This window comes from Furipterus horrens, unplaced genomic scaffold, assembly GCF_987537825.1.
Source record: "Furipterus horrens unplaced genomic scaffold, mFurHor1.1.pri manual_scaffold_1, whole genome shotgun sequence".
NCBI lineage: Eukaryota > Metazoa > Chordata > Mammalia > Chiroptera > Furipteridae > Furipterus > Furipterus horrens.
The window spans coordinates 61056648-61310979 of NW_028327171.1; the positions used below are offsets into that span (position 1 = coordinate 61056648).

At 40.2% G+C, this 254332-nt stretch overlaps 2 protein-coding genes across 2 annotated transcripts in view; one reads left to right on the forward strand and one right to left on the reverse strand.

The window, feature by feature from the left end:
- Positions 1 to 2316, forward strand: part of TM4SF4 (transmembrane 4 L six family member 4) — a 24353-nt gene extending 22037 nt beyond the window's left edge. The window contains exon 5 of the mRNA XM_090275746.1: positions 2090 to 2316. Within this exon, the coding sequence (XP_090131872.1) occupies positions 2090 to 2107 (18 nt within the window). The 3' untranslated portion in view covers positions 2108 to 2316. The remainder of the gene's footprint in view (positions 1 to 2089) is intronic.
- Positions 2317 to 79334: 77018 nt separating this feature from the next.
- WWTR1 (WW domain containing transcription regulator 1) lies at positions 79335 to 207696 on the reverse strand. The gene is made up of 7 exons (XM_090275749.1): positions 207413 to 207696; positions 206573 to 207006; positions 128642 to 128778; positions 101786 to 101988; positions 89039 to 89172; positions 84474 to 84586; positions 79335 to 80111 (listed from the first exon to the last, which is right to left on the reverse strand). The coding sequence occupies exons 2-7, from the start codon at positions 207001 to 207003 to the stop codon at positions 79927 to 79929; spliced, it is 1203 nt and encodes a 400-aa protein (XP_090131875.1). The 5' UTR covers positions 207004 to 207006; positions 207413 to 207696; the 3' UTR covers positions 79335 to 79926.
- Positions 207697 to 254332: the final 46636 nt, after the last annotated feature.

Consider the following 254332-nt stretch of genomic DNA (forward strand, 5'->3'; position numbering starts at 1 on the left):
GTTAAAGCATCATCCTCATCTATCAAGGTTGCGGTTTTTTAAAACATTTTAATTATTTATTTTTAGAGTGAAGGGAAAGGAGGGAGAAAGAGAGAGAGAGAAACATTGATGTGTGAGAGATACATTGGTTGGTTGCCTTTCGCACACCCACAACTGGAGACCTGGCTCACAACCCAGGCATGTGCCCTGACTGGGAATCAAACTGGTGACCCTTTGGCTTGCAGGCTGGCAATATATCTACTGAGCCACACCAGCCAGGGCAAGGTTAGCAGTTTCGATCTCCACTCAGTACAAAAAGCAACCAATGAATGCATGAATAAGTGGAACAACAAATTGATGTTTCTCCCCCCCCCACTTCTCTCTCTCTAAAAAAAGAAGAAAAAAGTACATAAAAAATTAAATTAAATTAAAAATATAAACAAAGTTCAAAAAAATCCACTGTAAAATGCATGTATTACAAATAAATTTTACTGACTAGTGGCTTTTTTGCTATAAATTGTTAATTCTGTTGTGTTGTATTTAAATTTTTTTGTCAATAAACACAATTGGAAAGAAAAGAAAACTACCAGTTATTCATCAAAGTTATTTTCAGGATAGCAGTAAGAATATTGAGCATTTGAATCTTGTGATTCCTCTGAAATGAATTCTTGGTTTCTAAATCAGCTAATTCATTTCAAACTGGTATTATTTCCTCATTTTGCTTTCACAGAAGACAGTTACACAATCTAGTTAGGTAGCAAATTTTCATTGCAAGGTTTATTGAAAATACAACTGCTCTTTGAATATGACAGTAGTGTACTAAATCTGAGGATTATCTATAATTTTAAAAACCTACCTGTAAATGTCAGTACATTGACTCTTTTCAGTGAGTGTCATCTATTCAGATACCATATTTGAGCAATTTTAATGAGTAAATCACCTGGTAGTCAAAAGACAGTAAGTGGTGAATGAACCCTGCTGGAATTCCCTTCCTTCCTTCCTTTTCCTCCCTCCCTTCTTTTCTTCCTCTCTTCCTTGTTCATTCCTTCCTTCCTTCTTCAACTTTTTATTTGGAAAACTTCAAATCTGTATAAAATTTAAAAGAACAGTACAATGAACATCTGTAAGTTTTCACCTAGATATACAACTTGTTTGTATTTGCCCACTCTCTCATTGTTAACCACTGGAAAGTACTTTGCAGACATTGTGAAACTTCACTACTAAACATTTCAGTGCACATTAAAGCTGCATTTTTTACAACTCCATCTGGTGAGGATTCCTTTTTTGTTGCCAGCCTGCCTCACATCAAGTGGGTCAGCATTCCTCTCCCAGGAGGACACTGTCAAACAATATGGTCTCTCAGCAGTTTTTTAATAGCTGAGTTACCCAAGCAAGCTACCTAACTTCTCAGAGTCATAGTTACCCCAACCACCTTTGCCGAACTTCTATACAGAGTGAGCAGATCAGCATTCATTCATTAATTCAGGCAGAAAATATTTATGGAGAGGTTCCTGAGCCTGGCACAATCCTTGAATGGGATAATAGATAAAAACATGCTTTAAAATTCAAGCTATGACCTGGGATGAATGTCAGCTGAGTGGTCTTGGCCAAGGGAGTTGCCCTCATCCGTTTCTTTGTAAAACGTTATTGTAAAATCAGCTTCCTGAGGTTGCTGGCTGAGTGTCTAACATGGGGTGATTAACATACATTCATTTGAACAGTTAGAAGCCTCAGTACATTGTACTGATTGTGAGTTACTAAGCATGAAAAACAGTGAGGAAGCATAGCTTCCAGAAAAAGAACAAAATCTCTGGGTTAAACTTCCCTGGGTTCAAGTCCTGGCTCCACTGCTTAGCTGTGGCTTTGGAGACATTACTTGAGCTTCCTGTGCCTCTTACAGAAATTATATTTAATAATAATGATGCAAAATAAAATGAAGCTCAAGCTCCTATAAACTAAACACAATGAAGTTACAGATTAAAGCACCAAAAAAAGTCAGAATAATATAGAAAACATTCAAGAAATAACCAGTAAGGGAAGGGAGAAGGGACGGATGAAGTAAAGAAAAAAATAATGATGTCATAATTAATTAACTTTTTCTATCTTCTAGGGAGATGGACCAGTTTAAACCTCTCCAATGACCTTCGCTAACTCGATGGCACATGGGAAGGCACATTAAACTTAATCTTCTCTCCTTGGGGTTGTCAGTTTCTATCTGTGCCCAAACTGTCAAAGCTTAGGGAAAGCACAGTTATTGCTTCTCCTTTCCAACCAGCTCAGCTCAACCTGGAGTTTTATGTTAGTTTCAAATTTAATAAAAACCACTTACCCACTTAAGTTAGATTTATAAATCTTTCTGATTGGCTTCCTTTTAGAATTGAAGAGCAAGTAAAAAGCTTATTTTTCACAAGTTTTTCTTTAAGAATGAAAAATGGATGTCACATGTACTGCCACACTGCTTCTTTGTATATACAGGTATTTATGTCTCTAGAAGTTTTCTATAATTCAGAAGAAGGAAGCACATGAAAAATCAAGAACTAAGACCAATTTTTTGTTGTCAAGATTTCTGGGGAGAAAAGAATGATTGATATGTCATAAATAATTTTTTATTTTTGTCTAACATGTTTGAATTAATTATGACTATTTTGAGTAAGGATTTTCTTATGTATATTAAATTAAAATCATGAGTCAGTGGTAATATAATAAAGGTGGTGTGTGTTTTGTGAAAGAAGGTCTAAAGTTTTCATGAATAGCACCTATTTTTTACCTCTTTACAAATGCTTCCTTTGATCAAACAAAAAACAGTGTTTTTATAGTTGATTTTGGTAATAACTCTTCAGTCTATGGCCCTGGATTAAGATAATAGGTATAATTAATTTTATATGTCATATTATGACATTAACTTTGATTTTATAAGTCAGGCACTAATGTGGAGTTGAACCCATTGTGTTTAAGTTCAAACTCCAACTGTACCACATACCAGCTTGGGAATGCTGGGAAGTTACTGTCTCTGTCTCCTTTTCCCCATCTGTAAAAGGACTGTTGAAAGGCAATCAACCATCCAGGAAAGGTTGACATCCCCCAAGGGTGAAACAAAGAGGCCTGTGGGATTGGCAACATGATTCACGTACAATAAGGAGAACTCCAGAGGGAGTTCCAAGCCAGCGAGTCTCACCTCGGCACCTGCCAAGCTGTTGGGCCACACTATGTAAGTTAGGCCACACTATGTAAGTTAGGCACACTGCCATTAATAAGGCAATTACCAATTACCACCATGTGCTGGCCGCTGAGAGACAGCCACTGAAAACAGGGAGTTACATGTCTTTTGATTTTGTCCTTACTACAATGAGAACTCTGAAATCACAGATCAAATCTGGCACGTAACAGGAAGAAGGAAGAAAGGCAGTCATGTAAGCATTAAGACCACTGGTTCCTAAACATGGCTGATCATCAGAATCACCCAGGAAATGTTCTAAAACTATTATTCCTGAGCCCCAGCATAGACCTACTGCATCTGAAAATTGAGGCATGAGGCATGGAAGTCTATCTTCTGTCTGTTACTGAGTTTTTCAAGCTCACCAAGGAATGGCTAAATACCAGCCACTTTGAGCAACCATTGATAGACCACAGACTGGGAAGCACCAAGAATGTAAAGGAGTCAAACCCCATTGAGAACTCACACTCTACTGATTAATATTAACACAATATAGTGTGTGCAAAATCCTAAAGGGTAATACAGGTAATTATGAGTTGAAGGTTCAGAGATGTCAGACTGTTAGGACTGATTCACCGATATAAGTTCTTTGATGAAGAAATAAGAATGTGGGTAGGAGGCATCAATTCCTTATTTAAAGATTTTCGTTGATTCAGGTTTTATTTTTTAATTTTTTCCTTTTAAATTATATTTTATTGATTATGCTGTTACATTTGTCCCAATTTTTCCCCCATTGCCTCCCCCAGCCAGCACCCCCCACTCCCTCAGGCAATCACCGGACCATTTTTCATGTCCATGGGTCATGAATGTAAGTTCTTTGGCTGCTCTATTTCCTGTACTGTACTTTTCATCCCCATGGCTATTCTGCAACTACCTATTTGTACTTCTGAATCCCCTCACCCCTTCACTCATCCTTCACAACCCCCTCCCATCTAGCAACCAACAAAACACTCTCCATATCCATGATTCTCTCTCTGTTCTACTTATTTGCTTAGCTTTTTATTTTTTTTTTCAGATTTAATGTGTTTTATTGATTAAAATATTACATTTGTGCCAATTTCCCTTCCCTCTGCTCCCCTCCACCCGGTGGCCCCCCTCCCTCCAGTTGTCCCCCCTTTTAGATTATGTCCATTAGTTGTGCATACAGTTCCTCCCAACCTCTCTCCGTCTATTCCATTCCCTCCTACCTTGATCCCCAATTCCTATATCATCTCCCTCCCTTTCCCCATTCCCCCTCCCTGTTGACCTCCCCCCAATATGCTTCCCGTACCCACAGTTCCTTTTCCAATCTCGTTGCCTGTTTAGTTTGCCTTTGTTTCATCTCCTTAGCTTCTGTTTTTTAAACCAGTCCCTTTAACATCTCATATAACAGTGGTTTGGATCTAATGAACTCTTTCAGTTTTATTTTGTCCTGGAAACACTTTCTCTGTCCTTCTATTCTGAATGACAATTTCGTTGGATAGAGTATTCGTGGTTGTAGGTTTTGGATTTTCATTACTTTGAATATTTCTTGCCAGTCCCTTCTTGCCTGTAGGGTTTCCCTTGAGAAGTCTGCTGATAGTCTAATTGGGACCCCTTTGTACATAATTCTTTTCTTCTCTCTTGCTGCTTTTAAGATTCTCTCTTTATCTTTAATTTTTGACATTTTGATTATAATGTGTCTTGGAGTGGTTCTCCCTGGGTCCAGTCTCTTGGGAACTCTCCTTGCTTCCTGGACCTGCAAGTCTATTCTCTTCCCCAATTCTGGGAAGTTCTCTTTTATTATATTTTCACTCAATTTTTCAAGTTCTAGTTCATCTTCCTCATTCTCTGGCAAACCAATGATTCTTATGTTGGGCCTTTTATAGCTGTCCCAGAGGTTTCTGATCCTCTCATTGCTGCTTCCCATTTCCTCTCGCTGCATTGGTTGACTGCTTGTTCCTTCTCCATATTCCAGTTTGTTGAAATGAACTCTGGATTTCTTTTCCTCACCGTCTATCTCGTATGCGGTTTTGTTCCTTTCGTTATGAAAGTTTTTCGCTTCTTTCTTATCTTTTTCCTGCTCTTTTGTGAATTCTGTAAGCCACCTGATAACAATGGCCCAGAACTGAGCCTCTGACAGGTTTCTTATCTGTTCATCTGTCAGGTTCTCTATCTGCTGCCTGGTGAGCTGTGTCACCGGTATTTCTATAGTTGTCTGCCACATTTTGACAGATGCGTTTTGTTTTCTTGGGCTGGCTGTCGGGGGCAGTGCCTGTGTACTCGTAATGACCCAGCGACCGGCGCCGTTTGGCGTCACAATTCAGCGACCGGCGCCTGTCCGCGACCTATTTCGCAGCCCTGTGGTGCTTTCTTTCTTTGGGGGCGGGGGTCCAAAATGGATTCACACAGTTATTCAGCTAGGAGACCGGGATCCGTCCTCCCGCCCCCCTGGGCCTCACTGTTAAAGGCGATGCGGTGGCCGCTCTCCGCAGCGCTGGGGTCGCGCACTGCCAGGGGCTTGACTGCCTCCGGGATTTTTCGCCTCCCCCGCCGCTGTCCCAGGTGCGACCGCAAACAGCGCTGCCCTCTTTAACTCTTACCTGCCCAAATGGCACCGCTGGTTTATAACTTCATATGTTGGGCTTCCGTGTAGTTTTATTTTCTGGAATTTCTAGTTATCCTTTGTTTTGAAGTAGTTGTATTCCTCTCTAGTTGTAGAGGGAGACTTAGCGTGTCCGTCTAAGCCTCCATCTTGGCCGGAAGTCTTGCTTAGCTTTTTAGATTCAATTGTTGATAATTTGTATTCATTGCCACTTTATTGCTCATAGTTTTGATCTTTTTTTTTCTTAAATAAGTCCCTCCAACATTTTTATGTTAACAGAATAATGGTTTGGTGATGATGAACTCCTTTAGGTTTTTGTTTGTTTGGTTTTTTGTTTGTTTATTTGTTTTGTCTGAAAAGTATGTGCCCTTCAACTCTAAATGATAGCTTTGCTGGGTAGAGAAATCTTGGTGGTAGGTCCTTGCTTTCCATGACTCTGAACATTTCTTGCCAATCTCTTCTAATCAACAAAGTTTCTTTTGAGAAATCAGCTGAGAGTCTTATGGAAACTCCCCTGTAGGTAACTACCTACTTTTCTCTTGCTGCTTTTAAGATTTTCTCTTTATCTTTAACCATTGGTGTTTTAATTATCTGTCTTGGTGTAGGCCTGTTTGCATCCATCTTTTTTGGGACTTTCTGTGCTTCCTGGACTTGCATGTCTATTTTATTCACCAAATTAATCAAGTTTTCTTTCATTATTTTTTTCAAATAGATTTTCAATTTCTTGCTCTTTCTCTTCTGGCACTACTATGATGTGCATGTTGGTATGCTTGAAGTTGCTTCAGAGGCTCCTTACACTATCTTTGCTTTTTTTTTATTCTTTTTTTCTTCTTGTTCTGATTGATTGTTTTTGTTTCCTTATGTCCCACATTATTGATTTGATTCCCAGCTTCATCCATTCTATTGTTGATTACCTGTAAATTGTTCTTTATTTCCATTAGTATATTCTTCTATTCTTCCTGGGTCTTTTTTATACTGTTAAGGTACTCTGTTAAGTTTCTTAAGCATCCTTATAACCAGTGTTTTGAACTCTGCATCTGATAGACTGCTTATCTCCATTTTGTTTAGTTCTTCTGAAGTTCTATTCTGGTCCCTCATTTGAGCCGTATTTCTCTGTCTCCTCGTTTTGGCAGCCTCCCTGTGTTTGTCTCTATGTATTAGGTAGAGCTGTTATGACTCCCTGCCTTAGTAGTGTGGCCTAATATAGTAGATGTCCTGTAGGGTCTGGTGGCACAGCATCTCCTATAACCCAAGGTGTGTACTTGAGGTGCACCCTTTGTGTGGGCAGAGTACACCCTCCTCTTGCAGTTAAACCTTGATTGCTATTGGCAGGTAAATGAGAGGGATTTACCTAGGCCAGTCAGCTACAAGGACTGACTCTGACCACTGACCACCAACCCCCACTTTCCATGGAGGAACTGCCAGCCATACAGGGACAAGGTGCTCTGACGTGGCCTGTAGCTGTTCACTGGGTATGCAGGTTCTGGGATTTCCCAGGTGCTGCAAGGCAAGGTCAGCCCCCACCTGTTTCCACCCAAACCCACCTAGCATGAGCTACAAAGCAATCTGCAGATGGCTGCTACTTGTATGGGGTTTGGAGGTTCCCAGGCAAAGCCAAACTGGGATACAAAGCTGGCTGCTGCTAGTTCTGGGCCTGGGTCCACTTAGCAAGAAGTATGGGGTTAGGGGCTTACTGAGGCTGGTTGTTGCTTGTTTGAGAGGATTTAGGAAGTTGTAAAGCCTGAGCAGAGACCAGCCATTCATATGGAAAAGCCACTATTAACAGCCTGGATGGCCCATTGGTTAGCTGAGATGGAGCCTTGGGGATTCCCCAGGGCAGAGCAAACTGTGTGAGCCAGATTGTTGGAGTCTCAGATATGACACCTGCCTGCTGGCTCTGTAGCTCTGTGGGGGTATTCCTCAGAAAAGGGACAATGGCATCTGCCCACCATTCTGTCTGGGAGAAAGCTGTCCCCTAGCTCTCATCCTGATGCCAGACATTTCAGTTTCTCCCTACATACCACTGGTGCCTTTCAGGCTGCTGTCTCAGTGCTAGAGCTCAGAGTGAGTGAATCTGAGTAAGTTTGTGTGTGAGCCCTTTAAGAGCCACTGCTTGGTACTCCAACAGTTCTTTTCATGACTCAAACCCCACTGATTTTTACAGCCAGAAGTTATGGGGACTTATCATCTCTGTACTTGAACCCTGGCCTGGGGGACCTGGTGTGGGGCTGGGACCCCTCACTCCCGAGATATCCCTCCTGAATTTTTATCCACCACAAGTGGGTGTGAAACCAGCCTGTTCCATGTGTCTATGTCTCCACATCTCTTACCAGTCTGGAAGGATGTGGTTTCTTTAGTTCCATAGTTGTCAGACTTCCATTCAACTCAATTTCTGATGGTTCTGAGTAATGGTTGCTCTATAGTTTAGTTGTAATTTTGATGTGGTTGTACAAGGAGGCATGCCTTCATCTTGACCCAGTGATTTAAAGTTTAGAAATAAAGGTTTGTATTCATCATCAAATCTAGTCTCATTATTTTATAGATAAAGAAGTAAAACATGTCTTTGACAATTTTTCACACAAAGAGCCATTTTTTTAAATTTAATTACCATAAATATAGAGGGAAAAATCTTACCATGGATAAGAGAACTTAAAAGGGATAGGAAACAACCAGTAAAGCTGAATGAGCACCTTTCTTTGTAGATCCTCCTATACACACACACACACACACACACACACACACAGTACCCATGGTTGGTAATAAAACTGTCCAAAAACTTTACGTACATGAGTTGCTAACTTTGCATTGCTTTATTGTTAACATGACTTTTTTCTCTATGTTTTGGAGTATAAAATCACAAGGAGAGGACAGTATCTGATATGAAGCTACACCCCCCCCCGTGAACAAGGGAACTAGCACATAGTAGGCAATCCATAGATTTGTTGTAACAGTTGAGGTGCTCAGAGCCCACTTCCATTTCTCTTGCATCCTCAGACTGAGTATGGTAGTGTCACTGGCCCTGAAATAAACTAGGAAGATTTCCTAAGTGAGTAGCCAAAAAAGGTAGGAAGTAGTCATCTGAACTACAAATTAAACAAGGGGCTAAAATGATCTCATGGAAGCATGACAGATCCCTGAGTATAAAAGTTGAACTGTATTTCCTGACTCTGGTCACCATGGCACTGAGCTTTAACCTGAGCAGTTGGTGGGACTTTCCCTCTGCCTCAACTTTCTACTGGGCTCGTGAACTCAAGATCAAGAGCCCACTTGGTAGATGTCTCCCAGGAATTGAGGTAAGCTCTGCTCTGAGCATCGTTAAGGAAGGCAGGAGGACTCTGGAGATCTCCAGAGAAAGACAAACTAGCAAATAAAAAGCATTAAGTTTAATATTCTAATTATGATATCATAATTATTCAATAGACAAAGACCGAGGTGGCAGCAGGTTATGACTGAGGACTTTGTGTTGATCTCCTATACAGGGCACATACAATGCACACAGATGAGTCAGTAAATCACAGATAACTGTCTTGTCATACACCTGTGAATGCAGGAGAGAGAACTCTAGCACATATTGTAATCTACAGAGTGTATTCATCCAAAAGGTGACATAGGACCAAAGAAAGAGAGAAGAGAGATGAGGTGAAGGAGATGGATGAGGAAGAAGAGGGGAAGGAAGAAGAAAATTAGTCCAGGGTTCAGGACACTAATTTGACCCCAGGGAAGAAAAAGAAAATCTGCCTTTCTACAAAATTACTTGGTCCCATGTTAGAAACAATAATAGGTTGACCATGACCTTATCCTAAAATTCGGTCGGAGTTCAGAGATTGAAAATATACATATACATGTATATAGTTATAAAGCATTTGAAGGCAATAGTTAAGCAGTCTCTGAGTGACTGTGGCCTTCATGTCTGATGCAGGAACTCTAAGTCCACAAGACAAGCCTCAGCAAGGGGAGGTGAGAAAAGAATGGGCATGAGCTGAAGGCCATGAGGATGAACTGAAACCCATATCTGTTCTTACTTCCTATGGCTTTGGAGATGTGGATGTCCTGAAGAAGCCGGAGCCCTTGATCATTGAGCTAAATGCACTACCCCTGGCCCAGAGGTCAGAGAAGCTTAGGGAGACCCAGGAAGGCAAGAGCTGTAGGCCCAGCTGCTGGCTGATGTAAGTGCAGGGAGGCAGCACGTGGGCCATATATGTATGAGCTGCAAGGGGCTGCTGCTTCACTCAGCCCCCAAATGTTGCAGAACCAATCTTGTGCTGCATCTTAACAGGAAACAGAAGAAAGGGGGACTTTGGGGAATGCAGTTTGGCTTAGCCACTTTGACAAATTACAACGCCACCACATGCAGATTGTAGAAGGGCATGGTGTTTTAGTTTTGTTTGTCCACGTGCTGTTTCTTAGTGAAGGTCAGGGCTTCTCATCCTCTACACTGGGACCAGATAATTTTCTGTCAAGGGTGGGAGAGCTGTCCTGTGCGCTGTAGGATGTTTAGCTGCATCCTTCACCTCTACCTACCCAATGCTAGTAGCAACCTCTCCTCAGCTGTGACAACCAAAATATCTCCAGACATTGCCAAATGTCCCCAGGGGCCAACTTCCATGGTTTTGACTCTGTGCTGTTTGAGGAGAACATTAGTTTTTTTATTCTGGAAACCAAAAGTGTTTTGCATGTAGAAAGTGCTTAGTAATTGCTGGTCAAATGCACACATATGTGCAGGAACAAATATTTACCTATCACCACGGTGACAGACTTCCATTTAAAGGGTGGTATCTGCACTTGAAATGTCAGTATTCTGACTTCAGATACTGCTTTTTTGGTTAAATACTCACCTGGATGACCTCCCTGCTGTGATTTTTATGACTATGTTCATGACTCCCACGTCTTTATCTGCAGCCCAGACCACTGCGCTGCCTGCTAAATGTCTGTTTTCGCACGTCTCATTGGCCCGTCAAAGCAACATTTCTAAGCTGAACTCTCCCAGTCCCTCCATACATGCTCCTCCTGAAATCCCAGTGTCAGGAAATGTTCTCACCTGCATTAAGAAGACACAGAGCCTCAGGAGTGATCCTAGATGATCAATACACAACTCACCATGCCCTGCCCTTTCCATGGTTCTGTCACCCAGCCCCTACTGGCCTCTGCGCTGGGCCTGAACATAGTAGATGCTCACTGAATGGCATGTTATCGGTGTTGTGGCAGTGTGACTAAATTATTCTACTCCAAAGAAAGGAAAAGCTAGTCTCAAGTACTTTGTAATCAAACATTTATAATAAAAAAACATCCTTTCTTGCTAATAGCAGAAATCTTGGTAAGTTATAGTGTGGATAATTTCACCTACTCCTCAAAACAACTGACCAAGTGTTCCCCTTTGCCCGTTTCTTACCCTCTGCCTTGTCTTGACTTTTGTGAAGCTTCTCCCCTCCCCACAGGTCCCTCTGCTTGGCCCCCAGCCTGGGACAGCACTCAGGTATTTCTTTGTCAGCTTCCCAGAACTGGACTGACCACAGTGAGAGGCCTTTCCTGTCAGACCCCGGGCATCATGCCCCCTTGCTTGCCCAGCTTCCCATTGCTGCTAAGGTCAGTTTACCTCTCCCTATTTTGTGTAAGAGTAAAGTGAGGCTTAGAAAAAAAATTGTAGCTGTCCAGGGCCCAATAAACAGTGTCAATGAAAGAAGAAAGTCCAAACCTATAGAAAAGTTTTGTAAGTGTTTATTTGAGCCAAAAAATGGAGAACTGGCCCAGAAACCCAATCTCCAAGGATTGAGAATATGCTCTGGAAAATAGCAATTTTGCAGTTTTTAAAATACATTTAGAATCAAAGGAAGAAAAACATAAGGAAGATTACATGAAATCCATTGGTAGTATGTTAAGGAGGTGAGTTATAGCAAAGTGGGAAAATCTCTGGGACTGGAAAATAACACAAAAGGAGAAATATGTCCTTGTTTTACATTAGTAGATGCAAGAGAGCTAACATTTAACGTTTACAGTAAATAGGGATAGTATGGGGTGACCAGATAACAATGCGGAGTTTGGGGATCATAGAGCCCCACTGCAGGTGGTTATGCTTCCAAGGGCTCTGGAGAAAATACTTACTGACTTTCCAAGGGTCTTTATCTTAGATGCACAAAAACAATGGACAGGACTCGCTTAAAGCAAAGATTGACCTATTATTAAGGAATCTATAGGGCAAGATGGTGAGTACCCACCATGAAGTGCCCAGTTAGGAATTTATGATCAGGCCATTCTGTGTGGTTACTGAGTCACTGAGCTAGTCAGCTTTGCTACATAGCCCCGCTTTTCCATTCACAAGAGAAAATGGTAAATCCAGGATCCAAACTCAGGTAGTCTGTGTGAGGGTGATTGTCCACACTCTCAGCACTATGCTATATACCTCATTGCATTTTCTAAAAACATCTAGGAAGAGATGCCTTGTTATGCTGATTTAAGGGTTCAATGTAGAAGTGAAAATACTAAATGTGTTATTTTTTTAAATGTCATAATTTATCTGTTAATTTATGCTGAAGGGGAGCAGAGATTGTCAAACCAAAATAAACATTTAAATATTGATTATTTTAGGCTGGTTAATTTTTAAGAAATAGCAGGCCTGGGAAAGGCTCTGGAAACCAAGTACAAGTTACCCTTCGTAAAGGACATTTCCACCTGCAAGGGTGTCTCCCTCGCTGCAGCAGGCCTGCCTTCATTATCACTGTAGAAGGCTTGGGCTTAAGTTGCATGACAGCCTCACTCTTGTTGACTGTGCTCTACCTGGTCACTTCCTATTACTGATCCACCCCTACATCTTTTGTCTTTAACTGAAGATGGTATTTAAGGTGATGGCTTCTGCCATGTTGGTGAGTTGCTCAATTTTCAAGGGTCTTTCCTATGTGTGCAGGAGATACACATATTACTAAACTTTCACTTGTCTTTCTTCCACTAGATTATCCTGAAAAACCTTCAAGGGTAGAGGAAATTTTACCTCCCTGCTTACCTGAATTAGTGAAAACTATCAATTAAAATACTGAAACTGAGGGTACTTAAGACTTTGATTAAATTTAGCTTCAAATCCCAACTCTAGAAATCACCTGATGAAATAACTCATTGCCCTTACTTCACCTCTGACCTATCAGCTGCCAGTACAACCCTGATACCCCTAATCCACCCTGTGTCTTGTGATTTTACCCTATACAATCCATAACCTACACACCACTGGGGAGTTTGGGCTTTTGGACATTAGTTTCCCATTCTCCTGGATCGTGCCACTCACAATAAAATAGGATTTTTTTTTTTTTTTTTTTAAGGACAAACTTTACTGAGCCCTCAGCCCTAGTTCTTTCTCCTACACAGTCTTGGTTCCCTGTAGATGCCCAGTCCAGCTGGCAGCATTTCTCAGTGTCCAGTGTTTGGCTCTGTTATCACCAGGTGGATGGACTCTTTCTATTCAGTAACAATATCATAATCAAAATTAGTATTTTTATATAATCTTTCAAAGCACCTGTAGAAAGACAACCATGTAGAGTTCCTGTTTGCTCACTTCTGTGCTTCTTATTTTCCAATATTTCTATTTAGTTGAAGAAAGAGCGAAGATAGAGAATATGGAAAATGGAATCGCCTTAACCAAGCCACTGCAATAATTAATATTATGGAGGTAAGGGCATGAGAACAGACTCCATTCTTGTTCTAACTAACTTGGAAAATTCAACTTCTTTCAACTTTCCAGTCCGGCAGCAATGCCTGGATATACATTTGAAACTCCAAGTAGTCCCCTAATTTTCCCCTGGAGGACTTACATATACATCCATACAACATCCATTATCCTGACCCCTGGGATGTGACCAGACCTCCTGGAACTCATTTTTTGGCCCACCTGTCATCAAACTGATAACAACCCTAGGGCTAAGAATGCAGGACTGATAATCCTTAAGAATGCAGTTTTTGCTATAAGAACTATGTATTAACTTTTTTTCTTCTTTGGAACATCTCTGGGCTTTGGTCTACCTGTATTTCCAATTTGCAAACTCTAAGACTCCAGAATAAATACCTACCATTTATATCTAGCAAAGCCTCCAAACTCTTTTTGAGTTTGCTCAACATAACAATTGTATCCTCTCTGTGTGGAAGAAGTCCGGATGAAGAGGTAGGTTTCTAGAATGTTCAGCATCAAAAAGATAAAAGGCAGGTTCCTAAGCTCTCTGCCCCCATGCAACAGCACGGATGCTCACCTCTGTGCCTGTCACCTCCTTGAGGGACTGACACTCACAGAGCACGACTCAGATGTGAACACCATTCTTCACACGTGTCAGCCCCACTAAGCACTACAACCCTCAGTGGTAGTTGCACTGTTATTATGGCCTAATACGAGAAGTGAGGAGACTGAGGCACAAAGAGGTTCAACAAGAAACCCAAGGGCACAGAGCAACTCAGTTGCAGGGGTGGCATTAAACACAGGACATCCGGCTCCAGAGCTTCCCCCAACGCCACCAGGCTCTCCTGCCCTGTCCCCCAAAAACTGTGCCTCTGCCGCAGTACAGCGGAGTCCCTCTCAGTACTGAGCAGACCAGCAGCACTTTCAGTCACAGGGTCAACCACAGAATTCTCAGTGTGATACAGGCATACAGACCTCAACATCAACAGACTCTTCAAATATCTACTCCTACGTGCTCTCACAATTATTCAAATATCTACCCATATTAGTTCTCAAGAATCTCAATGAAGTGAGTTCTAACAAAAAAACAGCAGGCACTGCAGACATTGGGCCAAAGAGGAAAATTACTGACATTTCATCAGCATGAGCGATCCACATCTTCTCATCCAAAATGTGGTGTGAGAAGTTCATACCGAAACTTTAATGTATGTGGTTTTCCATCCTTTTAAAATTTCCTTTTTTGAATGTTTTATAATGTACAGAATACATCAGAACAGTCATCCATGCATATAATTTATAAATAAATAGAAAAGCAAACATACATACATCAGGACTCCATGATAAAACAGATGGAAGACTACCCATCAGGGGTGGTGTCTTCAATCTTGAGAGTCAACAGAACCATCACAGATTCTTAGCCCTCAGCCTCAACCTTATTAGGGAATCAGATTTTACAGTGACATTTTAGGACATTCTGAGCAGTGATCCATTGACTCCACTAGGAACCTCACTCAGAAGATGCATTATTTTTTTTCTGTGTACTTTAACTTTATTTTCACGTAAATGCCACAGATCTCCCTGGCTTTAAAGGCAAGCGCAAAGAAGGGAAAACATGAGTACTCTGCACGTCTATGTACTTCCCCTTCCCGTGAGACCCCACCCTTTTCCCCAGGTACCCTGCTCCTCCCCCGAGTGAGGCTCTGCTCATCACACCAAGGCAAAGCCAACTGCTGCCCTCTAGTGGCCACTCCGCCCAGCAGGCCACTCAGGAGATAACTTCTCAGCGGCAGGTTTGGCCACCTTCCTGAAGAATCCCATTTTTCTCTACTGCTTCCCCTTCAAGCAACGTTTTCCAAATGCTCCGTTAATTCAGGACATGGAAGGATGAACAAACAAGTCAATTGGAGGTGGTATCATCCAGAGGAATAGTTGTAGTGTGAAAGACAATAGGCTCACAGATACATTCATTCATTCAACAAATATTTTGAAACAATTTGGGAGAGTGTTCTAGACATTGTTCAAGGTGCTAATACGAAACAAAAATTCCTGCTTTTACAACGCTAACAGACTAATGGGGCGAGACAATGAAGAAGGGGATTACCTCTTACTCTTAGCTAGTGTTAACTGCTGTGGAGGAAAATGTGACCAGGAAAAGGGGAAAAGCTCACCACAAGGAAGACTATGAACATTCATCGACCACCTGTGAGTTGAATTACTAGGTGTTTTACATAAGTCACCTCTCTAAATCTTCACCATTCTCTCATTGTACCCTCCCCCTTGTCATAACTATCAGGCTCTCAAAGATGCTACAAGAGAGAGAGTGCATGTTAGAGCACATGACACAAATCCATCAATCTTCTGAATGTATAAAATCCATCCAAACACTAGGGAAAATCATAAAATGGGACAAAATGAGTGTTTTATAAATAGGGAGAATAAGAAGTAAGACACAAAAGGGTTAGGTAAGTTGTGGAGACTATAAATGCTATCTGTCATTTCTGATAGAACTGGCATTAGTGCCTGACTTTCAACACTGAGGTTTTGAGGGGTTTTACTTGTTTGCTTGTTTGTTTGTTTTTTGTATACCCATCAACTCTCATACTTTCAGGATGTTAAGAGAGCAGATTGAATTAAATTTAAAAACATTATAAAGATGTTAATTCTATCTAAATAAATCTAAAAGTGTAATGCTATTCCAACACACACACAAACACACACGGATGGACTAATGCAGCCTAGTTCCCAGAACACAATAGGTTGTCATTGTACATTGTTGCCCTTCCATTCTCACTCTCAGAACTTTGTTCAATGATTTCCTATCTTAACTCACCACCCAGCCCCTAATGATCTCCCTCTTTCCAGAACTACATTAGCATCCACTTGGTACTAAACACATAATAGGATACAAGGTCTGTCCAGAAAGCATCCAGCCATGCACTATGAAAAATAGAGGTATTTATTGAAGAAGATATAAGCAATGTTGTACATAGGACAATGACACCTCAGTCCCCTTCAAAGTAGGCTCCTTGGCACCTCACACAGTTCTCCCAATTGCCATCAGCTGCCCATGGTATTTTCCTGAATTTCATTGATGCTCTGAAATTTCTTCCCTTTCAAAGGTGATTTTAGTTGTGGGAAAAGGCAGTTGTCACAGGGCACCAATTCTGGGCTGTAGGGGAGCTGAGCCACCTGAATCATTTAATGTTTTGCCAAAAAACTCTGCATGAAATGTGATGCATGAGCAGGCACATTGTTGTGATGAAGCTGCCAGTTACCAGTTGCCCATAGCTGCGGCCTTCTGAATCATCTGAATAGTTTCCTCAGAGGAATGTTTAAGCTTAATGCAAAATTTGATTCAGATTCATTGCTCTATTCACTCAGTCATTTTGAATGCAACAACCACACAGTACATATGCTCACTCAATAGCATCTACCACCCCCACTGACTAGTACAGTAAAGTTGTCATTGTTCACACATGTGCATCCCAGTCCACTCACCTTGGCTGCCAGGTTACAGTGACACTACTCAACTGTTCTCATTATATTAATAATGGCTGGACTTTTTCTGGACAGATCTCCTATTTTCATTTTGGAGACAGAGACCATGGTTTCAATTTCTTCCTGTCTTCATAGCACCAAATAGGTCATTGTACTTGGAGAGGACCACCAAATTTTCTGCCTATTTGCCTGAAGTTGCTCTATTGGAAATCCTTCTGTGGCTTCCACTATGTAGGATAAACTCCAACTCTGGAGCAAAGTGCACGAGCCCCTTCAAGGATTAGTCTCCGTCTACCTTACTAGGCCTAACCTCTGCCTCATAGTCCCCATGGACCTTCTCACCTCTCCTCTGCCAAAATCCTGTACTTTTATACATGCTCTTTTCTTTACCTGAAATGCCTGGGCAACTCCTTGAAGCTAGGGGTTCTTCACTGCCCAACTAGAGGGCCTACCTCAGACAGCATGGCCTGCTTGAGGCTGTTCACTCCTCTTCTTCCTTCCCTGCTCTGAGCTCCCATTACTCTTTGTCCCATAATATATAGCACTGATTAAGCCAGAAGCTCAAAAATGATTGAGTTTTCTTCATCTTTGTATTTCAGTACCTTCAACTGTGGACAACCACTCCTCGTGGTTTAAGGAACTGTAGACCCAGCCTCAGCATGATGGCCTGCCAGCGTCCTGGCTGTGCTTGTCTCTAAGTCTCAACATAAGGCTGTGTGCAGAACATAACTGTCAACCACTCAGAGGGTTGCCATGGTAATTAGACCAAAGAGCGCTTGTTAAGCTCATTGTGCTTTAGAACTTGCTCTGCTTTCCTTATCAGCAATGTAGTGTAAGCTATCTTTAGCAGGGAGTATATGGAACCCTGCACCTTGTCCAAATGTTTTACAGACCTTGACTCTAATCAGTCAGTATGATTCCCAAATTAGAGTATGTTATCTGTTACTGTCAAATGCCTGAATACAACAGACAATTTATGAATTTTAACCTTGTATCTCTCGTATGTATCCTCCTCAATAAAAGACATGAGGGATGAAGGTTTGGCTGCTGGTCTCCACTAGAGGCAGTCACCTTCCTTCCCCCAGACATAATGAAATGTCCTGGGTAAAAGTTTGTTCCTCTGTGGTCACGAAGTCTCTGCTGGACAGAGCAACTTCCAACCGAGCCTGGGCTGTGTGTGGCACCTCTACCATATTCAACATGGCAGAGGCTCAGGAAGTACAAAGTGGTGAATGAATGAATGTGTTTAGTATATATTTGCTTGCTGTTGATATTTGTGACCCTCAGCATGTTAGGAGATATAAAAGAAGGTCCTAAAAGAGTTTTACATTCTTTGGCATCCTTGGGAGAAACCAAGTCTGGCTTAGGACAAGAGGCCTTAGACCCACCAAGCTGTCTTCTACTATTGGAAGCCCAGACAGCTACCTGAAATAGTTGGTGAGAGGTTATTTCAGAAGAAAATATAAATAATTCCCTGGCTTAATTTTTATAGTTTCTTTTTTATAAAAGCCTTTATATTATTCTTTCTCTCTTTTTAAAAATTGTACAGAGAAATACATTAGCAGTTTAAATCCTTTGAACTGCAAGACTGCAACAGGCAGGGCTGGCATCATGGACATGTTTCCCATATGGTCACACAGGGCTCCCACTCAGAGGAACCCACACTTGTTTAAATGTTCTAAGGCCACCACCTTAAAATTCTTAATTTTAGCATGGGGCTCACATTTTTATTTGGCACTGGATTTGCCCCTATTCATTTATTAGGCCGATACTTCTTAGAAAAGTATCATCCCAGAATTTTTTATTCCCAAAAGTGGGAAATAATTCTAGAATTTGACAGTAGCATCAGAATACCAATCAGGCAAATTCAGTGACTCTTTGACTTCTTTTATTTGCTCCATTTCCAGTGTCACTGTAGCTGAACCTGGGAGCTCTGGTTACTTCTCTGTATTGGATTAGCTACTATCCTCTATTTTGCCAAAATCTTCAATTGATATTGGCAGAATTCACAGTGCACCTTGTATCATGATTCAAATAGATCACTCAAAACCCCTTCAGAATAAATCAATATCCCCTAATTATAGAAACCCTTCAAAGTAGAAGACCCATAATAAAAAGATTACAAGATTCAGAGCCTCATTCTCCCTTGCACTAGTCCCAGTAACACTCCTCCGTTACCTGTTAGGAAACCCAAGGGCCAAGTGTGGGGGTTTGTTTAGGATCTCTGAACAATAAACAACATTGTTATCCCTCAACACCTGTTGTTCTAACCTCATGTGCTACTGACATCCAACTCAACTGAAAGTAAATTTTTTGTTGTAACTGATTTATGCAGTGCATTCTTTTGCATTCTGGTTAATGAAACTAGTTAATACCTTTCTGTTTTCACTTAGAAAGTAAAATAATCTGGACAGTTATTTCTCAGGGATTTACTGAGAGCCTTTCTTATTTCTCCCAAATCCTGAAGGCTGATCTGAATGATATGAAGTTCTCTAGGGGTTCTCCTTTGTTGTAATATGTAAACCACTTGCTTCTTTGCCTTCCTCACAAGTCTCCTCACAGAAAGATATCCATTTGCTAAAGCTTTTAGCCTTTGAGAGACATAAGGTCATCCAGGAAAAAATGCAATTTGTCCAAACCCAAGTTCGATACTTAGTGCATCTGATATCAGAACAAAGGCTGCACCTAGGTCCAGATAGGCTTCATGGGGTCCTAAGTTTCCCCAAACCCCAAACTAAGCATCAACTGCAAGGTTTTCTCAGGTTCTTTGGGTATTGCTGAAACTGGATTCCAAATCTCTCCCTTATGGCCAAGCCTCTGTATGGTTTACTAAAGAACAACCCTGACCCAATTTTATGGGACAATCAGGACTGACATAGTCTTCAAAGCTTTAAAGGAGAGTTTAATGAACCCACCAGCCTTTGCGCATCCAATTATTACATCCCCCTTTTCCTTATATGTTTGAAAAGGAAAGAAATGTCCTCAGGGTACTCACCCAAAAACATGGAGACCAACATCAATACATAGGGTATGATGGCACCACCTGGGCCCTGTGGCATGGGGACATCCCCTTCCTTAGAGCCATCATGGTCACTGCCCTTTTGGTTAAGGCCACTGAGAAAGTCATTGTGGGATCCCCTTTAACCATCTTTGTCCCTCATGCCATGGAAGCCCTTCTGAATTCTCATCAAATTCAACATTTTTCAGTCAGCTGCTTTACCTCCCATGAAGTCCTTTGGTTAACCGCTCTTCACATAACTCTTTCATGTTGTGATAACATTAACCCTCCATTACCAAGAAAGCCTCTCATGGCTTCTGGTTACAATGGTGGTGCAGGTGAACATGGTACTCTCATCCTCCCACAACCACATCAAAATACAACTAAACTGTAACAGGGGACCCTGCCCCTGGAAATGGGCAGTGGGTGAGCAGTGTATGTGTATTTTGCCCTGACAAAGAGGGCAATGTGTACTGGGGCACACAAGGGATTCTGGGTCGGACGGAAATTCATTTAAAAAAAAAGAAGGAGCATGTGGAAACACAGCTCCTTTTGTTCTCTCCTCGTTCTCTGCTGGCTGGTGTTGAAAGTCCTGGGCCCTAGACATTAGGGATAGTAGGAGGGGAGTAGAGAATGGGAGAGCCTGTCAGTGGCAGGCCCTGTGTCCCTCCCCAAGTGAAGACATGTCAACAGATGCCAGTGCAGGCAGGCCAGTGAGCAGCTATAGGAAGAGGACAACGTGCTATGTGTAAGAGGCCTGGACACACAGACTCTGAAAGGTCCCTAAAGCTAGACAGTGACTAGAGATCAGCTAAACCACCTCTGTTTAAGATACTTTTGGATGGGAGAAGTTCTTGGAGCAATCTCAAACTAAGCTGGAGGAGGATAACAAGGTGATTTTTCTTTGGGTCTCTTAGGGAAAACAGGCTCTGAGGCAGAAATTGGCCATTATTTCAAATTATATGATTGTTAAAAATATTTAAATAACTATTTTTGTTTTTCCCCCTTTTACCATTGTTATGATTGTTAAATAAAAGATTCCTTTCTTTTCCACCAAATTCTGTCTTTGGGGGTTTTTCTGGTAGGCAGCAAGTGGTAGAAACCCCCTTCCCTTGCTGGCTGGGTTAAATAACAAAACCACAGAACAATCATAATTCAGAACCAACAAAGCCCCTCACAACTGCTTAATACTGATAGATCACCTCCAGATCCCTTGTGATGATATTCAGTAAACTCCTTGAGTAACTCCAGCTTCTCATGATTCACTGAGAGTTCTTATTTAAAAGGTGACATTAGCAACTATATAAGAAATGTAATATCAACACCCTTTGTAACTGGAGCAGTGCCTTTGCCTTTGTTACTGCAGCCTGACAAGTCCAATTACATGGTTCATTCTTGCTCACACTGTTCTACACCCCAGCCAAGGTCAAAACTGTCAACATTTATATTGACAATGGATTTGCTTTTTGAGCATCTCATGATTTTGGAATGTTGTGGAAGCAACATGGCCTCTTTATTTTTCAGTGGAAATCAAATTAAAATTGGCCAATGTCCTGGAATTATTAGAAGCCATACTTTTGTTTGCTACTTTAGCTATCATTAAGTTCCCCAGGTATTCTAAACTCAACACTTTGGAAGTTAAAGGAAATCACCTTGCTGACAATCTGGGGGGTGGGGGAGGAATACTGCTTTTAAAGGAATCAATAAAAATCAAAAAGATATTTCCCCAAATGATAACTTAGAAAAGCTGGCTAGAGGTCCTTTCAGTCAAAACAGAGACATAGGTAGACATGCTTCACCTCCTCACACAACTATAGAAAGGGTTACAACCAAACCTCAAAAATAATAGCAACCAGAACCATCAGAAAATCAAGCTATATGGAAGTCTGACAACCAAGGATTTAATGAAGCCACATTCATCCAGGTGGGTAGGAGGGACAAAGTCTCGGTGATTCAGACAAGCAGCGGCGGCAACGGCAGAATGGGCAGTCCCACATTCACGTGTGTTGGATAAAAATAGGGAGGGATACCCTGGGCATGAACAATCACAGCCCAGGCCAGACCACACAGCTCAGGGTTCCAGCACTGGGAAAATAAACCCCCATTATCTCTGTCTGTAAGCACTAGTGCGGGTTAGAGTGGTGGAAGAAACTGCCAGATTTTTGCCATTTAAAGGGCCTGCATGGCCTTAGAACATAGCAAATGCCAAGGCAGCAACTGGAAGGGCATCAATTGCATACAGGAGATGGGTGAAGTGACTGGAAATGGGACGAGTGCTGGGCAAATCTCCAGAAGCCAGGTAAAAGCATTGTCTCCTCTCCAACTGCCCCCCCCAACTACAAACAGAGCCGCAAAGTAGTGAGGCAGGTGGCCCTGCCCAGGCAACTACCTAAGGCTCTGCACCACACAATTTACAGGTGCCTTTGCTACATAGGCCACACTACTAAGACAGGGAGTAAAAGCAGCTCTACCCAATACACAGAAACAAACACAGAGAGGATGCCAAATTGAGGAGACAATGAAATAGGGCCCAAATGAAAAAAACAAAACAAAACCCCAGAAAAAGAACTACATGAGACAGAGATTGCGAACCTATCAGATTCAGATTTCAAAACACTGGTGATAAGAGTGCTCAGAAAACTCATAGAGTATGGCAAAAAAATAAAGGAAGAAATTAAGGTTACACTAAGTGAAATGAAGAAAAATATACAGGGAACCAACAGTGAAGGGAAGGAAGTCAAGATTCAAATCAATAATTTGGAACAAAGGGAAGAAATAAGCATTTAACCAGAATAGGAATAAGAAACAAGAATGTAAAAAAATGAGGAGAGGCTTAGGAACTTCTGGGACAACTATAAACATACCAATATCCAAATCATATGTGTGCCAGAAGGAGAAGAGGAAGAGCAAGAAATTGAAAACTTATTTGAAAACATAATGAAAAAAAAAAAAACCTTCCCTAATTTGGCAAAGAAAAAACACATACAAGTTCAGGAAGCACAGAGACTCTCAAGCAAGTTGGACCCAAACAGGACCACACCAAAACACATCATAATTAAAATGCCAAAGGTTAAAGATAAATAGAGAATATTAAAAGCAGCAATAGAAAAGCAGAGAGTTACCTAAAAGGGGTTCCAATAAGACTATCAGCTGATTTCTCAAAAGAAACTTTGGAGGCAAGAAGGAACTGGCAAGAAGTACTCAAAGTGATGAAAATCAAAGACCTACAACCTAAATTACTCTGTCCAGCAAAGCTATCATTTAGAATAGAAGGGCAGATAAAGTCCTTCCCAGACAATGTAAAGCTAAAGGAGTTCATCATCACCAAGCCATTATTATATGAAATGTTAAAGAAACTTATTTAAGAAAAAGAAGATCAAAACTATGAACATTAAAATGACAACAAGCTCACAACTATCAACAACTGATTCTACAAAACAAAAATAAACTAAGCACACAATAGAACAGGAGCAGAATTATAGACATGGAGATCATCTGGAGGGTTATCAGCCAGGAGAGGGAAAGGGGAGAAAGGGGAAATGGTGCAGGGATTAAGAAGCATAATTGGTAGGAACAAAATAGACAGGGGATGTTAAGAATAGTATAGAAAAGGGAGAAGTCAAAGAACTTACAAGCATGACCCATGGACATGAACTAAGGGGGGTTTGCTGGAGGGAAGTGGGGTAGCAGGCAGAAGGGGACAAAAGGGTTAAAATTGAGACAACTGTAATAGCATAATCAATAAAATATACTTTAAAAAAATAAGCAGGCTAGAAAAGTCCAACAATTGGCCTCATAAAAGGAAAAACAAAATTGGAAATCCAGCAATTGTTAGCTTGATAAAAAGAGAAAGCTCTGTTTCAAATAACAACCCAGTCTTGCCAGAGACTCCAAAATACCCATTTCTAACTACTGTACATGCATTAAACCGTTGGTCCACTGACAAAATGATAGCATTCATGAATCAGTATTGGTGGGGGCATATTAATAAGGTCACAAAAAGCACCTATATCACTTGTCTCACCTTTTCAAAGTACTGTATAGCCCAGGGAACCTGTTTGCACTGCTCCCATTTTAAATGACCTAGTGTACTGTTCGAGGTTTGGCAAATGGGTTTTATACAGCTTCCCCATCTCATGGATATAAATGTGTTTTAGTCTCAGGGTCTGTATATGTTCTCACTGGACTGAAGCTTTCCCTGTAGATAGGCTACTGCCTCTTCTGTGGCTGAAGTTTCTTTGGAAAAGATTATCCCTTCCTGAGGGACCACTCTTGAATTTCATAGTGATACAAGAATCCTTTTTATGGGTCAGATACTTTGACAAGTCTGTGTTGTTTGGCAAGTTTTATATAACACCTTGACTGCACTTACCACCCTCAATCTTCAGGTTACTTGAACATACTAACAGCATTATTAAGACTCAACTGGCAAAATTTGCAGAAGTCTTCCAAATATCTTGGTCAAAAGCATTGTCAATGGTCCTTCTAAATCTCAGATCCAACCACTTTGGAACTCAGAAACTCTCACACTTTGAAATAGTCACAGGGCACTCAAAGCACCCAGCCTCTGCCTGTCTTGATCCATAGCTTATAAAAAACATTCTTCAATATTATGAAGGCCTAATTGCTTCTATCAAAATTGACCATGTTCTGGTATAGCAATCTTTCCACAGTGTGCTCCAGGCAGGTGAAGACCTTAAGCAACACACTCTGCAACCTGGAGATTTTGTCTATTGCAAAAGACACCTCCAGAAATACTGTCTTCAATTTCATTGAAAAGTCCCCTATTAGGAATTGAATTCATGTGACATATCTAAAGAACGCACCTTACCCTGTCTGGACCTGCACACCATTTAGAGACCTGAAGGTGAAGGTTTCCTGAAACTGAAGTAGAGGGCACCTGATGAGACAGCTGTCACAAGATATTCAGACCAGGCCAGTTAGAAGACTTAAAATTCACAGAAACCTCTCTTTCATCTAGAGTATTAACTGACTCTGGATTCTTATCAAATTTCTAAGTTTCCAAATTTACCCTTCAAGTTGTATTATTGATAAGACATTTTATCCCAAATAATTTATTTTGAGATTATATGGTTAAATTTGTTTCATCTTTTATTCCTACATTGTGTCTTCCCAAAGCATTTGTTTAATTCTTTCTGTTCTGAGTATATCTTTACTGTATTCATTATTCTAAGATATAGACTTTAGATGGAAAATACCTGAGAAATCTCTATCCTACCCCTTCTTATTATCACATGTGACTACAGTGGGTTTCAAACTAAGCATTTCCCTCTGACGTGGAACACAACAGTGAGTTGTGGAGGCAGAAAGAGGTTCACCTGCAGACTTGCTCTGCTCCATCATGTCTCCCAAGAGGCCCAGGAAATGTCAGCTCATGGCTGCACCCAAATTACAATGGCATTGATTACAGCCAGGTTAGAAAGGGCTTGCTTTTGTTCAGAGCAGCCTCTACATCACTGAAGATGAGGAGCAGATTTTCAGATTCCAAAGTGCCGAGGTCCACACTGGTTCCTGGAAGACAGTCCAGAAAATTAGGGAAATAGGTCTGCTGAGGATTGATGTTCATGGGTGTTTGTCCTGTGTTTTCTCCTGTAACAGAATAAAAGGAAACCATTTTAACTCCTTTTTTAGCTCTTTAAAGAGGAACAGTCCATCTATAATTTATAAAGGACTTACAAAACAACACCAAAAAAAAAAAAAAAAAAAACCCAAAGAACCCAGCTAAAAAATAGGCAAAGGACTTGAATATACACTTCTCCAAAGAGGACATACAGGTGGCCAGTAGGCATATGAACAGATGCTCAATGTCACTAAGTGTCAGAGAAATGCAAATTAAAATCACAATGAGATATCATCTTACACCTGTCAGAATGGCTATCATCAGTAAATCAACAAACAAGAGCAGGCGAGGATATGGAGAAAGGGAAACACTTTTGCACTGTTGATGGGAATGCAGACTGGTGCAGCCACTGTGGAATGCAGAATGGAGATACCTCAGCAAATTAAAAATGAATCTGCCTTTTGACCCAGTGATCCCATGTCTGGGAATATATCTGAAGGAACCCAAAACACTAATTCAAAAGAACATAAGCAACCTTATATTCATCGCAGTATTATTTACAATTGCCAAGATTTAAAAGCAGCCAATGTCCATCAGTGGATGAGTGAATAAAAAACAAATATGGGACATTTACATGATGGACTCCTAGTCTGCTATAAAAAAGAAGAAAGTCTTACTCTTTGTGACAGTATGGAAGGATCTGGAGAACATTATGCTAAGTGAAATAAGCCAGTCAGAGAAAGACAAACACCATATGATTTCACTTCTACATGGAATCTAATAAAGAAACTGAATGAACAAGCAAAATAGAGACAGACATATAGATAGAGAGCAGGATAACAGCTAAGGGGTGGAGGAGGGCAGGAGGCAGAGGAATTGAACAAAAAAGAAAAAGGACTCATGGACATGGACAACAGTGTGGTGATTGCGAAGGGGAAGGAGGTACAAGGGGACTAAATGGTAATAAAAAAATAAAGAAATTATTAAATTTAAAATAAAATAAATAAAAAGATCAAACAAAAAAGAAAGAAAGAGGGACAGTCCAAGTGTTAACATAACTCTCATCTCCATTTGTGCTGTTCCTACATTTAAACAGAAGATTATATCGCTGCAGGTCTACAATATTCCATCTGCAGGCAAAATTTCAGCTACCACAACTGACATTGAGTTGGTGATGCTCATTCCTAGGAGACAAAGAGATGCTGGGTGAATCTTTAACTGCTCTGGGTAGACGTGGTCCAGAATGGGGAAGTCCAGGGAGACAGGAAAGGCACATGTGAAGGCCCTTTGGGTCTGACCTATGATCTGTGCCTTCCTGTGACAGCAGCAGGAAGAACTGTTCTGTGAAAGAGTAGACAGGCCCTGCCTGTAATAACTACCTCGTCATAGGGCTATAATATCAGGATTTAACTGCAAGCTTCTCTGCGCCCTTATCCTCCCTCTTTATGTTCAGAGATAATAGTGAGGCATTTCTTTTAACCATGTCATTAAAAGGCTGTCTTCATTGATGGCTCTAGGGATCAATTTTAAAGCATTTTATGAAGTGAGTTCTATCATCCCTCTACACACACATACACCCTACCCCCACCCAACTACCTGTCTTTCTCACAATGCATACGAGTCACAATGCATGGGAACATATGAAGGTTCTGAGAAGTCTTGCAGTGAAGAAATATATTTCATTTTGTTCAAGCTGCTATCGCCTAAGTGCATTTAATCACCTAATCCTATATTGGTAGAACTTCTATCTTGATAGAAGCAGAGTCTGTAGAACTAGCTTGGTCTCCATGGCAAAATGATTGCTCTGAATGAGGCACAAAATCCAAAAGGACTTCAGGTCAGAGAAAATGTATAAATATCCATCGCCATCGAGGTTCTGCTATATTTGAGAAGCTGAAGGAAGTCCACGGACACAGTTCATAGGCTGATCCGCTACTCAGCTCCAAAATATGGATTGAGATGGGAAACATTTACTAGGACCCTCTGGCCAATAACTTTGAAGAGATCTCGTGAAGGAGGCAGCGAGGGACCTTCTACACAGACCTGTCCCAAAATTCCCCAGAATGTCTGCTGGGTGCTGTGCCAAGTGCCTGGGGTGCATGCTGATTCCCCTCGCCATCATTGCCTTCTTATCTAACATCCTGCTGTTTTTCCCTGGAGGAAAAGAGATACACATCAACCACCTTTCCCAAGAGGTCTGGTTTTTCGGAGGAATATTAGGGAGTGGGTAATGGTGAGTAGAAAGCCTTAAAATCCCCCCGAAGGAGATTTTTACCCCATTCTTCTAAAATTGGGCACTTACTGACCATGAAGATATTTTGTTGCTAAGTACAGCCGAGGCATTACACAATGAAGTGTCTTAATTTTTCCCTTCTCCATTAGGACCTGACAAAGACATGTCTCCTAAATATACTAGATAATTTTAATTTGGACTGAAATTCTCATGGGTCAATTAAGTTCCATGAACCAAATTGAAGGTCACTCAAGGGAAGGTGCTGGGGGTGAAGGGAGTGGAGGGTGGAAATACACTTTCTAGGCAACTGATTGACTAAAAACCACACAGAGAAGCAGGTGTCTGTGGATTCTTTCACTCATGCATGAAGGATTTCTTACCCTTTGTTCCCAACCAAGATTGGGAATCTGTGCTTTAGAGAGAGACACTTTTCATAACAATCAAGGATACATTTTTTTTTCTTTCCCTAACCCACCACCTAAGTGGAAATTCAGGGTATCAGATATTGAAATCTTGCTCCATTGAAACTGCAGTTAGGCCAAATGGCATCTAAATACTCAGTAACACATGTCCACCCCACCAGCCATGCTCTGTTAGCTCCTGCCATACTCTTTGGCCACCAGGTCCCATGTCGCAGCTGTGGCTCCTCATACATACAGACCAGTATGGGCCTTCCTTTCACATCCCAGACCCATTCTGAAGTGCTTCTCTTGTTGATAGATGATCTTCCCTGCAAATGCGTTCTTAGATCTGAAAAACAAAGACGGCTGTGGGTGCTTTGGTAGCCAGTGTTTTGGAAAGAGATTTGCGGTGAGTACCCAGGGGGGCAGACACCAGAATTATTCTAGGGTATACTCTCCCCTTGTGTTGGGCATCTCAAGGTGAAGATAAGTAACCACCCTCAAGCAGGACTCTGGTGACAGCTGGTGCAGTGACAGAGATAAAAATCTTTCTGTGGACAGAAAGTAAAAATAATAGTAAAATTTAACATATCAGTGGCCACTTACTTATACAGAATGAGTACCATTTTTTATTTTACAAACAAGCAGAGATGTGAGAGCTGGAGAATGGCATGGTGCCATATAAAGAATGCAGGCTGAGAAGCATAAATGGGGACTGGACTTCTCCCTCAGTCCTGAGAGGTCCTGACACCTTAGACAAGTCATTTCCTTCTCTGGTCCAGCTATAAAGCAAACCCTCCTCTCCCTAGTAGCCCCCTAAATTCCCCATCCACATCACTGCCAGTTCACTGCCTCAGTGCCCAGCTCTTCCCACTTCTCCCCGGATTTTGCCTCAAGACTTCTTCCTTCACGTAGCCACCCATCTTTTTGCAGGTGGGCAAAGATTAGGCATCACTGTTTTATGGTGGGAAGAAAAGAATTCTGGGATGCATGGGTCAGGTCTCATTTCTACAACTGGGCAGGTCACTGTGCTGCTCTCTGCCTTCCTTTGCTCACCTGTAATATGAGGAAGTTGGACTAGTTCAGAATTTACCAAGTTTGGGACACACTCTGCTGGTTGGTACACAGATGTGCTATATTTTTCAATAACATGGAAAAATATCCTATTTCAATTCTCCTTCAACCCTTTTATTCTATCATGAAAAAATATTATTTTAATGAAGAGAAGTTTTGACTGTTTCTAACCTCTCATGATCTCCCTTTCTAACAAGACTTCAACTCCAGGAATGCAAGCAATATTTTTTTTAATATGCTTTATTGATTATGCTCTTACAGTTGTCCCGATTTCTTTTTCTTTTGTTCCCCTCCACCCAGTGACACCCTCCCTCCAGTTGTTCCCCTCCCTTAATCCATGTCCATTGGTTGTGCATATAGTTCTTCTCAACATCTTCCAGTCTACTCCACTCCCTACTATGCTTCTTAATTCTGTACCATCTCCCTCCCTTTCTCCCCTTCCCCCCGCCACTGACCTCCCCCCAAAATGTTCTGCATGCCTATAATTCTTTTCCTACTCTTGTTGCCTACTTAGTTTGCCTTTGTTTAGATTCCCTAGCTTCTGTTGTTGGTTGTTGTGATGCAGTTTTCTTTTTAATGATGATAGTTTTGATCCTCTTTCTCCTAAACAAGTCCCTTTAACAGTTCATATAACAGTGGTTTGGATCTAATGAACTCCTTTAGTTTTACTTTGTCCTGGAGCACTTTCTCTGCCCTTCTATTCTGAATGACAGCTTCGCTGGATAGAGTAACTGTGGTTGTAGGTTTTTGCTTTTCGTTACTTTGAATATTTCTTGCCAGTCCCTTCTTGCCTGCAGAGTTTCTTTTGAGAAATCAGCTGATAGTCTTATTGGGACCCCTTTGTACATAATTCTCTTCTCTCTTGCTGCTTTTAAGATTCTCTCTTTATCCTTAATTTTTGACATTTTGATTATAATATGTCTTGGTGTGGTTCTCCCTGGGTCCAGTTTTTTTTTTAACTTCTCTGTGCTTCCTGGACCTGTAAGTCTATTTCCTTCCCCAAGTTAGGGAAGTTCTGCTTCATTATTTTTTCAAATAATTTTTCAATTTCTAGTTCTCCTTCACTTTCTGGCAACCTTATGATTCAGATGTTGGCCCACTTATAGCTATCCTATAGGTTTCTGAGCCTTTCCTCATCTTCCTCACTTTTCATTTTTCTCTTTCTGCACTGGTTGACTGTTCATTCCTTCCCTATGTTCCGATTTGTTGATTTGATCCCTGGTTTTCTTGCTCTCACCACTATTTCATATGTGTTTTTGTTCATTTCAGCAGGACTAGCCTTCATTCCTTCCCCATCTTGTTTAAGATCTCCTATTAGGTCTGTAAGCATTTTTATAACCAAAGCTCTGAACTGTGCCTCAGACAGATTTTCTATCTGCTGCTTCGTTAGATTAGATATTTGCTGTCTTGTTAGTTGTGTCAACGGGATCTCTATCATGATCTGTGCCATCCTGACAGTTTTGTGTTTACCTTTGCTTCCTAGGCAGGGATGTCGCACCTTCTACGCTATAGGGGGAGGAGTCCCGTACACTTGTCACAACCGGGCGACTCTTCTCACCCATGCTATGGCCTTTTCTGTGGGAGTGGGGGTCCAAGATGGATTCCTGCCGTTCACTTTCTGCTGAGAGACCAGGAGCCTCCTCCTCCATCCCCACCCTCTCCAGGCATCACAGTCCAAGGCAATGGGGGTCTGCCTTCCCTGGTGTTGGAATCAAGCTGATGGGTTTGGTCTGCACCTGGGGGTGCTCCCCAGGCACTTCTCACCTCCCCTTAAATATGGGTGTCTGTGCTTACCACTGTCCCAGCGCCATCACCACTGCTGCTGCTGCCAGCACAGCTTGACCTCCCTGCCTCAGCTTCACCCCTCTACCCATCCGGACGAGTACCATTTCTTTATAACTTCATATGTTGGACTTCCATTTCTTTTCTGGAACTTCTAGTTATTTCTGATTTTGTGGTAGTTGTATTCCTTCTTAATTGTGGAGGGAGATGGAGCATGTCAGTCTAGGCCTCCATCTTGGCTGGAAGTCTCCTGTGTGTGTTTGCCTCTGTGTCTTAGGTAGAGCTGTCACTGCTGTTACGTTGTAAGGAGCGGAGCCTTAAGGATTCGTCAGTACAGGGTGACCTCTTTCACCACGTTGTGGCGCTGCATGTGGGGGAGGGATCTGAGAGGGAATAATGCTGCTTCCCCACCACTCACCTCTTTTCCAGGCACTTCTCCCACTTCCATATGGGACTGGTGCCTCTCTAGCTGTTGCCCTGGATTTCGTTCCCAGAGTGGATGGGTCTGTAGACATTCTGGGACTATGGGGGCCCTTTAAACAAGCAGACTCTGCTGAGAGACCAGCAGTTTCTGCCTCTGCCCCAACCCCCACTGGTTTGCACAGTCAAAAGCTATGAGGCTTGATTTTCCCCGGTGTTGGGACCATGAGCTACAGGATCTGGTGAGGAGCTTGGAACGCTCCCCAGGTGTCCCTCCTGACTTTTTCAAACATGTAACTGTGCTTTCTGCTGGCCTGCCACTGCCACCACCACCACACTGTGTCCTCTCCACCGCGGCTCTCCCTCCTACCTGTCTGGATGAGTACTTCTTTATATCTTTGTTTGTTGGACTTCCATGCAGTTTGATTTTCTAGAACTTCTGGTTGTTTTTAGTTTTGAGGTAGTTGTATTCCTTCTTCGTTGTGGAGGGAGATGCAGCATGTCTGCCTACGCCTTCATCTTGGCCAGACCCAAAAGTCTATTTTTTAATGTTCTGGACAGAATATGCTGTCCAATACCACAGCCACTATCCACGTATGACTATTGAGCGCATCGAGTGAGGTTAATCTAAATTGAAATGTACCATAAGTATAAAATATATACTAGATTTGAAAGAATTAATACAAAAAGGTGAAATATCTCATAAGTAATTTTTATATTGAATGTATGTTGAAATGATGGGAGTTTAGGTATATTGAGGTAAAAACATTTATAATTTTTTAACTTTTTTAATGGTGGTTACTAAAATTTTTTAAATTATATAGTTAAAATTAGCACTATAATTTCATTGGACAGTGCTTACAGTAGGAACTCTTTGTGAAAGGAAAAAATCATCTAATTGATATTTTATGGTAACCTGGTTTTTCATTTACTCAGAGTTAACTAAAATAAAGAGTATTTGCATTTGTACTCACTTTTTGTCTTTAAATATCTGCCTGCTAAAATGTTTCAGGATTGATATCTAAAGCCTTACTCAGCTCACACAGCAGGAATAGCACAAGTCAGATTTCTCCTCTCACTACTAATCAGCAGTTTTTGACATCCTGTGTTGTTTTAGCTGAAGGGACCTTCTAGAACCTTCCAGCACTTTATTCTGTTTAACACAGGAAGCTGAGGCCAGAGAGATGGGATCTGGGGTGATACTGAGAGGACTGCAAACCAGGTCTTCTCAGACTTCAAAACTGTCTTCCTGTAAATACTATCCCTTGTTGAACTAAAAATATAATCAGTCAGACAATATCCCAGCAAAATGGATTTATTTGGAAACAACAACAAAAAATGGCAACTTGAGACATGTAGCCACACCCAAGTCCCAAGAAACAAAGGAAAGGAACCTCTTTTATGGGGAAGAGGAGGTTGGAAGAGCGATTGTAAAGAGTTCTTAGGGTGGGCTTCATGATCTGAGCAGGGCTGAAGAACTCCCCCTATGACCTTCAGACTTCATCTATTTTTTTAAGTATATTTTATTGATTATATTGTTACAATAGTTCCATTTTTTTCCTCTTTGCTCCCCTCTGTCCAGCATCACCCTTCCCCCAGAAATTCCCCCCACCCCAACTCCAGTCCATGCCCATGGGTCGTACATACAAGTTCTCTGGCTTAACCCTTTCCTATATTATTCTTTTTTTAAAAAATAATAATAACAATTAATTAATTAATTTTATAACAATAAAAAATAACAATTCCCCCCTTTCAGACTTAAGACCCTTTATAATCTTATAAAGGACAATGGGTGAAGGTCTCGAGCTCCTCTAGCTGCTTCAAGCTGGACATGGTCATCATCCTACCTACCCTTGGGTCCAGAAATCCCTAATAAGAATGGGGGTGTGGAGGGGAGGGTGGCCTTCCCACATGGTGAAGGATCTTGCAGATTCCAGGTCAGTTGGCTATCCCCGGACAACGGCGTCCTTGGTTTAACAGGCTGGCATCCTTGTTGTATTCTGGGGGCAACAGATTTGGCAACAGGATTAAAAGACATCATTCAATCCATAACCACTAGATGACAAAAGGCAGGTATTAATTTTTCAATGTCCCACATTAGGCAAAAAAAAGGGCTTCTTTGGAGGAAGGTGTGCAAGGCACGTCTCACCTGTCCAAAACCTTTTTGCCCATTATACTTAGTTTGGGCTGAGGGAAATAGTTTAGGTTTCTCCCCTCTCAGACCTCTGGGCCCTTTCTGTCCAAGCCATTAGGATAAAAAAGAGAAAACAGTTTTAAAGTGAAGCCTACAGACCACCCGATTCTTCACCAACTCAGCCACTTAGTTCAGCCAAACCATTGAGTCTCACGAGGCAGTGATGCAGACAGGATTAGGTGAGGCCCATACATACAATCACTCAGGTAATGAGATCATAGGCTTATGCCCTTTGAAAAAACAGAAAACACGTTAATTTATGCAACATAACCCACAAACAAGTCTCTAAATCTGTAAGACTGTCATATTGGGAAGACATCCAGTTGCAAGGCATTTGACATTCTTCTTGCCTGTAAATTAAACATCTTTGATGATACCACAGACATAGTTTAATTTTCAAATGAAAACAAACTTTAAATGAAAAGAAACTTTAAAGACAGTTAGCTGCACTACTTTATAGTCTACCACTGAGCATTGTGATTTTCCTTGAATTATGACTTTTCTCCTCAAGATTACCCTCCTTGTCATTAAAGGGATTGCATTAAATCCATTTTTTAATTTATTCTCTTCATTTGCATAAACACAACAAGAGCAGCAAATGATCACTTATGATCTTTAGTTCTGCTTTGCTGGAACTTACACAAGGAACATTTAGGGTGACCTTCAGTCTGCATCCAGGGCACAGAAGCTGAGCCACATACCTGCCATTCAGCCTTGCTTGTAAACGCCTGTCTTTTCCAAGCCCTTCAGGTTTTCCATCGTGCCTTAAGGTCCCTTCTAGCCATCTTCTGGGAAAACAACCTTCATTCCTTCCCTGAAAAGATTCCCATGGACCTCACAACCAATCAAGGTACTAAGCCTTTTTTCTCGTGGGCTTTTATTACCTTTGAGAGTCAATCCTAGTTCTTCAAGGCTTTTTGGTAACAACCAGAGCTCAAGTATATCTCCTTTAGGCATGACATTCCAGTCAAGCGCCTGGTCTACAAAACCTCTGTTAACAACTGGTCTTATTAGTTTTATGCAAAGAACCTTATGTCATTACTTCTTCAGAATGCCAAATTCTGGAGGGATCAGATAGGGAGAAAAATATACAATGTGAAGGAAATTCCTTGCCTTCTAATATTCACTAAAATTGCATTACCATTCTTTATATTTTCTTTTTTCCCCCTCTAAAATTTTTTTTGTTTGTTTTTCCATTACAGTTGTCCCACTTCTTTTCCCTCTGGCTTCTCTGCACCCTGCCCACACCTTCTCCCACAGTCATTCCCCACCCAGTTGTCCATGTCTGTAGGTCGTTTATACATGTTCTTTGAATGGACACTTCCCCTTCTTACCCCTTCTCTCCCTCCCCACTCCCCCCTTGTAACTGTTAGTCTATTCCTTGTTTACATAGCTCTGGTTCAATTTTGCTCATTTGTTTGTGTTGTTCATTAGTCTCCTGTAATAGGTGACAGCATAAGGTATTTTTCTTTCATTGCCTGGCTTATTTCGCTAAACATAATTCTCTCTAGTTCCATCCATGTTCTCGCAAATGGTAGAAGTTCCTCCTTTCTTTCTGCTACATAGAACTCCATTGTGTAAATGTACCACAGTTTTTTGATCCACTCATCTACAGACGGGCACTTAGATTGTTTCCAGCACTTGGCTATTGTAAATAGTGCTGCTATGAACATGGAGGTGCATAGGTTCTTTTGAATTGGTGTTTCAGGATTTTTTGGATATAATCCTAGCAATGGAATTGCTGGTTCAAAAGGCAGTTCCATTTTTAGTTTTTTGAAAAAATTCCAAACTGTTTTCCATAGTGGCTGCACCAGTCTGCATTCCCACCAGCAGTGCACCAGGGTTCCCTTTTCTCCACATCCTCACCAGCACAAGTGGTTTGTTGATATGTTGATGATGACCATTCTGACTGGTGTGAGGTGGTATTTCATTGTGGTTTTTATTTGCAACTTTCTGATGGCTAGTGATGTTGAGCATTTTTTCATATGTCTATGGACCCTCTGTATGTCCTCTTTGGAGAAGTGTTTGTTTAGGTCCTTTGCCCACTTTTTAATTGGGTTGTCTGTCTTCTTGGTGTTGAGTCATATGAGTTCTTTATATGTTTTGGAGATCAATCCCTTGTCTGAGGTATCATTGGCAAATATAGTTTCCCATACAGTTGGTTCCCTTTTCATTTTGCTGATATTTTCTTTTGCTGAGCACAAACTCTTTAGTTTGATGTAGTCTCATTTGTTTATTCTTTTCTTTATTTCTTTTGCCTTAGGAGATATATCAGTGAAAATGTTGCTACGTGGGATATCTGAAATTTTCCTGCCTATGTTTTCCTCTAGGACTTTTATGGTGCCATGACTTACATTTAAGTCTTTGATGCATCTTAAGTTTATTCTGGTGTACGGTGTAAGTTGGTGGTCTAGTTTCATTTTTTTGCATGTCCCTGTCCAGTTCTCCCAGCACCATTTGTTAAAGAGGCTCTTCTCACACCATCTGATGTTCCTTCCCCCTTTGTCAAATATTAGGTGACCATATAGACCTGGGTTTATTTCTAGGCTCTCTGTTCTGTTCCATTGATCTATATGTCTGTTCTTATGCCAGTACCAGGCTTTTTTGATTACCATGGCCTTGTAGTATAGTTTTATATCAGGTATTGTGATTTCTCCTACTGTGTTCTTCTTCCTCAAAATTGCCGTGGCTATTCGGGCTCTTTTTTGGTTCCATATAAATTTTTGAAGTATTTGTTCTAGGTCTATGAAATATGTCATTGGTATTTTAATAGGGATTGCATTGAATCTATAAATTGCTTTGGGTAGTATGGACATTTTAATGATGTTGATTCTTCCCATCCATGAACATGGTATATGCTTCCATTTATTTGCATCTTCCTTAATTTCTTTCTTCAGTGTTATATAGTTTTCTGAGTACAGGTCTTTTACCTCCTTGGTTAAGTTTATTCCTAGGTACTTTATTTTTCCTGTTGCTATGGTAAATGGTATTTTTCTTTTAGTTTCTATCTCTGAAACTTTATTGCTGTGTACAGAAATGCCTTCGATTTCTGAATATTGACTTTGTACTCTGCTATTTTGCCAAATTCACTTATTAGGTCGAGTCGTTTTTTTGTGGAGTCTATAGGGTTTTCTATGTACACTATCATGTCATCTGCAAATAATGACAGTTTTACTTCCTCTTTTCCAATTTGGATGCCATTTATTTCTCTTTCTTGTCTGATTGCTGTGGCTAAAACTTCCAACACTATGTTGAATAGGAGTGGAGAGAGTGGACATCCTTGTCTTGTTCCTGACCTCAGGGGGAATGCTCTCAGTTTTTGCCCATTGAGTATGATGTTGGCTTCCGGTTTCTTGTATATAGCCTTTATTATGTTGAGGTATGCTCCCTCTATTCCCATTTTGCTGATTGTTTTCATCATAAATGGGTGTTGTATTTTAACAAATTCTTTTTCTGCATCTATTGATATGATCATGTGGTTTTTGTCTTTCATTTCATTTATGTGATGTATTATATTTATTGATTTGTGAATATTAAACCATCATTGCGTCCCTGGGATAAATCCCACTTGATCGTGGTGTATAATCTTTCTAATGTATTGCTGGATCCAGTTTGCCAATATTTTGTTGAGGATTTTAGCATCTATGTTCATCAGCAATATTGGCCTGTAGTTTTCTTTTTTTGTTGTGTCTTGACCTGGTTTTGGAATTGAGGTATTACTGGCTTCATAGAACGGGTTTGGGAGTCTTCCCTCTTCTTGGAATTTTTGGAATAGTCTGAGAAAAATAGGAGTTAGTTCTTTCCTAAATGTTTTGTAAAATTCACCTGTGAAGCCATCCGGTGCAGGGCTTTTGTGTGCCGGAAGCTTTTTGATTACTGCATCAATTTCACCAGTTGTTATTGGTCTGTTCAGGCTTTCTGCTTCTTCTTGGTTCAATTTTGGAAGAATATATGTTTCCAGAAATTTGTCCATTTCATCTAGGTTGTCAAATTTCTTGCCATACAGTTGTTCGTAATAATTTCTTACAATCCTTTTTATTTCTGTGGTATCAGTTGTGATTTCTCATCTTTCATTTCTGATTTTGTTTATTTCGGTCCTCTCTCTTTTTTCTTGGTGAGCCTGGTTAAAGGCTTGTCCATTTTGTTTATCTTTTCAAAGAACCAACTCCTACTTTTGTTGATCTTTTGAATTGTTTGTTTAGTCTCTACATCATTTAATTCTGCTCTTATCTTGATGATTTCCTTCCTTCTACTCGCTCTGGGCTTTGTTTGTTGTTCTTCCTCTAGTTCTTGTAGCTGTAGGGTTAAGTTTTTTATTAGAGATTCTTCTATCTTTTTTAGGTAAGCCTGTATTGCTATGAACTTTACTCTCAGGTCTCTTTTCTCTGTATCGCATGGGTTTTGGTTTGTTGTGTGTTCGTTATCATTTGTTTCCAGAAACTTTTTTATTTCTTCCTTGATTTCATTGTTGACCCATTCATTATTTAATAGCATGTTATTCATTCTCCATGAGTTTGAATATTTTTGAGTTTTTTCCTTGAGGTTGATTTCCAATTTTAAGCCATTGTGATATGAGAAGATGCTTGACATAATTTCAATTTTCTTGAATTTGTTGAGGCTTGTTTTGTGTCCTTCCACGTGGTCTATTTTTGAAACTGTTCCAAGTGCGCTTGAAAAGAATGTATATTTTGCTTCTTTGGGGTGAAAAGTTCTATGTATATTAAGTCCATTTGATCTAGAGTATTGTTTGATGCCTCAATATCTTTGGTGTTACTTTGCTTCGAAGATCTGTTCATTGTTGACAATGGGGTGTTAAAGTCCCCTACTATAAGTGTGTTGCTGTCTATATCCTTCCTGACGTCTTTCAAAATTGTCCTTACATATTTGGGTGCTCCTACATTGTGTGCATATATGTTTACAAGGGTTATATCTTCCTGATAAATTTTTCCCTTAAATATTATGAAATGTCCTTCTTTGTCTCTTTTTATAACCTTTGCTGTGAAATCTGTTTTGTCTGATATTAAGAATTGCTACCCCAGCTTTTTTTTTCATGTCCAATTGCTTGAAATACGTTTTTTCAGCCCTTCACTTTCAGTATGTGTAGATTGTTTGTTCTAAGGTAGGTCTCTTGTAGACAGCATGTATGTGGGTCATGCTTTCTAATCCATTTAGCTACCCTATGTCTTTTGATTGGAGCATTTTATCCATTTACATTTAAGGTTATTACCAATAGGTACTTATTCATTGTCATTTTCCCCCTTTGTACTTGTGTTCCTCTCTGTCTCTCTCTGTCTCTTCATTTTCTTAAAGCAAACCCTTTAGCATCTCTTGCAATGCTGGTTTGGTAGAGATGTGTACTTTTAGCCTTCTTTTGTCTTGGAAACTCCTTACTTCACCTACCATTTTGAATGAGAGCCTTGCTGGGTAAAGTATTCTTGGTTGTAGACCTTTGTTTTAAATTGCTTGGAATATTTTTTGCCATTCCCTTCTGGCTTGTAGTGTTTCTGCTGAGAAATCTGATGATAGCCTTATTGGAGCTCCCTTGTACGTTATTAGTTGTTTCTCTCTTGCTGCTTTTAGGATTCTCTTTTAGTCTTTGAATATTGCCACTTTAATTATGATATGTCTTGAAGTGGGCCTGTTGGGGTTCCTCTTCATTGGGACCCTCTGTGCTTCCTGGACTTGCATGACTCTTTCTCTTATCATGTTAGGGAAGTTTTCTGTCATTAGTTTTTCAAACAGGTTTTCTATCCTTTGATCTTCTTCTTCTCCTTCTGGAATTCCTATGATATGGATATTACATTTCATGTTGTCCTGCAGCTGTCTTAAAATCTCTTCATTCTTTCTCAGTCTTTTTTCATTTTGTTGCACCGTCTGGGAGTTTTTGTCTACATTGTCCTCCAGCTCGCTGATCCGATCTTCTTCTTCCTCTAGCCTACTTTTAATTCCTTCTACTGTGTTCTTCAATTCAGAAATTGTATTCTTCATTTCCTCCTGACTCTTATTGATAGTTTCTATGTCCTTTTTCATGCTGGTGTAATTCTCATTAAGTTCCTTGTACTTACCGTGGAGTTCCTTGTAGTTTCCCTGGAGTTCTTTGTAGTTTTCCTTAAGCTCTCTGAGCTCATCGATCTTCCCCATAATCCATGTTTTGAATTCCATATCTGATAGTTTGCTTCCCTCTATTTCATTTAACACTCTTTTTGGGAATTCTTCCCATCTTAGATTGATCTTCACTTCCTGGATCTGCCTCTGTTGGCATCAGATCATGTACCAGTCTGGGCCTAGGCAGCCTGTTGGAGACTACCAGAGATCTACTGCCTTTGTCCATCTCCTTTAGTTGTTAATCTATTCAATCTGTGATTAGCCATCAGGTTTAAGGACCCAGGGTGTGGCAGCTTAATTCCTGCAGGCGGGGCCTTTGCTTCCCCTCATGCTGATGCCACTCAGAGGGGAATGGTCTGCCTGCAGTATGGGGAATGAGTCAGCACTGGGACCTGGTCAGTTGCCCCCCCAGTTCTCCCCTCAAAGCCACCACACCATATTCTCCCCAAGCGTCTCTAGTCTTGTCTTCCTTCCCTCTGCTTGATCCCAGGGTAAGTGGGGGCCAAAATATTTTCATACGTGATCCACTTAAGAGCTCTTTTTCTCCAACTGTTTCTCTCCAGCTAGCAAGAGACCTTGTGGCTTTTCACTTTTCACAGCGGGATACTATTTTACTTTCTACTCTGTTGCTATAGGCTGGGAAGTCCAGCTGGGGGTTTAGACCCTGCCCTCCTCAGGGGGAACCCCCAGCTGCTGAGCTGTTTCTAAGTCCCTTTAGCTGCCACCTGTGGGAGCCCAGCTAGCCCTTTCACATCTCCGCATTCCCTACCAGTCACATTGTGATGTAGCAGCCTTTTCTGTCTCTTCGTGGTTATAAGACTTCTCTCCAGCTAGTGTTCAGTTTGTTATTCCAGATGATTTCTCCAAAATTAAGTCGTAAATCCAGACTGGTCATGGGAGGAGATTAGTGTAGCTTCCACTTATTCCTCCGCTGTTCTTGGATCCTGACTTCATCTTAAATGAAGTTTCTTTTTATTATTTTATACTTTGTTTATCATTACAGCAATTTTAGATACTCTAACATTCTTAATTAGTAGTTTAACAATTGCTGACTAATAATTAGAACTCAAGTCAAATAAGCAAAAAGATTTTTTCCTTCTTATGCTGTTTCATTTCTGTGAGAGAACCATTGTCATTCACAGGATAACTTGCACAGGGCAATGTCTTGTGTCCGTGGTCATTTGTCCTGGTGTGTGTGTGTATTGGAAGGAGTGGAGGATACAGGACACTGGGCTGGGAAACTAGGGACCCTAGTTCCTAATCTAGCTCAGCCACATTATAGACATGAGACTTGAGAAAGTCACAAGTAGAGAGCATGAGCTTTGGAAGCAGTGGCCATGGATTCATCCCAGTCGTACCACCTTACTATCTGACTTAGAGCAATCATCTTAATATCTAGTAGTCTCAGTCTCCTGTCTGAAAAATGTACATAACACTACCTGCCTCACAGGTTTGCTGAGAGAATCAAATTCATTATGCATCCAAGCCTCTTATGAATGAGGCTTTTTTTTTTTTTTTAGCCAGAAAGTGAAATAATTGCACTAGCTGGTTATGGAAATCTTTTTTACAAAAATATAATTATAAAAATATTTAACCATTTATTTAGTGGAAATTCTGACTTTGGATTGCTTTTAACCATTTTTAAGATGTGAGAAGCCCTTCCTTCACAGACAAACCACTCTATCATGAAAGACCACACATCAACACATGTTTCCAGACCACTCAGAACTCTGCTCACAAAGGCCAAGGAGTAATGCTAGAAGACACTGACCTGAGTGTAACTTTCAATTGCTGTACTGGGGCAATGCGGCCATTCCTAGAGGTAGTCCACCTGGGTCTAACTGACCAACAATTTGGATGGAGCATGGAGGTGGCTCAGAGACAAAGAACTAGTGAGATAAGCTCTCTCAGAATTGGAGCAGCATTTCTGGAAGTGTTTTCTCACAAGAACTCACAAAAGAAAGTTATAGATTCCATGAGATTGGAAAACTCTGCTAATTACCATATAAACCCCAATATAAAGCTGTGGAGAACTGCTCCTTGTAGTTTAGGGAATTGTAGCCCCGGCCTGAGCATGACCTGCTGCCGACATTCCGGCCGTGCTTGTGAGTCTCAACAATGGCTGTGTGGGAGACATACCTGAAAACCATTCAGCGGGTTTCCATGGAGGTTAGATTCAAAGAATATTAATATGCTTTAGAACTTTCTCTGCTTTCCTTTATTTTATAATTAAGTATAAACAATCTCTAACAGGGAGTATTTGAAACCTTGTACCTAGTGCCAATGTGGGGTCGAAATGTTTGATGGACCCTGAAACAGACTGTTCATTGTACCCGCTGTATTGGAACTTGTAATCAATTATTGTTCATTGTAATCTAGGCACCTGAAAGCTATTGATGATTTACGAATGTTAATTTTGTATCTCCCATGCATATCCTTCTCAATAAAAGGCATAAGGGATGAAGATCTAGCTGCTGTTCTGCACTAGAGAGAGCAGTCACCTTCCTTCCCCCAGACATAATGAAATGTCCTGGGTAAAAGTTTGTTCCGCCATGGTAACGAAGCCTCTGCTGGACAGAGCAACTTCCAAACAAGTCTAGAGTGTGTGAGGCACTTCCGCCATATAAAGCATTGATTAATATAAAGCCAACTCTTAGTTTCCCATAAAGAAGTTTCAAAATAAACTTTTAACTAACATTAATATATAAACTTTCAGTGACATATGCCTATTTTAAATCATATGTTGTATAAAAAATAAAATAATTTTAATACATTGATTTTGAAATATGACTCCCCCCTCATTTATTTTTAGTATTTCATGCTTATGTAATATAATGTCTTTGCTTCTATTAAAGACAACTATTGAACCATAAAAAGTTTTCCACAGCACCTCTCTTCCATTTTAGTTTGGACATACACTTTTGTATCCATGTATGATGCTGTCAGTGGAAATTTTACTTTGTCACAAATATCAACTCACATAAATCAAACTCTATATTGAAACATTCTTCTTGCAGGTGTATATTAATGTTCCCCACAATCATTAATCATTAAACACTAAGTGTGCTCATTTAGAATGCCCTTTAAAAGCTTGTTAGCTATAATAGCCAGTACTAGGAATTGTGAGGCCAACTTTCCTAGAATAGTTAATAATTGTGTTAAGAAAAAAATTTAAATCAATTCTGTCATTTAATGTTAATTGGGTTGTTTCTGACTAATATCTTACCCACATAGTACTCAGTTGTTGAAACAAATATCTGAGGAAGTGCCCTATTGCCTGATAATATTGAGACTCAAATCTAAAGCAAATTGAGAGCTAATAATTTTCTTATATTCCTGCATAAATAGTACGCCCCCTTCCAGAAAGTTCATACACATTAGCATATCACAAAGATTCTTAAAAGTACAACAGGAGTGAAACTTAGTTAAATTTAGAGTTTTCAAGATGATGGAGGAGTAGGTGGATCTTTCTTGCACCTCCTCCCAGACCAAACTGGAAATAAAAATAAACTGGGGAACAATCACTGAATTACCAGCTGAAGACTATCTGAAGAGGAGACTGTCAATCAAGGATGGGTAGAAAGTATCTTGACACTGGTAGAAAGCATGGGATTGAGAAAGGGGCTGGCCCCTGCTCCCACAAGCGACAGGCTGAAGTTCTGGAAGGCTATCTTGGCTGTGGGAGATTCCTCTGAGAGGAGTAAAGCCTAGATCTCACACTGGGCTCTCCAGCCCAGAGGCCGGAGCTGGGATCAGCCACCCACATAGCATATACCAGTGAAAGGTATGGGGATTTCTATTGACCAAGGAGAGATGGAGCCTGCTCAGGCAAAGCCACTTTTTTTTTTAAAATGTCCAAAGCACAAGATTTTCTTTAGCAGCCACTCACCCTGGGCTCTAGCAAAGGGAGAACTGTGCAGACTAGAGTCACCTGAGAAGAGGCTGCAGTGGGAGGCATTGGGGAGAGACATGGTGGCACAGCTGCCAGGATCCCACTGCTGGGTCACCCCTGATATGGCAGCAACCATTTTTCTTGAGAAAAAGAAAGCTGCTCCCAGGGGAATCCAGCTGTGGAAAAGCAATTACCCCACCCTCTGCGATAACACCTACCCTACCCTCTAGAATCCCACTCACCCCACCCTGCATCTTAACCCCTGCTGAAGATACAGAAGCATAGGTAGACTCAGGGGTGTCAGTGATTCACTGTGGGGTGGAGCCATTTCCTCCACTTTGCTGGGAACCTGGCCGGTGCTTCCTCTCACAGGAGAATCAATAGAAGCACCCTCTTGGTTTTCAGCAGACCCAACCTCTGGGCTCTGGAGGCCCCACCTGCCTGTCTACTAGGGGCTCTATCCTGCTGAGGTCAGGGCAATAATCCTAGACAGACTCAGATGTGTGGATCTGGGGTGGGGAAACACACAGACAATCTTGCTTGAAATTTGAACAGTACCCCCTCCTCCTCATGGGAGATCCAGTGGACCTATCATCCTGATTCCACCAGAAGCCCTTTAAGAAATAGCCTTTTCAGTGACTAAGACTGACAGCTGGGGGCAGGCAGAGGCAGGCAAAGGCAGATCTCGGAGTGATTTGGGACATATGCTGACCTGCCCCTGGGCCATGTACTGGTAGATGCCAGCCATGGAATGCAGCTTGGCCCCTCCTATGACCAGCACAGGCAGCCACAAACTAGATCACTTTTAGCTTCAAAATGGATGCTGAGGGCCAGACATGGATAGCGTCTGACATTGGGTTGCCCCAGAAAACCTCCTGTAGGCCCAGAACCAGTACACAAAGTGTCCAGCTTCAAACATCATTGGAGGAGAATCCAAAGGGAGATCTCAGCAGTCACTAAACTCTGCTGAGACAAACTCCACTTTGTTATTTTTCGCTATTATCTTAATTTCTTCTTTTTTAATGCTTTTTACTATTTTTCCCTATTTTCTTTCATATAGCTTATTTTTCTCTTTCATTTGTTATTGTTTTCCTCTTAGTTTTCTCTTTCTTTTTCTTTTTTTCTAGTCTTTATTCTTATTTTTCCCTTCTTTCCTTTTATATTCCTTTTTTTCTTGTATTTTTGTTCTTTTATTTTTCGTTTTATTGTTGTCTTTGTTGGACTATTTTGTTTCTGTTTTTGTTTTTGTTTTATTCTTCCAGCACCTGTGCAACAGTTTGTATGATGTGGTCAGGGATGAGCCTCACAGTCAATAAGCCTGAGGAAAGATCCTACTCACAAACAGACCAACAACAATTAAGACCTAATTATAACAAGAGAGCCAATATAACACACATGAAGGACATTCCAAGAGCATCCAGCTCAGATCAGGAAGGCTGTACCACTGGGTCCCACAAGACACCTACTACATGAGGCCACCCCACAAAGACTGGAAGTCATAGCAGTTCTATCTAATGCATAGAAACAAACACAAAGAGATAGCCAAAGTAGGGGGACAAAAAAACAATGCCCAAATGAAAGAAAAGGAGGAGTCTCCAGGAAAAGAACTAAATGAAATGGAGACAAACAATTTATCAGACATAGAATTCAAAGTAATAGTTATAAGGATTCTCAAGTAACTTAGTGAGATCTACAGGGGACTTAATGGGACCTACAAAGAAATTAGTGGGAACTACATCAGCATGAAAAAGGACATAGAAATAATGAATAAGAACCAGTCAAGCCCTGACCAGTGTGTCTCAGTGGGATGAGAATCATCCCACAAGTTAAAAGGTCACTGGTTCAATTCCCAGTCAGGGCACATGCCTGAATTGTGGGCCAGGCCCCCAGTTGAGGGCATGTGAGAGGCAACCGATCAATGTTTCTCTCACATATGGATGTTTCTCATCTATCTCTTTCTTCCTCCCTTCTCCTCTCTCTAAAAAGCAAATAAATAAAATCTTTTTAAAAAATCAAAATTGAAGAATACACTGGAGGGAATTAAAAGTAGGTTGAATGAAGCAGAAGATTGAATCAGCAATTGAAAGACAAGGTATAAAAATACACCCAAAGCAACAAAAAGAAAAAAGAATGAAGATAGTTTAAGGGGACTATGGGAAAATGTGAAATGTAACAATATCCAAATCATAGGGGTACCATAAAAATAAGAAAGTGAGCAAAGGATAAAAAACCTGTTTGAAGAAATAATGACAGGAAACTTCCCTAACCTGATGAAGGAAAATGTCGTAAAAGTTTGGGAAGCACAAAGAGTCCCAATCAAGATGAACAAAGACACACACCAAGTCACATAATGATTAAAATGTTAAAGTTTAAAGACAAACAGAGAACCTTAAAGGCAGCAAAAGAAAAACAGTAAGTTGCCTACAAGAGAGTTTTCATACGCTTATTTATCAACAGAAGCATTTCAGGCCAGAGGGATTGGCATGAAGTATTTAAAGTAATGAAAAGCAAGGACATAAAACCAAGACTACTCTATCCAGAAAGGCTATCAGTTAAAATAGAAAACAAAATAAAGAGTTTCTTAGGCAAAAAAAAAAAAAAAAGACTAAAGGAGTTCATTATCACCAAACCAGCATTTCAAGAAATGTTAAAAGTACTGCTTTAAGAAGAAGAAAGAGACAGAGTAACACATACACAAAAGAAAAAAATGGCAATTAATAAGTACCTATCAATAATAATCTTAAGTGCTCCAATCAAAAGTCATAGACTAAGACTTCTGGCCAAGATGAAGGCCTAGACAGACATGCTGCATCTCCCTCCATAACTAAGAAGGAATACAACTACCTCAAAACTAGCGACAACTAGAAGTTCCAGAAAATTGAACTGCATGGAAGTCCAACAAACAAAGATATAAAGAACAAATAATCATCCAGAAAGGTAGGAGGGGCAGGGCTGAGGCATAGAGGACATGGTGTGGTGGTGGCAGTGGCAGTGGCAGCAATAGGCCAGTGAAAAGCGCAGTCACACATTTTAAAAAGTCAGGAGGGACACCTGGGGAATGGTCCCAGCACCAGACCAGGCCCCACAGCTCATGGTTCCAGTGCCGGGAAAAATAAAGCCTCATTGCTTCTGACTGTGCAAACCAGTGGGGGTTGGAGCAAAGGCAGAAACTGCCAGTCTCTCAGTAGAGTCTGCTTGTTTAAAGGACCCCCACAGTCCTAGAATGTCGGCAGACCAACCCACTCTGGAAACTACAGCCAGGGCAACAGCTACAGAAGTGCCAGTCCCATATGGAAGTGGGAGAAGTATCTGGAAAAGGGGCAAGTGCTGAGCAAGTGGCATTATTCCCTCTCAGACCCCTCCCCAACACAGAGCACCACAACATGGTTGTCCTATACTGATGGATACCTAAGGCTCTGCCCCTTACAATGTAACAGGTGTGACAGATCTACCTAAGACACAGGCAAACAAACACAGGAGCCTGTCAAGATGAGGAGACAGAGAAGTATGACCCAAAAGAGGGAATGGATCAAGGTTCCAGTGGGAGAACTAAGCAACGAGGAGATAGCCAACCTAACAGATGAGGATATAGCGAACCTAACAGATGAAGAGTTCAAAACACTGGTGATAAAGATGTTCATAGGCTTGACAGATATGCTTGAGTATGGCAAATGCATAAAAGAAGAAGCGAAGACTATGCTAAGTGAAACGAAGGAAAATCCACACAAAACCTATAGTGAAGAGAAAGAAACCGGGGTTCAAATCAATGATTTGAAACATAAGGAAGAAAAAAAGTTAACCAGTACAGAATGAGGAAATAAAAATTGAAAAAAATGAGGAGAGGTTCAGAAACCTCTGGGGCAACTTTAAATGTGCCAACATCTGAATCATAGGAGTGCTGGAAGGAGAAGAGGAAGAACAAGAAATCAAAAGCTTATGTGAAAAAAAATGAAGGAAAACTTCCCAAAGTTGGTGAAGGAAAGAGACACACAAGTCCAGGAAGCACAGAGAATCCCAAACATGCTAGACCCAAAAATGACCACACCAAGACACATCATAATTAAAATGCCAAAGGTTAGAGATAAATAGAGAATCTTAAAAGCAGCAAGAGAAAAGCAGAGTTACCTACAAAGGGGTGCCTATAAGACTATCAGCTGATTTTTCTAAAGAAACTTTGCAGGCAAGAAGGGACTGGCAAGCAGTACTCAATGTGATGAAAAGCAAGGACCTACAACCAAGACTACTCTATCCAGCAAAGCTATCATTTAGAATGGAAGGACAGATGAAGTGCTTACCAGACAAGGTAAAGCTAAAAGAGTTCATCATCACCAAGCCATTATTATATGAAATGTTAAAGGGGCTTATTTAAGAAAAAGGAGATCAACACTATGAACATTAAAATGACACCAAACTCACAACTATCAACAACTAAATCTAAATAATAAAAACAAAAACAAACTAAGCAAACAACCAGAACAGGAACATAATCTTAGGTGTGGGGATCATTTGGAGGGTTATCAGCTGCGAGAGGGAAGGGGGGTCAATGAGGAAATGGTGCAGGAACTAAGAAGCACAATTGGTTGGTACAAAATAGACAGAAGGAAGTTAAGAATAATATAGGAGGACTTCCGGCCAAGATGGAGGCTTAGACGGACGCGCTAGGTCTCCCTCTACAACTAGAGAGGAATACAACTACTTCAAAACAAAGGATAACTAGAAATCCCAGAAAATAAAACTACACGGAAGCCCAACATATGAAGTTATAAACCAGCAGCGCCCTTTGGGCAGGTAAAAGCGAAAGGGGGCGGAGCTGTTTGCGGTCGCACCTGGGACAGCGGCGGGGAGAACAACCCCAGCTGCAGTCGAACCCCCGGCAGCTCGCGACCCCAACGCTGGGGAAAGCAGCCACCACATCGCCTTGAACAGTGAGGCCCAGGGGGGCGGGAGGACGGATCCCGGTCTCCTAGCGGAATAACTGTGTGAATTAATCTTGGACCCCTGCCCCCAAAGAAAGCGCCACAGGGCTGCGAAATAGGTCGCGGACAGGCGCCAGTCGCTGGATTGTGACGACTACACAGGCACTGCCCCCTACAGCCGGCCCAAGAAAACAAAACGCATCTGTCAAAATGAGGCAGACAACTATAGAAATCCCGGTGGCACAGCTCACCAGGCAACAGATGGAGAACCTGACAGATGAACAGATAAGAAACCTGTCAGAGGCTCAGTTCTGGGCCATTGTTATCAGGTGGTTTACAGAATTCACAAAAGATCTGGAAAAAGATGAGAAAGAAGCGAAAAACACTCATAACGAAAGGAACAAAACCACATACGAGACAGATGGTGAGGAAATAAAATCCAGAGTTCATTTCAACAAACTGGAATATGGAGAAGGAACAAGAAGTCAACCAATGCAGGGAGAGGAAATGGGAAGCAACGATGAGAGGATCAGAAACCTCTGGGACAGCTATAAAAGGCCCAACATAAGAATCATTGGTTTGCCAGAGAGCGAGGAAGATGAACTAGAACTTGAAAAATTGAGTGAAAATATAATAAAGGAGAACTTCCCAGACTTGGGGAAGGAAATAGACTTACAGATCCAGGAAGCACAGAGAGTTCCAAAAAAAATGGACCCAGGGAGAACCACTCCAAGACACATTATAATCAAAATGTCAAAAATTAAAGATAAAGAGAGAATCTTAAAAGCAGCAAGAGAGAAGAAAAGAATTATGTACAAAGGGGTCCCAATTAGACTATCAGCTGACTTCTCAAGGGAGACCCTGCAGGCAAGAAGGGACTGGCAAGAAATATTCAAAGTAATGAAAATCCAAAACCTACAACCACGAATACTCTATCCAGCGAAATTGTCATTCAGAATAGAAGGACAGAGAAAGTGTTTCCAGGACAAAATAAAACGGAAAGAGTTCATTAGATCCAAACCACTGTTATATGAGATGTTAAAGGGACTGGTTTAGAAAAAGGAGGATCAAGACAATGAAATCTAAAATGAAAACTGCATCACAAGAAACAACAGAAGCTAGGGAATTGAAACAAAGGCAAACTAAACAGGCAACGAGAGTGGAAAAAGAACTATAGGTACGGAGAACATATTGGGGGGAGGTCAACAGGGAGGGGGAATGGGGAGAGGGAGGGAGATGATATAGGAATTAAGGATCATGGTAGGAGGGAATGGAATAGACAGAGAGAGGTTGAGAAGAACTGTATGCACAACTAATGGACATGATCTAAAAGGGGGGGACAACTGGAGGGAGGGGGGTCACCGGGTGGAGGGGAGCAGAGGGAAGGGAAATTGGCACAAATGTAATATTATAATCAATAAAACACATTTAAAAAAAAAGAATAATATAGGAAAGGGTTAATCCAAAGAACTTATATGTACAAACCAGGGACATGAACTAAGCGGGTTGGGGTTGCTGGAGGAAAGAGGGGTACTGGGAAGAGGGGAACAACAGGAAAAGAAATTTGGGCTACTGTAACAAAATAATCAAAAAATATACTTTTTAAGAAAGTTATAGGGTAACTTAATGGGTAAGAAAACATGACCCATATATTGGTATATGCTGTCTACAAGAGACCCCTTCTCAAAACAAAACATTTACACAGGCTGAAAGTGAAAAGATGGAAAAAATATTCTATGCAAATGGAAACAAAACAGAAAAAAAGCTGGGGTAGCAATACTTATATCTGGCAAAATAGACTCAATGCAGAAGTCATAAAAAGAGAGAGGAAAGTCACTACATAATACTAAAGGGATTGAACCAACAAGAGGATATAACCATGGTAAAAATATATGCACCCAACATAGGAGCACCTAAATATATATTTTAAAAACTCTTGGTGGGTTTTAAAGGAGAGATTGAAAGCAGTACAGTCATAGTAGGCAACTCTGAAACCCCACTGTAATCACTGGATAGATCTTCAAGACAAAAAATTAACAAGAAAACCATGACCTTAAACAACACACTAGATCATATGGATTTAATTGATGTTTACAGAACATTTCTTCCCAAAACAGGAGAATATATATTCTTCTCAAGTGCATACGGAACATTTTCAAAGAAAGACCACATGTTAGGACACAAAATAAGCCTTAACAAATTAAAGAAGACTGAAATCATATCAAGCATATTCTCAAATCACAATGGCATGAAACTAGGAATCATAGCAGCATTATTTACAATAGCCAAGATCTGGAAACAGACCATGTGCCCATCAGTAGATGAGAGGATATTAAAGCTGTTGTGCATTTACACAATGGACTACAAGGCAACTATAAAAAAGAAGGACCTCTCACCCTTTGTGACAGCCATGGATGAACCTGGAAATTACTATGTTAAGTAAAATAAGCCAGTCAGAGGAAGAGAAATACCATATGATCTCACTAATATGTGAAATCAAATGAACAAAATGAAACCAGAGGCATGGATTCATGGAACAGGCTGACAAATGTCAGAGGGAGAGGGTGGGTAGGACTAGATAAAACAAGGTAAAGGCATTAACTAAAGAATATATATGTACAGCCCATGGACACAGACAATAGTGTGGTGAAGGCCAGGGGAGGTAGGGGCAGGGGCGGGGTGGAGGCAAAGAGGAGGTGGGGGAGGGACATCAGAATAGTGTCAATAATAAAAAATAAAAATTAAAAAAGACAAATAAATACATACTTTTAGCTAAAGTTCAAACTAATCTGATTAAAAACATATTCACACTAAAAAAAAAAAACTTATTTAACTTTATGTACTTTAACAATTTCTAAAATTATGCAACAAGACATATTTTGGAAAAGAGAACACCTGTCCTAACATGAGAAATTCACCAAAATTTTTATTTACTTACGACCTAGATTATATTCACAAATGTTCTTGATGGTTTGAATGGATTTAGGATACCCTAGACATAAAAATCAAGGAAAAAAATCTAAATAATGAGTGATATGAAACTTCAGTTATTGAAATCCTCCAACATGTAGTTATCCCTTGATAAGCCAGGAAGACCCCCAAAACTAGCTTGAAATAACTCACTGGCCATGGCTTCAAGGAGTTTGTGCTTGGGTTAAGAAAGACAAACATAAAAAGTTACACATTAAAGTGTTGAAGGCACTGTGCTGTGACAGAAGTTTAGGCAGTCAGAATACCTAGGGTGGGAGATAGGAAGAGAATGGTCATTTCTACATGGAAAGACAGGCAAAGCTTCATAAGGCACATGGGGTCAGAGCAGTCTAGAATTCTGCACCCAAAGTACATTTATATGTGATATGAAAACAAATAGCAACTAAAGTGGAACTCCATTATTATGTAGATTTCAAATGCCCAGACATGATCAGATCCTCTCCACCCCCAGACCCTATCTCCGAAAGATACATTGTGGTAAGATTGTTAGTAATACACAGAGGGGAAAGGGAAGAACCTGAGGTTTAAATTAGGTTTCACAACAGACTTTTAGGTAAACTTTATCATTCCCATTTTACAGATTAGAAAACTAAGGCTCTATGGAAACATTCATTAGGCAGTCACCACACAGAGAAAAGTAGCAAAGCTAAGATTTGAGCCTGGGTCTGCTGAGTTTTAAAATCATGTGTTTTGCAGTACACCTTCATGTCACCAAAGTAAAGTTAATAAAGGTGATAATTTTCTACCTCTATTTCCAAAATTATTAATTTTTCCACACTACTCTCTTACTACTGTTTAGAATCAACATTGCATCTTTGGGCCTACTCTGTTTCATCCATAGAAGACAGCCAAATGGATTCCAGGATTGTTTAATTCAATTTTGTAGAATTACAAATTGTATATTCATGTTGTATAATTCTATTTTGATTTAATAATTAAGTAAAAGGAAATAGACTAGTATAATTAATGTTTCATTAAGTAATCTGTCATATAAAAATATTTAAAAGAACTAGGGCCCTGACAGGTGTGGCTTAGTTGGTTGGACATTGTCCCAGAAAGTGAAAGGTCACTAATTTGAGTCCCAGTCAGGGCACATGCCTGGGTTGTGGGTTCAATCCCTGGTTGGGGATCATACAAGAGGCAACCAATGTGTCTCTCTCACATTGATGCATCTCTCTCACATTGATGTTTCTCTCCCTCTCTTTCTCCATTCCTTCCCCTCTCTCTAAAAATAAATAGATGTAATCTTTTAAGAAAGAAGATATGGAATGTTTGGCTTCTTTAACCCAAAGAAGAGAAAACTTTCAGGGAGTGGAAGGGGTGGAGAGATATTAAATATAAAATATGTTTAAGATATAAAATTTCTGCAGATATGTTGAAGGTTAATACCACATGGAAAAGGTGTTAAACTCAATCATTTTGACCTCAAGGATTATAATTACAACCAATGAGAAGAATTCCTAGACTTCTACTCCTTCTCAAAAGTAGAACTTGCATGTTACATGACACCAAAATCATTCTCAGAGACTCCAGAGGCCCCATCTCTTGAAAAGACTGGCTCCTGCCTATAACGACCCTGTAGCAAAAATGCTCAGCAACATGCTGGTTAGGTATGTTGAGACCAATATATGGACCACCTTAAGAACCTGGCTGTTTCTCTCCTTCTCTTTCAGATGTTCAGCTCCATAATATTTGCTGTGATTGGATTATTGGGTGCTGGGTACTCATTTGTCATCTCACTGATCGCAATCAGGAATGGTCCTAAATGTCTCATGGACAATAACGAGTGGGGCTACCCCTTCCACGATGGGTAAAGTATACTCTGCAATGCCCACTTATCACCACAAGGGGAGAAATTGCCACAGGTCCTATCATCTTAATTTACAAATCTCAGGCATGATGCTCTTTGAGGCAGAGCTGGAGTTGTGGACTAGAGTGAAGTTGCACAAAATTTCACCTCTAATCGCCCCCTCTAACTGCTGTTCTGACAGAGACCTGGAGCAATAATGAAAGAGGGCACCTCAGCTGGCCTGAGGGTAGATTTTTGGTGTCTCCACTGACATCTAAAATTTATTAGCAGACACATGAGACAATTAATAATATTGATAAACAGAGTATTGGGTTCCATTGCAAATCTGATAATAGAAAACAAGAATGATTACTCACTAACAGAGCTCAATGCCTTTCACTAATATCCCAAGTGGTCAATAACAAAACCATTTTTAAGGTGCAAACTTAGAGCAAATAACATTGGAAATATCATAGATTCTTAATGAGAGTTTATGTTAATAGAACTCATTAAAATAACTCTTCATATTTTCATGGTGCTTTGTAGTTTATAAAAACCTTTCTTTAAAACAAATTTATTATTTAACATCCATAACAACCCCCAAAGGTAATTTACTTCCTGCCAAGACAGGAGTAATAAATTTGACTTGCTCAAAGTCAGTCTGCTAGTTGGGGGCAGAGGCAGGATGTCCGGGCTTAGCCTTTTCATGTTACACATTCTCTGCCTCTAGACTGCACTGGCCAGTCGTCGTCGGCAGCCGTCCGTCTCGAGAGACGATGGTGTAGCTTCTTAAGAGTCTATCTGCACCGCCGAGAATGGCTGTGCAGTCCAACTCGGGAGTGACACGGTATCTGTCTCCTCCCGTGTTGAATCGACATCTTGCTATGACGCTGGAGTGTCCTCTCCAGTGAAGCTGAAGCTACAGAGCCTGGGCAGGGTGATATGGAGGGTCTGCTGTTGCCCATGCAGCAGACCCCCCCTCTCTTCGCAGCTGAAGGATCCAAGGGAAAGACGGAGTCAATACAGCTTGGCTTCAGGTGCGCCGCAGGAGTTGCCGGTGCTGACTACAACGTCAAACCGCCTTAGGGACTCCGGCTCCGGATTTTCTGTCGGGATTTACTCCCTTAGCCTTTCCCCTGAAGAGGTATGCCGCAAGGCAGCGGAGGTTTTTTGGAATCAGAGCCAGTACAGTAGCCAGAAGCCTTATGTGGCTATTTACTTTTCAATTCGTTTCAATGAAATAAAATCTAAAAATCCTCAATCAGATTATTCATCTTTCAAGTAATCAGTCGCCACACATGGCTGGCAGTGACTGTATTAATACCACTGACGTAGGACAGTACTATCATCACAGATAGTCTATCAGATACTGCTGTGCAGACTCTAACCTCCATGAGGGCTGGGACCATTTCTGCTCTGTTCACCATGGCAGCACCGCTGCCCAGCACAGTCACTGACACATCTAGAGGGTCAGGAAGGATGGTTGTTTGGTCCTCCTGCACATGGAAGATGGGTTCATTACTAGAAAATCTACAGAACATCAATTTATTAAGTGGAACCCTTTAAGTAACTCACAGTGAGAGGTTAAAGAACCTCAGGGTGGGCATCTGACTGGGGAAATGGCGGTATTGTTTCTGTTATGATCTGAGGTCCCAATGCGTTCACAGGTTTCACATAAAATATCACCCCACCCTTCTCTATAGTTAAACAGGAATACAAGGCCTTTATTATAGGTAGTGATTTCCAAATGTATTTTATGGTGAAGAGCTCTCTCATCTTACAGAGGACTGCTGGGGCCCCAGTGCCATGGAGTTGGCTTGCCTAAGCATGGCATTCAGACATCAGAAGGCTGAACCATCTCCTGAGGTTCTTCCCCTGAAGGCTCTCTCCCTCCCACCTGGGGGTGTGGCTGTGAGCTACAGATTACTTCTTCTTTCAAGGACCCGTTTCTTATTATTTCTAACACCATCAATGCAGTATAAACAGGTTTTACTATTTATTCTGTTACGTGAATATCATCCTTGATCAACTTAAAATCAGTTAAGAGTAAAGCTGTGTCCAAAACAAAGGAGAGAGAAAGGAAACACAACAGATGGCAAGCCATTCACAACACAGAGCAGCATTCTCATGTATCTGACACGAGGGCCACCATGTCCCCTGGCACACTCACCCCTGCCTCTGATGCAATGGGACTGATGCCAGCTCTCATTAGCTCACTTTAGAGAATAGAAACCTCCTTTTTTTTTTTTTTTTAAGTTTTGCTACAGGTAACTATGCCATTAATGATTTTGTGACTTAATTCGATCTTTTTAGGCACTCACATGAGGACTCAAACAGAATAAACTCTTTATCATGGTATATGTAAATTTTGATTGGCACACTATTATACATGTATTATATATTTTATCAATAAATCATATTTCAAATATGCTATGGAGACGTAATTAGTTAAATAGAGGGATTGGTGTAATAGTGAGGAGCATTGGCTTTAGAGTCGGACAGACCAAAGATCAAACGCAGGAACTTGCATTTCCAGCCTCAACCTCTTAATCTGCGCATGGGCGTATGCTCATTCACTCAGTGACTATTTCCTGAAGGTAACTTCCCGTCCAAGGAGAGCAGCACATCCTGGTGAGGCTGATGAAGGTGATGGGAAGCAGCTGCCCCAGCGCCCAGAACACGGCAGGTCGTAGTCCCTGAGAGTGGCTGTTATTTACTGAAACAGCCTGTGCTGGAACTGGGGACAGAGACAGAGGACATGGTGCTGCCAACATGGCCAGATGATGTGCTGGGAAGCACAGAGCGGGCATCAAAGGCAGCTGAGGGCAGGAGGAGCATCAGGAGTCTGTCCCAGAGCAGAAGCTGGCACCTGCAGTAGCCAGGCAGAGGGGCCAAGCTGAGCATTCGGGCTCCCAGCTCCTTCCTTCGGCTGCAGGAAGTGAGTTGCATGAAATGCCTGGCACTGTATTCCGATGTTGATGGGCTCCTGCAGCTCAGGTGGAAATGCCCTGCACAAGAATGGGTGCTTTAGAACTCAGGCTCAGGAAACTGACTGTAAACTGCCCCAGCTCCCCTTGCTTCACAGAATGTGGAAACAGGATTATCCCCCAGGTCCATGAAATATGAGAGCCCCTCTCACCCCAATCTTGGAGAGTTGGGCAGAGCAGCCATCGCTAGGATCTCTGAGAGGCTCAGAACCTGAGAGTTAGGGAGAGAGAGAAAGTGCCTGGAACGGCCATCTTTGAAGGGTGAGGCGACAGCAGGAGTGGGACCGAGGATTGATTGCTCCAGGTACCAAACTCAATGCTTGCTTCCAAGTGCCCCACCCACCCACCCGCCACCACAACCCAAGAATTTTACTAATGCCTCTGCCAGGAGGTGCTGTCATCCCACCACTGCACACTCTTCAGAAGAGGGAATGAATTCAGCACTACCAATCGCTTCAACTCAGGGTCTTTTCATTACCAAATGTGCCTAGGAAATATTGTCTCTCTATAACTTCTTATCATCATCAAGTTTAAAACTGTGTAGATAGATAGGACTACAAGGAAGAATACAGAACAGAAAGACAAGTGAAAAGAGGTCTCGCACAATAATTCATAAAGGGTATTATCTTCGTGAATTCTCACAGTTGAGAGGTTGTTTTCAGCCTATTTTTTAAGTATATTTTATTGATTATGTTGATACAGTATCACAATGTTTTTCCCCTTTGCTCCCCTCTGCCCAGTACCCCCCTTCCCTCCAGCAATCCCACCCCTCTTAGTTCATTTCCATGGGTTGTGCATATATATTCTTTGGCTTCACCCTTTCCTATATTTTTCATAACTTCCCCCTGTCTATTTTGTACCAACCAATTATGCTTCTTAATCCCTGCACCACCTCCCCATTTTTCCCCTTCCCCCTCCCAGCTGATAACCTTTCATATGATCCCCATACCTATGATTCTGTTCCTATTCTGGTTTGCTTAGTTGGGTTTTGTTTCTATTTTTTAGATTCAGTTGTTGATAGTTGTGAGTTTGTTGTCATTTTAGTGTTCATAGTTTTAATCTTCTTTTTCTTAAGTAAGTCCCTTCGACATTTCATATAATAATGGCTTGGTGATGATGAACTCCTTTAGCTTCACATTGTCTGGGAAGCACTTAATCTGCCCTTCCATTCCAAATGATAGCTTTGCTGGATAGAGTAGTCTTGGTTGTAGGTCCTTGCTTTTCATCGCCTTGAATACTTCTTGCCAGTCCCTTCTTGCCTGCAAAGTTTCTTTTGAGAAATCAGTTGAAAGTTTTATAGGCACCCCTTTGTTGGTAGATCTCTGCTTTTCTCTTGCTGCTTTTAAGATTCTCTCTTTATTTTTACCTTTAGCATTTTAATTATGATGTGTCTTGGTGTGGTCCTTTTTGGGTCTAGCCTGTTTGGGATTCTCTGTGCTTCCCGGACTCCTATGTCTATTTCCTTCGCCAAATTTGAGGAGTTTTCCTTCATTATTTTCTCACATAAGTTTTCTATTTCTTGCTCTTCCTCTACTCCTTCTGGCACCCCTATGGCTCGGATGTTTGCACATTTAAAGTTGTCCCAGAGGTTTCTAAGCCTCTCCTCATTTTTTTTTCAATTCTTGTTTCTTCGTTCTGCACTGGTTGACTGCTTTTTTCTTCATTATGTTCCAATCATTGATTTGAACCCCAGTTTCCTTCCTTTCACTACTGGTTTTGTGTGAATTTTCCTTTGTTTCATTTAGCATAGCTTTCACTTCTTCTCTTATGTGTTTGCCATACTTAAGGATCTGTCAAGTCTGTTACCATCTTTATCACCAGTGCTTTGAACTCTGCATCTGTTAGGTTGGTTATCTCCTCATCTGTTAGGTTGGCTATCTCCTCATAGCTTAGTTCTCCCACTGGAACCTTGATCCATTCCCCGTTTTGTGCCATACTTTTCTGTCTCCTCAACTTGACAGGCTCCTGTGTTTTTTTGCCTCTGTGTCTTAGGTAGAGCTGTCGCACCTGTTATGTTGTAAGGGGTGGAGCCTTAAGTATTCATCAGTACAGGAGATAGCCAATCTAACAGATGAGGAGATAGAGAACCTAACAGAGGCAGAATTCAAAACACTGGTGATAAAGATGCTCACAGGCTTGATAGATATGCTTGAGTATGGCAAAAGCATAAGAGAAGTGAAGGCTATGCTAAGTGAAACGAAGGAAAATCCACACAAAACCAATGGTGAAGGGGAGAAAACCAGGGTTCAAATCAATGATTTGGAATAAGGAAGAAAAAAACCAGTCAACCACTGCACAATGAGGAAGCAAGAATTTTTTAAAAAATGAGGAAAACTTCTCAAATTTTGCAAAGGAGATGGACATACAGGTCCAGGAAGCACGGAGGGTCCCAGGCGAGCTGGACCCAGAAGGGACCACACCAGAACGCATCATGACTGAGATGCCAAAGGTGAAAGATAAAGACAGAGTCCTGTGGGCAGCAAGAGAGAGGCAGAGAGTTGCCTACAGGGGGCTGCCTATAGGACTATCAGCTGATTTCTCAGAGGACACTTTGCAGGCAGGAAGGGACTGGCAAGAAGTATTCAATGTGATGAAAGGCAACGTGCAACCAGGATTACTCTACCCAGCAAAGCTATCATTTGGAATGGAAGGACAGATGAAGTGCTTCCCAGACAATGTGAAGCTAAAGGAGTTCATCATCACCAAGCCATTATTATTATTATATGAAATGTCAAAGGGACTTACTTAAGAAAAAAGAAGATTAAAACTATGAACATTAAAATGACAACAAACTCACAACTATCAACAACTGAATCTAAAAAATAGAAACAAAACCCAACTAAGCAAACCAGAATAGGAACAGAATCATAGGTATGGGGATCATATGAAAGGTTATCAGCTGGGAGGGGGAAGGGGAAAAATGGGGAGGTGGTGCAGGGATTAAGAAGCATAATTGGTTGGTACAAAATAGACAGGGGGAAGTTATTAAAAATATAGGAAAGGGTGAAGCCAAAGAACTGATATGCATGACCCATGGACATGAACAATGGTGTGGAGACTGCCTGAGGGAGTGGGAGGAGCTGGGTGGAAGAGGCAAAGTGGGAAAAATCAGGATGACTGTAACAGCATAATGAATAAAATAAAATTTAAAAGAATGTGAGAAGAAATAACAATAACCCGAAAGACTGACCCACTTTCCTGTGCCTTTTGTTGAAGACAGCATAGCACATTTCTCCTTCACAGCATGGCGCCTTTTACATGCAGTGGACTCCTAATATACAGGATTCATAAATATATTGCACTGCTCCTATTTCAAAGTTTTTGTGAACTGTATATTAAGGCAGCAGATTATTTAGTGCTTTTAATTTTTTTTTTTTTTTTTTTTGCATCTGGAATTCCCACATTAACAAAAATACAGTTGATTCAAATTCAAGATTTGGCTAGAGGTCTTTTTTAAAAAACAAGCTTTTCCCTTTAAGTACATAATATGATGGTACTCTACATGGCTGCCAATGACCACTAGATGTGATAGAATTTTGTCAAAGTTCAAGTGTTCCCAAATGACAATAGGCAGAATAAAACCCAGGAACATTTATGAGAATCTGCTCCTGGAGTATCTTCATTTTCCTGGCTCCCTAATAGATACTGAGTTTACCCATTCTCTTGGTCAACTCACAAAAATCACTGTGTTGTGTCATAGCTGTGTGACCTATGGGAAAGTCACTTAACCTCTCTGTGCTTCAATGTCTTTACTTGTGAAAAGGAAGAAAACAGCCATGAGTTTTCTATGAGAAGTAAATGACTGCATTTGTGTAAACTGTGTAGAACAGAGACTAACATATAGTATATAGTCAATAAAAATGTTAGGCATTGTTTTTTAAAGTAGTGATATCATGGGATATATTTCTTATTAAACTTAGGTTTTGGATGGGAAGTACTGCAAAAAATAAATTATTATGGTGACTTTGTAGTCTAGGGTATTGTCTACATTTTATAGATGTCTCCTTTGCTCCCGACAGGTATTACCTCATTGACAAATCCTTATGGAGCAAGTGCAGGGAGCCTGAGAACGTGATTTCCTGAAATCTGACCCTCTTCTCCATCCTGCTGGTCATAGCAGTGATCCAGATGCTTCTCTGTGCCATCCAGGTGGTCAATGGCCTCCTGGGGACCCTGTGTTGTGGCTGCTCTGAGGTAAGCTGAGGTCCTTGTCTTTACTTCTCAGGGTGAGGAAGCCAGGGCTGGCCTGCAGTGCTAGTGCGATGACATGGTCCAGAGGGTGGCAGCTACAGGAAACCAGAGCCAGCCTGAACAGTCCAGGCAGCCCCTTCTGTCAACACAGGGAAACTGACTTTGGGTTGCTGGGACCTAGAAATTTTGCTCTCTGTGCATGTTAACAAACCCAGGCTGAAGCTAAGCAAAAATTTTAGTCTCACACCCAGTTGACCATAGTCCTGCAGGCAAAGGACTGCATGTCATATAGACATTTATAATAATGTTATGTGAAAATCCCCAGGGAGTGGGCATTTGTCATATGCACATATTGTCAGCAGTTAATACATCACTGTCTGGCCTGAAATGTTCTTACCATTTCCTAACTAGAGCTGCACAGCAGGTTAAAGTCTCCAGGTAATAGTATGGAACATGCTTCAAGGTATTTTCTTTTCTCTGGAAAAGAACAGAACTCACCAATGCAAAACCTGTATTTTGATGAAATTTATGATCCAGATGAAAGAAAGAGTTAAATGTGGAAAAAAAGTCACTGGGGGTTTAATACAAGTAACCAGTAAGTGGTGGTAGTAATCAGTATAACAGGGGTCATGGGGAGGGAAGAAGGAAAAAGGGAAGCAAGAAAAAAAAGAAGAATATTATAATTAATATTTTTACCTTTTAGGGATATGGACGACTTTAAACCTCTCCGATGACCTTCTCTAATTCAATGGCATATAGGACGATACATTAAACTTAATCTTCTCTCCTTGGGGTTGTCAGTTTCTATCTGTGCCCGAACTGTCAAAGCTTAGGGAGAGCACAGTTATTCCTTCTCCTTTCGAACCAGCTTAGCTCAACGTGGAGTTTTATGTTAGGTTCAAATGAGAAATAGTTTGGCCACTTAAGTTATATTTTTAAATCTTTCAAATTGACTTCCTTTTGGAATTGATGAGCAGATTCAAAGTAAATTTACAACATTTTTTCTTCTAAAGTGAAAATGTATAAAATCACACATTCTGCCACCTGCTTCTTTGTATATACAGGTGTTTAGTTCTTTGGAAGTCTTACATAATTCAGAGAAAGGAAGCACATTAAAAATGAGAAACTAAGACCATTATTTGTTTTCCAGATTTATGGGGGAAAGAGTGACTGATGTATCATAAATAATTTTCATTTGGTTTCTTTTGGCTAACCTGTTTGTATTACTTGTAACTAGTCTTTTGTGCCTACCATCATTAGCAAGGGTTTCCTTATAAATATTAAATTAAAGTTATAATTCACTGGTAATATAATAAAGATGGTGTGTGTTTACAGAGGAAGGACAAAATAGTGAATGAATAGCACCCTCTTTTCACCTCTCTATCAATGCTTCTTTTGACGAAACAAAAACCAACATTTTTAAAAAGTTGACTTGGGCCTATGGCCCAAGGATTAAATTAATTCTATGTGTCAAATTATAACATTAACTTTGATTTTATGAGTCAAGCACTAATACAGAGTTAAATCCATTGTGCTGAAAGAAGTTCATACTCCAACTGCACCACATACCAGTTTGGGAATCCTGGGAAGTTACTTTCTCCATCTCCATTTCTCCATCTGCAAAAGGACTGTTGAGGAATTACCTCAAAAGATTAAAAATGGAACTGCCTTTTGAACCAGCAACTCCACTACTAGGATTATACCTGAAGAATCCTGAAACACCAATTCAAAAGAACTTATGCACCCCTATGTTCATAGCAGCCCTGTTTACAATAGCTAAGTGCTGGAAACAACCTAAGTGCCCATCTGTAGATGAGTGGATCAAAAAACTGTGGTACATTTACACAATGGAATACTATGTAGCAGAAAGAAAGAAGGAACTCCTGCCATTTGCAACAACATGGATGGAACTAGAGAGAATTATGCTTAGTGAAATAAGCCAGGCAAAGAAAGAAAAATACCATATGATATCACCTAATACAGGAAATTAAAGAACAACACAAACAAAGGAACTAAATAGAACAAAGAGCAGAATAGCAGTCAATAGGGGGGAGGGGAAAGGAAGAGAAGGGGGATAAGTAAGGGAAGGGTTTAGTCAAAGAACCCGTATAAATGACTCATGGACATGGACAACGGGGAGGAATATGATTGCGGGAGAGGGGGTGGGTTGGGTAGGGGAGAGAAATTACGGGAAAAGGGGACAACTGTAATTGAAAAACCAAAAAAATAAAAAAATAAAAATAAAAATAAAAAAGGACTGTTGAAAGGCAATCAACACCCTGGCTGCTGTGGCTCAGTGGATTGAGCATCGGCCTGCGAGCCAAGTGTCGCTGGTTCCATTCCCAATCAGGGCACATAACTAGGTTGCATGTCAGATCCCCAATTGGGGGCGCGAGTGAGAGGCAACCACACAGTGATGTTTCTCTCCCTCTCTTTCTCCTGTCCCCTCTCTCCAAAAATAAAATAAATAAATAAACAAATAAATAAATAAAATTATTTAAAAAAAGAAAGAAGAAAGGCAATCAACCATCCAGGAAAGGTTGACATCCCCAAGGGTGAAACAAAGAGGCCTGTGGGATTGGCAACATGACTCATGTACAATAAGGAGAACCCCAGAGGGAGTTCCAAGCCAGCGAGTCTCACCTCTGCACCTGCCAAGCTGATGGGCCACACTATGTAAGTTAGGCACACTGACAGCTAGGTCCCTCATGGCCATTAATAAGGCAATTACCAATCACCACCATGTGCTGGCCGCTGGGGGACAGCCACTGAAGACAGGAAGTTATATGTCTTTTGATTTTGTCCTTACTACAAGAACTCTGAGATCACGGATCAAACCTGGCACATAACAGGAAGAAGGAAGAAAGGCAGTCATGTAAGCATTAAGACCACTGGTTCCTAAACATGGCTGACATCAGAATCACCCAGGAAATGTTCTAAAACTGTGATTCCTGAGCCCCAACATAGACTTACTGCAACTGAAAATTGAAGCATGAGGCATGGAAGTCTGTCTGTTACTTAGTTTTACAAGCTCACCAGGGAATGCTAAAAACCAGTCACTTTGAGCAACCACTGACAATCAAGTATTTGTAATTTAAAAAAACAACAACAGCATTTTATACAGAAATGTTGGTAAGTTATAGTGTGGATACCTTCACTTTCTCCTCAGAACAACTGACCAAGTGTTCCCCTTTGCCCATTTCTTACCCTCTGCCTTATCTTGACTTTTGTGAAGTTTCTCCCCTCCCCACCGGTCCCTCTGCTTGGCCCCCAGCACTCAGGTGTCCCTTTATCAGCTTCCTGGGACTGGACTGACCACAGTGAGAGGCCTTTCCTGTCAGACCCCAGCCATCATGCCCCCTTGCTTGCCCAGCTTCCCGTTGTTGCCAAGGTCTGCTTACCTCTCCCGAGAAAAAAAAGCCTTTTCTGTTCATGTTTGAGGCACCTTCAAATTCCTGAGATTGGAGATTCTCCTGTTGCAATTGTCCTTTTGAATAAATTTTCTCCTTAGCTAAGTCTGGGTTTGCTTGTAGTTGACACAACCCTCTGACAAAGAAACTATGATTAGCCCATTTTGTGTAAGAGTAAGGTGAGACTTAGAAGAAATTCATAGCCTTCCAGGGCCCCATAAACAGCAATGGGAAATCCGGATCCAAACACAAACAGTTGAGTATTTGAGGGTGTGAGTCCACTCTCAGCCACTGTGCTAAGAGGCCTCACTGAGTTTCCTAAAAGCAGCTAGGAAAAGATGCTTTCTTAAGGCTCTTGTGTAGAATGAAAACACTAAAATTTTGTTCTTTTTAAAAATGTTATCATTAAAGCTGTCCATTAATTCATACTAACCTGAATTTGTGCAAACTATCAATTAAAATATTATAATCAAAATTGGTATTTTTATATCATCTTTCAGATTACCTATATAAATACAACCATGCTCAGCCCCCCTGATTGGTCACTGTCATAACATGGCAGTCACTTCTGTGCTTTTTATTTCCCAGGTATTTCTTTTTATTTTTTAACTAAATTTATTGGGGTAACATTGGTTAAAAATTAAATAGATTTCAAGTGTACAATTCTACAGTACATCATCTGTATATTGCGTTGTGTGCCCACCATCCCCACTTACTTCTATTTACTAATTTTATTCTCTCTGTGTGGAAGAAGCCAAGGTGCAGGATAACAATTCTAGAATGATCAGGGTTTAAAAAGAAGAAAAGAAAAGGCAGATGTAGACACCATTCTTCACACGTGTCAGCCCCACTCAGCACCACAACCCTCAGCGGTAATTGCGCTGGTATTATGACCTAATACGAGAAGTGAGGAGACTGAGGCACAAAGAGGTTCAACAAGAAACCCAAGGGCACAGAGCAACTCAGTTGCAGGGGTGGCGTTAAACACAGGACATCCGGCTCCAGAGCTTCCCCCAACGCCACCAGACTCTCCTGCCCTGTCCCCCAAAAACTGTGCCTCTGCCGCAGTACAGCGGAGTCCCTCTCAGTACTGAGCAGACCAGCAGCTCTTTCAGTCACAGGGTCAACCACAGAATTCTCAGTGTGATACAGGCATACAGACCTCAACATCAACAGACTCTTCAAATATCTACTCATTCATTCTCAAGAAACTCAGTGAACTGAGTTCTAAGAAAAGACGAGCAGGCACTGCAGGCACTGGGAGCTGATGTTGTGGTCTGCAGCTGAAAATGCCATGATTTCAGCTACACTTACAAACGCGTGTCTTCTTCAGCAGTGCTTTGGGTTCACTATTTCAGTATGGACTAGACTGGGGAAGGGAGAACTGGATGCTCGCTGAGACAATAGTACCTGTGTTTTGGTCAAAAATCTCGTCTTGTGGCCTTGCTTGCCTTGTCTGTAGACGGAAACCATGAGTCGAGCTGTTGCTATGTCCTCTCTAAGGCTACCATGCTCGGGCTTGGGAACTGCCAGAAATAACCTAGGTTTTTAAAAGTTGGGTCCACATAACTTAGCTCCTTTGGAGAGCTTTTAAAAACCCCAATACCCAGACCCCACCTCCAGAGATAGTGAATTCCTTATGTCCAGTCATCAGTCCTTGTTGTCCTTGTAACTCACCATGTGATTCTAATAAGGAACGAGGAGGCAGGTTTGAGAATCACTGCTCTGGAGTGTTCCCAAATTTGAATATTCATCAAAAACACTTGGAAGACTTTTTCCCACCCCAAAGTTTCTGATTCAATAAGCTTGGGGGTGAGGCATTTCTAGTAAGTTTCCTGGATATGTTGATACTGCTGGCTCAGAGTTCACACTTTGAAAACTGCAGAAGTTTCCACACCCTCTGAAATGGTATAAATGGTCAGATGAGGTTTTTTTTTTTTTCCCTGCCCTGGAGAGAAAGTTTATAGATTGCATTAGATTCTCAAAAAGACCCATGATCCCAGGGATTAAGAGCCAGATTTAGAACCTAATCATGAATTTAAAACTTTTTAAAAGGCAGGGATTCATAGCAGATGATTTTGCAATTGTTCAGTTTTGAAGCAGTCCCAGGGGTGTGTGTGTGTGTACCTGCCAACACACTAACCAGTCCATGCAGGGCACAGGTTAAGGAAGAGGGTAAACATGACAACTTGCCCGAATACCAAATGTGAATTTCCAGGGGGGAAACAGAGATAAAGATGAAGGGTGGGGGGAAAGAAAGAGAGACACAGACACAGAGAGAGAATTCCCAATAACACTATGAAGCAAAAATAAAACCTCTACAGATAATCATACTGCTGCCTGCCCATCAATGTTGAAGCCATAAACTTGAAATGAAAGTTGTAATGTCACAATCACCCTGAGGAGCAGTTAGATAACATCTCATCAGCATGAATGATCCTCAACTTCTCATCTAAAATATGGGTGTGGGAAGTTCAAATAGAAACTTTAATGTACACGGTTTTTCATCCTTTAAAAATTTTCATTTTGTGAATGCTTTATAATATAAACAAAACATTAGAACAGTCATCCATGTCTATAATTTATAAATAAATAAAAAAGCAAACATACTTAAGTCAGGGCTCCGTGATAAAAGTTGGGAGACTGCCCATCAGGTATGGTGGTCTTCAATCTTGAGGATCAACAGAACCACCTGGAAGCTTGCTAAATAAATGCAGATTCCAAACCTTTGACCTCGTTCAGATTCAGAAGTCAGAGAAATTCACATTTTACAGTGACATCTTAGGATATTCTGAGAAGCGATCTATTGACTCCACTAGGAACCTCACTCAGAAGATATATTATTATTCTTAATACTTAAAAATAACTTCATTCTCACATAAAAGCCACAGATCTCCCTGGCTATAAAGGCAAGCGCAAAGAAGGGAAAACATGAGTACTCTGCACGTCTTTCTACTTCCCCTTCCCGTGAGACCCCACCCTTTTCCCAAGGCACCCTGCTCCTCCCCCTAGTGGGGCTCTGCTCATCACACCAAGGCAAAGCCAACTGCTGCCCTCTAGTGACCACCCCTCCCAGCAGGCCACTCAAGAGATAACTTCTCAGGGGCAGGTTTGGCCACCCTCTTGAAAAACCCCATTTTTCCCTACTGCCTCTACTTTAAGCAACGTTTTCCAAATGCTCCGTTAATTCAGGACATGGAAGGATGAACAAACAAGTCAATCAGAGGCGGTGTCATCCAGAGGGATAGTTGTAGTGTAAGACAATAGGCTCACAAACATATTCATTCATTCAACAAATATTTTGAAACGATTTGGGACAGTGTACTAGACATTATTCAAGGTGCTAATACGAAACAAAAATTCCTACTTTTACAACGCTAACAGACTAATGGGGCGAGACAATGAAGAAGGGGATTACCTCTTACTCTTAGCTAGTGTTAACTGCTGTGGAGGAAAATGTGACCAGGAAAAGGGGAAAAAGCTCACCACAAGGAAAACTATGAACATTCATCGACCACCTGTGAGTTGAATTACTAGGTGTTTTACATAAGTCACCTCTCTAAATCTTCACCATTCTCTCATTGTACTCTCCCCCTTGTCATAATTATCAGGCTCTCAAAGATGCTACAACAGAGTGAGTGCATGTTAGAGCACATGACACAAATCCATCAATCTTCTGAATGTATAAAATCCATCCAAACACTAGGGAAAATCATAAAATGGGACAAAGTGAGTGTTTTATAAATAGGGAGAATAAGAAGTAAGACACAGAAGGGTTATGTGAATTTTAGAGACTATAAATACTACCTGTCATTTCTGATAGAACTGGCATTAGTGCCTGACTTTCAACACTGAGGTTTTGAGGGGTTTTGTTTGTTTGGTTGGTTTGTGTATACCCATCTTCAACTCTCATATCTTCAGGATGTTAAGAAACCAGATTAAATAGAATTAAAAACCGATATTATAAAGATGTTAATTCTGTCTAAATAACTCTAAACGTGTAATGCTATTCCAACACACACACACACACACAGATGGACTAATGCAGCCTAGTTCCCAGAATGCAATAGGTTGTCATTATACATTGTTGCCCTTTCATTCTCGCTCCCAGGACTTTGTTCAACGATTCCCTTTGCCTAGGATGCTCTGCCTGCGCCCCCATCTTAACTCACCACCCAGCCCCTAATGATCTCCTTCTCTCTGGAACTACATTAGCATCCACTTGGTACTAAACAAATAATAGTATATTTTCATCTTGGAAGCAGAGGCCAAGATTTCAATTTCTTCCTGTACTCATGACACCAAATAGACCATTGTACTTGGAGAGGGCCACTAATGTCTCTCCAGTTTGATCCATCTCCACTTTTCTGTCTATTTGCCTGAATTCACTCTGCTATTGGAAATCCTTTTGTGGCTTCCACTATGTAGGATAAACTCCAACTCTGCAGCAAAGTGCATGAGTCCCTTCAAGGATTCGTCTCCTTCTACCTTACTAGGTCTAACCTCTGCCTCACTGTCCCCACACACTCTCCCTCCAGGGCCATGGACCTTCTAACCTCTCTTCTGCCAAAATCCTGTGCTTTTATACATGATCTTTTCTTTACCTGAAATGCCTGGGCAAGTCCTTGAAGCTAGGAGTTCTTCACCACCCAACTAAAGGGCCTACCTCAGATACCATGGCCTGCTTAGGGCTCTTCACTCCTCTTCTTCCTTTCCTGCTTTGAGCTTCCATTACTCTTTGTTCCATAATATATGGCCCTGATTAAACTGTAAGCTCAAAAAAGATTGAGTTTTCTTCATCCTTGTATTTTCAATGTCTATTCAGTGCCTTCAACATGTCATGGGCTCAGCAAGTATGTGGGGAACTGCTCCTCATGGTTTAGGGAATGGTAGCCCCAGCCTGAGCATGACTGCTGCCAGCATTCCAGCTGTGCTTGTCTTTAAGTCTCAATATAAGGCTGCATGTGAAACATAACTGAAAGCCACTCAGAGGGTTTCCGCGGGAATTAGATTTAAAGAATGCTTATTATGCTTTAGAACTTGCTCTGCTTTCTTTATCTATAATATAACATAAACAATCTCTAGCAAGGAATGTATGAAACCTTGCACCTTCTGCCAGTGTGGCGTCAAGATGCTTGATAGACCCTGACACAGACTGGTCACTGTACCCTCTGTACTAGTACATGTAATCTGTTACTATCGACTGTAATCCTAACGCCTCCAAGCTATTGATGACTCATGAATCTTGACCTTGTGTCTCTTGTGTGTCTTCTCCTCAATAAAAGGCATGAGGGAAGAAGGTCTAATCGCTGTTTCCACTAAAGAGAGCAGTCACCTTCCTTCCCCCAGACATAATAAAATGTCCTGGGTAAAAGTCTGCTCATTGGACATAATAAAGTGTCCTGGGTGAATATTTGTTCTGCCGTGGTCATGAAAACTCTGCTGCACAGAGCAACTTCCAACCGAGCCTAGGGTGTGTGAGGCACCTCTGCCTCACAAGTACAGAGTGGTGAACGAATGAATGTGATCAATATATATTTGCTTGCTGTTGATGTTAATACCTTTGAGACTGTTGGGAAATATTTAGAAGGTCCTAAAAGAATTTTACATTTTTTGTCATCCTTGGAAAAAACCAAGTCTCTCTTAGGACCAGGGGCTTCAGATTCACCAAACTCTCTCCTATTATTGGAAACACAGCTGGCTACTGTATTATTTGGTGGAAAGCATATTAGGAAAATGTTAATAATTTCTTGGCTTAATTCTTATAATTTTACTAGGAAGCCCTTATGTCAGCCTCTTCTTTCCTTTTCTTGCAATGGCATCCACTCATAAAATCCTTTGATTTGCAGGATTGCAATGGGCAGGACTGCCTTCATGGTCATGTTTCCTTTGTAACTGCACAGGATCCCTACCCAGAAGAGCCCTACACTTGCCTTAATGTTTTAGTGCCGCCATCTTGCAATTCTTAAAAAAATCTAAGCAAGGGGCCCATATTTTCATTTTGTACTGGGTCCCACAAATTATGTAGCCAGTCCTGCCAAGGAGTACATGATGCACACTTCTCAACTCTTCCCAATTTGCTTAGACTTTCCCAATTTTAACACTTCAAGTTCCCCTAATAGGAAACCCTTCTCTCCCAGGCAAACCAGAACAATTGGTCACCCTACTTTTGGTCCTCAAACCGCAAACATATGAAACATGTGTCATATTGATCAATTAATAGTATGATCTAATGACTTATAAGCAGAATAATCCATTTAAGACATATAAAATTCTATGGTAAACTCTGCCTGTGACCTTTACAAATTAATGTTTCTAAACACAACTTATACCTCTCTGCTAACTCCAATTCAATGTTCTATCAAGTCACGTTTTTAAGTTACAAGGGACCTATTTCAAAGGATAGCTGTGGGAACGAGTTGCAGAACCTAAGGTCACTAGAAGGGCTTTAGCGAGTTTATGAGCCATCTGGAATTCATGTAAATGTATGTGTGAGCATTGACTGAACAACATCCAAAGCTTTGATCACTTTCTCAAATCCTTCAGAGACCATGAAAAACTATAATGTATTTGTTAACTGTGATGATGTTAAAATTTGGGAGCATTCCAGAGAAAGTTCTAAGGAGCTCTTTTTTAAGAATCTCAATGTACCAAATCTTCTAGGGCATTCTTGGAATAAATCCATTCTGTTTTAGGGTCAGAATTTATAGACCCCTCTCATTTCAGAAACTCTTCCAAAAAGTCATCCTAACAGGACATAATGTGTCTGATGTTTATTCTATATTCATTTTAATATACTACATATACTTATCTATGCTGGGCAGCAAGGCATATGTTGTAGCTTCTCCAGATTTTAACCTAATACTTATAATATCATCATATGTGCTATAATGTCCACACAATATTTAATAATAATTTTTAAAAATAAACCATGCCTCTAGGAAAAACCTAAAATATAGTGGTTGCAATTTTTAATCATAAATGGCAACATATGAATTTCCAATAATTTTAATCCTAAAAAATATTTTTAAATTAATTTTATTTATTATGCTACTAGTTTCCCTGGTTTTTCTCCCATTCCCCCCTCCACCCAGCACACCCCCACCCCTTCAGGCAATCCCACATCATTGTTCATGTCCATGGGTCATGCATATAAGTTTTTTGGCTACTCCATTTTCTATACTGAACTTTACCTCCAAATGGCTATTCTGTGACTATTTGTATTTTTTAATCCCCTCACCTCTTTGCCAATTCCTCCACATCCCTCCCATGTGGCAACCATCAAAAAAAAAATCTTGAATACACTATAAACATACAAATCCCAGCTCAGAACTAATTCAGTGCAAAGCCTGTGACAGATTTAATTATCGGCTAGATTAATCAACTAGATAAACATGGTTGGCTATAATGCCCACTGATTTGTGACAGACTTGTTTAATCCACTAAATTGTCTAGAAAGTTCCTCCTTTCCTATTTTGAAACCCCCTTTCTGTGTGTGTTCCCTCTGAAACTACTCACTTCCTTGGAGAATACAGTGTGCAAACATATTAATTCACTCAAGTATTTACTGGGCATCCATTATATTCTGGGCATCGCCCTTGGGACTGGGGATACAGTGGTCAACAAAACACAGCAAGTTGCTAGTTTCACAAAGGTTACAGAGTGCCTGTATCAACTTCCACTGCCACCAACAGTGTGTTGTGTATCTGTTTCTCCACATCGTAGCAACACTGTGCTAGTCTTTCTGATAGTAGTTTGATAAAAGTAAGTTGGTATGTCATTATTATCTAGTTTCCATTTTCCTGATTAGTAAGGAAATTGGCAAATTATTTGCCATCCAATTTCCTGTCCTATAAATTTTCAGTTCATATTCTTGGCTTATATTTCTACCAGACTGTTTGTTTTCCTTATTAATTTACCTTAGTTTGTTTTGTATTCTAGGTACTATCTTCGGTCTGATTCTCAGAAGTACATCTTCATGCAAGTATTCACATACAAATGATTTTTAAAGAAGCATTATTTAAGAATTGTTTACAAGGTAGTGGATATATATAGGGGAAACTGGTAAGAGAGTGTGTAAAGCAGGACAGAAGGAAGGAAACAAAGTATGGGAGTGCTCTTAGGCAAAGTCCGGAAGAAGGTGGTCTCTGCTGGATATACCATAGGACTCTGGAATGCTACACGCCCACCTGTCATTGGCCAAAGGTCATGTAGGATGTAAATTCTTAGGAATTTCTAGCTCTTCACACATGTAGGGGGCAAATGACTCTAGCATGCCTTTTAAAAAGAGCCATAGGAGGGCCTGGCCTGTTGTAGCTCAGTGGATTAAGAGCCGCCCTCCAAACCAAAAAGAGCCACAGAAGTTAGCTGTTGCAAGCAAAAATATACCAAGGTAGGAAGTGTGGGGCACAAAAACAGTGAAGAGGAATGGAAGGTGGAAAACTGACATCATGCATTATAGACAATAGTATTATAAAAAGGTCATTCAGTTTTACTATTAATCCAAGAAATACAAACTATAACAGGAAGGTATTTTTACCTATCATATTTACAAAGATTTAAGAGTTCAACCCAAGTTTTCACCATACACACACACACACAAAAAAGAAAATTGCAACTATGTAAATGATGCGTTATTAACTAACTTTATTGTGGTAATCATTTTGCAATATATACATATATAAAGTCACTACATTGTAAACCTTAAATTAATATGATGTTATATGTCAATATCTCAATAAATCTAAAAAAAACCTCATTTGCATTATATATTATTGCTAGAATAGAAAATATATTTCTCATTCAAATTTTGAACTTTATTTACATATTCCACATATTTTCTTGAATATTCTGTGGAAAGTGTAAGCTGGAGAAAAACAAAACAAAAAAATGTTAAGTGTTTACACAAATCAAATGTGACTATTTTTTTGAAACAGCGTGTTTGTAGTAAAACTTTTTAATCTTAACAATAATTAGGGGCCTGCCCTGACCGGTGTGGCTAAGTGGGTTGAGCGTCATCTGGCAAACTGAAAGGTTGCCGGTTGGATTCCAGGTCAGAACACATGCCTGGATTGCGGGCCAGGTCTCTGGTTAGGGGCATGTGACAGGCAACTGATCAATGTTTCCCTTGCACTTTGATATTTCTCTTTTTTGTGCTCTCCCTTCCTTCCCCTCTCTCTAATAAATAAATAAATAAAATCTTTTAAAAAAATTATGTGGCTGGTCAAGATGGTAGTGTAGGTAAACACAGCACTCCCATCCTCCCACAAACCAAATCAAAATTACAACTAAACTACAGAACCACCTGAAATCTAGCTGAACAGAAGTCCTACAACTAAGGATATAAAAAAGAAGCCACATCGAGACTGGTAGAAAGGGTGGAGATGTGAATGGGCTGGTCCCACACCCACATACAGTGGTTAAAAATCAGGAGAGAAATTTCAGCTTCAGAGGACCCCCTGAGGGGGGGGGGGTCCCACACCAGGCCCACCAGCCCAATGTTCCAGTGCCTGAAAGAGTTCAGGTCTGGAAAAGAAAACCCCTAGGGCCACTATGGGAAGGTCCTCATACTGTTATTCTCACTACCCCAATGGCTGTAAAGGTTGCTGGCATTGCTGCTTGGGTTCATCATTCCCAAGTCAAGTCCTATGTCCCACCAGCTTCTGAAGAAAAGCCCAGTTGTTTCCAGAAGTGTTTCTATATGAATGACCTGTCTTGACTATAAGTTATGGCTGTGAAAACCTACAGAAATTGTGGTCAAGTGAGATGAAGGGCTACTGCAGTCCCAAGCAGTTCCTCTTAAAGGGCCTGCACACAAATGTAACCAGACTCATTTTGAGCTCTAGCACTAGGGCAGCAGCTCAAAAGAAACCAGGGATATACTGGAAGAAACTGAGTTGCCTGGCTTCAGGTCAAGAGCCAGAGGGACAGCTTTCTCCCAGACGGAATTGTTGGCAAAGTACAGACGTTGTTCCTTTTCTGAGCCTTCCCCTCGCAGAGCCAACAATTAGGTGCAATATAAGTCTCCACCTGGCTTGCACTGTTAAGTTCACCCTGGTGATTCCCTGAGACCCTGCCCCACCCTACTTGCAGGTGCACCCAAGTTGTTTCCAGTAGCTTTTCTATATGAATGACCTGTCTTGACTCATGCTTCAGACTTTACCTAAAATTCCTCAACAAGTAGCATCTGACCTTGGTGTTCCACCCCCTCATACCCCAGCACTATTGGCAGCTGGCCTCTCCTGGGCACCTTTGAGACCAGCACAAGTAGCAGCCATCTGAATGAGCTATGTAGCTCATTCTGGGTGGCCCCAGGCAGAACACAGGGGCAGCTGACCTGGGTCTATACTTCTAGGGAGGTCCCAGAGCCAGCAGACCCAGTAGACAACTTCAGATCCTGTCAAAGCAACACCACCCAACCACCTCCACAAGTGACACACTCAAGCAATGGACTCATTGGGCACCACCAGAGTCCTGCTGAAGTAAGTCCTGGTCCATGGGGTGATCCCCTGCAGAGCAATGGTCATAGCCAGTCCTTGCAGCTGATTGGCTGAAGGTAAATCCCTCCCATTGAAGTTCCAACAGCAATCAAGGCTCAACTACAACAGGAGGGTGTACACAGCCCACACAAGGCAGAGGGAGGTGGGCATACCTGGAGTGCCCAGGTTGGTTGAATGGAGTGGCTGTGCCACTAGACCCTACAGTACACCTACTACATTAGGCCACTCTACGGAGCCCAGGAGATGTAGTAGCTCTACCTAATGCATAGAAACAAACACAGAGGAGCAGCCAAAATGCAGAAACAAAGAAACATGTCCCAATCAAAAGAACGTAACAAAACTTAAGAACTAAACAAAATGGAGACAAAGCAAACTACCAAAGTTCAAAACACTGGTAATAAGAATGCTCAACGAACTTAGGGGAAGAGTAGGTGAACTTAGAACTTCAACAGCATAAAAAAGGACATGGAAACCATAAAAAAGAACCACCCAGATATGAAGGATACACTAATAAAAATTAAGAATAATTTACAGGGAATCAACAGCAGAGTACTGAAGCTGAGAATCAAATCAGTAATTTGGAATATAAGGAAGCAGAAAACACCTAATCAGAACAGCAAAAGAAAAAGGAATCCCTCCCCAAAATGAGAATAATGTAAGGATCCTCTGGGACAACTTCAAGCATACCAACATGCACATCATGGGGGTGATGGAAGAAGAAGAGAAAGAGCAAGGAATTAAACACTTATTTGAAAAAATAACAGAAAAACTTCCCTAACTTGCTGAAGGAATTAGACATACAAGTCCAGAAAGTGCAGAGAACCCCAAACAAGATGATCCCAAAGAGGTCTACTCCAAGATACATCATAATGAAAATGACAGGCTAGAGACAAAGAGACAATCAGAAATTTTTTCAGGGCATAAGGGATTGGCATCAAATATGCAAAAGGACAAAAGGCAAGGAGAGCCTTCAACCAAGATTACTTACCCAGCAAAGCTATCATTTAGAATCAAAGGACAGATAAAGAGCTTCCCAGACAAGAAAAAGCTAAAGGAGTTCAACACCACCAAACTAGTATTACATGAAATGTTAAAGGGTCTTCTCTAAGAAAAGGAGAAATAAAGACTAAAAAATAAACAATAAAATGGTAATATGTATCTATCAACAACTGAATTTAAATAACGAAATAAATGAACAAGCAGAGCAGAAACAAACTGATAGCTACAGAGAACATTTTGATAGTTGCCAGATGGGAGGGGTGTGGGGGAGATGAGAGAAAGGGTGAAGATATTAAGAAGAACATATTTGTAGTTACAGACTAGTCATGGTGATGTAAAAGTACAGCAAAGGAAATATAGTCAATAGTAGTCTAATAATTATGGTGTCAGATACATGCCAGATTTATAGGATGAAGAGTTAATAAGCTATATCATGTCTAATCACTGTTGTACACCTGAAAGTAATATAATATTGTATGTCAACTATAACTGAAAAATTAAGTGATTTTAAAAAAAGTATAAATAAACAGAAACAGAAAAAAAATGGTAATTTATAGCAAGTGTTTTGCATAGTGCCTGGCACACAGTATTTGCTCAATAAGTATCAGTAACATCATTGTTACAGTTAAAGAGAAAAAATGAAAGCTTCTAAACAGCATATATAATTGCTTTCCATTTGCTAAAAAAATTCCAGCTTAGAAGAAAAAGAGCTAGTGTACATTTTCTTTTTTTAATGTGAGAATTGGGGGTTACATAACTTTCAGTTTTTCCTTTATACATGTTGTGTTTATAACATTTTCAACAATGAGCACATGTTACCTTACAAGTGATGATGAAATATGGTTTTTAAAATTATGCATAAGACTTAGACACTGGAATGTTGATGTTTCCACTAGCATCTTTTCTCTCTGTTGTTTAGCTGAACGCTTCTGATTAAAACATTCTTCTACTAAGAGTGCTCTCACTTAGTGTTTCTGTGCAGTGACAAAGGTATCATGACAATGAGACTCAAGGGACTCAACAGGCCAATAAAATATACTGTAATAAGCATGCATAGAAGAATGAGGCACTGTTTTTAGTTTTAACAACAAGAAGGTAAACCCTACTGTTAATAGAAGAAAAACTAAATTTCTATAGTTCTGATATCTCAGTCAAATCTGTGAGGGTGTTGGAAGGACAGTATGATTTTTAAAGTAAATCCCACTGGGTCACTTCAAATAAAGTAGAAACCAAAATTCTGTGGACATTTAGAATATTAAAGAACAGGCATTTGAGCCAAAACAATGTTTGCCTACAAAATTTTCTTTCTTTAATTCTCTGCCAGGAGGGTTGCATAAGCCCGTCTTCAGTACCACCCAAAGCCCTCAGTAAAAGGAATATATGCAATAAAAAGACAAAGGCTCCAAGTGGAAATTCAATTGTATTTATTTTTCTTGTACAGAATCAGAGAAATAAAAACCAGTACCGAAGTCCAGGTAGAATGGTTTGATCTGATTGATTTGGCTGCATACTTCTGTATGCATAGCATTCTAAATTAAAAATAAACACATATATGTCATATTACAAAATGTAGGAGTAAAATTTTTTTTAAAGTTAAAGTACTAGCACATAAATGATGTAGTGTGTTAGGGAAACGGTCTCTGTCAATCATCCATTTTCCCAATTAAATTAATCTACAATTTCTTTCTGACAGCTTTTTAAAAAATAAAAGTTGTACTTTCAGAAATTACTTCCTAATGTCATGAGAACACAACTCGTCACTCCAGATCACCTTCTTCTGCAGAGAGCTTTTCTACCCCGCTGGGGAACGGCCCCAGCACACTAACGCTTTTGTTCTGTTTGACGTGCTTCCCATATATTGTATGATCAGTGGAAGAGATGGCATTTCACATCCTAAATACTATGGTGAAATACTAAGGATTACTTATAGTTAACAGAATTGTAAATAGGTTTTAACAATGTATTAACTTAAAAAAAAATGTGTTTAATCAGAAAAAAAAAACCCTAGAAAGATCTCCAAAATTATTTTTCAATTTCAATTTTAATATGCCTTTTCTATGGCAAAACTATTGGATGAAATGCTAAAATTTAGTGATTGACATAGGACTGTCTAGATATCCTGGCAGTTGTTCTAATAAGAACAACAGTATAAATAGCACCTTATCAAGATTCTGCAGGGGTTTTAACACTTATAAGAATTGGAAATAGCCTTTAAAAAGCTGTTCTTACATCGATCTCTATTTAGTGTTCTTTTACAAAGGCCATATTTTATGACCTTAAAAACAAACAAAAAATTATATCTGGCTTTATCTATTAGTAAACACATAGTCAGGGTCCATATTTAATTCTGGAAACATTTATGTTCATTAATAAATGTTTCAACTAATTTCTCTAGAAAAACTTCTAGTGTTTTCTAATGGCACAAGCTTACTAGGAAATTACTTCTAAAAATTGATAATACAAATCATTGATGTTTTCAGTGCTTTTAAAAAAAGAGGGGTATCTGTTTCTTTTATGTTTAATAACCTGAAAATGAGTCTATAAAAATATTTTTTTAAAAAATACAGTAACACTGCTCAGTTTTGTTAGGTCCCTTTTTTTTTTCCTTAGAATGTTCAACTCTTTTTGGAATTATTGCTAACGTAAGAGAAAAAGAAATAGTGCTCCCTTCAATTTAGTAGCAACACAGACATCCCCATCTCTCTTGAGCACTTGGAAAGAGAGAAGGAATCAGAGGAACATAAACCATGGGTCCTTCAGGAAAAAGAAATCACTTCATTGTGTTGGAAGCGACAGTAGGCTTATGCTCTTGTCCTCCTAATGCTCAGCATCAACATGGACAGGATACACTACCCCCGCCATGCCTCCGCCACATAAAGTGCACCAAAGCCTTCTTTTCTTCTACAACAATCTTCTGGTATAAAGGTTGTAGTAGAAAATTGCTGTTTTGTTCTTTGGAGCACTTCTTACACCTCCTGCTTGTCTTGTTTTTTGGGGTACTATAACTGGTCTATTTCCACTTCACAACTGGTATGCTTTCCATTATATTCCATAACCTTTACTACTTCATCTCTGACCTTTTCACATGCCTTCTTTCCAACAAGATAAACTGTATTCTGTCTAAGTTCTGATAGATTGAAAAGGATCTTATTTAAGATTCTGAACAAATAAGCCCCCTTGGGAATTGAAAGGTTCCTCCCAGAGACCCAAATTATTGTCTTTCTAAAAAGATATTAAATTCATAGATTATAAATAATGTCAGCTGAAAACATTAAACTGTTGAGGACTTCATTGGCAATGCAGACAGAGTACATGCCAGGTGAACCTGATGCTCTCTCTCAGTCCTTAAAAGCTAGTAAAAAATAATTTTTGGTTACATAAGAGGTATTGAGTACATATTTCATGCCTTCTTATACCAACTGTAGCAAACAGGGTTAGGGTAATATACTTAGGAATCAATTTTACTGAATTCAGAAACATATGTCTCCACCATACACTCGCAGAGGGCATATTTTTCAACATCAGTCAGAGATCTGCTTCATCCTTCAAACAGTTTCATAGATAAGACTATTTTAAAACTTGAAATCTTAAAAGCAAAACTGACAAGGCTTCAGAATTTAAAAAGCAACAGCTTACTGTGTGAGGCCATCAGGTTGAAAGCTATGCTTTCCTGATGTTTTCAGAACAGTTTCAAAAAACAAAAATACAGTTGCCACTGATTTATCAAAAACATTTGGCTGCCCTTTGTCATCAGCTACAAAATTATAGTGCATCATAAAATAAACATCAAATTCTAAGCTGCAATTAAAAAACAATCCAACTTGCAATTTTAAAATGTTTTGTTTAATAAATGTTCATAATTAATACCAAACTGGTCTCTTTCCTAAGATCTGTAGCATAGGGACTAATACTGTCGCTACTCTCCTGCTGGAAGGACTAGTTGTCTAGGTGCTACACCGTAAAATGGAGGATAAACTACTGTGTGTGCCTTTGTAAATACAGAGTAATAAGAATCATCAAAACCAGCATGGATTCAAAACTACATGGTTTTCCATACAGCAGAATTTTACTATCCATACGATGATTTTTTTAAAGCTTGGGTTAAATATTTAAAGCATTTGGTACTACAGTCATCAACACAGTTTTTAAAACTGTAAATCAGGTCTAATTTTGTGTACATTTCCTGGACCAAGCCACCTGTCAGAAGTCACTGCCTGTGGTCAGCTTTTTATGGTTTATAATCAATTGATGTAGAAATTTCAACCAACACCCATAAAGCTTAGTCATGGGGCAGCAGAGAAAAAAACAGAGAAGCAATTCTGCGTAACCCACCACAGGAATGCAGGCTTGCAGAAAATGAAAATAGAGTATTTATTTACGTTTAACTTAAGTTACTGTCAATCAAATCCAGGCAATGATTAAACTGGCCAAATGGAAAGGAGGGAGCATGAGTCATGGAGGCAGAAAGAGGTTCACCTGCAGACTTGCTCTGCTCCATCACGTCTTCCAAGAGGCCCAGGAAATGTCAGGTCATGGCTGCACCCAAGTTACAATGGTATTGATTACAGCCAGGTTAGAAAGGGCTCACTTTTGTTCAGAGCAGACTCTACATCATTGAAGAGGGGGATCAGATCTTCAGATTCCAAAGTGCCGAGGTCCACATTGGTTCCTGGAAGACAGTCCAGAAAATCAGGGAAACGAGTCTGCTGAGGATTGATGTTCATGGGTGTCTGTCCTGCGCTTTCTCCTGTAGCAGAATAAAAGGAAACCATTTTAACTCCTTTTTTAAGCTCTGGAAAGAAGGACAGTCCAAGTGTTAAAATAACTCTCATCTCCATTTGTGCTGTTCCTACATTTAAACAGAAGATTATATCGCTGCAGGTCTACAATATTCCATCTCGGGGCAAAATTTCAGCTACCACAACTGACATTGAGTTGGTGATGCTCATTCCTAGGAGACAAAGAGATGCTGGGTGAATCTTTAACTGCTCTGGGTAGACGTGGTCCAGAATGGGGAAGTCCAGGGAGACAGGAAAGGCACATGTGAAGGCCCTTTGGGTCTGACCTATGATCTGTGACAGCAGCAGGAAGAACTGTTCTGTGAAAGAGTAGACAGGCCCTGCCTGTAATAACTACCTCGTCATAGGGCTATAATATCAGGATTTAATTGCAAGCTTCTCTGCACCCTTATCCTCCCTCTTTATGTTCAGAGATAATAGTGAGGCATTTCTTTTAACCATGTCATTAAAAGGCTGTCTTCATTGATGGCTCTAGGGATCAATTTCAAAGCATTTTATGATGTGAGTTCTATCATCCCTCTACACACACATATACCCCACCCCCACCCAACTACCTGCCTTTCTCACAATGCATATGAGTCACAATGCATGGAGCATATGAAGGTTCTGAGAAGTCTTGCAGTGAAAAAAAGAAATCTGTTTTTGTATGTTTGTTTGTTTGTTTTTTATCTTGTTTGGTTGGAAATCTATTTCTTAAACCTACTGAATCAATTTTGGCAAAATTCATATCCAGCTAGAACTAGAGTCTACAGAACACAGTTGAGAAAATGCTGTTCTAAAAGGTTAAGCATATGGGGTAGAACATGAGGAATACACATTCTTTATAAATAATACTATAGGAGAAAATGCAGTCTACAGAACACAGTTGAGAAAATGCTTTTCTAGAGTAAGGTTAAGCATCTGGGGTATAACATGAGGAATACATGTTCTTTATAAATAATACTATAATAGAAAATGTACTGACCTTTGTGCCAGTAGACTGACCTTTTTAGCTGTGTGACCTTAGCCACACATAACTTACATGTATGAGTCGTCTGGCCCTCAGTTGTCTCATATGAAATTGGGATTATACTACCCTTTCCACAAACTGGAGTAAACCACCATATAATGTGCACCACAATCCCATGGCTCTGGACACCCTTTGCACTAACAACCTCATATACATACAAAAATACAATAAATGCTTGTTGATTGTGCTTAAAAGAAAGAAAAACCGTGAAACTCAATCCTGTTGATTATACAACATCAGAACAGCTAGTTAATTCAAGCAATATTCTGAAGGGATACAACATACCCTGAGACTGGGGAGCACTGATAACTGAGGCCAGCTTCCACACCGCATCATTTTTCAGAAACTTATTAAATTAGCTTTTGTGTCTCAAAAGTGCAGTAAGTAGCCTTTTCAAAAAGCATGCATAGAAATTTACTATTCTGAGCAAAACTGCAGAAAACTCATTTTAACTATATGCATTAAATATTTTCTGGGGAGAAAAACTATTTCTTTCCTGGTGATGAGGGAAACATAATCAAACTTTATTTTGGTGACAGCAAAGCTTAATGACTTTTCTGTAACTCATAAAATACCAGTGCTTCTTGACAATATTTTATAGGATTTTCATTGCAAAAGGCAATGAAAAATTAAATCAAGTTCAACCACATATTGAAAAACATCAAGATAGAAAAGAAAATCCAAAATAACTTTTTCTACCCCCTAGAGTGTAACAGATGGAAGTGAGGTTTAAAATGTCCTATCTAAGCTGCCAGATGTCTTTTTTCCTTTATCTCCAGTTAGAATCATTTATCTCTATTGACTTTCCATTTTAACTTTCTAATAACTCAAGAATACATCTTTTAGCCAAACAAAAGCTCCCTGTTTTAAAGAATTCCTCTTATCCTTTCTCCTCAGGCATTGAAAGAATGAGGAGACCAGTTAAGGTTCTTTCTTGAGGTTAACAATTTTAAAATCTCTCTCTTTGGATCAACTTCGTAATCTTTTTGTTCTTCACAGTAAATATCCACTTAAAAAGTGGAAGAGACAAAAGCCAGGCAAATCTTATACGGGTGTGATTATTTCAGGATATTTGGCAAGGATAAATAACTTCCCAGGCTTTGCTCTTGCTATCTATCTGGTATATTCTCTCTTCACACCAAGTCCAGCTGGTGTTTCCCCAGCGTTTTGCAAAGGCAGTGCTCAGCTGGCTCCCCCCCACTCAACATGTGGTCAGTGGATCTAACCCACCTTTTCTAGCTACACTTGAGCTCTGCCAATCCTCAACTTCTCCTCATTTTGTTACAGTGTAATTACATTTCTCCCCTCCAGAGGATTTATGCCCACTTCCTACAAAGACTTCACAGAAGTGACCCTAAACTCAGAGGGCGGATACTCACTTAACCAGGTTAGCTCCGAGCCCTAACATTAATCAAGTTCCTTCTGTACATTACCTCAGCCTTCTTAGAAAGAGGAGAAGCGAATTCTGGGCCAAAATCTGTGATCTCATGGCTCCACACAACTCTAAGAAATGAGTGCATTACTCTCCCTTTATAGGCGAGACATCTGTGGCCCAGGGAGGCTACAGCACTTACCCAAAGTTACTACCAGGAAGTGGAAAAGCAAGAGTTCAATTTAGGCCCTGGCTGGCATGGGTCAGTGCATTGAGCACTGGCCAGTGAATCAAACGGTCACTGGTTCAATTCCCAATCAGGGTATGTGCCTGGGTTGCAGGCCAGGTCCCCTGCTGGGGGCCTGTGAGAGGCAACCAATCGATGTATCTCTCACACACTGATGTTTCTCTCCCCCTCTTTCTCCTTCCCTTCTTTCTAAAAGTAAATAAATAAAATCTTAAAAAAAAAAAAAAAAAAAGAATTTAGCTTAGGTTGCCTGTCTGCAAAGACTATGTTCTTTTCAGGACACCACTTAATTCCACATTTTGGCTTTAAAGCATTTCCTATTTAACCACTTGAGGTCTTTTTTTTTTTTTTTTCCCCTGGGTCAAACTTAGATTTAGGTCTCCTTAATCCAGGTATTTTTAAATTTAACTGCTTTTTATCTTTACTGGCTTCCCAGTGTTTAAAAGATGAAGCAAACAATTATTAAACGTAGAAGCCACTCCAAAGAGGGCAAAATAAATCTCACACCAAAAAAGAGAGATGAAGAAAGAAAGAGAGGCAGGGACAGAAGGAAAAAACTGAGGTAATAAATTAAAGTAAAACAAAACAAACAGTTCAAACTATTCCTGTGTGGCTCCTCACAAGACAGTCTGTGCAATCCTCTAAACATGGCGATGACGCCCTACCAGGAGATTCCGGGGCAGCCACTCCAGCATCCTACACAGGCTAGCTGAGGGAGTCGCTTGTCTGACCAATAATTTTAATTCAGAGTAGGGAAAGCAGGCATCTGGGAGCAGAGTGTGACAAACACAAGCACTGTGGACAACAGCACTGGAAAAGCAATTATTTTCATCACAGAATAATTAATTTTCTATCATCAGTGAGGATAAAGAAGAAACTAGCAGAAATCAAAAAAATTCCAAATAGTGGACATTTCAGCTGTCTTTTATTTTTGGTTCTAGAATATCCTCTGGAAGTTTAGAACTTTGATAATTAAGTCTAGATTTTGGCTAATAAGACCCAATACAGTTTTTGCAATTGAAGGCCTTACCCCTTGAGAAGAGCAGGAAAGGAGAGGTAACCGGGAAGCCAGCTGAGGCCTGGCCTGAAAGTGGAGCAGGCCAGGTACTCGGTTCAAGTCACCCTGCCTCTCCCTTTTAATTGCTGAAGGAGGACATTATTACTGTCGGGATTTGGAGTTGAAAATTTAGAAACCTCTGAGTTGCTTGATTTTTCAAATGCCCACAGCCAACTGCCTCCCAAATGCAGTGAAAGACATGAAAAAATCTGCATGCCCGTGGAACTACAAACCAGTACCCTTCTCAGGAGAAAAAGTGTCCCATACGTTACAACTAAAAACCAAACAGCATTTAACTATTGACCTGTGAAGAATGGAAAAGCAGACAGCGATGTGCTAATGCAACTGTGAGGAAAGGGCTATATGAAGCAAGACAAGCAAAAACAAACAAACAAAAAAGCAGAATTTAAAATCTTGTGCCCATACATAAACTGTATTTGTATAAACTATGGGGAAGGGGCTAGAGTTTATTAATAGTTTTGGGGGAGTTGGGATGCTTTTTAGTTGTCATTTTATGTTGTTGTTCTGAGATTAAGTGGTTCTCGTTGGATTTTAGAATAGAGATAACTAAAAAGATGATTTCAACATGCAAATACATTGCAAGCACTTGCAGCTTTGCTCCTACCTGTGTCCATCTCATCCACATTGCTGAGGAAGTCCTCCGGAGTTGTGGGGACGCTGTAGCACCCTAATCCCAGGCCACTGTCATTGCTCTGCTCCCTCGAATGATATGGCCCTCTGGAGAGCAAAAGATGGAGACACTTCAGTATGAGCCCACTAAAGAGACTTCAAAATTAAAATAGTCATGAAAATCCTAACCCAGTGTAGTTCTGTCATTCTACCCAAATTTCCAGGTAATGAAGAAGGCAGATTTTGTACCTCCTTTTAATTTGTTTTTGAAACATACATCCTAATGTCAATGAAAGTAATAAACTGCAAGCAAATAAAACTGGCTTTTCATAGTAAACTGACATTGTTTTCCTTCAAAATAATTTGAACACTATTTATGTAAATTAAAAAAAACACAAAACAATGTTGAACATTGCTTTTGGATGCACACATGATCAGGCAATAAGAAGCATAAGAGTTCAAGTGATGAATACATGCCGACTTGTGAATAGTGCTACCACTAGAGAGAGAAGGAAAAGAAGTCACATTTCAGTAGTAGAAGGGTTGAGTTTAAATATTAATTATAATACTTATTTCAAAAATATAAGATCCAGGTTTTGGGTACATGGGTAAATTTTACGTTACTCTTTATACTTTTCTGAACATTTGAAATGTTCAGAAATCTCAACACATGGGAAGTTCAAGCAGACGGCCGCCTAGCCTGGAGGCTCGCGGTCAGGCAAGGTACGTCACGCGCGGAGGCTGCGCGCAACGAGGAGGCGGTCCAGAAAATATCGAGGCGGAAGCAGCGTCAACAGCAGCAACAACGGCCATCTGCCTTCACCTGTACCAAGTGCGGCAGGGATTGTCACTCCCGAATCGGACTGCACAGCCATTCTCGGCGGTGCAGATAGACTCTCAAGAAGCTACGCCATCGTCTCTCGAGACGGACGGCTGCCGACGACGAACTTCATTATTTCAGCTACTATTTGTTTCATCTCTATTTTTAATAACTTTCAAAATTGCATTTGTTTGCTAGAATCCTCTGGAAGGACAGAAAAGGCCCTTTAATTGAGTTTAAAAGAATAATGTTGACTACTTCTACTCATGAAGATATCCCTTTTTTTGTTGTTTGTTTTTTGACTTTTTAAAATTGATTATGCTATTTCAGTTGTCCCCATTTTTCTTCTTTTGCTCCCCTCCAGCCAGCAAACTCCACTCCCTCCAGATATCCCCACATCATTGTTCATGTCCATGGGTCATGCATATAAGTTCTTTGGCAACTCCATTTCCCATACTTGCTCTTAAAATCCCCCTGTCTATTTGTAACTACCAATTGTGCTTCTTAATCCCTTCACCTTTTCCCCATTCCTTCAGAACCCCCTCCCAACTGGCTACCATCCCAATGTTCTCCATATCTGTAATTCTGTTTCTGTTCTGCTCATTGCTTAGTTTGTTTCTTAGATTCAACTGTTGATAGTTAAGTGTTTATTGCCATCTTAATGTTCATAGTTTTTATCTTCTTATTCTTTTTCTTAAATAAGTCCCCTTAACATTTCATATAATAATGTTTTGGTGATAATGAACTCCTTTAGCTTTACCTTATTTGGGAAGCACTTGATCTGTCCTTCCATTCTAAATGATAGCTTTACTGAATAGAGTAATCTATGTTGAAGGTTTCTGCTTTTCATCACTTTAAATACTTCTTGCCAGTCCCTTCTAGCCTGTGACCTTTCTTCGGAGAAATCAGCTGACAGTCTTATTGAATTCCTTTGTAGGTAATTATCTGTTTTTCTCCCTTTATCTTTAACCTTTGGCATTTTAATTATGATGTGCCTTGGTGTGGTTCTCTTTACATCCATCTTGTTTGGGACTCTCTCTGTGCTTCCTGGATTTGTATATCCATTTCCTTCACCAAATTAGGGAAGTCAAAACAATTTTTTTTCAAACAGATTTCCAATTTCTTGCTCTTTCTCTTCTCCTTCTGGCACCTCTATGATGCAAATGTTGGAACATTTGAAGTTGTTCTAGAGCAGCGGTTCTCAACCTGTGGGTCACGACCCTTTTGGGGGTCAAACGACCCTTTCACAGGGATCGCCTAAGACGATCGGAAAACACATATATAATTACATACTGTTTTTGTGATTAATCACTATACTTTAATTATGTTCAATTTGTAACAATGAAAATATATCCTGCATATCAGATATTTAGATTACCATTCATAACAGTAGCAAAATTACAGTTATGAAGTAGCAACAAAAATAATTTTATGGTTGGGGGTCACCACAACATGAGGAACTGTATTAAAGGGTCGCGGCATTAGGAAGGTTGAGATCCACTGTTCTAGAGGCTCTTTACACTATCCTCAATTTTTTGGATTCTTTTTTCTTCTTGCTGTACTGATTGGATGCCTTTTTCTTCCTTATGTTCCAAATTATCGATTTGATTCTTGGGTTCATGCATTCCATTGTTGTTCACTTTAAATTGTTCTTTATTTCAGTTAGTGTATCCTTCATTTCTGCCCAGGTCTTTTTTATGCTGTTGAAGTACACACTGAGTTCCTTGAACATCCTTATAACTAATGTTTTGAACTCTGCATCTAATAGATTGCTTATCTCCATTTTATTTAGTTCTTCTGAAGTTATGTTCTGTTCCCTCATTTGGGTCATATTTCTGTCTCTTCATTTTGGAAGCCTCCCTGTGTTTTTTTTCTACATATTAGGTAGAGCTGCTTTGACTCCGTGTCTTGGTAGCCTGGCCTAATGTAGTAGGTGTCCTGTAGGGTCCAGTGGCACAGCCTCTCCTATCTCCTAAGATATGTACTCAAGGTGATCCCTCTGTGTGGGCTGAGTACTCCCTACTTTTGTAGATGAGTCTTGATGTCAGCAGGTCAATGGGAGGGATTTACCCGTGACGACATCTGGTAGGACTGGCTGTGACCCCTGGCCAGCAACCACCTCGCTCCATGACTTGTGGGTGGTGCTCCAATGTGGTCTGTAACTGTCCACTGGATGCACCGGCTCTGGGGTTTCCCAGGTAGTGCAGGCCAAGGTCAGCATCCATCTGTGTTCTGCCTGGGGCTCCTTGGCTAAAGCTATAAAGTGATCTGCACACAGCTGCTGCCAGCGCCAGGCCTGGGACCACTCAGCGAGAGGTACAAGGACTGAGCTTAGCTGTTGCTTGAGCAGATTTAGGAAGGTCTGAAGTGTGTGCCTAACCCAGCTCTTCATACAGAAAAGTCACTGTTACCAGGGTGGGAGGGTTGCTTGGGTGGGCCCATAGTTTGGATCAGGTAGACCCTTAGGTAATCATCGGGGTGGGGCTTACCATGTGAGGCAGGTTAATGGAGATTCAGATATGGTACCACTGTACTGTGCCTCTGTGTGGGGGAGGGCTCAGAAAAGGTACAATGGCCACTGTCTGCAGTTCTGTCTGGGAGGAAGCTGTGCCCCAGTTCTCGCCCTGATGCCAGAGATTTCAGCTTCTCTCCATATGCCATTGGTGCCCTTCAAGCTGCTGCCCTGGTGCTGGGGCTCAGACGGAGTGAGTCTGAGTAAGTTCATCTGTGATGCAAGGTCCTTTAAGAGGAGAGGCCTGAGAATCCCTCAGTTTCTTCCATTGGCTCAACCCCCACTTGGCTTTACAGCCAGAAGCTATGGGCACTGGAACCCTGGGCTGGGTGGTTTGGTGTGGGAGTGGGACCCCTTGTTCTCAAGATATCCCTCTGTTTTATATCCACAACACATGGTTTTGGGACTAGCCAGTTCCATGTCTCCACATCTTCACCCCTCCATCCCTTCTACCCATCTGGATGATTGTGGTTTCTTTAATTCCTTAGTTGTTGGACTTCCATACAGCTCGATTTTCTGGTGATTCTGAGTGATGGTTGTTCTATATTTCAGTTGTAATTTTGCTGAGGTTGTGCAAGAAGATGAGCTGCATTTACCTATGCCTCCATCTTGACCAGAAGTCGATATCCTGACAAAATTATCTTTTCCATCTGCTCATATGTTTCCTATTCTAAAACATCATCTCTGTTTACAATTTTATTGTGAAATAACTTTAGAATCTCATAGAGGATGCAAAAGAAATAAAGATCCTTTGCATCCCTCCCTCTGCTTCCCCCAAAGACATCTTACATAACCATAGTACAATGATCAAAACCAGAAAATTGACATGATATATACTATTAACTAAACTATAGACCTTATTCACATTTTACCATGAACATCACTTTTAAATTATTATGTTCTCTATTGGCCCCATGGAATGCTTCTCTCCAAACTGGCTATATAAAACCACAAGAATCTTTCAAATAATTACTGTGCAACACCATCCCATAGAAATTAGAAGGTCATCCCCATTTTAGAATTATTGACTAGGAATTTAAGATTTTTTTTTAAGTAGATAACTTCCTCTGCTTTTATTTTTTCTGCCGCCACCCTCTACCTGCTGCCTCTATCCTCGCTCTAACCTTCGGCTCCCCACCTTTTCCCAACATAAACAAAGATTCATCATGCTCTGGACCACAAAATAAAGAAAGGAATCAAAATAAGTGGCCCCAAAATGTTAACTTACCCATTGAGGAAAGGATCTGAACTATTATTAGTAACAGATCTCATGTCAGGGGTCATGGCAGGTTGGTTGACAGCAGCCTGAACCGTGGCCAGAGTCTCTGCTTCCATGGGGAGCTGTCTACAGAGGGCGGCTTCCTGGAGAAATATACCAGTCATAGGGAGAGGCAAGAGTTATTCCCTTGGTCACAGGATCAGAGCAAACCACTAGTCACATGAAAACATTTCACCAAATACAAAGCACTTTACATTTATTCCTAATTTGCCTGCAGGGCACTTAACAATTGTCCCACCCATCCAATTGTTTAAATAACCAAATCTTATAAAAGCCTCTCAAGACATTTTCTCAGAGACAAGGCTATTTTTATCCCAGATGCTCAGACCAAATCTAAATCAATCAAAGCAATTGGACTCCTCTGGTCTAGGATGTACATTCTCGTCTCTGCCATTTACCAGCCATTAAAACTCTGGATTACAGAATTCAGCTCTACATTAAGTTGTATCTGGCAATTTCATGTCAATAGTCAGGAGAGCAAAACAATCAGTTAAAAAGTTTATTTGTCAATCAGTCTTTCTATTAGACTAATTATTTTGTTGACCTGACTAAAGTGGCTGAAGGTTAGGGAAGCATGCAGACACAATCCAAATCCCACTGATGATTAACTGAGAGCATCTGGATTTCATTAGTAAAAATTAGGAGCTAGAATTATTTTTTTTAAGCTAGCATGACTTTGCCAACGAGAGTCAATCCAAAGGTTACAGAATTGACTGCAATTATTTTCTCTAGGCATAACCTCCAGGGAGTCTCTCCCATTTTGACAAACATGACCAGACATCAGATTTCTTTCAAATTTGCTGCTGTTTCCAGAGAAGAATATTTTCTATGTTTATACTTCATCCAAAACCAAGACTAGGCCCTTCCCATATGTACGCCTATCAGTTGCCCACTTTCCAGGTTAATGAGATTGGTCTCAATGTCCCTTAAACCCCCAAACCATGGCTATAATGGCAAAGAGAATATTTAAGTCATCTAAGTTAGTTATCTTTGTTACATCTGTTCTAGCCCCAACATGCTATGACTTTAGAGAGTAACTGCTGTCTAGACAAGTCTAATGAAGTCATCGACTATAAAAATTTTCGGTTACTAGAGTTCATTGCACTGTTACTAGGAGTTCTGGTAGCATGGCTCTTACAAGCTGTGAGAGACCTGACTGATAAGACACCGCACCGTTAACGTATACTGAACTTATTACCCTGGCTAAGAAGGGCTCCTGGTTCACTGCTGCTCTTTCAGAATGCAAATAATCAGAATACTTAACTAACAAATTTTATTCAGTTAATCCATAAAAAGCAAACCCCCAAAAAGGAGTTGTTTTTTTTTTTTAAAGATAATCTTACTTCCTAATCCAAATCTTAGAAGTCTCTTCTTGGTAAATCTAGAAAAATGGAATATTTTCTGATAGCTTTTTCCGTGGCAGGCAGTGTACATTGGAAACCTTATTCTCCAACCAAAGCTTACCTGAAGGTCTCAGGTGGATGAACAGTAGGGACTAAACCTGCTATGAAGAGACTGGAACCCCCAACCCCTCAAACACACTCACACACTAATAAATGTGGGGTTTGTCGCCAAAACTTGTATGTCCTTTGAAACATACAAGTTGATGAGAAGGCTGTATTTCATTGTATTTGACATAATCTGATCACCATAACTTTTAAGAATACTGAATAAATTTGAAATTTTTAGGTCATCTGAATATAAATATAAGAATCATTTCTGGAATTTCATGGGCTAAAAAGTAATATTATATAAATAAAGCATATGAATTATTCATTATCTGTTACGATATATGAAAATGTTTAAATTATAAGGAAAACATCAGAAACTAGGGATAATATATATAGCTCTAAACTTTCCTCTTCACTTATTTTTTAAAAGATTTTATTTATTTATTTTTAGACAGATGAGAAGAGAGGGAGAGAAACATTGATGTGTGAGAGAAACATCAATTGGCTGCCTCTCACACACCCCCAACGAAAAACCTGGCCCAGAACCCAGGCATGTACCCTCATCGGGAATCAAACCAGCGACCTTTCAGTCTGCAGTATGACACCCAACCCACTAAGCCATACCAGTCAGGGGTCCTCTTCATTTAAATTACTGCCGGCATATTTCAAATAAATACAATATAGATTTTTTAATGCTTTTATGTGGTTAAATATAAAAAATTCAAAAGATCTATACATAATAATCAAAGCTGAAAGAACATACACTATATTGGGGGAAACATTTGAGCTATTTCATATCTATTTTCTCTACTTTAAATTAAAGACAACCAAAGTTCCCTTCTTCAGCATGGACATTTGCCACTTTGAAGATTTCATTCCCATGTCAGCATGAGTGCAATGCTATGTTCTGTCTGTAGGAGACTCACAGAATCATTTCCGACCTTCAATGATTAATAAATGAGACAATGCAGAAAGGGTGTTTATTGATTGCACCTGAATAACTTTGAAATTTAAATTAGGCTAGTCTGAGTTAGGAAGTTATTATAGAGGGCAACACTTTCTCAAGGTTATTTCAACATTATTCTTGGTCCACAAGTCAGTTCCACACAGCAGCCAAGTTGAAGATGGTATTGCCCCCCTGCTGTAAACCCTCCTATAAGGTGGCCCACAAAACACTGCAGGACTGCCCTGTTCACATCTCCTTCTTCTTCTCTGACATGTCCCCTCCCTCACTCCCTATCCGTTGCCTCTCCCACTTGCAGCATCTTCACCAGCTGTTCCCTCTGCCAGGAACATGCTCCTCAGCTCTTCCCAAAGTCCAGTTCCTCACTTAATGTTTGTGTCCCACAAAAATGCCAGCTCTTCAAAGACTGCATTAAATTTTCTTCATAGCAACTTATGTATTTGTTGTCTGCCTTTCCTGTCAGAATGTGAGCACCATGAGAGAAAGGATCTGATCGGTCACATTCACTCCTCTGTCCCCACTGCCTATTAACAGCCAGGCATATAGTGGGTACTTGATACATATTTGTTCAGTGAATAAATAAAAAACATTACTGGAATTTAAACAGAAGTATTTTACATTGTAATTAGTAATAAAAGAAAAAATAAACTAAGAACATTCAATTCTCATCTTCGACCACAAATATCAGTGAAATAACAGCCTACAGTGTACACCCCAAGAAGCCAGGCGCAAACTCCATCCTCACAATCGCACTGCACTCCTCCCGCTCCTACACAGAGGATGAGCAGATGGGCAGAGTGGTCAGGAGCGGGGCTCCGGGGCCAGAGGCTTGGATTTGAACCCTGACCCTGTCATCTCCCCACCAGTTATTTAACCCCTGTGTTCCTCATTTGTGAAGTGTGGATAATAACAGCATCTACCCAATATGGCCGCTGTGGTGATAAAGTGAGGTAATACATAAAGGTGCTTAGAACAGTGCCTAGCACATGAGATCACTTAACAAATGTTAACTAAGTATTATTACTATTATCTCCTGTTCCATATTCCAATCCCAGAAAACAAAAGCAAAAACAAAAGTAAAAAATCTTAAAAATCATACTATTGCATGGAACTGATCCACTCTGAGTGGTTTGACACTTCTTCCTGGTCAACTCTCACCTTGCAAGGATTAAACCAAAGTGTGAAATTCATCATGATGAGTCAGCAAAGCTAAGAAAACAATTGCTTCTTTTTAATAAGGGTAGGTTTGCAAACCTTTTTGAATAACACAAAATTAGTTTTTATGGAGAATGAAGAATGGTGAGAAGTTTCATTTTACTTAATTAGATTTTATAATACAATTCTACATTTAGAATTTCTAAAAGTCTAGTCTTTTTCTGAATGACAATATTTTCCTATTTCTGCTCATGAATGAAAGGAGAGAAAAAAAAAAGCGACACTAAAATCCTAGTTTTAAAATATAAAAGAACTAACCTCACTAACATCTCCATCCAAACAAGGGAGGATTTAAAAAACCAACAACTAAATTTAGGTATAAAATTAAACCTCAGACCCAGTAGGATTTTGGCTGCCATGTGACACCCAGTACCCCTGCATGGGCAAAAATGAAAGGCAAACACCTGACTTAAGTCGTTTGAACAAGAAGCCATCAAGACTTTAGTTGAAACTAAACCAGCTGAAGCAAAGATAGAAGATGGGAGCACTGGACTAAGTAAACTGACATGAAAACAGGGGGACAGCTGGCACAAGTTGGTCTAGGACATGACTCAAGCCTCCGACTCAGATAACCGATGGTGCAGGGTCGTGGCTAACCCCGTGCTCCATCCCCAGCTCCCTCTAGTCAAAGCAGAAGAAATGCTAAGCCGGAGGCACCTCCCAGCCCCCTGGTCTCTCTCATCTCCCACGTGGAAGTGATCTATTCACAGACCCCTTCCCACTGTCCCCTCTACCCCAACCCACCCTGTTCTCCCAAACAAGTCTCCAGTCTCCTAGACTCCTCAGTACTTTGGATCTCTCCTCATCTAGCCAGATCTCCATGTTAGAGGTTTGGTTGCACCACCTTTTCCAGGATGCCTTTCCTGACCACAGCAGACTATCACCTTCCTTGTGTCCCAGCTCTGAACTCCTAAACAAGCACCCAGCTGGGGTCTGAAACCACACGTCTCCCAAAGCACTCCTCATCTGCCATCACCACTCATTCCAGCTCCAAATCCAAGTCAACCAATTCCCTCAGTCCCCACAATAATCCCATCCATTTATTCTTTTATTTACTCTTAGAGAGAGGGGAAGGGAGGGAGAAAGAGAGGGAGAAAAACATCAATGTGTGGTTGCCTCTTGCGCGCCCCCAACCGGGGACCTGGCATGCAACACAGGCATGTGCCCTGACTGGGAATTGAACCAGCGACCCTTTGGTTCACAAGCCGGTACTCAATCCACTGAGCCACACCAGCCAGAGCTATTCCTTTATTTAGTTTTAAAATATATATGATAGAGACTCCCAGGTGCCAGACATTATTCTCAGCAGCAGAGATACAGCAGTGAACAACACAGACCATGCCCTACCTCACAGTGTATTCTAGAAGGCAAGGCAGACTGTAACAAATAATAGCGGACAAGGCCTAGCCTCGTGGGTCCCATTTCCCTAACATCTCACATGGTCCAAACCACCCTGCCACCTCAAGCAGCAGGTCAGCACTGCTTCTCTAGATATTTCAAATGACTGCCACTTCCAGTCAAGGCCACATTCAGGTCTCTGTTCTATACTTAGCTGAGTTCTTTACCAAGAGGGACCAGAGAAGAAAATTAGGTTGGAAGGGGTCTGGGTAAAATGTCCTATGAAGAAGTAGGGGACTTGAGAGGCACACTTTGGCTCTCAAACTATTAAGGAGCCATTAAGTGAAACCAAGATCCCTTCTATCCCAGGCTTGAGGCTGATACAATGAAGGGCTTCCTAGTTAGTAGTCCATTCAGGGGTAACACTGGCTCTTCTCAATTCTCTGGGGTATTGGACACTGGAATTCTCAAGCAGTTGTTAAAAATTCAGTGCCTTTAGACAGAGGAAAAACAGTATCTTTGGAATCAGAAAGATTGAAGTTCAAATCCCAGTTTAGCTACTCCCTAGCTATAACATCTTGGACTAAATTCTTAACCTTCCTCCAGGTTTGTTCATCTGACTCGTTTTGCTAGGCTGTTATAAAGATTAAAAAGCCTATTTATAAAGAACCTGGTAATAGAATGAACAACCCATAGTGGTAAATGTTTTTGGAGGCAGCAATATTAGCTAATACCTGCATATTGCTCACACTGTGGGAAGCACAGTCTTAAGCATTTTAACATACTCTTTCACAGTTCATCCTCGTGACGGTCCAATTGTCCCCATGTTACAGATGAGGAAACTGAGGCACTGAACAGTGGAGCAACTTTCCCAAGATGTGACTTCAGAGTCTGTTCTTGTAACCACCATAGACAGTGTGGCAGAGGGAGGAAGTCAAGGGTTGAAGTTGGCAGGCCTCAAATTTTTGGCCCTTTCACTGACTGGCTGTGGGACTTGGACAAGTTATTTCATTTCTCTGGGCCTGTATTCCCAGCTCTGAAATGGAAATACTAACCCTCAGCCTTCAGTTTAGAGGAGGACTTCATGAAATAGGCTATTTACCTCTTGAACACAGTTAACTGTTCTGAATTGGAAAAGAGATGGAACTGCATGAGTTCTGTGATCCCTTTCAATGTATGTGGGTGGAGCTAGTGTCTTGGGAATTCACAACACGTTAACAAAGTTATACGCTCTGATTTTAAAGGCCAGTTTCAGAAAGAACTGAAAAGCTGCCTCTGGTAACCCCACCCCTCCCCTCCTCCACCACGACTTTATTTTTTCTCTAGTTCCAAGATGAGAGTGGAAAGATGTGGCAAAGTGAGGACTTGAGAATCTCCTTTGGAGTTTGTGGTGGAGGTTGTGGTCATCTATCCAGCTCCCTGAAATGAATAATTACATGTAGGTTTAAAAACACCCTTTCCTAGCAGCTGGGAGGGGGGTGGCGGCAGGGGGAGAGGAAGGGTGGTGGGTACAATAGCTGGAGGGGCAAGGGATGTGAAAACACTAATTTGTCAGTTGAAGGTGTCCCTGAAAGCAAACCCCAACCTCCTCCCCTTCCAGCTCTTCACCGCCTGCAGCTTGCCTGCAGAATAAATCAACAAGGAGTGAGAAAGTCAACAGCAGCTGAAAGCATCCTGCAACCTCTCTGTCCCTGGCCTAGGGAGCATCTCCACCAGCCAGCTCCTGCTCACTGGAATGTACTTCAAAGAGAAATAAACGAACGACAATAACCTTTTCTAAGGGTGCTCTGCTTGATATAAGTGTGTGTGGCCAGGGATTCCACAAAAATGGAAGATTGAATTGTTTTAATTAGAAAGGGTGGGGTGATTAGAAACAAATGAAAAAAATAAAGACAATATTTTGAAATCCTAACATTAAGATAGTTATTCTGGTGCAGAGAAGCTGCTCTCTCTGCCAAAACCCTGAGGGACTTCAGAGACAGAATGCTGAATTATTTACCTTCTTTATAGAAAAAAATAATTCCTGACGTAAAGTTCTTTTTAACTCTATGCCAAAGTGTTCTAGAAATTCATTGTCACGTTTCCTGGAGCCTCCCTTTCTGAAATATCTCATCACACATGCTCAGCTGCCAAAGTGTTGCTATGAAGAACAGTCGGAACTCCAGCACTGTAGGGAAGACATTTGTTGAGTCCGTAATTATTATCCATGGTCTGTCTGTGGTTCTTTTAATTCAGGATGTTGTTTCTTAGAATCACATTAAGGAACACATTATAATTTAGATATTATATTATAGTCACAACATAATTCCATGACACTCTCTTCACTTAAAAACAATAGCTGAATGGATTTTGAAGTGGAATAGTTCTTCATACCTTGGTGATCTTGGTGAACCTCCATTTAAAAATTATGTTCAATTTATAACATTTGCAAAAAGGTTCTTTTAAAAAGATTTGAGTTGATATTATTCCACAACAACATGAGAACACCAGGACATTTTAGAAAATGGATTATTTCTGGGCTTGCAGGCAAATAAATACTTGATGGAAGCTAGAACAGAAGCTCTACAAGAAAAGGAACCAAGTCTGTTTGTTCGCTGCTCTGCATTTAGTGTCTAGGGCATCTGTTGAACAATGAATGAATGAACTTCAATAACCACGCTGCTCTGGAGAGATTTATAAATTGGTGAAGTCACAGTCAAACCTGAAACATAGTTCTATAAATTTCTTTTTTAAGAGTTAAATTATAGACCCTGTTCTAAAGAAAAGACTTTATGAAATAGCCACCATTTAGGCTTCACGATCTGCTGTGCTATGACACTTTGTAACCTCTCTAAATAGCTATTCTTCACATGACAAAAAACAGATCTCAAAACCTTCCCCCAACACCAGAGCTGCTCACAGCCGGGTGCGGCCCTCCCCAGGGCCCTTGGTCAGGAATGGCTGTGAGAAGCCGGCCAGCTGGCCAGCCGGACCCGGTAGTGGCTTTCAAGCCCAAGAGAAATCATTAGACCTGCCAACAAATTCTTCAGCCTCCCACCCAAACCCTCTGTCCTCGTAGCTGTTGCCCTGACAACCGGAGTCCAAGCTTAGTCAGCATTTTTGTTTGACAAGCTGCATTCTCCTGTCCACTGAGCCCCAATTAAGGAAAGGATGTAGGTAAAAACAGTGCTGAATTTGCTTTGGGAACAATAACAGTTTTTCAACCACACAACCCCTCAGGAGGGGCAAGAGGAAGCCAAGGCTTCTCTGCTTAAGAGTTTTCCAGGCCCTGTGAGCTGACAGGAAGTCTTCCAGATTAAAATCTTTGAGGCAGAATCCCTCTTCCATACCTCCAGCTTTATATTTAAATGAGTAATACACAGGAAAGGAAATCTGCTCCTCAGACAAAGCCATGAGTCTGTTTTCATGTCAAGGAATTATTCTTTCAGATGGGTCAATAGGGACTGAGAAGCCTGTTTCTCAATTTCTACCAGTTACTAAAATTTTCCACTTCATTGGGCAAAGTTGCAAACATGCCCTATATAATACTGAGCAAATACTATGTTGAATTTTAAGCTGTAACAGCAGGATATTCTATAGTCATTGCAGGCATGTGTGACTCATGTTATCTTAAAATACATGTTTAGCCCTGTTGTAGAAAAGATTCCAGGTAGCTTAGAATAGATAAAACCAAAGTCACAGCACAACTTCATCATACAACATAAATAAATCACTTCCCAATATATTAAGAGATAACGAAACAGTAATATGATATACTATTAATTGTGTTTTAAAAAACAAAGTACACACACAGATACAAAGACTGGAAAGAAATCACCCACCATCTTCACAGTTGTTCTGCCTCAGTAAAAGTATGAGTGATTATTAGTTCTTCCTTGTTTTTCGAGTACTTTAAATATTTTCTATACTGAACGTGTTTTTTCTTTGCTATTATTTTTATTTACATACAGTTCTGAGTTTTTGGCAAATACATATAGTTGTGAAACAGTCACCAAAATTAAGATGTAGAGCTGTGCCATTATCCCCAAAATTCCTTAGCGCTGTCCCTTTGTAGTTGGCCCCTCCTCCCTCACCCCGGCCCCTGGTAACCACTCATCTGTTCTCTGTCCCTACTGCTTGCCTTTTCCAGAATGTCATATAAATGCAATCATATAGCATATAGCTTTTTTGGATCTGGCTTCTTTCACTTAGCAAAATGCTTTCTTTTATTTTAATTAGAAAAAAACTTAAATTATATTTTTAAAAGTTAAAAACTTTATTTTTATACTTTAAAAGAAAACTCTGCAAACTGAATTAGAATTTTTTTTTTTTTAATATGAAAATACCAGGAAGTACAATTTCAACTAAGATTGCTTTCTTTTCTAAGGTTGCCATTTCTCTGAGGGACCCAAAGCTGCCTCACAGGCTTTTGGGAAATTTAGCAAAATTAAACTCTCATCATCAGGAACAATGGAGAAGGTCTTTCACGCAAGTTCACTCTCCACATCTGTGATAAATGTCTGTTAAAAGCAGGGGAAGATCTACTTTCCTAACAAGGTATTATACTGGGATCCCAACCACTGCCCTCACGACACCCCTGCTCTTGGAGCACCTGACACATTCAGAGATAATTCATCAATTATCAGATACAAGTAGTTCAATTCTGTCGATACAGCAGCCAATGGTAAATTGTAGAAGCTATTTTTAATGAACCTCTCCTGCTTCAAAAGATTCCCAGTTGGGGAGACACCAAAATCTCACAGGCCCTTGGATCCTAATTCTGTAGCTGTTCAACAACTTGTTGGCCTGAGGGGCCACCAAAAAAATAAAGAAGCATTGATGCTCACTTTCATAGAACTCTGTGCTTGGATGTGTCCAATAACAAAAGTCAAAGATAGTGGCTTCCTGGACCCCATCAAGTAGGGAATAGTTTGAATTCACCCTCTTGGCTAACAATTAAGATTTAATCATATTGTCTTCTCTGATGAAACATAAGTTGCCTAAGAGCAGCCATGGCCCGTTTATTATTTTCCACTATATAAATGTTGGTTGAATAAAGAAATGGTAAGACAAAGGAATGAAAAATATTTTTCTATCATGAAAGCATGGAGGTTCACTTTAGATCTGCAATCAAACTTTCCTCAAACCCATTTTGTTACTATCCTGACATGATTTCACTGACAATGAGTTAAGACTTGAGCACTCAGCATCGTGAGGTGTACATCAGATTGTACACTGTGGACTGAGGAGTGGTTTTTTCCATGGCACAATATCACCAGACTGTATGCCTAGAGGATTAATGGCATGGAAGAAAGAAGCAAAAAGAGGAAGAAGAAGGGAGAAAAAAGAGGAGGGAAAGGAGGGGAAAGAAGGAGATGGAGAGGGGAGGGGAGAGGAGAAGAAACAGAATATTTATACAGTACATAATTTATAAGGAGCTTTCATATTTATCATATATTTAAGCATGATAAAAATATACAGAATAGTGATGATTTCCCAGGAATTAGGGAATAAATTCATCTACTTATTAAATTTGCCAACCTCTCTTTCTACTACAGAGATGGACCACCAGAAATTCTCCCTTGAAAGAACTGCATGTAGGTAGAAGTCCATGCACAGCAAGGACCCTGTGAAGACAGGCTCTACAACTAGGGCTGTCCTTCAAGCACAAGGAGAGCAGCGAGCCAAAGACCTTCAGGCAATTGTTGACCACCAAGGACATGGGAGTGGGCAGAATGAACATACAGAAGTCTACAGATAATCTTCAGACCTCATCAGAACCAATCATTTCCTCCATTCCTATAACATGTCTACTAGATGCTCCAACATAGCTAACAGGTGAGCCAAATATCACTTTTACTGCCAGTTCATTTCCCTTCCTCTGCCCTGACTTAAGTGCAACTAATGAACCAGGAAAATCACCAAAAGAAACAAGTAGAAAAACCACCAAGATGATAGCCATAATCCACACCTGCACAATAAGGCATCTTGGCAAATGCCCTAGAAAACTATCCTAGAGCACTCCAACACCATTTATTATAATGCCTTAAATAATATCTTTGACATTAAGGACCAGGTTGCTCTAGATGGGGAACAAAATCTTCTGCCATTAAAAAGTTTCTTTAGACCTTTTTCCCTATATCCCATAATAAAAACAACAAGACATGAACTATCCATTCCATCTCCTCCTCCTCCTCCTCCACACACACACACACACACACGGTCAAAGTTGAGCTATGTGAGCCTCTGTGAGCAAATGTGGACAACTTTTCTCCCCACTGTCCTACATAGTGGAATGCACACCATGAGGCAGCAAAATGCACCAAATTCCACAGCCTCCAGGGATCAGCATTTAAGGAACTTGGTTGGCATTTCTGTAATATGAACCATCAATACTACATTCTGGTTCAAAGGCACCTACAGTTAGACTAGAAGAAACAATTTGGGGTACTTTTCCCCACCCCCTTTCAGAAATACTTTCTGCAGTAAAGAAGGAGGTGGGGCAAGAGAAAGAAAACACAGAAAGAGGCGGAAACTGAGAAACAGGCCTTTCTCTACAGAACGATTATGGCTTTGTCTAAGGAAAAAATACTCATTAAAGCTTATTTAAATATAAAACTAAGAGAAAACATACAAATGTTACTATAACAATACTGTTTAACTTACTCTACATTATCAAATACAAAAATTATTCCAAATGGAATTATTATCCAAAGACAGAAAACAATAATATAATTATTTCCTGCTGAGAAACATGATACTGTTTATCTAAAAGCAGTATAAACAACTGTTACCCAGAAATAACCATGAAACTTTTGGACATAAATCCTCACGGTAAAAGGCACAACTGTAGTTACAGTGTAAAGATGACCTCAAATTTAGAGGACAGTTCAAATGAACAACAAAGCACAATTTATGTTCATTTCCCTCATTTTCAAAGGCTCTAAGGAATTATCTTAATTCACCATGTTTTTAAAATCTCATACAGCATAGATATTTCATATCTTAGAATGTATTTGATGAGAAACACATTATTCATTTATGGTAAATCAATGTGTATTTTTTTAAAGTATCAGCTGTAACTAAAAGAAAAAAAAAGTTTAACATATCCCGAACACCCTGCAAGAAAGCTCTCTAAAATAGTTAAAACTATGTATTTCCTTAAAAATTAGTGAAGAGAAAGGAAGCTACCCATATATCTGGTTTCATGGGAGTCATAAAGCAAAGTCTGAAGAATTAGAATAAACTGGAGCTTTCCTCCCCAAAATGCAGCCAGTAAAATTTATAAGGCCTGAAAACGTGCTACATTCATTTTGCAACTCAGATGCAAGACTTCTGCTCTTGCATAGGCCAAGCCTCTGAAGCAGGGAAAAAACTGGGTTCCCTTAGAGATTCTCTTTATTCAATTTTTGAGGTATAGCACTGAGCCCAGCCCACAGAGCAACATTCTGTTGACTGAATGAATCAATGAATGGATAAATGCTGTCTGGCACAAAGGTGCCCAATCAACGCCCAAGCAATTTTGCAGACCACTCACGCTGGTATAGCTAGTTCCTTAGACTAGCTCTGAAGACAGTACAGGCAGAGAGGCTGGAAGAAGACACTGGATTCTACTCACGAGGTTTGAAGCAGGGCTTTGGGCCTTTAATGCTTCTAGAGAGAGATTTACCCTGATGGCTAGCAGCTACCTATCCAATGGCTTTGGCAATAAAGGCCATAAACCCCCCCAGGCACCATGAAAGGCCATACCTGCCTCATGAGCTCCTCTTGGCGCATTCTAATCCTCTCTCTCTCCATCTGGATCCTCTGCAGCCGGAGCTTCTGCTGCTGCTGCTGCTGAGTGGTCAGCGCATTAGGCATACTCATGAGCCCTGCTGGCGGGTTCTGAGTAGGGTGGTTCTGCTGGCTCAGGGAACTGGGTGCCATTTGCTGCTGGTGTTGGTGATTCATCACTATGGGAGGGAAAAACATACAGGAGATCAATGCCAAGGGCCTACAAGAAACCATCAGAATGTTTTGTGCTTTGGAACACAGATTCCTGAGATTCCTCCCAAATACTTTCCTGTTAATCAATACCATTTAAGTAATTAATTCCTTAATTCAATTCATGGACACTCAGAGAGTGTCCCCACTCTTCACTCATTTAGTTTCATCTTTTGTGCCCTGTTAAAAATCTTATTTCACACCCTCCCTGTGTCTAGAGAACATTTTAAGCCTTTCATAGAACATAGCGGTCAAAGTAAATTCTACAAAGGTTACCACAACATATGAGATCATTTCACCAGGACACATGGGTGTGTGAGTATTTCCTCAGGCAACCTGTAGGCTGATGGCGGAGCTAAGGAAGCATGTGATCATCAGTACATGTTGCGTAGACAATAATACCTAGAATGAATGAGTGAACTGATAAGCAACATGTAAAACACAGCACCTGGATCAGGGATGTATACACAACCAGGACCCTGTTAATGTTTTGTTAAAAAAGGGTGCCCCAAAGAAGTAAGAGTTAAGCTCAGGAAAAAATTATTGATTGAGAAAATATCAATTTTTGCAAAGGAAAAAATTAGTGATAAAAAATTACATAAAAATGTTAATCCTGTTTGTGATAGGATAAAGGCACTAAAAGTGTTTTAACTTTTTAAGGATTTTCCATTTACCTCCATTTACCAACATTTTAAATTTTAGCATGTTGTACTTCACTTTAGAAAACAATTGAAAAATCCTCTAATAAATTTTGTAACTGGCATTCTCACAAAAAAATGCATTTTAAAAAGTGCTAGTTTCTCTCAAAACAGTTTGTCTACCAGTCAGATTTGCTTAACTTTTGGGCAATATCCTGTAATAATGAAAACCATGCTCTTTAGTCTATTTGTTCCTAGGTCAGAGCCAAAGACAGCAACTTCATTCACATACACATTGAAGATTTTCTGCACAAAAACTGGTTTCCTTAAGTAACAATTAATTTCATGGTGGAACTTCCTCCAGCTAGGGGGAGAAGGGGTAAACCATTCTTTATTTTTTCTTCTTTAAAGCACAGTCTTAAAAAATATTTTATTTTTACTGATTAATTTTTAGGGGGAGACAGAAAGAGAGAGAGAGAGAGAGAGAGAGAGAGAGAGAGAGAGACATCGATTTGTTGTTCCACCCATTCGTGCATTCATTGGTTGCTTCTTGTATGTTCCCTGACCCAGGATCAAACTCAAAACCTTGGTGTATCAGGATGATGCTCTAACTAACTGAGCTATCAGACTAGGGCTAAAGCATTCATTTTAAAATTTTTATTTATCTGTTTTTAGAGAGAGGAGAAGTGAGGGAGAAAGAGAGGGAGAGATACAGAGATGTGTAAGAAACATTGATCGATTGCCTCTCACATGCACCCCAACTGGGGACCTGGCCCACAATCCAGATACGTGCCCTGACCGTAAATCAAACCAGTGACTTTTCACTTTTTGGATGACATTCAACCAACTGAGCCACACCAGTCAGGGCAGAAACCATTCTTTAAAAAAAAAATGTACTGATACACTCACACAAATCTTTACTGCATTACCACTGTGTTCCAGGCACCGGGCTTGCAGCTGGAATAAACTGCTCTTGCCTACCACAGGAACTAACAGGCTACTGGAAGAAATGTGTGAAGAAATGAGGTGGGGTTTTATGTGTGGCTGTAGAACTTTAGAATGTTAGGCTTTGTAAGGCACCTTGGAGGCTACGCAGTTCATCCCTTCATTTTATGGAAGAGAAGACTGAAAAACAGAGAGTTGAAGAAATGTGTTCTGGTTAGTGGCAGATAAAACTACGGCCAAGGTTGCCTCTTGAGACCCTACCTGTTCTTTCAACTGTCCTTGGCTGCTCTCTGCCTCACCTTAGACTGAAGAACAGGAACAATTACTCAAACTGAGAGCAACCCTTTAAACACAGTTTACCTTTGAGAGCAAGGAAGTACCACTTGGACAGCAAGTCATCAAAACTGGGCCATGGGCCCAAAGGCTGTCCAGGCTACAAACAGGAAGCTTTCAAGGAGGATTTGGATAAATTGACAACTCTCTGCTCAATAACGAGCTACTGCAGAGGCAGGCCAGAAAACATGAAACAGTCTGCCTAAACCATTTACGTTTCCCTTCCTGAATTCAGCCGACCATGAAGAACTCTTACCACCTGGCACCATCTCTGGCACACAGAGGGGGCTCGGTAAATAACATGATGGATGAATAAAAGCACCTGGGCATTTCTTAGGTTCTTAGCTTGAGAGCAGAAAAAAGGAAGTCATGTCTGACACCAAAAGAACTGAAATGAGTATGTCATTCCCATAGCTCATTTAAGCACAATTACAACCTCTATTGGAAGGACTGAGTAGGCGGCCAGGGGTTGTGCATGGGGAAGGAGTGCTCTTAAATACAGAGTCAAGGAAGACAAGTGTAGACATCCAGGAGAGTACAGTTCATGGGACCTCTTTCAAGCCAAGGGGATGGGAATTATTACCAGGGACAGTCATTTCTGAACCTCCTGAAAAACGATGCTCCTAGTTTTCTGATATAACTGACGAAAAAAAAAAAGCCCAATTGTGTCTATAAGGGAAATGTGTAAATTGAATATTTCCAATATCAGAAACCACCAAGTTAGGAAAAAGGCATGTAAGGGTTAATTTTTTGGTTGCTAGTTCAGAGGTTATTAACTCTGCTAGTTTTTATAACTCAGATACTTCAAAAAAAAATTTTAAATGACTCAAGTCTGGTAACTTATTGACATGACAAATAAATGGGAGCAAGACTATCTTCCGTGGCTGGCTTGGGAAGATTGCGGTCAGTGTACAAAAGCCTGCACTGGGTTTGCTAACAGTGGACTCTGTCACTGGTCTCCACACAGTAACCAGACACTGCCCGGCAAACTCGATAGCTGTCTACGTCCTTGACTGGGGAAGTGTAAGACTTGGAGAAGAGCTCTTCCAAAACCACACCCTCACTCGTCTTCAAACACCAGCCCTGACAGAGCCGTCCACAAAGGGGAAAGGTGGAGATGCTGCTTCCTTCCACTTAATTTAGATTTGACTGTTCAGACTAAACATCTCCAGTTACTGACTGTAGAGAGTAAAAAAGAGCAGAACTTAGACAACGTCTTTGTGTTCAAAGTAAGGCACACACAAAAACAAGTAAGTTTGTGTGAAAATATTCACTGTGGTAGAGTATGTACTAGCAAAGACTAAGAATGTTCACTGATGGGAGATGCTGATCCATTCAGTGAGAGGAATTCTGTGTTAACTACTGCAGAGAATAAGGGAGCTGTTCAGGTACGTTTAGGGCACAATCTCTAAAAAACATGTCCAGAGAGGGGAAATTTTGAGGGGCAGCACTATATGTATGAGCACACTCCTATTTGTAGTTGGGGTTGGGGGAGGGGGCTTTATTATACATGTACAGCAAATCTCTGCAGAGGACACACAAGGAGCCAGTAACAGTGGTGCCTCTGGGGAGGAAGCTGGGAGGAGATCTTCCTTTTCCTCTTCTGCACTGTTTGAAGTTTCCCTATGCACATTTATTACTTATGTAAAACTCAAACAAAATGTAAACATGAAAAAACATCAAATGAAATACACTCATGTATGTGTCAAATTCAGTATTTTCCTGGTGGAGTGAAAGGAGGCACTCTCAAAATTATTTGAAAAATAAATAAGGCTTACAATATAATCAAGGTCCTCAAAGCTGAGAGCCCATCCAATGCGACTCTTCCTTGTGGAGATGAGGAAATCAATACTCAGGAAAGAGTACTGAATGAGGACACCTAGAAACCAGGTGTCCTGACTCAATCTAGGTGCTCAGGATTCAACCCGCCGCTCTGCTCCCTATAGTCATTTCATTTCGAACTGTGACTGAATCTTCTGAGATTAGAGCTCATGAACTTCACTCATAGTTGAAGCTCTCTTTAAAGCCATTGCTTCTATTCACAACTCAGAAACAACAGGGACAAAGGAGGCCCAAGACGGAGATAAACAGAGAGGGGACCCACACAAAAAGGCCAAACATCTAAATTTGTGATGAACAAAATACAACTTGGGAAAATATTTCAGAATGTTTTAGGGAGAGAAGAACAGCTCAGTTAAAAAAAAGAAGAAGAAGAAGAAGAAAGAAAAAGGCAGAGAGTATCCCAAATGCAGTATCTGAGGCCAAACCAGTTAAGGGCAGACTGCCACCAAATGCCCCAAAAAGGCTAATGACCTCGTCAATTCTAGACTTTTGCCAGTCCCCACACAAAGGAATAACCCAAACAAGATCACTCTGCCAAAGCAGGAATGCATCGAATCTAAAGCAGAGACAACTTTTTTCCCATCCAAAACAGTCAGAATTTAAATTTTAAATCCACATTTCTTTTTCATTGTTTTCATCTCCTTCTCCCTTTTCTTTTTTCCTTCAATACTTGGACCTTGGAAATCCATAAAACCATGCTCTGCAGATATGCAACCGGAAACATTTCATTGCTATTATTCAATACAATGAAACACCAAAAAGAAACTCCACAACATCTGAGATGAGAATACTCTTTTGATTCAATGCTTGTGTCTTTGGTAAAATAAACAGTCAACACGGGAATGCGGTGTAGTGGAGTGTGGGGTGACTATACTGGCAGGACCTTCCAGTTAATGCTGCCCAGGACGAAGTACACTGATGCACCTTCTGACTTGTTCCAGCAACACACTTGGTCACTTCCTCTAAAAGCCCTAAGAGTTCACCTGACCCATATTGCTCAGTTAATTGAGCATCATCCTGCAAAACGAAAGGTCTTTGGTTTCATTTCTGGTCAGGGCACTTGCCTGGGTTGTGGGTTCGGTCCCCAGCTGGGATGTACAAGAGGCAACCGATCAATGTTTCTCACATCGATGTTTCTCTCGCTTTCTTTCTCCCTCCCTTACCCTCTCTCTAAAATAAATAAATAAATAAATAAAATCTTTAAAAGCCCCATGAGTAGGCTCAAGCCCAGGAAAGTCCCTGGACTTGGTTCTAAGCCTGCATGTCATCTGCCATATAAGAAGCAAGCATGGAAAAGGTAAAGGCTTCTCTCCAGAACTTTTGCCTTTTACCACACCAGGGAACAGAGAGCAACAGCTCACAGAGAAAGCGCTTTGGCAGTTTCCCCAAGCCAGGAGCTGCAGACAACGAGGGAGGCCAATGAATCAGAGTCTGCCCAGCATGTCTCCTGGAATGTTTGACAAATGTCTTTTTGACCTTTTCGGCTTGCTTTTCTGTGTCCTCAGTGTACACGTGTATGAGCACACACACACATACACAGCCAAGAGAAGAAAACAAAAAGTTAGGCTCAAGTACAAAACCTCTCATGGGCCTGCATGGAGCTGGCCTAAATAGATTATGGAAAAGACAGTGTGCCAATGGCTAGAAGCCACAACTCAGCCCTAGAAAGACAAAAATTATTTTCTTCAATTCCTTCTTTCCAATTAACATGTGAGTCTTGGGATGGGGGAAAAAAGGTTTTATCACAAGAAAAAAAACGTCTGTAACTATGTGTGGTAATAGATGTTAACTAGAATTATGGTAGTGATCATTTCATAATATATAAAAATATTGAATTCTGTTATACACCTGAAACTAATTAGTTACATGTCAATTTTACCTCAATTAAAAACAAAATGAAATTGAAATAACAATAATGTATCAATATTGGTTCATTAATCATAACAAATATAGCATACTAACGTAAGATGTTAATAATATGGGAAATTGGATGAGAGGATATCTTGTCAACTTTTCTGTAAATCTAAAACTGTTCTTAAAATACAGTGTGTGTATAGTAACCATGCCTTAAATAAATATCAGGAACTGTACTGGGCACTGCCTCTTCAATACTCACTAATAATTAGTTTTCATAGGGTATATAAAATGGGTAAATATTCAGAAGAAAACATGGTCTATAGTATGTTCTATGTGAATAAACAGATACTAAGTTAAAATTTTTTTTAAAAACAGTGACTTACAGGACTTTTCCATGGTCAAATAAAATTAGGAAATGTTTAAACAACGTTAAGAGTTTATTTTACTGCAGGACTTCTCAGAGGCTTTAATATACTAACAGACATTGAAACTTTCCAACAGGGAGATATTAAAATGCAGCATTTCTCAAACTTGGAAGATTACTGTTATTCTGAGTAGGAATATTGGGAAATACTGGTTCACTTCAACTTATCAGATGTCTTGGAAATACAGAATAATATATTGAATTGAAAATGAATTAATATTTATTAAGTTCCTACTATGTGCTAAACTCTTTAAAGCCAACTAAGCAGCCAAGTAAGAGGTGGAGCCAGGGAAGAAAACACAGCAGCCTGTGGGTGTTGAAGACAGTGATTTCACATGCTTAGAATTATGACTGCTGTTCAAGATACAAACAAAAACAAAGCAAAGCAAAACACAGGGAAAGCAAGTATTTTGTAAAAGACTGACAGAACATCTGCTGAACTTCTTCACAGCAAATGCCAATTTAATGGGAAAATTTCAAAGACAAATTAACCTGTATATCAGTTTTTACAGGTGATGAGCAGAACCTTGCTAAATTAACTTCAGTTCCATATATTCACAATAACCTATCTTTTATATTTAGTTGGGGCTTTTTTTACTTGCTTCTATGATAAAACAACATTACCTCTTCCACATAAGCCTTCTAACATCATCCCTTGAGAGTGAGAAGAAGAAGAGGTTGACATTGCTTTTTTGAAAACCTGGTTGCAATTTCCTCAAAATAGGTGAGAATATGCAATATTCGAGTAATAGTGAGTATTGGGTAATATGCTTGATTTGGGATCTGGAAAACCAGATGAAATAGGTGTTTAATTCAGTTTTATGTTTAGGCTAACAAGTTTATATAAATTGGATCAGAATCTCCATGAAAGGGGAGTTTAAGAGCTCCTGAATACTGGACTGTGGAACTAAAAGCTTAACCAGCACTTCATTCTGTGCCCCCATTCTACAAATGCTGAAATTCAGGTCTGTCACATAGGACTGAGAGGTTGCCTGGGACACAGCACTTTCAGTGCTAAAGCTGGGAATGTCCCAAGTAAGTAGATCAACTGGTCACCCTAGGCCTGTGACCGTCCACTGCCCCATGGCAGTAGAACCCGAGTTTCCTGTTTCCACCCTAATGTGTTCCCTGACATAGAAAACCAGCGCCAGCCAGCATGAAATAACTGTTTGATAATATAGAACCACAGCCACACTGTCCAGATTACTCTCAGTGTGTCCCTCCATGGATTACAACTAGCTAGTTGCCTTTATGCACCCACATTATTTGCTAATCATGGAGTATATATTATTCTTCAACTGACTAACTTTTAAGGAAATCAAGCAGTATTTATTAACACTGCATTGCAATGACTTGTAAACACGAACTGGGTTAAACCTGAAAATCAGGCACTCTTTCCTGCTGGATTCCAGATTGAGCCATCTGCACTGAAGAGAAGCATTTTTAAGAAACAGTGAACTATTCTCTTCCTGTGATTTGAACTAACTCATCTTCCTGAGGGCTGACTTTGTGCTCTTTATAAGTAAGTCCTGGGAAGGAGCCAAGTCCCCCCCTACTGCAAGGAACCAACATTAATGATATGGATCTTCCTTATAAACACAGAACAAAAATAATTTAGTGCCTTCTGTGTGGATCTGGTACCTCTTTTATGAACTGGCAGCTGAGGAGATGGCAGCGCTCACCATGGCCAACAAAAAGCCCAGGGAAAGTCAAGACTGAGAACAACAATCAGATTAATTTGAAGGTGGCGGGTCAGGAGGTTCTCTGGTGCAATTTAAGATTAAGAGGCATACACCACTTGGTAAACTAATGAAAGCCTATTGTGTAAGACAGGATTTGTCAATGAGGCAGATCAGATTCCGATTTGACGGGCAGCCAATCAATGAAACACACACACCTGCACAGTTTGAAATGGAGGATGAAGATCCCCAGCAGCAGACAGCACGGGGTTACTAAAAAGGGAAACTGCCACTTTACACTCCAGAACTCCGCTCCTCCAGACCAAGAAGACATTCTCATTTAAAAAACTGCAATTTGGTTCCACCACATCCTGACTACTACAGTATAGTTTTTTCTGTTCTTTCATTTTTCCCTTCCCTATTCCTTTATTGTGTATGAAGTAACTGATGTATGTGCACAAGCATTGGCTTTTTTTTCAAACTAAATGGCCAATTGTATTGTTTGATCGGCATTAAATAGAGGTTGGATGAGGAAAAATACTGGTTCTGTGAAAATACTCCCTTTCTCCATTTAATGGAATGCTCATTCAGCTCTTTATCTTTATATTCCAGTACGTTATTTTGCTCTCACTGTTTAACAAAAACAAAAACAAACAAAAAAACACATAAAAATTCTTGAATACCTTGTTTGATTGGATAATTTTAATGTTTTTCATTTATCGCTGTAAAACCAAGGATAATTTTATAATTATTTTTGTGCATAGTTGTTACATGTAGGACAGTCTGTCTTTAAGTAGAAATAAATTACTCTAAAAAAAAAAAAAAAGAAGAACCCTAGATAGTTTTCCCTTCAAGTCAAAAATCCTGTTGTTTAAGTAAAGTTCTTGTTTAAGATGAAAATAATAATAATAATAACTAATAATAACTTAGTGGACTGCAAATCTGACTTGCTAATGCACAGAGTAGGCATTAAATACATTCTGCCTGAATTAAGCTTCAGAGTTTATGAGTCAGAAATTGGTAGTAAAATACAAGTTTTATTTATAAGAAGATGATCATCATAGACATTTCAGAACAAACTGGAAACCCTTCCCCACTCCCAAAACACAAACACAAGTCTTTTTCTCCTGAGGGATGCATTTTAACCATTATTCCCATAATTTTATAAGTGGATATTAAATGAACACTAAATTTTTGTTGCTGTTTTCTCTATACTTCCACAGCACATTCCCTGCTCAGTACCCATTTCATTTTGCTATTTTATCATTAGTGGTTAATAAACCCTTTCCTCGCCACATTCATTATAGGAGGGGACATGCATTTACCCTACACTGTGCCATCACCATAGGAGTTAAGGCTGAAAGGGGCCTTAGTCCATTAGACCACGGTTCTCAAACTTTTCTCTAGCAGTAGGATCTTTTTCCAGAGCTTAATATGTGGCATAAAGCAGGGGCAACCCTCAAGTGCAGGGACTAGTTCCAAGCAGGCCTGTGGCCTGTGCTGGTGCTGTGGGCAGGTGAGGGCTGATCAATGGCAGCACCTTGGACTGTCTTCTCTAAATTCTCTTGGTCTTGCTTTCACTCTGCATTCCCTATCGGCATTGTTAACTCTTATATCACAAAATATTAAACAAATTTTTAAGGAATCTGTTGACACCGCTTTTGGAGACTCTGGATACTAAGCTTTGCTTCTGCTCACATACCCCTGAAACCCTGCTGTGGGTCCTTGGGACACAATTTAAAACCAATGATTTAGACCAATTCACTCAGTGTAGAGATGAAAAATCTTGGAATTTTAACTGACTCAGCACAAATCAACAGGCATAGACTGACAAACCTATGAAGCCCAGAGAATGTGCTAGAATGACCAGGCTGGCATCAGCTGCGTTGATCACCGGTCTCTGCCCTGTCCTATCCACCCTCAGTAATCAGAAATACTGAGTTAAATTTGGTGACAATTAGTATTTCCTTTTCCCTATGTCACAAAAAAGCCTAACTCAGATTAATGTAATTAACTTATTTACTACTATAAAATGAAGAAATCAACATAGATCACATGTCATGATGGCAACCTGTTTGTGCGATCTGGTTTTACAGAATATGGTATAAGGTGTTCTCTTCAGTTCTTAAAAAAAAAGGAAAAGACAAAATCAGATAACTGACAAGTTATGTTTCATAATTCAAGAAGGTTTAAACAAGAAGAGGTGCTTGCAGTAAGTAATGCTATGTATGCAACAGAAAGGGGCCAAAACACACAGGTGGCCATCGTTCCTGACACATATGCTGACCCAGTCACCATGCTTCAAAAGTGCTTCAGTCAAGAGTGTCTGGATGCAGCTATGGGTCTTTTCCTCTCTGTTTATAGACCATACATAGCTTAGCTCATGTGGACTAGCCAATGTAGGGTGTCACGCAGTCCTGTCTGATGTGAAACATATGTCTACAGAAGTAGTAAGAAAAAGCCAAGCACAGACCAGCCCTGACTCAGTCACGATACAATGAAGGGAAAAAGAACTGCAGACACGTCTCTCGCCCTCGTTGTGTCTCTCTCAGGTCCTGCCAACAATGAGCTGCTTGTTTCTCCTATTTCCCAGAAACAGTATTAGCCGTCCAACAAGGTCAGCAAAAAAAAAGAGCAGCTTTTCACTTCATGGTGCATTTGATTCCAAAAATCTGTAAAGTATTAAACTAAGAAGTTGCACTATCCCAGCTTCACACTGAGTCCTTTCTTCCAATTCAGGGTGAGAATCGCTGTAAGGAAATTTCTCACCAGCTCAGTTGATAAGGCCCAGAGCACTGGGATATATGTGCGTTCAGCCCCACTTTTGCAGCCTCACGGTTTCAGGCCTTCAGATCACTCCCAGGTGCCCCAAAACTTGACAGGTGGACCTTCAGTTTCTCAGATGCCCCGATCTCTTCTGGTTTTAGACTTGTAACTCAAGCTGCATTTATTTCACAGGAAACCTTGAATTTTTAGGATCAGGAAATGAGTTTCCTACTTGCTATCCTTTCTGCCCATCCGAACAGCAATGTGGTCAACCTACCAGTGGTGCAAGAATCTGGCAACTCTGCTCTCCTAAGTGTAAAGAGGTTAATGCTTATAGCACGAGTTTTTACGTTTTCCTAGCAAATGCGTTACCTAAAATGTCTATTTTATTGGCATTTAGAAGAGTTAGACATCAGTTGTCATCACTGTAATATTTCCATAACTAGCAAGAAAAAAAAAAATCTTATCTTTCTGGCATGTTGATTTCTTCTGGATCCTTTTGCTGTAAAGAAATCATATTTCTTTCACTGAAAGCAACACCAGTATGTGCTACTCAGATTCCATCTGATTTCAGTGATATGTCCAGATTTCTCAGAAGTGGCCTGTGGCAGGAAGCACATTGATGAAGCTAGTGACTTTAGGCAAATAATGACCTAACTTGGGGGGGTAAAAAGAGGAAATTGGGAGTTTCACTGTGCTGCTTCACAAAGTTATCTTTGTGTCTTTGAATTTAATGCCATGGCCTGGCAATAGCAGCAAAACCAGAACTGTTTTATCTCCAGACAATAGGTATACTTTTACTCCAGCAGGAAATGGAAACTCTGATTCATGCACTTATTTTCATTAGTCAGGAGAGAGTTGACTGTAGCTTTTTATTGGTTAGCTTTCCTGAATGGTTTTAAAACTACTCCAGGTGCAAAGTGTGGCGACCCAAGTTAAATATCAGAAAATGAATCTACAGCTGTTTTCCACAGAAGTAGAGAAAAATTTGCCAGTGTGGGCCACTGGTGTTTAATCTGTTTTCTTTTCATAACATGCCATTTCAATAAACATCCTTATTATTTAAAGAGCTAATAGAGCAGACTCTATAAGAGACAGTCAGTGGACTTTAATGACTGATGAAAGAGAACATGCAATTAGTAATCAAACCTGGGAAAATTATCAGCTTCACAAGAAGTCATAGAAATGCAAATAAAAGCCATTTTTCAGCAATCAAATCAGGAAACATAATAATGTGATGTGAGTGTTTTTCATGGGGCTGGGAATAATGAGTGGGGGGTGGGGGACAAAACAAAAATTAAATTGGAGGTAGCAGGATTAAGAATTTTGGTAAAATGACATGTCAAATTTTAGGAATTTGGGCATATGCATTTTGAGGACTGTGCCCTTAGCTCTAATAGGATTTCTAGTGGCCTCCAAAAGTTAATTACCTTTGAAATTCAAAAGTATCAAAGTACTAATAATAGTGGTGTTTGGATGGTAGGACTGCCATTGAATGTTTTCAGTGTTCTTTCTGCAGTTCATTTAACTATTCGTTCCCCAGATATCTGCAGGTGCAAGGCACTGCTTCTAGGTGCTAGAGATATTCACAAACAAGGTGGAAAGGTCCTGGCCCTTTGGGAGTGTGTGGTCTAGTGGGGAGACAAACAACAGCAAATATATCAGCATAATTCTAGGGCTAAGGGCTTGGAAGAAACAAACATGGAACTAAAATATTCCCTCACTTATCGCGGGTATTACGTTCTAGACCCCACCCCACCCCCACCCGCGATAGGTGAAAATCCACGAAGTAGGAACCTTACATTTATTTTAGTATTTATATATATTTTAATGCTATATAAACCCTTCCCACACACTTATAAACCATCCCCAGTCCCTTATTAACCTCTCCCACTCCCTTATTAACCTTTTCCACACTTTTATAAACATTACTTATGTTCTCAAACATATTCTACACTCTTAAACCTACATAACTTTAACAACATACGTATACGGTACTGCAAAATCCCGCGATATAGCAAAAAATCCGCGATAAATAATTAAATATAATATTTTTTAAAATCCTGTGATACAGTGAGGCCACGATAAGTGAACCGCGATATAGAGAGGGACTACTGTACTTCAGTCACGGAAGTTAAGGAAGACCTCTCTGAGGAGGTGATATGTGATCTAAAAAAATCTGAATAAAGTGCGGAAATCAGTGTGGGGGCCAATCTAGGATGAGGAATAATAAAGGCAAAAGTCCTAAGGTGGGCTCGAAGCAACTGTGCGAAACAGGGTGGGCCACGTGGCTGCGGAGCAGAGAGGAAGGGACCAGGGCCCGTGGGCCTCATAGCTGTGTTGAGCACTGTAGCTGGCCTCTATCCCAGCGCGACACAGTCTCCTTTTGACTCCCTGCTCTGACTGCATGGGAAACTGCCAGAGTAATTCATATACTACGGTAAAATGAAAAATTCTGAAAAAATGCAGAGATGCAGAAATTTGGGGGGTACACTCCTTGTGGTCAGTGTCTGTGAGCTGTTGTCTCTTCAGCCTGTGAGGGGGTTCAGGGTCACCTTTCAGGAAGAAAGGAATAAGGTTTAGGTTGGGAGTAAGGGAAGTGGAATCCAAAACAGCTCTGCTTTAAAACACTTAAAAGGAGATTCTGGCCCCAAGCAAAACAAAACAAAAACCTATAACTCTAAATTTTATTTGGAAGAGTGTGCCAAAGGGTTCTATTCTTTAAAAATAAAATTTTTTTAAAAATTCTCACCCAAGGATATGTCTATTGATTTTTCAAGAGAGAAGAAGTGAGAGATAGAAACATCGATGTGAGAGAGAAACATCAATCAGTTGCCTCCCATACACGCCCTGACTGGGTCCAAACTCACAACCCAGGCATGTGCCCTGACCAGGAATCAAACCCACAACCTTTTGGTACACAGGACGACACTCCAACTAACTGAGCAACACGGCCAGGACAGGGGTTTAATTCTTGAACACAAAAACAAAAGACACAACAACAACAAAATCTGCAGCTTGGGATGTCCTAAGTTAATCCTTGACTCACACCAGGCATGTGGTGGACCCTTGTTCTGGTCTCCAGCGATTCCTGGATGGTGCTCTGAGATCATGCCATCACCCAGTGTTTAGGGAGTTTACAGAAAACCTATCTCTAAAACTCTTGGTGTTCACTGTTGAGAGATTTTTTTGAGGACTGTTCCCTAAACCACAGTAAATAAATCATTTATGGGGAATTAAGAGGGAGAATTCCATCTTAAGCACCTAAACGTGGAAAAATTAGATTTCTCCTCATCACCAGGCAGGCCTTTAGCTCATGCTTTGACTTCTGTAATTAGATGTATTGCCCTCTTTGCAAGAGTCTCCCAAATCTCAAAGCCAAATATGCAGACACTTCTAACAACCACATAGGGTCAATGGTATGTGTGGTTTTCCTTGGCTAATATAATAATAAATTTTCTTGGCCACACAGAGAGAGAGAGAGAAAGAGAGATAAGCAAATATGGCAAATCACAATTAACAGCAAATCTGGGCAAAGAGTGCATGGGAATTCCTTGTACTGTACTTGAAACTCTTTTCTAAGTTTAAGATTATTTCAATATAAAAAGTAACATAAAAATTTTTTAAAAAATTAAAAAAAAAAAAAAACTTCCCCATACACACCTTAAACTCTCTGGCAGGTGGAAATTCTCTAGCTGGCAGAGTCCAGAGAAACTGCATTGCATATGGGTCATTGTCCTGTGGCGGTATTTATCTCTGAGAAAACCCTACTCAACAATGGCTTTGAGCACTGACTGGGGGTTGTAATATGTGCTACATGATTCTGATACCTCACATGCACTGTTCCTTCCAGCCTCCCTACTGCCATCCCCAACCCCAATTGCTAATGTAGAAATACTTCTGGATGAAGGTGGTCAAAAGACACAAACTTCCAGTTATAAAAAAACTAAATCCTGGGGATGTAATGTACAGCATGGTGACTACAGTTGATAACACTGTATTGTATATTTGAAAGCTGCTAAGAGAGTAGACCTTAATAGTTCTCATCACAAGGTAAGTTTGTAACTATGTGTGGTGATGCATGTTAACTAGATTGATTGTGGTGATTATTTTTGCAATATACACATATATTAAATTTATATATTTACATTGTATATCTAAAACTAATATTATGTTGTATTTCAATTAAATTTCAATTTTTAAGAAAAAGGGGGGAAAAATCTCATTTTTTCTAAAACAGAGAACCTGGGAATACAGGGTTCTCTACGGGACTGGTTGGGTTGGTCTTTCAGAAGAAACAGCTCTGCACAGCTATGCCTGACAAGACACTGGACTACAAATTACAGGTTTTCTTGGGGGGGCGGGTGGGGGGTGGGGGGGACCTGGGCTCCAAGTGTTAGTTGACCATAAAGCTTGAGGCCCTGTGGTGAAAGGCCCTCACTTCCTAGGGTCACAGCTGAAGAAACCTTTCCATGTTGGCATTCTTTTTTTTTTTTTTAACCCTCACCTGAGGACATGCTTATTGATTTTAGAGAGAGTGGAAGAGAATAAAACATCAATCCACTGCCTTCCACATGTGCCCCAACCGGGGACCGAACCTGCAACCTAGGCATGTGTCCTGGTTGGAAATTGAACCCATGACCTTTCGGTTTACAGGGCAATGCTCCAAATGAGTCACATCAGCCAGGGCCATGTTGGCATTCTTAATAGAAGGAAAAAATGGACAAGCTAAGGAGGGTAGAGTCACAGCTGGAGAAGGACCTAGCAAATACAAACATATGGAAGCATGTTCCAGGAAGGAATGCCTCAAGCCAAAGCCATCCTGTTTTAATACAGTTTGGACCCTAAAATTCCCTCAAATTGCAGGAGCGGGAAATGTGCTTAAAACTGGAGTACAGGCAGAGGAGAAGACATACACAAGCAAACGAGACAAGTGGGGCTCAAAGGGACATCTCGTGTTCTCAGTGTACCAGGCAGTCGCAACAGGAAAGCAACATGAGTGATAAAGGCTTGAGTCCAGAACCTTCTATGTGCAGCTGCCCCAAGCCTTCATTTTATTAGGATGGCATGATCCAATTCCATTTGGGGAGAAATTATAGTTCCATTCTAAATAATTCGGGCATTGTGGCAGTAGATAAGAGTGGAAATAGAGTATTTTTCTTGATAGTTAAAGTGTGAGCTTTGAAGCAACAAAATGAAAGTCTTGGGAGCCAGGACTAAATCAGCCACACTAAAAATTGTTTTACTGTATTTTTTCCATCTCTGAAAATATTTAACTCTTGGCAAAATTAAAAACTCGCAACTCACTCTTCACTGGTGTCTGAGAAATATAATACTGGAAAGGAAAAGGACGAAAATAATATGGAATGAAATGCATGACATGTAGTACTGGGAAGAAAAATAACTTCAAATGAAACTTCCATTTATGGTTTAGTCAAAAACATATGGATGTGCGAGCTGAAAAACAGAGCCAGTGGGAAAGCTAGGTGCTGGTTAAAAACACACTTTTTGAGGCAACTAGAAATCATTTTTTGTAAAAGAAAGTAACACCCCAAACAAATCCCCCCCCAACATATACAAAGTGCATCTGCCTACAATTACTTGTTTAGTTCCATAAAAACAAACCATGTCAAAACTGTATTTCAAAAGGAATTCTTCTACTTTACCAAAAAATATTCCAAAGAAACTGGAAAAAAGTGGGAGAATTAAAGGAAGGCACAAAAATTTATGTCCAAGAATTTTATTGCAACATCATTTATAATGATTAAAAAAAAAAAAACAATCAGCTTATATGTCTCTCGGTAGAAGAACTGGTTAAATAAATTTATGGTCGAGTCACATAATGAAATATTGTACACCCATTAACATGATGTAATGATTTATAAAAAGAAATCTTACTAAGTCCATTCATAACTTCAAAAACCTATAAATTAAACAATGCGAATCTAGTTGGTACCTATCAGAATTATAAAGACTAAAAAGTTTGATCATGGACATTATTGGCCAGAATATGGGGAAAGAAGCTCTTTGAGCCACTGTTGCTTAAGAGTATAAGTTGGTGTAACCATTTTGGAGGGAAGTGGTACATCTATAACAACTTCAAATGCACATAACCTTTGACCCAGGTATTTCACCACTGCAAAATTATCTCTACATAAACAGCATATGGCAAAGGATTATGTATAGGGATACACACTGTAGCATTTTTAAAAATATTTTATTTACTTCTTTTCAGAGAGAGGGGAAGGGAGGGAGAGAGGGAGAGAAACATCGATGTGTGAAATATACATACATTGATTGGTTGCCTCTCACACGCCCCCAGCTGAGGACCTGGCCTACAACCCAGGCATATGCCTTGACTGGGAATCAAACTGGCGACCTTTCAATTAGCAGGCCGGCACTCAATCCACTGAGCCACACTACCCACGGCTGTAGCATTCTTAATTATAGCAAACAATCAGAAAAGAACCTAAACATCCAGCATAGGGGACAAGTTAAATAAATTATGGTACACCAAAACAGAGTAAAATATTATATTGGTTTGGCCAAAAAGTTCGTTTAGTTTTTTCTGTAAAATAAAAGACACATTTTTCATTTCCACCAATAACTTTATTAATTTGGATATTTTGAGTATGTTGACTATCTCCTGCGTGGTATAATTTCGATTGTTCTCAGTTAATGTCTCGATGTGATCACTGTCAACTTCAGCTGGTCTACCTGACCGTGGAACATAGTCCAGCAAGAATTCTCCATCGCAAACCACTTTTGACAAAGTCGATCAGCCACAGCACCTTCTCCATACACTGCACAAAATCTTTTTTTGCATTTCAGCTGTGCTCTTACCTTTCTTGAAATACTAAAGCATAATATGCCAAAAATGTTTCATAGTTTCTTCCAACTTCAATATTAAAATGGCTACACAGAAATTCACCAATTTTGGTAAGTTTTTATAAAATGCACTTTGATATGACAGCTGTCACAATACAATCTAACATAATTGTTTTAAATGAAGTTAAAGACAGCCAAGCATGACTAGAGCCATCTTATGGAAAAAAGCAAATGAACTTTTTGGCCAACCCAATATATTGTTAACAAAGAATGAATACATTTAAAAGTCCTAATTTAGAAAGCTAAGATATATTAAGTTTAAAAAGACATACAGCCAAGCATGCATATATGTATGTAGAATATTTCTAGAAAAACAGCTAATTAAACAAAATATATTGTAGAAAAATGGTTATTGAAATTGATAGATGCTCATGATACATGAGTGGGGGGAAAAGGCTACAAAGAAGAATGTAGAGGATTTTCCAACCTATTTTGTTTCTGTTTGTATTGAAAAAAGACAAATAGATTAGAAAAAGTGTAATTTTTGAATGGTCAAATTACAGTGCTTTATACTATCTCACTTTTGTTTTTTCTGATCAGCATTTTCTACAATCACCAAATAGTAATTACATAATGTTGGGAGCGGGGGGGAGATTCTTGAATCTTGCTGCCTCAAATGCACTTAGGATCGTATTTTTTCCTTTTTTTCCCCCTAAAAGCAGCACTTAATGAGAGGCTTTTGTTTTGTTTTGCTGGCTTCTATTATGGTTATTATTTTGCTGACTCCATCACAGAGAATTATTCAGAGTCAAGCGTGGCGGAGCAGCTGTCCCTGACCACCAGCAACTGCAGAACTCTCAGGGCATAAATTTAGACTTCCAGAAAGGAAGAAGAAATCAATCTTACAGTTGATAGGGGTGGAAGAGGTGATGATCACACACACAGGCCAGACAATATCTCTAGGGGCCCCAAATAGGAGACCAAAGAAAAATGTCCAAATGTCACTCGGCACTTACCAATTTGGAACCAATGACTGAATGACAAACCATCCCAGAATCCCTTTGTCTCAAACTTTAGGCAAAATGCTCCACAGCAAAGAAGTTCCCAAGGGCAAACCATGGGAAGTCAGCCAGCAGATGGTACTAAAACTGTCAGAATTATTTGTAAAACTCTCAACAGAGGCCCGCAGCTCGGTGAAGAGATTAAACTCCGTTAAAAATAAATAAATAAATGAAAGTAGTGCTCACAAAGAAGTGACTAAGGAAAAACTTGACCTGGCTTTCACCTCCTTACTATGAGGCTCTGCTCTTCTTTGGGGTATGGGGCGCCCCTCTGGAATCTTAGGACTGCAGAGCCTGACTTTCTAGCCAACTCTTAAGAAGCAAAGTTCAAGGCAGGCTTATCCACTTACCCTGTGAATTTAGACAATTACAGTTCAATAATCTGAATCCCAAACTGAAACATTTCCCTGAGGTTTTTAAGTTTACTTGGTATGACTGGAGTCAAAACTTCCTGGAAAGTGGCTTCAGCATTTACTCACCCACTTGGGCACTTGTTAAACATTCACTCATCCACTGGGTGACAAATGCGAATGCCACAATTAATGTCTGTTTCTGGACAAAGAAACCAGTCTTTGTCCAAAAAATTGGTGAGCATTCTGGAGTTCTTTTCAGGTAACTCAGCTTAAAGACTTAATACCGGAATGGCTTTTTGCCATTTATTATGATGGCATTCTCCAATCACGGTGCTAAAACACACAAATCTATTGTGGTTCCTGTACCTAGTTGATGACCAGAGTCATATGGGCACAAAAAACAGCACCCATTCCCAGACCCCACCCTACATTGTCTAAAACAGGATATCTCAGGGTTGGGGCCCAGGCAGTATTCCTCCTAGCAGCAGCCCATGACTGTTCTTTAGGTAGCAATCAGACTGCTGGATTCTGAAGATGCATGTTTGACAAATGCCCCACGGGATACAACTAGTGCTAGATGGGCCCCAACTTGGAAAAACACTGACCTTAGAGACTAGGAAATGACTTGTTGGCCACAGCCAGACTAGGTCAACTGCCTAAGCTTCACCATTCAAGGTTCTGTTCATATGGCCTATGAAGGGTAGGGGTGGAGTGGCTAGAGCCTTCTCCCTAATACTGAATCTTCCTCTCCCACCATAAAAACTGCACCAAGCAGTTCTCCTTTTTTTTATTTCTAGCTATTATAAAAGCAATATAACCACATTACAGAAAAAATAAAGGGGATCACCCCCAATCTAAAAGTCTTACTATAATCACTATTAACATTTAAAAATACATAACTGATTTATTCTACAAAATGGTGCCCCTGTGCCGCATTAATGCACTTGGCTTGGGGCTAGAAATACACAGATGGAGAACAAAAACTTGTGGGAAAAGAGAAACTGAGCAGTCTTTTAAAAATAAAATTATAATCACAGCATAAGCAATTCTGCCTATTTTATAATATTAGACTGAAATAAAGTTTTCTATGTGCCACATTGTCTTTACAACTATTATTTTAATGGTTAAAAATATATTTATTTTTGTACTACAGGCATTTAATGGGGGGGAAGGCCTATATTATAAATAACACACCTTTTTGAACAGATTTCCAAAAGGTTCATCTAGTATACTACATAAGAATTTTGTCTTGAAGAATATTTTCTTAAGAAAATTGTGGCATTAAACAGTTTTCATGGCTCTTGAGACATCTTATCAAACAGGAAATTTCCTACCTAAACTCATAAATTTCACATAATAAAAGATTCATGAATGTTAAGATAAATAAAATATGCCATGAAAGCACAAGGTTTGTTTCTTTATATACTATTATGTTCTATTTTACTGAACATGGGAACTGAATCAGTTGAGGCCCTGGCTGGATAGCTCAGTTGGTTAGAGCGTAGTCCTAATACATCAAGGTTGTATTGGGGTTAGATCCCCAGTCAGGGCACATACAAAAATCAACTAATGAATGTATAAATAAATGGATCAACAAATCGATGTTTCTGTCTCTCTTTTGTATTCTCTCTCTCTCTCTCCCCACTTCTAAAATTAATAAATTAAAATAAAGAAAAGAATCAGTTGATAATTTGTTTTCAGCATCCATTTCACATAGTCTTTAAAAGCCTTAAAAAAAAAAAGGAACTGTAATGAATTTCCTTTTGGAAAACCCAAAAAACAGTTTTCAATAATGTTGGCTAAATAAGAATAGATTTTGACAACAGATGGCTTCCTCCAATCTAAGAAAAAAATATAATATTGATTTTCTACAGAGTTTAGAAAACTGTTCCTTCTTTTCCTAATCAAAATGCTTTTACACCTGAAACTAATACAAAATAATATTGAATGTAAAAATAAAATTTAAAGAGAAGGGGGAAAAAACGCTTTTTACCAGAATCCTTTCCTCTTTTCCCGTGACCACCAGTCTTCCTTCCCTTCCATAAACACTCACTTTCCACCACCCCAATCCTACCAAAGCTCCATCACCTCTGCCTTCCCTCATAAAGCCTGAAGGTTTTCAGTGCCTTTGGGTTTGTGCATGTGTGTATGTGTGTGTGCGTGTGCTAGTGCACTTTAGGCTAATTTATCCTGCAGAAACCACAAAGTTCAAAAAGTAGTGAGAATATCAAAGCTGGAAAAAACAGTAGCCAAATGTGTCTGCCATGAACTCACCACATAAAGTCAATCAGAAAAAAACACTGGAAAAAGAGAAAAAAAAAATAGAGAGTCTACATATAAATCTGACATTTAACAAACTTTCAGGCTACCTTTCTACATGCTTTAAGAAATGCTAAGGTATTTTATTTGCTTCTGATAAAATGGTTTAAAGTGTCTCTGTACACTTCCTAGAGGGAAGAATGAGCCAACTTAGCAAATAAGCACAGACAAGATTTTCTTTCCATCTTGTCTTGAAAAGCAAGCCCTGCAAAAAAAAAAAGGCCATGCATATGTTTGTAATTTGAAGTACAGATGAAGACAGACCTGGAGGACATTGACTCTGGCCTGGGGGATGGCACACCTTCAAAGGGAGTAAGAGAGAGAGAGAGAGAAAGAGAGAGAGAGAGAAAGTGTGTGTGTGTGTGTGTGTGTGTGTGTGTGTGTGTGTGTGTGTGTGTGTGTGTGTGATATTTTAAAAATTCCTATAGCATGAAAAATACAGTCTGGCTGCACTTAACCACAAGTCTCTAAACCGGTTGGGGCTGGCAGTCTGAGGAAGTTTTTATACAGCCTTTATTTTTCCTGTCCTGTCTGGGAGGATACTGGCACCCCCAGCTGGGGCCTCCTCATTCCAGCAAAGAGGTCATTAATCTGTGACAGGAGTCCAATACACTATAGTTTATAATTGTTAGGATTATCACCAAAAAGGCAAAATTATATGTCACTTTCTCTTGGCAAAAACATTTGAAAACAGTCCTGGCCAGGTAGCTCAGTTGATTAAGAGCGTCATCCCAATATATAAGGTTATGGGTTCGATTCCCATTCAGGGCGCATAAAAGGATCAACCAATGAATGCATAAATAAACGGAGCAACCAGTCGATGTTTCTCTCTCTCCCCTCCTTTCTCTCTCTAAAAATCAGTAAGTAAAAAGTTTTAAAGGTTTTTTCTTTTTTTTAAAAAAAAGGGGGGTATGTTAAGTGGCCACATGACTTCAGCTCCTCACAAACCCCCTGTCAAAGATGTGACAGTTTGAGGAGCCAGGTCATGAGTGTGCGTGCTCCTCTTCAATCCTCACAACTGCCATCTGGGGTTAAAAATCATTCTTATAGTGTGTAAGCAAATGTGTCCAAATAGTAAAAGTTGCAGGAACCATGGCTGAGTTTTCCTGAGGAGGAAGCACACAGGGGCCAGAAACGTGAGAGAAAACCAGGCTACCAGTTAACTATGAGTTGTTGTGTTTTTTTTTTAATTGAATTTACTAGGGTGACATTGAAAATTATATAGGTTTCAGGTGCACAGTTCTATAATTCATCATCTGTGTATTGCATTGTGTGTCACCACCCATCACCATTTATCTTCCTTTTACCCTTTCCTACCTGCCCCCCATTGCCCTCTGTTAACAATGACTTTTAACAAGACATGTTTCCAGGCCTTTCTCTAGTCCAAGTACCAAGGCGCAGACAAAATACTCAAAATAACTTTTATGAGGCAGGTACTCTCATTGCCACCATTTTACAGATAAGGAAAATGAGACTCAGATAGGTTAAACAACAAAAGCAATTCATAAATGTCTAACCTAACAGAAACTCAGTTCTGACTTCAGGTTCTTCCCATGAAGCACTAAACAAAACGGTCCCCAGCCCTCCACCCTACCCTCATCACCACCCTAACGTCCTGATTTCTTTAGCAGCCTCCATTTTCCCCAAGCCCAGTGTTCTATATATTATAACAGGGCCTGTGTAGAGTCTATATCACTTTTTTAACTCCTTCAAAAAATTTTAGTGGTTATTAATAGTAATTAATTATACTGACAACCCATTCAAAAGATCCTATCTGGTTTGTGTTTCCAAAACAAATCAGCTTTCACAAGTGTAGTAATTTCCCCCTTCACTGTGTTACATAAAGGTGAGGATTATAAACAAGTTGTCAGCCCTCAAGGGATAAGCTTTCACCCAGTGGTAATCTCTTCTCTTTACTATCTAAAGTCCTCCAAGGTCTTCCTTCTACTTCCATTCACTGAGTATCTCTGGGGACTCACATTCAAAGATCACTAATCTGCTCAGACAGAATCAAATGGGATAAAACCTGACAGACAACATAATTTGGCAACTACAAAAACAAACATTTCAATTTAAAACTAGACAAAGCTGAAAATAGTTATTTGAAAAAAACTGCAAAAACATCTTGTTTTTTTACATTTTTTCCGTTGTAAAATATTTCATTTTACATCGGCATTTAAAAAGTCAGTGAGTTTAGACCCGCAACAACTCTGCCTTTGCACTAATACTGATGCAGCCTGACAAAGGATGCTCCATTTGTACAAAGTCACTCATACAGGATGTCCTTAAATGATAGGTTTTTTTCTCTCCCCATTAAAATAAGGTTAACTTACAAGCCACATTCTGGGGAATGAGGTGGGCGAGGGGTGCGGAGGGTGGGAACTAAAATATTTCCACCAGATGGCGCTATCCTCACTGAAAGTAATAAATGGTGTTTCTAATTTAAAGCACTTTGCACTCTAACCAGCTGAAAATAAATCTGTTTTTGCTTGAGAGCTTTTGCAATAAACAATGAAACTATCTTCAAACCTAACATTCTATAATTAAATAAAATATAAAATAGAACTTTTCTTTACACAAAGAATAATTATAATAGTAAGAATAAACACTTAATTTATAGCTTATTATGTTCCAGGTGTGGATCTAAAAACTTTACGTATATAAACTTATTTAATCACTTCATACTATAAAAATAATCTTTATTTTTACATATGGAGAAACTGAGGCACAATTTAGTAACTTAAACGAGTCATTAAGCTAGTGATGAACAAAGCCAGGATTCAAATGCTGACAGTTTGGCCCCCAAGTTCATGTACCTAACCTACAGAAAAACATAGAATCCCAATAAAAGAAGATTTATTGATGAATGTATTTATATACATCACTGATTATATCTGAGCTCTAGAAATAGATGAAATAAGCTTATGAAAGGTATGAATTCTATTATCTGATAGAAATGTTATTAACTGTATTTTGACATCATTTTGACACACACATAAATACCTCCCAGTAAAGGGGACATATCACTTAAGTTCACTTATTTGTCAGCTATATTCCATTGAAAAGATCAAACTTCTAGATTTAAGAAGTAGGAGGAGGAGAAGAACATGTTCTGGTCAAAAGGTAAAAAGAGAAAAAAAAAGCAGTTGATGTAAAACAGACATAGAAATTTTGAATCATATTCAAAATATCGATTTTTCTATATGTGTATGTATGCTTATTTATATGACATAGGTAAATATATTTTATAATATATATAAAACAGTGATAAATATTTATTTCTAAAATAATAAAAATAAAATACTACATTCTAAATCTTTAAAACAAGAGGAAGAGAAGAATCTGCTCTTTATATTTTTAAAGATTGATTATAAAGAGTATAAACTACAGACAGACCTATAGCTTAAAATAAAATATTCTGAGTAAATCATTTGTTATTAGCACCGCATTGTGGCCCTAAATTATCCCCATCTTTGGTGCTTACTTTGCATTCCCCATTATGTTTCCATGTATGGGACACAGCTGTGATTCTCTATAGGCTAGCAGCCTACTTTTAATGGGCAAATACTCAAATATTGTTGGAAAACTTCAGAATGTGTGTCTTGAGAAATTTACTGCCCCAATTTATTAGAAATCTGGAAGGTAAGGTATTTTATGGAACCACAGGTAAACTTATTTCAGACATTCAGACTACAATATCTTTAGACATACTTTACCAGCAATGGAGCTTTTAGTGTGGGGGCAGATTCACATGTGCCTACAATATCAAGTTTCAAGATTTAAAGTCCTTTTTTAGTCTATTTCCTACTTGTTGCACAATTTAAAAAAATAAACTCCAGTATTTTATGTACTATCAACACACTAGTGTCTAATATCCATCTGCTGGGGACTAGTTAAGTAAACTAATTATAGCATATCAACATGTTTGGCTATTAGGTAATTTTTTAAAAGAATGAGGCAGCTCTATCTGTACAGACCTAGAAGAGGAAAAAGCAAGGCACCAACGGTGGGTATAAAATACTAACATTTGTATGTGACTGAAAACACTAGTTGATTCCAGGCCATATATATGGGACCAGGGGAATGGCAACCAGAGGAAGACTTACTTTTTAAACTCTTTAAAAGAGTGTTTGAATTTTTTTCAACCAGGTCTGTAAGAGATTTTTTTTCCAATTATAGTAATTATAAAATTAAGATTAATACTTTACAATCAATTTTTAGAATTATTAATGAAAATTAAATCGTTAAAGAAATCTTAAAACTATTCTAATGCTACCTAATGTGTGGTTTCTTTACTACACTTGCATCTGCTATCTTTCTACTTGAACTCTTATATGTTGGGGACAAATGATTCATGGGAAGTTGTGGTTTACCACTGCTGGTAGAGGCATTGAACCATTTTCCTTAATGTGCCCTTTAGACAAATAACACAACAGAGGTTATTCCAAGTCATTTGCTTTTTGGCTATATTTTACATCTGAAAGCTTTAAAATGGTTGGTCCAAACTTCCTGGAAGAACAGACAATATATTTACTTCAAGTTGACTTGAGTCTACTTAAGTTCACACTCGCTTTGACTGAGCCACAATATGAGGGAAGAGTGTCTTGGAAAAGGGCTTCCATTCCTGCAAATTTGAGGAGATTCTTTCTACTCGCTAAAGGTAACTGTTCTGCGTATAAAGCAGTATCCAGATACTTGATCTTAAATGGAAATGTCTGAAAATGGCACCATCTTTTAGAAAACTTTTACATTAACCATCTTATTTTTAGCCTTTGGGGGAGGGGAGAATGACCACAACAAAAGATGATTAGTTCTGTTGCTACAGTATATTCACATCTGATTATCTCTACTGGGCAATTAGCAGAAAATAATCTCTTCTCAAGTCTAAAAATCACACTTAAACATTCAAAATGCAACGACAAGTGAGTCATACTATCCCAGGGCAGGTATGGGGAGGAGCTACCCACAGATTATGTGACGGTGGAACACATTCCAAAATCAAACCAACTTCGGTTCAAGCTCCAGCTCTGCTATGCTAGACTGTGTGACTTTGAGAAAGCTTCCCCTACTATCTATAAATGGGAATGCTGTTACTTGTAGGATTGTTGTGAGGATTTAATGAGATAAAGCAAGGAATGCCTACAGGGTATAAGTTACATATTCTGCAGCCAAAAAAAAAGAAAAAAAAAAAAAAAGGAGGAAGGAAGAAAAGGGATTTTGAAGCCAGAATTGCACCCTTTGGCAGTGTTCAAGGGACCAAATTTGCAGAAAAGACCTAGGTGCCCTCCTTGCTTTAGTCTGAAGATAAGCCTATGTGATTTTTCAAAGAACCTCAATCAAGTCAATTGGACGGGATGCAGGAAATGTAGTGTAAACCCCAGGTAGCCCATCATAAACTGTAGCAGAGGCCAAGAAAAGAAGGCCAAGGTGGTGGAAAGGTAAGGCAGCCAAGTTGCAGGGAAGAAGGCTCTCTGGATGCATAAACAGGTGCTGAGGCAAGCCGACAGAGCTGCTTCTGAGCCCATAGGCCCTCAGTTAACACCTGCATATTCAACTTCGAGTCAAAGCTTGGCTTACCGAGATTTGGCTGAGACACGGCCATGACCCTCTGGGATGCTGGTGTGGAAGTGGCAGCAGGGTGGAGGCTCATATGATTCAGGGGCTGATTCATCACCTTCCTAGGGTCTTGCCACGTGGTGATTTTTTCTATGTGACTAAAAGAAGGAAAACAATTATCTTTTTAATTGTCAGCATCATTATCATTATCGCCATCACCAATAGCAGCACAACAGTTAAATGACTTTGGCTCTTCTTTCCTTAAGATCTGCTTACAAGCAGCTGACACATTCTACTTGTTTTCATCCAAGGTCAGTCCACTTACCTTCAGTCTAAACTGGGCCACACTGGGATTTTGCAGGTGACTCTCTGAACACCAGCCCATTGCTTAGCCGTCCCAGATGCCCCTACAGGCAAAAACCCTCTCAAGGGTTTTCTGCCTTAGTAGGGACAAACAAGCCCCAGCATACCTCCCAATGTCCCATGGACTTCATCACCATCCTAACACTGGGACACCATGGTGTGAACTCCTCTCCACACACAAGGCCAGCCAACCCTCCCACACTCAAGGCTCATATAATTGACATAATGAGGACACCTCCGCCTATCCTCAGCCAAAGACCGGACCTTTGAAACCAACCTCAAAAACATAACATGACTGAGCTCTTGGTAAGAGTAAGGCACTGTGAGGTACACATAGATGATACATAAAACCCTCACCAGACCTATGCCCTACTGTGCAAGGTAACTGTGCAGCTGAAAATGGAAGTAGCTGGAAGTTAGTACAAGAAGGCAGGAGAGAGCCAGATTATAGAGAAACCTAGACATTGAGGCATGAAGGTTTCTGGAGGAGAAGACATAAGGCTTTGGGTCATATACAACTTCCAATATTTGTTACTATGAGTTAATCTCAAAGAAAGTAGCACAGCATAAACTGCTGCCCAGGGTTTCTAGTTATGCCTCCCTCCCTCCAGACCACATCAGGAATCATTCTGGGTGCCTTATATAAACGCTGTGCCACTCCATGGGCTCTATCTTTTCTTGAGAGGTCATTATGTTTTTCTTTTAAAGATGAGCATACTTATCTGGTGCCACAACTTTGTTTTAGGAACTGTATCAGAGATATTTCTCTATTTATCAAAGACAGCAAACTGATAGCAGAAACTGAATGTCAGTCCTTTGTTCTAGGCGTTACAACTAGGCTTGACTCTCCCAAATCTATTGGCAATGTCAACCCCCAGGCACTACTGACCCTCCTAGATCCACATGAAAGGGGACAAGATAGCTCTCTCCATTTAAACACACTTGCATTATGAATAACAATAGCCTCCTTTGGAAACAACTATTAACCGTGCTTGTACTTCCTTCTCTTCTGCTTCTGTTTCCTCACTTTTAAATGCTGCCCCTGCTAAAATCCCTCATTAAATTTCTTCATTCCAGACTGGAAGTTATCGCCAAGGGAACCCGTCCATTGCCTTGACTGAAAACTTGGACCTTGTCCCAAAAAAGCCTTCAAATGAGTGTGAGCTTTAAAAAAGGGGGTGGGGATCAGCCATGGTAAAATGGCAAAATTCAGTTAACTTCTGAGTTTCACTACTGTAGAAGCCATCAGCTGTCTTTCAAATATATCCTCAAAAATGAACTGGGATAAAATCAAAGAACCAAACTATCTTTAAAAATTTTTTAAATAAAAGAGAAAGAGACTAAACAAAAGAGATCAGAATCAATTACCTAAGCATAAAAATATGAAAAGAAACAATGGTCTTAGTTATGCCTTCAGTTGAACAATTGTAATTCTGTTTAAAGCTTTCATAAAGTCCTGTCAACTTTTGGTCCTATGGAAACTCATAGCCAGCTGGGGGGGGGGGGGGGGGGTTAACAGGCCTTCAGACTGAGAAACCAATGGAGGAGGATGTCAAGGCAAACCTGCTTTAGCCAAGTAATTAGAGCTAAGAAACCCTTTGACTAAACTATTCCTTCAGGACCCATACTATTAAAACTTGCTTTCCACAGTAGGCATATCTTGCATACTTTTCCCCTATGGTACCAGAAGGGGAGGAATCATTTCATTCTCTCTGTCATGAGCCTTTCTTAGACCCTCTGACACCATGGATATTGATGCTGTGCTAGAACCTGAGCATAGCCTGGTTGAGATGGAGTGATACACATGGAACGGAAGAACACATCTGCTGTGGTCAGACATTCAGCTACTACTCAGTAGTAGGAATAATACAGGAGCCGGAGCGATACTTTTCCAAATGTTGGTTCCCCATTCTGCCATTCTGAACAAGTAGGTTGTGAGTCAACAATATTGTGATAATTATGTATGGTGCCAGGTGGGTACTTGAAATATTGGGGGGTGAGGGGCACTTTGTAAAGTATATGATTGTCCAACCACTATGCTATACACCTAAAACTAATACAAAATAATGTTGACTATAAACTCTGATTAAAAAAATAAAATAGCCCTGGCCAGTATGGCTCAGTTGGTTGGAGCTTAGTCCCATAGACCACGGGGTTGCAGGTTCAATATCCGGCCAGAAGGCAATCAATCTCCCTCCCTCCCTTCCTTTCTTCCTTCGTTCCTTCCTTCCTCTCTCTCTCTCTTTCTGAAAGCAATGGAAAAAATGCCCTCAGGTGAGGATATAAAAAATAAATAAAGTAAATAAGTATAAAAAATAAAAAACAACAAGTGGTCTGTGGCTCCGGGATCTGGGGAGAGCAGGAAGCCCCATACTCCAGTGGTAAATGAACCGAGTTTGTCTAAGGATGGCCATCGAGGCGGGCTGTCCTCCTTCCCCTGAGACAGAGTGCAGGGCTTTCTGGACAAACTCTCTGGCCCTCATTCCAACAGGTCTGACCCCAAAGCTGTACAACTCCACCATGACTTCAAGTCCCAGAACTGTCCCAGGACCGTGGGAGCCTCCACAGCCCACCCTTTATACTCCACATACCGCCAAGGCTTTTAAAGCTTTGCTCCCAGAGGATTTGTTAATTAAAAGTGTCACTCACAGTATTTCCCAAAGACAAAAGGGAGCCTTTCTTAAGTGAACAGTTCTCCTTGCTCTGAAACAACTCTGAGAAGAAAGCCACTCAAACTCCCAGCCTCTGCAGACCTGCCAACAGGACACCAGCTCTGCCCTGGGGCTTGGCTTATATGAGGGTGTCCAGGGTGGCTCTCAGTCTAAATGCCAAATGTAAGGGCATTACTCACAAGAACTTAATACATTGCTGATGATTTGATTTGAAAACTCAATTCCCCTATTGTTCAAATCACATAGCACCCCTCACCCCATTCCCAAATGTAGGATAGACCGTTCTGCCTTACACGCTGCTGTCTCATCTCAACTCCCTCTCTGAGTTAAGTGAGTCATTTCCTTTCTTGTATTTCTCAGCGTAACCTTACTGCTTGCCAGGACCCACAGTTTAGCTAGATTAATCCCCACTTCCCTGCTACTCCCACCTTCTTCCTGATTTCACTCCCTTGCTAAATCTACTGCAAGAAAATCTCTCTCTGCCATCTTTAAAAGCCTAATTTTTCTTGGAAACTTATATATATATAAATAAAAGAAAAAGTATTAAAAAGGGAAAAAGGATACCAGAATATTTATGCTGATATTCAATTGCTCATTGGTGATTTATTTTTCCTTATCTAAACTCCTCTGTACTTCCCAGGTTTTTAACACTGACTATGTATTGTTTTCATAACCAGTAAAAACAAAAACACTCATGAAGGTACAAAATGACAAAAAGGAAAATGACGAATATCTGTCTTCATTTGGCCAAAGTAAGAAGGGAAATGGAATCAATTACCAGGCTCCATGTTGTTTATAAAGAAAAAAGAACATCAGTTCCTAAGGGAAAGAAATTATTGCAGGGTTTCCCTTTGAAGCCCAGGGTGTGTGTGGAGTAAACGTTGCCTGTAATGAAGATAATGGGGGTGGTCTTTTCCTATTGCCTTTGAGGGTCCCTCTAACCATTGCTTCCCAGACTGCCTTCTTCTTTCAGCCACAGCAAGAACAAGACAAATCTTCACCTCCAGCCACATGGGCTGCAAGTGCTTAGAGAGCTGCCTAGGCTGGAGAAGAGCTTCAGTTGCCTGGAGACAAAAAAGGTGAGCACTTATCTAATAAAACATTTGCCTGGAAATGGTAGCTTATGGAAAATTGTGATGTGTGAAATAATTTTTCTTTCATGGATTAATATGTTCTTCAATAAGGACACATACTTAAAAAGTCATTTATTTATTAAAGAAATTCTGTGTTTGGAGTTAAAATGTCACTGAAATCAGTGGTGGGAGGGGCAGCGTTACCACTGTCCCAATCACCATTCCCTCTGTGCCTGGCTGCTCCCACCAGCCTCCATGAGATTGTTAATTTAGCTCCTCTTTCCTCCTCTTGGGCCTCCTGCATGACCTTTCACCTAGATGATTGCAAAGGCCTCTAGGCTTCCCTTCCTCCAGCCTTTAGGGTTCTCCTCCCACCCTCCACCCCCTCCCCAACCTATCTGACAACCTGTTCTCTACCTCACCTCCAGACTCTCATCCCAAATACAGGGAGGATATTCAGTCACCCCTGGGCCCTTGGTCCGCATTGCCCAGGAAATAAATAGAAGTCCTACTCACATAGGCATCTTCCGAAAAGACAGTCTCTTGTGAGACACTGTGGGCTCTGGAAGACCATACAGTCGACACTGTAGGCTCTGGAAGATCATACAGTCTTGGAGTCACATTTACTTACCTGAGTTTTAATGCTAACTCTGACCTTGCGTGACCTGAGTGAGCCATTTAAGCCATTCTAGTCTCGGCACCTGTTTCCATTAAACGAAGTAAAAATATTAACAAACACACCAAGGTTCCTCGCTGTGAAGGTAAAACAGGTCTGTTCTGGGAAACTGCAGATTTCCTGATCAGTTCACATGTCTCCCCTTCCCAGGAGTGAATGCATGGAAGGCAGTTCCAGCATTCCAAAGGCTGGCAACACTTGGTTCAAGTTTATTCAACAAGCACAGATAGTATTCCTATTGTGCACAATGTACTAGGTAGGTATAAAAAGGAAAAGAATTCTGTAAAAACAAAACCCTGACTAAGAGCAAAACCATTAAAGGCAAAGATAAAATCTTATCTGTAAAAGTAGAATCCACAGGCTTCTCAGAGCCCAGGAAAAGGCCTAGTGTTTTTGGATGAATTTACCCTCCAGTTCATGACCTATTACACCAACTTTATGGAAGGAAGCCACATAACAAAGACTTTCTGAAATAGAGTAGGCCTATGTAATACATTTTGTATTGCTGGAAGCATACAAAGATATAAAAATAGGAATGATTACAAATGCTTAATTTTGAAAGAATTTAGAGTTCATAGCAACATAAGCTGCTTGCTTATTTCTATGGGCAAAGATTTCATCTTCAAATGTAAGACTTTTTCTTCTCTTTCTCTCCACCCTCACTTCTTTAATATATTATTAGTTTCACATTAGTGTCAAGACAATACTCAGAGCTCCCTACCATCACCAGAGCTGTAGGACAAGATTTCAGAAGAGCCTCTAACCTGCCTGTTCTTCTCTAGCACATCTTAGAGAGGTAGTTAGAGAACCACACCAATGAAATGGAAGTTAAAGGCAGCCTGGCTGACTGGTTCAAAACTCAGTCCACATTCAGTAACTCTTGGCTTCATCCCCTGACAATCCCAGTTTCTTTGCAACCTCTCCATTCTTGCTTGGGGGTTGCTGATATTTCTCTTCCAAAGGAACATAAGCTCTTCTAATGACAGAAATGACTCGATGGGGCAGAGCTAAGTGTTCTGCCCACAGCAGGTGTCTGAAAAACAATACTGCTCCAAGCTCCCTAAAAATCTTTTTGATTTACTAGGTCAATTCACCACCCTCCTAATGTTATAACCAATGTACATACACTGAAGAGTACTGCTTAAAAAAACTGCTAAAGGAAATAGCTTTGCAATGTGCTTGTTGTGAACCAGTTCAAGTAAGCCCGTCAATGTTCAAAATGAAAACTGAAACAGTCTGGCCTGAGGTCGATAATTTCCCAGGTAGGGCTGGCCAAGTAAATCTGATCACTGTCTGCAGACAACAAACACTATGCCAATGCTTAATCCTGGACCAGGTGGCAAAAAACTTGCCCAAGACTCACATTCAAGTTTTGAAATTTCCCTCCAATTAAAATTAAAATACAAATATGCAAAAGCTGGTTTATATTTTTGTTGTATTTCAGGGATAAATGCTGCCTCTGTTTCAGTTAATTTAAACACACTAGCAGTGTGTTTGTGTTTAAATTTAAAGACCTAGGAAAGCACATCATATCTTACTTATATCTTACATTTCTGTGAGTGGCACCTTCAGTTTTGTTTTGTTTCTTTGCCAGTGGTACTTAGCTCTTCTGACTGACACCAGAAGTGGGTCTTAACCACAAGAACAAAGACAGCTGGCAAGCATAGTTACTAATTCTCCCAGACCCAGACGCACATTCTTTCTCCATATAGTTCCTCTGCTGTCACCTAAAACCAGAACATAGTAGCAAGAGCTGATCACAGCACCCCATCGCCTAGTGGTAGCTCACAGCCCACATGTAAACTGGCAACACCACCTAATTAGTAGCCATTCAGTAAATTGTTTCTCTCTGCTTAACCCTATCAGCTCAGCTGGAAAATGGGGAGTCAGCTCTTGAACTTGGAATACATTGACAATCAGAAATAAAGTGCTGACTCTTCAGCTGACTGAAGCGCTAATAATATTCCATTTCATTTTTAAAACCATCAGTCTTCCTCCCAAGTTATCACCCTTCCTATTGTCACCCCAAAGGATGATTCTTTGCAGCAAAGCAGCTTTCATCACTATAATTGGTTACAATTCTTTTTCTGTTCTGCCCAAATCCTAAACAACACCGTCTCTTGCTAGTCCAATGCATTAGAAGAAAAGACACAAAAGGTAAGAGGCAGGCTGCAAATGAACTAGGCTGACACATCCATTAGCAAAACATACATATCATTCACAGATTAAGTCTCAAAGCTATAAAAACTGACTCGCTTATGCCATACAATACAGGTGATTGTTCACATAACAGAAGCGTGTTGGATAAGAAAGCTCACCCTTCTTTGAAACCACAAGGAATTTATAGTTAAAAGGTTCCGGTCATATTTTCACTTAGGCAGCTCATCAAACATAGCTGCAGTGTATGACACAGAAATAATAACGTGTATATACAGAGGGGACTTTTTAGGATCCTCTTAATAAAAGATGATACAAAACCAGAAGCATTATTTTGGCGCATGCTTCCGGTCTCTACAATTTCAGCATTCTCTGGAATTTCTAATGAATGGCAGGGATTGTATTTTTAACTACCAGGCTCTAATCCTCCACTTCCATCCCAGCCGTGCCAAGAAGCCTCCACTTGTTTAAATTAGCAGCAGTAGCAGCCGCAGCAGCGTGGAAGGTCTGCTAGCACTTCCGGCGCAGCCAGCTGTTGTCCATCGATCTACTCGAATCCCTTCCACTGAGCACTGCGACTTTCTGCAGACTCACTGCTGAACCTGCTCCATCAGGGCAGGAGCTGAGTCAAGCAGACCTGCTGTCCGCCCCTGAGCTCAGTGTGAGCCATCTGAGATGGTAACATCCGCACTTCCTGCCCGGGTTTATTTACCAGCATTTTGTCCCCGGGGTGATAAAGTGCCACACTTCTGGAGAAAACCACTTTGGAAAGCCAGTGACTCATCCACACAGACTGAGGTGTGATTCACTGACCTGACTTAGGAGGGTGGAGCATGAGCCATTGTACTAGAGAACCCAATCGTCCCAGATGAGGTCCCCAACATCACCCAACATAGGCAAACCTGACGTCGCCTCTGGAAACTGAGACAAACTCTTGCTTAACCTCATTTTTCCTATTCCCTGAAAAAGCAAGAAGAAAAAGTAAAGGACTGGGTTTTTGTTTGCTTGTTTGCTTCAGGCCAAGAAGCCTATTAAAGAGCTTTGGCTGTATGGAGATTTTTCTATCAACACTTAGCATTTTTTTCCTCGACTCCTGTCAGGATCAAAAATGCTTCATGTCAGGACCGAAAATGCTATTAGAAGATTTGCAAATCACATGAAGTTTCTTGTGTTGAAACTGAACAACAGAACAGTTTTCTCACTGTTTTATTATTTAAAGATATCAAGTATAAATCATGTACTTGGTATGTGTTTTCCCACTTTCTCCTTCTTCACAAACAAAAATGTGGGAGGGAAATGAGGAAAGTGGAGAAGAGATAAGGGTCTTATGAATGGTGGATTCTAGAATTATCAGTAAGAACTGGAAGACATTCATCCATTTCTTCATTCGAAAAGCATTTATGGTGGAGCTGTATCTTCCGTGGGGATTCAGTTTCAAGATCAGTTTTGGCAAACATGGATGTGGTTAAAATTACCACTGAAAATCCCTTTAATGGCCCATAATGTACACTCTACTAGACTTTCTGTATATTATATTGTTTCTCGGTAAATCCATTACAGCCAGTTCCTCCAGGTTAGGGCATGGTACTGTTTATACAGCCAAACTCCAGATGAAGTGATGCTGTCCCCAAGTACTAGTGCTGGGATTGCTAGATGTGTAGTGTTGAATTCATGCCACTAAGTAGGCATTAGCCCCGAGTGCCTGCGATGTCTTCTGCTCCCTGCATGCAATGTGACAGGAGACAACCTAGCATGGATCCCAGAAGCTGGCAATCAAATTGGTGGAGAGGTAGTAACAATGAGGTTAAAAGAGCTCAGCCCCTATTTTTATTGGTTATTGTAAGTGGTCCAGAGCCTGACTTTCTATCTCAATAGCTGCATGTTAGATACACTCCCCATCAGCTGTGTCTGACATCTGAGAAACAGCTTTCATTTTGTGACCGGTTTTTAAAAGGAGTTTGTTTTCAAACCACTGAGCTACTCTAAATGTTAAAATACTTTGGATATTGTTTTTTCAGGCTCTGCATGCTCAACACATGTTTCAATGTGTTGTTTTTTCAGTTGTTCTTAAATGGGACATTGACACACTGCTTGCCTGCCCCTAAGCCTCTCCAAATATAAAACACCTCAAAGCTAAACCTGCAGCTGCCCTTCTTTCTCTTCCTGCTAATGAGGCCAAATGAATTAAACGTCACCTGCTCAAAAATAAATAAATACATAAATAAATAAAAGGCAAAACCTCCTTAAAACCAAAAATTTATTTGTGTTTGTCTAGCTTCTCCTCTGTTCATGTGAAGAGATTCAGTTCCCTTTGGTTGTTTTTTGGGTTGTTTGCTTGTTCGGTTTGTTTCATTTTGTTTTAATTCTGGAAAGAGGATGAGCCACCCTGGGTTCTGAATATCTGGAGGTCAGAGTCAACTTCGGCACATATTTGAAAGACATGACATAACTGGAACTAGTGAAAAAACTGGCAGGAACCCCACCCCCAGTCTGGAGAAAGACTAGATATGCTTTTCAGAGCCAGGGTCCCCTTTCACAGGAAATGTTTTGGAGTTTCAAGACAAAAACTGAGGCGTTAAAAGGAATGGAGTTAGGCTTCTGGAAGGAGGGGTGCTGGGGACTTGAAGATAATTACTGAGCAACACTGCTTATGTTTCATGTTTTAAACCCAGCCCACAACGTGTCTTTACAAGTAATTCTTGGCATCTTTGGTTGCAAGTATCGCCCAAATGAGGCAGAGTGGTATAGTGGATTTGAACTTTACCATTAAGTAACATTTTTGTTTCGAATATTTCATCAAATAATCAAAGTGTCAGACACACATGACAACATAAATATTCATCCCCCTCCTTTCCCTTACAAAAATCTATCACAACTGTTAAAAAGAATGTGAGAAATTCAAATGCAAAAAAATCAGCAAAGCCCCAATGGTACAATGAACCCCCCAAAATAGGAGAATATAATGCTGTATATCAATGCGCTGCAAAAACTACAGATACATTTGATTTCACATAGTCAAAGTGTTAAGTAATAATTGATCTAGAGATAAAAACATCCTCAAAACATAGGAGAGCTAGCTAACCACCAGCCTCAGGCGGCTCCTCCACGTCCTTTTTTTGCATTCCAATCACACCTCAAACCCAGTGTAAGAAAAGGCCAAAGCTAGGATTCCTTTAGTGCCCTGTTAAGTCTTCTGGTGGTGATGAGCATCCTGTTCCAGCACAAGACTTTCAGCCTCACATTTACAATAGAAAGAGATTTCACCTTGAAGTGAAAAAAATGGTAAGAATGAATACTAGAAAAAGAGTATGTAAAAGTTTCCCATATTTTTCTAACAGAAATGCTCAAGAAGTTTTAGGGTAATTTAGCTTTTCAATCATTTACAAGGTGACAAGAGTTAACTCCGACAGTTGCCCCAAAATGTAGGGGTACAGATCAGGTTACAGAGATACAAGACTTGAGGTTTTTGTGACACAACAAATGGAAAAATAAATTTTAGCCAAAAAGTACTAGTTTTATACAAAGCATGTTTATACAAACTCCAGATAGTTAGCTTCGTACCTACAGTTGGATGTTAATAAATATATTTATACTATTGCTTTAATCTTTTTTACTTAACAAAGGATAGAAATATGTATCTGTTTCAATTTTTATGACTAATTTCCCCACCCAACCCCAACTGTTCTTCACAAAAATTGCTAGTATTAATTCTCATATAAAATAAGCATCTACTTATGTGTATGTAATTTTTAACTTTGATATTATTTTAAACTTATAGAAAACTTGCAATATACAAAGTACCTCCATGTACTGATTCAGGAATTGTCATATCTTTTCAAAATTAGTTCTGACTGAAAAGTAGCACTAAAATTATCATCTGTTTTTATATGATTCCTTAGTGATAGTAATACTTTGGCCGGTCATTTTTCTAACTTTGAAGCGAAGTGAATCTCATCCTATAACATGCAAGATAAAAGTGAAAAAAGGCTAAGGTAATCAATCTGAATAACTAAATCAAGAAACAAAGTAACACCAAATTTGTTAATGTCTAAACAGAAACTAAAAATTCGGCCATAACAGTGACCCTTACTTAACATCCCTTCCCTGAAAGAGACCAAGAGAAGGAAACCATGGGTAGATGATCCCAGTATTTCTGGAGCTGCTGGTGGCCACCCCATGGTGTAACAGGAATCAAACATGTGTCTGAATACTGACTTGGGCAGAGTACTTTTTCACTGTTCCCTTTACTTAACTGTCAGGGAGATTTTTCAAACTGGAAGAGAGCCATCTTAGTTTGGTTAGTTTATTAATTCAACCTCCAAATAAATTTTCTCAGAAGTAGAGAAAATATGTATAAATAACATTTAAGTTCTCAGGCAAATGTCCTTCCGATATCTGTAATGAATGCTGTACTTGTACAGACAGAGATTTTGAAGAAAAAAATTGTAAGTATATTAAAAATCCCCTCATCACCTTCTGCGGAATGTGTGCTTTAAACAAAAGAAAAACACAGATTCAAAAGGAAGGGAGGGAGGGAGGGAGGGAGGGAGGGAGGGAGGAACGAAGAAAGACATAGCTCCAGGAAAATAAGTTCAAAGATGTCCATAAAATGCTCACAAAAGAACTCACAGCCTTACTAAAGGTCACTCTTGCATATAACTAGACTTAGCTTGGTACCATCTTTCTGGAGGATAGTTGGCCAACATGTAACAAAATGCTTTGGAAAAGCTTTGATCCAGCAACTCCACTTCCCTGAAGCTCATACCAAGGGAACAATTAAATAGATATGGCAGAGATGGCACGCTGCTTCTGAATATCTATTCCCCCTTCTTGTAGGTCATCAGTTCTCAACCTGTGGGTTGCGACCCCTTTGAGGGTCGAACGACCCTTTCTCAGGGGTCGCCTAAGACCGTCAGAAAAAACATATATAATTACATATCGTTTCTGTGATTAATCACTATGCTTTAATTATGTTCAGTTTGTAACAATGAAAATACATCCTGCATATCAGATATTTACATTACGATTCATAACAGTAGCAAAATTACAGTTATGAAGTAGCACGAAAATAATTTTATGGTTGAGGGTCACCACAACATGAGGAACTGTATTAAAGGGTCGTGGCATTAGGAAGGTTAAGAACCACTATTCTAGGTGCTAGGTGGGGCCAGACTAGATTTTCAGCAATAAGCAGAATAAACAGAAGTACTATGTGGGATTCTGGCGAGACTTCCTTTCCTCCAGCTTAGAATGTGGACAGCAGAGCAGCCCTCTTGAATCATCAGGAATGGAAGCCACTCAGTAAGAACAACAAAATTTTTAAAAGGGTAGGTGCACGAGAAGCCGTCAATCCAGCCCATTTCAGATTTATGTAACATTAGAGATAAACGATCTTATTTTACATCCCTGTTAATCACAAACATAATTCCAAACCAATACAACAAGCATGCCAAATGTATGTACAGGCATGTCCATTGCAGTTTTGTTTATAACTTAAATGTGTTAAATAAATTGCGGTTTAGTCAGACAAGGAAAGACTAAACATTATAAATGACACAGACCTATATTTGTCAAAATAGAAAAATGCTCACAATAGATTCCTGAGGAAACATAATCCCATTTTGGTCAATATGCATATATATAAATGAGGGGAAAGTGGGTTTTATTCATATCTTTAGATTTCTTTGTACTTTATTTTGAACAAAAAGCTTTTTTTTTTTTCTCTCTTTCCAATCAGTAAAAAAGAGAGAATGAGCCCTGACTGGTGTGGCTCAGTTGGTTGGAGTGTCATCCCATGGACCAAAAGGTCACATTCCTTGTCAGGGCATGTACCCAGGGTTCAGGTTTCATTCCTGCTCCAGGTTGGGGCTTGTACAACAAAGCAACCAATCTCTCTGCCTGCCTCTCTCTCTCTCTCTCTCTCTCTCTCTCTCTCTCTCTCTCTCTCTCTCTCTCTCTCTCCCCCACCTCCCTACCTCTCTCTCTCTTCCCTTCCTCTCTCTCTAAAAGCAATGAAAAAAATGTCTTCAGATGAAGATACAAAAAGAGAGGGAATGAGAAAGTTATCCTCCCCCCAAATGAATTCACTTCTTCCTTAAAAAATAATGTTGCATTCCACATTTGAACGTATAACTGCTAATTACAGCCCCTGAGAATAATGCCACAGCTTGAGTGTAGGACTGAAAAATCTTGTCAGTCCCTTAAGTGTGAGCTGGAAATGGCGCCATGGTAATGCTCCCATGAGTGCTTAGCTTAAAGGTGCTGAACCAAGAAAGGGTACAAAAGAGGGAAGAAGGGAGCAGTAGAAGGAAGGGATAAAGAGGATGAAGGGAAATTCTATAATTAAGCAATATTTTATGGCTGCCTTTGGCAGCTGTTTGAGCAAGCGGGAGACTCTGAACAAGGCATCAACAGAGGGGGGAAAGCCCTCCTCGGGCAGATCAAGCGGGGCCTACCATCCCAGCACTGTCTACACTTCACAGGGCATATGAGGCATCTTATATCCAGCACCTGTCAGCTTTGGAGACGCCCAGCTGCAGTGGTTATTGCTGTCATCTGCCTATTCCAGAAGGGACAGGCATTTATGGTATCTAGAAAGATTAGGATGAAACTATCCTTAATGGTTCTTATAAAAGAGATTGCATGCCTCACGTAATTGTTTGTTTTCTTCTTGTTCGCCACCGCCCCCCCAATTTTTTCTCTTTTACCTGCCCTTGCAGCTATATTTTTCATTTTTAACCTCCATGTTAATTATATGTTCACTCCAAATAATGGTTTAAATTTAGTTTGATGACCAGCCACAAGGCTCCTTCTCATCCCACTGGGAGGCATATCCTGCTTTCAGGCCCTTTACACAATTCCCATTGACTTGGAGAGGAACTCTATGCAAGGAATGGAGCAGGATATAGATCATAAGATTTGTCAGAGGAAATAGTATTTTCTTTATACAGGATGCTTTCAGATGTTTTCTTTCCATGAGACTCTTTTAAAGGGTGTGGAAATTGAAGGAGACTTTAAATAAGCTTTCCATTTCTCAGTAGTTCCCATTGAGAATTGAGTAGAAGGCCTGACACACAACAGATATTCCAATACCACTCATGGAATAATTGAACTAAGAAAAGGAATAAATGAGTGAGTGAGTGAGTGAGTGAGTGAATAATATATTTAATGGATGTCCTTTAGCAAATCATTTTGTTCTCAGTGTCTGTGTCAAATGAATCTTATGAATATCTCTATTTTTATCTACAAAGTATTCAGAGAACTTATGCAGCGATATTTGGTCTCTACTTGCCCCTGTAAGGGCATGACAGCTAGGAAATTCTACAACAGCCTCTAAAACAAGTGAAACCATTATAGCTTTATTCAACAAACAGGTTGACTGAACCTCTACCAGATGCCACCCACCATGGGCCCTGAAAGCACAACACCCTGGCATATAGTAAACACTCAATAAATGTTTGTTGAATAAATACATAAATGAACTTGTACTAATATTCATCAATAATGATAGTCATGATAATAATGATTCCTTTAGTCATACATCATAATATACACCATAATGATAGCAATAATGTCTGAAAGTAACAGTGGACATTTATATAGCATTTTATAACTTCAAAAATTATCTTAATTTGATCCTCACATAACTTACTAATCTCCATTTTTAAGATCCAGAAACTAATTTGGGAGAAGTGAAATGACTGAACAAATTCCTTGAAGTTCTATATGACAATCCTGCTCTGATAGTTGTGTCTGGGGCTTTTTCCATTGCATGATACTGCCTTGTGAACCCAAAGAAGTTGACTCAAACAACCTAGAAAACTAGGCAGGAAGGAAAAGAGGGTGCAGGCAGTGGGGGCTGCTGATAGCCAGACTTTGGCCTGGAACAAAATCTCCTCCAGGCTCCGTCCTTCAGAGGAAAGGCCCACGGACAGATTCTTCCCCCTCTTGCTTCAATAACACGCTACCATCCCTCCTTGTCCCTCCTAAAGTTCCTGAGTCACATAGTGTGTAAACTTGCCTGCGAAGCTGACCTTTTAACTGCCTGGTTTTAATCAGGCCCATCCTGTCAATGAAATGGACTCTCACGACAGTAAAACAAATGAGTTCCATATGATCTTGTAGTTGATGTTAGGGAGAAAAGAGAAGGAGAAACAATACTACCCTAAAAACATAAACTAAATACAAGCAGAAGCCAACACTCTGCTCTTACTCAAAAGGAAGAGGTCACAGGAACTGAAGATGGGCTTGGAGATGTGACAGCAACTGAACATGCCTGGCATGAGCAGGGCTGGAAGGCTAAGCCAGAGCTGGGATATAATGCTGAAGGCCCTGTCTCCTGGAAAGGAAGCCATTCCTTCAGAAACCAGTCTCTGACAATAACAGTTTCAGCCTGACTTGTCCTTCATTTTTTTAATGTTGATTACTAGGAAAAATAGCTAAATACGGTTGATGTTCCATAAAACAAGTGTGTTCATTCTATAACATGTTAAGTTACTAGCCTCTATTATTGACTATTATTACTTAACTGAAATTCAATCTTTCCTTCTTAACTTTGTTTCAAAGGGGGAAAAAAGTATCAAAGATAATTCCAATTTTTCTGAAGCTCTTTATAATAACTTCACATTTTTAGTTCTTACAGAAGGCACATTTTTGTGATATGCTCTGAAATAGAAATAGTTACATTAGAAGAAATATTTCATCAGTGGTTAGGATTTACATTTATTTTAAATTACTTTCTGAGAAAAGGTTTATATTTGCATATTCAGAAAAATAAATACAATGTTAATACAAAAAAAAAGTACAAGAAAATGTACGAGTGTTGGTTATCATATGTTGCCAAATGTGAGAAAAAGGTAGAAACCTATTATTACATTGAAATGAAATAGAGGAAAATGATAGAAACTTGACTTTCTATGACTATTTAAATTAACTATCTGTATTTTCTTAATTTGCTCCAAAATATTCCTCAGACATTACATTTCTGCAACATTGTCCTACAAAAAGAGGCAAAGATAATAAGACAGGCAACTGAACTTTAGTCTGGAAAATTCCCGTAACACTGACAACTATTTTGAGAAAAAGCTGAAAGTGTACGATAAGGCAGGGGGCTCAAGGGGTAACCATCACTAAGTCATTGTGAGGCAATTCGGGAGAGACTCTTCTGAATGTGCCAAGCACGTTACTGCATGGGTGGGCCTTTTCTGACATTTCATCCTAAAGTCTACTTCTCTACTTCTACAAGCTTTTGGGCTCAGTCACAGTGTTTGTGAGGAGATTGGGGGCGGGGAGGGGGAGGATCCAGAATATATTTATAAAAAATGATATTTATTTTTACATGTTTATACTTCAGTCACCTTCAAAGTACTCTCCATTTGATGCAATACACCTACCAAGATGTTTTATCCACAGCTCAAAACAGTTTTTGAACTTGTCACTTTTGATGCCTTTTAGTGTTTCTGCCATTTTTTGTTTCACCTCTTCCACTTTGGCAAAATATTTCCCTTTGAGGACTTTTTTTTTCATCAAGGGAAACAAACAAACAAACAAAATTGCTAGGGGTGATATCCAGTGAATAGGGAGGGTGGGGCATGGGGGGGTCATGCTGTTTTAGGTCAAAAACTGCTGAACACTCAGCAAAGTGTGGGCAGGTGTGTCTGTAAATCACCCATCATGAAAAGGGCAAAAACAATAAAAGTTTTCAAAAAAATTCACTGAAGCTAAACACAGCTTCTCACAACAATGCCAGCTGGTACACTGATACACATGGGTTCCTAGAACACTCACTTAGCAGGGGAAGCCTGTACTACAAGGGGCCCACCCTCCAGAAGATAATTTCAGGAATTTTGGGGGTTCCCTCTTGTATGGTTATGAGCAGGATAACCTCGACTATGTTCTAGAGAATATTAGTCTTAGAAGATAATCCCTCCATGCCCATACTCAAAAGCATTTTGTTATCAAACAAGTTGGGGAAACACTGTTATATTTCCCTCATAAAATTTATACTACATATATGTGTTACTATAGAAGGTTCTAGGTTTAAATTAGCTTACCTCAACATTTCTCTAATTTATTTTAGTTGTAATCTTTTTTTCACTTTATTAATATGCTATAGAATACATTTTAGGTATTAGAATATACCATCTGTGGTATTCATTCCAAGCATGACTTAGGATTCAATTCAGCAGCATTGACTCAACACACAATATGCTTCAGACATTATAACAATATGTTTATATCCAACTGATCAGAACTAAGAAACTACAGGCAGTTCCTATTGAGAGTCACTGGATAAAGGTGAATGTGATGCTATGAAGCCCTGATTCCAAAGCATCCCAAAGACAAAGTTTATCCAAAGCAGAGTTAATGTAGATAAGAGAGAGACAGAGAGAGAGGAGAGGGCATATATAGGCATGTGTGTACGTGTGTGTGTGTGTGTTAAACACATTTAATTTCAAGTTTAATATGTGTATATACATATATACAAAATTATATTAAAATTAAACTTGTGTTTTTTAAAAGTGAATTGAGCTGTTTGCATCCAGAAGCTTTTAACCTCCATCCTTACTTTAAAATCAAGAGCCTGTGGGTGTCTATTCTTAGTGTGCTTTCAACACATAGCTTCTCTTGGCTCAGGGTCACAGCTGCTGCACAGCATTCTGGGTGGCTTCTCTCCATTTCCTTGAAACAACTTGTGGGAACCTTGCACTGGGCCATCAACCCAGCTGTTCAATCTCACTGCCTAACTTTAGCAAGTTACTTCAAAACTAATGTCACCAGGGCATGCCACATTATAAACTCCATCAGCAAAAGGCAGATGCCTACCCTCCCTGTTAAAAAACTCTAGGCACACAAAGCAAAGTCACACTCAGGTGCCTACAGCAATACCACCCAGATGCAAAATGCAGGATCCACATGACCTCATTTACTCTGGCATACCAGTGATCTAAGAAGGCTTCACTAGACACCACAAAACAGCAGGCCACCATTGTTCCCCCTAGGTCAGCCCGTTAGAAAGTTACCTAGTAGCAGATACAGAGCCCAATAACTTAGAGCAGCGATTTTCAACATTTTTCATCTCATGGCACATATAAACTAATTACTAAAATTCTGCAGCACACCAAAAAAATCTATTTCTTGCTTATGTGACCAAAATAATAGGTATAATTTAACTGAGTCACAAAAAATAATAGTAGTAATTATCTATTTTTTTGCTCCAAAGTGACTTAAGAAAAAAAATCAGGTGCCTATACTTGTATATAAGGATTTCTTGTACCAAGAATTAATCAATCAGACACAATCTTATTACGCGATGTGACCAATAAGATGCAACTCTATTATATGACCTATATATATTTATGGTTCAAGACAGGGCATTCACACCCGATGGCTACTCTTGTGTTGGCTGTTCTTTTTTTTTTTTTTAATTTGACAGCCTAAGGGAAAAGAGGTCAGTGCCCCTGACTAAATAGGTATTGCTTGTTTTAAAAATTCTGCGGCACACCAGTTGCAAATCACTGACCTAAAGTCTAGAAGACTGAAAACCAATGTTGGGATAAGCACATACGCTGTGCTATCTGTTGGCTTTCTTACTAGAATGCAGGATGCATGCTTTTCCACAGTTAATGTACCATAAAATTGTCATGAAGCCCTCATGATGTAATTTGCATTTAATTGATTGTACATATTCCCATCCTAGTTTTCTTTCTTTTTCTTTAACTCCATACTCATTTTAATTACTTGTCCCAAAGCCAGATTTCAGAATTATTTGACTGTTTATCCTTTGAGAGTTACTAATTAAAATAATTTCCTTTAGTGAAAAGAGTTGCTCTTTTACGAAATCACTCTGACATCGCTCACCACTGAAGAGAACGCTAAGAATGCCTTTCTAAGCTTCCCTATAATTGACTGCCTCCATTGTTAACATATGCGTGAACTTAAAAAACATTAAACGACTTATACAAATGGAAACAAAATGCCCTTTGAGTTCTATTGATAACTTAACCTTTAGCTTTTTGGATGAAATCCCATTTCTCTGGAAACAGGAAAACATTGTTGTGGTAGTTATTTTGTGTGAAAATATATACAGTATGTCACTTAAAATTTCTTCAATTGAAGGTGCATTTTCATAATTTGTAACTAAAATATACATACCTTTTACGGTTTCTCTGATTTGTGTTCCCTCTTGTAGGGAAATAGAAGTCATTTTGAGCGAGCCAATGAACCCATGGATGGATGTAAGGAGAGGGGCACCCTTGGGGATTGTGAGGGTCTAGAAGGGGGGGCAGGAGGGCGCTTCTTGCAGGCGGGAATATCCTGTTTTTTGAAAGCTGCTTATGTGGGTGTGTTCAACTTGTGAAAACTCATCTAGCAGTATACTTAAAATTTGTATATTTTCTACAAAAAAGTAAACTTCATTTTTAAAAGATAAATTGCTTTAATTTTTAAAAGTAATTTCTATTAAAAAAAAAAAGGGATATAGTTGCCATCTCCAGAAGCATAATTAACCTAAACTGTTTACAAAGGATAGGATTAAGACTGTCGTTTATTTTTTCACTGTACTTTGTTTGTTTGTTTTTTTAAATGGTGCATATTTGGTTTGAACAAACCAATGTAAAAACATATCTGGGGCACTTGGGAAAATGTGAGTATATACCGGGTATTATAGACGATATTAAGAAATTTTTGTCTGTATCTTCATGTGATGCAATATGAAATTCACAAAATGATTTATTTTGTATTTGTCAAAATTTTAACCTAATTTAATCGTAAGAAACTTGTGTGAAATATTGGTCTAAAGTCTTAAAAAAATTAAGGTTGTGAAAAATGATGATAAGGGAGAGAAGGGCACGGTTCTGAATCAAAAGAGACATAACAACTAAACACCACATGTAAACCTGATTGGATGCTGGAGTAGGAACACGAACACACACACGTACATGTACTCTAGGCTGCAAAAGACATTTCGGACCTGGGAGTGTTTGAATAAGGGCTGTTTATTAGGCTATATTATTTAACTAAGGCTAATTTTCTTGGTTGTAATCATGGTATTTGTTATTGTGTAAAAGAACATCCTTAATCTAAGTTGCTGCATGTTGAGTATTTAGGGTCAAACTTGTTGCCTGTAACTTGCTTTCAAATGGTTTAATAAAATAAGAAAAGAATATACAGAGAAACATGGCAAACGTTTAAGAACTGCTGAATCTAGGTGAAGGACGAGTATATTCTTTTTCAAAACTTCTTCAGGTTTTACAATGTTCAAAATGAAAAGAAAAATAAATCATTGTTAATTTTGTAAGGTGTGAAAATGGTAATTTTATTATGTAAGAAAATGTGTTGGTTTTTTTAAGACACATATTGAAGTAGTTAGGGTTAAAATATCCTGTTATTTGCTTAAAATATTTCCATTAAAAAATATGAAACAGCCCTGGCTGCTGTGGCTCAGTGGATTGAGTGTCGGCCTGCAAGCCAAGTGTCACCGGTTCGATTCCCAGTCAGGGTACATGACTAGGTTGCACGTCTGGTCCCCAGTTGGGGGCGTGAGTGAGAGGCAACCACACATTGATGTTTCTCTCCCTCTCTTTCTCCTTTCTCCTTTCTCTAAAAATAAAAATAAACAAACAAATAAATAATTTAAAAAAAATATGAAACAACTATGGGAAGTGTTAGCTATTCTTAAATCTGGGTAAGGGTATATAGTGGGTCATTATACTGTGTCTCTACTTGCATATTTGAAATTCTGTATACTACAATGTCAAAAAATAGCAGGTTTTGTGATATTTCTTCTCTCTTGAACCATAAAATCCTTCCCAAGTCTTTCTGGTCTCAAGTTATCAAAATCAATTACCGAATTTCTTCCCAATTAATTTTCAAAAATCACCATAAACTGGTAGAGCTTAGGGAGACTCTATTGCACCTGAAATTCTGATTCTTTATAAATAAAGTAAAATGACACATAATCCTCTCTCCGCTAGTTATAAAACTAATGAGGGGAAGGGATGGTAAGTGTCCTAAGAAAAATCCTCGAAGTTGGGACCTTTTCCAAAAACAAGTCATCGTACTCCTGCCCTGCTCCCTAAAATACTGCCACTGATAACAACAACGGCCTTTGGGATCCTTTTTACCTCCAGATCATTTTCCATCTGGGAATTAGCTCTGGCACTTCTAGCGCCCCTGCTGGACCCCAAGCGAGCCCTGGCGCCACAGCCCTACTAGGAGAATCACTCCGCAATCTGCGGCCAGGGCACGGAATAACTCCGAAAGGGAGAGCCACTTCTAGACCACTCTCCGAAGGAAGGCAACAGCTCTAAGCAGTGGGCTTTTTCTCTTTAGAGAGCATGCCCCTCATATGCATTCTCTCTGCTGTTGTGACAGCAGATGACAGAAAGCCCTAATCCCATAGCCTCAGTCTCCAAGGCCATTCCGCACCAAGGGCTGTGGTGTGCAGTCACAAAAAACCTGGTTTGGAGGCCGGCCACCTCTGTATTTGTAAAATGGGGATATCAGATAGTGGTTAACAGGTTTGGAGAGAGTGGGGAAATGGGTGGGCAAAATGTACAGCACAGTGGCTACAGTTAAGACTGTTAACTCTAAGTTGGTAGGAGAGTAGATCTTAAAAGTTCTCATCACAACAAAAAAACTTTGTAAACTATGTCAGTGACAGATATCAACATAGACATATATCAAATCATTACGTTGTACACCTTAAACTTATATAATGTTAAATGTCAATTATATCTCAATAAAAGTGGGAAAAATTATAATGTTTAAAAAAAGAGAGGTCTGGAGCTACACTGTGTTCCAATCCTTTGATCCTAGCTCCTGTACTTAACTACTTGTATAAACTTGAGCAAGTTACTGAATCTTTCTGTGCCTCAGTTTGCCACCAACACCTATGGCATACAAAGACCTTGGCAGGCTAGCAGGCAGAAAGCTATCAATAAGGGTTAGCTACCATTATTATTATTAGCACAAAAGGATCGGCCCCGTAAAGTTATCTTGGAATTAAAGTTACTAAGGCATATAAAGCTCTTAGCATAGTGCCTGGCACATAATAATTGTCTATAAATGTTCGTTATTATTGGGCTTCACAATAACCCTGTTAGGTGAGCAATGCCAATGTTAGTATTTTACTGATAATCAAAAAGACTCAGTGACATTCCCTCTGCTGCATGCTGACAACAATGACTACTTACTCTATGCTACTTCCTAAAATTCTCCATGCCTCAAGGATCCACTACGAAGGAGAGAACAAAACTAAACTAGTATTTGAAGATATACTCATAACATCAGCCTAAGCATTCTGAAGCTCACTTTAAAATATAAAATAGTGCTTTGGACGGTGGCTCAGTTGGTTGGATTGTTGTCCGTGCACCAAAATGTTGCAGGTTCAATCCCCAGTTAGGGCACATACGGGAGGCAACCGACTGATGTTTCTCTCGTTCCCTTCCTCTGTTTTTTATCTCTAAAAGTGTAGGATTGGACCTAGGTCTGTCTGGCACCAAAGTCAAGCAGTCCTGAAATCTTTTTAATCTTCTTGTTAGTATCGCTTGGAAGGAAAAATAAGATACTTTGAATCTTAAGAATCTGAATCCAAAATTAAAAGAAAATAAATATTATAAAGAATTAAGCTCAGTCAAGTCCATGAATTCCTCTGTAGGCTCTGTGCAGAGCAAAGACATCACTTTCTAAACAAATGCAGGTTGATGGGTTTCCTGCCTCTGCGCTCTGCTTACTATGCAGGTCACCTCCTGCTTGGTTCTCAGCAGCCATCCACAGTGATAACCACAGGCTCTGGCCTTGCACTGGCTGTCGTGGGCCAGCTCACTACTCAGAAATTAACATTCTTAGTTCCAATCACAGCTGGGAGGTTGATGAAGTTTTAGAAGAGAGACAGAGAGGGGAGGGGAGAAAGGAGGGAAGGACTCCCCTCTCACTAAAGAATGTGACTGAGTCCTGAGCTACAACATGGAGAAAAGCAGTTGATAGCCATTATAGCATCTTAAGTTGGGCCGCACTTCAAGAAAAGTAATCAATGATTTTAGCTACCAACTTTGTGTAAACAGAGATGCTTTTCTAAAGTATGCATTTAGATAAACTTGTTTTATGTTTCAATTGGCAGACTTTCTTCCCAGACCTCTCCAAGGAGATCAAACTCAGCTGAAAGGGAAAAACTGCTAGAACAGCAATTTTATTTTTAGCAAAATAAATATAAGTGGTATTTTTAATTATTGTGACCTGCAGTGGTAGGTCCAGCCTCTCAGTGAGGGGCTGAAAGGAGTGAGGCTTGATGACACTTTGCCTATATGGTCCCTGGTAGTTTCACAGATACAAGTAGTTGACTTACATGTTGAAACATTTTTTTTAATTAAAGGATGCAAAAATCAATAAAATGTTGATGCATTTCTTGACATTTTCATGACACGAGTATCAAAGCCAGGAGTCACAGCATTTTTATATTTAACTTTTGAGCTCTTGTGCAGAAAACATATTTAAACAGGTTTTTCCATAAGTATAATATTGTAGACCATAATATTATCATTTTCAAAAAAGAGCCCTGAAAAGATGTTCCCAATATAGATCAGCCTGACCATTCTCATCAAGCTTTGTGTGACTAAGTAAATATACTAATAATTAAAATGCCAAGATTCTTTAATACGCACCCAAAATACATCCCAAATATCTCTGGCAATAGTCTGGTAACTGAATACAGTGACCATAAATCATACCACATCCACGACAATAGGTAAGTTACCTTTTCTATCAGAACTCTTATGTTCCTTAAGCTGCTTGTATTATATAAAGCCCTCAGGTAGGCTATAGAGAAGACCAGATTCGCAGATATCTTCAGCGCCGGTTCAGCCCACTAAATAAATAGTTTTATTAATAGACTCTAGAAATATGTAGAAACAGTCATCACTTGTCAGAAAGGCTGTACTTTTGAAAAGCTGTTATCAAATATAACTTCTTAACTCAAAGCACCTTTTTGCTTTCATTTGCATTATGATCAAAGAGCTTATTCCTAGAAGACAAAAATGTACACATCATTCATTCCATGCACACCTAGGGTGTTAAGAAATGGAAAAAACCTGAGACCATCTAATCAAACTTCCTTGTTAATTTGTCTTCCGCTTCACTTGTGCCACATTCCTGAGTGACAGCAGGAAGCACTAGAACCACACACATCTCACAGATCATCTCAACCCACCAGAGGAAAGAGAATGTGACTTGGGCATGAGTATCATTTTTTCTGGGTGGCAGCCAGTGGACCTCTCCAGTCTTTCATTATTCAAGGGCTTTGCTCCCCTTTCGGAAGGCTGGCACAATCAACACTCAGCCAGTGGCAACAACCAAGTTTATCTTTTGCTTATTCTTACAAAGTAAAAAAATTATTCACATTATTAAGGATGACTCATTATATATGACCTTTTAAAATTATTTGTGCATAAGAGTATATTAATGATATTTGTACTATAAAATTATCTTTAATTAATCAGCCAAGTTTTCTTTTAAGATTTTTAAAAATTGACTTGTTAGAGAGAAGGGAAGGGAGGGAGAAATAGAGCGAGAGAAACATCAGTCTGGGAGCGATAGATATATCGATTGGTTGCCTCTCTCACACCCACAACTGGGGACCTGGCCTACAACCCAGGCGTGTGCCCTGACTGGGATTCGAACCTGTGACCTTTAGGTTTATAGGCCAGCGCTCAGTCACTGAGCCACACCAGCCAGGGTCCAATTTTTAATCATAGGCCACTGATGTTCTGTTCCTACCCTATTTGGATTATCTCAGTCCATAAGGTAAGGATTCCAATGACCAAGGTCTACCACAGGAACCATTTTCAGAAATTAACATCACTCTGCATAGAACTGACTTATAGATTAATAGCTGGATACTGGAAGGAAGATTTGATTCATCAAAGCTAATGGGCTGAGGAAAACAAAGGGTCTAATTAACAAATGGATTATTCTTGGACCATTTGCTAAATTCAAAGAGATAAGCTTATTCGTTCCCATGGTAGAAAATGAAGAACAAATAACCTGGTTAATCACTGAAGTTCAAAAAAAGTTGGCCAGTAATGGTTGTCAGAGCTCTGTGTCCAGGAAATCCCCACCAGACAGGCACTGTTTGCAAATGGCTGGGAAATGTGCTCCATTGCCATTAAAAACAGACGAAAAGCAGGATTTGGTTAAAAGAGGAGTCTCTGCCCAAGCAAAACCTTTGCAAAATAAAGAAACAGTGTATGCTGGCTGCCAACTGACCTCAGCTAAAAAGGGGGGACAGTCCCACACTGGTGCTCATTATACTCAATATTCAAAGTCTATCCAGAAGGTATCCAGTCATGTAATGTGAAAAATAGAGACATTTATTAAGGAAGATACAAGATACAATAAATATTGTACACAGGACAATGACACCTCAATCCCCTTCAAAGGAGGCAACTTGGGACCTCACACAGTTCTACCAATCGCCATCAGCTGCCCCATTGTATTTTTCTGAATCTCATCATCAGTCTGAAATCTCTTCCCCTATAAAGGTGATTTTAGTTTTCATAAAAGCCAGAAGTCACAGGGTGCCAAATATGGGCTGTAGCGGGGCTGGGTCACCTGAGTGATTTGATGTTTCGCCAAAAAACTCTGCATGAAACATGATGCATGAGTGGGCGCTTTGTTCTGATGAAGCTGCCAATCACCAGTTGCCCATAGCTGTGGCCTTCTGAATCATCTGAATAGTTTCACAGAGGAACATTTAAGCTTAACGCAAAATTTGATGCAGATTCGTTGCTCTATTCACTCAGTCATTTTGAATGTAACGACCACACAGTACACATGCTCACTCAATGACGTCTACTGCCCCCTCCAACTAGTACAGTGAAGTTGTTATTATTCACACATGCACATTCCAGTTCACTCTGCTTGGCTGCCAGGTTACATCAATGTCACGCAAACTGTTCTCATTATATTAGCAACGGCTGGACTTGTTCTGGACAGACCTCATACTATTAAAAGGTGTTGAGTGGAATGAGACTTAATCAAGGGAAGATCCTGCCAACTCTGATAGTGTGGTAACATCCCAAACTAAAATACTTCGATTCTCATTAAATCAGATTGTTTTAACTTAAAAGCAAAATAACACTAAGATAATATCTACTCTAGCGTTAAGAGAAACTACGATAATATGAGGAACGATTTAAGTATGTAGTAATCAAACACATCAAAAATGCAAGAATTCATCTTTAGAGTTATCTTTGAATAGCAGTAAGGTATATACTATACAGAGTAATAAAAAAGGCAAGGGACTATTGATAATAATCTCTTCAAAAAGTAACATTGACACACAGGAGACTTCCAGCCAAGATGGCGGCCTAGACTGACACGCTCCATCTCCCTCCACAACTAAGAAGGAATACAACTACCGCAAAACCAGAAATAACCAGAAGTTCCAGAAAATAAATGGAAGTCCAACATATGAAGTTATAAGGAAGTGGTGCTCGTCCAAACAGGTAGGAGGGGCAAGCCGGGTGGAGAGGTCAAGCTGTGCTGGCGGCAGCAGCAGCAGCGGTGACAGCAGCGGCGATGGTGGCAGGACGGTGGTAAGCACAGACACCCGTATTTAAGGGGAGGCAAGAAGCACCTGGGGAACATCCCCGGCTGCAGACCAGACCCGTCAGCTTGCGATTCCAACACCGGGGATGGCAGACCCCCATTGCCTTGGACTGTGAGGCCTAGAAGGGTGAGGACAGAGGAGGAGGCTCCCGGTCTCTCAGAGGAGAGTAAACAGCAAGAGTCCATCTTGGACCCCTGTCCGCACACAAAATGCCACAGCCTGGTGAAAAGGGTCGCCCGATTGTGACGAGTACACGGGGCTCTGCCCCCAATAGCACGGGATGTGTGACAGCCCCACCCAGGAAGCAAAGGTAAACACAAAACTGTCAGGATGGCAGAGATCATGATAGAGATCCTGGTGATGCAGCTGACCAGACAGCAAATATCTAATCTAACGAAGCAGGAAATAGGAAATCTGTCGGAGGCACAGTTCAGAGCTTTGGTTATAAAAATGCTTACAGACCTAACAGCAGATCTTAAACAAGATGCGGAAGGAATGAAGGCTAGTCCTGTTGAAATGAACAAAAATACATACAAAACTAGTGGTGAGGGAAAGAAAACCAAGGATTAAATCAACAACTCAGAACATAGGGAAGGAAAAAACAGTCAACCAGTGCAGAAAGAGGAAACGAAAAGTGAGGAAAATGAGGAGAGGCTCAGAAACCTATGGGACATCTATAAGCGGGCCAACATCCAAATCATAATGTAGCCCGAAGGTGAAGAAGAAGAACTAGAAATTGAAAACTTACGTGAAAAAATAATGAAACAGAACTTCCTTAACTTGGGGAAGGAAATGAACTTACAGGTGTAGGAAGCACAGAGAGTTCCAAAAACTCTGGACCCAAGGAGAACCACACCAAGACACATTAAAGTCCAAATGTCAAAAATTAAGGATAAAGAGAGAATCTTAAAAGCAGCAAGAGAGAAGAAGAGAATTACGTACAAAGGGGTCCCAATAAGACTATCAGCTGATTTCTCAAAAGAAACTCTGCAGGCAAGAAGGGACTGGCAAGAAATATTCAAAGTAATGAAAAGCAAAAACCTACAACCACAATTACTCTATCCAGCAAAGCTGTCATTCAGAATAGAAGGGCAGAGAAAGTGCTTCCAGGACAAGTAAAACTGAAGGAATTCATCAGATCCAAACCACTGTTATATGAAATGTTAAAGGGACTTGTTTAAGAGAAAGAGGATCAAAACTATGAACATTAAAATGAAAACTGTATCACAACAACCAACAACAGAAGCTAGGGAACCGAAACAAAGGCAAACTAAGTAGGCAATGAGAGTGGAAAAAGAATTATAGGTATGGGGAACATTATGGGGGGAGATCAGCAGTGAGGGGAAAAGGGAGGGAGATGGTACAGGAATTAAGAAGCATAGTAGGAGGGAGTGGAGTAGACAGGAAGATGTTGAGAAAAACTATATGCACAACCAATGGGCATGGACTAAGGGACGAGGAGAACTAGAGGGAAGAGGGTCACTGGGTGGAGGGGAACAAAGAGAAAAGAAATTGGGACAACTGTAACAGCATAAGCAATAAAGCATATTAAAAAAATAAATAAAAGTAATGTCATTACTAAGAATCAATAGCAGCAGTACTTTAAGATTCTACCAGCCCTGGGTAGCTCAGTTGATTAGTGTCATCCCATACACCAAGGTTATGGGTTCAATCCCCAGTCAGGGTACATACAAGAAGCAGCCAGTGCATGCATAAATAAGTGGAGCAACAAATCTCTCTCTCTCTCTCTCTCCCTCAAATCAATAAATTAAAAGTTAAAACAATTTTTAAATTATGTTTTATTTATTATGCTATTATAGTTGTCCTAACTTTTTCACCTTTGCCCTCCTCCACCTAGCCCCACACTACAGTCTCTCAGGCAATCTCCGCCCCATCGTCCATAATCATGGGTCATGCATATATGTTCTTTAGCTAATCTATGTCCTATGCTGTTCTTTACATCCCTATGACTATTCTTAACTACAAATTTGTACTTCTTAATCTCTTCACCTTTTTCACCCGCCCCTTCTCCTCCCTCCCATCTGGCAATCATCAAAATGTTCTTTAAAAAAAAAAAAGATTCTACCAGTAACATAGTCTCTTAAGGGAATACAACTGAGATAATATCTGTAAAGTGCCTGGTACATTGCAAGCACTATGTAAGCAATAGCTCAGCTAATAAAGTCACAGAGCCAAAAGAGAAAAGAAGCCTGTCAGCTTCCTCACCCCAATCCTAACACAAGTGTGCTCTCCTCATCCTTCCAAGAAGCTTAAGCTGGGATCCGGTCCTCTGTTCCTGACACTCCATTCACCTGAATGGGAATAGTAAAACAGACCTTATAATAAGCATTAACTATACCTCAGGGACTTGGCAGCTTCCTGTACTCCTGCATAGGAATAAAGCTATCTTTCCCAAGGCAGAAGTCATCAGGGATGGGGGTAGGGGGTACCTATTTGAAGCAATAAATAAAATTTAAATAAAGTATTTCTATAAGCTATATAATTACTTATTTAAAATTCACATTCTCAACTGCTTGACTAATAGAATATGGTGTCAGTTTCTGGGCTCAAGTTTTAACAAACTCACAATTTCTACTTTTTGTCTCTTGGAATGTTAATGCTTGGTATGCAGCCACCATGCCAAAAGGAAGCTCAAGCAGTCAACAGAGAAACCCCCATGGACTTAGCGCTTCATGGACTGATGCACTGAGCTGACTACCAGCTATGGGAGTGAGCTGCCTCTCCAACTGACACTATGTGAAGGAGAGATAAGCTGTCCCTGCCAAATGCTGTCAAAATTGTAGATTCGAAGGGAAAATAAATGCTATCTTTAAAAAGGTCATATTAATATTATCTCAGTAAAACAGAGCCATGCTCAGGTTCTAATTAATCAACATTTCTGAACTCAAAAAATACTGACATATATAAATTTTAGAAGTGGGTACATATTTCAAAAGAAGTAACCAAAAAATGACCAGGCTTGGCTCTTTGTCCTTTACTTGAAACTTTTAAGATCAATCCTCTCCCAACAACTTTCCCACAGTTAGTACCTAGTACTTCTCTAGTTAACAACCAGCCCAAATACCCGCAAACCAATACAACCTTCAATTCTTCATCCTATAATGTCACTGTAAACAAATAAGCATGACTTAGGATATGAAAAAAATTTTACAAGATACTGTTCCTTGTATATTTTTTAAGGCTTCTCTAGTCTATTTGAGAAATAAGATGTGCATGTTTGTAACAAATAAACAATTCCAAAGGCAGTACTATAGGAAGTTAGCAACCACAGAATGATATGGTATGGACTATATGCCTAAATACGAAAGAATTCAATGTAAGTAGGATGTGAGCAATAGGGTATATTTTACTTCCAGTTACATATATCCACAGATATTTCACTCGTGGTTCTGGTAGGTCTTATTTCTATAGGATTTTCAACTCCTTTTGAGCCCAGACCACATGTAATCTTCACATTCACCACTAATAACCACAAACCAGGCCCCACTGAAAGAACTATCAATATGCATTTTGTAGATACTCAAATATTGTTGGTGGGAAGATGAAGGGAAAAATTTGTTTTGTTTTCCACAGGAGCAAAATGGATCTATGTGCAGTTCAGAAGGCATGTTAGGAAAATGCAAGGCAAAATTCAATTAGAATTTTTATTTCCGAAGTCAGTGTAAAAGAATATTTTAAAATCTTTTATATTCTTGAATGAGCGTTTGCATGTACTTTTGCTAACAAGTACTTTGGAATGAGCTGAGGATCTGAATTAGTGTACAAGCAAAGGATGTGAATACAGCAACCTGAGATGGGAAGAGGTTTTCAGCAGCAGCAATCCTCCCTCCTTCATTTCACTCTGAGCCCTGAGCACCTTGGAAATCCCAGCAGACACAGGGTCCTAAATGCTTGGTGCCATCCCAACTCAGTCTCACAGACTTCAAAGGTATAAAGCACAAGATCTCAACAGGGACTTAACACCAGCGGCTGACCATGATCATGGCGCAACTTGTAAATGGTCACTAAGCCCCTTAAAGAGCTCATATTTTCATCATTGTTTAAACTGACTTTGATGATGTTCAAATAATTTATGAGAAAAGCCTAATTTTAAAGTCTTATGAATAATAATAACCAGGCTCCTCCAATTTTATGCTTCAACTGCAGAAATATATTTTCAAACTGCAAAAAATATTAACTTTGGCCAAGAATTTTTAAAATCCAACAAGAAGAAACCCTAAGGCAATAATTTGGTTCTTCTTACTTTGAGGAGCCAATGTACTGGTGACTTGCCCCTCTTTGTCCCCACTTTTCCTGGGCTCACAAAATGCCCTCTTCACTACCACCCTCTGGCTTCCCACCAAGTCCTCAAGAAATGATTTACTAAGTTCAGTCAAGCAACCAGATTCTATGAAATAATAAAAGGAAAATGGAGTTCATGGCTGAAATCAAGCTGTGTGGAGATATAAAGGGTCTTTTGTTAATAACTGTACAAGGGAATGCAAATGAAGACAGGCTTCACATGGAATTCTGACATCTTAATGAAGATTTATGAAGAATTTTTGGCATATAAACCTCAAATGCAAAGGAAAATGCTCACATGAAATAACTGCTTTATGACTTCTTTAGCTTAAAAACAATTCAAAAGACAGTTCCTCCCTAATAATCCTAATAATTGAATTGCGGAGGGGTGTTTTTCTCTGTCCTCTACTCTACTTACACTCCCCATAACCCCTCGCTCTCCTACTTTTCTTCTTCGGTTAACTCTTGAAGTGGCAGCTCACCAGCTTGCCCTAAAGCTGTGAACGGCCCCACTGATGAAATCATCAGGGCGATTAGATTTCTCTGTTCCACACAGACAGTTTTGTGTTACACAGTTTTCTTTGTTCATGTTCTTAGTAATGCAGAAAATCAACTGACATTTTCTCCTAATAATGATTGGATTATGAGATGCCGTCAATGAAAAAAAATGCTGTCACAGTAAAATGCTTTACTGGGGCTTTGTAAATGTCATACAAGAACCAGCATGTGAAGCAGTACAGATCTCAGTAAGGAGCATATTTCCCACATCCCAGGTCAGTGATGGCATTTTGCCACGGTCATGGATTTTATGTTGCATTCATAATACATAGGGAAAAATCAAAAAGACCCTGAATTTATAAAATATACTCAATAGGTAGAAATTTTTAACACTTTATAAGAAGGAATAATAATATTACTAGTAGTCGTCGGCAGCCGTCCGTCTCGAGAGACGATGGTGTAGCTTCTTAAGAGTCTATCTGCACCGCCGAGAATGGCTGTGCAGTCCGACTCGGGAGTGACACGGTATCTGTCTCCTCCCGTGTTGAATCGACATCTGGAGTGTCCTCTCCAGTGAAGCTGAAGCTACAGAGCCTGGGCAGAGTGATATGGAGGGTCTGCTGTTGCCCATGCAGCAGACCCCCCCTCTCTTCGCAGCTGAAGGGTCCAAGGGAAAGACGGAGTCAATACAGCTTGGGTTCAGGTGCGCCGCAGGAGTTGCCGGTGTTGACTACAACGTCAAACCGCCTTAGGGACTCCGGCTCCGGATTTTCTGTCGGGGTTTACTCCCTTAGCCTTTCCCCTGAAGAGGTATGCCGCAAGGCAGCGGAGGTTTTTTGGAGTCAGAGTTTTCCTTCTCTGATGTACCCTGACTGGAAGATCGAACCAGCGACACTTAGCTCGCAGGCCGACGCTCAATCCACTGAGCTAAACCAGCCAGTAGTATCAATAATATAAGTAGCATATGCAAATATTTCTACATTTCAAAATATGTAAAACATATTTGCTTTTGATTCCCCTTATTTATTTCATGTTCTATTCCTGGAAGATAAGTATTACCCCACTTTATGGGTGAAGAAACAGAGGATTGAAATAGGTTGCCTAAAATCATGCCGCTAGTCAATGGCTGAGACCCAGGTCCCTGGAATAGACCCCTTGTCACAGCTCAAAGAGTCCAAGTTCCAGGGCACCCTGGAAAGGGGAGAGCCACAAGGCTTGTCAAGGGCACCAGAGTTGGCTTCCATTTCTACTCATCATTCAGACAAGATCCTTAGCTAAAAAGAAATGAATCTCAGGAAGTCAATGCTAGCAGCCTGGTTTACTCCCAGGGTTCTATATCCTCAACTTCCAGCTATAATTCAGAAAATCCAGGAAGCTAAGGAATAAGGTCAAAGAGCACGCCCTGGGACTTTCAGGAGGACCAGGTGCTCCCTGTGTTATAGTTGCTGCTCTGAAGGCTGCCTTAATCCCCAGTCCGCATCCTGGCCCCATTCTTCCCAGGCCACATGCTGACCAGCTGCTCAGTGCTTCTGTGTACATGTGTGTTTGGGGGGTGGGGGAACATCCTGGCCCTCCTTGTGCTGCTCTTCCTGCTGAAGTGCTACTGATCAGCACCTCACCCCCGATCCTCCCCACGTCTCCTCGATCAGACACACTGGCAGGCCAGAAGGCAGGTGCAAGGACAAGTGCCAGGAGAAACCAGGCAGAGAAAGGCCTACAAGGAAACTGAAGCCGTAAATTCTGCATTCTCACCCACCAAGGAAAGAGGAAAAATGTCAATGAAGGCTTGAGTCACTAAGGTTCACAGTCACCTTACTCCCTGGATTTCAGACCTGTGCACTGGAGGAGGAAAGCACCACTAACTGAAGAGCCAAGTAATTGAGGCAGAGGGAACAGAATTGCTGAAGGTCCAGAGGCTAGAGAGAATACAGTACATGGCAGGACTTGTAAGAAGTTCAACATGGCTGGGGCTGGGTAAGGGTCACGAGGGCCTTGTAAGCTCAGTTAAGGCATTTGAACTTTATGAGGAGCTTTAAAGCAGATGACATGATATTAAGTTCTTTGTCTTTTAAGAAAATCACTGTGGCCAAAACATGGCATTGAATCAGAGGAGAATAAGGTCACCTACAAGGAGGAAGATGGATTAGAACAGAAGACTACTGCAGGACCTGAGCAAGACAGGATGGTGACCTAGACAAGGGAGCATGGAGAAGGGAGGTTACGGGAAAATTCTGGAGGTGGAACTGAGAGGACTTGAAGGAAGGTTGAATGTGATGGGTGAGGAAGAAATGATGGGTGAGGTTCCAGCCTGAGCAACACTTACTAGTTCCAAAACAATGGAGGACAAGAAACTTTGGGAGTGAGAAAATGAATTCATTTTGGAAACCTTGTCTTTGAGGTGACTGCAGGACACACAAGTGGATGTGTCTAATGCAGTCATGAATATAAGGGTCTGGAAATCAAAATAAAGATTTAAACTGAATGTTTGGACAAGGAACTTGTCACATACAGTGGCTGAAACCTTCTCTGGTTACTGAAATGTGGCTGTGCCTTACCAGCCTCCTCAAGCCTCAGCCACTCCATGAAGCTGCTTTCTCACCACGAGTTCCTATTCTGAACTCCTCTTCTCAATATAAATAGGCCATACAATTTATGAGATACTGGGAGGAAACCATCAGACTGGTATACAGATAAACAGACAAACATTGTCATTGGCTGCATAATAGTCATTTCATGCACATGTATTTTCTCATCTCACCCATCTTTAAGTTGTTTAAAGACAATGATGTTTCTATTATGTGCCCTGATTTTTCCAAGGAGTTCTGGATTCCAAATATTCTGGCCTTATGCCTTCTTGTGTGCCATTAATTGTTCTAAAAAGTTCCAACATTTCCTTAAAGAGTAAGTGAACAAATTTAGTCAGTTAACATTATAATTAATATTTAGGCCATAAAAGGTTGAGAGTCACAAAAGACACACAGAACCACGGGATGGGGAAATATCAAGATTCCTCACTAAGTCACATGAGTAGTAGTAGCTCATACTGACAATTCTCTGACTGAAATGCCCAGGAGGGAGGCTCTGGGGTAACATGAACCTGGGCTGGCATCCGAGCTGCATCATAAATAGGGATGTAACCTTGCGTAAGTTACTCAACCTCTCTGTGCCTCTAAAGCCTACAGCCTTGTTTGTGAGCAGAAGGTATACATATGTAACTAATACATCCATTTACACTGAGTGCTGGGTAGACTAACAGGCAATACTGACTCTACATTCATCTGGCTTACTGTCAGATAATGACATAAATAATTAATTACAGTTGCTATGAAGAAATTGAGGCTGCTAGGGGGCATATAACAAGGGAAGCCTTTCATCCCCAGAAAAGTCAGAGAATGTTTCAGTCAAGAGGGGACAGAACTTTTAAGATGAAACATCGAAAATTAACTAGACAGTGGGGTTGGAGTGAGGAGAATATGAATGTGTGAAAGGTCTGAGGCCAGATTTAACTTTATTTTATTAGAAAAACTGAGTGGTGATCACTCTGATCAGAAGTAGAGCACAGGGGGAGTGGTCTGGAGGGGAGTGATGAGGAACAACAGCTTTCACTGTCATGAATATTATTGTAATGGTATTGTTCTAGTTGTAAAGTCCAACAACACCACCATTTCATAAAAATAAACAAAATTTGTGACATCCAGGTAAAGCCATGAGACAGCTTTAACAGGTATTAAGTATTTTCAGTTGCTTTTATTTTGCCCATAATTGTTTTAGGTTCATTGAATAAATGCACATGGATTATTTTATAAGGAATATTGTGCAACACAAACATAAATTCACTATTACTGCTTTAGAAGACTGATAGTATGGATAACTTAAGTTCCTTTGTAGTAATTTTCTAGAACACCTATTTGATTAGCTTTATTTCAAGTTTTAGCTTGCTTGAAGTGTTTTTCAAATCAGCTAATGTAACTAAAAAGAGTTAATTCATTCTCTGTCAGTGAAGAATCAGAATTATGTTCAATGATCAACAACTTTAGAAGACTGGGAACATCAACAAAGACCTGTGTGACTGACTCTGATAATTTAAAAACATTACTCAGAGATTTTCCAAGAGATAACTGAAACAAAAAAAATTATATATCTATGAAAAACAAGTAGTGAGTAAGCAGACCTCTGGCGGAAAGTATAAGTAAAACTACCTACCCATCACCTTCACCAAAAGATTCTCATTAGAATATAAGCTTTATATTTTAATAATAATAATAATAATTTTTTTAATAAGCTCTATAAGGACATTTTAAGCACTCAAGAAATATATGTTGCATAAGTGAATAAATGAGAAACTACACTAACAATGCAAATACTGAGAACTGATTCTTCTTAAAATTATCAATTTCATATAATTATTATTTTTTTAAATGTGTTTTAAATATATCATTACCCATTATATTGTTTTTATAACTACAAGAAAGGCTATTTTTCTCTTTTTCACAATATAGAAAAGTTTTTGTTTGGGATACCAAAATGCACAGTGTTGTGTTCTGACTACTCTACCATCCACCTCTACACACACAGCCACCACCACCACCACCACCAAGCCCTGTACAGTTAGAGCATATTTGTTTCTCAGTAAATATTTAAATAATTTTTAGGAAGGTAAATTGCAAGAATTATCATCAGTAACCATACAGGTGATATAGGGCTTAAAATGTTAAAATCTACATGAAGCCATAAAAGCCATCTCATCCGGTCCCATCATACACCAGATGAGCTACCAAGTGCCACTCAACTGGGTACCCATCGGGCAAGGTCTCCTACAGAGTCATCCACACTCCACAGGAATTTTCCTCACAAGTTTGCATTAACTGATCATCATCAGACTAAAAGGTAAACTAAAAAGCACTAAATTTGCAACGTGTTTACCACTATACCCTCCCCCACTACAAGAAATCACCATGCTGATGATGGAGAGGGGTCAGCAAACAATGGCCTGCAGCCAAAGCCCACCTATCACCTGTTTTTGTACAGTCAGCAAGCTAAAAATGGTTTTCACATTTTTAAATAAGTGAAACAAATTAAGAATATAACATTATTTGTGGCACATGAAAATTCAAATAAAGCTTTACTGGAACCCAGCCACGCTTAGCTGTTTGTTTACTGCCTATGGCTGCTTCCACCCATGCCACAACAGCAGAGCTGAATAGTTGCAACAGAGACTATACGGCCCACGAAGTCTAAAGTATTTATCTGGTCCTTTACAGAAAATGTCTGCTGACCCCTGAACTAGGAGATAGTTAATGTGACTTTGGTAAATTTCACCTTCTAAAAGAGCCAGCCCTGTCCCTGCCAACCAGCTGCAGTCACTCATATGCTATTTCCTCTTCTTTGATTATTGAAACTCCACAGCAAACTATTGTTTTTACCAGTCGCTTAGAAAACAAAGATAAAAGTTTCCACAAAGGAAATAATAACCTTCCTTTTCCAAGGTCCTCATCTGCCTCACTTCCAGTGAAATTAAAAGCAGTGCTTCACTCATGAGTTTGTATCATTTTCCCCAACTGAATTCAGGACTCCAAAAGCTCACTTTTACAATAAAGGGCTCAGGCAGAGGGGGAAAAAAACAAATAGCCTGATTAGCAAAAGTAAATTTACCCTAAGAGGAGAAAATGTTTATTATCTAGAACTGAAAAGTATTTTTCTTTTACTTCAAGATGTTGTTCTTCTAATGTCAAAGTATGAAAACTGTCCTTATGCACTACACATCTCCTAAAAATAGAAAATTATAAGGTCCATACTTAGATTTTCAACTTGCCAGATTTCTAAATGAAAACAAAGTTCTAAATTCATGCCTGCTCAGTGATTCAAAATAATTATTAAGATGTAATAAATTTTTTTGTTTGATTTTGTTTCATTTTATTCCCCCAGTGTACAAAGTACTGCCTTGTAACGCATAAATTAGGAAATAACTTTAAGGGTGTCTATATTCACTTACGTCATTACCCCCCAGCTGTTATGCTTCTAAAGGTACAAATGGCCACTCTTCTTCATTTTAATTGCACATTTAAAGAAACCTAATGTTAGTTCAACACGAGTAAACAGTCTCCAACACTGTATAAATAAAGAATTCTTTGAGTTGTAAATAGAAGTTGCTCAAAGTAGCAGAGGCTAGCTGAGAAATAGAGGCAGAGTTGGTCACAAAGCTCAGAGAGCCTCTCCTCTCCATTTCCAAAAGGGCCAGGAAAGGGGACAGGACACCACATGCCAGGAAGACACTAAGGTTGTCAATTCCTAAAACCAGCCACCATTTGGCCACAGTTCACTCATTTGCCAAACATCAACCGAACAACTCTTAGCTATATGACATCCAGGGGATTACAAAGAGAAGAGGCCTGGATTCTGCCCTTAAGAAAACCACTCACCAGCAGGTAAAATAAAATGTGCACAAAACCAATAAAGCCACACAGTTGACAATGACATGTGCTAGGGGTTGACTAACTACAGCCTGCAGGTCAAATCCAGCAGGCAACGTGTTTCTGTAGATGAAGTTTTATTGGAATATGGTCACACCCACTCATTTATGTATTGTCTATGGCTGCTTTGACGCAGAGTTGAGTAGATGCGACAGAGACTATGTAGCCCACAGAGCAGAAATATTTATTATCCGGTCCTTTTCAGAAAAAGTTTGCCAACCCCTGAGTATGCCAGAGAGATCACATCCAGCTGGGGTAATCAGAGGAGACCACATGAAAGAGCTGGCATGTGGTTTGAGCCTTGAAAAATATGCAGAATTTCAAAAGGCAAAATGGGAAAAGAATATTGTGAGGGGCAGAATGGCCAAGATGAGAAAAGTCTGAGAAATGAACAGACCAGGTTTGAATGGGGCACAGAACATGAGGAGGGGAATCGTGGCAAAGTGACCAACAGTACTAACCTAGACCACACAGTTTAACTGTTAATAACACAGTGCCACAGTGTCTGCTCACTTACTGGCAATGTCATTTCCCTTTTCTCTTTATCTTCCTTGACATTTATGACAAACCTCATTGGGACCTAGCAAAAGCCAAGCTACAATACAAGAGTTAAAAAAAAAAAGAAAAGTTTGTTCACTGATTGATTACTATGTTCAATTTGCATGTGATTTCAGTTTCCAAAATACTTTTTCACATTATTGTCTAGACTTGCATTTAGCCCTCGATCATGGTAGACATTACTTACTTCCATTTGGCAAACAAGAAAGACTCAGAGAATAACCTCATGTCTCATATGCAGTCATGGGCCAATAGACCTTGGATTCTCTGCTCCATCCCATGAATAACTTTAGGAAGACACTCATACTGGAGGGGCTGCCACATGGACTGCATTGGAGACCAGTAGTTCCAAGAAACAAAACACCAAATGATCAAACAGAAATGCTCTGTTTGGACACATTCTTGTCAAACCTGAACTGTGGACTAATAGCTGCATTAGTTAAAGCTTGGTGCTACTCAAAAACCAGATCAAAGACCAAGAGCTTGAGGTAAGTTCCTTCTGGGCATGAGCTCTATTCAATATGCATTGTTTTGTTACAACAGGCACTAGGTAAATGCTCACAGGGATTACTTGAATCCGTTACAGATAAAAACAAAACCCACCTACCAATACATAACTTGGCAGTTGAATCATCCTTATTCTGCAATGGAAAAATTAGGATCCTTAGGCATTGTGTCCCTCTGTACTGGCTAGTCACAATAAACAACATTTGAATGAGTGCCTTAGGAACCCCAGTTGCCTGCTAATTAAGTAATATCTTTTTTTCAGGGAATGCCATAAGAGAGATTCTAATACCTTGGGACACTAAATATTTCCTATGCAAGAGGATATGAGGCTGCAGCACTGAATTTCTCCAGCAGGATATTCAGTGTGATGCGTAAATTAGCATAGAAACCAGAGTAACTCTCACCATTTGTCATTCCAGAGGTCAGTGTTTCCACAGTCATCAAGTCTGTATAAATGGTTTCTTTAACCATGGAAGTTGTCTTCTCTCAACCCCTCCCCCATGCCTCTCCACTCACATCCCACCTCCACTGATCCCTCAAACATTTCCTGAACAATTTTTAATGTTTTGTTCCTTTAATTGCTTGCTTTACACAAGCTTGTCTAGAGGTCTCTATAAATTATTTCCATTATAGTCAACTTTAGAATAGACAATGGTTCCAAAGCAGGTCTGAAAACCATTTGAAATATGTGATCATTCTTTTTCCAAACTAGAGGCTGAAGGCTGGCAGGGGAGCAGAGACACATTTTTATGCTTTCAGGATTGGAGAGGGACTACCCCTGCTCTTTGGGGTCCCTGTTTGAATCATTCTGCTAATGTCTGTCTCCCAATATCCACCACCTCATAGCCTTTCCCAACACCCATCTCTTGAAGCCAGCTTCAGAGGGCAGATTAGGAAACGTAAAGGCAGAAGACAGAACAGCCCTGACTGGTGTGGCTCAGTTGGTTGGGCGCTATCCCACAAACCGAAATGTCACCAGTTTAATTCCCAGTCAGGACACATGCCTGGGTTGCGGGCCAGGTCCCGGGCTGGGGGCGTGTGACAGACAACCTATCAATGTTTTTCTCACACACTGATGTTTCTCTCCCTCTCTTCCCCTCTCTTCTCTAAAAATAAATAAATAAATTTTTTAAAAAATAAGAAGACAGGGGAGGGGACTTGGAAAAAAAAAAAAAGAAGAAGAAGACAGAACAGAATCAAGTATGAAACCTAAATACAGCCTTGGTGGGGACTGGCCTACGAAGTATGGTGAACTCTCCCCCAACCTGGCCTAATAAGATGATAGATATATCATGAAGGTGAACATCACTCCCCATCAGTAACAAGGAAACAGAGGTGAGAGGCAGGGACCAAGTTCAGGGCTGAGGATAAGCAGCAAGGCTAAGGGTAAAAACTTGGTAGTTAAGAAAAAGCATCTGCCTTCCCTTGACATTCACCACAATATAGCCAATCTCTTCTCCCTGCATGCCTTCTTTTATCTTGGTAATTCACATTCTTTTATTACTTTTTAAACAATCAAATAATCTAGACTCAGGTGAAAAAATTATGAAGTACAGATAAACAAAAATAAGAAAGACTGGAGGAAAAAAGAAAAGAGAAGTAAATCCATAATTTCCCCACCCAGAGAACCCATTGCTAACACTTTAGTATTGCCTGTTCATATTTTACTTTTATTCCATCTGGAAAAATGAGTTCTGAGAGTTATCACCAATGTACTTCTCAAAGGCAACAGCATTGATGATTATAAATTTCTTTTCATCTAGGAAAACATAAATGTATAATTCTGTACTTTTCTCTAAAATTAACATGGCCATTTTAACCCTGGAAATCTCTTACAAGCAACATGAACATCTTTCAAAAGGAAACATCAGAGTGATAGCTTTAGTGATGGTACAGGGAAGTTCATTATACTTGTACTAGTATCGGGTATGTTTGCAATCTTCTTTAAAAAAAAAAAAATACATTGCACACGTACCTAAGTGCTGATTTTATTATGCGCGGATGATGATGTGAAGTAGTCACTGAATAAAATAAACAATACTTTGTACTTTCAAAGTGCCACTCTTGAATAAAATATTTGCAAACATCTTCTGATTTAATTCAGAAACACCTAAAACTCAACTATGAAAATTGGTTTCAAAATATTGACTTCTACCATTTTTAAAAGTTTCTTTGGCCCAGTTATTTTTCAGACTAACTATGCACAAAATTATATGCAATAATGAAGTTGCTTTAAAATAATTTAACTAAGCTCTGGCTGCTGTGGCTCAGTGGATTGAGCGTCGGCCTGTGACCAAGTGTCACTGGTTCGATTCCCATCAGGGCACATAACTAGGTTGCACGTCAGGTCCCCAGTTGGGGGCGCGAGTGAGAGGCAACCACGCAGTGATGTTTCTCTCCCTCTCTTTCTCCTTTCCCCTCTCTCTAAAAATAAACAAACAAACAAATAAATAATTTTTAAAAAATAAAATAAAATAATTTAACCAGCAGTTAACTGTTACAAACTTTAAAATATTTTTAAAAGAGAAAGGGGTTTCATGAACAAGATGGCAGGCTGCTGAAAACAGTTTAAGTGGGTGATGATGGGTATATGGGAATTTATTACACTAGTCTCTCTACGTTTATGTACAGTAGTTCAATATTTCCATAATACAAAGTTCTTTTACATCACTGTGAATATATTGCTCCTATCATGAATAAATCTTTCACACAACTATCAAAAAAACAAAAACAAACTAAGCCAACAACTAGAACAGGAACAGAACCATAGATATGGAGATCCTATGGAGGGTTATCAGCAGGGAAGGGGAAGGGAAAGAATGGGAGAAAAGGTGCAGGGATCAACAAGCATAACTACTAGGTACAAAATAGACAGGGAAATGTTAAGAATAGTAAAGGAAACGGAGAAGCCAAAGAACTTATATGCATGACTCATGGACATGAACTAAATGGAAAGGGGATTGCTGGAGGGAAGGGGGGGGGCAAAAGGGAAAAGGGGGGCAAAAGGGAAAAAAACTGGGACAACTGTAATAGCATAATCAATAAAATATTGACTAAAATAAAATCTTTCATACCCAGTGTAAAGATTACTAAGCTTTACTGGAGTGGCTAGTATGGGCCCAGCACCCTTCCTAGACTTTATACACATCTGTTCATCATGGCATGCCTGCTTGGTTGGTGCTATTTGTCCCAATTTGATATCTGAGAAAACTTAGACTCAAAGAAATTAGGCCAAGGGCTCAAGGCAAGTGAGATGGGGGAGAGAGAACAGCCACACCACGGAGGTGTCTGCTACACATATTGTTTGGTCCCTTTATAAATATTATTGTACGTGAGCATGTCTGTTTCATTGTCACTTGCAGTATTTTAGTGCATCCTGTTTTTCTAGAAAAATGAATCAGGCTCTCTCTGTTTATCCAAGATAACAAAACCAAAAAAAGGCCCGAGAACAATATTGGTTTGATGGAGGCCATCCTGACTGTAAAAGGAAACGTCCCTGAGTCAATATCCTCAGAGAGAGACATCCCCTCATAAAACAAACCAGGAAGATTCCAACAGGATTCAAATACGCATAAACATCCCCAGCATGCAGTGGGCACCACTCTGCACTCACCCACCAGACTTTGACCGCCTGTGTCAAACTCTGATAGGCCTCTTCTATCTCAGATTCGTCCCATTTCCTCAAATGGCTCCAGCTTTAAAGTTTCCGTAGGGTCTCTTATTTCTCCCTTTAACTGAGATGTCCTCTCCTCGCCCCTCACCCCTCGCCCCTCGCTCCTGCCTATCATAACTCTACCCCACCTTTAAAACCAGCTCAGGAAGCACCCTCCTCTGTGATCCCATAATCCCCTAGCAGGAACTACATGTTTCTTCCTCTGTATTTTCCTAATGAACTACATGTTTCTTCCTCTGTATTTTCCTAATGATCAGAGAAGGAAAACTCTGACTCCAAAAAACCTCTGCTGCCTTGCGGCATACCTCTTCAGGGGAAAGGTTAAGGGAGTAAACCCCGACAGAAAATCCGGAGCCGGAGTCCCTAAGGCGGTTTGACGTTGTAGTCAACACCGGCAACTCCTGCGGCGCACCTGAACCCAAGCTGTATTGACTCCGTCTTTCCCTTGGATCCTTCAGCTGCGAAGAGAAGGGGGGTCTGCTGCATGGGCAACAGCAGACCCTCCATATTACCCTGCCCAGGCTCTGTAGCTTCAGCGTCATCGCAAGATGTCGATTCAACACGGGAGGAGACAGATACTACCATGTCACTCCCGAGTCGGACTGCACAGCCATTCTCGGCGGTGCAGATAGACTCTTAAGAAGCTACACCATCGTCTCTCGAGACGGACGGCTGCCGACGACGATTTTCCTAATGAAATGGCCGTCGTCTCCTTTAATAAATGTTCTCCATTCACCATTTATTGTGATAAGCCATTTTCAGACATCTTTCTAAAACTCAATGTCAACTATTTAGGACAAAGGCCCTGCGTTGATTCATGCTTACATCCCACAGTCCCAGCACATAGTAGAAGCTCAGTGTGGCAGGAGAGGAAACCAGGAGGAAATGGTGCTTAATATGTATGGGCCAGAGATGAGTCTAATAAGGGGAGGAGGCTCTAAAGTCACCGAGTAAAGACAAACTGATGTAGGAAAATTGCTTTTGGAAATCTAACCTTAAGTTTGTTGTGCTATTTTTAGACATTCTATCATTTAATAAAACCAGCATGCCCAGTCTTCCCCTTAGCTTTAGGTCAGAAAGCTGAAGACGTAACTGGGCTGCACTTAGGTGCTGCACTGTGGTCACACTCTTGAGGGTCTCCTGGGAATCAAGATGAGCAGAAGGAAAAACAGACACATGTCTCATTTTACACTCATTCCAGGGCATAACTTCCCAGAGCCTATGTAAAGCATTATGCAACCCATCTTCCTCTCTCTCTGCCCTTCTCACTCTCCAGGCCCCTGGAGTTGCACAGGGGTGTGCCTGATGCACACATAATGCGGTGTCACTGTGCTTCTTCATATACCCAACTAGTAGTCTTACAGATTTCCACAAATTGGCTGTTCATTAATTCCAGCTAGCTTCATCCTAACAAAGGATATATTTGGAGCCCTTTAGAAGTCTATAAATAATATCAATATTATTCATGAATTCTAAAAACCTCTTCCATGGATGCAAAAATAAAATGTAGAATATTGCACCCCTGGATAAAAGAAAATAGCTGCTATTACAGTACATGCTCATAGAAGAACCTAAAAGGTATACCGCAGTGGACAGTGAATAGTCAAATGGTGGATTATGGGAGGTTTACCTCTTATTTATCAAAAAACTATGATTATCTTTGAAATCATTTTTAAGAGTTTTTTTTGGTTTTTTTTGTTTTTTTTTGTTTTGTTTTAAGGCTACTATCAACTTCTTAGGGGTGGACTAAAAACAAGAGACAACAAAGATCAAGTCTGTGCCCTTGGCAAGCACGTCCTTTCAGACACTGAAGAATGGCATGAGGGCCTCCTCGAGCCAATAGGCTGCCTGCCCATGTTGGCCACAGGCCTGGGCTACAAAGTCATGCAGCCAACAGATATGTCCGGGCATGCTCGTGGGGTCGGCAGACAGCGAGGCGCTGATACCAAGCTGGGGGTGGGTGGCCCCACAACTGAGCATCCATCTGTGCCAGTCTTGGTGCCAGAGGACCCACACATGTTTATCTCTAAACTTCACAACACTCAAGGCAAGCAAGAGGCTAAGTAATTTATCCCAGGTCACAGAGCCAGAAGTGGCAGAGCCAGGTTTTGAAACCAGGTAAGTCTGGCTCCAGAAAGTTCTCTGAACCAATGGGTTATGAAGATGTGGTCCTCACACATGTGGAGCTTACGGACCAATGGAGAAAAAAGTGAAGAATATGTACACGTAATGTCAGGTGTGAGGAGTATCAGTGAAGAGTAGCACAAGGGATTCAGGAATGGAGAGCAGAGAAATCTTACAAAGGGCAGAGGTGAGATTTAAACCCACTTCTGCCTGGACATAAAGTCTTTGTGCTCTGTACTATATTAGACTGCCTCTCCAAGTGGCCAGAGCCTGGAAAGGCAGAAATGCCAACTGAGAGAACAGTGACCTGACAAGTGTAAACCTGTCCCCTCTGCTTCTCCCCTCTCTCCAAGGACCACCTGGGCTGCAGGAAGGGGCAATGCAGGAGCCAACACCAGCCTCCTGCCCACTGACATCTGTGTGATACCCAAAGAGATACAGGCTGCTGGCCAAACAAGGAAATCCAAGATAAACCTGCCATTCTGTCATGACCTCAAACTGCTGGAAGACAGACAGAAACAAAGGCAAGGAGAATAGCCCTGCTATGTTTTCATGGCACCTTTCAGGAAGAGATGAAATTCATCATCAGTCACACCTCTCTGAGGTTGAACCATGTGGTTTAGGTGGGGAGCAGGGACTCTTCTGAAGGCAATCCTTAAGGCTGCCTGGAACTTCTCAAAGAATGAAAAATAGCACTGCTTCTCCTCAAACTTCACACTAATTGACAGACATTCTTATGAGACAGTGTTTGTCAGCAGTTTTATTTTAAAAGAAATCAGGGGTATAGCACTAGTTGGTGATTTCTTCAGTCCCCACACTCTCTTTATTGGAGCTCAACAAAGGTACTTTTGTTGGAGCCTATTACTTTACAAAACTGCCAAAGGTGGCCCCATGGTTTACCTCTATTGACAAGAGGATATGACTGCCCAGCAATACTGCCTGCTTAGGCTGCTGGTTAATCCTAAAAACAAGCTGAACCTGTGGATCATATTACACCAATGGTCTGATTCTCTCAACATCTCAGGGAGTTGATAAGTAAATTCCGTTTCCCAAATTGGTGATACTTTGGAAGCATCTAGGATTCTGCCACTACAACTTCCTTTAGGCACCCGATTAGGGACTTGGCTCCATTTAACATCTACACATTAAGATTTTTAAAAATTTTTTTGGTCCTGGCCTTCATCATATGGCACTCTTGAGCACTTACCTTACTTAGTATTTTACATAGACTGGCTCTCTTAATCCTGGAAAGCCTTGTTGGATAGGTGCTTTTTTAATCATCTCTGCTTAGAGGTGAAGAAACTAAGACACAGAGAAATTATGTGCCCAGGGTCACAATGTTCCTAAGAAGCAGAATCAAGAAGTGAACCCAAACATTCTGACTCCAGCACCTGGATTCTCAATCACTACACTAGACCACCTCCTCTAAAGATGGTTTAGGGTAACTTGGTTTCTTTATATTTTAAATAAAGTACTCACGAATGGTAGCATGGCATGTGGAACAGAAACAGAGGTACAAGGTCATACATGGACATCCCAACTTCAAGTGGTTTGAGACCCGAGGATGTAACTGGATCTTCTTTGAACCTCAATGGTCAACACTTACAATGTAGCAACACAATTCACCTTCCAAGATGGTGATAAATCTGGCAGCAGAGCTCAGCTGGACCAGCAAATCAGGATTAAGGGACGGTATTCAGGGATCAGTTGCCTTCAAATTCGGTTCCAAGTGCCTTAAGGGAGATCCTTTGGGGAGCTGGATCTCATGCAACTGCATATCTTGTTCTCCTGCACCCTTTCTGCACCACATGCACGCACATCCCCCTTTGTAAAAGACCTCTCTTTTAAACAAGGGAGTGTCTACTCCACATGACAGAGAATGTTTCTATAGGAATTGAAACAAATGTTGAGATCACTCTTATCTAGATCCTATCTATCTGCAGGTCAAGATCCAGCCCAAATCCCATCTTTCCAGTTCTAACAGCAGCATTTGCACTGCAAAAAGTTACAACTGTGTCTGCCCCACATTCAGAAATAAACTGTCCAGGCTGCCGAGAGCACAATCATCACCCTTTGCTTAAGGATCTCAAGCTTCCACTGCAGTGCCTTCCGACTAATCTATGCACTCAGAATGACACAAGTAGAGAGGGTGCAACAAACTACAGAAACCGGGAACATCAGAAGAGAATCCCTGTCACTCTCAGGAGAAAAACTCTAGAATTAGTTTTGCTGAATGAACCACAGATCCCTGAAAACAAATTTGCTGCCGTTCTCACTCTGTGATCCTGAAAATGGCACTGAATGACATTCTTTTCTGCCTTGACTTTCGCCTTGCTTGAACTGGCCGAGGTATACTAAATATGGCTATTTAAAGGGCTAAAAACAGGGACCAAAGAGCTTCTACTCCTCTCTTATGAAGAAGGAGTCCTTGTACTTAAACTTTCAAGCTTCTTAAATTTGCTTTTTCACTGCCTACTTTTAAAAATTCCAGACAGTAACTCTAATCACAGAAATCTTTGTGAAACTATATTTCTGTGATTTTTTTTAACTCAAGTAATGTTATTGGAAGGAAGGAGAAAACCACAGTGCCCAAATAGAGGTGACTAATGCTGGTAGCAAGTGCTGTAAGAAATAAGGACCCACAGAGAAAGAGACCACTGCACCTCTGTAGCCTGTTATATGTTACTGTAGCCATGGCTATTTGGTGACTAGCAACCAGGTTTTCCAGCTGCCTTGATGTGTTAACCAAAGTAACCAGGTGCAACTCCTTTTACTGGCACTATTTTGCTAAAGATGATAAAAAAAAAAAAGGGTGGGGGGACCACACGAACAACAACAACTACGGAGGGAAAGAAGAAATTATAGAAACTTTCAATTCAGTAGAAGACAGGAGTTACAATGTGCATGCCCAATTATGTTACAGATATATTTTTGAAGAACTACATTATGTTCTATTGTCTGATGTTGTACATTGCAGGTGTTCTCACAAAATTTTACATGGAAGATAGGCCAGTGACCTAACATTAAATTCTTTGAATCCTCTACTATCATTTCAACATGTTGGCACAGTTTCAAATTTAGTGTGCACCTTTTCTTTGATGTAATAAGGATATTTGCACTGGGTCCCAAAGAGTCAAAATGGCTTAATCAATCATTTAGTTTTCCTTATCTTTATTCTCTCAACTCTTACTCATTCACCTTTATGTAAAAAAACTTCAGTAGAAACCATGAATTCATATGCCTCACCCTCTGCCTGCAAAAGTCATAAGCCTCTTTGTGACTACTTACTGCCCCCCTCCCCACTTTATGACATAACTGGTAATAACTAGTTCTTCATTTTGTTCATCTCAATAGGAAGGGGTTTGTTTTAACCCAGTCTTGTGAGATGTTTCCCTGACAACAATGTTTTAGTTACAACCAGGTTGATTAAAGCAAAATTGGGATGTTGTTATTATTTTCCCAAGTGCTAATACCTTTTCTATCAAGGTTGTTATTATTTGAATAATAAGACTTATTTTCAAAAACCATGAAAATACAACCAATTTTCAACTTATTAGAGACATTAAATATATACCAATATAATAAATGAAAAGTACATAATAACGATAATCTTTTGGTAATTACTAGCAAATTCTATTTTCCACATTAACTCCTTATTTAAAAAAAATAAGTTGCCCTGACTGGTGTGATTCAGTTGGCCGGGCGTTGTTCCACAAAGCAAAAGGTTGCCAGTTTGATTCCTGGTCAGGGCACATGTCTGGGTTGTGGGTCCTGTCCCCAGTCTGGTCATGTACAAGAGGAAACTAATCGATGTTTCTCTCTCACATTGATGTTTCTCTCCCTCTCTCTCTCTCCCTCCCTTCCCTTCTGTCTAAAAATAAATAAAATCTTTAAAAGTACCATCATTTTTTCCTCACTATCTGCAATAAACTATGGCAATAATAGTCTTGAATCCAGTAACTGCATTACTAAGAATTAATCCTAATGAAACAATCATGGATGTATCTTAAAAATTTATATTTATCACATGGTTTATTTAAAGTGTGAAAATGGGAAATAACCTAAATAATCGCTGATGGGGGCTGGATGAATAAATTAGGGTATAACAATAAGATGAACTACTGGACAGCCAGTAAAGCCATGCTCTAATGCCAGTAGTTGTGAAAGGCATCCCAAATCATTTAAGTTTGCAATATATGTTGTCTTCCTTTTTTATGAGTTAAAGCCTATATCTACTAAATAACATCACTTTCATGAACTTTCATTCTGACATCTGACTTGAACAGGGAGAGAAATAATTTCTATGGAGAAATGTAGATCTATGTGAATAGAACTATCATCCCCTTCAGGACTAATCAGCCACTACATGTCCACAGAGAAAAGAGGTACAATCGTGATGAACAAACTGGAGGGCTATTTCTTATGGCAGATGGGGAACTGCATATAATACTAAAACTTCACAGTCCTCTCTGAATGACCTTAGTTCACACTGATGGCACTTAATCCTGCATCTCATTACCTTTATGTAGTCTGGGTAATGCCATGCTCACTCCCACGTATATGTGTTAACTCTCCATTCAGCCTACAGGGTTAAACTGGGGTCTTTGTCTCCCACTGTAAGAAGGTATGTGGTTACTGCCTGTTTGGCGTCTCCTTCCCACTTCTGCCCCCACTGCACCACCACCATGACCACTTCCATTAAGAAACTTCTCTTTCTCCACTCCAGCTACATGATTCTTGGTTTGTGGCCAATCAAGTGCCCTGCTTTGCTGAGCTCAGCAAAGGGCAAGCAAGCAGATACTGGCATACACTGAAGCTGGGGGTGAAGGAAGTCCTCTCATCCCTTTGAGATTACCCACCTAGGATATGGAACACCCAGGTCTGCCTGAGGCCACACTCTTGGTAAAGGAGAAGAAATGTGACCAAGAGGAAGAGAAATGCCAAGAACAGATGGGAGTCCAATGATACCGATGTAGTCCCTGGATCTGGAGTCTACCTTTGCCTTACTTCGTACATGCACCAGCTAGCATGAGTTGGACATCCATCACTTGCAGCTGGAAAAGTCCTGACTGGTTCATTCTCACTCACACAAGCCAGAGAAGACTCTACGTTCTGTATTGTGTTCGTGGCCAAAAGGTCCAATCTCTGCTCTCTAAGCCTTCCAAGTAATTGGCTTACGTCTTGAAAGCAAAGGTCACACAAGGATTCAGTTTTGCCGCATCCTTCTGAAATACTAGTGCTGTGCAAAGGAGAAGAAATTGGTTCATTCCATTTCTTATAAAACTTAGAAAAATAAATCATGATCCCTTAATCTTCATAGAATGTCTCTTCTCAGGAAAAGTTGGTTGTTAGCAAAATAGACAGCTCTTTCCTTTTTATCCCTGCCTTCTGTGTCAGGATTACAGTAATTTGATTTGATTTGATTTGTTTGTTTGTTTTTAATGCAGCAAAAATTAGCACCACATACAAACAAGTGTTTTCTCATAAGGAAGACATGGATTGCTTTAAGCACAGCACTAAATGCCCTGACTCAACTCAAATTCCACCTCCTTAATAATCACTAATACACCTCCATACAGCACCCTGTTTCCCATTTAAGTACCTATCAAGTCCCTCCCTTCCTTGATGTCTGACACCCAGTTGAGCTCATGGATCAAGGTGACACTCATAAACCATTCCTAGCAATGAATGTGCTGCAACGACGTAATAATGACTGCAAAATAATTGCCACTCACAACAGATGAGTTTTCCTGCAAGGCCAAAGAAATAAAGTCACAGATTGTGTCCTGAGTCAAACCAAGATGCAAGGGGAAATTGCGGAAATTGTCAATTGTAAATAAATTAATACCATTCTGTCAATCCTCTACATTCATTACTGGGACCTATTAATTAATAACAGAGCCTCCAAAAGGGGGAAAAAATGCCCCAAACCCAGTAGACAGTGATGCAACACTCACAGGCAACAGTGTCAAGTAAGCATCCTTTTTGTTACATGATCTTATTTTCTATGGTTTTTTCTTCCCTAAAATCCATCCTGTTGAAATCAGTTACTATACCAACAATGTTAATAATTTCTCTTGTTTGAGACAGAATTTATATACATGGGGGAAAACATTGACCAAAACCAACGTATTTAGCATACAAATGAAAATAATTTTTACTTCAAATAACTCTCATTAAAAACCCAAAGCGGATTCACTATTGTTTGTTAGAGATGAAATTCTACTCCTCTTTCCAAGTTTCAAGAGAAGGTATTGGAAGTGTTTGCTCATGATCATGGTGACTACAAAAGGGCATCAGTTGGAAAAATGCCCATATTGAATGTGTGTTCAGATGGGGATGATGAAATACATAAAACATAGGAGTGCATCCAAAAATAGTATCAAAAACAAGGTGTTGCCCAATGTTGGCATAGAGTGAACAGGTAGTTGAACACCTACTCTGTCCTGAGGCCACCAAGCAGCTGCTTGGCCAATACTTTATTTATGCCCTGCCCTGTCCTCTCTTAGTTCACACTAATGTAATATCCTGCCTACTGTGCCACTCCCCAGCACCTCTCCAAAGCAAAGAAATCTTAGGCCAGGTAACCTAGAGACTAACAAAAAATGTCAAATGAGACATGAGAAGTATCTTAGGAACTGAGGATTGCCATATTTGGGGGGGGGGTGGGGGAGCAGGTTAGCCAGTTACATCTGAATTTCAGATACACAACAAATAATTTCCGTATGGTACATCTCATGCAATATTTGGAATATGCTCATACTAATAATTTAGCCATTGTTTATCTGAAAGTCAAATTTAACTAGACATCTGTATTTTAGTAAACATCTGTTGTTGACTACACAACAACTATTCCCATTTCTTTCTTGACCGTAATCCAAACTTCCTGGGAAACACCTGCCCCTGGTTTCAGCCATGTGGGATGTCATGTGGATAGTCAACCTGAATTTATCCTGAGCAATGAAACACAATAAGCAAAGGAATATCAAGTTTTGATGGAAAGAAACTACTCTTTATTTTGCTAGGAGTAAAGAAGCTTGAGAGAATGGAAGATACAACAGCTGCCTTAACCCAAGCTCTTCCATGTGCCCCTCTGAAACACCAGCAAAGCCAGGAAGGAATATAGGTGGTGACTGCTAAAGAGAGCTCCCAAGTCAAACTGGGACATCCATGTGATATGGCCCATGAGATCCCAGGTTTTTTTTTAATCCATTGATAAGATTTAGGCGCTCTCTAGGGTGGATCTTCACCTCTTTCTTTGTTTAGCGTAGCCCAGAAGGGTCTTTTTTTTTTTTTTTTCTTCTTTAAAGAAAGTATTGTTTTAAAAACCATTCTAAAGACATAAATAATTTTCATTATTAAGCCAGCAGGCTTAATTTCTAACAAATAGCATTATTTGTAACATTAACATTATTCTAACAAACAGCTTCCATTGAAGTCAAAGTTGTTTCTTGGTGTTGCCCATTGCTTTGTGAGATGGGCTAATTATTCCCCTATGAGTCTTTTCTTCCATATGCCAGAGTGGGTATATCCATGCCAAGGGGAAATACAAGGTAAGCTTTTGGAGGTTTGGAAAAATGACTATCTAGATCAAGTCCAACTATTTCAGACTTTAGCACAAGGAAAAATTCTAATCCGATGATACACGTCTTACAGATCATTCTTCTAGCAGTCATCTCTGCCAAATAGCTTAAGAGAAGGTTAAAAGAAAAAACATTTTTTCTTAACTGTGCAGCCCATGTTTAAAAGGAAAAGTCTTCCCCACTCCAGCAGCATTTAAAGTCTGAGAATGGGAAGGCCTTGGACTCCCCAATTAAATAAACAGGCTCTTCATAAAAAACAATTTCACTCCTTTCTCAAAGTAAAATGTTTGTCTGTGATCCCACAGCAGAGTCCCTCAGGCTCACAAAACCCATACAAAGAAGGACCTCAGAAATTACCTAAGAACTAGTTCAATTATTCCTGAGGTTAGGAAACTCACTAAACCTATCTAATCCCAACCAGGACTTGAATGTGGCCTATAATGACTCTCTCCATTGATCCCAATGGTTTTCCCAATATCACTCCTTTGCGTTGTCATTTCTGATTCTGAAGAAAAGAGCCTCTTCTGTTTACCAAATACCAGTAATTTGTTGTCCAGCGTCTTGGTGAGAGATCTATGAAGATATCCTTCTTCACCACAATAATCTTTGATAAATATCTTTTGTTTTAGCCATGATTGACCTAAATATTGTATTAAGCCTCTGTAAGTTTTAAACTGGGTAACAGCACCTATTAGAGGAATTAAAGAAAAACACCTTTCAAGTCAGCCAACCTATCTACTCTGGAATATCTGATTATGAAAACACATAACAATATGAAAAGCATATATGCATAGGGAAAAATGCGAAGTTTTAGGGTGATGAGATTTTTTTTCATGGGTCTTTCCTTTTTTTTTAAAAAAAGTCTGTCTATCATTATAAATTATTTTTATAGTAAGTAATATTCCAATATTTAAGTGAACATAATTATGAGTGATAGTCCCAAAATACTTGTACAAAATCAAAGTCTTAAAAGTCTTTAACATTTTGCTTCTGCCTTCAGCTGTGGCAATGAACAGGACGAGACAGAAATAAAAAGTGTTTGTTTTTTTTAATACACAAGAAAAAAGAAAATCAGCAATTTATCTCAGACCAACAGCCAAAATTTTCAGAGGTCATGTACTCCTTTTTGGTCACCGTGAAGACTGGTGATCAGAACTTCTTCTTGCTCCTCCTCAGCTCACACTGTATTTTCCAGATAGCCATGAGACAGAAACACAAGGCCAAGACCTAGAACAGTCATGTGCCCAAGCCCTTCTACCCTTGTTGGGTGGGCAAAAAGAAGTTTGCCCGTAAGTCAGTACACCTCAGCCCCAGGACTAACAGGAAGCTGTGATGAGCTGGTAAGTCAGACATTTAAACTGTCCTTCCCAGGGTCATGGTGTAGAACACAAAGGTCCAGAGGTCACCCCAGGAATGATGTCCATTCTCACCTAATCCATTTCTTTTTGCACAATTTGCATTTGGATGCAGCAAACTAAATTTCTTTCACTCATTCCTTCCTTGTTTCTAAACTCTACTTAATTCTGAAAAGAGCCACAATGTAATGATGGAAAGGTCAGACTTACTGGAGAAAAAGAGGAGTCAGTTCCCCTGGAAACAAATATTCTTTTGTAGAGATCTCCCACACAAAATCTGGTCATTGTGTCAGCCTGGGAATATTGACCTGTTCACACTGCTGTGCACAGTTCAGACTAGAAGGGTAGACGTCAGACAAGACCTCTCTCTGCTCACCTAGGGTCAGAATAGAGAGGGGGAGTGAATATTCCTATCTCCCCACAATCAATTTTCTCTGCCTCCCAAAAAGTTTGCAGGGGCAGAAGCTAAATTTGGATGAAGAAAATGGCTTACTTTCCATTCCATCAAAAGACCTGCAGTTATAAATGTAAGAGTTGTACGTTTCTAAAACCTACTTACTTTAAACAATAAAAAATATTTTGGTGATTGTAGGCATGGAGGCAGGCCTTGCCTAAAATCCAAAATTGTAGAGTTCCTTGGTTCTTAGGAACAACACTAGCCAAATCAGTGATACAATTAAGAAATCACCCTCCATGTAAAGCTTGGATCATATTAACAATTCATCCCTTATTCATCCAGTTACTTAAAGGCATTTTCAGTCTTCACATACAAACCCTAAATGTAAGATCCAATAGATGCTTAGTAATCATAAATGCAGCTACATTCTGAGATAACGACCTTCAGGTAAAAGCCTACAAAGGAAGCACTCCACCTTCCTTGCCCATCCCCACAAAGTGGGGAAAATGCCTCACCTCCCATAGTCATTCTTCTCAAAAGGCCTGATGGAATAGTGACCAGAGCACAAGTCGAGATCCAAGAACAAGAAAGGCCATCATTACATGTAAGAGGAGACCCTGAATGATCCCACCAAGACTAAGCAGATCCACCCTGGCGACTGCAACTGGGGTGATGGCCCTGGGTTCCATGCTTGGTAGGGAGGCTGTGAGGCACTGCACCTTACTAAAATTGACAACTTGAAGCATTGTTTTATAAGTTTAATTTTACTTGTTTACTTTTATAGCCATTATGAGGTCCTCTGCTCTTGCTGAGTCGCCACAGGCTCCACATCCTTTCTATTGTGATCCTGATTCCGAGGAAGCAGGCAAGGCAGTTTCCATTTACAAGGAAACTGAGCTTGCTGAAGTTATGCAAGCTTATCAAGTGGAAGAGCTGTGATTCAAACCAGGAAGTCTGACTCCAAAGCTACAAGCCTTCCCCATGACTGCTCCCTGCGCTGACGACCAAGTCTCCAACCACCTGCCCAGGCACACTGCACAAACACAGCCACCAGGCCCTGCCTTTACAGCAGCTAGGGAAACCACTGCAGGAAAGACTATTTACCCCTCAAAAATAAGTGTAATTAGCCAAATGGTGGAAACAACCCAAATGTCCACCAACAGATGACTGGATAAGCAAAATGTGGTATATCTATATAATGGAATATTATTCAGCCATAAAAAGGAATGAAGTACTGATATGTACTACAACATGGATGAACCTTGAAAGCACTATGCCAACTAAGTAAAAGAAATCAGTCACAAAAACAATATAATATATAATTCTCTGTTTATGAAATGTCTAGAATAAGCCAGCCTTTAGACACATGAAGTAGATTAGTGGTTGTGTATGGCTGGGGAGGATGAAGGTTCGTGTGTGTGGGTGCTGGAGAGGTGAGACTTAATAAACTTTAATGAGTAAGGGATTCTCTTTGTGGTGATAAAGGCGTTCTAAACTGTGATGATGGCTGCACATACCTGTGAATATACGAAAAACCATTAAATTGTATATTTTAAATGGGTAAAATGTATGGTATATAAATTATATCTCAATAAAGCTATTTAAAAATATACATAATGAGTTTAAGAAAATTAAGAGACCTTAGCTATTATCTTCTTCAAGTTCCTTTTTTAAAGGTGATGAAACCTAACAATGACCTCTATATTAGGGTCTACATCAGTGTCCCAAAGTGCTCTGCCTACTAGACCTACTACTCCTCAGTGTCCCCTGGGTACCCAACTCAGTGCCAGACCATGAATAACAGGAGACCCTTATCCCTGCCCCCAAAGAGCTTAAATTTAGTTGGGCATTTTCAAGCCTAAAACAGCAAAGTTATATCCAAGAGCCTGTAGCACTGGGTTCAGAGCAGGTAAAGACCATAGGTGCAGAGGACTTGGGCAGGAGGTGAGTGCACTCCATGGAAGGGAGACAGGCACAGGCAAGTAAGAATTCAATTACTATCAGGTCTTGCAGATGAGGTTTAAGTAACATGACAGTACCATTTCCAGGAGGATAAGTAACAGGCAGGACTTCAGCCCCACCAGGGCAGGATGCCAGGGAGAGCTCTGAAGTGGGAAATGACAGGATGCAAGCTGCCTTAACAGAAGATGAGCCTGGCTACAGTGTGCAAGGGACTGCAGTCAGAGGCCACTGTGCCATAATCTGCAAATGGAGTGTCAAGACACACACAAGGCACAGGCTGCAGGAAGGGGGGATGAGAGCACACAGGAGAAAAACAAAACCCAGACATTCAAGACCTGTGTCAGGAAGCAGAGGGGCAACCAGAGCACCGCCTCTGGGCCAGACAGCATGGGTTTGAATCCTAGCTAGCTGTATAATTTCGGTCAAATTCCTTAAGTGCTCTGTGCCTTAGTTTCCTGAGTAAAGTGGGAATCAAAACAGTGTTTCTGTCAGAGTTGTTGGGAGAATTAAATGCGCCAGTGCTTAGAACAGCGCCTGGCCCAGAGTAAGTGCTATGTCCGTGTTTGTTAAATAAATACATGTAAATGCATATTTAAGATCTCTGTGACCCAGCTTCTATAGACAACAGCAGGAACCAGGAAAAGCTTTATTATCTCCCATCAAGCTCCCCTTTTCACTTTTCCCCATTCGTTCGCCCTGGTTGTAAGTTCTAGGAAGAATAAAATATGCGCCGTGTCCTTAAGGGTGGGCCTTCTGGGAGAAACCAGGCCAGAAAATAGAACCATGACTATTCCCTACCAACACCCACATACAATAAATGGCTGAGCAACACGTTTGGTGCGCAGTCGTAGAAGAAAGTGAAAGACCCTGGACCAGATAGGCTGGAGCTCCTGTTTAAAAAGCAGCCGGTGCTCTGAGGTAATGTCAGCTGGCATTTACCCTTCTCCCCGAGGCTGCCTTTTCCAGGTGGAGCCTCAGACTGGAAGCCTTCCTCCGACCTGGGACCCGCCAGCCTCTTTCCTGCTCTGCTTCCTAGGAGCTCACCCTCTGGGCCTGGCCACAGCCTCTACTCCCATGCCTGTCCCCTCACAACTTAAACACGCTGATGCCAAACCTTGAACTGACCGTGTTGGCCAGAAAGTTCTGGGCAGGGCTTGTAGACTAGAGGAGAGGAGGGATCCTTGCCTTTCCAGCACCAGAGGAAAAAATACAGTCTGTGATTTTGACCATAGACCCCTGGATGACTGACAGTCAGAAATCAGAGCAGGGCTGTCTCTTCACGACCCTCAGCTTCCTGTGATTGTGATAATGTGGTGGTATCTCTGCCCACCCCACTCCCATGGTGCGTACTCACAAGGCTGATGGAGATATAGTGCCCACATTTTTTAAAGTTTTAAATTACCATAAAAATGCAAAGTAATTTTAGTAATGGGACTTGTTGAATCTCATATCTTTGAATAACTACTAAAAATATCCCTTCAAAATGGGAAAAAATTCCAATGAAGTAAGAATTGGATTGCCTTGGCCAGGTAGCTCAGCTGATTAGAGCCCAATACACCAAGGTTGCAGGTTCAATCTTCAGTCAGGGCACATACAAGGATGAACCAGTACTGAGTACATGGATGAGTGGAACGGCAGGTTGATGTGTTTCTCTCTGTCTCCTTCTCTCTCTTTCTCTCTCATCCCCCCTTCTTCTGTCTCTCTAAAAATCAATAAATTTGATGTTTAATCTTTTTTAAAAAAATTTTAAAAAGAACTGGATTTATACTGGGTATTGCGATGAGGCTTAAATAGTACTACAGTTCCATCACTTAAAAAACAGATAAATAAACTGTGGTATAGCCATATACTGGAATAATATATAAGGTAGATTTCTAGCTACTATCATGGAAAAACATACTTTCAAGGAAAGGAAGGAAGGAAGGAGGGGAGAGAGAGAGAGAGAGAGAGAGAGAGAGAGAGAGAGGGAGAGAGAGAGAAAGGAAGAAAAAGAAAGGAAGGAAGGAAAAAAGGAAGGAAGGAAGGAAGGAAGGAAGGAAGGAAGGAAGGAAGGAAGGAAGGAAGGAAGGAAGGAAGGAAAGGAAGGGAGGGAGGAAGGAGAAAAAAAGAATCTGAACATGTATGTATGCCTGAAGGACAGACCCTGAACTGAGATAGAGACTCACCTTCCCAGGGAGATGAGCAAGGCTGGATGCAGAAATTCAAGAGAGACCTTCTCTGGCTGGTTTGTTCCTTCCTTCCTTCCTTCCTTCCTTCCTTCCTTCCTTCCTTCCTTCTTTCTTTCCTTTCTTTCTTTCATTCCCTCCCTCCCTCCTTCCTTCCTTCCTTCCTTCTTTCTTTCTTTCTTTCCTTTCTTTCTTTCATTCCCTCCCTCCCTCCTTCCTTCCTTCCTTCCTTCTTTCTTTCTTTCTTTCCTTTCTTTCATTCCCTCCCTCCCTCCCTCCTTCCTTCCTTCCTTCCTTCTTTCTTTTTTTAGTGATTTTATTCGAGCCAAACTGACAATTGCTGGGAAGCAATCTCTCAAAAGATTGAGAACTGCTCAATCTTAAAACAAAACAACTGAGGCAATTTTTAAAAATTAAAATAAAAAAGGATATTGTTGCATTTAAATATATTACCATCTATGAGTAAAGTAAACCTGATTTATAACTATAAAGTCTTCCCTTTTTTTCTGGTCAGAAGGAGGCTCATTTTCCAGTCTTTGAAGATTGGAAAATACAATGATATTGAATCTTGGTTCTGTGTGACTTTATGGGATATGTAAGGAAAAAAGGGCCAAAACTAAGTTTTGTAATAAAGATAGTAATAATGGATACATGATTTAGAATGTGATATTCCCAGAATAATCATTTCTCCTGGGTTTATATGATTCAATTTCCTTTTAAGTTTGTTTGTGGATGATAGTAATACCACTGAGAATGAACCTAAGGCTGTGTTTAAATACTTACTACTACCTAGCTCCTCCGACATCTCTGTATTCACTACTGACACAGTTAATCTGTTTAATTACAGTGTTGTTGATATCTCAAAGTCCCCTTATTTACTTTGCATCCTGAAAAATCCTTTGAAACCTAAACAGTCTACTACCTCTCTAGCTCTGTTTGGAAAGGTTACAATCTTAGGATCATTTGAAAGTGGGGAGGGACAAGTTGGGGGCTGTTTTTCCAGCATGGAGTGGAATGTAGAAATAATCTGGGAATACACAAATATACTGGATTATTATCAGCAACTTTGCCCCCCTTGGATCATCATTGTTTTGTATGAGGAAGTGATTTCTTAGAATTACAATAATAAGTAAATACAAAGAATAAAATATATTCCAAAGTATAAAATACTTTATGTATACCCACTATGCTAAAACACTGTACCAGTATCTGACACATAGAAGGTGCTCAATAAATACCTATTGGCTTATTTCATAGGAAGGAAGTGCCAGATGATCGAAATAATAGAGAAATAAAAAAATCATTTCTATTTCATCAAACAAATATTAATTGAACTCTTACTCTGTGTGCCAGGCATTGGGCCACGCACTGGAGAGGTACAAAGAATGATATTTGGTTCTTATCCTAAAGGAGTTCACAGTACAAAGGATGAAAATAAAGCACAAGCACTTTCCATTGGAGCAAATACCCAATCAATGGTTGTCTATTATTTCTAACACCCAATTTCAAATCAAACTTATTGTACTATTACAGTTAACCTAAAAGCATCCATTTCTGCTTCTGACCACCCAGTAATTTTTATTTCAACAGCATGTTCAACATCAGCACTGATATCAACAAATATTCGCTGGTACCAATGTGTGATGGGCATGAGGACAATAAAACACCAGGACTATATTCTAAGAGTTAACATGTGGGGGGAATGAAATAAAGCCATCCATTGAACAAGCCTTCTACAACATTTTAACGGACAAGAGAAAGATTCATTGCCAAATTACCTGTACTACATATCAAACTACTACGGGGATCTGGAGGAAGCGATACCTTTCAGCTTGATGGTCCAAATAAGGTGTTAAGAGGGGCGATGGCATTGCCTGAGTCTTAACAGATCAAGCAGGAAGATGGAAGACATTCCAGGCCAGTGAGAGAAATGACACATACACTTAATCAAAAGTCCAAAGACTTTTGTATGAAATATGCAGAGGCCATGAAGATAAAAGAGAAAACTAGAGAGAGCAGCACATTTACGATGACTATGGGTTGCCTTCAGGACTGTTTATTAACATTCCCAGAAAAATCACTCCTCTGTTACATACACATGTGCCTTGAGATGAAGGTGACCTACTAGAAAGGGATACAAGCCCCCAAGTACAGTATAATTCCCTGGTACATGTATTGTTAAAAAGTTCATATGAAGAGCAAAGGCATTAGCATAGTACTGGCTCTGGATTTTGGATTTTTAACCAAATGATAAAAATGACTTGTTTTCTCTGGTCTCTGTGCATGCTTCCCTCACTGTCCTGGCCTATTTCTCTGCTCCCTTCCTTTATTTTTCTCTCTCCACCCTTTTCTAAGTTACAAAAAAAAAAAAAAAAAAAAATCAATGCCACAAGTCTGTACGTTTAAATTCAGCCCACATGACATTTCCTTTGAGTTTAATTGCTTCCATACAATTTATATCCGCTAGTCACGCTAGACCCCAGAGTATTAAGCATGCTCTTTTACAAAGAAGCTCTTGTCCTATAATAACCCCCATAATTAAAATGCAGGAATTATGGGTAAGGTCCAGCCGGATGATGCCGGGAGAAACAAACAGATTTTTAAATTCACTCAAAGCAGTCAGGAAGCAAGTCAAAGCCAGCCAGTCTACCATCAGGCTTCAGAGCAAAAACACTGAAGCACTGGCTCAAATGGAAATCTGGGCATCTCTGCACAGCCAGCAGGTCGGAGTGAAGTCAGATACTTTATCTTTGGGCTGCTGTGAAGAGCCAACACACAATGTCACTTAAAGAGACCGGGTTACATTCTCTCTGCTTCCAAGTCAACCCATTCCAAAAAGTTCTAGTGGCGGCCTCAAAAGGCCATTCTTTCAAATGTCTTTAAGATGAATAAATAATTCATTACTCTGAGCAAACTAAGGTTATCTCTTCCTATAAAACACTTGCACAACATTTTAGGCCTTGTCCTATAGCAGAGGACATGTACAAACATTTCAAGGTCTTTTATAAACTCTATCTTTCTGAACACTTGTTCAACTTATTCTATTATCTTCCCCTCCTCTCAACAAACCAACCTCCCCAAAAGTTCACCTTTGAAACGTTCTGACTGCATAAGGCACAAACAGGACTCCCTAGATCTCATTATTCAGGTAGCCCACCTAGCACAAGAATTGTCTCTACCTTTCTTATAATATCCCTGTAAACATTTTTGGTCCTCCCCACTGTATTCAGATAAATGCCTCTCCACTAGGGTCAGAAACAACAACTTTTAATTCTATGCAATCTCTCCATATGTTCAAAATCCATTCAGAGCAAGAGCAAAACAACCTGAATTATAAGATCCCCATGCTCAATTTAAATGTTTCTATAGCTTACCCCTTTGTCTATATTCCCTCACTGATTTTCACAGACAAATGATAGGTTAGAAGCAATGTAGTTTTTATATCAAATGTTATCCTAGTCTTAGAAACTGACAGATGAAAACATTTAGCTTATTGCCAATGAACTACTTTTGACCTATTATAATAAAAAATAATTTCTACGCTTCCACTAAAACAGAATGTCATTTGAGGTTTATTTATCTTTTACATGCTATACAGATGTATTATTTATTGAAGTAGTCTAGATCTGGACATATTTAAAACCATAATCACTTTATGTACCAAGTCACTGGACAAATCAAAGTAAAATCAGATTTTTAAAACATTCATTTAAAAATTCATATTTACATTTTGGAAAGGAAACATTATATCTTAATGGTATTATATAGATAACACTTATTTCACAGTATCCTTTTCTCTTGTTCTACTATGTAACTTTTTTGTTTTACTCTTGGCAGAATTTACTCTCACTGTACAAAATAGACATTGTTTTAAAAAAGCTATTTGTAATACGTGTCGGTAAATATGATCTTTCACTTTAGCTCAAGCAACTCCATGGTATCAGTTTACACCTCCATGCTCACTTGGAAGTTTAAAATACTCTTTTTTCAGCAGCTCTCAAAACTAAACTCCAAATAGATACGTACCAGTCACCAAGATGTTTACCACGCCTCTGAAGGACCTTCCAAGAACTCTTAAAACTTAACTTGTTACTGACACTTGGTTTTAATGAGAGTATGGACAATGCACTTTAATTAGTCAGAACGTGGGCCTTTTAATTCACACACGAGGCAAACTGAACATTCCAAAATCATGTGAACTGAGAAACCCAAGTCCTTTAATGGTTTTCAACCAATTAACTAGGGCTGGCCAATTATTAGGTTAAATGAAAAACACTGTGGCACAACTTGACTCACTTCACTCTGGCTAATAATTAAAAAGGCTGTGCTGGTCCATCCCTTGCTCTACTCACCTGCCAAAGTTTCAGGCAAAAGCTTCAACAATTCTTGATCTAACCTTTAAAATCGTTTCTTTAATGTTGACATTCCAAGCTGTCCATAATGACCCTACATTCTACTCTGTTCCTACTGTTGTTAAATATCTGTTAATAATCACAGACTACTCAATAGTTATTAACAGGTAAGCAACAGACAAATAGAAAGAACAATGGCTGCACTGTGTACTGCATGGGTTACAGGCCTGGGACCTTCCTCTGAGAATTCTGCTTTCCAAAGCCCAAGACACAGCCTTTGCCATCTCCATACTTACAGAAATGCAAGATCAGTAAATTCAAGTTTAACCCTTTTCAGGCCATATATAAGATAGCTAAATTTTTTTTAAACCCTAAGGAAAAGATATTTTATCTTAAAAATACACTTGGGTACAGCTTAACCTTTAAGTAACTGATCCTTTCTTCATTCTTACCTTTCCTCCCTTCAACTTTTTACATAATGTATATTTATGGTTGGCTTTTACGTTAAGCTGCATGAATAGCCAAATATCTGTCGAATAATTTAATTATGTAAGAAGAATCCACATGTACCAAACATTCTGTATACATAGGCTTATATTTCACACATTACATTAAACAAAGACCCATAAAAGTGAAGATAATTGCACTAGAGTGTGTCTTCAGAAAACACAAGTAATTTTATAAGCCACGCCGAAATTTACTGCTGCTTTTATGATTCTTAATCCTTCCTACAAAATTCACATTCGTATAAATTCCAAACCAGTAACAAAACCACCAGGTGCTCATGTACTAGCAAAATGCAACAGAATGGCCTTTTAACTTCCACCTTTAACTACAAAATATATCCAAACTCATTCAAACCAGTTTGATGTAATCAAACATGTTTTATTTACTTACCTACTGTGAAAGGATGCCTGGGCATTTACCTGCACTAACTTCTGAATCTCCTTGCCAGCTATCAAAATAAGTTACGGCAAATGGAGAAATAAAGATGGGAGAGATAAACAATTATCTGAAACTATAGTTACAGAATATTCCAAAACATAAATTTTTAACTGATACTCTCCAAACAAAATCTGCTATGTTTATGGCTGCAATTAAGTATGACACGTCCCAGCAATAACAGTCCCATGTGCTATAAATGGTGACGAGGGTTCTACCACAGCTAGGTCTGGAGACTAATTCCACAAACAAGTGATTATCATAGAGGAATATTTTTACCAAGTCTTGTAACTAATCTTGGTTAGTTATAAAACTGACTTCAGACCTCATTTTAACAGGATGTTTAAATAAGCAAATGCGTGGTCCTTCTGTATGCCATTGGACCTGCAGTGAGGGAACCCCATTCCTCAGCAGAAACACCATAGAGTACATGGGAATTAGAGGATGTACCTTATCCAATTACGATGCCTATTTTGTTCATTTTTCTCTCTTCAAAAACTAGATCACGTAAATTAGTACCCTAGGCCCTTGCCCTGTGCTGAGTGGAAAAACTATTCACTGAACATTTTTCAGTACTCATCTTGACCTCTGAGAAACAACCCACAGAATTAACCACTCTTCACCCCTGATGCTTCCCTGCATTTTATGCACTACTTTCTGGATTTCCTCCTATCTCTCCGGCTGTTTCTTCTCCATCTCCTTTACAAAGTCTATTGGGACTTCCTTCTCTTTTTTTCTCACTCTATCCGTAACCTCTAAGGGATCGTTCATCCACCTCTGAATTTGAATAACTATATATATAGTTATAGTTGCACAGATATAGTTAGATAAGATTAGTTATCTGGATCTAAATTAGTTAATTATTATATGTGTGCGTGTATCCCTTGGATATCTTTTTTTTTTTTTTTCACTGTGTGGTTGCCTCTCACTTGCGCCCCCAACTGGGGACCTGACATGCAACCTAGTAATGTGCCCTGGCTGGGAATCGAACCAGCGACACTTGGCTCGCAGGCCGACGCTCAATCCACTGAGCCACAGCAGCCAGGGCTTTCCCTTGGATATCTTAACGTTACCTCAAATTCAACATGTGAAAAAGTTTCCCAGTCTCTTCAAAACTGTCCAGTACTGCTTGTTAAAATTAGAGGCACCACCATTCGTGCATTACACAGCCTGCAAATCTTCATTTTCTCCTCTTTTCCTCACTTCCCTGCTTTTATCTATTACCAAATCCTGTCACATTTACCTCCTTTGTATCCCTTAAATGATGTCACATCTTCCCTTTTTCAGTACCACCAAAGCAAGTTTCCAGCTACTAAAACATTCTTTGAGGACTTCATTCCAGTGTGGCAAATATTCAAGTCACTCCTTATAAATTATAAAACTGCAGTTAAATTTTCTACTGCCATTTCATCTCAGTACAGTCTACTGACTGTCCTCAAAAACCTCATCAGTTTTGGAGCACCAAGGACATCAACTTCTTGAACCACAAAGCCAATTCCCAGTCTCTGAACTATAGTTGCCCCGTCAAAACTTTCTACCCTAAGATCTCCCCATCAGGCATCACATCTAATTCTCCATAATTTAATCCATGCCTACACTCCATGCAGTTCCAAGGCTATATAAGGGTCAACCAGAAACAAAAACCACGTAAGCTGTGGCTCCCACAACAGCAAAACAACCAACTGATGCCATTATAAGTGAAGTCACATGTGTGCATAAGAAATCCCTGGGAGACATAGAAGTGACTGTGAATAGTGGTGACACTTGAATAAAAACTAGTGGGGAAAAAACTTTTTTCACTTTATATCCTTCAGTTCTGTTTTAATACTTTTGATAAGAGTATGTTAAAAAGCCAGCTTTTTAAAATAAATCCTAAAATAAAATCAAGTCAGTAAAAGTTATGTCTGTTTATTTTAGTTACATCTGCCATTTGCTTGCATGTTCTACTTTTCAGTGGGTTACCACAGCTGCTTCCCCAATCTTTGAACATCTAGGTTAACAAATGAGTTTCATGGACAAATTGGGAGAAAAACCAATATTCAGCATCCTAATGTTTGTAGAAAAGCCAGCACAAAAGAATATATATATTTTAACAAACAATCCAGCATGTATATTCTTCACCAGTCACCATGGTCTAATTACTCAGTCCATAGCTAGCAATGCTTGCAGGTAGATTATTCACAAAAAAAAGAACAGAATTTAGATTTATCTTCAGTATTCAGAACTGAAGTGTGCCAAAGCATATTTCTAAAACAATGAGTTAGCATAGGGACCACAAACACATAAAATATATTATGTACTAGAAAATAGATCATACATAACATTGTGCCATAAAATTTGTTTTCATACTGAGACTCACTATTCAACATCTTAGATGGATTATTCTTGTTATGTTAATAAGATGATAATTGATTGGTTGGTTGATACATAAAAGAGTTATAAGGATGGAAGGAAAAATACAATGATAGGAAGATGGGTGGATAAATGGATAAAGAGATAGAAAACTATAATTAAGAGAAACAGATAGATCAGTGATTCTCAAACTATCTGTGGTAAAGGAATAGTGTTTTTTATTTTCAACCTGTTAAGACCAGTAGTGGTCCTACTGTGGATGGCTTGGGCCACATGTGAGTCACCACAAAAGTTTGACATACCCAGACTACCCTGTTCCATAAGACAATCCCACTGACCATGTTCTTAGGTGTCACAACAATATCATTTTCCTATAAAAGTTTCTAAACACTCTCAACTTCTATATCTAGCTTGTCCTGAACCAGTTACATTCATACATTGGTGTCAGTCCACCGAGCCAGTCTTTGAGTAGCACTGAAACAACATCATCATCAGCTATTGCTGATTAATTCTGATTGGTTGGGCATCCATCTAACTGGCCAGTGCATTTGTCAGACCATGTATCACCCTTGCATAAGAAAGGTAGTTGTATTAATTAATAGGTGCAATAGTAGATGATAGATTAAATTGGTAACAAACAAACTAGAGAGGTAATAAAATATTGGGTTGGCCAAAAAGTCTGTTTAGTTCTTTCCATAAAATAAAAGAAACATTTTTCATTTTCACCAGTAACTATTGATTTGGATATTTTGAATATGCTGGCTATCTACTCTGTTCTCAATTAGTGATTTGATCGCTATTGACTTCAACTGGTCTACTCAACCATGGAGCATTGTCCAATGAGAAATATCCAGCATAAAACTTCACAAACCACTTTTGACAAAGTCAATCAGTCACAGCACCTTCTCCATACACCATACAAATCTATTTTTGTGTTTCAGTGTTTTTACCTTTCTTGAAATAATAAAGCTAGATAGGCCGAAAATGTTGCTTACTTTCTTTATCTTCAATGTTCAAGTGGCTACATAAAAATTCACCAATTTTGATAAGTTGTTTTTAAATGCGTGCTTATATATGACAGCTGTCACAATACAATCCAACAAAATTGTTTCGAATGAAGTTAAAGACAACTAGACGCTGCTAGAACCATCGTATGAAAAAAAAAAAAAAAAAAAAAAAAAACTCTGGCCAACCCAATGGATAGGAACCACAAAGAACTGCCCTTTGTGCAAAGAATATTTCTGGATAAAGCATAACAATGGTTCTCTCTAAATAGGGGTCTAGGGAAGATAAGAAAATTTTTATTTTCCATTTTCCTCCCTCCAATAGTGTTTGAGCATATATTATTTTTATAATTAAAAAGAGAAAGAAACAAACTAGATCTCTATCAATAGGGGATCGATTTTTTAAAATTAGCCCTGGCTGGTATGGCACAGTGGTTTGAGTGCCAGCCTGCAAACCAAAGGGGCACTGGCTCGATTCCCAGTTAGGGCACATGCCTGGTTTGCGGGCCATGTCCCCAGATGGGGGCATGTGAGAGGCAATGAAACATTGCTGTTTCTCTCCCTCTCTTTCTCTCTCCTTTCCCCTCTTTCTAAAAATAAATAAATAAATAATCTTTTAAAAAGTGCCCTTGGCCTTTTAAAAATAAATAAATAAATAAAATGAAATTATAGTACATCCATATGATGGGATACTACTTAGTCCTTGAAGAAATAATGCAGAATCACTTCACAAGTTATATAAATGTCTAATCACTATGTTGTACACCTGAAACTAATATAATATTGTATGTCAACTGTAGTTAAAAAATAAAATCCTTTTTAAAAATAAAAATTAAATTAAAAAGTAGCAAAATAAAGCAGCAATTAATATACAAAAGGGGAATGAACATCAAGATATATTAAGTGAGAAAAGGCGCAGAAGAGTACATACCATTTATACTGTATTAAAAGCAGTCTAGGCGGCTATATACATTTAATGTATGTATACATATATATGCATGTTATACTCACATAGTTTCTATAGAAAGACAAAAGAAAGTGGTGTTCTGGGAAGAGAACCAGAGGATTAGGGGAGTGTGGAAGAGAAACTTCTTACAGTACATGCTTTGGTACTATTTAAGTTTCTGTCATTTATGTGTGTTACCTATTCAAAACGTTTTCTTTTTTAATTTAAAGAAGTCATCTGAAAATATTACCATGTGATTCAGCATCATGGCTTAGTGCGAAAAGGTTCTCACTGGGCTTCACTAAGAGTTTAGGAAGGATGCCCCTGAGAGAGAGGCTACTGGCTGCTCAGACCAGGCTGTTCAGCAGACAGGGCCTAGGCGGGCCTTGGTGGGTACCCTGGCTTACAGAATCTGAATTTTGTCTGTGCCCCATTGGTCAGCCTCAAAAGAAATGGGCTCTATCAAAAACCACAAAAGGGTGTTTGGGGAACAACCAGAACCACAAACTATTCATTTACCAGCAGAAATGGTAGGTTCAGTGGGGGGTAGGACTGAATCGAAGAGCAAAGACCAACCCACTATTGTGAAACTGCACAGTCTAAATCGAATATGACATATGATGGACAGATGATGGATGGGTGGATTGCTATAAAAGGCTCCAACATTTCAGACTCCTGAGTTAGTGTAAAATGCTTAGTTCCCTAAACAACTAGGAAGATCTCAACATAGGGGTCAATGATGGGGTCTTATGCTGCAATCAGATAAAGCTAAGGTTGGCAATCTCAGAATCAAGAGATGAGGAAGTTGACACTTACTAGCAAAATGTCAGTACGCCCATCCTAGCTGAGGGTCTAAAGCCTCAATGGGATGAACAGTCACTTACCAACCAACACTTGTTTTCACCGAAGTCAGGACAGGTTCCTCTTGGTTTCAAAACCACACCTTTAGGCCCTAGCTAGACAGCTCTGTTGGTTGGAGCATCATCCCCCGTCAGGGCACATACAAGAATCAACCAATGAATGTACAGATAAGTGGAACAACAAATTGATGTTTCTCTCTCTCTCTCTCTCCTCCTTCTTTCTAAAATCAATAAATAAAAAAATTTTTTCCAACACACACCCTCAGCATTTCTGCCTCTGCACTTCTCTTCCTATCCCCTCTTTCCTGGAAGCCTCTTTGCCCACCTACCCACATTCTTCCCATTTTTCAAGGTTCCATTTATGTCCAACCACCTTTACAGAGATGTCTGTGAACACCCACCCAACCTTCAACCACCTTCCTCTCCATTGCATTTAGCAGGTGGAGCTATAATCCTAAACTTCCAGTCCAAGAAGTATAGGCATTATGAAATTACATCCCCAAACATGGCAGATTCCTATGAGAAATGGCTGATGCCGATGGCGAAAAGAAAACAGGACAGATTCCTTCCTTATCAAGCACCCATCTATGTGCCAGGCACTGTGCTCAGGCTATACAATGACAAGCAAGACAAACATCATTCTTGCCTCATGGAGGTTAGAGTAGTAAGAAAACAGAGATAATTAAACAGTATTATAGCAGTAGTACTTCGGCTGGGGAGACACAGAAGGCTCTGGGAGAACATAACAGGTGTATCTAAACCAGTGTGGGGGCCAAGTCAGGGAGCACCTCCTGCAGCAGCAGCATCTACACTGATGCCTGAAGGTAGCGTAGGAGTTAACCAGGCAAAAAGCAAGGAAATATTGTTCCAGACACAGGTAACAGCTTGTGCCAAGTTTCCAAAGCCAGAGGGAGCATAGCCAATGGGAGAAACCAAAAGAAGTTTTCAGTATGGCTGCAAATTTCAGACCGGTAGCCAAAATTGAAAGGACTGCCTTATTATGACACAGCTCACAAGAACTTCTAACACACGGGGAGCAGCGGCTCCAGGCTCTGCCACCACACAGGTCAGAAGTCAGCTATTTAGCCTGGTTTGTCTGTGTTCTCCTTGTCTCCCCAGCTAGACGGTCAGCTGCCTGAGGTCAGGAAACCTGGCATCCTCTCATGGTATACTGCATAGTGTGAGCACACAAGAGTAGTTCAATAATTTTTCATCGTAAATGCTGAAATGGCTAATGTCCTTTAGGTGCCACAAAGGAAAGGTTGTGGGAGATTGCAGCCCCCATCACCACCATCTCAAGCAGGACCGGTAACAGTAATAAACTTTCAACAGTGCTTACCTGCCAGGCACGGCGGATAAGCACTGCATATATATCCCCTAATTTCACTTCACCTAACAGCACCAAACAACTGAACATCGCTTTGTCCTTTCCAATTTATCTGCTGTACCTAGATGGAACAGTAAATGAAAGCTAGAATTCTAGGAAAGAGAGCACACAGATAAAGGATAAGCTGAAGGAAACCCATATGACCTCAGATTTTCCAAAAGCCCACTTCTTATTCTGAGGTGACTTCTGTGGAGAATTCTGAGTTAAGATTTTAGCAATTACTGTGTCGGTTCATTTCTAAAGAAAAACACTTCAGTTACATAAGTTCCAGCTTTCAGTTACTGAGCTTCAGCTAAGATGGCCCCAGGCCCCAAATCTACCTACCGAAATGTATCACTCCACTGATCTTTCTCTTGCAGTGTTTTATAACCCCACCCTTGGAAATTTAAAAAGAAATATATGTCCTGATCAGTCTGGCTCAGTTGGTTGGGCATTGTCCCACAAAGCAAAAGGTCACAGGTTTGATTCCTGGTCAAGGCACATGCCTAAGTTGCAGGTTCAGTCCCACTCTAGACACGTACAAATGAGAGACAACCAATCAATGTTTCTCTCTCACATCAATGTTTCTCTCCTTCTCTTTCTTCCTCCCTTCCCCTCACTCTAAAAATAAATAAATCTCAAAATTATATGTATATATGTTTATTGTAGGACATTTGAAGCAGACAGAAAAGCAGAAAGTAGACAAGAAAAATCATCCATAATCCCAGAAATGACCATTGTACACATTTTGATATGTACCCTTTCTCTCTCTCTCTCACGCGCGTGCGCGCACGCGCACACACACACACACACACACACACTTTCAAAAAGAAACCAGGATTATGATACTATCAAACTGTACTGTAATTGCTATTTTTCTTGTGTTATATTCCACTTGTCTGATACTTAGAGCCATTTCTCACTTCTAAGCATTGGTGATTGACTATTAAATCAAGTAATATAAATGAAAATATGTATACACAAAGCACACTGAAAAGAAAAACTATAACTTGACTCAAACATGAAACTCTTAACTATAAGAACAATGAAGGTCACAAAAAAGTTTCATTGCTGAGTGGATGGTAATAGATGATAGTTATAATACAAATGTTCAAAAATTAAATCAGTTTGTGAAATATTGACTTAAAAATAAACTAGTTTTGTGGCTCAGTGGATTGAGCGTCGGACTGTGAACCAAGTATCGCTGATTCGATTCCCAGTTAGGGCACATGACTAGGTTGCAAGTCAGGTCCCCAGTTGGGGGGCACATGAGAGGCAACCACACAATGATGTTTCTCTTTTCTCTCCCTCTCTTTCTCTTTTCCCCTCTATAAATAAATAAATAAATAAATAAATAAATAAATAAATAAATAAAAATACTTTTTAAAGAAAGAATTTCTTTAAAAAATAAAAATAAAAAACTAGTTTTTGTAATAAGAGACTTTGGGGTCTTTAATTTATTAATATACTGTGAATTCTAAGGAAAGCATAGAGCATGCAACATATCCTAAACCTACTGGTCCAGAAACCCTTTGTTCACAAAGCATCTAAATGAACTGGGGCTCCAAAGAATACACCCTGGAAAACACTGCTCTACCGATATTTCAATGCACTAAAACAGTTAAGTCCTCCCATAGACCAGCAGAAGGGCCATCTCTTCAGAATTTGTCCTTCAACAATAAGCTAATTACTTCAGTCCTCAGCCTTTCAAATCACCCTTTATAAAAAATAAAAAACAAAAACTGTTCCCTGAATTGGTTGGTTCTTTTACGTACGTCACCCTCTCCTGTGGTTAGATATTTAAATGAAAGAGGAAGGAAAGTGAGGGGATGAGATTTCAGGCTGTATATTCCTAAAAGTCTTAACTCAGTTGGTCAACAAACAAAAATTGAGACTCAATGCCTCAAATCTCTTCAGAAATTTATTTCCAATCAATCTCTGCAATTATAAAGGTAATGAGAAAAACCTGGCTCTTTTTCTCCTGGACACTACTTTATAATTATTATCTAAGTGACCCTCTCCACAAGTCCTCAGCAGTGTCCCAATCCAGATGTCAATTAGATCATCGCCCTACCAGTCACATCTGTGTTCCCAGTTAAATTATATGGATTTTTTAATGGTGGAAATCTTGAGAATAAAACAGGAATAGACGCTGTGGGTGTACGATCCACATCTGGTTTGTTTTTTTCATCACTTCTCTCTGTGTCTCTCTCTCTGTCTCTCTTTCTATCTCTCTATCTATCTCTCTCCGGCACCAAGAGCTCCAAATTTGATCACCCAGACTGAGTTCAGAAGCAAACACTAATGCTCCATCCACCACTCCAGAGTTATCTGGTCACCAAGGATACCTAATTATAGGGCCTAATTATGGGCATGTAATTGGCATGAGGCAACACAATGTAAGGGCAGGAGCATAGGTTTTAGAATTACAATTCAACCTCTGCCACTCACCTGTTATGTGACCCTGGGCCATTTACTCAACCTCATTGAGCCTCAGTTTTCCTCAACAGTAAAATGAGTTAATGATAGGTACCTGTTCACAGGGTCACTACGAGGGTTAAAAGAAAGAATATATGTGAAAGCACCTAGGGTTATGAAAAAAGGTTTTTAAACACATGTGTCAGGAGTGTGCTATCTGGTGGTATCTCTCTGGGAAGCATGGATTCAGCTCCCTGCCTTGTCTGGCATAGAGCAGGTCATCAACAAATGTCAATTACCTCCCCTCTTCAAATTTCTCCATCCACACAAAATCATCCCACTAGTAGCTACAAGCCAGATTCCAAAAAATAAAAAGGAGACCCTCCTCAGAAAGGGTTGGGTATTTTCTGTCCAAGATGCTAAAGCAAAAGGGCATCCAGGTGGGCATTCCTATTTAGGATGCATAACAGGAAAAGGGACTCTCAGTCCTTATTTTAAATTTTAAAAACTGGCTTTTGATCCCAATCTAGGTTGTCATTCAGAGCCATAACTACAACCGAGAGTCAAAATCAGCTTATTTACTGCCAAGGTTTCTGCATCTGATTTTGGCCAGGTAGACAGGGCATGTGTGTAGGGAGAGAGGCAAGGGGAGGCAGGAAGAAACTTGTACTGAAAGTCTACTATGTGCCAGACACTTCAAATATGTTATCTCACCTAATCTTTCAAAATACCACGAGATGGTTATTACTATCCTCATTTTACAAAGAAATGAAGGCAGCAGGCAATATTTTTTGAATGACAAAGCGCCCTTCATGAAAATAATTACATTATATATTGTCATCCAAAGATAAATAGAAAGAAAACACTCAAGTCAGTTCTTTACGAAAATCATTTTAAAACAACTTTTAAAATATTTTCAAACTGAAAAGGACTTGAAAAATTTACATCTCAAAAACATTTCTTAAGAAGTTCAAGCACATACTCTAGCAAAATGAAGGCATAAACCAAAAAAGATGAAGAGATGGAAAAAGGAAACAGCACTTTCAGCCAAGGAGAGAAGCTAAAAGAAGTTCCAGGATGACAACTGTTGTAGGGCTAAAATCCAGAATGGCACAGAAAGATGACGGAATCTGGGTATAAAAGCTTAGGGAAAGAAGACTTGAAAGAACTGATGGGATTAAGAGCCTAGAAAAATTTTGAAATCCTAATAAAGACAAATAACATATAAACATATATAAAGGCAAGGTACAAATATGAAGAAACTAAATGGTAACACAAATGTAAACAACTGTAAGAGTGGAAAGAAAGAATCTGTTTGACTTTGGTGCTGGATATATCCTCTTTTGACTGGCCCAGGAGTCTTGACATCAGACCCAATGTGTAAGTCTAAATGAATTATATTTATTGAATTGCAAAAATGTAATTGTTGTCTATGGATTTTCAACTTTAAGAATAATTTATAGCCCTGGCTGGTGTGGCTCAATGGATTGAGCACTAGCCTGCAACTGAAAGGTTGCCAGCTCAATTCCCTGTCAAGGCACATGCCTGGATTGTGGGCCAGGTCCCCAATTGGGGGTGTGTATCTCTCACCCACTGATGTTTCTCTCACACACTGATGTTTTTCTCCCTCTCTTTCTCCTTCCTTTTCCCTCTCTCTAAAAATAAATAAATAAATATTTTAAAAAATAATTTATAAATAAAAAGGTCAATTTGGGGGCAAAGCACAAAACCTTTATTGGTAATGGGTTCAGGGCTTTGGAATGTGAAGAGTGTCACAGATAAAAATTAAATTATATAACTGGTGGCTACCCAAACCTCCTTGACTTACAAAATGGAGTCAAAAAATACTGTCAAAAGTTGACCCAAAATATAACAAAGGTGTCCTAACAGACAAACTAAAAACAATATAAATATTAAATTTGGGAGAGGAAGAAAAAAACATAAGGAGCTACATTCTCGCTTTCATATCAGGAGTTAAAGTTGATAAGACAAAAAATAGTGGTGCACGCATATCAAAGTTAAGAAGGTAACAATCTAAGAATTAATACAGAAACAGTTAAAAAAATTAAAAGGTCCTCTTTGTGAGGTTTAACGAGGTGAAGGAAACCATTGTTTTTCAACAAAAGTCCTTCTGTTCTATTGGATTTGTTTGTTACCAAGTGCATAAATCACTTTGACAAAAATAATTTTCTACCACACATTTCAAAAAAGGCAAAACATGAAGACTATTATTAAAAATTGGAAGTGGCAAGCAAATATTATAATTGGGATTGTATTTAAGAGTGGGGATAAAATATTTTTTCTAATAGAATGTTATTCAAATAAAAATTTTCTGCATAAAGAAACAGTTCTACTGAAGTCAGATCATTTTATTCTTTATACTGTAATTTTCTATTCTCTAGTTTATGCACAATAAACATGTATTCCATTTATAACCAGAAATGTTTTACACCTTTAATGTGATCAATATTCAAAGTCAGTGTGCCAGGTTGCTAAGAGCCCAATACCTACACTCACACCCCCAACCTGATTTCTGATCTTTAAAGAACAGCAGGAACAGTGCAGTAGTTTTTCAGAGATCCTGTGTTTTTAACATTCGATCCTCTCTGTGTTACATGCTACCCTGAAGGAATGCCTGAACAGCCCAGGATGAACACTCAGGAAAGGTGCCTTGCAACAGGTACCAGACAGTGATTGCATCATATACCTAGGAACAATCTTCCCTGAGAAAACAACAAAAAGCTCTTTAAGGCATTTTAGCTGTCCAGGCTTTATTTTCCATTAAGCTCACTGTTCAGCTGATGACATGACGTAGGGATAAAGATGGGAATGGGAAAATGGAAAACTGCTCTGTAAGCAGAGGGCAACAGATCAGAGGTCCAGTCCAGGGTCTACCATTAAATAACTGCATGACTTTCCCAAAGGTAAGTAAGTCATCACCATTCCTTGTCCTCAGTTTTTTAGAAGGAATAAAAATGGTCATTGTCAATTCTAAAATACTTGATTTCTGATTCATGAAGCCTTTGACTCCTGATCTAGGATTCTACTGCTAGCCCCGTTTCTTTTTCTTTCTTTCTTTCTCATCTTTTCTTAAGAGATTTTATTTATATATTTTCAGAGAGAGGAGAAGGGAGGGAGAAAGAGTGGGAGAAAAACATCAATTGGTTGTCTCTCCCACATGCCCAACTGGGCACCTAGCCTACAACCCAGGAATGTGCCCTGACTGGGAATCAAACCAGTGACGTTTTGGTTTGCAGGCTGGCACTCAATCCACTCAGCCACATCAGCCAGAGCTGTTTGCCCCATTTCACAGATGATGGAGCAAAGTAATGAGCAGATTTTATGAAAATTAAATCAAGGTCAGTTGCCATCATTTTTCAAACTTAACCCACCAAATACATTGCCTTTTGAGGCTGTGCAACAAAGTGTGGGATATAACATTTGCCTCATTCCAACTTTAAACAAAGTTCCAGTAGAAACTCAGAGAACTCCTGGCAGAGAGCTAATCTTGAAAGACAGTAGTCATGATGACTTAATTTCTTTAATTCCCTTAGCTACTTGGCCAAAAAATTTCGAAGGATAGCATCAGATCAGGCCAGCCTACTACCTACCTGTTTTTTCAGCTGTTGTTTATACTGACAATCCAGTGAAATGAAGATACACTACTTTGGGCTGGGAAGTGGTTGTAGTTGGGGAGGTGGGCAGCCAAATCAGAGCAACTTTCTCTCTAAACCCAAGGCTAACTTACACTGTTATCCCAGTTTCACAAACATAGTTCTGAGCCACTCCAACCACTCAAAATGTGTATAAAAGGGAATTTTTTGTTTTGCCTTTATTTGAGGGTCTTTTTTTCCTAGCTTTCCTCAGATAATAGGCAAGCCCAGATCTTACTTCTTATATAACTGTCTGTATATATTCATAAACACAGTTCAAAAATCATTTGTTCCTTTTTCTATTTTACTTCTTATTAATTCCATTCCTATAAAAGTCACAATAAAATATTCAAAATTGCATTTCCTTATTAATACAAGATGCTAGCGATTTGGGAGCTTTATGTACTCTAGAAACTAATGTCATCCTTCAAAACATCTTCACATTTAGAAAGACGTCATGTTATTACATCACATACTTGAATTGCACCAGCCATTTAAAAATCAAAGAACTGAGTACATGTCCACACTGCCACTCAACAATAGGAAGAAGACCAGTGGTGGAATAAAATGGCCATCAAGTGTGTTTCAGGACAAGTGCTTCTCAGCATTGCACCAACCCCAGAAACAAAAACCTCTTCTTTGTACCAGATGTCTACAGCTTTGGGATGGGAAAGGAATAATTGGTCACCAATATGAGTCAAAGAGTTGGTTATAACAAACCTCATCCATTACTGTGTATTAGCAATTAGGGCCCTTGGATAGCAATCAAAGTACCAAATATGAATGCCAAAGAAAGGACTGAATATATTTTTTAAATAGCACATAATGTCTTAACATAACGTTCAAACTAAGGCTACTCCATCAAAGAAACATGGGCTTTAAATAAATAAACTCTTAAGGCAAGTTCTTGGAAGAGAAGTTTCCCTCAGTGGCTGCAAACGGCCAGCCAGGGAAGGCAATTCTGAACCAAGTGGTCCAGCTGGCACAACTTCCATCTAGGCCATGGGTAGCCTGACCCTCCATGACCTCACTGGTTACCTTTCAAGTTCCAGCTTGGTTTCTCCTCTGGAACATAAGTATCTTAAGGTACCACAATTGAAACAATCTTCTTTAAATCTGTGAACGTATTTTCCTGTACAGCCTAATATGAATCTAATGTAAAATTCATTATATCAGAAAGCCAGAAGAACGTGAAGGGAAGAAGAATGACAAAGCAGGCTCCTGATTTGATGGTATTTTAAGTTAACAAGTGCGACATAATGACATAATAAAACTCCTGACCCAATTGCCACACAATTCATTTGTCCAGCCCACAACCACTTCACCACGCAGTTGTTAATTACATCACTGTGCTGTGTGGTCATTACATCACCAAGCTGAGATCGGTGAGGCCTACCAGGCAGTGTTCACTTTTCCAGCTTGCTTGTCCCGGTAATAGACTCCAGACCACCTACACTACCAAGAGTCCCTCTTCTCCCCAAGCCTCAGAACTTTTCTTACATTTATCTTGGTGTCAAGTCCCAGTGGACCAGGCTATCAGGTATCTGACTTAGAATGGGTAGGGAAGGGGATAAGCGCTTGCGCCCTGGAGTCTGTATCAACACTCCAGATTCAGGACAAAGTCACCTATGTGTCTCAAGAGAATTCAAAAAAAACTACTTTTTAATGTCCCGAATCTTTTGCGACGCCCTGGAAGAGCGTCACCAGACTCTGCTTCTGGTCCGTACCTTACACTTAAAATTCCAATACCCAGGACCTACTCCTTACTTACAGTTTCCTAGATCTTTGGGAAAGATACCTGAACGGACACACCATCACACACTCACACGCGAGCGAGCGCGCGGGCCCTGAGCATAGTGACTCTGTATGTCTCCCCCACCCCCACTCCCGCTCCCGCTCCCGCTCCAGACTGACTTACTTGAGGAAGTACCTCTGGCCAGTGGCCGTGAAGGTCATCTCCCAGCCTGGGGGCAGCGGCAGCTCGTCGGTCACATCGTAGGACTGCTGGCGGAGGTGCGCATGCTGCTGCGCGGCGCTGCCCGCAGCGCCCGCGCCCGTGCCCAGCTGCAGGGACGCGGGCGACGAGTGCGAGCGAACATGCTGGGCGCCGCCGGCCAACCGGGGCCCCGGGTGGCCGCCCGAGGAGTCGGTGCTCGACTGGCGCGAGTGCGAGCCAGAGTCAGGCTCCTTGAAGAACGATTCTGGCAGGATCTTCTTCCGCCACGAACTGGGCTTGGGGTTCATGACCGAGTTGAAGAGGGCTTCGAGGTCCGTGTCTAGGTCCTGCGTGACGTGGATCACTTGCTGCCCGGGCGGCGGGAGCGGAGGGGGAGCCGAGGCGGGATTCATCTTCTGCGAGGAAAAAGGTCAGATCAGCCTTTTATTTAAAGTCAGAGGAGGGGGTACAGGAGAAAGGGGAAAGAAAAGAGACAGATAGGTGTCCGCCTCGGGATCCCAGACTCTCAGCCTTAAGACCAGCCGGATGGGGGAGGGGGTCCCTCCGGTCCTACAGAATTATGCAACTTTCTTGGAGCAAAGAAGTTACTGAGAGGAGCAGGAAAAGCGGGGGAGGGGGGAGTAACTGCACTCGGGACACTGCTGAACTGTTGATGACAAAGAAGAGGTCGCAACTCTCCAGGGCAAGCAGCCCCCCCAAAGAAGTCTCAACCCAAGCCAACTCCACATTTCGACCCCAGAAGCCCGAGGAGCCGGGCGCCCTGGAGTGAGTGGTGAGCGGGCGCGCTCCAGCGGGCACTACCTGGGCGCGCAGTGAAGCCGAGTCTGGGCGTGCGGCGGCCGCCGTCGGGCCTGGGTCGCTCGCGTGCGTCCTGAGGTTGCAGGACTGGAGCCGGAGCCCGGGTGGTAAATCACGACCAGCCTCGGTTCCTGGCAGTCGAGGGGCTACGGCTCTCACATCCCCAAAACTGGCCTCAGGCGTTCGGGCTCTCGGCGGAGGAGGCGGAGGAGAAGCAGACAGCGCGGCCGCCTCGGCTCCTGGACTGTCCCATAAACAAAGTTTGGAGCAAACTCCCACTCCCAGGAAAGAGGCGGGCCGATCGTTGAGCTGTTGAATTATGCATGACTTCCAAGCCTTGAGCCTGCCAGCCCCCGCTCGTCCCTCCCCTTCCTCCTCCTCCTCCTCCCCAACCTAGACTCCAGAAAACCTTGGGCGTGATGGGTACTTCGCAGGCTAAAAGGGGACGCGTGCCCCCCACCCACTCCTCCTGGTCTCGCGACCTCTCCCGCGGAGCCCTGGACCTGCATTCCTTTGAGTTTGCCACGGACTTGGGGCGGGATCAAAGGGAAAGTGACCCGAGCCTGTTTAATCAAGGACTTGTGGACCGAAACCAAGGCCGGAGGCGGCGAGGGCACGCGGGTGAGGGGCCCAGACCGAGAAGGGCCGGTCCTGCGTGCCGCGCCCTCCCTCCGCGTCGGGTGCCAAGGCCAAGAGCCACCCGGAGCGCCACACGGATCTGCAGTTCTGCCCGAGGGCGGGCCCGGGTGCGCCCCTGCAAGGGGAGACACCAAGGCCAGCCTTTCCAAGGGAGGCTGCTTAAGCGCTTGTGACCATATTTGGTCTGGCGAGGAGGCATCTGGCTGTTTGGCTTTCAATTGTGTGCTCGAGCGCAGACGGTGCCCAGAAAGTGCCTCTGTTGTTAGAGATGCGGCTTCACCAACGGGTGCATTGTAAACAAACAACCTTCAAACCATTCATCAATCCTTAGTTTCCTCTCCAGGGTGAATCAGGTCACTGGGGATTGAGAAGAAATTTAGGCAAAGCTGAGTGCTGGAAAGGGAGAGCAGTCGTGGGCCCCTCCCGCGCCAGAGCAGAGCGGGTAGTGGGAGGATTGGAATGTCCCTGACGCCCTCCAGAGTGCCTGGAACCGGGATGGAACCCAAGCAGGTGGCGGGGAATAAAGAGGGTGCGCCAGTGACCCGGAAAAAGCCACTCACCCTCCCACGGGCTGAATCTGGGAGAAGGGTGGAGACCCCCTGCCCCTAGATCTAGCCTGGCAAGACAGCTGCGGTAAGTAGTAGGCGGCCTTGCCCTCCGGAGTAGCTCAATTCCTTCTCTCCTGTCCCCTCTCCACTGGGGGAAAGGGAAAGTGGCTACTAGGTAAGACACGCTTCAAAAAACTCCTACCTCACCCCATTTGATTTGTATGGAAGTTTATGAAATAAGTCAGGAAACGCAATATATATGTAAAGTGCGTTGAACAGCACCCAGCTGTTCATTTCTGTTTGCTAAATAAAATAGAATGGTATTAAGTGCAAATATTGTGCCTCAACATTTTTATAAGGATGAAATAAAGTCAAAATTAAAAATCTGGAGTAGCCTTAAAGAAAAAAAGTTTACAGGAAAGACAAGGCCACCCTACAGTTTTGCCTTGGAAAAGGTAGGAGTGTTTGGGGCCACTCCTCAATGGCTACTGCCCATCACTACCCAAAATAGAGCAGAGCCCACTGAAGTGAACCCACCTTCTCCCATTATCTATCCTTGTGGGTGTACTCTGAGTCCAGACTTTCCACAGAGTGGTACAGATCAGGGTTGCCTTAGAGAAGAACAGCCACATCAATCCCCTTCAAAGATAAGCAGAGAGCATGGCTCCTTTCAGGAGATTGGAACTCCCTGTTTCCCATGCAGCAAGTCCTCTTCCCATGGGACTGGAGAGGGAAAGGGGAAGCCACCAAAGGTGACTCCATAGGAAGTAACATCTTTGCAAAAGCTGTCTTCAGAAGGCACCACAGTTTCTACAATGGGGAAATTAGTTATGAAACTAGAAGTGACTGGGACCCTATGGTTACTAATTCAGAAGCCACAAGACCAACCTGATGATTAAACAATGGAAACCTGAGGCCAGCCCTACCCCAGGAAGGTCCTCACCCAAAAAGGAAAGCCCTGCTTTGTAAAGAGTACCTGGCTGCTACAAGGAAAAAAAAAAAAAAAAATGCTGAGGGAGCCATGAAGCTAATCCTGTCATGAGAATCAGGGTTGGGATTGGATGGGCCAGGATATTGTCTTCATTCCTTAATAAGCTCCAAGAAATAGATAGTGAAGGACAGAGGACCAGATACCTGAAATGAAAACTGGACAGCAGAATGACTCAGAGTCTTTAAGATGTGATAGTGGATAAAGAGATTTGCTTGAGTACTTCATCCTTCAAACTGTAACTTCAGGTTAAATAACATTTACGTGTACCTTGTATGTATCAGGTACTACCCCTATGAAGCAGCATGGTGTAGCAGATACATGTATACTCTCCACATCAAAATACCTAAGCTCTTTATTCCTGGATTTCCTTCTTTGAAAATTAGGGACAATAACAGTACCCACCTCACTGGATTCTAGATCTAGACATAGACAGGCATAACTCAGAGATATGTATTGCAGATTCGGTTCCAGACCACCACAATAAAGCAAGTGTTATCTTTTTGTTGGTGGACAGTCTTGCCTTCAATTTGCTTTTTAAAAAACGCAACACTTGTTAAGTGCAATAAAGCTAAGCACAATAAAGCAAAGCACAATAAAAAGGAGCTATGCCTGTACAAATTTTATCTGTTGACCCATGATTTAGAATATAAGCTTTGAAGTGCCCAGCTCTACTCTCTACATTGGACAAGTAACCTAGCCTCCTTAAGTCACAGAATATTCATTTACAGATTGGAGATAATATTCTAATCTGTGATATTGCTACCCTTCAATGGATCACCCTGTTAGTTATACCCTCATGGAGTCCCTTCCACTTAAATCTGGACTGGGCCAGTGACTTGCCTTAACCAGGAAAATGAAGTGAAGCTGTGCTAATTCCCTACCCCAACCCGTGAGGTGTGGAAGTTTCTGCTTTTGTACTTTTGGGAGACTTAAGCCACTCTAGGTAAGAAGTTCAATTAAGCCACTGGAAAAGCACATGGGGAGAGAGAGAGAGAGGCCATGAGATCTGTGGAGAGAGGGAAAAGTTCAGCCACCCAGAATCTGAGCTGCCCCTAGCCCTAAGCCAGGCGTCCACCAGCTGACTGCAAACATATCAGTGACTCCATCAAGACCTATAAAAGAACCATAGAGCCTAGGCTAGCCCAGACTGTAGAACCGTGAGCAAATAAAATTGGTAATGTTTTAAGCCACCAAATTTTGGAATTATTTTAATACAAAATGGGCATTCTAAGGATTAAATTTAAAAATGCAAATAAAGTTTTTAACACAAATATTGTCAAATACTTAAGTATTCAACAAATAATGGCTGTGATATGTCTCATGGAGAACCCAAAGAATAGATAATATATATCCCCATTTTTACAGATGAGTTTTAAAATATTTTGTCTGAGTACATACAATGAATTTGGGGGTGGGGGTGGGGTAGCTGGGATTCAACCCAGGATTTGTAATCCTTGATCAGATAGCTTCTTCCACTCTCCCATCCTGTGTGAGCCAGAGGTTGCTCCCTTGTATCGTCATTTTAAATCACTGTGATATCTACTGCCTGCCTATCTCATAGAGAAACACCACAGTTTTTATAAGATAATCAATTGAGAGAACACTCCTGCCCATTTGGAAATCTTTCTCTCCACTTGCAAAGACTTTCCACTGGAAGTTCATGCCTGCTTCCAAATTTTCCCCTCAACACACTTCTTACTGAATGCTTTCCTGAGCCAGCAGTCCCTCCTCATCCAACCTGGGGTGCATACTGTCTTTCTTTCTTCTGGTGGCTCTCAAATCCTTCCTTGCTTTCCCCCTCCCACAACAGGACCTTATCTCAAACGCTGGCAGTGGCCTCCTAACTGGTTTCTCTGCCTCCACTCTGGAGTTTCTAGCTTCCTGATTTCATGATGTCATCTCCTGGCTCACAAGCTTTTAGCAACTGCCCACAAAAATAAAGGTCGAAGCTATCAATCTAAGACCCAAAGCCTCCCAACAAACTGCCATCTCCTAGCTTTCCGACCTTGATTCTTACACAACTGTGTCCCTCGTCCACTCCAGCAGGCTCAGCCCCAAGTATATTTGGACTATTCCTTCACTATACTGCTGTCTTTGAACCCTGCTCGTAACTGCCCTCTATACTCTTTTGTCAGCTTCATTAATCTCTCCTTTTCCCTAAAGTCAGGTTGTTCTTGTCTTTTTCACTTCCTTGACACATAATTATACATAACACTTACTTCAGTATCCCTTGCCTCCTCTCCTGGATCGGAAATAGGTGTGGGACTGGAAACATCTTACATTTCCTTGTGGAATTGCTCTTCTGAAGGCTGGGCCTCCTTGTTAAGGGCAGAATGGTCCTTCTATGACTTTATCCATTCTTTCAGCACCCATTGGTGTGCTCATTACAATTTGTAAGGTGTCCCCCTACCATTCAAAGCAATTTTGGTACTGTGTATGGACTCAACTCCTGAACAGGATTGCAAGCTTTTCGAGAACAATTCTAAGAGGACTTGTTGTTTTCTTTCCTTTATTTTCCATCCTACCAAAATGTTCTCCACATAGAAATGTCCAGTATATGTGGTCACCTAGCTCAGTGACTGTTGTCCCAACTATGCCATGTGCCATTTTTGCCTCAGGAAAGCCACAAGCTGCTTTTCTCAGCCTTACCCACCCCCTTTGAATTGCTGACTTGGTCTGATTGCAGCTAAGATGAATGGTCAGACTCTTGGTGGGGTGGGTCAGTTGTTAGAGGACTATGGCCCAGGAGCCCATGGGCAGAACCTGCTTGGACTTGTTGAACCAGTATGGAAAAAATTCCCAGAGTAAGGTCACCATTAGCAAATGAAGAGAAGCAAAACAGACAAGGCTTGACCAGAGAAGTTTGAATAATACTGAGTCCAGAAAACTGTTGAATAAGATCAATCTTTATTTCGATGGGAAGATAAGAATTGACCAGTTTCTTGATAAATCAAATGACACTTGTGCATTTATAATTTACCACATCCCTAAGTGTCTAGCAATGTGCAGCATATAGTAAATTTACAGATATTTAAATCAAAACAAATTGGTGTTGCCACCCTTTTTTGCATTTACTCTTCCCAGATGCATGCCTCATTGTCACACTTGGCTTTTGTGTTTTGTGGTCCTAATAATGCATGACTTGCATGATTATAAGGCACATAATTTTAATAATATATGGACTAATGTTATCTATTGCTTCAGCAATGCAGTTAGATGGAGGAAAAATAAATTTCTGAGATTTAGTCTTTACTTAGGTACTGTGTGCAAGTTGTTCATCCTTTAATATTTCCACGGTGTTTTTTTAACTGGGAAAGATATTTTTAAATGGAAAAAATTAACTAAGAAATTGTTTCTTAGAAAAACAAAATAGCCTTTGAAAATGTATAACAACATGAAGTGTGGTTCTGAGGTTAACCATCAAGCTGTTATTGTGAAGTTGCCAATTGCAGCATAACTATAGGAGAGGAAAATTAGAAAATAGTAGGGAAGATCTATCATAGAGAAAACATCTAACAAGAGATTGGCTAAGTATATCTGACAGCATAATATATCCAATGAACATTTTGGTAGCTTTCTGAAAGAGTATTTATGAAGAAAATATACCAATGTGAAAAAGATTTTGTTTATAATCTTTGATGAAGAAAAATCCAGAAACAAATATCTATGAACATCATAATTACAACTTTGTTCAAAAGCGTGGGAAAGCCCTGGCCGGTGTGGCGTAATGCATCGCGTGCTGGCCTGCGAACCAAAGGGTGGCTGGTTTGATTCCCAGTCAGGGCACATGTCTGGGTTGCAGGCCAGGTCCGTGGCTGGGGGCATGCGAGAGGCAACCACACATCGTTTCTCTCCCTCTCTTAAAAATAAAATAAAATATTCGATTCCCAGTCAGGGCACATGACTAGGTTGCACATCAGGTCCCCAGTTGGGGGCGCGAGTGAGAGGCAACCACACAATGATGTTTCTCTCCTTCTCTTTCTCCTTTCCCCTCTCTCTAAAAATAAAATAAACAAATTATTAAAAAATAACAAAATAAAATAAAATAAAACAGAAAAGTTTCTTTTTTAAGATATTCTAAAAAGAAAAAAACGTGGAAAAAACAAATGAAAAATAAGATGCTAGAATAATCAAAAAAATTAAATGTTTTACTTGGGTTCAGAATGTTACCAAAAAGCCCTGAGGAACTGGGAATGACTTTCAAAGGTAATAAAAGCCCGTGAGATAAAAGGCCTGGTACCATGGTTGGTTGTGTGGTCCACAGCAATCTTTCCAGGGAAGGAACGAAGGTTGTTTTCCTGAAAGATGGCTAGAAGGGACCTTAAGACACAAGGAAAAACCAGAAAGACTTGGAAAAAACAGGTGTGTACAGGCAAGGATGAATGCCAGATATGTGGCTCAGCTTCTGTGCCCTGAAGAACAGACTGAGGGTCACCCCAAATAATCCTTGGGTACGTTCCAGCAAAGCAGAACTAAAGATCATAAGTGATCATTTGCTGCTCTTGTTATGTTTATGCAAACGAACAGGATAAATTAAAAATGGACTTAATGTAGTCCCTTTAAAGACAGGGAGGGTAACCTTAGGGAGAAAAATTATTATTCAAGGAAAATCACAATGATCAGTAGTAGACTATAAAATAGGGCAACTAACTGTCTTAAAAGTTTCTTCTCATTTAAAATATGGTTTCACTTGAAAATTAAACCATGTCTGTGATATCATCAAAGATATTGAAGTTGCAGGCAAATAGAATTTCAAGTGCCTTGCAACTGGATGTCTTCCCAATAAGACAGTCTTACAGATTTAGAGACTTGTTTGTGGGTTATGTTACATAAATTAACACGTGTTTTCTGTTTTCAAAGGACATAAGCCTATGATCGCATTACCTGAGTGATTGTCTGTACCATAAGCCTCACTTAATCCTCTCTGCAGCGCTGCCTCCTGAGACTCAACGGTTTGGCTGAACTAAATGGCTGGGTTGGGGAAGAATGGGGTGGTCTGTAGGCTTCACTTTAAAACTGGTTTCTCTTTTCTATCCTAATGGCTTGGACAGAAAAGGCCCAGAAGTCTGAGAGGGGGAAAATCTAAACTATTTACCTCAGCCCAAACTAAGTATAATGGGCAAAAGGGTTTTGGACAGGTGAGATGTGCCTAGCACACCTTCTTACAAAGAAGCCCTTTTTTTTTTTTTCCTAATATGGAACATTGAAAAATTAATCCCTGCCTTTTGTCATCTAGTAGTTATGGAGTGAATGATGTCTTTTAACCCTTTTTGCCAAATCTGTTGCCCCCAGAACACAACAAGGACACAAGCCTGTTAAACCAAGCACGCCGTTGACTGGAGACAGCCAACTGACCTGGAGTCTGCATGATCCTTCCCCACGTGGGAAGGCCACCCTCCCCTTCACACTCCCACTCTTATTAGGGTTTTCTGGACCCAAGGGTAGGTAGGACGACGACCATGTCCAGCTTGAAGCAGCTAGAGGAGCTTGAGACCTTCGCCCATTGTCCATTACAAGATTACAAAGGGTCCTAATATTTGAGAGGGGGGGGATAGTTAATTTTTACGAACCAGGGGTATGGACTTGGGGGGGATTGCTGGGGGAGGGGGGTGCTGGGTGGAGGGGAGCAAGGGGGAGAAAATTGGAACTGTTGTAACAATATAATCAATAATAAAAAAATAAAAAAATAAAAAAAATAAAAAAATAAATGTTTATGTAAAAATAAAAAGATAAATGTTCCTTACTATGTAATCTTTGTAAATCTATGGATGTATAACCTGTTAAGAAAAGTTGAATGATCACTCTCAGAAGCCTAAACAATAATAATATCATTAATATTATTTTTGGTGTGTTGAGAGAAATGCTTAGCAGTGTTCTGGGGGGAATTTCAAGGTGTTTACTATTAGCCATACAGTCAAGAAATACAGACAGAGAGAGACAGAGACAGAGACAGGGACAGAGAATAAAGAGAAAGTCCACTGTTTGCAAGACCAGATGTGGTCTTTCAAGCTGAGCTTGGAAGCAACCAGATAGGACATTCATTGGTTGACAATGTCATTCAACTCCTCCCTCCACCCAAATAAGTTCCAGATCTGGTTACACCAGCTGTTCAAGTCACTGCTCTTCCCCCATCTTATTTGTCTTGTTGACAGTAGCTAAGCATATACAAACTCTACTATTATCTCTCTGTCCAGGCATTATTCGGACTCAAGTGAGGCCACTTTTGGGGCCTGGTTAAGAAATGTCAATTCGTGATTTAGAGCCAAGAAGAGGAGAATAGGACCAGCCAAACCAAGGCAGGGTGGAGGGAGCCCAGAACCCAAATCCTGCTCCACAGTAAAGCTGACCCTATAGGCATGAGTTTAATTCACACATACTTTAAAAATAAGAAAATTTTCCTTTAAAAATATGTATTTGCATATAATCATAAACAAAAGGGTGAATTTATTCTCATATATCTGCCACACAATAAATCCTAAATTGATTATATGACTGTAGATATTTCCACCTAATAATAATAATTAAAAGTTGTCACCCTGGCTGGTATGTCTCAGTGGATTGAGCATGGCCTATGAACCAAAAGATCACTGGTTCGATTCCTAGTCAGGGCACGTGCCTGGGTAGCAGGCCAGGACCCCAGGTGGGGGCGTGGGAGAGGCAATCAACTGATGTATCTTGCACATTGATGTTTCTCTCCTTCTCTTTCTCTCTCCCTTCTGCTCTCTCTAAAAGTAAATAAATAAATATTTTTAAGTTGTTAGTAGTTCAATTATCACAGTAATAGTAAATAATACTTATGCAATATTTTACAGACCACAAAACAATTTCATATGTACAATCACACATGAATCTCACAGCAACTCTAAAACTTGGCAGACAAGCCTTTCCAGAACTCCTACTAACTGAATCAAGAGTCTTAATTGTTCTGTGAGCATACAAAGAAAGAAAGAAAAGAAAAGAAAGTAGGAAAAGAAAAGAAAAAAGACAGGACATTTTAAAGTTATTTCTCCTCCACTGACAGTATTATTTCACACATGCTTTATCATCTAATAGCCATTCAATGCACAGAGGCTCCTAAAATTATAATTGAGATTTAGTGTTCTCTTCCCTCTGATTAAATAAATGAAAACTCAAATGTGTTGGAGATACTTAAAATGCAATCAAACCCTGATTGATGGAGTACTTATATGTATTGAAAAACCGTTCTGTGATGTGAATCATCATTAGTGATTAATATGAAACAGGCAGTCCCTATATTTTTTTAAATTTATTTTTAAGGAGAAGAGAAGGAAAAGGAAAAGAGAGGTGGAGAAACATCGATCAGTTGCCTCACTCACGCCCACAGCCAGGGACCTAGCCCACAACCCAGGCATGTGCCCTAACCGGGAATCAAACCAGCGAGCGACCTTTCTGTTTGCGGGACGACACCCATCCCACTGAGACACACCAGTCAGGGCTATTTTTTAAAGTTATAGTCTGAAAGTTATTTTGTAAGTTGGTCATTTGGAACTTAGAACAAGTTTGTTTTTTAAAGACAAAACCTTTTTTTTTTTTGGCTTCAACCTTCAGAACCCTTTTATTTTAATTATTTATTGATATTTAGAGAGAAAGAGAGAGAGAGAAATGTTGATTTGTTGTTCCACGTATTCATTGGTTAATTCTTGTATGAGCCCTGACCAGGGACAGAATCCGAAACCTTGGCATATGGGAACAACACTCCAACCAGCTGAGCTACTTGGCCAGGCCAATCATGTTTTGTTATAGAAAAAAATACATTACAAATGGTGGCTAGGCAACCCAGCCTAGGAATCTAACTAGGGTCTCCAGCACAGTTCCAAATTCTTGGGAGCCCCAAAACCTCAGTGGGTCTGTCCTGACCATCAGGTGGAGTCTGTTAGAGGACTTGTGGAGAAAGAGCGTGCAGCAAGCAGGCAGATTTCTTCCACAGGAGCAGCAAAGTTCCTACAAAACCAAAGTGTTTATTGTGAGTCCAGGACTAAATAGCAAATTTAGATTTTATGTATCAGGCATTCTCAAGGAGTGGGATCAAAAGTAGTTAAGACTCCTCTTGGCTGCAGGTAAAACTTTATGTTTACTCAATCCAAAGGGAATAGTTATGGATAGTGCTTGAAATCCAAGGAAGTCCACACACATCTCTCTCTCTCCTTTACTTCTCTCCGCATCGTTACTTCATTTTTCTTTATGGCCTGTCCAGCTTATTCTTCTTTTCAACCATGTGGCAAATTGATGCCCACATCTCACAATTTTACATATTACATGTAGTTCTTCTTAGAAGAGAAATGAACTTTACCCTCATTTCTAAAATTTCAAGGAAAGGTCTCTCTGATCGGTTTAGTTTGAATCAGGTGTCCATCTTTGCACCAATCACCTTTGATGGTGGAGGAGAAGGTAGAGCACAGTCAAAAACAAGCACAACGAGCATGACCCCAACAAGGGGCAGGAAGCTCCCAGAAAGGAGCCAATCCCATTAACGCACAGTTTGGGGCAGCAGTGTGTAGCTGTTCTGAGAACAAGAGTGCGCTTTCTTTGATTGTCACAAATTCACCTGAACTCAAAAGGGCCTCACTTGAATCAGGAGTTTCTATTTTCTGGAAATGTCATTTCACTTGAATTTACTTAAAGAAGACAAATAGGGTCCCTGCTACTAGAGTCTAACAGGAAGAAAAAAGGTGGGAATCATAAAAGTAATCCAGGAAAACTTTGAAAGTGAACTTGCCCTTCTGCAAAATATATCTCTGTTTCCCTGGTACAAGTTGTAGAAGACAGTTATACATTCTGTAACTCCTCTGAAGAGTTAAATTACAATAAATTGCCCAGCAAAGATACCTGTCCAGTAAATAAGTGTCTGTTTCACCTTCAGTGTTCAACCTATATATCAGGAAAAAAACAACTTGAGAAAAGCATGTGGGTGATTACTTGGAACAGAACTAGCAAGCATGGTTTGTGGGTCAGTTCAGATCCACCAGAAAGCAAATGCCAGAGTGAAATTAGATAAGCAGGAGATGTATTGAAGGAAATAAGATTTTTTTCCTCCAATAAAAGAGATAAGGAAGAAGCATAGGCCAGGAGAGCCTCCAGATTGCAATGTACAGGTGCATGTATGACACCTGAGGAAAGAGGAAAGGTGGAAGGAGGAATCGGTAGGACAAGACGCAGACTGTAGCACCGCTCTGAGAAAGTTTTGGTCAGGCTAATGCGGAGTCCAAGCAATATTTGACCAACAGAAGTGTCGTGGATGGGCAGGAATGGCTCAGTATTAGCACCCTGCTGTGCCCAACCATTACTAGACCAAGGAGATCATGGTCTTCAGTAGGAGCAGCTCAGTCAGTTTCACAAGGGTAGCAACACCTTCCCTCTTGCTACAGTAGATTCTCCGTCAAAGGGAGCCCTAAGCAGTGAGGCAGCAAGGCCTTCACTGGTCTACAGACTGAATCCCATAGACTGACTTCTCCATCCATAGTCAGGGTGCCATTATTCCAGGATTCCCATGGGCCTCTCCTCCTGAAAGGAAACGTGGAAGAGGGAAATTAGTAAGACAAACCACAGCCCCTGTTGCTGCAGTTGGTCTTCAGGCCACAGCAGGTATTTATCTTCTCTCTCCTCCAGTATCCACTCTAAAGTCTCCACATCCTATGCTATCTCCTATGGAGATGTTGATGGCTTGTTTACCTGGTGGTACAACTCAAACCTTCACTTCTGAAGGGCCCAAGCCCTTGGAATCATACTCTTTTCAGGTTGGGGCTGCTGTGTATGTCCAGCCACAGTTATAATTGGGAAGGAGAATCCCCAGAAGCACAGGTGAATCACCAGCTTGTGCATGTTTCTTCCTGCCCACACCCCTTGTGCAGTAACAACCTTAGCTCCTCCTACTGCTCAGGGTCATTGGCCTCGGCCACAATAATGATGACTTATCTTAACTGCTTTCCCTGGACACAGGAGTCTCAAGTGCTTAGGTGGCATTAATAGACTATCGTTTGATGGTAGCCTTGGTATGTTCCCTAGCAAGAATGTACTCCCTTTGGGGACCTCTACCCTCTAATCCTACACAGCCCAAGTTATAAAGATGAAAATTACAAAGTTCCCCAATACGTCACTGGAAGTGATGTTAAATGACCCCACTCTTCCTTCCACCCTTTTATTTGTGGGTGCATGCATTCTCAGACTCATGTACTCTTCCTATGATATGACATAACATTATATAAAGAGCTCCAATTTGGTGTATACACTGCACCCTAAGAGATGACACCTGCAGAGTACGGCCTACAAGCTAATACTTCCACTGTGCCTACTCTCTATCAGTTTAGCTATTGTAGCACATAATACTACAACCAGTGGGTCTTAATATACTATGGTCATTTCTACACCTCCTTTGCCACAAAATGGGTCCCCTGATAGGATGCTGTATTATATGGGATTTTATGCCTATGGATCAGGCATTCTATAAGTTCCCAGACAGTTGTCCTGACAGAGGCTCTGTGGGCAGGAAAGGTAAACCCATACCCACAATAAGTATCTATGGCTGTGCAGACAAGCTTGATGGAAAGGACCCACAATGGTCAACTTGCTAACTGGCTGGTTGGACTCTTCTAGGAATACTGCCATATTAGAGACTCGATATCTTCTGTTGGTACACTGGGTATTTAACAGCCACAGGAACTGGATCAGCTTTGGTCAGTGGGAGCCCATGCTGTTGGGCCCATGCATAGCCTCTGTCTCCAACACCTTTCATTTGATTATTATGTCAAAAGTTGGCTAATATCAATTGGCCAAGTCCATTTTGTCTACTTGATTGTTTACTGCCTCATCAATGGTGAATACTTTAGGGTAAGCATTAATATGTAATATAAAATCATGCCCACTCCCATTTATCAATCTACATGCCTCTGCTTCTGATTTATTTGTCTCCAATATACCAGTTCTTTCTCTTTCAGGGTCAGTGCACAGAACAGTGTATACATTCGCACCTCAAGTAGTCAGTCACCTCTCCTTTCACACAAAGGGAATGACCTTGTGATACTTGAAGCTCTACCCACTGGAAAATTTCTGAGCCATTGTCTATTTTAGTCTTTTACACACGTACTGACACAACTGATCCATAAACCAAACTTGGGCTTTTCCCCCTCCCTTCAGGGACCCTACAGGGAATGAATAAGTCCCTCACATCCATGGTGCATGACATGGGGGTTTGGGTTGCCTGTGCATGAAGTTTGTTCATGCCCCCTAGTCCTTCTCAGGCTCAGTCCTAGGTATATCATTTCCATTTTATGATGGATTGCTCTTGGGCCTGTCCAACTTTATGACTTGTTGCCCCATGGTCAAGTGCTCCAACTCTACCAGGCCCTCGTAACATACCAGGAGCTGATGTTTAAAAGATATAGAACTCTCTGCTGCAGATGGCATGCCTTCCTCTAGAAGTCCTTGAGCCTGTTTTGCGATTCTCCCACTGGGGCTTGCTATAAATCCCACACTGTACCTTTTCCCACCTCCAATACTATAGGCTCTTCCAGGTAGTATGGTTAAATAACAGGAATATTTGCACCATAACATGTACTTGCTGTAGATTACTTTCTTGCTCTAGGCCTCACTCAAAGCTAGCAGCTCTCCATGTCACTTGTGTTTGGGCTACGATGACATTCCTAGGTATGGAATATGTTGTCTTCAGTACATGAAGAGGCCCACCAGGCATCATGGTTCCCTCTTTATAGTAGAAGATGCAAGATACAGCACTTTGTATTTCACTTTGGAGAGGTTGTCCCGGAATAACCCTGACTACTGAACCCTTATAAACTTCACTGAAGTGTCAGATCCCTGAATCTTTACAAGATTTGTCTCCCACCCTCTGGTGTACATGTCTCTTACCAAGGCTACCAGCATAGTAGTCACATTGTGCTCTTTCTGCCTGATCGGCACAGTGTCACTGATTCAATGGATCAGTGTGATGTTCTCTGGGATGTTCAGGTATTCCATATCTGAACTATTTACAACAGAGGCTAGGAGAGGGAACATATCCCTGAGGCAAAGCTACAAATAAACGTTGTCCCTTCCACATGAACGCAAACTCTTTCTGACCCTCTTCTAATTGGAATGGGAAACAACTAATTTGTTAAATCAACCATCTCATGGCACGTACCTAAGGCCTTATTCATTTGCTCTATCAAGAACAGGGCTGGCACAGCGTCGTAATCACGGCCGCTGCTTGCTTGAGCTTGCAGTTGTCTACAGTCATTTTCTGCAGTTCAGATTAATAAATTAAACAGGATATGATAAGATACCCCACTCTCCTATACCCTTCAGATACTTAAAGGTGGTACTAATTTCTAATACCCCCCCCCCCCAACTTCCAACCCCTCCACCAGAATACATTGTTGGGTTTGATTTACTATCTTTTTGGAGCAGGCGGTTTGGCAGGGTAGCCACTGCAGAGATTTCTACTTTGCCTTCCCCATTGTGATAGCTTTAACCCCTTAGACCAAGAGCCCAAGGTGCGGGTCAGTCCAACTGCCAAGTATGTCAATCCCAATAATATATAGACTGAAGAAATGACCTCCAGGTGGATCTGCAGACCCATAAAATTCACTCTAAGTCAGACTTCAGCTAGAACTACATTTATTTATCTGGTCCCTGTTTCTCTAACTCAGCCTCTTTACACTAAAGCTACAAGCAAGGAGGGTACAAGTCTGACCACTGTGGCAGAAATCATGCTCTCCACGTGCCAGAAGCCTGATTGTAGAATAAAGACAATTGGAGACAAGTGGGTCATAAAAACAGAACAAGAGGTAAATCCCCAAAGATATTTTCGAGCTCCTGGATTTAACTATCCTTGAAGTCCATAGCTATACAGGTACAGAACCAATAAATTCCTATTATTGTATGAACTGATTTGAGTCCATTTCTGTTGCTTGAAACTAAACTGGTGACAAATACCTAGAATTAAAAAATAAATAAATTTCTCTCTTATCCCCTTTCCTTGAGCCTAGAATAAAAGCCATAAACTTACCTGTTTTCTATATTTTGAGCCCACATGGGTCCTTTAGTTCTTCTGTGACACAAACTGATTCCAGGGAGGCCCTTCATATTCAGGGAAGTACTCTTTAGTTAAAACAAAAACAAAAACCCACAAGCATATGGCCACACAACCACTTTCAGTCCCCTAATGTTATTATCCTTTTATTCTACTCCTCTGCTATCTAGAAATCCATGCCTAAGTAATAAGAGAAGGATGTGGAAAATGGCTATACCCTAGGTGGCAATCCTACTTTCTGCTCTGTTTTCTTTTGTCTAACAAATTTATATTTTTCATCATTTATCCTGTTTGATATTTCAGTGTTGGCTCCTTTTCTCTCTAGTGCCCATACATCACATTGACTGAGCCTCCTACCTGAGCTAAAATGGGTCCAAGAACAGAGTAGAATCTAATGGCCTGCATGTAGAGAACAAACTTGGGAAATGGCTAGGAAGTCTCCCTATAGCAGCCCATGGTAAGAGAAGCAAAAAAAATTATCTGAGGCCCCAACTACCTTTAAAACCAGAGCAACTTAGTCCTACCATCTAGACCCATCCTCTGAGGAGACTGTCTAGATGGAAAGTGACCTTAATAACACTAACTAGGCTCCAGTCATCCTGATACCATTTTTCAAGCCTCATGGAAAGGCCTGGATGTTAAGGAAAATGAAGCCCCACTTTGCGGCCTTCTCCTTACCATTCTGAGAGTATTTAGGGCTGGGCAGCAGAGCAGGCACAGGAACTATGGAATCCTTACCATTCCAGGGTTACCATTGAAAAGCATTATTACATTAGCAGTATTTAAGAGGTCAGTTACATTAAAATACCAGATACCTACTGCTGCAGAATAAGCCACCTCAAGCTTGGTGGTGTAAAACAGTAAAAGTAATTTGTTATTATTATTTCTCACAGTCCTGGAAGTTGACTGAGCTCAGCTTTGCAGTTGTCTCTCAAGATACTTCACGTAATTGATGTCAGATGAAGACTGGGTTGGCGTCATCTCAAAGGCTGTTTCACTCACAAGTCTGGTGACTGATTCTGGCTCTTGTCTGAGACCTCAGCTGAGACTGATGATTAGAACACCTATAGTAGCTTCTCCATGTGGCCTGAGTTTCTTCATACTCTGGTGTCTGGGTTCCAAGAGAAGTGTACTGAGAGACCCAGGCAAAAGCTGCAGCACCCTTTATAATACCAGATACACAGAGTCACTTCTACTACCTTCCATTGGCAGAAAAGCACACCAGGTTCAGTGGGAGGAATATAAATTTCACCTCTTGATCAGAGAGGAGCAAGGTTACATGGTGAGATGAGCATGTGGGATGAGAAATGTTGTTATAGCCATCTTCGGAAAACATTATCTGCCACAGTGAGTTTCTTTCAATAATGTTAAATAGATGCTGTCTGAATTATTGTAAGATATCTTTATTATTTGAGTATTAATTATCAGAAGTTCCACTAAAACACTGTGATACAGAAGAGCAAAAGTCACCATATAATGAAAATGTTCTCTAATATGCAGTACAGTATCTCTTCCCAGTTAACAATGAAAGAATCTCCATTGGAAATTGTAATATACACACACACAATGCAAAATGAAAATGTAAATCTTGCAAAAGATAAAAGACTTTATTAAGTGAAATTTCATTATTTTTAGAGAATATTTGGAATTTCATATAACTATTAGAGCATTTAACAACTGAAGAAGAAAAAGAATAAGGATGATTAATCATATATTAGTAGAATTACTTAAAAATCCAAAAATTAAGAAAAGCACTAGGGAAAATTGTTAAAACACTTTGAGCATTTCTGCATGTTAAGTGAAGGGTATTCTGTGTGTTAATTTTGGTTGAAAAATCATGGACTTTCCAAAAAAAAAAAAAAATCAATAACTTGATTCAGTCTGTACTTTTCAAGGACTAGTCCATAGCTTCTATGGTAACCTAAATTTTATTACATACAAGATAAAGTTGTTTTTTTATAATTTTTAGTTTTAATTTTCAGATATAATCCAAGTCACACTTCTTCCTTTAAAATCGTTATTCCTTTTGCATTGATTTACTTAATGAGTCTTTTTTCTACTACTTTTGATAAAGGCTCTCCAGTAATTCACACAAGCTTTCATTCTTCTCTGGAGAGTTAAAAATGAGCCAATCAATTAAAATGGCTTCAGCATTAGTATTTTCACAACTTTCTTAGAAAGCCTGTCATATCAAGCAAAATTAAATCTGAGATCTTTACGGGAACATTGGTTTTGGCCTTAGATGTTAGGACAAAATGCATCTCTAGTTATCTGCTAGATACTCTTTCATCGAACATTTATTGAGCACCTGATTTGTGCAAGGCAGTGTGCTAAGTACTATGGGAATCATAAAGATGAACAGACTATGATGCAAATATCAATGCATGGGTTTTCATTCATGGTCACTGTGAAGATTATACCACCATCTCTACCACCACCAGCTGCAACCACATAGATGTAACAGTATAAAACATATTTACTATGAAAACTGGATTTAAATAAAGAACTTTACCCTAAAATTATTAGGAAAACAGAATCTCCCACTCATTTAATTAACCTGTACTTTTCTTGGTGTGTATCACCTGAGATTGGCTAATAAACCAGGACAAGCAGAATAGGGAAACTGAAACAGATAGTTAAACAAGCAGTTAGCAACCATCTAGTAAATCCTATCTTCTCTAAACCAAGGACACATAAGAGTAAATTATTTGCACTTCTCCTCCCCAATCAGGGGTAAATAGTTTAAATCACCCTACTCAGGGAGATAGCAGAAATCCAATTAGTGCCTTTTGCCAGCCACACCCAAGGACAGGTGAAGTTAAGAGAATAAACCTCATTTTGGTACATCTGCATAAAGCTGATGAATATTCTATTGAGATCCTCCCCTAAGACCTCTCCTAAACTCCCAGTCTTTAAAATCCCTCAAAACAAAGGTCCCATCACACTCTCTTCCTCCCAGGAGCATACTCACTTTTCCCTTCCCCCTCCTCAGCTCCCTCTTTCTCCACAGTCATGCATCTCCCAAACCCTTAGGTACCCCAAGAGGCTTGCAATCAGGGAGCAATGGGCAGCAGCAGCACATCCCAGGCTAACCCTCTGATTCTGTCCCCAAGGCCCCTTTACTCTGACTTAGTGAGCCAAAGCAGCCCAGCCTAGGCTCATTTCCCCACTGAGATGCTCTCCTGTTACTTCTTCTATCCTAGACCCTTAACTTCTTTCACTGTCCCCACCCAGCTTTAATAAATGTCCTCAGAAAAGCATCTGGACTCATGTTATCAAGTCTTTGCTACACGAAGTCAAGAAACCACACACTACCAGCTGGCCCTAGTCAGACCCACTCAGGGCCAGGTCCCCTTTCTGGTGACATAATCTATTACTAAATGATACAAACCAATATGCTGAAAGTTTCAGAGTGGTTTTCCAGCATTTTGACATGTTAAAAGGGAATTTTAAGTATGAAGGAATTATAGAAATTACTTGTCCTAACACCCTCATTTTTAAGATGAGGAAGATAAAGGTCAGAGAGGTGAAGTGATTTGTCCAGGGTCATAGTGAATAGACAAGGAGAGATCACAATAAGAACTCATTACCCAGGGTTTTCCTCTCCTCTATTGTAGGAGTCCCTGCTGTAGGAAGATGAGTAAGTGTTACAATGGGGGTCTCCAAAAATCCCCAGAGCCTGTGGGTTGGGGGATGCGGAAAAGGGAACAGCTTTTAAAATGCCTTTGCATGACTATGACCAGTAGCTAGTTTCTTAGTTATGCAAATAGCTTTGGTTCTTCCAAAGCCCCAAGGAGATGGGAGGGGTTTTGACCATGGAATGGTGCAGAAAGAGCATACAGGGCCTGCACAAGGTTCGGTGAATGGTCAGAACTGGTTACCATGCCCACTGCGTCACAGGACGCAGTCAAGGATTTAAACATAAGGTGGCAACCATTTTAGAGAAGAGAGGAGATCCACGCAGTTTGCAAGGAGAGGAGAGGAGAACTCCATGCAGTTTGGAAAGGGAGAATATCATGTGGCTTTGAAAGGGCAAAGCACATGTTTTCCTGGACTATTATACGGAGGCTGATGACATTGTACCCCAGATCCTGAAGGAGACAGCTAACAGATAAGCGATGGGGAACTTCTGGGCATGTTTTTGGCTTCTAGCCTTTTGGGGAGCAAGGGAAGTGCTGGGTCCCGTGGGAGACCAGGGCTCTGAGCTGAAGTGCTCACTGCCCTCCCCAGGTTGGAATACTGTAAATAAAGTCCTGTTTTTCTCAACACTCGTTGTGGGTTTTACACCAAGGCGCCAGGTGAAAGAATACCTTCTCTCTCTGTAACAGTTTTGGCGACTCCAGATGGAACTAATGGAACCTGTAGCTAGGTTCTCTCCATTACATAAAAGAAAAGTTATCACACCTCTAAGATAAATAGAAATGCTCTGAAGAAAAGGGAGAAGTGCAAATTTTCTTCTAGGAGTCCTATGTTAGCTCAGGGTGTGTCTGGTTATGTAAATGAGGAGGCCATGCAAAAGAACAGGGTCGGGAGTTTCCTGGCGATTAAGCACGATAATGCTGTATGCCCTGGAAAGAAAATGATACTTTGTACTTGTATAATAAACTTACATCAATCCAACAATAATAAATAAGATTTTGTACGTTCAGCCAAGTATTGCAAAGTACTTAACAAATATTTAACTCAGAATCCTCAGAACAAGCAATAAAGGAAAGCTTGAGAAAGGAAGAAAAAGAGTGCCTCTCATTTTCAAGATTCAATGGGGAGTCTAAGGTCAGAAGAAATGAGTTTATAAGTAGCTGAGACACCACTGGCAGGGCCCCTGACATGCAAAGATACCCTGTGTTGGAACACTTATCTAAGGTGACCTAGACACAGGTTTTCAAAAAGAAGAGAGGTGGACCAGAAAAGCCCTGCTCCTTCTTCCAGCCCACTGAATCTATGAAGCTTTCAAAAGAGGTTTGGTTCTGGGTATATAAAGGTTCTTTGAAGTCTCTTCGAAAATTGGCTTATCCCCTAGGAGAGTTATGTTATATTTAAAGATTTCATTCATTTATTTTTAGAGAGAGGGGAAAGGAGGTAGTGTTACAGAACCCTTGGGCTACTCCAATTGAATACAAACCCACGGGCTCTTTAGTTAGGGGCCCGATTGCCCGCCACCAAAATTATAACTCTCAATACCAGAGTTTAGTGAAAAGAAAAAGAATAGTTTATTTAACAGTTATATAGATTTAGTTATTTGCGGATTTCTGTTGTTAAGTCTTATGTTCTTTAAAACACCCTTAAACACATAGTCTTGCCTCCCCCCCACCAAATCAGACTAGCTTTAGAAAAAGTTAGAGAAACCGTTTCCCTACTTTCCAAACACAGTTCAGCTTTACCAGCAGCTGCCAATCACTCTTCTGATTGGGGAGGTCCTTTCTGTGCTGTGGTGCCCTCCAGCTCTCAATGGAGGACCGCCTTGATTCTCAGCCTCCTTGTAAACTGACTTCTTCCTGTAAACCACATGGATCTCCTCTCCTTCTCAAAACCGCATGGCAAGAGCCTCTTAAAGCAGCCTGGAGACCCCTTCTCCAAGCCACATGGAGAACTTAGCTTCTTTATTCCGCATGGAGAAGGCCCCTTCACCAAGCCACATGGAGGGGGCGAGAGAGAGAGAGCGCGAGAAGAGAGAGAGAGAGAGAGAGAGAGAGAGAGAGAGAGAGAGACGCAGTGGGCGTTGCAAACAGTTCTGATCATTCACAGAACCTTACGTAGGCTCTGTGTGCTTTCTCCATAACTGTCCCCTGGTTAAAGATCCCTCCCATCTACCTGAGGCTTTGGATGCATTAAAGCCATTTTGCATAAAAAAGACACTAGCCACCAGCCTCAGTCATGTGGAGGCATTCTAAAAGCTGCTTCCTTCTCCCCATCCCCCAGCCGCAAACTCTGGGGATTTTTGGACTCCCCTGTTTCTGTTACAGTAGCGGCACATTGATTGGTTGCCTCTTTTATGTACTGAGACTGGAGACTGAACCAGAAACCCAGGCATATGCCCTGACAGAGAATCAAACCAATGATCTTTTGCTTTGCAGGACAATGCCCAACCAACTGAGCCATGCTCGCCAGTAACCCTAAAAGAGTTTTTAAAACCAAGTATCCCTTCACAAAATTTTAATTGACATCTAAAATATTTCATAACTTTAAACAATTGCAAAGGTTGTAATTTCCAGCATGTTATTAATATAGGCATAAATTAAACTGTTGCAATACTCTTTTTAAAATACCCAATTAAATCTAAAGCCCAAGCAATTTGATGCCCATAATTATCCACTTAAAATATATAAACAATATCTTAACAGTAAGAAATATCACATCATCCCTTTTTTCCTTAAGTTCATATTTTTATCCCACTTCTACATACTTTTACCCTAACATATTACATTATGTTCAAAGATCTTATTATTCATTGTTCTACTTCTCTGCAAAAAAAAATGTTTATAAAATTGATTTTTTTAATTTCCTGTATTTTAGTTAGCTAAGCTATAGTAACAAATGAGGCGCATGCATGTAATGGCTCAATACAAAGTTTCTTTCTTCCTCACTGTCAACATAAGAAACAGTTAAAACTGTAGATAATTTTTGTTTATTTGAGCCAAACGGAAGCCAATTGCCAGAAAGTAAAACCTCAACAAGTTGAAATAATGCTTCAAAAAATGGCAGTTTAGCACCTTATTTTATATGATACATTATGATCAAAAGAGAAGGCATAAGTGGGTTCCGTGAAATCTACTGGTGATAGATCAGGGAGATGGGAGGAAACAAAATGGGCAAACCTTTGGGACTGGATAAAAAGTAAAATGATAGACACATCTTTTACATCGGTGGGTACAAGATCGTTAACAGTCAACAACTAATATGATAACAATAACAATGAGGGGATTTGTGGTCTCCCCCTGGTGCAGTTCCTGTGCATTTAGGGGTCTGGGAAAAGGAAATTTGATGTTCTAAAGGTATGTTATCCTAGATGCAAAAAGACAACGGGCAGGCTTAGTAAAGGTAAAGACTGACCTTTGCTAGGGAAAAATACTGACCCAGGACATGACTACATGCCATGAACTGCTTTTAGTTAATAAGTGTTCATTTCAGATCATCCTGTGTGGTTACTTTCAGTCTGAGTTTGTAAGGCTGCCTCACAGGTCTCCCCTGAGTTTGTCAGGTTTAGCACGGGACACCTTTTCTTCCATATCACTTACTAATCCTGGATAAGGTACTTTCCTTTACATAGTGATTAGGAGACATAACTTTCTTCCAACACAAGGCTCTGCCATTCCCTAGAACAAGGCTAGCTTGCAGGCCAATTTTTCTGTGTCCTAAGAGCTAAGAATTGATTTTTATAATTTTTATTTATGTATTTATTTATTTATTTTTCATCAGCATAGCGAGGCATTTATTCACGAGTCTGCAGAGTCAGTGCACTGCCAGCCAGGAGTATGTGCACCGATTTTAATAATTTTTAAAGAGCTACTTTCATTTTTTAAAGTATATTTTATTGACCATGTTGCTACAGTAGTCCCAGTTTTCCTCCCTTTGCTCCCCTCTGCCCAGCACTCCTCTTCCCTCTAGCAATCCCACCCCCCTTAGTTCACGCCCATGGGCCGTGCATGTAAGTTCCTTGGCTTCACCCTTTCCTATATTATTCTTAACTTTCCCCTGTCTATTTTGTACCAATCAATTATGCTTCTTAATCCCGGAACCATTTCACCATTTCTCCCCCTTCCCCCTCCCAGCTGACAATCCTCCAAGTGATCCCCATACCCATGACTCTGCTCCTATTCTGGTTTGCTTAGTTGAATTCTGTTTCTATTTTTTAGATTCAGTTGTTGATAGTTGTGAGTTTATTGTCATTTTAGTGTGCATAATTTTGATCTTCTTTTTCTTAAATAAGTCCCGTTAACATTTCATATAATAATGGCTTGGAAATGATGAACTCTTTTAGCTTTACCTTGTCTGGGAAGCACATTATCTGCCCTTGCATTCTAAATGATAGCTTTGCTGGGTAGAGTAGTCTTGGTTGTAGGTCCTTGCTTTTCATCACTTTGAATACTTCTTGCCAGTCCCTTCTTGCCTGCAAAGTTTCTTTTGAAAAGTCAGCTGAGAGTTTTATAGGCACCCCTTTGTAAGTAACTCTCTGCTTTTCTCTTGCTACTTTTAAGATTTTCTCTTTATCTTGAAACTTTGGCATTTTAATTATGATGTGTCTTGGTGTGTTCCTCTTTGGGTCTAGCTTGTTTGGGACTCTTTGTGCTTCCTGGACCTGTATGTCTATTTTCTTCGCCAAATTTGGGGAGTTTTTCTTCATTATTTTTTTCACATAAGTTCTGATTTCTTGCTCTTCCTCTTCTCCTTCTGGCACCCCTATGATTCGGATATTGGCACATTTAAAGTTGTCCCAGAGGTCCCTAAGCCTCTCATCGTTTTTTTCAATTCTTGTTTCCTCATTCTGTACTGGTTGACTGTCTATTTCTTCCTTATGTTCCAAATCATTGATTTGAATCCCGGTTTTCTTCCCTTCACCATTAGTTTTGTGTGGATTTTTCTTCATTTCACTTAGCATAGCCTTTACTTCTTCCCTTATGCATTTGCCATAATTAAGCATATCTGTCAAGTCTGTGAGCATCTTTATCACCAGTGTTTTGAACTCTGCATCTGTTAGGTTGGTTATCTCTTCTTCGCTTAGCTCTCCCACTGGAACCTCGATCCATTCCCTCTTTTGGGCCATACTTCTCTGTCTCCTCATCTTGACAGTCTCCTGTGTTCGTTTGCCTCTATGTCTTAGGTAAGCTGACACTCCTGTTACATTGTAAGGGGTGGAGCCTTAGGTATTCATCAGTACAGGGCAACCCATTTCACCACACTATGGCGCGGTATGTGGGGGAGCGATCTGAGAGGGAACAATGTCACCCACTCAGCACTCGCCCATTTTCCAGGCACTTCTCCTTTTTTGTATGGGACTGGTGCCTGTCTAGCTGTTGCCCTGGCTGTCGTTCACAGAGCGGGTGGGTCTGCGGATGTTCTAGGACCATGGGGCTCCTTCAAACAAGGGGACTCTGCTGAGAGACCAGCAGTTTCTTCCTCCGCCCCAACTCCCACTGGTTTGCACAGTCAAAAGCAAAGAGGCTCTTATTTTCCCCAGCGCTGGGACTGTGAACTTCATGTCCTGGTCTGGGGCTGGGAACGGTCTCATGGTGTCCCTCCTGACTTTTTAAAATGTGTGACTGTGCTCTCTGCTGGCCTGCCACTGCCACTGCTGCTACCACTACCACACCGCATCCTCTCTGCCCCAGTTCCACCCTTCCTACCTGTCTGGATGAGTGTTTCTTTATATCTTTGTTTGTTGGACTTCCGTGCAGCTTGATTTTCTGGAACTTCTGGTTGTCTCTAGTTTTGAGGTTGTTGTGTTCCTTCTTAGTTGTGGAGGGAGATGCAGTGTGTCTGTCTATGCCTCCATTTTGGCCAGAAGTCTGAAAAGCTACTTTTAAAAAGAAAACAAAAAAAGCAGATTATAAGACAGAGGCCTTATGTAGCCTACAAAGCCTAAAATAGTCATTGTCTGCCCCTTTATCAAAGTTTGCCAACCTTCAAACTGCATAGGAGAAATTTTTATGGGGGAAAGCCTGGAAGTGACCTACCTCACATTCTGTTGCCAGAGCAATTACAAGACTATACTTTACACCATGAGAGGTGGGGAAATGCAGGCTAGCTGTGCACACAAGGAAGGGGAGAACAAATTTTAAGAGGCAGCTAATATATTCTAGTGTGGTCAGGTTATAAAGTAAAAAAAATTATTATTATAATTATTACTATATAAAATTTATCAAAATAACCCATATATGTGACAAATTAAGATAAACAGTAAACATAAAAAGTAAAATTTTATTAGATGTGCAGTTTTCTTTTTTCTTTTTCTTTTTTTTTTTTGTAGGGTGCAGTTCTTAAGAATGGTGGAATGTTTTCTTTTGGGCACCCTTCTTATTCTTCCTTTTTTTTTTAAATTGATTTTATTTATGTATCTATTGGTTAATTCTTATATGTGCCCTGACCCAGGATCAAGCCCACAATGTCAGTGTATTGGGATGACACTAACCAAGTGAGCTACCTGGTTTGAGAGAGAGAGAGAGAGAGAGAGAGAGAGAGAGAGAGAGAGAGAGAGAAAGGGAAGGAAGGAGAGAGAGAGAGAGAGAGAGAGAGAGAGGGACAGGAACATCGCTTTGTTGTTCCACTTATTTATGCATTCATTGGTTTCTTGCATGTGTCCTGAACAGGCATCAAATCCACAACCTTAGCGTACCTGGACGATAGTCCAAGTAGCTGAGCTAGCTGGCCATAGCAGCACTGTTTTCTTTTCAATCAATTCACATGTCCCAAGTTAGAGCATCAATTTTACTTCTATTTTTTATTTTTTGAAATGTTACTATTAGGTAGGATAGATAGCAAACCAAGGCAAGGAGGAAGAAAGATACATGTCCCACCCTCTGACTCAGCAGTCCTTGAAATTCTATGTATCATTTCCACTAATTGGAGAAGAAAGCCTTGGACACTGTACTTTCATCCCAAGGTCTGAAAAGCAGGAAAAGGCCCATAGTGCCTAAAGGAAGAAGTCCATTAACACCTTTGGGTATTTACACCCCTGTCCTGGAAAGCTAGCACCGCCTCTACCTGTCAATCAATAAGTAACTTTTTCATCCTTCCCCATCCCACCAACTACATAAATCCTCAGAACAAAGGACTCACTCTCTCTGGCTGCCCAGCCTCAGACCACCCAGGCTGGGGCTCTTTCTCTTGCCATTCCTGCCCTTGCCACTCCTGCCCTTGCCACTGTAGCTCTTGCCCTTCTCCCCCACCTCTGCAAGGCATGTTCTCTTCCATTAGAACAGATCACCAGTGAACCCTGCTTGCATGCTAATAGACTCAATGATCTGTAATCCCTTACTGTGTTGGTGAGAGGAACAGAAGTGTTTGGGAGTTTTTCCCATAATATTACCACCAAGAAAACTATACAAAAATAAGAGGATTGGATTGGATGATGCTTTTTAAAAAGCAATCTCTTAACTAAATTATTTAAATTTATTCATAATCTATCATCAAATATTTGCATTAATCCATCAGCTAACAATTTATTAAATTTTTATTTTTTAAATGTCATTTCTTTTTAAAAATATATTTTAGGCACTGTTTCCTTTGACTTACTTTCTACTATATTTCCACTATATATATATTTTTTGTTTTTAATATATTTATTTTTAGAGTGAGGGGAAGGGATGGAGAAAGAGAGGGAGAGAAACATGAATATTTGAGAGACACACCCCTAACGGGGGACCTGGCCCGAAACCCATGCTTGGGCCCTGACTGGTAATTGAACTAGCAATCTTTCAGTTCACTGGCCGCCACTCAATCCAGCCAAGGCACAACTCTACTTTCTAAACATCTCTCTAATTCAACGCTTCCCAACCTTCTATAACATCTTGGCACACAAAGTATATCTGAGAAACTTGGAGTTGCTTTGTGAAAAAAATCATTTTTAGTTTCATTTTCCATAAATTAACCTATAGGTTTATAGCTAACTCATGGAAACTAAGGGCAGTAATGCATTTAGCCCTTGATAACCCTCTGGATCCAGGATCTGAAGTGCTGAAGGGAACCCCCAAACCCCTCTTGATCTCATCTATCTTCCTGATCATTTTTTTCTTGACCAGCTTTTTCAGTTTTTCTATTCACTTAGCAGAAGACCACACCAGTGAATGAACTGGAAGTCTTTTAATACTAATTCCAGGGTCCCAGATGAAATGGCTCATTGACACAACTTGAATCAAGCACTCATTCTTTATCCAGTTTACTTTTTCAGCTTTATTGAAGTATAATTCACAAATAAAATTGCAATATATTTAAAATATACAACATAATGATTATGTATACATTTCAAAAGAATTTCCACCGAGTTAATTAACAACCATCATCTCACAATATTTACTGTTTGTTTGTTTTTGTTTTTTTTAGGAGGGGTTGAAAACATTTAACTTCTTGTCTTTTAGAAAATCTAAATTATACAAAATAGTATTATTCATGGACAACAGTACGGTGATTGTTATGGGGAGGGTTTGGGTGGAGGTAGAAGAAGGTATAAGGGAGATAAATGGTAATGGAAAAATTACAATAAAAATAAATAAATAAAAAACAGTGTTATCAACTATAGTCACCATGTTATATATTAGATCCTCAGACCTTAATCATCTTACAGCTGAAAGTTTGTACTCCTTTATGAACCTCTTCCCATTTCCCCCACCCATCAGACCCTGGCAAGCACTATTTTACCCTGTTTCTATGAGTTTGACTTTTTTGTAGTTTTTTTTTGTTTTGGTTTGGTTTTAGAGTCCACACATAAGTAATATCATGAGGCATTTGTCTTCCTCTGTCTGGCTTATTTCACTCAGCATAGTGCCCTCCAGTTTCATCCACGTCGTTGCAAAAGGTAAGACCAATTAATTATTGCAGAGAAGTCCTATTATATAAACAAGATTGCTTACACTGTCACTATGTGGATGGGATTAGAGGTATAATTACCAGGTAAGACAAAATTATAATCAACTGGGGAAATAAACCATTAAAGTTAAAGAGATTTTTATTTTTTCTAGTTTTCCATTTGTATATCCAAACACTCTTTTAAGCTTAACCGAAAAATCTTAACTTCTTCAGTTGAGATTATTATAATTCTAGCCTTGACAAATAGTGCATTTGAATTAGAAATACTAAAGTTCCCATACTAGAAAATGTAAAGGTTCTGGAAGTTTTACTTAAAATGTAAGCTTGAAAATGTATTCAGTATTGTGTGTTCTTTTTGATTGGTGCAAAAGTAATGTTCGACTTTTTTAAAAGAAAGTTTTAGATAGTATTTATTAAATGTATGCCTCTTCTTATAATTTTTTGATGTTACAGTCACTAACATATACCTTATTTTTTCAGAATATCAAAGTATTGTTCATAATCATCTACAATATTTGCACCCATGTTCATCCCATCTAAAGACCACATTAGAAATGTTTTACTCTATGAGTTTCATAAAGGTGCCAATACAAGTACAGCAGCGAAGTCTATTCAGAGCGTTTATGGGGACGATGCAGTGACTGAAAGAAGTTGCAGGAGGTCGTTTTCCTGTTTCCAAAGTGGGGATTTCAGTTTGAAAAATGAGCCAAAAGAGGGTCAGACTCTGATCCATTTTTTCCCACCTCTTCTTGTGGGCCTCCAAAAACATATTTTAGACTTTTTCTCATATATATATGTACACATATATGGATAGATATCAATATAGATATACACATATATCTATATATCTTACTATCCTGTTTACTCATTCTTTCATCAGTTGTGTCTAATCATTATTATATAAATCTACTGAGATCTTAATTTTAGTTATTACAATATTTCATTTTTAAATTTTCATTTTTTTTCCAAAATAAGTTATACCCCTTTTTGTGGCTTCTCTGCTCAATTATTCAAGTTTATCATGTTAAGTACAATTGTTTTATAGTCTATGACTGATCATTCTAAAATCTAAATTAGTTGTTTCTAATTAATTATCTCTTCTGAAAAGTTGTTTCTGATTATTTGCTTGCCATCGCTGAACACAACAGATAAAGTTTTTAAATCAGGTTTTAGCCGTGACTGGTGTGGCTCAGTGGTTTGGGTGTCATCTCACAAAGCAAAAGGTTGCTAGCTTGATTCCTGGTCAGGGCACATACCTGGGTTGTGGGCCTGTTCTTGTGAGAGACAACCGATCGATGTTTCTCTCCCTCTCTTTCTTCTTCCTTTCCCCTCCTTTAAAAAATAAAATAAAATAGGGGGGTAGGATTGTTGGAGGGAAGAGGGGTACTGGGCAGAGGGGAGCAAAGGGGAAAAAAGTTGGAACTACTGTAACAACATAATCAATAAAATATACTTTAAAAAATAAAATAAAAATAAAGCAAAGTATAATAAAATAAAATATTAATAATAAAATATAAAATAAAATCAGGTTTTAACCTTGAAAAGTTTACATGTAATTTCAGATCATGGTTTCCTTACAATATTTCTTCAAATTTTGGTATCTACTAATTTATAAAAACCAAAATTTTTTCCATAGATATTCAAAATTTTACATCAATTGATATTATACTTAAAGAACCTAAACTCATTGGCAAATGTAATTGTGCATTTAATTTTTTTTTATTTTTAGAGAGAGGGAGAAAAAGAGGGAGAGAAGCCTCAATGCAAGAGAGAAACATTGATCAGCTGCCTCTCATATGTGGCCAGATTGGGAACGAAACCTGCAACCCAGGCCTGTGTTCTGACCAGGAATCAGACCAGCAACCTTTTGCTATGCAGAACAATGCCCAACCCACTGAGCCATGCTGGTCAGGTATAATGGTGCATTTTTTGAGATAATAAAGTGGATTTGTAATTCAATCCAACTTTTTTACATCAATGATTTCAAAATTATTCTGAAGCTCTAATTCACAGAACACTTACGATTTGTTATTATGGATGCTGTTCAGCATGGATGCCACTAAGAGGGCACCTCAACAACAAATAGAAGTGTGAAATACAGGTAAAGACAAAGATTCAGGGCCATCACCAAGAACTGTGGAGCCCCCAGCCAGCCTTTTCTCATCTGGAACACATACTCCTCTGGCAGCTCTGCAGAACTCTGTTCGTGATAAGCAATGGTGTGTGCTACTGTAGCTGCTGATTATAACAAACACCTCCTTGGCCATATTCAGTGCATCACAGGAAGGAGAAAGTGACAGATGCTCTGCAGGGACCAAAATCTATACCATCGGATCCCATCTTCTAGAGCCTTCCCTCTCATCTCCACCCGTAGTCTGAGGTCCTTACCCTCACACCCCACAGGTTTATGAGATCAATATCTCTTTATATACCAGTTGCTGGTGACATGCTGGTTGGGAATTTCTGATCCCATCTACCCAATTCTATCTCCACTATCGAAGGTGGGTTTGCAGATTTTCCATGAAGTTAATAAAGTTTAATCTTTAAGACCCTCAGTTTCATGGAAACTTTCCAAGGCCCTGGGATAGCTCTATCAATGTGTTCAAAAGGCCATATGTTTTTAAACTTTACAAAAGTAGTATATTTTGTTATTTTTAAAATTAGTTATTAATTTATTTTTAGAGAGTGGAAGGGAGGGAGAAAGAGAGGGAGGGAGAAGGAGAGAGAGAGAAACATCGATGTGAAAGAGAAATGCTGACCGGTTGCCTCTCATGTGTGCCCTGACCAGGACTGAACCTGCAACCCAGGCATGTGCCCTGACCCAAACCAGCGATCTTTTGTTTTTCAGGACTACACCCAAACAACTGAGCTACACCGGTGAGAGCAAAAGTAATATATCTTTAACCTCAACCAGTTAAGATCACTATTGTTTTCCTCTCTGACTTCTCCTCCATTATTCCTGTCTTCGCATCAGGTAGCACTGGGTTGACCAAGGGAATTTTGGGATAATGTGTTAAGAGGGAATTGAGTTAAGGATAGATACATGTTTGAGTTTAATAAGATATATTTATGTGCTTCATAGTTTCCACGTTATAAAAATGGGGACAACACTGTCTACCTTTCAGGGTTGTTGTGAGTATGAAATTAGATTACAATATGGTACTCAGCATTTAACCATTTCAGCTAAGGAAAGTGTTCTCTGAAATTCTAGCCTCTTTCTTCTATGCTATTTAGCTTTTTCAGATAATCTGGCTCTTAGTGAGGTGGTAAATACATTGGGAAAGTGATATAGTTTTGTTGGACCAACCATGGCACAGTACAGGTAAGTCAAAGAATTGTTACTATGGCCATTGGGGTGGCTGCATCGTATCCTTCCAGAACTGACTGGAGACTCACTTTCCTTCACATGTCCTCCCAGGCTAATCCTGCCCCTACTCTGATCACTCCTCCACTCTGTAATCACAGTAATCTTTTATTTATTCTCCTTTTAAAAAAACCTGTTTGAAAGGAAGGGGCATGCCTGATGCACAACCTGTGATATTAAAGGAAAAGAGATGCATAGGGTGCAAAAATCAATCAATCAATAACTAAGTCACAAAAAACAAACAACAACAATAAAACACACTGTAAACCCTTATGATAAAACTTTAAGCATCTTTTCTACCAAATCATTGACTTTATACAATGTGTAATTTGAGAAAATCTTTGCTTATAAAAATGAAAATTTATACAAATAAGGTAAATGTTTTATCCTTAAAAATATGTACTTTTTCAAATGTTTGTGGAGTAAAAGCATTACAAAATCAAAGAATAAAAGAAGATACTACTGCAACCCAAAAGAAAAGTATAATAAAAGATATCCTTGATGCAAAAAATAAAGGGAAAGAAAAAAAATGTTTTTATACCATTAAAGGACTTCCACACTTTTTAAAAAATCCTCACCTGAGGATATATTTATTGGTATTAGAGAGAGAGATGATGGGAGAAAGAGAGAAACATTGGTGTGAGAAAGAAACATCGACCGGTTGCCTCCCATATGCGTTCCTGACTGGGAATCGAACCCACAGCTTTTTGGTATATGAGGTGATGCTCCAACCGAATACCTGGCTAGGGTGGGACTTCCACACTTTTATGCACAATTACAGTAGGTATTAGTGATGCTATATGATTTGCTACATAGAGTGATCCCTGGCTGGTTTGGCTCAGTGGATTGAGCGTCGGCCTGCGAGCTAAGTGTCGCTGGTTTGATCTTCCAGTCAGGGCACATCAGAGAAGGAAAACTCTGATTCCAAAAAACCTCCGCTGCCTTGCGGCATACCTCTTCAGGGGAAAGGCTAAGGGAGTAAACCCCGACAGAAAATCCGGAGCCGGAGTCCCTAAGGCGGTTTGACGTTGTAGTCAACACCGGCAACTCCTGCGGCGCACCTGAAGCCAAGCTGTATTGACTCTGTCTTTCCCTTGGATCCCTCAGCTGCGAAGAGAGGGGGGGTCTGCTGCATGGGCAACAGCAGACCCTCCATATCACCCTGCCCAGGCTCTGTAGCTTCAGCTTCACTAGAGAGGACACTCCAGCGTCATCACAAGATGTCGATTCAACACGGGAGGAGACAGATACCGTGTCACTCCCGAGTCGGACTGCACAGCCATTCTCGGCGGTGCAGATGGACTCTTAAGAAGCTACACCATCGTCTCTTGAGACGGACGGCTGCCGCCGCCGCCGCCGACGATGCCAGGCTCATGTTTTCACTCCTTTAATCCTTAAAACAATTGTATGAGAAGATACTACTTATTATCATTCCTATTTTGCAGACAAGGAAACTGAAACACAGGAGGATGTAATATGCCCAGATCACATAGCTAGAAGTTGTCAGTGCCTTTAAGACGATTGGTGTAGTGAAGTGATGGGGGCTTTGGAACCAGACAAATGCAGACTGAATTTATCACCTTTCTCAAATCTGGCCCTCCTATTTTCCTCAATTCAGAGACTAGCACCACCACCTACTCAGGAGTCTAAGCTTGCAACCGGGAAGCATACTGGGCTCCTGCTTTTCCCATGCCATTTCCTAAATGCTAAGTATGTGTGGGGATTACACTAACTTTACAGGGATTCTTTTTGAATTCTTATAATGATTATATGAGGCAGGTACTATATTATCCCCAGTTAGAGTCAATTTTTACTTCCATTTTACAAATGAAAAAAGCTGACACTTAGATTAGAATGCCTTGTACAGTGTTATCTGCAGTTTAATAGCCAACAGCTCTGCCCAATATCATAAGCAGTTTAGCATCCAACAGGGCTGCTGTTAGGAAGCAGCAGAGCCAGGATTCCTGGTGGTTCTAGTCTATCCTCGTGACCATTACTGCACGACCAAGCCTGGAAAATCTATTAATTCCACCTCCCAAATACCTCAGCCTTGACCCTGGCTCAGACCACCATCATTTCTCCCCTATGGCAATCTTTCACCCTGCATTGCTCTTCCCAATCCATTTTCCATTTCACAGCCAGAATGATTTTCCTGAAGTGCGAGTGTGAGCACATCACTCCGCTGATAAATCTTATCAGCCTTTACAATGCCTGCCTATCAGGCCTCAGTTAATCCTCCTAGATCTGCTCTGGGCACACCCTTTGCAGTACCAGTCTTCCTCAAAGCCTCTCAACACCTCAGAATTCAGGTTTGACCCATACGGTTCACTGCTTGCATTGCTCTTCTCTCTACCCTCTCATGCCTTCCCCCTGCAACTGGCTACCTCTTACTCAGCCTCAGTGTCTCAGTTTGTAGGTTGTTTTTTCTAGCAGCCTTCTTTTGCCCTTTAAGTTGGGTTGATGCTACTCCAGGAAACAGCCACAGCTTACTTTGGGGGGGGGGGTGTAGTGGGGGAGGGTTGATAAGTATAAAGGTTTTTTTTTTTCATGTTCCTTTCCAGTAAACAGTTAGAGTAAATATTTATGTGTGTCAAGTTTATGAAAGAATATATTTCCACGTGAATTTATTTTTTTAAAGATTTTATTTATTTATTTTGAGAGAGAGGGGAAAGGAGGGAAAAAGAAAGGGAGAGAAACATCAGTGTGTGGTTGCCTCTAGAGCACCCCCAACTGGGGACCTGGCCTGCAACCCAGGCATGTGCCCTGACTGGGAATCAAACCAGCAACCCTTTGGTTCACAGGCCAGTGCTCAATCGACTGAGCCACACCAACCAAGGTCACAGCTTACTTTTATTAATTAATTAATCAATTTTTAGAGATAGGGGAAATGAGGAAGAGAGGGAGAGAAACATCAATGTGTGGTTGCTTCTCGCACACCCCCAACTGGGGACCTGGATGGCAACCCAGGCATGTGCCTTGTCCGGGAATTGAACCAACGACCCTTTGATACACAGGCCAGTGCTCAATCCATTGAGCCACACCAGCCAGGGCCACAGCTCACTTTTTAAAACCCCTCCACTAAACTAAGAGGAAAGGCCTGTGTGATTCACCATCACATCCTCAAAACCTAGCACGGTACCTGGCCCCTTACAGTCATGCAATAAATACTGAATAAATGAATGAACTTTGGCTCCACTACTAAGAATTTAAGTAGTTACTTTCTTTCACAGAGCCTCTGTTTGGAATCCATAAAGTGGTGATTAAAAACCACATGAAAATGCAGACTGAATCCATATAGTGGCCTCCCAACAAAAGACAAAAAAAATTTTTTTTTGTTAAATTGGAGCAATAAACAGGAGGCTTAAATGGCATATATATGTATATATATATAAAGTTCCTGATGCCTCTGGAAATGTTACCCAAAACTATTAACAAGGATTAACTCTGGGAATGGGAGTCACAAGGCTAGGGGCCAAGGAGAAAGGAAGTCTAAATTTAGTATCCTTCAGAATGCTTAGGCATGTATAGACCTATTCAAAAGAACAAGTAAACCAAAAAAGAAAAATGTGCCTGGCACACATTAGGCATTCAACAAAGGTGAGCTTCCATCATAGGTGACAAAGCCAATACACCTGGTTAGTATCGGCACCAGGACTGCAACACAGGAATCCAAATCTTTGCAGTTTCTCTACTGGGCAGGGAGAGTTTTAGACAAAATGGCAGCCCAGGCAAGGAGCACCTTCAGCTGAGCCCTCTGTGTCCTGTGTTTCTCATCTGTATATTGGAAGGTTATGACTTCTGTTTCTTAATTGTATATACTTGCATTATAAAGTGAATAAGTTTGCCTTTAATTTTGTTATATATCGGTAAGAATAAACACATTTTCTCTTGGCACATCTGAAGTGTTTCCTACATTCAAAATTGAACACTGCACAAACCAATCTACAAGTGTGGACGTTGTCCATCTGGCTGTGGCACGCTAGGTCAGTGCAAGGAGCCTGGGCTTTGGAGAAAATTCTAAAAATCCTGTTTTTAAATACCATTTTAATTTTTGTTTCACCTGAGGACATGCTTAGAGAGGGGCAAGGGGTGGGAGGGATGGGGAGCGAAACATCAATGTGAGAGAAAAACATCAATCAGTTGCTTGTCATAGGTACATGCCCTTACCAGGGTACTGCTCTCGTATGCACTCCAACCAGGGACCAAACCCACAACCCAGGCATGTTCCCTGACCAGGAATCAAACCCATGAACTTTCAGTTTACTGGTTGACACTCCGACCAACTGAGCCACCCTGCCAGGGCCTGTTTCAATTTTTAATAATTTTAAGTTTTTAAACCATTTCTCATATGCATAATAGGTCAAATAAAACTGCAAAATTGTTGGGGAAGATTAAATGGGCCCATGTATGTGAAGCATCCAGCAAGTAGTAAGCACTAAGTAATAACAATTCCTAGAATTTTTTGATTTTCTAAAGCAACATTTTCTATTTTAATCTTGTAAACCAAAAAAGTACTATCAGACACATTTTGATTGACTACTTAAAAAACAAAACAAAACAGAAAAACATGCAAGGTCAGTCTTGGAGCCTAAAAATCAGTTTAAGAAACGTCAGTTTTGCCTTTTGTTCACTAGACTGGCCATGGCTTTTCTGCCATGGCTTTTCTGAGATTGCAAGGGCTGTTGATTCTGTTTTCCTATGAGACTGGCCACATGCCACACAGTCCAAGCCCACTCAGTTGACTGCCCGAGTTGTCCCCCAAACCCCTATGAAATCAGCTGTACCAGGAGGGTGTCACTTGTGGGAATCCTCACCAGCACATAAAATTATATTTTAAATGTAGAAGGTATTAATATTTAGCATAGACCTAAATCCTTGCTCATGTTGTTAGTCATCTTGTTACTGCCCTCCTTTCTCCAACCCAAGTCCAAATCTATTCCTATACCTCATGCTACAGAAAGAAGATAGACAATAAAGTCACCTATCAAAGTAGATATTGAATATGAAGTTTTTCTCATTACAAAAATTTGAGTCACTCAGAGTGACAAAATCTGTGGTTGCCAGGATGCGAGCTGAAGTAAGTAGATTTAGGGACTTGTGTTTGGAAGTCTGTGGTGTTGTGAAGCAGTATGTCGAAATGTGGGAGCCTGGATGTTAGAGTCCATCTGGGACACACATGTTGTTTACATCTCTACCCACATAAAAGGTGGTGAGCAACCCAAGAGGATTTGCCAACAAATCAGAACATTTACCATGCAGCAGTTATAATGGCCTAAGTATTAAAAACCAGTTAGAAAATAATGAATGAACACATTTGCAAAACTATTCTAAGCAAATTAGTTGATTTGGGATTCTGTCACAGAAAATCTAATTTTTCAAAATAAATTATTACATTAAGAATATCTTTTTAAAAAATACTGATTAAAACCTTCACCGGGCAGCTCAACTGGTAGGAGCATTGTCCAATTCCGGTCGGGGCACATACAAGAATTGACCACTGAATGCATAAATAAGTGGAACAATAAATCAATGTTCCTCTCTCTCATTGTCTCTCTCTCTCTCTCTGAAACCAATAAATAAAATTTTTTAAAATATGCATTAATGATGGCTAATTGAATATGTGCATTTACCCCTCCCTTAAATCCATTAAAATAGAAATGAGACATTTAAAAATTAAAAGGGGTGGGAAATAATAATAACGACAAAATTTTAGAGGCTGAATAATAGGACAACTGGTATCTGACTTAGAAAATTGAGAAAGCTAAATCTTAAACCAGCAGATAGGAAAACTAAGAAGCAACTCAATTTCCAGAATAGGCCACCCCCAAAACCCCCCTCCCAAATGCAGCTTAGCCAACTACCTGCCCTCAAGCAGCAAAAATCTTGAGGTTTTCTTCAGCTGAGGATAAGGGTCTCTAAGCCAGAAGTAGGGGCACTGGACATGATTAAGATCAGGAATACTATACTGAAAGCAAAGAGTTTGGAAACAAGGTTTATATGATGTGTTGTGATTCTCTAGTCCACATTTAGCTTCCAGAACATATGAAGCCATTGTTCTATAGGTAGGAGAGGAGATGTTTCCTCCCTGAAAAGTTCAAACAGACCAAGAAAAAAGACCTAAAGGCAATGACATTTCTCCTCATATTAATGTCCTAGACAGCTCTGACTTGTGTGGCTCAGTTGGTTGAGTATCATCCCACAAAGCAAAAGGTCAGTGGTTTGATTCCCAGTCAGGGCACATGTCTGGGTTGTGGGTTTGGTCCCCAGTCAGGGCACATATGAGAGACAACTGATGGATGTTCCTTTGTCTCTCTCTTTTTAAAATGTTTCCTCTTTTTTTATTGCTGTTCTATCATATTTGTCCTATTTCCCCCCCATTGTTCTTCCAAGCCCCACCCATGCCTACCCCTCTCCCACAGTCAATCCCCACCCTGTTGTCCATGTCCATGGGTCATTTATACTAGTTCCTTGTAATGTTCCTTTCTCATATCGATGTTTCTCTCTCTTTCTCCTTCCCTTCCCCTCTCTCTAAAAGTAATTAAATAAAACCTAAAAAAATTGAAAAATAAATGTCCCAGGCAGATCACCTTAAAGATTCAACTCAACAACCATTGTCTATTTCACAGCAATTCCCATCAGCTTTAAAATATGAGTAAAGGGAAAGGATCATCAGACATCTGAAGAAAGCCTCTACCAGAGAATATAGAGACAAAACACATGAAGGTGAAAAAAATCAATCAGAACAAACAGAGACTATGCAGGGGAACGAGGTTCCAAAAAATGCTATTAATATATTTAGAGAAGTAAAAAGATTTTATGAGAACAGGATGCTATAAAAAATCATTAAAGAACAATAAAGAATATTTGGAAAATTTAAACTATGATACCAGAGTTTTAAAACTTAAAAGAGTTTTAATCTGATAAACTTGTGAGACTCTAAGAAAATAAAGCCAAAAGACAAAGAAAGGATAATAAAAAATAAGAGATAAGATGGAGTATCAGTGTAGAAGTTCTAACATTCCAGTAAATAAGAATTCCAGAAAGAGAACAGAAATTATAATGGGAAAACTCATAATAAATTAGTAATTCAAGATTTCCAAAACCAAGGGAAACTACCAGACTGATAGGGCAACAAATATTGAGTATAATGGATTAAAACAGGCCAACACTAAAGCACATCCCTGTGAAATTTAAGAACCCTAGCAATAGGATGAAAATCCAACAAACTTTCAGAGCGAAAAGCAGGTGTCATACAAAGGACTGCGAAGGCAGTATAAGATGATAATTACTATCAACTGATGGTCATTGATGTCAGTTCAACCTCAGCAGGAATCCACAATTTAGGGTGCAGTGAAGAAAGAAACTTTATTCAGTGCAAACAGCTCAATCGTGATACAGCACAGATGTGGAACAGCCCAGTAGTGTTACAGCTCAATTATTAAGCAGCAAGGCTATGGAACAAGCATGGCAGTGAGGTGGCTCTGGGGTGAGGCAGCCTTGGGGTGAAGCCCCTCTTTGGCTAGACAGCTCTGCTTTGCTCTGCTCTGCTCTGCCTGCTCTGCCTGCTCTGCTTCATGCTGTGCAGGTCTGCTCCCCTCTTCTCCACTCTGGTCTGGCCAGATAGCTTCAGTGTTCATCTTTGGTGTTTCAGCTCCAGCCAGGGGGAAACACCGCCTTCTTTCTTGGGCGGGAAGGGAAGTGTGCTCAGACAAAAAGAGGCTGACTTATATAGACAGAAGTCCCCAGACCGGATCGCTGATTGGTCTGTCCTCAGGCAGATGAGAACCCCAAATCCTCACTGTTTGATTGGCATTGGTTAGTGAAGATGCTGATGGGGATAGGCTGCACAGCTCCAGTTGGACTGGGAAAGCCTCGGTCCTATTGGTAGATACAGGACTCCAGGAACTCCTTCATAAGGGCTGGCTCAGACAGCAGAAACACAGCACAGGCAGTCGGTTCAGTGCAGCCTTCTCCTTCAAGTGCAGTTTGTGTGAGAGACCCCTGTGTAGAAATAGCTGCTAGGCTCTTTTTTTTGTTTTGTTTTTGTTTTTAAATTTGAGTCCAGTTAGCCACCAGAAGTCCTTCTTAAGTAGCTTTCTTCTTTCTCAAGTTCCACATTATTAATCCATACAAGAGACAGATATACTGGTTCGGTTTCTAAAAATAAAGGGAAACAGTAGTTAGAACTCTAGGGAACACTTCAAAAAGAAATCCTAACTCTAAAGCACATCTGTACGACAAGAAACTGAAGCAAATGCTCAATGTTTTGGACTTGGGTTGAGAAAAAGGTTATAGCAGAGATATAATCTTAATCCTTGGATATCAACAAACCCCAATCATTCTAGCTAACCTGGGCCAGGCATCTCAGTAACCATTTCAAACACACGTTAGCTGGTGTAATTCTCGGAACAGTCCAAATGGGCAGAAATAATTACCACAACTTTACAGATTAAGTTATGTTAATTAAGTAGTTTACCCAAAGGTCACTATCACTGGATAAGAGAGCAAGCTACGATCCAAACACTAAAACCCATTCTTTTAGCTGTCATGCCATGTGGCCTTGGGAAATAATGTTTATATTTAAATATTGCAGTCACAATTTTCATAAAGCTCATTTTTCTGCCAACGCCGACTTCTCAGAGACAGCAGAAATGTGTGTATCTGAATTCTACTTCATATCTTTATATTTTGAAGTAAAGAGAAAAAAGGGAGATTAGCTTAAAATTATTCTAATAAAATAAGATACTGGTTCATGGTTTTTCATAAAAGAGTATCTTGGTTAGCTGGCAGGACTTGTAAGAAACCTTTTAAGAAAAAGAAAGCATCAAAGGTGAAGGCCCAAGGAAGAGTAGCAATATTTCACTTTAGCTGGCCTACCACTCAATTGCTCAGTGGTAGTCATGCCCAAACTACAAGAGGGTCTTGCACAAGGCTTTTATAATTTGACCTGGCAGCCATTTTTATGTACACAAGCCCTCCCATACTGAATTTTCCATATTAATGTGCTTCCATTGTTCTCAGTTGGGCCTGCAGTAACTTTAGCCCTCTTCCAGATGTTTCCTGACATTAGCATCCAAGATGTGCTGGCCAGCTGTCTTTAAAATTGCAGGAACTCTGTGTTGTGTGCATTAGTTATGCAAATAGAAAAGCAAGGACAAGAAGCCAATGTAGAGGATAAAAAAGAACCAGGGGAGGGACTGGAGCAGAGCTTTGCTGGCAAATGTAGTGTAGGTAGAAAGCCAAGAAAACAAGCTGTCTTTGATCAAAACCCCCTGCAGCCTTCACCACCACTGCCTATGCAGAGGGGTCATTGTCCTCAGTTCCCAGGTCATGCCTGGGTTTCTGGAAGTTTCCTCACTCTGGTGATTTAATAGGAATACACTGAATGCCCACAGATCTATCAACCCTGTAAATGGTTTCTCCTTTGCTCCACTTTGTCAACAGAAAAGTATCTGCATAAACCAGAGAACAAATCCCCAATGTGTAATCCTCAATAAAGTAATAGATACTTCACGAAAAAAAAAAAAAAAAAGAAAGAAAGAAAGAAAAGGATTGGGCAGTCAAATGAGTTTAGAAAAACCAAGGTTAAACAAAGTTAAGCAATTTTCTTTCTCAAAACACTCTCAGGGCCCCTGATATGTTCACCTACACTGTGAAAATCGGAGAGAACCATTTCTCAGAGGACTGAGTCCACCTGAGAAAATGCTGGACAAGAGGCAATGTGGTTTCTCAGCCTCAATCATCCTCTCAGATGCTAAACTAACTGCCAACTGAATAGCTTTGCATATCCCAAACTTAACACATGCGTTACTGAATTCAGAATTAATTGCCTCTTGTATCTGCTCAGGCTCCAGCTCCCCTTTCCTGGATTGTGGCAGTACCAGCACCATTCTCCTAAACTAGAATTAGAGCAGTTGTCCTCTCTATTTCCTTTGTCTTCTTCTCCACCCTGCCCCATCCACCAGCCTGCCATAAAGGGCTACTGCTTTGTCTTTGGAGCACCTCCATGGGTACCAGTCACCGACCTCAGACTATAGCATTCCTAGCTGATGACTGGACATTTCTATTTGGTTCACTACCAAATACTGTACCTGGGCTTGTCGATGACTGACTTCAAGTCTTCATTACCCAACAGGCATCTTTTTCCCAACTCTCTGTAACTCTCAGTGATACAGAATCACTATGTTCTCAACCCCACTGTGTTGGCTCTTTTTCTTGTTTGTTTTTATTTCTGTTTTGTTGGTTGGTTCATTTTTTTGTTTGTTTGTTTTATTTTTAATTGTGGTAAAATATACATAACATAAAATTCACCATCTTACTCATTTTTAAGTGAACGGTTCAGTAGTGGGGAAGTACATTTACATTGTTGTACAACCAATGTTCAGACATCTTTTCATGTTGCAAAACTAAAACTCTGTGCTCTTTAAACAACTCCCCACTTCATTCTTCTCCCAGCCCCTTCTATTTTCTACAATCACCATGTTACTTTCTCTATGAATCTGACTGTTTTAAGTACTGTACCTCATATAAGTGGTGTCCCACAGTATTTGTCTTTTGGCAACTAGCTTATTTTAAATACTTCGGATAATTTCCTCAGGGTCCATCTATGTTTGAGTATGTTTAAGGCTGGATAACACCTGGGTTGCCATCACCTTTTGGCAGTTGTAAACATGGGTGTACAAGCATCTCTTTGAGAGTTTGCTTTTGATTCATAAGGAGAGTCAGATAGAAACCCAGGTTCACAGCTGAAGTCTGTTCTCTTAAACACTGTGCCAAGGTGATTTTACTCCCCAGTTGAGTGAAGCTTTTACTAATTAACTCCACAAAGTTATGTATTGATTTAATCACATGGGCACAGTTTTGGAGGAAGATGGGGGAGGGGAAAGGAGAGAGACATACACTGGAAAAGAAAAAGATCAGAATTTTTATATAACAGTCAAAATTATGGGAAATCAGCAGTAAAATAATTCTACTCTTCTTATTCGTATGTCAAAAGTGATATGGAGCTCTGGCTGCTGTGGCTCAGTAGATTGAGCATCGGCCTGCGAGCCAAGTATTGCTGGTTCGATTCCCAGTCAGGGCACATGACTAGGTTGCATGTCAGGTCCCCAGTTGGGGGCACAAGTGAGAGGCAACCACACAGTGATGTTTCTCTCCCTCTCTTTCTCCTTTTCCCTCTCTCTAAAAATAAAATAAATAAACAAACAAATATATAATTTTTTTTTAAAAGTGATATGAACCAAGTAGATTCGCCTGTTTTATTTTTGAGTTGCCAAGTGTCAGCAACCTCTGGAGTGTGTATCTGTGAGTAGGAGTAAGGGTGTGTGCTGACAAGTGGGTGTGACATCATCGTGCCCTAACTCCACTTACCTCATCAGCCATTTGACCTTCACTATGAAGTTATTGACCTCTCCTTCTCTTCTTAGGGGTTTATATAAAGACCAGTTTATAAGAAATACATGTCTAAAATGAAAGGAGGATGTGTAATCATTATTAATAATATTTTACAACTAAATCACAGTTCTAAATTCAGTACTTAAGCTTCTTTATAACAATGCTTCTAAAGACCAAAGAAATAGCTAACAAGTTTTCCTGCAACTCTTCCTATCACACAGAGAAATTACACAAAAAGATTAAGTGATTTGTTCAAAGAGACCTAGTAATACACTCTAGGCTTTCACAAAGATGAGCTCATGGATAAATTTGGTGCTGTGGTCACTCTGAGTGAAAGCGGTTCAGCTCAGCCACATGTTTCACTGAGTGCCACAAAAGGCCGTGCAGTTACTTATAACCAAGAGAGCTGCAAGATGCATTTGCTTTGTGAGAGAATGTCACTGGAAGTTATTTTATGGAGAAAAATTTACCTTAGCTCCAGGGCATACACAATTTGACCACTGGTTCTGTCCTTTGCAGACATCTGCCCTCAACTTTCACCAGCTGGGCTTCTATCCACATCACTCACTGACCTTCCTTCTGCTCAGGTCACCGAAGGCCAACTCTGATAGTTACTTTTGGTTTTCATCTCACCTCCCCTCTCAGCAGCATCAGTTGACCCAGTCTCTCTTTCTTACAACATTTTTTTCTCTTAGCCACTTGGTTTTCTACCTGCCTCTCATGTTGCTTCTTCTGTCTTCTTTGATAGCTTTTCTTCCATCCACCTGACCTCTTAAAGGTGGAAGGCCCCAGGGACCACAGGGATTCACCTTGTTCCTAGCTCAGCGCTCTTCAGGCCCTCTTGCTATCTACATGCCAGAAATGTTCCCACCTTGGGGCATTGACACAGACTCTGCCTGGAACATTCTCCATGGTAGCTACAGTGCTAACTCCTCACTTCTTTAAAATCTTAAAGGTCACCTTCCTTATTTAAAGGCTCACAATGTTAATAATCCCTTCCCTTTCTTATAACACTTGTCACCTTCTAAGATACTCTGTAAGTCACTGCTCTAGTATCAGTATATAATATACCCACTAACACATACTAGGTTATTCAACATGTAGTTTTGAACAAATGATTTAATCTCCATGCCAACAACTGTCAAATTATATCCCCAACTTTATTTTCTCTCCTAAGCATCAGTACCAAATATGTAAATGACTACTAGAAATCTGAATGTGTTTGAAAGGTACCTCAAAATTAACATGGCCAAAGAGTGAACTCTTGGTGTACATCTTCACCCAAACTCAGGTTTTAACATCTCAGTAATAGCACTGCCATGCTCCAAGTTGCTCAGACCAAAAACCTGGTAGTCATGGTTGATTTCTTCCTTTTCCTGATGCTCTGTATCTAATCCATCAGCTAGTCACTTTAATTCTTCTTCTTCTATAACATATTCCTGGATTTCTATTTTTCACATTCTTAAGTTCCAACACTACGTTCCAGCCACTATCATCTCTTGCTAGGAGTACTGACATGACCCCTTAAATGGTATTCCTGGGGTCACTTAATGAGAGGTACAGGGTTCACTGAAGCCAGATGCTGCTTGTTTGAGAGAATTTAAGAAAAGTTGAAGCATGGGCCGAGACAAGCCATTTGAATGGAAAAAACCACTGGTAGCAGCTTGGGTGGGCCCAAAAGTTGGATGGGTCAAGGTCTCAGGGAATCACTAGAGTGAAGCAATGTGAGCCATTGTTGATGGAGTCTCAGATATGGTGTCTGCCTGTCAGCTCTGTGGCTCTGTGGAGGGAGGGCTTAGAAAAAGAACAATGGCCTCGGTCAGCATTTCTGTCTGGGAGAAAGCTGTCCCCCAGCTCTTGCCCTGATACTGGACAATTCAGTTCCTCCTTGTATGTCTCCGATGCCTTTCAACCTGCTGCCCCAATGTTGGAGCTTAGAGGGAGTGAGTCTGAGCAAGTCTGTGTACGGATCCTTTAATAGGAACTGCCTGGGACTCCAGAAGTTTCTGTCTTCCACAGCCTCTATCCTGGCTGGTTTTTATAGCCAGAAGTTATGGAGACTTATCTTCCTGCCACTGGGGGTCTGGTGTAGGGCTGAAACTGCTCACTCCTGAGATATCCCTCCCAATTTTTATCTGCTACATATAGGGATGGACCAACTTGTTCCATGTTTGTCCCTCCTATTAGTCTCGATGTGGTTTGTTCTTTATTCCTGTAGTTTTAGGACTTCCATTCAGCTCAATTTCTGATGGTTTTGAATGGTAGTTGTTCTATACTTTGGTTGCAATTTTGATATGCTTCTGCGAGAAGGTGAGCTGTGTTTAGCTATACTGCCATCTTGACCAGAAGTCTCAAGAGTATGGTGGTTTTGCTCATCATTGCATCCTTGGTGCTTAGCACAGTGTCTGACACACACCAGGTGCTCACTTTATATTTTTTTATTGAATAAATTTGGAATAAAGTTGAAGTCATAGGAAGAAAGAAAAGGGCAATGAAGAAAAAGGGAAGGGAAGGAAGGAAAGAGAAGGGAAGAAAAACAGAATTTTATTTTATAGTTTTAAATTTTAAATTATTGGGAACTTTGATAGAAGGGGTGAGTGAAAACACAGAAAATTATTTCCCCAAATCAGAGTTTTTCTAACCATGTTTGTCTTCGTGTTCAGCCCTTCATTTTCCATTGAACTAATATTCTCTTTTTCCTGAATTCTCCTGAAGTCACATTTTCTGTGTTGTAATATGAGGTGATCCCAGTTCTTGACCATCAGGTTGTTTTAGTTGTTGACAAAAGCTTACATCAAAAGGAAAAGCTCCCTGGCCAGGTAGCTCTGTTGATTAGAGTATTGTCTTGATACTCAAAGTTGTGGGTTTGATCCCAAGTCAGGTCATATGTAAGACTCAAGTAAGGAATGCATAGAATACATGGAATAATAGGTTGATGTCTCTCTCTCTCTTTCTCTCTCTCCCTTTCCTGCTCTCTTTAAAAATCAATCAATTAATCAATCAATGAAATTTTTAAAGAGGAAAAGCAAGTGTGGTCAGCACAATTAAGATTGTATAGCCTTCCTTCATATTCTTGAACCTTATGCATAAAAAAATTTTAAGTAGATATTAGTTAGTTTGAGGCCAATCCCAAAAGCTAATTCCAATGGAACAGTAACAGCCCTAGCTTCCTGACTGTACTCAAAACTATAAACCATAATGGAGATGGTGAAATAATTTATTAGTAGATACTAACCAGATTACTAATAGAAAGGATAGAAAGTATTTTGGAACAAATTACACTTCAGAACAATACAAAAGATATATCATTTAATCCTGAAAATAACTCTAAGAATTACATTTGTTCACAGTTGCACCATAAATAAATAGGGAAGAGAAGTATCTGATATCAAAGCTACATTTTTTCCTCCATCTACACTGTCTCCCAAACAAACACCCACATTTGGCATAGCCTATAAATGAGAGTGACTCCCAGGTGAGCAGGATATGTCAGTAGAGAGGAAAGGTAATATTGAGAAATAACAAAGGTTCTGAAACTTATTATTTGTGTTGGTTTGGAGTTGGGGGAATTGAAGTTCAGGATGTAATTTCCCATGTATTCAATATTAGTTTTTAAATATATCTCAATTTAAAATATTTCACTTACAAATTTTTTACACATAAAATATTAGAAATTCAGGACAGTCTATTCCAATTCTAAAAAATAAAATGAAAAACTAATCATCTCCTGTAATAATGTGTATCTTGAATTTTAAAATCTATCAACTTTTTTAACTTCTGTGAAGCAGTTTTCCATCCCATAAAATGGAGATAATAGCACCCCATACATGTACCTCACATGGCAGTTGGGAGATGGATAAATTCAACTTGGTATGTGTGAATAACATGCTCTACAAATATTAATTCCTCTTCCTATTACTTATAGTAATCACAAAAAGTTCAAAATAACAATACCAAAGAGTGGTGGGGATTCCAAATGGGACTACAACATTTTTAACTAGATAGAATGTTTTATTTTGTCTTGTTTGGGATGGGATGAGCTGGGAGTGTCACCAACATTTATAACATTGTATTCCTAGGAATATTGGTCCTATGTTTATTTACAAAGAAAACATTGACAAACTTTTAGCATAAAATCTCTTTATCTAGTGAGGGTTATTTGTATTGAATTCAGAAATTGCTGTTCAGATGCGCTGAAGTCTCTGACCCCTTAAGCTAAATCTAATTATAGTTGTCAAAGGGGCAAAAGGACATACACTAAAAACAATCCTAAGAAATTTGAAACTCTACTTCTGGCCAAGGTGGAAGTATAGGTAGACACGCTTCACCCTCTCCCACAACCATAAGAAGGATCATAATAAACTTCAAAACAAAAAAAAACAGCCATAACAGCCAGAAAATCAAACTGTATGGGAGTACAAGAACC

Coding starts and splice junctions, on each gene's coding strand:
- WWTR1 (XM_090275749.1), bottom strand. CDS start 207,003: ATGAATCCCGCCTCGGCTCCCCCTCCGCTCCCGCCGCCCGGGCAGCAA. Junction 101,989..128,641: donor CGTGTCTCAGCCAAATCTCG/GTAAGCCAAGCT, acceptor TCCCTCCCATAG/TGATGAATCACCAACACCAG. Junction 89,173..101,785: donor AAGAGGAGCTCATGAGGCAG/GTATGGCCTTTC, acceptor ATATTTCTCCAG/GAAGCCGCCCTCTGTAGACA.